The 288,358-nt window shown below is 44.1% G+C and overlaps 1 protein-coding gene and 1 long non-coding RNA gene across 2 annotated transcripts; both read left to right on the top strand.

The window, feature by feature from the left end:
* Nucleotides 1–64,555: 64,555 nt before the first annotated feature.
* Khdrbs3 (KH RNA binding domain containing, signal transduction associated 3) lies at nt 64,556–224,793 on the top strand. Its single transcript, XM_076835960.2, has 9 exons — nt 64,556–64,701; nt 110,678–110,796; nt 137,729–137,845; nt 143,854–144,000; nt 155,429–155,568; nt 161,802–161,997; nt 182,016–182,098; nt 222,341–222,399; nt 224,179–224,793. The coding sequence occupies exons 1-9, from the start codon at nt 64,614–64,616 to the stop codon at nt 224,268–224,270; spliced, it is 1,041 nt and encodes a 346-aa protein (XP_076692075.1). The 5' UTR covers nt 64,556–64,613; the 3' UTR covers nt 224,271–224,793.
* A 187-nt stretch (nt 224,794–224,980) lies between these two features.
* On the top strand, nt 224,981–232,322 carry LOC143382390 (uncharacterized). The gene is made up of 3 exons (XR_013088962.2): nt 224,981–225,301; nt 225,717–225,774; nt 232,122–232,322. It is a non-coding gene; the product is annotated as an uncharacterized LOC143382390 (long non-coding RNA).
* The last annotated feature ends 56,036 nt before the right edge of the window (nt 232,323–288,358 follow it).

Genomic DNA, 288,358 nt, shown 5'->3' on the forward strand with positions numbered 1-288,358 from the left:
CACCTGGGTTTGAGCCACATATGTTGATGTTTCAGTTTTGAAAACTGTCCCATCTTTATACTCAGAGCTTTAAACAGGTTTATTAAAATCCTCTTCATGGGGGTCTTATGATAATTAAAGTAATAATATATAGAAAGTGTCAAGCATAGAGCCAGGTGTATGATCAGAGGAGTTAAGATCATGAACATCAATCTTTCTTGGTTTCTGCCAATGGTACCGTAGGGAAAGCACTGCACTGGAAGAGGAATCCTGAGTTTGATGGGTTGGCCTAAGGACCACCAAGGTGACAGAAGTTCATTTAGAAAATACCCTGACAAAGTGCCCTGGATCCTCCTTACATGCTCACACCAAGTGCCAGGGCTGCCCGGTTCTGGTAAGGACACCATGTCTGGTTTGGAAGCTGTAACTGGGGCTGTCCTTGCTTAAATTTAGTGTCCTTTGTCATGCAATCCGTGTGTTTCCCCACAGAGATCTTGCTAGTCAGTGGAACGTAGGACACTGGGACAGAGGGCTACCTCTGCATCCTTGATGCTTCTGGTGGTGGCACAAATGTTGCACTTCACCCGGAGTGTGACATTGCTTCTGACTGGCTCTTGTACAGAGAAAGAGGCTATGATTTCAAAACTTGTCCTCCGTGAGCTTCCAACTTAACTAGGGAGTGGATATGATGGGCTTTTTGTTCTGAAATGAGTGCCCGCTCACACCAACCAGCCTCAAAACTACTTTCCTGTCCCCTGTGCAGTACTCTGGTACAAGTCCTTCTGAGGAAGGCTCAGGCAGAGTTGGTTCTGTTTACTTGTGATGACATCCCAGAATGAGAGAGGGAGAGAGGGCCTGGAGCTGTGCACTGACTTAGCTCTGGATCAGGTCGGGGATGGTGCTTTCCCCCTTGTATTTGCCAACATTCAGTTTCTTCTGGCCCCAGGAACAAGCAACCATCTCTCTTGCCACCAGGAATACCTTGATGGATCAGCCATTCCCCCACGTGCCCAGGAGCCAGCCCTCCCTGGTGCACTCTGCCAGGGGTGGAGGTTAGGACTGCTTTGCCTCTGATGTCTAGGTGCTGCTGTTTGATTTCTGCTGTTTCAGAATTCGACCTTTCCCATTGACATAAGGGAACTTAGTTGTATAATAACATCTTTGTGGTGGACCCCAGCACGGAGTGTAGCCACCACAGAGATTCTCAATAAACCACTGTCCCGATTCTTGTCTAAATAAAAGATGTACCCCTAGCTTCTCTAAAGGAATATAGTCAGATGGTGGGTTCCAGATTCCTACGAAATAGTCCATTCAATACTCCCACTCTGAGAGCTGTTGTCTATCTCCTTCCTCAATATACCCTACCCGTTTACTAGAGCTCATTGTGGTGTCCGAACTTGACAGACCTTTCCAGCAATGGATTAGGACCAGCTCCAAGTATCCTCTGGGATGCTGACCCCTGAGTCATAAGAGTTCTCCCATTTCAAAGAACTTTCCTTGTCCAGCTTTTTACATTCTGCACCCACCCAAGCCCATCCCACATGCCTTCCCGGTTTCTGACAACTGGTATATATTGGCTAGCTCTTCCCCTTCTTTTTATATGTGTGAAATTTCCACTTTCCCTGATATTAGCCTAAATTCTTTCAGTTATTAACTTGGGGCCAACAATGAGAGCCACATGGGTCTTGAAGAGAACGACAGTCATTTTGTGAGACATCGGCCTCAAGTGTAATGTTTCCAGGGTCTCTAGGCAAAAAGAGAGATTTTTCTCTTTTAACAAGGAGAGGGGGCTGCTTCAACCAGCTCAGAACCTTCATAGAAATCCAAATGAAGTTTCTGGATTCATCCACCTGACTGAGGTCTCAAGGTTAGTAAATCAGCACAGGAGACCCGTTAAGACTGAGTGGGGATCAACCTGGAGACTTTCACCCTTAGAATTCAATCCTGAGTCTATTTTTTGTTTCAATGTCCCTTATAGAGGCAAGATATAAGGATGTCTTTCAGTGGAAGTAGTGACTCTGGTTTCCACAGGGAGCCCCGGGTAACAGGTGATGGTCCAAAGCCTGTCATTTCCTTTTTTTTCCCAGGTCACAAAGCCATTAAGAAAAGCAGCCAATTCTCAGCTCTTAAATTAGATGGCCATTGCTCCACTGCCACACACAGGCCACAACTCAGCTTCCACCTGTCCCTCATTTCCATCCACCACCAGAGCGAGTCTCCAGAATCAGGATGCTACTGCAGACCAGTGGTCATCGCCGGCCACACACCCCACTGTATTTCCTTCCCGTCGGCGAGCTACCCAGTTCAAGGGTCTCATCCTGAGAATCTGCTTCTAAGGCCACTTCCAGGACCAACTCTTTCAGTTTAACCCCCATGTCCCCAAACCAGAGCCGGGGACATCTGAGCTCCTCAGGAGAAGCACAAGCCCGAGGGACATTCCGTCCTTCACAGCACGCCCACCCACCACAGCCAGGGCAGAGGGACTCGAGCCAGGTGAGGGCCAGGTGAGGGCGAGTCTGACCATTACATCAGGAATCCTCTTGGACTGGCTTGGAGTGTTTGGACCCACATGTTCCCTTCCAGTCCTTGGTCTTACCCCGAGTGGATACAGAGCAAAAACCAGGTGCTGAGGGAAAGTGCCTTTCAATAAAGTATGCGCTGACAGGTCTCAGAAAACATCTGGGTGCTGGATGAGACTCAGATTCACTTCCTGTGTGCTCACACACATGTACGCTGAGGGATTAAGGGGGCCAAGGAGAGCCAGCAGGAGCTGTGAGCCACACCAGGGAAGGGGAAGTGCCTCCTCCACCGCCCCATCCGCTCCTGTGCACGCCCACTCCCAGGCCAGTGCTCTTGATTGTCTCTGGCACTGGGACAGAGCGGACAGGCATCTATGCATTGACTTTAACGAATTCATTGTCCTGTGTCTTTGAAGCCGCTGATTCAAACTTTGAGAACATCTTTGTTATAAGAGAGGAAAAACCGAGTTCACCTTTGCAGACGGCCCTTGTCGCAGGGAAACTTACTTGCAGGTGGAAGAGAGGAGCAGCAGCCTTCCGACCCTCCCTTTCCTGCCGCCCACAGCTGTGCATGTGCAGCTAAGACCCAGTGGAGAGTTTTATAGTGCTCTGCATCCTGGCAGCTCAAGGAACCTATCCTGGGAAGAAACAAGTGCATATAACCTGTGTTTTCCAGAAAAAAAAAAGGTGTTTTTCTTTTATTGGTTCTTTTTACTTGTAAATGACAGTAGAATCCATCTTGACATAATCACACAAGCATGGAATGTACCTTATTCTAGTTAGGATCCCATTCTTATGTATGCACATGGTGGTAGGATTTGTTGTGCTGTTTTTATGTTACACTCATTCCACTGTCTTTCCTTTGCTTATCCTCCACTCCTTGCCTCCATCCCCCATTGTCTAATCCAATGGACTTCTCTATTCTTCGCCTCTCCACCTCCACTTATTATGGGTTAGCTTCCACCTATCAGAGAAAACATTCAACCTTTCTTGACTTCACTTAGCATGATTGTCTCCAGATCTATTCATTTGCTGGAAAATGTTATAAAATCAGTTTTTTATGGCTCAGTAATACTCCACTTTGAATTTATACCACATTTTCTTTATCCATTCATCCATTGGAGGGTGCTTCGGTTGGTTTCATAGCTTAGCTATTGTGAAGTGAGCTGCTATAAACATTGATGTGGCTGCATCACCGTAGCATGCTGACTTTAACTCTTAGGACATATACCAAAGAGTGGGATGACTAGGTCAAATGGTGGTTCCACTCCAAGTTTCTTGAGGAATCTGCATACTTCCTTCCAGAGTGGTCGCACCAATTTGCAGTCCTACCAGCAATGTATAAGCATACCTTTTCCCCTACATCCTCACCAACAGTTATTGTTATTTGTATTCTTGATAATTGCCCTTCTGACTGGAGTGAGATGGAATCTTGGTATGGTTTTAATTTGCTTTTCTGTAATTGCTAGAGATGTTGAACATTTTTTCATATATTTCTTGACCATTCATATTTCTTCTTCTGTAAAGTACCTAAGTGCCTGTTCAGTTCCTTTGCCCATTTATTGATTGGGTTATTTGCTTTTTTTTAGATGTTAAGTTTTTTAGTTGTTTGTGTGTGTGTTGTTTTATAAATTTGAGTTTTTGTGCTTTAGGGGTCTTATTAAGGAAGTCAGTTTATAAGCCGATATGTTGGAGTGTTGGGCCTATCTTTTGTTCTATCATGTACAGGGTTCTGGTCTAATACCTACATTCTTGATCCACTTTGGGCTGAGTTTTGTGCAGGATAAGAGAGAGGGATCTAATTTCATTTTGTTGTCTATGGATTTCCAGTTTTCCCAGTAGCATTTGTTGAAGAGGCTGTCTTTTTTCCAATGTATGTTTATGGCTCTTTTTCTAATATAAGGTAACTGGATCTTTGGGGGGTTGTCTCTGTATCTTCTCTTCTGTTCCATTAGTCTTCTTGCCTATTTTGGTGCCAATACCGTGCTGTTTCTATGCCTATAGATATATAGTATAATTTTAGATCTGTTATTGTGATGTCTCCTGCTTCATTTTTCTTGCTAAGGATTCTTCTGGCTATTCTGGGCCTCTTGTTTTTCCATATTAATTTCATGACTGTGCTTTTTCTATTTCCATGAAGAATGCCTTTGGAATTTTGATGGGAATTGCATTGAATCTGTATAATGCTTTTGGTAGTATGGCCATTTTGACAATATTAATTCTGTCTACCCAAGAACATGGAAGATCTTTCCATCTTCTAAGGTCTTCCTCAATTTCTTTCTTAAATCTTCTGTAATTTTCATTGCAGAGGTCTTTCACCTCTATTTTTTAGATTGATTCCTAAAGTTTTTTTTTTTGAAATGGTTTTCTTAATTTCTCTTTCTGCTGATTTGCCATTGGAGAATAAGAGTGTGATTGATTTATGAGTGTTAATTTTGCATCCTACTTTATTGAATTCATTTATAAGTTCTAGAAGTTTTCTAGGGGAGTTTTGGGGTCTTCTAAATATACAATTATGTCGTTGGCAAACAGAGCTAGTTTTAGCTCTTCTTTTCCTATTTGAATCCCTTTTAGTGTCTTTCCATGGACCTATTGATCCGCTCCTGGGTGTGTGCGTGTTCGTGTAGGTGAGGAATTGAGAACCTGAAGATCCAGGAGGGACAGGTGGCCTGGGGCCTCACCACCGTCTCCATCTAGCAGAGAACCCACAGTGCTCCAGGCTTCTGTAGCTGAGGCCTCACCTTAGTACCAGAGTCAGCCAGCTCCGGGAGAATGGCCCACAAGAGGCCTGTACTGCTTTGGGCTGAGTGAATTCTGCTGGGATCCTTCTGCCTGGAAGACAACAATATAGGTCCAACACACGAGGAACGGGTCAGGACTGCCAGGAGCAGGTCTGAAGTCAGAGGGGAGGCCTCAGCAGGCAGACCTGAGATGGGGAAGAAGAGGAACTTGGCCCCAAGAAGGGTCAGAGGTGTTCTCAGTATCTCTCTCGGGTGGCGTGGAGAGGATAGTGGGCTTCAGCTCATGAGAGGGACCCGGAGTGGTCACAAGGCACTTAAGACAGGACAGGATGGTGAGGCAGAGGCAAAGGTCAGGCAGTCAGTGTAGGTAATGGATGATGGGGGTCAGCTGGTTATCAGGGAGAGAGCCATGGGTTGCTACGGCTAACTTCTGAGATTGTGCTCCTGGGCACTCTGGGTTGCTACCAATTAATCTCCACACTCCTGCTCCTAGTCCCATATATAGGAAAGAAAGAGAAGACAGTGATTAAAAAGGAGGTTCTGGGGTCTATAGGACAGCAAGTGGCACCCCTCTCCTGAGCTTTTGGCTCCGAGGCCCGCTCCTCTCCAGGGGAGTCTGCTCTCTATCACTTTCTTAAATGAAACTTGCTTGCTACACTTGCCTTGGCATTTCTCAGGGAAGAAGAGCTGCTCCCAATCTGCACCAGACCAGTATCAATGGGACCTGGGGAGAGGCTCTGCAAGTGCATTGTGAGAGTGGCTTCTTGGGTCATAAGTGCCTCGGAGTTGCAATTCCTGTCATGCTGGAGCCTGCAGGCAGGTCTGTCAAACCACACAGAGCCACACATCTTGGGACGGTGGCTGGGTTAAAGATAACAGTGTCTATCCTTCCTTCTTACCGAGAAGCTCTGAGTCAAGAAGGTTGGTGCTTCCAGAGCTGCAAAGATGTCTTCAGGAAAACCCAGGTGCACGGAGGTGCCCATCCCAGTAAGAATGAGAGAACCCATGCTGCAGCAGGATGCATCAGGCACCCCGATGAATAGGAGGGCAGGAGGGTGGGCAGGAGGGAATTCCTGCCACTCTGTGATGAGGAATTCTGGGAGCTGCGCAACTTGGATTTTCTTCTTTTCCTTTCAAAGTATTCACAGTCCAACTCACCCTGTTATCAAGCTGATTCTCCTGTAAGTCACCTGAAGAAGATATCCTCAGAGCTGGCTGACTATGGGGTTACCACCGTAGCTGAAGATGCAGTATCATGAGACCCACATCTCCATCCGTGGAAGGCAGGTGCTTCACCCTTCTCATCTCCCTGTCCCATGTCACAGAGAAGTTGAATCTGAGATGAGCTTTTAATTAAAATTTTCGTAATACACAAAATCCAGAAGATATGGAAATTAACATTTTAAATATGTATTTTTCCCTTTTCCTCCCTCTCCTTGCTTGCTGTTGTTTGCCATGTATGAAGTTCATTACAGCAAATGAGATGGAAACCTTTCGGTGTGTAAAGGCCATTGCTGCAGGAGGTTATTGGGGTGCTGTGGAAGTCCCCCTTGCTTATTCACAGGTCAATCCAGAACCAACCCAGCGCTGGGCACACCCTCTGATACCCTGGGGCTCTGGATACCTGACCCACTTTCAACTTGCTAAATGACCAGTGCCTGGAGGGTGGGGGATGACAAGGAGATAAAAGGACTACAGAGAGGGAGAGAGAGCAGGAAGAGACCTCTCCAGACCAGGAAAGCACTGTCCTCCCTCTAGTGCTCCACAGGAACACTCATCACGGGACACACTACCTTTTCTTCCAGGAGAGGGGATAGGATAGGAGACTGCAGTTGCCAAAGAAATAGAAAAACTCATCTTAAAAAAACTTCAACTTTTATAAATAACACTTATTACCTCAGTTCCAAAGAAATTTTCAAAAAGAGATAAAAATGATATATTTGTTTTGCAGAAATATGGAATTATCATTGAATAAAGGTTCATCATCTTAACTCAGTGAAAGAATTACTGATAAATAAGAGCCCCAGAGTTTGCGTTTCCAGCTGAATAATTTCCTCAGGTTTCTGGGACTAGAAGCTTGGAAGTCAGGAACACAGATGCCAGTTGACACTTTCTGGCATGGTGCAAAGCCAATTCATGGCTCGTGTAAAGTCACAGGACCTTGTACTTTACAAAGACAGTCACTGGTGTGAAGAACTCACCAGGAGCTCCAAGGGCAGGTAATTAATGTCTTTGTAGGGGTGGAGAGAGGACCATGGCTAGAAAGGCTGAGGAACACAGTGGCCCTCAGTGCATGCCACTGTGAATCCAAGAGGACACATTTGTTTATTGTGTGTTTGTTTAAACTCAACCTCGTTCTGAAAATAATTTGAGGAAGTTCTTACACATAGCACAGCAAGATAAAAAATAAAAATAAATTAGAAAACTGGGGCAAGGAGAAAATAAACTGGAATAACAAGATGAAAACAAAATAAAAAAAGTCATCAAGCAGACCAGCATGCTGTGAAGTCTGCGTGATTAATCCAGTTGGGCCACAGACTTATTTCTTAGTAGGATGCACTAATTTCTTTTTACAGGTAGAAGCACATAGGCCAGTCCCAAAATTAGCATTTGGATTCATTTCCATGCAGGGTGTAAAGCTAGATGGAAACTTTATTTAGACGAGTAGAGATCTGTCTCTGGGGAAGAGTGGGAACCATATATATTCTCTTAAAAATACACTTTTTGAAGACTTGGTTTTCATTCAATCTGGAAGAGCGTTCATGAAAAAACTTGAAAGCCAGTTTGATGTGTTGGAGATGGTGCATTCATTCACTCATGCAACAATGATGTATGGAGTTCAATGATGTGTGGAATTTAACGATGTGTGGAATTTGTTTTCATTGTATGCCAAGCAGAGAGAAGGAAATAAGGATAAGAAATATATACAGCCCTCCCTCCTGGAGGCATGGCCAAATGGAACCCACCTCAATGCCCCCAGGATCCAGGACCCCATTCCTGACTGCCATGTGAATTCCCATGTGAAGATCCTCACGACTCCCCCCCCACCGCAGCCCAGGTCATTGCCCTGGGAAACAGCAGGTCTCCAGAGAGGCTCCCTGATGAATTCTGTGTCCCCACGTTTCCATGCCTGTGCAAGCCCCCTTCAGAACTGAACCTGGGCTCGCACTGGGGCCGACCAGAGCCTGGAGCGGGTATGGAGCCCTGTGTCTTCCCAGGCAGGCCTTGCAGATGCCTGCAGTTTCCCTCTTGCCACCTGGGAGGATCCCAAGCCACGTACAGAGGCCACGTGGCAGAGGACCAAGGCCCTGCCCTCCACAGTCCAGCTGAGCTCCCCGTCAGTGCCCACACCGGCTGCTAAGGCTCGAGGGGTATCTTGGGTTTTCTGTCCCCCATGAGCCCTCTTGTTGGCGGCAGCCCAGCTGCTATCACGTGGAGAAGAACCATCTCGCTGAGTTCAGATCAAACAAAGAATTGTGAGAGAGAATGGATAGTGGTCCTTTTAGGCTTCTGTGTTTAGGGAGTGGTTTGTTACAGCAACAGATCATGGAGATACCTAGTGCTGATGGTGTTCTGTGTCTGGGTTTGACCCAAAGACACCCTTTTGGCTCTCTCAAGAACCCCAAGTCCATAGCAAGTGTTAGCTGTTGAAGGTCCCAACTTGCCCATGTCCTGCCTTTTGGGCAGAGGTGAGACTGTCTCTTAAAGATCCCACCACCTCCCAATAGCACCACAGTCTGGCCAGCAAGCCTTTCACACATGGGCCTTTGGGGAGCACTTACCCAGATCACAGAATCCTGATGTGCTCCCCGACTTCTCACCCCACTCCACCTGGGATATCAGCCTGCTCTGCTTACTATTTCCATGGTAACCACCACCCCAAAGCAATCATCTGCCCCACCTCCCTAAACACAGAGCGCCCAGAGGACAAGAACTGGACCTTCCAGCACTCACCTTCCGGTACACTCGATAGCAAGCTTTCGGTTAGGATGTGCTGCGTGAGTGAGGGCCCCACGGGCACTGAGTGGTGAGATTGAGTGCATCAAATGCCAAGAGCATCAGTCCGCACACTTGTGCCATGAAAGCTCAGGTGGCACATTTTGAGGCCTTGTAGCCCCATGGTCTCTGCCAAAACTGCTCATCAGCTAGGGTGACACAAGCAGTCAGACAGTCCCTATGTGAGTAGTGTGGCTGGTTTCCCATCACACTCTTCACAAAGCCGGCCACAGGTTGGATCAGATCCGAGGGCCACCCCAGCCTAACAGGTTATCTTGTTAATGTGGATGGACTTGGGTATTTGTCGTTCACATTTAAGTGTCAACCAGTAATTTTGCTGAATCATGTCAGGCCTGCGTGGTTCCTGGATGGGAGTGTAATTTACTTGATCCTCTGTGATTGGGGTGAGGCTGTCTACTTAAGCCTCCTAATTCAGCCTCATACACACACAACTCCAAGAGAGTGGAGTTCCTCTGCATGTAACCAAGCCGAGACCTTGACTTTCCCTGCAGATGTGGCCTTGGTTTACGTTGTCACTCTCAGCCTTCCTCCAACTCCAGCTGAGCCTTCATCTCAGAGAAGCCAAATCCCCCTGAGGAGTCCTCAGCCCAGCCCAGCCCCTGCCTTGCCGTCTAAGAGAGTCACCAAGTTGAGGGCAGATTGCACACAGAGGGCACAGGCGCCTGGCAGGCGTACTGTCCTCCTTCCCATCTCCTCCTCCCATCCTCAGCTGCAGGATCCCCGCGCCTGCTGGGTGGAGGACAGGGAGGTGCTAGGCCAGGTCTCTTGGCTTCCCTGGGAGAGTGAGGGAAAGGGTGACGAGAACGGTGACAAGACACAGATGGCTCTCTCTTGTCCAGCTGCTCCCACCAGACCAGCTTCTCACTCTAGAAGGGTCCGCAGGCAGGCAGCGCAGGACAAAGGGACAGTCCACCTTGAATGCAAGCAGCTTCAGCCACACACCCACACTCATCTAACATGTGGCACGTGGTGCCTTTGTCCTGAAGTCCTTATGCCCATCCCAGCGTTACCCAGGTCTGGAGCAGAGAGGACCTGTGACGTTTTCCCAGTCCAAGGTGAAATGAGAGAAAGTCTCCGACAGCAGTTTCCTGTTTCTGCCACTTAAGCGTATCCAGTCATCCCCATTCTTGTGCCTCGGGGCCCTCGTCAAAATCTTTGTTTATAGATTTATGTGTAAGTTCTCCCATTTCCTAAGCTTCCTGCCCTCGGAGACTGTCCTTTCCACAGGGAAAGGCCTACATTCAGTTTGTTCGTTTCTGTGAGTCCAGTGTGAAAGGCAGGCTTCAAAATACTTCACAGCTGGCATGGCATGAATGTCCTGATCCGTGTCCCGTGGTTCTGGCCAGCACATGGTGCCCACAGAGAGCAGCTCTGCACCAGCCTTGCCCAAAGCCAAGCACTCTGCCTGATACGTGCTAACGACCTGAGCAAGTTTGTTTGGAATGAATGAATCAATGCAGAGAGTTTTTCTAAAACCCAGAGGCACTTTGCCATTGAGCTTCATCCCCATTCTTTTTTATTTTTTACTTTTTAAGTTCAGTCGATTTAAAACTTTATTCTGAAAGTGCCTTTCCCACTCTATGATGCCAAAACACTCAAAAAATGATGGTGGCAATAGATAGTAGGATTTTTTTCCCCCTTTAACATCTTATTTATAAAAGAAATGATGACACTATCAAAATAATCTTGAAACATTGAAAGTTCATCAAATCCAAAATTCAGAGAGGCTCTGTCCTACAATATCTTTCACTATCATTATTATTAAAATATAATTCACATAACACAAAATTTACCCTTTACTGGGTTTTAATGTATTCTAGGAGTTGTGCAACCATCACTACTTCCTAATTCCAGAACATTTCCTCCCCCCACCCCCCCATGAATCTTGGAGCCTCTTAGTAGCCCCAGTTTCTCCCTCTCACCTCACCCCCTGGCAACCACTAGTCTACATTCTATCTCTCCAAGTTTGATTACTATGGGTATTTTATATAAATTAAATCATGGACTGTCTAGTCTCTTTTTTTCTGGCTTCTCTCTTTACTATAATGTCATCAAAGTTCATCTATGTTGTACCATGTACCAGAAGTTCAATTTTCTGTGGTTGAATATTTCATTGTGTAAATATATTACATTTATTTATCTACTTGCAAAATTGCTTTGCTTTCACCTTTTGGCTGTCATACATAATGTTCCTGTGAACATTCATGGGTAAGTTTTTGTTGGATGGCCTCTTTTAAATCCTTCTGGGTATGTACCTAGGAGTAGAATTGTTGGGTGATTTTAAACAATCTATGTTTAATTATTTGGAGAACTGCCAAATTTGCTTCCAAAACAGAGGCACCCTTTTACATTCCACCATCAATGTATGATGTCCCAGTTTCTACACATCCTCACCAATGTTTTATACTATCTTACATCATCGTAGTGGCTATGCAGTATTTCATTATAATTTTGACGTACATTTCCCTAATGGCTAATTATGTTAAGCATCTTTCATATGCATGTGTGTGTGTGTGTGTGTGTGTGTGAGAGAGAGAGAGAGAGAGAGAGAAAGAGAGAGAGAGAGAGAGAGAGAGAGAGAGAGAGAGAGAGAGATTGAACCCAGGGGCACTTTACCATTGAGCTTCATCCCTAATCTTTTTTACTTTCTAGTTTGAGGCAGCATCTTGCTAAGTTGCTTAGGCCCACCTCAAACTTGCAATCCTCCTGCCTCAGTCTCCCAGGTGCTGGGATTACAGATGTATACCACCACTCCAGGATTCATGTGCTTTTTGACCATTTCTATGTCTTTTTTAGAGAAATGCCTATTTAAAGACTTTACCAATTTTTGTTTCCCTTCTTTTTGTTCACTTATAAGAGTTCTTTATGTATTCTTGATACTAATTCCTCATCAGATATAATATTTGGAAATTGTTCTCTCTTTCTTTGGGTTACATTCTAATTTTATTGACAATGGCCCCTTGATATATACAAGTCTCTAATTTTGATGGAGTTTAATTTATCTCTCTTATTTTCTTACTATGCTTTTGGTGCATATTTAAGAAATTTTCAACATCACAAAAAAAATACCCATGTTTTCTCCTAAAATTTGTATAGCCTTAACTCTTACACTTTGATCTTTGATCCATTTTTGTCTATGACCCATTATGAGTTAATTTTCTATGTGAAGTAAAGGACTTAATTTTACATATGAATAAAAGGTTGTCCCAGCATCATTGTTTTCAAAAGACTATTCTTTCCCTCTAAATTGTTTTGGCATTCTTGTCAATAATCAATGGAGCATAAATGTATTGGCTTATTTCTGTACTCTCAATTCTATTCTATTGATCTATATTTTATCTTTATTGTTGATAGCACCTGGTCTTAACTACCTTACATTTCTAGTAGGTTTTGAGATCAGAAAGTGTGAGTTCTTCAACTTTGTTTTTCTTGGACATTGCTCTGGATAGTCTTTATAATTCCTTGTGAATGTTCTGGACAGACTTTGTTTTTCCCTGAACATTTTAGATTTGGCTCGTTATTTCTGCCTGGCACTATCTTGCTGAAGCTTTGCTATAGGTGTGGATGTTTCTGAATAGGAATTGATTCAAGTCTTGAAGTATAACAGGGTGTTAGGGAGCCCAATCAGAACTCTTAGTTTGTTCAAAACCAGTTCTTTCTCTATAAAAAAACTAAAGAAAAGCTGGAATAAGCTGGGGGCACGGGAACCCACACTGTTCATGCAGAGCTCCTTGCCCTTAGTTCCACATTAAGGGCTTCTGTTTCCAGAGTTTCCAAGGTTTCTACCCTTCCTGAATCTGTGTCCAAGGAGAGATGCCAGTGACTGTTGAAAAACCTTACTACCTTGGGTCCCCAGAGCACATTGTGGTTGCCTATCATGTCCCTCCCTGTACTATTATCCTTGGTTAATCTTTTCCTCATTTACCATAAGCCCATGAGGGCAGAGGCCATGTCAAGTATCCTCTGGATGGTTCTTGGCTCTCTCTAACCCATATTGATCCCCACTTGCTCCAAATACTCACTGGTCCAAAAGGGTAGGACAGTGTTCCATACAACCTGCCCCAAACCTCCAGCCTAAACCTAAAGCTTGTATTTACCTTGGTCCCTTGATGGAATTAAACTTCTGACTATAATCTAGATCCCCTCTTCCCATCCTGAAGAAACAGTTGGAGCTTGCACATTCCAACTCCATTCCTTGCCCGTCCCCCGCACCCTTGCAGCTCCCAGCTCGCCCTCTGACTCAGCCAAGTGCAGGGAAAACAAACCCACTTCCAGCTCCTCAGCCCATGTCCTGCTAGACCAGCTCGTTTGCAATTCTGCTCCATAATGGGGTCACAGGAGGCTGCTGTTCCCACATAACCTTGGTTGAGGGACAGTGGGAGAGGGGAGAAGAGCAGTGGACCTTGGAGGGAGCTCAAGTGGGCACTAGTGAGAATGACCTAACTAAGCAGGGGATAAGTGGATTGTGGAATCTGAAAATGAGCAAACTTGGGGAGCGTACTATAAGTCTGAGAAGAGGTTCATTAACCGGATGAGTTGACCATGCACTGTGCTGGGAAGTGTGCATGTGTGGAGCAATTCTGCCCTCATGGAGCATTTAAAAATGTAAAACCACCATTTGAAATATTAACGCAAATCATTTCTAAATTTTGTTTTGTAGTAGGTGTGCGGAGGAATAGTTTGGAAGCCGTTGGAACACATAGGACTGGCACTGTGACCTGGCTGGCCCACAGTGGATCCCAATCTGGAGACTGGGAAGCCAAACACTTGCTCAGCCTCCCTTGCATGGAGGAGCGACATCGAGATGAGGTGTTATTCAGTGGGGTATAAAGAGAAGACAGCAGGGAAGGGGGGCTGCTTTCCAGATGAAAGGGACCTCGCCATTTGGAACTGATCCTACTTCCTCCTTATTGCCTTAAATAAGGCTGCAAGTCCTAGCAACCACATTGCAACCACGAAAAGACAAGCATGGAGTGGAGAGACTGATGGTGGGATGGAGAGGCAGAAGAGCCCGCGGTTCTGACGGCTTCTTTGAGGAGTCACACTCAGGTCAGCAACCTCCACTCCACACTTCTAGCTGATCTATGAATCCTAGTAGGACACCTGGGAAGAGACCCAGAGAAGGGCGCCATCTGTGATTCCCCTGGCGCTCTTGTTCAGCTGACGAGCTGCCCCTTCCACTCCACAGAGCACCAGGGCTCAATTAAAACAAAGACCTCCCAGGCACCGAGAGGCGAGAACTGCTGGAAACATGGCAATATGGCAGAGCTGGAGGCACAGCCCTTTGCATTAGCCATGACTGTCCTTCCCAAGCAGCGTCCTTCCTGGGCTCTGTCTGGTAAGCAGCAGTCAACCAATGCACAGCCCCAGGATGCTACAGTCAGAGCTCCATTCAGTCTCCTGGGGATCCTGTGAGTATTTTTGCCTTCTCCCAAGAGCTGCTTGCACATATTTTCATTTAGCCCACGAATGTTTGTGGTGTGTCCACTGCATTCCAGACACTGCGCCAAGATGGGCAGAAATGCATGGTCTCCACCCTCAGGGTGTGTGGGGTTGAGTGGTGAGGACTCTAAAGCTCTTATTATGTTCCCACAGCATTATCAGTTCTATTTTACAGATTAAAACAACAACAACAACAAAAAAAAAAAAAAAAAAAAAAAAAAAAACGAGGCAAAGAGATTTAGATACACTTCCAAGATCACCCAGACAGCGAGGGTCAGATCAGGATCTGAACTCAGGGAGCAGGTTCCAGAGCCTACCCATGGCTCATATCCCCAGAACCTACACAAAGATCTGCGAGAGGCAGAGTGTGGGTTGGGGCAACACCCAGGGAAGGTGGTCTGGAGGAAGCGACCTGTGAGCTGTCCTGAGGTGGTTAAACCTCAGCCAGGTGACCTGGGCAGTCGTCCCCCAGACTAAAGGAAGAGCACGTGCAAAGACTCTGGGTAGCCGAGGGGGCACCTTCAGAACGCTGTGAGCTGTGCCCTGTGCCTTGAAGCCAAAACAGAAGGATTGAAGAAGGAAAGTCGGGACGATCAAGCAAATATCCTACGTGGGACCAAGCCACTTCAAAATCCTTTCTTTATGAGGCAGCATAACACAGCTTAGAGGCTTCCTGCCTGGGTTCTGGACCAGGGACTACTGGGCTCAAATGTCCACCCCGAAGCTTCTTAGCTGTGAACCTGGATCACATCAGCACAGTGGTGCTGATGATGCGCCAGCCTCATTGGCCGCGTTGGCACGTGTGGAGATGTGGGAACAGATGTGGGAACAGTGCTGGGACGTGGGAGGTGCCCGTCACCCGTCACCACCACCACTGGTTCATACATTTGCTTATCAGGCTCAGTGTGCTCCATCGCCGTGGGCCTCAAGGACGGAGCTGAGAGGTGAGCCCCGAAGCTCTCCTTCTGAGACATTCTTGCCAGAAAGTGAACCCAAGGCTAGTGAAGGGAGGGATGTGCTTCCAGTCTGTCACTTGGAGTAATGCAAAACGTCCCCACTTGTCCCTTCCGATGACAGCAAGGCCACTGCTGAAAGACAAGGACTTCTATTAACAAGGAGCACAAAGGAGCTCAGCATATTAACATTTGACTTTGTGGAAGGAGAGACAAGGGCGTGGAGTGGGTTTCAGAGTCAGATTCAGCCTCAGAGAACCCTGGTGGGATCACGGTGGGTAAAGATTGGCAGGTGTCCCTGAAATCCACAGGAAAGCCCCCAGTAGAGATGAGCACAATATCATCATTGCTACTTTTGACAATTTTGGGGGGGGGGGAGGAATCCTTGCATTTCTAAGTTGCTTTACATCTGGTGGGCACTTATATCTGTTAGTTTATTTGAACCTCACCAAGCCCTTGTGGAAGCTATTGTGATTTTTCCTGTCTTATTGACCTTCTTAGTGTCAAATGTAGAATCATAATCAAGACTCTCTTTTCCTCAGGCCAAAGATCTTCCACTATAAATATACCTCCCCCTCCTCCAGTTGTTCCTGAACTACAGACAGTGGCCAGGCAAGTTCAGGTTCGACTTGCAAAGGAGAACACCTCATCTGTGCCACTGAAGTAGATGGAGCCCACACATGGGCTACACTGAATCAGGGGACTGGATCCATCTGGTATTTGATGGATCTGCAATGTTTCCAAGAATATTCTTAAAACAAACATAGGAATGCCAGCATTGTGCTTTGGCAAAGTGAGAACATAAAAATCAAACAGTGAAGAAAACCTCTGCTAGGTAATATTACAAAGAGGATTTTTTTTCAGAATTTTCCCCCACAATCCCCCAAAGTAGAAAGACTCAATTTGAGATAAAGAACATTCTTTGTAAGAAAAGCAAGGCGAGGACTTAAACTGGATGCATATCCCATTCAGGGCTGTTGTGCATGACTCTTCAGGTTGTACACTGCACAATGCCAGTGTTGGGGTGTGGTTCCCAGGGACCACACTCACTTTTCTCTTACCTTCTCCTTTCCACAGAAACCAGAGAAGATGTGTTTAGGAGGTTGGCTGGCAGACTGAAGTTCTTCTAACATGTCCGTCCTATCATCTGAACCATCTGGACCAGCACCTTCAAGTTGTCTTTGAGGATCCCAAGGGATCCACGAGTCTTCTCAAGGGCCACGTGATCTAAACAGAGCATTGCCTTAGCTCCTTCTAATGTGGCATCCTTCTGAGCCATTGCCTGTTGTAGAAAGGGTGTGCAGTGACACCTCAGTGTCAGCTGAGGTCCACATGCTCCCCAGGTTTCTTTGTTTTCACCCAGCACCCTCGTCCCTCCCAGGACCCCCCTGGATGCCTCCCCAGGCTCCTCTCAGTTGGGAGGGGTTCTTCCATTGGCCTGGTGTTTGATGACTTTGACAGTTTTGAAGAGGACTGGTCAGACGTTTGGTAGAATTTCTTTTGTGTGTGTGTGTAAGTGTGTGGTTCTAGGGACGGAAGCCAGCAACTCCTGCATGCTAGACTGGTGCTCTACCACTGAGATACACCCCACGCTTTTCATTTTTTTTTTTTTTTTTAATTTTGAGACGATATCTTGCCACTTTGTCCAGGCTCACATTGAACCTGCAATTCTCCTGTCTCAGCCTCCCAAGATGCTGGGATTACAGGGGGTGCCACCACACCCCACAAGAGTTTCCTTTAACTTGAATTTCTTTGGTATTTGTTTCATGATTAGACCAGGGCTGTGGTTTGGAGACTGCAGAGATAGAAGGCCATCACATGCCAGAGCGTGCATTACCAACAGGACACCACACCTGGGGCTGACCTGGGTCGCTGGCTGAAGGGGTGTTAGGAGGCTCTGCACTGTAATGTTATCGCTTTCCCTTCCATGCATCTCCTCTGGAAGGAAGTCACTATGCCCGGTCCATGCCTGAGGAAGGGGGACATGCTCTGCTTCATCAAGGGCAAGTTCGTCTACATAAGTGATTCACAATATTTATATCCCCCCCCACCTTGTTTACCTAATCCCTTTTTTATATCAGTATTAGCTCATGAAGATTTAAATCTAGGTTCATAACTCCATGTCTTCCCTAATTGTTAAATCCTGGTCTTCACGATGGTGGCACTGGGGGTTTCAGCCTGTGTCCCTATGGAAAACAGCGCCATCGACTGAAATGCAGAGCTTGGTGCAGTTTTTTGGGTCCTCAGCCTTACAGACTCCAGTGTTTCTAAAGCCCCAAGTCAGCGACTTTTCCCTTACCCTTCAGGGAGGTGTTTCATATATTTGTCAGACAGTTTTTCTGTGCTGGTTGGCTTTTTGGCATTCCGTCAAATACCTGAGAAAAATAACTTAGAGGAGGAAAGATTTATTTTGGCTCATGATTTCAGAGGTGTAGCCCATGATCCGCTGACTGCAGGCAGGAACTTCATGGCAGAAGGGCCTGGTGGAGGAAGCTGCTCAGCCCGTGGCAGATGGGAAGGGGGGCGGGAGGAAGGGGCCAGAGACAAGAAATACCCTTCTAGAGTGTGTCCCTAGAGACCTACTTCCTGAACCAGGACCCCCTCCTGCAGTTTCCACCACCTCTCAATAATCCATTCCCATTATTAATCCATCACATGAATTAATCCAGTGATGAGGTCAGAGCCCTCCTGAGCCACTGATCTCCCCAAAGCCCCGCCTTTGACCATTGCTGTGATGGGGACCAGCCTTCAACACACACAGTCTTTGGGGAATACTGCATTCACATTCCGCCCTGTCTTCTGCTGTCCTTCTAAATGACTTCTAGTTGCAGATATTAGGGTTTCCTTTTTGTGCTGTAAAGTTCTAAGAGTTTTGAAAAATGCATAATTTTATGCACCCACCATTATAACACCACAGAGTAGCTCCCCCAAATTTGTGTTTTCCTTATATAAACCATCACTTTTCTGGGCCTCCTGAAATCCCTGGCAACTATTGATCATTTATTCTTCTCTCTACACAGAGCCACCTAATATTTAGCCTTTCCAGACTGACTTTTTTCACTTACCAAAATATATTTAAGGTTCCTCCATTTCTTTCCATGCCTTGATGGTTCATTTCTGCTCCATTTCTGTTCATTGCTAAATAAATTCCATATCATTGTTGTATCCCAGTTTGATTATTCATCTACCTATTGAAGAACATCATGGCTGCTTTCAGCTTGTGGTGAGTAAGAATATAGCTGCTGTGAACCTCCATGTGTAGGTTGCTATGTGCACATACATTTTCAGATAAGTTTTGTTACTTATCTATGTGCACAATTGCTAGATCATATGGCAAGACTGACTTTTACTTTGTAAGAAACTGCAGAAGTAGCTGTATTGTTTTGTATTCTAATTAATAATGAAAAACAGTTCCTGTGGCTTCACAGGTCTGCCAACAATTGGTATTATCAGTTCTTTTTAAAAACCACTGTACTAGACATATAATGATAATTGATTACTTGAATTTGTAATTTCCAAAAAACAAATGATGTTGAACATTTTTTCATATGATTAATTCCCATTTGGATATTTTCTTTTGTGAAGTGCTTGTCCATTGTTATTGTAGGAAGAAAATACATGGCACAAAATTCACCATTTTAACTATTTTAAGCATATGTTCAGTGGCACTAATTATATCACATTATTGTGCAACCAACATCTAACTCCAGTACGTTTTTAGTATTGCCAAATTAAAACTCTGTACCCATTTGTTGTAGTCAGATTTTTCGCTGCTGTCCAGAAAAGAACAATTTTAGAGGAAAAAATGTTTGTTTGGGGGCTCATGGTTTCAGAGGTCTCCGTCCATAAACAGCCAGCTCCATTCCATGGGGCTCCAGATGAGGCAGAATATCATGGCGGAAGGGTGTGGTGGAGGGACGTGGCTCACACGATGGTCAGGAAGCAGAAGAGAGACTCCACTTGCCAGGTACCATATATATACCCCAAAGGCACACCCCCAAAGCCCACCTCCTCCAGTGACACCTTACCCACCTTCAGTTACCACTCAATTAATCTCACCAGGGGACTCATTCACTGACTGGGTTAAGGCTTTCATAACCCATAGTTTCTCCTCTAAATCTTCCTGCATTGTCTCACATGACTTTTGGGGGCCACCTCACATCCAAACCATAACAACATTTAACAAGAACTTCTCTTTCCCTCCCACTCCTGGTTTCTGGTAAACACCATTCTACTTTCTCTGTGAATCTGACTATACTGGAAACTCCATGAGCGGAGCCAAATGCTATTTGGCCTTGAGTATCTGGCTTATCTCACTAACGTGACGCCTTCCCAGTTCATCGTGTTCTAAAGGGTTTCGGAATTTTCTTCATGTTGAAGGCTGAATGTTATTTCATTGTGTATATGTGCTGAAGTTTGTTTATCCAATCAGTGTTGAGGAACACTTCAGTTGCTTTCCCATTTTAGTGATTGCAAATCATACTGCTGTATGCATGGGTGCATAGAGATCTCTTTGGGGCTCTGTTTTCAGTTGCCTTGGGTATACACCCACGAGTGGAATTGCTGGATACTAAGGAAATTCCATGTTTAACTTTTTGAGAATCTACCATACTGTTTTCCATAGTGACTTGTGCTATTAAGTTCACATTAACACTAAAGAAGTTTTCCCTCCATCATATCTTCACCAACTTCTGTTGTGTGTGTGTGTGTGTGTGTGTGTAAATGACCAAATGGGTGAGAGGTAATATCTCATTGCAATTTCCCTGATGATTCGAGACATCTTTTAATGAGTTTCTTGGCACTTATATAACTTATATACCTTCTTTGGAGACATCTATTCAAATTCTTTACATTTTTAATTGAGTTGTTCATTGCTGGGTTATTGGCCCATTTTTAAAAGTTGAGTTGTTCAATTTTGTTTGTTGAGTTAAAAGAGGTCTTTGCCTATCTTGGATACAAGTTTTTTAATTAAATATGTGTTTTGTAAGTATTTTCTTTTATTGTATGGCTTTACAATTTCCTAGAAGTATCATACATGAGTGGGAGTGTTTAATTCTGATAAATCCAATTTATCCATCATTCCTTTCATGAATCATTTTTTTGTATTATATCTAAAAAGTCATCCACAAGAAAGTACATCTTGAAATTGGGTACTATTTGCCCTCCAATTTTCTTATCTTTCTTCTTTAGTATTATGTTGACTCTTACTAGTTTTTTGCCTTTTCATATAAACTTCAGAGTCATTTCGTAGACACGTACAAAATGCCCTTTTGGGATTTTGATCAGGTTGCATTAAATCTATAGATCAGGTTGGGAAGGACTGACATTTTAACAATATTGATTTCTCCAACTAGGGAACTGAATATTTCTGTTTTGGTTTGGATATGAGGTGAACCCCAAAGGTTCTTGGGTTAATGCAAGTAAGTTCATAAGTAGAATAATTGGACTGTGAGACCGTAACCTAATCAGTCCACCCTAGTTTGAATGGACTGGGTGGTAAGGGTAGGCAGGTGGGGTATGGCTGGAGGAGGTGGGTCACTGGGAGCTGCATTGTATGTGGGCCTCTTTCCTGTGGCCTTTCCCCTGTCTCTGCTTCCTGGCTGCCATGAATGGAGCAGTTCTGCTCCAACATACCTTTCAACATGATGTTCTGCTTCACCTTGGGCTCAGAGTAGTGCAGTCGATCAGCCACGGACTCACCACTGAACCATGAACCAAAATAAACTTCCCTCCAATAGGCTGTTCTTGTTGGGTATTTTGGTCCCACCAACAAAAAGCTGAGCGACCCAGTCTCTTCATTTAATTTATATTTTTATTCCTTTCATTAAAGTTTTGACATTCTCCATTGTATCCTGTTTGTGGTCCTGTAGGTATTTTGTCAGTTTTATACCTAAATAATTCTTTTTGGGGGTGCTACTACAAGTGGCACTAATTTTTAAATTTCAAAATCCAATTGTTCATTATTGCTATGTAGGAAAGCAATTGACTTTTTATATTAATCTATTGCATTCTTTCTATAATCATTTATGATTTCCAGGAATTGTTTGGCTATTCTTTATCTGTGAACAAAAACATTTTTTCTCCTTTCTCAATCTGTACCCCTTTCATTCCCTTTCTTTTCTCTCTCTTCCACAATAACATTTGTTATTATGATTATTTCTCAGTGTCTTGTTGCACTACCTCAGACTTCTGGTGTGAAGCTGAATAGTGTTGACAGAGGGTATCCTTGCCTACTTCCTCACCTTAGCAGAAAAGCACCAACTGTCACTCCATTAAGTACCACATTGGCTGCATTTCTTTTGCAGCTGTTTTTTTATTAAGTTCAGAAATTTATTTTGATTCCTGGCTTGCTGAGAGTTTTATCATGAATAGGTATTGTCAAAAGCTTTTCCTGCATCAATTGATAAGATTGTATGATTTTTTTCTTCTTTAACCTGTTGACATGATAGTTTATAATGATGCTTTTTCAAATGTGGAACTATCCTTTAACAACTAGAATAAACCTCTCACTTGGTCAAGCTATATAACTCTGGATAATTCTGCTTCTACATTGTTGAATTCTATTTGCTAATTTTTTCGTTGAGGATTTTTGCATGTGTGTGTGTGTGGTCTGTACATTTGTTGTAACTTCTTAATCTAGTTTTGGTTTGGGGTAATGCTTGCCTCATGGAATGAGCTAGACAGTGGTTATTCTACTTCTATTTTCTGGAGGAGACTATGGAGAATTGGTGTCAATTCTTCCTTCAACATTTGTACAATTCACCAGTAAAGTCTGACAGTGGTGCTTTTTTCCCCCTTTTTGAAGGTTATTAGTTATTGCTTCAAATTCAGATTATCTATTTCTCTTTGTGTGAATTTTGGTAATTTATGTATTTTTAAGAAGTTGGTATATTTGGTCTAAATTGTCAAATTAACATATTCACAATATTTCTTTCTATCCTTTGACATTCATCTGATCAGTAGTGATGACCTCTCATGTCTGATACTGGTAATGTGAATTCTCTGTCTCTCTCTATCTATGTATCTCTCTTTCCCCTTTGGTTAGGATGAATAGAGAAATTCATTAATCTTATTGATCTTTCCAACAAACTATATTTTTTCTCCTATTGGTTTCCTGCCTTCAATTTCCTTGATTTTTGTTCTAATTTTCATTATTTCTCTTCTTCTGCTTTAAGCTTAAGTGGCTTTCCTTTCTCCCGTTTCTTCTGGTGTAAACTTAGATTATTGATTTAAGAACACAATACAATAGATCTCTCATAACACTGCTTTCAAGGCATTAAAACATTTTTGATAAATTGGATTTTCATTTTTATTTTAGTTCAAAATATGTTTTACATTGTGTCAGATGAGGAGAGCTCTCGAGGCAAGGGCACTGTGGGCCGTCAACAACCAGGCAAGGAGAGTGTGTACCATATTTGAAAAAAAAACAGATTAATTTTGTCTGATAGCAACAAAACATGGGAGGAGTATCCATTGAGAGAGGCTGAAAGGTAAGCGACAGATCATGAAGACCCTCCTGTGCCATGCCAAGGGGCCCAGGTTTCATTTGGAAGTAATGGAAATGGAAACATTCTGCTTACTACTTCGAATCCAGAGCTGTAGTTCAATCAGAGCACTGTTGTTGTCTATAAGTTTTGCTGAGAACCATCTAATAGTGTGGCCTGCAGATGCCAACCATCACCACACTCAGGTGCCTGGAACTGTGTAGCACTCCTGCTATGACACTAGGCAGCCTGTATTCCCATTCCCTGGGTCATGTCAAGCTATGCAGCTGTGTACTCATTGTACTCAGAACCACTCCTGATGGGACATGCATAGCAGTTGATATGACCATCTCCATCTCTGAGGGTTCAACAGAGGGCACAGTGGATTCCCTCACCTTTTCTCCTCAGCACTTCCAAAGACTGAGCAAGACCCTAATTGCTTTTATTGAGTCCCTTACTGCTCAAAATACCCAGAGGAATTTATCCTCTCCTGAAACACTTGTTTTATTATTTGGTTCAGGAATAGATCCAAGAAACAGAGCACCTTGGGTGGACTAGATTGGAAATTACCAAGGCCTCATCTTTGGTAGAAAATCAAATGTTGGGAGTGCTTGGCTCATACCAGTTGTTTGACGAGGCATTGCAAAAACAAGATGTACTCAGGAGACCATTAGCTGGTTTTATGAGCAAAAATGAAAGAAAATAGAGAGACTACAGAAATGTGGGACTTCAGAGGATCAGAAGAGCTGATTCTAGACACTCCAAATGGCAGAAATAAAACCGAGAATATCTTTGATCTAAATAAGCCGTCAGAGTAAACCCTACCAAAAAGATCAGATTAATATTGTGGCCCTTCATTTAACTCTGGCAGCAGCCTGAATGTGCCGTGATGTTGAGAGACAAAGGAAGTGGGGTGAGGAAGGAGAGAAATATAATAGATTGAAAGCATGTCCCAGAAACAGCTTTGGTTATGGTTATTGGTACATGGAACTGACTGAAAGCAAAAAAGATCAGAAGTCCCCTGAGGTTTGCAGAGCATTTTATTACCCCGCAAAACCCATAAGCTCAGACTAAGAGATCCTTGATGATTTGAGACAGAAGAACATTGGTCTTCCTATGGTCCAAGGGCAAAGAGCAGGCTCCAAACAGTGCACAGGTCCCAAGAAGACCTTCTCCCCAATGCCGACTCCAGATGTCTTCATGGAAGACAATGATCAAGAAAAACCCTCTCCCAAGAGGTTGGAGCCTGGGCCATCGAGGAGAATGGGAGCAGTAGCTCAGTCTAAAGAGAAGGAAGTCTGAGGAAGCTCTGCTCTGCCAGGGGAGGAAGCCCCACAGTGTCAGCCCTGCAGAGTCCCTGGCACCACGCATCCACAGCTGCTGCATGGGTTCTCTCTCCTTCTCGTCATGAGAGATCTTACTGTGGAATTTCTGCCCCTTCTCCACATTTGTACTCAGAAGGAAAGAAGGATTGATAATTTTAGTTTCTAAGTCCTGGATCCCTAAGATATCCCTTGTGATCCTCCATGTCCTCTCCCTCTTTCCCACCTGCAGGTTGGAGGGTGATACCCAAGATGACCTTGAGAGTCATGCACCAGAGAAGGCAGCATCCATTGTCAAGTTCCTGATAACCGTGGGGAGAGTCCTCTGTTGACCCATGCTGAATGGTGCTGTGAGAGAAAATCAATGTTTAATATATGAGGATTCCAAAATTATGGAACCATCTGTTATAGCAACTAGTTAATCACTCCAACTCATTGAGTGACTTATCTCAAGCCACACAGCAACTCCGATAAAACAGGCCATGAGCTCAGGTCTCTTGATGATAGTCCAGCAAGTTTTCTACTCTTGAACTGTGTCTTGTGCTGAATCTAAAATGACAGGTCACTTCCCCAAGGCCAGCCTTTATTCTCTAGAATAATGACATGGTCCTGTTGTTTTTCAGCCAGCTGATCTTGTCCAGGTTAGAAGCACGATTGTGGTCCCGCCCGCTGGCCCACTCTCTCTCCCTCTGCTGTGCTGAAGGGTTTTATGAAGGACTGTAACTACACAATCACCCGCCTCTTTTATGGGCTCAGACAACATGCCCCCTTTTATTACACTTGCTGTCCTCCCTTCTAAGGCTCTTTTATGGCTGTGGGGACGATTGCCTCACTCCTGAGTTCCCAGGAGTGTCCCTTGGTGCGCCATATAACTTGTCACAATATTTTTAACAGCGATTCTTCTCGTGTCTGTGGGAGCTTCTCACCAGCAGCTCCCTGATGACACGGTGAGGGGTGGGCAAGCTCTGGCCGCAGGAATCACCATCCTGCAGCAGCTGAAGCTGTTTCCCAGAGCAGGACCCACAGCCGGCTTCTCTGCTCTTTTAAACTCACCACCCGTGGCTTGAATTTGGAGTTTGAGGGCCTGGGGCTTTCTTTGCATGAGTAGAGAAAAGAAAGGAACCAGACTGACACAGGCTTTGAGGTTCAGAGGAGCAAGAGCAAATGTATATATCCTAACAAAAAGATGTCCTACCACAAGAATGATGACCATTGGTTACAAAGCACTTTCATATACAACCCATTTCTAGCTGGTATAACAGATTGAGGAGGTGGCGTTGTGATTAGGTATGCGGTCTTCGAGATCCAGTCTTTACTGGCCGTTCTTCTGTCCCCAGCATCCTCCCCATTTTATTTAGGTGTCTTTGTCTCTCCTTTGTTCTCCTGTAATATCCAAAGCTTATCTCTCTTGCAATATTTATCTGCTCTGAGAACAAAACAGCCATTCATCTCTGAATCCCAGACACCTTAACCAGTGCCCTGCACATAGCAAGCAATCAATATTCATTAATCTAGCACTGACTGAGCACCTGCCATATGCCAGGGTCTGTAGTAGGCATGAGTGATACAAGGTTAAAGGGTACCTGAGAGCCCCTGAACTCAGAGTGGTTTAATTGGGGCAGGGGGATAGATAAGAATCACATTAAAAACTAAAAAGGAGAACATCCAGGAGTGACCCGGGTCATGGAGACCAGGATGTGGTGATAGTCAGAGGTGACAGAGTGGAGGGGACAACAGACAGTCTAGGAGCCTCTCTGAGAGGAATGAAGAGGAAAGGGGAGCAGGTAAGACCTGGTGGAGGAGCCCAGGCAGAGGCCCAGCAAGGCCTCGACAGGTTAGAAGAACATGGAGTGCCATGGAGCCTGGGGAGAGGGGCAGACAGGCCAGGCTAGACAGGCCAGGGCCAGCCCAGTTCGGGAGCCACACGTTCTTTCTGGGACAGGGGAAGCCACAGGAGGGTCCAAGCAGGAAGCCACATGATTTGACTCCTATTTTGAGGACGATCCACACTGCAGGGTGGGGAATGGCTGGCGGTGTTCAGAGTGGCCACAGGACCCCAGGGAGGAATTTGCTGCTCCCAGCAGTGCTGAGGGTTGGATGAGGGCACAATGGGGGACTGGAGTGTGCTTTCAAGTAGAGCTGACCAAAGTGCTGCTTCTCACTGAGATGGAAGTAATCCAGCCCCAGACACTGAGAGCCGCCTTGCAGAGCACCTGCCCCCGCCACGGGCTCTGTGTGCGTCATCTCGTCCTTGCCCTCATCAGACACGTCGTCCTACAGGTCAGGCAAGTGGAAGGGTGGTCTCCACTTTGGTACTTGAGAAACTCCATGTCACGAGTGGGTTTAGGTAAAATCTGCACAGAACAGGATACAAGCCCAACACTGATGATCAAGCCATTTTGATTGCACTAAACTCAAAACTCCGTTCCTTCTCATGACCCTCAATGAGATAGAAACTCCCAGGTCTTTCCCTCCTTCTTAAAACTACTAAAACTGCAAGTAATAACCATACCTGACATTTCCTTAATTCTTACTAAGTCCCGGACACTGTGCCTAGGGAATCATATATATTATCTCATTTAACTTTTGACAACCCTTGGCATCTATCCTGTGTAGTAGATGCTAAAGCGGAGGCTCAGAGAGATAATTAACTTGCTCAAGGTCACTTACAAGTGACATTGCATAATACAGATTATACAGAATACCAATAATCACTAGGTATTTGAACCAGGTTTTCAATCCCAGCTCTGTTGGACTCTTTACCATCATAGTTTTCTGTCTCCAGTGATAACACAAATAAAATGTGCATCGCTCTTTATTAAGTTATAGAGCTTTTACAGAAGTCACAGCAACTCCTGGAGGATTTGGACTGTGGACCAGCACAGGCTCAGGAACCAATCACACTGTGGCTAGAAGCAGGCAGTGCTGACACCCACATCTGCTGAATCTGGCTGGTTCTGTACCTTGCTCTCCAGGAGGAACCCAGCAACACAGCCCAGGGTTCACCTGTGCAGGTGAACCTTCAATAAGCACATCAAAGCGCCTGAAAGTACACCCCAGACAGATCTTTTTAGACTAACACAGCAGACCCACCCCAGAATGATATTGAAAACATTGCCAATAAAAGTGATGAACCACTTTTGCAAGTGACCCAAGACTAAAACTTTTTTTTTTTTTCTTCTTTGCCTGGAACGGCATCCCCTTCATCTGTCTTACATTGTAATCAGATACAACCTTGATAGAATGAAAGCGGAGGTCACACTGAACAAACTGGCACTTTACGTGCCTGGAAAAAGGCTCCTTTGTAACAAGGAAATTATAGCATTTCTAGAGAGGGGTTTTCTTAAAAGGACAGGCTGCTTTGTTCAAATGCTGCTGATTTCAGCGCTCCAAAGAGATGGCCCTTTCAGACTGTCGACCGGCTGAAATTTGTGGGGTTCCTTTTGTTTGTAGAAACCTGCATATATTACAGGAGGTGTATTAAAATAGAAACAGGAAACCATTCCCAGGTAATCTTTTGATTGTCCAAAAATGTCAGACAAGAGATAAAATCACTCCCACTTTGCATTTTGCTTGGTGTCCATGCACGTGGGTATAGGGTGCAGGATTCAACTAATCTCAGTGGGTCGCAGATCCCCCCTTCTGTCCTTAACGTGGTGATTCTCCTGGGCAAGGAGCTGACACTAGTAAGCAACAGTATTTCGGATCAGAGCATTAGACTTGCATTTAAAAGGAAAACAAGCGTAACGGCAAAACCAAACTCCGGAGTTTAGGCAATGCACAGGGGAAAAGGAAAGATAACTTCAGCCTGTGAAGCTTTGCAGACCAACTGGAGCCAGGCCAAAATTGGTGAAATCCTATTGCAAAGCAGAGTGTGAAAGCACAAGATGTGTTTGAGGAAAAAAAAAAAAATACAACAAGGTTTTGTGTCAATCAAGATACCAGGCATGTCTTGTCTCCACATGTGATGTTATCAAAAATTAAGCCAAGTGTTTCATTTTCCCGGTGTCAAATTTAACACTTAGTAATATTTTTGGCATTGTAATTACTGTTTTCATACCATTGGGCCTTCTGTGAGTAGGAATGTTTTGTCTACAATTCTAATAATCACTTATATTTTATGAGGAGATGCATTGCTTCATTAAACCTGATTGTTTATGGCTAATAATGAAAGTTTTACCAAACCTACTAAACCTCTTAATTGGCGTCTCAAGTGTTTGTTTCTTACTTCCTCAGTTTGTAGGGAATAAAATCAGTACGAAGCAGCCACACTTGTGGTGGGTAGAGTGAGGTATTAAGAAGAAGGAATTCCCTGAAGTTCTGGGACTCCTGTCACAGTGCAGAATGCGTCATGACCTGAGGCTGGGTGGGAGGGGGCTGCATTCCCCTAAGGCTACTGTATTACTTCCCAAGAAATAGGACAATAGTTGGATTAATATGGAAATCATTACTATCTCCTAAACACAGGACCATGGAAAGGAGGAAAGAATCAGTCCTAGGGTCAGCAAATGAGCTTGATTTTAGATGTCACAGAGACCTGGGACTAATCAGAGCACCTCTGTGCCTAAGGGCTGGAGAGCCTTTGGAGGCAAATGTGTGAAGGGGTGCTTTTCCCAGCTCCTCAGTCCTTCATTTGAGATAATCAACTCCTGAAACCTCCCGGTCCTCCCCCAGGGCCCTAAATCAGAAAGGGCATTCATCAGAGGTGGGGTGGCTGGGGCAGAGACAGCCCATGAGGTCCTAGCAAGCCACTTGCTCTGACCAGGAAATGGCTTCGTGGCCACAGGGGAAAACGGGTTATTGCTGGAAGGGACTCAGCTGCCTTGTTCTCTTCTGAACCCTAAGGCTCTGGCTCTGGGTTCTCTTCTACCTCAGAACAGCTTGTCTTTGGGAAGTTTTGCTGTCCAGGACTTTTCTCTCACACACAGGCAGAGCCAAGCAGAGGGTGTCTGCACATTTCACACCGCCACGGCACGATCCACTTGGCAAGCAAACTCTTGAGCCGAAATCCAACTGAAAAGTCTAAAAGTAGAAATGACAAGGTTGAAACGGGCCCCACCAGCCCCCAGGCAGCTCCACAGTGCCCTGGCTGTGCAGCTTTGTTTGCAGATCCTCAGGCGCAGATGTCTCAGGTCCTCCGAAGGCTGCTATTCTGTGACATCCACAGTCTCTTTGATGTGCATTTCCCACTGGTGGCAGCCTGGGGCCGCCTGCTCGGGAGGCCCTTGCTCTGCAATGGTCAGTTTGTCTCTGGTTTCACTCACATCAAAAGATGAGACCCTTTTCTTTGAAGGGCCGGGAAACAGACCATTTTAATGACTCTGGACCAGTCCTGTGGCTGCAGATGGACCCCACTTTCTTTCCCGCTTGCAGAAGGAGATAATGATACGAACCATTCCCTGTGTGGAGCTAAATAAATAAGTTTAAATCCCTGACACAGCTTAGAATATGGAAAAGGAGGAGGGAGGGTGTGGTCCTCTCTCTTTACCTGTGGGAAGGTCCACAGATGTCCCTGGGAGAACCACCTGGGGCTCCTGAGCCTGACAAGGGCCCTCCTCTCTGAACCCCACCTGCACCTCTACCTCTTCCCTGATTCTTCTCTCTGGCAGCTGCTTCAGAGAGGAGAGTTGTTGCTTTCATAGAGAAGGAGCCAGATCTTGCCCTGCTCTTCCCAAGGCGGCCATGCTCATTCTGGCACCACGTAAACCGGGTGTTGCAGTTACTGCTTGCAGGCACTCTTGACCCTGGCCCTGACCTCTTACCTTGCTCTGAGCTCCCTTGGCTATTGAAGCTCTGCCGTTACAGTACAAGAAGATGCTGTGTGACTGTGACCTTGACTTCAGGGAACAATAGCCTCCTTCTCTAGTCTATAATAAGCTTCTGAAAGTGTCAGGTCACCTCCAGTTCTAACCGTGATTCCTGAGGTGAGGCTCTTACTGGGTTCTTCCCGATTCTGTCTGCAAGACGTGGGAGAACAGCGGGGGAGACAGGAAAAGGCTGCTTTAGAGTGCCAAGATGGTTCTGTCCACATGTGTTCACTACAAGGCAGGTGCTGCTAAGATCTCAAACACGTTCTTTTCTCAAGGTCATGTATTAGGACCTTCCTGTAAAGAAGACCAACATGGACTCAAGTTCAGCTTTGTCATTTTGGGGCCCTTGGATCTTGGATAAGTCGCTTCACTTCCCCCTAAGCCTCTGTTTTCTTACATGTACAGTGGGAATCAGTGTTAAAAAAAAAATCTTGTAGGATAGTTGTAAGGGTTAAAGGAGATTTTCATATAAATGTTTAGCATAGTATATGACATAATCAATAAGCACTGGTATTTCCTTTGTTCATAAATTTATTAAATACCTGAGTACTATAGAAGTTAATAAAAACCAATGTGTTAGTCAACTTTTCATTGCTGTGACCAAAATATTTGACAAGAACAATTGAAAACAAACATTTTTGGTTTCAGAGGATCAGTGCATGGTCGGCCGACTGCATCACTCTGGGCCCAGGGTGAGGCAGAGCAGCATAGCTGAAGGGTGTGTCACCGCAGCCAGGAAGCAGAGGAAGAAAGGGAGGAGCCAAGGGCAAAACATGATCCCCAAGACAACCCCCAGTGATGCAGTTCTCCCAACCATAATCATAAGCTGAAACCTACTTATAATTACCACCCAGTAATTATCAATCCATCAAATGGATCAAACCCCTGACAGGTTACAACTCTCATAATGTAATCATTTCTGCTCCAAATATTCTGTTCCCACATGAGCTTTTGGGGGGATTACCACATATCCAAACCATATCATTCTGCCCTGGACCCCCAAAAGCTTGTACATATGTCACAATAAAAAATACATTTACTCCAATTCCAAGAGTTTACAAGGGCTCATAGCCTGGGCAAACTCCAGGCTGTGAGCCCTTGTAAAAATCAAAGGCAGGATATATCTAAAACACAGAGTAAACATTTTCATTAGAAATAGGAGCATAGAAAGAAAGGATGGAACCAAGCAAAACCAAAATCTAATCTGGGCAAAGTTCTGTAACTCCAGGTTCAGCCTCTAGAGCACATGGTGGTGAGATGTGATTTCCAAAGGGATTGGGAAGCCCCCCCATCATGGCCTTTCTCTTAGGCGGGCTCTGCCTGTGGTCAGCAGCTTTCCTTGGCAGAAGTTCCACAATACTGGCATTTCTTAATCCCGGGGGTCTCCAGTCCGACTTCAGCTTCATCCTCACAGTCTTATTCATCACCCTCTCAGAGTCAGTCTGAAGGAAAACTACAATCGTGCCGCTCCACTTTGCCTGGCCTCCCAGGCCTTTCCCAGATCTCCATGGAAGTCTCTGTGACTCCTTAACTCCAGCATCCTGCATTCCTGCAGAACCCCGTGGACAATGCCAAGTTCTGCTGCCAGCTTGGTCGGTAGGTAGGCCCTCTTGAATCAGGGCTGCAGTGCCTTCTGAGTGCTTGGGGAGTTGAGCACTCAGGTGAGTGAAAAAAAAACTGTGGGGGAAATATTTTCTAAGCACCCTTGGGCAAGAAGGACATCCCCAGGATCTCTTAAAGGCTTTCACTTCTACACCCTTGAGCCTGGGATGGCTGTGGTCTGGCTGATTCCTGAGATGTCTTCAAGGCATCTTTCTTATCCTTTCTGTGCAAAGTGCTTTGATGGTGGTAGTCTATTCAGCAGCCACAAATTCTTTGGTTCCATTATTACAGGTACTTCTACTTTGGCCAAACTGCAAGTTTTTCAAATATTCCTCCCTGCTTTTTGTTCCTGACTTCACAGTTAACCTTGCTAGAAGTTGCCAGCAACACCCATGCCACACGGATGCTGTGCTGCCTTGAAATTTCCTCCACCTTGTTGATTAGTCCATCACCTTTAAATTCAGCCTTCCAAAGTCTCAGGACATAGACCAAATATGGACAACTCCTTTGCCAGAATGCAGCATAGATGTTTCTAGTCCAGTTTTCAGTAGAGTCCCTATTGCCTTCTGGAACCCCATGAACACAATCTTTACCATCAGCGTTCCTATTGGCATTCTGGTCTTCTGAATACCCACCATACTTGTCCATTACACTCTACTTACAACATTCTATGGTTTTTCCAGTCTGCATCTCCAAACTTTTCCAAACTCCTTTCACAAACTAGTTCCAAAGGCTTCTGGACCACGTGGTCAGGTTAGTCACAGCAACAACCCCACTTCTCAGTACCAATTTCTGTCTTGGTTGCCTTTTATCTCTGATCAAATTACCTGACAATATTAATTTAGAGGAAGAATAGTTTCTTTTGGCTCATGGTTTCAGTGATTCAGTCCGTGTTTGGATGGCTTTATTGCTCTGGACCCAAGGTGAGGCAGAAGGAAGGGTGTAGTAGAGGAAAGCTATTCAGCTCATGATAGCTGGAAGCAGAGAAGGGCAAGGTACCAGGGATAAATATAAACCCCAAAGTTATGCTACTACTGACTTCTTCCTTCAGCCATTTCCCACCTCCTACCTTACCACCATTAGTCCATTTAGATTATTAATCCATCAAAGGGATTAATCCACAAATTAGGTTACAGATCTTATAATTGAATTGTTTCACCTCTGTATGTTACAACATTAACAGAAGCATTTGGAGGACATTTTATATTCAAACCATAACACCCATGTAACAAGGGTAAAACACACACATGAAATGCTCCAAATTATCTCCAGCCATATGGATCCAGACTCATTCACATTCATTAAATAAATACTTTCTGAGAACCACTGAAAGGTTGGGTACTATGTCCAGCAATAGAAATATAGCAACAAACAAGACAGTAACATGTTAAGTGTTTTGAAGTGGATACAGCAGGGACAATTTTACACATCTCCACATATCAGTACATACAAGGGCACACATATCCATGCACATACACAGTCACACACACACTCACATACAAACTCAAACTCACATCCCTTCAGATATGAACTGAAAGATAATTCCTTTAGTTATCTTTACCCCATGCACCCAGAGAAACCCTCTGTCTTATGGAAGATCAGAACACTAGACACAGGGATCCTGGGAGGGAATCTACAAGGAACTCATGGTTCCCCAAAGGCACCAAGAGTATAAAGAGCCTGGATGTTGTCAGGCAAGGGATGTGCCCATGGGGAAAGCAGGACACTTGCTTTCTATGGCAGGAGGCAAGAAAGAGGTCTGGAGGATCCACATCTGGGATGGAGATATCGTTTTGGTCTTAGTAATGTGACCTTTTTGGAGCGGTTCCACTGTGAGTTCCAGGCAGAAATAGCCAGACCTCAGAGGACACAAGGTCAAAGACTGGTAACCCAGCACTGGACCTAACTGACCGCGCCAAGGCAAGACGCCAAGGCAGGAAGTCCAGGGAAGTTCCTTCTCCTGACGCTGGGGAAGAAGATTGAGTACCTAGACAGTGTATGGCCAAGTAAATGGAGGAAGGAGACACCTAAAAGAGGCAAGGGATTGTTCCGTTGGTGAGTTTGGACTTAGAATTCATGGAGTATTTTCCCTAAAGGGAAAGAATTTGCCTAAAATAGGACTGGACTTTCTTTACATTGGAAGACATTGAGTGTATACTTTCCACCCTGCTGACCACTCCAACAGCTGAAACAAGGCGGGTCATAAGGACAAGAGGGTCCTATCTACAGATAAAAAATTGAGCGATCATTTTGCACATCTGAGATATAGTGTGTAAATTTTAATTTCATTGTATAAAAAATAGCAAGACCAAGATTTGAGGGAGAGAATAATGAAAAAATACTAGCAGAGATTAGCTAGTATGGTCAGGACAGTTCTTACTGAGATGGGAACATTTAAGCTGTGACCTTAAGGCCAAAATACTAGCCAGATACACACAAAAAAATCTAATATAGAGAAATTATAGGAAAAAAAGAATAACATGCAAAATGTCCCTGGGGTGGGAAAGAGCTTAGCATGAGAGACAGGAGATGAAAGGAAGACAGAGACACGACATGGGATTAGAGAGGTAAACAAGGAGTGATCACTTAAATCCTTGCAGCCACAGTGAGCTTAGATGGCCTCTCACTAGAGGGAAAGGCACTGAAGGACACAATTAGTATTTTTAAAAATATCCCTCTGGTGCTACTGTTGGGGACTGAGAGGAGCAGAAGGTCTGTCAGGAGGCGATGACCATACACCATGCAGGAGGTGACAGTGGCTCTGAGCAGGGAAGTAGAAAAGAAACAGAAAAATGTGGATGAATTTGCCGAAGCTATGGAGGAAATTCACCCAGGCTTGCTGATTTTGGTGGATTGGATGTGGGGATGAGGGAGAGGGAGGACTCAAGAGTGGTCCCTGAGTCTTCCGGCTTGAAGAGCTGCTGTCCTGGTTGTGAGGATCTTAAAACCACTGCACACTCTTACCTCCCCCACATAAAGAGATGGATTCTGTCTCATGTCCCCTTGTTTCTTGTTACTGATAAATACAGCAGAAGTGACAGATTTCCAAGGCCAGGTCATAGCAGACTAGGAAAGTTCCCTCTTCTCTACAGGAGAGCATATACTCTTGGATTTCTGACTTGCCACTGTTCTACTGGTCATGGCTACAAAGCAAACGACACAAAATTCCAGTGGTATCAAGGAGCCATGTGTGACGCTTAGGAATTCCAAAGAAATTCATAAAGGACACAATGAAGAATTCTCACCACCGCTGGGTGAACCTGATGGCTCAGCAGCTGGGACCTGGGCTGATCTTTTTTACTCATGGCTCATGCCTGGGCTGGGAAGACTGAAACATTTGGGGCTCAAGCAGCTGGGGTCCTTTGGGCATCTCTAATTCTATGTAGTTCTTCAAGGCTTTTTTGTAGCAGGACAGCCTCAGTGTCACCAAACATGTGTGTATCAGACCAGTACTCCAAGTTGTGCTCTGGGAGAGTAAATTAGGTCTAAATTGTATCCCTGCTTCTAAGAAGCCCTGGAAGTCACAGAGCTTCACTGTATTCATTAGAAGCCAGGCATAAGGCCAGCCCATATATGTGGGCATTGTCTGAGTCCATTTGTGTTGCCATAACAAAATACCTTGGCATGGGTAATTTATAGACAACAGACAACTATTTCTCACAGCTCTGGAAGTTGGGCAGTCTAAAATCCAGGTGCCAGCAGGGTCAGGTCTGGTGAGGGCTTGTTCTCTGTTTCCAACATGGCGCCCTGGCTGCATCCTCACGTGGCAGAAGAGCCGAAGGTTCCCCCAAGCCTCTTTAACAAGGTGCTGATACCATTCAGGATGATGAGCCTTCAAGCTAATCACTCCCCCAAGGCCCCACCTCTGAATACAGTTGCCTTGGGAGATAAGTAAACCTCTTAAGGCCTCTGGTTAGGAGGACTCAGCTATGGCCAGATAAGAAGCCTGATGAGCTTCCTAGAGCCCTGCTGGAGAGGCAGCACAATACTCCAGTCGGGAGTGCAGGAGCCCAGCTGTCAGCTATCCCCAGCCCAGCACCAGACATAGGAGCACCCCACGCCCCATTGCATCCAGCCATCTGGGACCTTCCAGGACAGCCCGTCCAACTGAATACCACCTATGACTGCCATGGAAGCCTGCTAGAGGGGAGAATCACTCTGCTGAGTTCTGCCTGAATTCCTGGGCCACACAACGGCGTGGTATACTGAAATGATGGCTCTTTTAAGTCACTAAATTTTTGGAAGGTTTGTTAAACAGCAGGGATAGATGACTCGAGTGAGATGGATAACTCAATGTTTGGAGACGGGATGACTGGGGAGAGAAAACCAAGTCACTTGTGAACGAGTTAAACTTGAGGTTGATGTTGACCAGGCGAATAGAGAGGCGGGAGCCCGCTGGCTCACACAGGAAATGGACCCTGGCGTCCGGTTCATCCAGCCATCCAGTCCCTTGCTCATGCATTCCCAGGGTGGGCCGGGGTGAGAGATTTAACCTCTCAGAGCCTCGCTCTCCTCTCTTAGACACCAGAGAGGGCTTGGGCACAGAGAACCAGGGTTGCACTAGCAAGGGAATGCCTGGTGCCTGCTTCCTTCCCCCTTCCTTCAGGACGCAGCCCACAGCACAGCAGACTGACAGGAAGACCCTCCTCCCGGGGGTGTTGATGAGGCAGAGAAGATGGCTATTTACCTTATCCTTGTCCAGATAATACCTTGAAAAGGACAATGTCCTAAAATAAAAAGCAATTTCTATATAAAATTTAAAACATGCAGGTCTCAGGTGATTTCTCCATCTTACATAAATAACTACGAAGCCCAGGTTAATTCCTTTTTATTTTTTCTCAAAACATCTAGGAGAAAAAAACACCTCCTTTCCTTCTCTTTTTATTTCTGAACCATATTCACATCCCTGCCCATCAGGATTGGTCTTCCTTTCTTTTTCCTTTTTTTTTTTTTTTCAGTTGCAATTTACAAATGTGAAAAATGCCCCACCCCACTCTCCACCAGAGACTTTGTTTAGGAACAAGAGGGAACAGGGCCCTGCTGTGTCCTCCTTCTGTCTCTGTCTTCTTTCCTCTTGCGCAGGCGGCAAAAAAGAGAAGAAAGAAAATTACACATGGAGAAAGGCCCCAAATGCAAAACAGAAAACAGACCCATGAAACCAAACCCGGGTCCGCGGCCTTCTTTGCCAACTGGGTCTTTGAAGGAGGCTGCAAATCAAGGCAGCTGCTTTACTGAAATATGCGCTGGCCTCTGGGTGCCAGAAATTAACAGAGAACTCCTGCCCGTCTTCCCACTACCCTACCAAAGAATTTCTCGGGTAGAAAAACAAGACAATGTGGCCATAATTGTTATTTTCCTTGATAAGTAAAACATGTGAAGTGCATTAGGGGTATCTGAGGCGCTGGGAGGTTTGGCTGGAGGCTCGTGTTAATTGGATGTTCTGGGTTAATCCTCCAGGCCCCCCTGCCCAGCGGAACATTAAGGGGGTCTCCCAGGTTGCTCTGAGCCTTTTGCAGTGGCGTGGAGATGACCCCGTGGAGCCAGGGTCTGATGATCGCTGGGCTTTGTCCAGTCGCCCCGCTCACAGGGCCACCGGAGCCTTTCTTCTGCAGGAGAGAAAGGTGGTGATGACAGGGAAGGGTGGGGACAGCACAGCGGAAGCCACAGGGGCCCCGACTGGGGCCAGCAAGCCGACCTGAACCTCAGGGAGGGCTGCTGGCAAATGAGGTTGGCCCCGGCGTGGCGCCCGACACCCCACAGCAACTGACTGCTCGGGGCCTTTGAAGCCAGACAAATATATCTCCCAGCAGCTGGAATAAAGGAGGAAAAGGTTCAAAGACTGGAGTGACAGGGCACAAAGTTGAGAGCTCGTCCTGCTAGTTTGACCAAAGTGAGGGGTGGGGAAGTTTGGGGAAAGAGACAACCCTGGGCTTTAAAGACCCATCAGGGAGGCTGACCTTCCGGCACCCAATCCACCTGTAGGTGAGGGCAAGGGACCTTGAGTTGCTGGGCAGGCCTCCTCTCACCCACCCTGCCACGGCCCTGCGGGGGTCCTTACAGGGGAAAAGCTGCCTCTGGGGCTTCCAAGGCCCCCCAGGGAACTCGCACAGCCCTTCAGACAGAGGGAGTCAGTGTCCCCTCCTCCGTGCCTGCCCCAGCTCTCTGTGGCCTCCAGAGGACCGGGTCCTGGTGCCCCATACTTGGCTTGGAAGGGAGACTTGCTTGAGGGCCCACGTGGGGTTTGCAGGAAGGCACTTCTGTCTGGTGTCCAGTGGCTGGGGTCCAGCCCAGCTGCCCATCTCTGCCACTGTGGGCAAGCTCCTCCCCTCTTTGAACCCTCCTTGACCATCTGTGAGATGTGAGGTGCTGGGTGATCCTGATTGGGGTGAACTTCACTGGGGTGAGTCTCTCTTGCTATAACGTGGGCAGTGTGAGGGTGGGTTCTACCCAGCGTGGCTCCTCTGATCCTGTGGGCTTGGTGTTCACATTAAGTCATGACTCTGGAAGGGCTCAGAGCAAATAAAAGCACATTATAGCGAAAATTGGAAGTATTTTCTCAAAGAACGTGAAGCGAGGAGCTGTGGAGATAGAGATGGACTGTATTAGTTTGCTATTGCTGCTGTAATGAGACAACCCAGACTAAGTTGCCTAAAACAACAACATTTATTATTTCACAACTTGGAAGTGTCAGAAATCCTCCAGGGTCTCACAGGGCTGAAGTGAAGGTGTCGACAGAGCTGGGCTCCTTCCAGAGGCTTCAGGGGGTCACACTGTTTCCTTGTCCTCCCAGCCTCACCACTGGGCTCCTACCTACCTGGGCTCCTGCTGCTTCCTCATCTTCAAAGCCAGCAGTGTGGTGTCTTCTAGGATCTCTCTGGACTCTGAGGTCATGGTGGGTCCCTCCTCTTCTGCTTTAAAGCATGCTGTGACCACATGGGGCCCACCCAGCAGGCCCGCTGATTAACAATGCTAACCACTTGCTCACTCCATTCCCTTGGCCTGTAACATAACATAGCCTCAGACTTTAGAGACTAGGACCTGGGCATCCTGGAAGGCTCACTGTTGTACCCACCAGACAGATCCCAGCTCAGGCTGTGTGTTGGACAGGTCAAGACAGACAGCAGCTTCAGGTGTGGCCACTGGCCCACTGGGCTGGGGGAGGGCCCCGGCTGTGCACTCCCACAGCCCTCCCTGGCCCCTCCTGGAACCTTGTGACTGGTCAGGGTTTATGTGTTGGTTTGGCTGGACCTAGGGACCCAGATATGTGGCCCAACAGTATCTTAGATGTTTCTGTGAGGCTGTTTTTGGATGAGATTTACATTTAAGTCAGTGGATTTTGACGAAAGCAGGTTGTCCTCATCAAGTCACTCGAAGGTTTGAGTTGAATAAGAGGCAAGAGGGGATTCCCCAGCAAACTGCACTCTGACTTAGACTACAACATCAGTTCTTCCTGATTCACTAGCAGGTTGCCTTTAGACTTGAACTTTAGTTCTTTCCTGAATCTTCAGCCTGCAGTTCTCCTCCTTTGGATTTTGGACTCACCACGTCTCCATATCTGCATGAGTCAATATCTTGCAATAAATTTCTTGATTCACATACACACATGCATAAACGCCCATCCTATTGCTTTTATTTCTCTAGAGAATTCGGTCTCATACAAACCAGAAATAATTAACAATAATTAATTGTCTAATATCTGTGTTTCTCATGTGATTATAGCTTTCATGAAGCAGAAAGTGTGCTAGTCTGCATTTGCTATGGTATCAACAACCCCAAACCTCAGTGAGTTAAAATGCGTTAAGGCATGCTGCAGATTGGATTAAGGTCTCTTCACATGTTTTCATATTCAAAGATCCAGAGGAGGGCAAGATATAGATTCTTTAACCTGGTGCAGTGGCATACACCTGAATTCCAGCAACTCTGGGGGCTGAGGCAGGAGGATTACAAATTTGAGGTCAGCCTTAGCAACTTAGTGAAGCCCTCAGCAACACAGCAAGACCCTGTCTCAAAAATAAATAAATAAATAAATAAATAAATAAATAAATAGGACTGGGGATGTGGCTCAGAGGGAAAATACCTCAAGGTTCAATCCCTGGTATGGGAAAAAGAATGATATAGAATCCTTTCATAGGAAAAAAAGCAAATAATTGAGAATAATCCAATCTATTTCACCTAGGCTAATGTCTGACGTGAATATTATTTTTTGAATAGATGAGCTGCATCTGTACAAGGAGGAAGAGTTGGAGTGATGGGACAGGCTCTGTCCATGGCTGCCTCTTTTAGTCTTCATTGCTAGTTTGCCAGGAAGGATGTAGTTTTCACTTTACAAAGGAGGTAAGTGTGTGCTGAAGTGAATATTAAGTCCAGTTCTGTCTGGTGATCAGATCCCCACTTTTCTGATCCTGGAGAATTACAGGGAGGATAAAATGTCATCTCAAAGGGCTGACGTTCATGTGTAAGAACACATTTTCATTAGTGGTGGGAAGTTTGTATGAATCCTCACTGCAAAAACAATAAAGAGCTGATTTATAAAACTCTTTGGTTTTTAAGTCTTATAAAGCAATGCATGAAGCGAGAGCTGGGATCCAGGGATCCTTTCCCACAGCCCCTCTCGGGGCCAGAGCTGCCTCTCCCTGTGGTGACATGGAGGAGTTGACACACCACTGTGAAATTGCATTTACTTTTCACTGTCTACCAGGATATGAGCGTCAATGATCCAGTAATCCAATTGCCTTGTGCTGATTTCATCTGAAATAATTGCTGATAAAATCAGAAAGAAAACTTCAGCAGATCTGAAAGCAGATTACGGCAGAACCCATGGCACAAAGGGCTGATGTTAAATATTGCTTCAGTGCTTGGCATCAAACTTCATACTGAATCTAGATGAACACTGGGGCATGGGATTTGAATTAAATCCAGGCAGAGTGAAGGCTCCACCCTCACCAACTTGTCATTTGTGGTATTTGGAATCTGAGGTGGGAGCTGATTCCAAAAGCAACTTCCTGTCTCCCACACAAGTTCACTACCACTAAAGATTTGGATTCCAGAGCAATGTTACCTGAATGGAGAATTCCTGCTGACCGTCTCACGTTCATACTCACCCATCATCACTTCTGCCTCACATCCTAGGAGGTTTCCTCATCTTACAAGGGAGAATTTGATTCTTGTTCAAGTTCAGGAAGATAGAAAAGGGAGAACCAGGATTTGAACCCAGGGAGTTTGTTCTGAAGGACCTGGTTCTCCTATTGGACCACACTGCCTCTTAATATGTTTTGAAGGATGACAGTCATGTCATATAATTCAGGGTCACAATCTACCTTGGATGATCCCATTTAGCTTTCTACACTAATCAGCCTAATTATATTACTGCCACCATCCACTTCAGGAATGCCGCAAGAAAAAGCTGAATGTAATTAAAATAGCCAACTATTGAAACAGATGTGCATCTGTGAACCTGAGCACAAATTGAATTTTTAAGAAACATATCTTGTTTTATATACAAAAACATCTCCATTAATTTGTTCATTCCACAAACACTTATTAGTGTCTCAATGCCAGCCCGCATCCTAATAGACCCCAGGAGCACAGAGATGAATGTGATCTTGGATCTGTCTTGAGAAGAGAGATCTTTGTGAGGGATGATAACCAAGGAAGTCAAGTAATAAGGAGGCACCTCCTCATTCTCTGCACATCCTCAACTACACTTCTCACCAGGCTCCAAGCCCAGGGCAATCAGCAGGTCTTTCTGGTTCCCTGGTGGTGTCCCTTCAGTCCGCACTGCCCTGAGATTGTGGCTCAGTGAGATCCTGGCCAGTTCTCATGTCCTCTGCGCCAGACTGACCCTGAACATCAGTGTTGGATTCTCTACTCCAGTAACCCAGATATCAGCTATGGTTGCTTGCACCTGGGAGACCCAGGTGAGATAGTGTCAGACTCGTCCCTGCTACTTTCTTGAAATTGAGCACCTACCTGTGCAACTTTGGCCAAGTCCAGGGTGCCCCTTTTCTGAGCTGCTTCATCCTCTTAGGCTTCACTTGTGTGTGGAACCTATTCTAAACCCTGTTGACCAGCATGAAAGCAAGCTGTTCCTCACACTTTGTGCACACCGGCACAGCTGTGGCTTGAATGTTCCCTCTAAAACTCATGTGGAAGTTCAATATAGTTGAATTGCCCGTGAGCAGTATTAAGCATGGAGCCTTTAGGAGGTGGTCAGATCACGGGAGCTCTGTTCCACAAATGCTGTTATCACAGGAGAGCCCCCTTTAAAGTGAGGTTTTCTTTTTCCTTTCCCACGTGCCCACTTGCCCTCTGCCACCTTAGGATGCTGGCCCCCGCCAGATGCTTTTGGCACCATGCTTTTGGACTTTTCAGCCTCCAGAAGTGTGAACCAAATAAAGTTCGATTATTTATAAATTACCCGTCCTGTGGCATTCTGCCATAGCAACAGAGAACAGAGTTAATCAGGTAAGCAGACAGGAGGGTGGTTTCTTTAAGGGTCAATTGATTGGTCTCAAGGGTGCCCAAATAGCTGATAAAATATATTTTTTGACCTGTCTATGAGAGTATTTTTGGAAGAGATTATCATTTGAGTCAGTAGACTGCAGAAGTCCCACCCTCACCAACATTGGGGGCCATCACTCAATCCCTTGAGGGCCCAGCTAGAGCAGAAAGGAGGAAGAAGGGGAAGTTCTCTTTTAGCCTCTTGTGAGGAAGCACCCTTTTCTTGCCCTTAGGCCTTAAAGCTCATAGTCTCTGGGCTTTAACCTCAAATAGAATTTGAGTGGCTTCAAATTTTTCAGGCTTTGGCCTCAGATAGAATTGTACCACCAGCTCTCCTGGGTTTGCAGCCTGCCGCTGCTGGAGGTGAGACTTCTGGGTCTCCATAATCGCATGTGCCAACTCTGTTGAATCTCCTCTAATCTATACTACAGGTTCTGTTGCCCTGGGAACCAAGACCAATGCACACATATGCACCCATTCTGCTCACAGGTAGCGTCCATGGGTTTGGTGAGATTTGGTGGCTGCACGAGGTGGCACCACACATGTGGCTCTCTGCTCTCTTACTTCCGCATCACTCTTCCCTTCTGCCATCTCTCCTCCCTACTACATCCCCCAGGATTGCCCCAGGACACCTCCAATTCTCCTGCGCTGTTATGCAGAGCAATTCAGCCCTGATCCCTGCATGTCCTCATCAATCTGTACCCTAAACCCATCCCGCAGAGCACAAGGGCCTCCCCATTGACCCCCCCCTTCCAACACTGCCCTTGTAATTTTACACTGAGAATTTTCTCTCCCTGCTATCGTCATTGATTCATTCACTTAACAAATTCAGTGAACACTTGTGGTCATTAGCATATAGTGAGCATGAATCCGTTTAGCACAATAACCTAAGAGGCTGCTGAGACCCACATTCAAAGGAAACACCTCCCCTTCTCTTCCTGTCCTAGTCTGTTGTCACACCGGGCTCTTTACAGCACAGAGCCCACATGGCCCTGGGGTCAGTCAGTACAGGTCACTGTCATTGCCTCCTTTCTCACAGATGAGCAAACCAAGGCCCAGAAAGGTTGAGTAACTTGCCCAAGCTCTCAAAGAAAAGGCATCCATAGTATTTAAATTGTGGTATTAAACAGTATTGAATTTAAAAGATCAGGTGGTCTTTTCCCCAAGACTCTTCATCGTTATACTGGACTGACTCTCCAAGACTGAGTCCCCTGCCTCCCAAAGCTCAAGGGCTCAAGATCATTGTGTGTGTGTGTGTGTGTGTGTGTGTGTGTGTGTGTAGCATTTGAAGCAATTACTTCTCTGAGTTCAGTGGGCTACATGCTAGGAGAGAATGGAGCAGAGGTCTGCCAAGAGAATCCCTGACCTCAGTGTCACCAGGGAGATAGGTCATGTAGAAGGAGGTTAGGTCGAGTTTCCCAGGGTTGTGACAGGGAGATTGAGCTTTTAGGGAAGGTTGGTGGCAACGTAGGGAAATGAGTCTAGACAGAAAATTAGCATGTTCAAAGACTCAGAGACGTGAGAGCAAAATGCTGTATTCCTAGATGATAATGACACTAATTTATATGTATTGAACCACTTGCGATTCGGTCTTCATCACAACCTATGAAAGGGCTACCAGTATTCACCCTAGTTTTAGGAAAGATGAAACCTGAAGCTGAGGTTTAGAGATGGTAATTAAGCCAGCTAGCAGTAGGGCCACTCCAAAGTCCCTTGGCTGGTAAAGGAAGCAGCCCAGAGCCTGTGCTCTTACCCACTCTCAGTACTGCCTCCAGCCAGTCACAAAAAATGAGCAGAACTGAACTGGCTTGGTGGAGTGGGGATAGCAAGCAAGTAGCAGCCAGGGAACCATCAACCAAGGAGTCAGACTGACCAGGGTGGGCACTTAAGACAAAATGAGCCACCAAAGAGGGAACCGTTTTTGAATTGTTAAGTTTATCTTAATAATTCAGTTTGTACAATAGACAAGCATATCTCAGTGTTTGCCTTAACAGTTATGCTAAATTCACTAATATTAAACACAACTATACCCCAGGAGGATGCCCTGTGTTGTGCCCTGCACATGCTAAGTTCCCCCAGAGGACAGCAGCCACAAGAGGGACTTGATACATAGGGTGCCTGGATTACCTTTGAAATCAATGTCTCTCTTGGCTTGTCTGTACTGATCACACTAGCCATCAACCTCCTTAATTGTGAGGGGTGTGTTCTAACAGGCTTCTGCCCACAGACGTCCTTTATTCTTCAGCCCTGCATGAAGCTACTTCAATGAACTGTGGGATGAAACACTTCAGAATCAACCCGCACCAGAGCTACGTTTTCATTTGACCCTGTCTCCTACTGTTTCAGCCACTAATGAGAGCAAAGCCCCAGGCAACGAGACTGGAGGCACAGGACCCCAAATCCCCATCTCCTGACATGCATGGTGACCTCAACTCCAGCGCATTCCTATTCTTCCTCTCCTGGACTCACTGCCTCAATGTGGAGGCAGGCCCAGTTATATTTACACACACAGATTTAAATATTTGACATTACCCTCTTCCTGGGCTTTATGGCCCTCTCAAGATGTCTATGCAAGGACATCTTGCACTAAAAAAAATTATTTTTTTTTTAGCTGTAGATGAACACAAGAGCTTTATTTTATTTATTTATTTTATGGGGTGCTGAGGATTGAACCCGGGGCCTCACACGTGCGGGGAGGCCCTCTGCCACCAACCCACACCCCAGCCTGCACTTTTTTTTTAATCATCCAGAGGCACTCTGTCTGACAGTCTGCCTCAGTCCCGTCCCTCCCTGTCTATGAAGGTAGCCTCTCACACCCAGAGGTGTGGTTCGATGCCTTTTCTTGACCTGACTGCCCTGAGCCGAGCAGCTCTCCTCTGTCATGCCCTTCCCGCACGACGTCCTGCCTCATCTTGGTCCCAAAGTCATGGACCCTGGAGTAAACCTCTGAAGCCATGAGCCAAAAAGAACTTCTCTATCTTGTTCTTGTCAGTCTTTTGATCGCAGCAATGAGAGCTGGTTCACACACTGATCGTCCTTCCAAGCTGAAACTCTGACCCCTTTACACACTGACACTCGTTTCCCACCACCCTGTTCTCTGTCTCTGTGAGCCTGAGTACTCCAGGACAGACCTCCTATGTGGAATCATGCAGCGCTGGCCCTTCCGCGCCTGACTTAGCTCACTTAGCCTGGCGTCTTCAGTGCTCATCTGTGGCACAGCAAGTGTCAGAGCACCTTCTTTTTGGAGACATTGAGTTCATTACAGCTACCGCATTTAGTCTATCCATTCATCTGCCAATGGACATTTGGGTGGTTTCCACCTTTGGCTATTGTGAGTAGTGCTGCTGTGAGCATGGGGGTACAGTGTCTGTTCGCGTCCTTGCTTTCAACCTTCTGGGTATGTTCCCAGAAGAATTGCTGGATCATATGAAACTGACCTTTAAAACACACACACACACACACACACACACACACACACACACACACCAGATCCAAAAGAACAAGAATACAGCCGACCAATACATTCTTCCACAGGGTTGTGGGTTGAGTCAGAGACATGCGTATTGGCAGCCAGTGACAGGAAGTCCCTCAGCCAGTAGGATGGAATGTTAAGTGATTCTTACACATGAGGTTTATTAATCTTTAGTGATACAGGATAATTCTTATATTTCAATGAAGTATTAAAAAGCAATAAAATTGTGTATATTCAGTATGGAGTCTGAAGCCAATGGGGACAGGCAGCTCCTGCTAACTGGATCAGTCAGATTCCACAGGTTGCTGATTCACTGCACTCTAAGAGTCAGGACCCAACTGTGACCCTGCTGCGTCTTTCTCTTTTCCTTACTGAATGAATTCTTTCTCCCATTCCTCCCTTATGCCTGCAGAAGCAGCAGTAATAGACGCCTTTCCTTGACTTGCAGGTGATGATCAAGCTGAGGGGTTTGGAGCCCTATCAGCTGGTAACAAAGTATCATATTAACTCTTGCCTTCCACAGCTCCTGTGTGCAGATTCCCCCGTGGAGAATGCCCATGATCTGACATTCAGATGTTCCTGCATTTCTTGGGCACAATATCATGCTGATGACACTGAATAGCACCCATCTCAGCTTTATTCCTTTATTCAACACATGTTTATTAAGCACCTATTATGCAGCAGGCACTGGGAATACATCTGAGAGTACAGAAGACAAAAACTGCCAGCCTCATTCAATTTCTCTAGAGCAGTTGGAAATGGCACTGAAGCAAGGGTTTGAGAGGCGGAGTACAGGCCAAGCGGGCTCTAGCAAAGGAGAAGTCGGGACAGAAGGAAGGGCCAATGTGAAGACTGGGCCAGGACAGGGCCTGATGATAGGAGCTGGGACCAGAGAGGACTTGCAGGCCTTGTCTGGACTGGCCTTTACTCTGGCGGAGGTGGGGGCCTTTGGAGATGGACACAGCCTGTGTCTATTTACAACAGTGCCCCCTGGCTGCAGAGTTGAGAACATGTTCTAGCGGGCAGAGGCCAGAGCAGAGGCCAAAGCAGGGAGGTGAGGGAATGGCAGATTGCTGAGTCAGCAGCGGTGGGTGAGGAGGAGGACTCATCTCTGGACTTAACTTAGAAGGCAAAGGCAACTTGGTCTCGTGAAGGACAGGGGGAATAGTATGACAAAAAACAACTTGCATGTGGACTGGGATGGGAAAACCTGCAGGATGTGCAGGTTTGGAGGGCAGCCCCTCATCTCACCATAAATAAACCAATGTGTGTGTGTGTGTGTGTGTGTGTGTGTGTGTGTGTGTGTGTGTTTGCAGTACTCAGGATCGAACCCAGTACTCTGCCACTGAGCTACATACAACCCCAGCCCTTTTAATTGTTCATTTTGAGACAGTCTCACTAAGTTGCTGAGACAGGCCTTGAATTTCTGATCCTCCTGCCTCGGCCTCCTGAGTAGCTAGGATAACAGTGTGTTATTCTGAGGAAGCCAGCTATTATTTACAGGAATATCACTTGGGAATTGCAGTAGGGCTCTGCTTCTCACTAATGGTGTAGATCCGATCCTATCATCTAACCACCTGAGACTCCATTTCTTCACCTGTACTATGGGAATGATAGTAATTGTCTTACGGGTTTGCTGTCTGGGTTGTCAGTAATTTGGTGAAGCATCTTGAATGGCACCCGGAACAAGGGAGAAGCTGATTAATGTCAGCTGAATGAGTGCGTCAATCAAAGCATGTGGGAATAAGTGAGGACAGTGAAGCAGGAAAGGCCAGAGTTGTCACCTGTGTGGTCACTCACTCTGTGCGTTCAGAAGCAGGACGTTGGCAGGAAGCTGGGATTCCTGTTCAGCCAACATTCTGCACATGGGTGTGTGGCTTTGATGGTAGATTCTAGGATTCTAGATTTCTGTGAGAAAGTGGGAAAGAGTTGGTGGGTTTCTTATCTTACCTAGTATGGTGATGGGCCATGAAGATGAGCAGCAGTTGTTTTTATTTCTTAACCAGTGTTCCAGAAAAACGAAGGCAGGTTGTTGAACTAAACTGTTTCTATCCTTCTTTCCATTGGCATCCAGGGGAGCTTGCAGCTGGCCCAGTTTGTTACCAAATGATGAGATGGATTAAATGATCTACCCAAACAGTAGAGGGTTGCTTCCTTAAGGGTTCCCGCCCTGCTGTAGATTGTTCTTGTATCCCACGGAGCAGCGAGCCTGTAGGTGGAGCAGGTGCTTAACAAATGCAGGGGCAGGAAACTTCAGGAGCAATGCAAGACTCTGGGTCCCACCCACAGCCTCCACTTCCAGGTGGAGGCCATGCAGCAATTGCAAACAGAAACACCTGACATGTCAGAGCCTAGAGAGACCAGGGTGTGAGCCCATCTCCATCCCCCAGCAACCCAAGGAGGGACTGGCACCCCTCCTTTAAGATAAAGACATGGAGGAATGAGCGTGAAATGATTTGTCCCACTTTGCTCCGTTCCTATGAATGAAAAGTCAGGATTTGAGCCGTGTTTGCCTGACACTTCCCATTGCATCAAGAGGGGAGAAGCCTCATCTCCACCAAAATGACTATTTCCTCAGCAGCCAGACAGAGCAGCAGGAGCAGATCAAAGTCCTAATCCAGCAGCGAGCCTGGCTCCAATGGGGCTCTACGTCTTGGTTGTCTAAGTGGCTGGAGGGCACCAGGAGCTGATGCAGGCACCGTGCAGAGCGATGGGGAGAGGAGTCAGCCTCTGTGGTACTGCAGTCTGGGTGAGTGGAGCCCCAGAGTCATCCTGTCCAGAGTCTGTAGCCCTGCCAGCTCGAGAGGAGAGGGAAGGACAGAAGGGGCACGCTTCCCTGCTCCTGCGTCCCCCTGAAATGCTGAGGTGCTCTGCTACTTGGGGTTGGAGGGAGACAAGGATGGACGGGTGCAGAGAGAGAGGGAAGGAACAAAAGAAAGAGAAATAGAAGGAATGGAAGGAAGGGAGGGAGAACAGAAGGAAGGGAGGAAAGAAAGAAAAAGAGAGGGAGGGAGGGAAGGGTGGTGAGGCCACCTCGGGGACATCTCAGAAGACAGCCAGGGCCAGAAGACAGATTGGGGGGTCTGAGGCACATGGCGGAGATAGGTACAGCTGTGGCACCATGACCCCGCCCATCGTGGGGGTCTCTCTGCAGGCACACCACAGGGCGGGGGCACCGAAGGATCAGATGCATCATGAGAAAGGCACTTCGTGTTAGAAGAATAATGGTGTTGAGATCCTGCCAACAGACCTTCAAGTGTAATTTTGATTAATTAGTTGCAGACCCAAGAGAACTTACTCTGTGACCAGACCATTGACAATACCATTCTATTGACACTGCTACCTCATGAAATATGGATTATTTTAGACTATTTCAGAAAGCTCTTCTGCATATAGATGCTGGTTACATAGATATTAAGACAAGCATGGCACACCTGGCTGTATTTTTCTTCTCCACAATCTCACCCCCCTGGGTCTTCAATCAATTGTTTTGTCTTGCAACTGCACCTGTGAACATGATGTTCTATTTCAGGCATAAATCATGTGGTGGAAGAAGAATGGAGTTTCTTAAGTATTACAAGAAAACATATATGTGTGTGTGTGTATACACAGATGGGTAGATGGATGTGAAGGATTAAAGTAATTCCCCAAGGAATTGGGGAATCACTAATTTTTTTTTCTAACTGCATCAGAAAAAAAAAGGAAAATATTTGAGGGGTATGTATTTGAGTGGATTTAAAAATCAAGTCCATGCACTGCCTGAGACAGAAAGACCTCAGCAGCACCCTGGCTCAGCCGGTCTCTGTGAAGACGAGCTGGCCAAGGGGGACAGGTGCCCGGTGCACACAGCAGGTGTGAGGAGCAGCCTGCAGTGGGGCAGGGGCGACTGCACCTGCTGTCTGCTCCCGGCCTCCCTCCAAGAGCCGTGCGCACCGGCCACACTTGCCCACCTATGCAATGAGGCCTTGGGCCCAAGTGACCTCCCCCGTCTAGCCCCTCACTTTCCTGATGGAAGCACCACGTCACTGCTGCTCCTGACTCAGGGCGTCTGTCACCGTTAGTGACTCCCATACTGGCCCGTGAGCTTCGTCATTCAACACGACTGAACAAATTCTAATGGTAGTGGAGGAAGAGACAACGACATGAACTTCCTAAGTATCCGCTGCTGGAGGATAAAAAATACTACCCTGGATTTCAATTTTACTCAAATAGATGTGGAGTTTTTTATAAGGTAATTGCCTTTCTGGACCTGACATGTACAACACACTACTAAGTAATTCAACACTTGTTTTCACACTCATAGTTTTTAAAGCCCCGAGACTTGATGCTTCTCTTGAGTTCAGGGAAAGAATGCCCTGTCATAAAGCCTGCCCCACATCCACCCCCTTAAAAGTTCTCTATTCGCTATAAAGCACTTTTTCTAAATGCTGAAACTAGTTACTTATAACTAGTTTTCCTTTGCTTGGTATTTGAAACTACCAGAGCTCAGAAAATAACAGTCCAGTATAAATATGTTGGATATGAAAGCACCCAGGGTTTAAATGGCTCATATTTAAGGTACACGTTTATCCTATGACATGAAAAGAATTGGCACTGATTCGCGGCTATGACAGTGATGAGTCACTTGTTTAGGTATTCATATAACACTTCCTGCATGCCTATGGACTTTGGCTCCAGAAAAACATAGCCCTGTGGTAGGATGGACAGCAATGCGCATGAGGAAACTCTTGGAGCCCTGGAGAGGCCACTTCATCCAGGGCAGAAAAATGTGACTGCCCCAGTTTGTGGAGTCAAACTCAAAGCCCACAGACATTCACAAAGCTCCCAGTCCCTAGGCTAGGTACCAGGAAACGAGGACTTCATCATAACACGATGAGTGTTTTATCAGGGGAAGTTTTAAGGATTCAGAATAACTGAGAGGTCTGTTATAAAAGCAAATGTGAGACAGCTGCGGTGGCCCGCACCTGTAATCCCAGCAGCTTGGGAGGCTGAGGCAGGAGGGTTGAAAGTTTAAAGCCAGCCTCAGCAACTTAGTGAGACCCTCAGCAACATAGTGAGACTTTGTCTCAAAATAAAAAAAAAAAAGAAAAAGAAAAAGGGCTGGGGATGTGGCTCAGTGGTTAAGCACCCCTGAGTGCAATCTCTGGTACCAAAAAACAAAAACAGGCAAATTTAACACCTTGGAGAAACTATTCAATGACGGCAACAGCCACCCTGTGCCTCACAGCGCGTTTTAAGGACTGTTTAGAAGCAACTTCCACAGCACTGGGGTTCAGCGTGGACTTCACTTGAAGCAAATTGCCCTCAGGTCATTAAAACTTAAAAGCTCTTCAGCAGAAGTGCCATTATTTCTTTGGAGTATGATGTTTTATTCCTCCTTATGTTTCAGGAAATCTAGAAAATAAATCATCAGTGCAAGAGCAATTTATATGGATTTTCTAAACCCACTCTGCATGGCTATTTGATTTGATGAGAAGCCTACTTTTTCTCAAGGAGCACATGAACTTACCATAGCAGTTAGCATTTGCTAAGCACCTACTGCATGCAAGCGATTTTTTTAAATACGATATTACTTAACGTCCATATTTTTGTGGTATAGGTATTTACAGTTGAGAAAACTGAGGCTTAGTAAAGTGAAGTCACATGATACAGGCTATCACACATCTTGGAACTGGAAATCTGGGCTCTAAAGTCGATGTTTGTTCTGCTACGCCTCTGCTGTAATTTGGATAGGGCTTGAATGTGTCATTCCATGTGTTGGAAGCGTGGGCCCTGGTCTAGTGGTATTAAGGGGTGGTGGAACCCTTAGGAAGTGGGGCCAAGTGGGAGGTCTTTAAGTCATCGTGGGCACAACCCTTGGAAGGGACTGAGGCAGTTCTTAAGGAACCCTGGTTACGTCTTGCAAGATGCTTGCTATAAAGGAACAAAACTGCTTCTCCCCACCCTCTGACTTTCTGTCTGCTTTTGATCTCTTTGCATGCATACATGACATGATGGCCTCTGCTACAGGCTCTCACCAGACGCTCAACTGGTGGGAGTACCTGACAAGAGACTTTTAATTTCCAAACTATAAACTAAGTCAGCCTCTTTTCTTTATAAACTCTCAGGTATCAGGTCCAGCAACAGAAAGAGGTCTAATATAGCTTATATAGGCTCTTAGGTATTAGCCCTTCTTTCAAAGTAGAACAAGAACCTTCTTTCTTACACATGCAAGAAGCATCATTAGCCAGACAAAAAGAAACCTGCTGGACACGTGGTTTCACATTCATTGATGCTTCACTAACTGATGATACCATCCTGAAATCCAGTCCCCAAACTAGTCTGTTCCTGGATGTCCTTGTCATTCAGGGAGTCTCAGGATGAAAGGCAGAAGGAAACCACTCCACTTACTGAGTGGCTGTTGTGGCTGTAGGGATATCTAATGCAGGAATCACCCCACTTCATAGAGAGAAATGGGGGCTCATGAAAGGCGAAATAACCTGACAACGTCACGTGTAAGAGAAGCAGAATTCCATTTCCAGTGTACAGATGCTGTTGTCCATGATCAGGGAGTCTTGGCAGGGCTTTGTTTTGTCTGAGATCAAAAAAACAAAACAAAATCTTCTTTGGCTATGGAATGCTAAATAGTGGATCTGAGTGAATTGTATCAATAAACGACCTCTTGATTTTGCTGACTTAAACTCTTTCTCTTTCCTGGACAAATGCAGTTTTGATTTGACCTTGGCTCTTAAACCAGAACCCAACACTAAGGAGATCAATCAACTGGGAAAAATTGTTTACTGAATTGAGATTGTTTTGTTTATTTAAGAAACCTTTATAAAGCACTTCCTATGTGCCTCATCCTATCCTAAACACTTTCGGATTTTAACTAAAAATCGTCCTCATAGTAACCCAGTGAGGAGGTCGCACAGTTTTCTCTTTGTACAGTTGAGGAAACTGAGGTGTGGGACATTAAGTAACTAGCTCAAGGTCACACAGCCGAGAAGCAGGCTCTTTAGGCTGTGATCTAAACTACCAAGTGGCAGGATCCTTGGACTAAGCCCCATTATTTCTTGGGTAAAGCCTGGGGGTGTGGTTTCTGTGATCTCCTTCTGAGGACAAGGAGCCCCCGGTATGGACCCTGTGGCACCCTTTGTACCTGCTGCTATGTCCAAAGTACTTGCCTCTCATGTATCAAGGGGAAAGAAGAAATCCCCAGCCAGGCTTTGGGGAGGTGAGGAGGGCGCTGTCCACGGGCTTGGTGCTGACCACTCCTGCCCTTCCCTAGTGGGAAGGAGGAAGAGATCCCGCTGGACGGAGCTCACCTGTGCACTCAGGCTTCACCCCAGTGGGGGACGGTGAGTGCTTCTCGTGTCACAGCTCATTCAGCTCATAACTGCCTTACACGGTGGGGACCACTTCCTTTCATTTGTAGATGAAGAAACCAAGAAACTGAAAAATTAATTAGTGCAGAGACATAAAAAATCAAGAGTCAGTGCTGAGAGTTGAACCCATACCTGCTCCCGGAGAACCTGAAGTCTCTGCTTGGCGTCTCCAGCTTCCAGGGGGTGGTAAAGGCAGAGGGAACACACCCCTTCAGTGTTCACAACCAGCCAGCAAGGCAGCCATTTCCCCCAGGACAGGGCTTAGGGGGCAGGTTCAGAGCAGCCTGGAGCTTGCCCAAGTCACGTGGCCAGTGAGCCAGAGAGGCATGGTGTGAGATTCTGGGCGACTCCAGGACCTCTATGCTTTCTTTTTTTTTGCGAGGGGGGCGGATTTTTTGTTGGTTTCAGTGCTGGGGATTGAATCCAGGGGTGTTTAACCACTGAGCTACATCCTTAGGCCTTTTTAAAATTTTTTATTATTGAGACAGGGTATGGCTATGTCACTTAGGGCCTCACTAAGTTGCCCAGGCTAGCCTCAAACTTGCAGTCCTCCTGCCTCAGCCTCCCTAGTTGCTGAGAATACAGGTGTGTGCCCACACTGAGAGAATCTATGTGCTCTCTATGGCACATCAGGCCTCTCTGTCTCTCTGCCCACTTAGCCAGAAGACATGTGTATACGACATCAAACATCAAAAGGAGAAAAGAGAACCCGATCAGCAATCCAGCAGTCAGAGCTGGATATTTAAGGCAACAGGGTTTTCTGTGGCTCACTGCACAGTGGCTTGGCCGCCGTCCTCTTGCCCCTCTGAATCCTCTCTCCACCCGTCAGCCCAGTCCTGTGGTATGGGAGGTTAATCACCATGGAATACATCAGTCAGCTCCCCCTGAGCACAGGCTTCCTCTGGACTCAGCCAATGGGAGGCCCCCGAAGGTGGACTGAGGGTAGAAGAGTGAGGTTCGGTGTTTAGTCCCTGGCTCTTTGGGGGGCCCACCTCCGTTAGGTGGGGCTGTTCTCCCACATCCACACTAACTTGAGACATAGGAGGTGTGGGAGGGAGGCAGAACCACTCCCTGTTCTTGCCAGAAACCTTGACTTCTCCCTGCATCCACAGCCTGTGCAGGAAGGCAGCCCGGTCCTTCTGTCCCACTGTCCCCATCTGTCCTATTCCATGGGCCACAGTCAGCTACATTCTAAGATGTGGTGCCACAGTGGAGTTCCTTTGAGCACCTAGGGCTAAGGCCACCAGTTGGAGCCACACAGCCTGCCCCTAGCCAGCTGGGTGCCTTGGGGCAAGTCTCCACTTTCAGGCCTCTGTTCCCCCCTTGTAAAGTGAAGGCAGCACACTCCCCATTGGTGGTGTCGTTCCCATCTCCATGGGTCAATGTCAGTACAGTGGGAGGCCAGCCCTGGATGGGGAGAGCACAGGAAGAGTGTCAGTAAAATGGCACTGTCCCAAAGAAAAACAATGAGAGCCACCTAACTAAGTTTTTAAGAAGCCACTTAACATTTTGAAAAGAGCCAGGTAACCAGTAACTTAAAAATGTTAATAAGAACTTACTTTTTTTGCTCATTTTTTTGCAGCAAGTCTTTGTAAACTGGTATTTTGTACCTACAGCACGTCTTAACCCAGTGCAAAAGTTTTCAATAGTTAAAGTAAAAAGTATAGTTTTGGTCTGACCAAAACAATAATATTTTATTTAATGAAAAAAAATCTGATGCTGCTTCTTTTTAAAATTTAAATTCAATTGACTAAAGTTAAATAACATTAAAAATAGTTCCTCACTAATGCTAGCCCCACTTAAAACACACACTAGCCACATGTAGCCGATGGCTATTGTATTGAACTGTACTGAGACGAAGAGATTCATGGGCTCATAGAATGAATTTGGCAGAGCTCCCTCTTTTTCTATTTCCTGAAATAACTTGAAAAGTATTGGTATTAATTCTTCTTTAAAGGTTTTGTAAAACTCTGCTGTATACCCATACGGTCCTGGGCTTTTCTTGGTTGCTAGTCTTTTGATTGCTTCTTCTATTTCACCCATTGATATTGGTCTGTTCAAATTGTGTGTATCCTCCTGACTCAGTCTGGGCAAATCATATGACTTAAGAAATTTATCGATGTCTTCACTATCTTCTATTTTATTGGAAATTAGGTTTTCAAAATAATTTCTAATTGTCTTCTATATTTCTATAGCATCTGTTGTGATATTGCCTTTTTCATCCCGTATGTTAGTAATTTAAGTTCTCTCTCTTCTTCTCTTCATTAGCATGGCTAAGGGTCTGTCGATCTTATTTATTTTTTTGAAGAACCAACTTTTAGTTTTGTCAATTTTTTCAATAGTTTCTTTTGTTTCAATTTCGTTGATTTCCACGCTGATTTTAATTATTTCTTGCCTTCTGCTACATTTGCTGTTGTTTTGCTCTTCCTTTTCTAGGGCTTTGAGATGAAGTGTGAGCTCATTTATTTGTTGGTTTTTTCTTTTTTTGAGGAATGACCTCCAGGCGATGAATTTCCCTCTTAAAACTGCTTTCATTGTGTCCCATAGATTCCGATATGTTGTGTTTGTATTTTCATTTCTGAAACCAGACAAAGACACCTCAAAGAAAGAAAACTACAGACCAATATCTCTATTGAACCTAGATGCAAAAATCCTCAATAAAATTCTGGCGAATCGGATACAAAAACACATCAAAAAAATTGTGCACCATGATCAAGTAGGATTCATCCCTGGGATGCAAGGCTGGTTCAATATACGGAAATCAATAAATGTTATTCACCACATCAATAGACTTAAAGATAAGAACCATATGATCATCTCGATAGACGCAGAAAAAGCATAAAGGGATGCTTTATTTTAAGCATCCCTTTATGTTCAAAACACTAGAAAAACTAGGGATAACAGGAACTTACCTCAACATTGTAAAAGCAATCTATGCTAAGCCTCAGGCTAGCATCATTCTGAATGGAGAAAAATTGAAGGCATTCCCTCTAAAATCTGGAACAAGTCAGGGATGCCCTCTATCACCACTTCTATTCAATATAGTTCTCGAAACACTGGCCAGAGCAATTAGACAGACGAAAGAAATTAAAGGCATAAAAAGAGGAAAAGAAGAACTTAAATTATCACTATTTGCAGATGACATGATTCTATACCTAGAAGACCCAAAAGGTTCTCAAAGAAACTACTAGAATAAATGAATTCAGCAAAGTGGCAGGATATAAAATCAACACGCATAAATCAAAGGCATTTCTGTATATCAGTGACAAAACTTCTGAAACGGAAATGAGGAAAAACACCCCATTCACAATATCCTCAAAAAAAAAAAAATATTTCGGAATCAACCTAACAAAAGAGGTGAAAGATTTATACAATGAAAACTACAGAACCCTAAAGAGAGAAATAGAAGAAGATCTTAGAAGATGAAAAAATATACCCTGTTCATGGATAGTAGAACTAACATCATCAAAATGGCGATATTACCAAAAGTTCTCTATAGGTTTAATGCAATGCCAATCAAAATCCCAATGGCATTTCTTGTAGAAATAGATAAAGCAATCATGAAATTCATATGGAAAAATAAAAGACCCAGAATAGTAAAAGCAACTCTAAGCAGGAAGTGTGAATCAGGCGGCATAGCAATACCAGATTTCAAACTATACCTCAGAGTAATAGTAACAAAAGCAGCATGGTACTGGTACCAAAACAGGTAGGTGGACAAAAGGTACAGAATAGAGGACACAGAGACTAATCCACAAAGTTACAACTATCTTATATTTGATAAAGGGGCTAAAAGCATGCAATGGAGGAAGGATAGCATCTTCAACAAATGGTGTTGTGAAAATTGGAAATCCATATGCAACAAAATGAAACTGAATCCCCTTCTCTCACCATGCACAAAAGTTAACTCAAAATGGATCAAGGAGCTTGATATCAAATCAGAGACTCTGCGTCTTATAGAAGAAAAAGTTGGCTCCGATCTACATATTGTGGGGTCGGGCTCCAAATTTCTTAGTAGGACACCCATAGCACAAGAGTTAATAACAAGAATCAACAAATGGGACTTACTTAAACTGAAAAGTTTTTCTCAGCAAGAGAAACAATAAGAGAAGTAAATAGGGAGCCTACTTCCTGGGAACAAATTTTTACTCCTCACACTTCAGATAGAGCCCTAATATCCAGAGTATACAAAGAACTCAAAAAATTAAATAATAAGATAACAAATAACCCAATCAACAAATGGGCCAAGGACCTGAACAGACACTTCTCAGAGGAGGACATACAAATCAATCAACAAGTACATGAAAAAATGCTCACCATCTCTAGCAGTCAGAGAAATGCAAATCAATACCACCCTAAGATACCATCTCACTCTAGTAAGATTGGCAGCCATTAGGAAGTCAAACAACAACAAGTGCTGGCGAGGATGTGGGGAAAAGGGTACTCTTGTACATTGCTGGTGGGCCTGCAAATTGGTGCGGCCAATTTGGAAAGCAGTATGGAGATTCCTGGGAAAGCTGGGAATGGAACCACCATTTGACCCACCTATTGCCCTTCTCGGACTATTCCCTGAAGACCTTAAAAGAGCATACTACAGGGATACTGCCACATCGATGTTCATAGCAGCACAATTCATAATAGCTAGACTGTGGAACCAACCCAGATGCCCTTCAATAGATGAATGGATAAAAAAAATGTGGCATTTATACACAATGGAGTATTACACAGCACTAAAAAATGACAAAATCATGGAATTTGCAGGGAAATGGATGGAATTAGAGCAGATTATGCTAAGTGAAGCTAGCCAATCTCTAAAAAACAAATGCCAAATGTCTTCTTTGATATAAAGAGAGCAACTAAGAACAGAGCAGGGAGGAAGAGCAGGAGGAAAACACTAACATTAAACAGAGACATGAGGTGGGAGGGAAAGGGAGAGAAAAGGGAAATTGCATGGAAATGGAAGGAGACCCTCAGTGTTATACAAAATTACATATAAGAGGTTGTGAGGGGAATGGGAAAATAAACAAGGAGAGAAATGAATTACAGTAGATGTGGTAGAGAGAAAAGATGGGAGGGGAGGGGAGGGGGATAGTAGGGGATAGGAAAGGTAGCAGAATACAACAGTTACTAATATGGCATTATGTAAAAATGTGGATGTGTAACCGATGTGATTCTGTAATCTGTATTTGGGGTAAAAATGGGAGTTCATAACCCATTTGAATCTAATGTATGAAATATGATATGTCAAGAGCTTTGTAATGTTTTGAACAACCAAAAAAAAAAAAAAGAGAGAGAGAGAGATTCATGGGAAGAGAAGTTGTCTGTGCTTAACTGAATGAATGTGTTCTTGTCTTATCCCAAAAGTAAGTGCCCAGGGCTTGTGTGTGGCTGCAAGATGTCATTACCATGCCAGACTCCTTCCATCTTTCTGCCTCACCCACTTAGGGTGGCAAAATGAATTCCCTCTTCACATGCTGAGTACCATTGTTCAGAAGAACTTACCTTATTGTTCCGGGATAACTTACCATGTGGAATTTTGCATAGACCACTGTGGTTTTTATAAATGAAAGTTGCTGCTGTTAGCAGGCAGCAGTTTTCAGTGAGAATAGGGAGGGAGGGAGAGCTAAAGGGGTTGATTCTGAGGATAAGGTTTACCAAGTGAGCCTACGCATTCCTGCATTCCTTCATCTGAGAGGGGAAGCAGTTGGCAAGGTTGCCTAAATATGCAAAGTACCCTCCCCCTCTCCCCACTAACAACAAATGAGGGGTATATATTGCTCTGGCATAAATACAGGGAGAGCGGGGTTGATGGCCGATATCATTGAGAAGGCTAGTGTCATGTTAGAGAGCACAAAGTGAATGAAATCTACAGGGATAGGGAGTCCACAGATGGTCACTGATAGGTCCACTTTCGTTTTGGAATACTGTTTTATAATTCAATGATCTTGCAAGAGTACACAACTTCAATTTTATATCTGTTGTTTTTCCACAGCCATTTTTATCAGGTTTATCTCTTCATGTTTTAACTAAAGGAAAACACAAGCACAAGCCAGCATTTTTATATGAGACCCGGATGTGTTCACTTTAGCAAGGACTTTAAAAGCTTTATCACCCCCTTGGTGGCTGTTCAAATGTGGAGGGTGACTTGATACTGCCAGAGAGATTTTGTTTCTGATTATTTTGTCAAACTCAGATATGTGCAGTTTTACGGTTAAAAAAAATCTACTAATGTGGATGGAATTGTATTGTGTATCTCTCTGTGCTTCCTGACAAGAAATAGTGGGTTAGGAGATGGACATGGGTATTTTTACTACTCTGGCAATAATGTTTTACATTTCAACAGTGCTTTTCAAATCACAGCACCAGAGGTGGTGATAACCTGATGCATTGTTGAAATACAGCAAGTGCTTCAGCAGTCCGGCGGCACAGATCAACTTTTAGACTAGGAAGCAAAGGATCGGGGTGGCTGCTGCATCAAGGAAAATAATAAAATACATTTCTATGGTGGTTATATCTGAGAGCTTGCAGTTTTCAGGATTTTCTCTGCAAGTCTTCATTGTTCTCATCAGATCTCAATAAAACAGGGAGAGAGTAACTGTTGTCAAGTACCCTTTACAAGCTCAGAAATACAGCACAGGTTTGGATCTGGAATGATCACCAGGTCAGGCAGAGATGGGGTCAAACTTGGGGTCCGTCTCCCCTCTCTTGCCTGGCTCTCCTGTGCCCACCTGGCTGCTGCGGGGCAGCCAGCTAACTCTGGACATGTCAGAAGCTTCCCATTATTATTTTTGTGTGTTTGTCTTTGAAACAGAGAAAGGCTTGCCACTGAGAAACACTGCTCCTCTCAGCTTTCCTTATTCTCCTGATCTCTATACTCCTCTGTATCTTTTACTTCTTTTGTTCTCCTTTTTCCTTCTAGTTTTTTCTTTGCTTTCCCGTTTGTCTTTACCATATCCCTTTTTCACTCTCTTTGACTTATGATCACATTTCACTATCCTTCCTCCTGGGGGTGCATCACAGTCCTACTGGGGCTCCTTTTCCTTGGAGTACAAACAGCGCAAACCCAGAGGTTATCTGCTGACACTTTCGGGGACATGCGCTTCCAAACTTGGCCACAAGGGGGTGTATGCGCAATACCTGTGGTTTCTTCGTGCTGAACAGAAGGATGGCTCCAGCTCTGGTCAGTCACAAGAGGAGCTGGACTTGCCATGCATCAAATCAGGAGAGGAGGGTATAGACTTACAGGGCACATGAGAGACAGGAGGCTAGGTGTCTCCAGGTGTGTGAGTGACTAGGCCCAAAGGTCTCTGGTTCCACCCATCCTTAGATTGAGAGTGATATGTAAGTTGTGTGTCTGTGTGTGCACATGCGGGAAAAACTGGTGGTTGTGAGCTGTCTGACCTCTGAGTTTCCCTCCATATATAGTTCTGTATTTTGAATGTAAGTTTTCAGAGATTATTGAGCTAAGAGGAAGGAAAGTGAAAAAGCTTTAAAAAGGACTCAGAGCCTATGGCAAGTAGGCTTCAGCCTCAGCTTCAAACTCAGTGATCCTGAAAGAGCTCTCCCTGTCCTCTCCCTGTGCCCAGAGGTGTGATGGCTGGTGCAAGCTTGCACAGCCAGGAAGCAAGATGAACTGAGTTTCTTGGTCCTTGGCACAGTCAGAATTGGACTTCCCCACCCTGGTGCTGCAGGTGTGGAAGTACTGGAGGCAGGTTTACCAGAGGAATGGGAAGCTTGTGGTGTGAGCAGCAGCCTGTTCAGTCAGGGAAACCACCGCACAGGCACATGCCTGGCATTTGGTGTACCCTCTGACCACTCCTAGTTGTTGCTGCAGTTGGTGACTTACTGTGCTTGGTGTCTTTCCCTAAGAGTGTGGGAGATAGAGGCAGCTGGGAATTCTGAAGGACAGCGCTGTGGTGGTGGCTGGTTCGGGCTGGGGGTTTGCTGTGGTCCCTGAGGTGGCCTGGAGTTGATGGGTGAGTTTGTTTGGGGAAGTGCCCCTTCTCTTGCAGGGACTGAAAGGCTCCTGCTGACATGGATCTGGGGACAAGGCAGCCCGAGTTCCTTATGGCAGTTTAAGGTCTATAGAGTTCAGGGCAGATACCAAGTATACAGACAGAAACTGCAATGGCCCAGTGTCCTAGGCCTGAACTGGCTTTGGAGAAGTCTGTTATGTTCATGCTACCGCCCCTGTTTCCAGAGCAGACTTTGAACACAGTAGGTGCTCAGTGGGCACTGGTATACTCTGGACAGATCTCTGGCCTGGAAGCCAAGGACCTGCATTTGACTACCAACAGCTGCTCACAAGAAAATCCTTTCCCCAAGACTCAATTTTCTCATTTTCAAGAGGATCACAGGGCTAGAGCATGCAGGATGGCAATCTCACACCAGCAGAGTGTGCAGCAGGGCGTGCAGGTGCCCTGCATCTAATGGTTCAGCCAGGTTGGTAGGTGGAGACAATTTCCTGATCATCTCACAGAGACATCCGTCTCCTTCCTCCCTGGAGGACCTAGTATGGGCATTCACAGCGCTGGGCACCTGTCCTTTTGGAAGGTTCTGTGAGAAGGAGGGTCTGGAGCAAAAGATTCAATGCCTCTGCTGTCAGCTTCCTGGTATACAACCCTCCTCCCCAGCTGCTGGCGGGACAACTCTGCCAACTGCTTGCATGGGGGCGGGATGGAGAGCCAGTCTCAAGTGTGCCTGATTGCCACCTGGGAAGGCAGAACTAGGAAGGGAGAGAAGGAGGGAGATAGCATCAGGCAGTCCTGGGATCACCCGTTGACAGCTGTGGGACATTAAGCAAAATATTAAACTTCTCCCAGTCTTGGTTCCTTGATATGTAAGGGGTGATAAATAGAATCTTTCCTGCAGGATGTCAAGAGAACTGTATGCAAAGCTGCTAGCCCAGTGCCTGGCACTTAGTAAATGCTTCATAAAAACAGTGATTACTCAAGGTTTGGACTGTCAGTGGGTCAGAAGGTCTAATTGGAAGACGTAGAGGGAGAAGAGCTGTATGAAAAGAGAGTCTCAGACCAGTGTTCACAGGGGAGAGGCTGAGCATCTGGTCCCCATTTTCCTCTCCTGGGGCTCATCCCATACACTCTCCACGCCCCCCCCCCTTCCTCCCTTTCCAAGCAGCTGTCAGGGAATCACACTCTAGAATGCAAGTTCTGTGAGAGCAATATAAGCCAGAGGTATGGCATTCTATTCAGTTGTAAAAGGAGAAAACATTTCCCTGTGAATCTTCCAGCTGCCCTCCTGAACTCCTGGCACAACCTGAGTATTGGAGGTGTACATCTAACACTCTGACCTCAGGCTAATCAACAAAGCTGGCAAGCTGGCACAGCATCAGGGTGGAGCTGGGCAGCAGTCACCCACCCTCCTGCCTTACCAGCCTCTAGGTTCAGGGACAGAAACGGGTGTCCTTAATTCTCCTGTAGTCTGCTGGGATCATGCTCCACATCCAGCAGTTCAGCAGTGAGGATACCACAAGGGATGTTTGCCCAGTGCTTCTGAGAATTACAGCTGGAGGAAAGATGAGTGCAGATCCCGAGAGCAGACATTAAGAGGAAAAAGAAAAGAACAGCTAAACCTTCATTAGGTGTTGGATACTGGGGTATTTCATCATGAGTTAACATACTTGATCATCATGACCCTCTTGTTAAATAGGTTGTCCTCTCCACTTTACGGATGAGGGAACTGAGGCACAGGTGACATAACTTACTCAAGAATCAGCTGACCAGCACCAACCACCATGCATTTAACCTTCTCGTTTGACTTTCTCTGGAAGTTCAGACCCAAGAGATGCATGAGGCTTATTCTTACTGGGGACTCTGAAGTGGCACCTCACCTAGAATCAGGTCAGACCAAGGCTGGAGCAGGGCATCAGGTACTTGAAAGGCCACAGCTGGCTGGGGCTGGTGGTGGAATTGAGCACCCTGGACTCCTTCAAGATTCAGAGCCCAGGGGCTGTCTCAGTACCATGAGGTTTGGCCCCAGGTCACTGGCCAGAGCAGCATGCCCCACCTTGCTCTTTCGACAAACATTTGTGGTGTCCCCCACACCTGTCTCAAGCACCAGGCATTGGGGACCTTCAACCCCCAAACCCTAAAACTCTACCTCTGCCCCTGAGATGTTCCTGGTTTAATGAAAGTAGAGAATTTGTAGCTCTCTGTGAAATGACCTCTGTAGGGATAGAGAAGTGAGCAGCTATACTTGGGAAGTCCTGGAATGCTGTCCAGAGATGACACTGAGGACTGGACTTGAGGTGGGGATTTAAGGGCAAGAAGAGTTTCTGCACAGGGACTGTGGAGTCCTTGAGAGGCTGTAGACATTTACTCCACACCCCTCGGAAAAATTGCAGCGGGCTGGGGGAGCATTTGCTGGCGGTTGGGTGGGTAAGCAGACAGAGATTGAGGATTCCACCATCCACGTGCGGCGTGTCCACTTGGGGACAGTTCGGCGCTGCTCGCCCATCCAAGTCCAGGCACAGCTGTTTTGGCGGAAGAGAATGACAACGCGGAGCGAGTCGTGGATGACAAAGGCGCACTGAAGGGCGCGAGCGTTTATGTAACCGACCTCGGCGCCACGGGTCTCAGGAGGATGGCGCTCAGAGCCCGGGCATGGGGGAAGGACGGGGCGTCATTTTCTGGCAAATATCGGTGGACAGCAAAGCGACATAAGTTGGGGAAGTCCAGCGAGCTGTAAAGAGCAGGGTGTCCGCTGTCTTTCTCCAAAGCCGCTGCAGCGAACCCGGGGGTCCCTTCTCGGCTCGGCCCTTGTCCCGCCGCCCGGGATCGCCGGCTGGGTGACCTTGGGCGCGCCACCCGACCTCTCCGGGCCTCGGTCTCCCGGCCTGCGCGGCTGGCGAGGCCTTGAGAGTGTCCAGGGGCTCCGCGCGCCCACGGCCTGGGGCGGGCGGCGGCCTGCGCTCCCCGCCGGCCCAGCCCGCCGTGCAGCCCGGGCGGCCCGCGAGGCGGCGCGCGCCGGGCGGTTGGGCGACAGCGCGCAGGCGCGGCGCGGCGGGCGGGGCGCGGGCGCGGGGCGCTCGCGCGGCGGCTCAGAGTGCGCGGGGCGGCGCGCGGAGCGGGTCGCGGCGGAGCTCGGGGCCGGCGCCGCTGGCGGGCGAGCGGGGCTGCCTGCGTCGGGGTCTCCGCGCGCCGCGCGCCCGGCCCGAGGCCCGCCTGACCGCGCCGGTGCCCGCAGCGCGGGGCGCGTCCCGGAGGCGGCGGCCGCCCGCGCGGGCTCTCGGGCGCCTGGGGACCGGGCTGAGCGGCCGGTGCCCGCCCCGCGCCTCCGCCCGCCCGCCGGGCTCGGCCGCCGCCGCGGCGTCTGGCCGGGTCCGCGCCGCTGGGGCGCGCGCGGGTCGGGCTGCGGGGCCGCGTCCCGGGCCCGGGTGGCCGGCGAGCATGGAGGAGAAGTACCTGCCGGAGCTGATGGCGGAGAAGGACTCGCTGGACCCTTCCTTCACGCACGCCCTGCGCCTGGTGAACCAAGGTGAGGGCGCCGGCTGTCAGCTGCCCGCGGGGCTGCGGGTCGCTGGGCAGAGGCCGGGGCCGCCGTGCGAGGACTCGGGGCGCCGCGGTGACCCGGTCGCCGGGCGTTTGGGCGGGGCCCGGGCGAAGGCGGGACGCCTGGGGAAGAGCCGCGGCGCACCTGGGGCTCGGGGAGGACGCGGGAGGCTGGGGCGTCGGGACAGGACTTGCGGGGAATCTTTGGGGACTCGGGGATACCCAGGGGAAACTTCTGGGTGGGGGCTCAATGGGGAGGAGGTTGAATGATCTCATTGGAGGGGAGGGGAGACTCGGAACCGGCGCTCGGCTTGTCTGGGAGCTGGAGAAAGAGCTGCAGGAAAATGGAAGGACGTGAGGGGATCAGATGCAGAGGAGCGAAGGGAACAGGTGCTTGGGTAGTTAGTGAAGTTTGGGGACCTCGGAAGAGGCTTCGGGTCAGACCTCCCGCACGGGGGAGGAATGAGGCCGGGTCCCAGGGGAAGCCCAGTGCCCGGCCCGCCCTCCGGGTGCCCCGGCGCAGGTGGCTGCCCTGGCGGGGCCGGCTGCGCTCCCGGGCCGCGCGCTCAGCCGGCTCGCAGGCGGCCCTCGGCGGCGGAGCGACAGCGGGCGGCGGGAGCCCTTCTGGGCTGGTCCTCCAGTCTTTGGGAAGCGCCGGGTGGGCGACCTCCTTGGCGGCTGTCTTGGGGTTCAGGCGGAGGAGCCTGTGCCGCCTGTGCCTTTCGCACACTCCGCCACACAGCGCTGGGTGACGGGCACGGGGAAGCGCCGGAGCGCGGGATCCTGGGTTTACGGGGCACGCCTACCGGGACAGGGTTCCTCTGGCGCGCTCCTGCCCTGGCGCCCTGAATCCTCTGCAGGGATGGACGGTAACTTAGCCTTCCTTGCCGGGGGCAGTCCACTACTCCTATATCTGGCATATGCCCTTCCGATGAAGATGGGCTGGCGACACTGGGCTGCTTTTCTCTGGGAAATGACAGAAATATTATCTGGTCAGATCTGTCACCATTTGCATGAATCATTCTGTGCTGTGACAGTCTATGGTTCCCTATTTAAATCGGGGCTTCTTCTCCTATTGTTGGCCCTGCCTTTTTTGTTGTTGGAAGTGAAAGACAAGGCAGACATATTCTTGTATATGGGCACTAGATTTTGAAACTACGACCTCCGGTACCTATTGAAGCCAGTTCTACGAAGTAGAAGTAGCGCTTGAGCTGTTAACTGGTGGGGCTCATGGAGAGACTCTGGCCGTCTCCAACAATTTAAGCATATTTGGATTGTAGAACAGAAATAGGTTCATAGAGCTCTCCCATTTTATTTTCATTGAATGTTTATTCTTATTTCTTTAATAAAAAGGGCTTTTGAAAAAGCATTGGGCACAAGTTCCTGAATTAAGAGAAAAAGAATGTGAATTTTATTCCCATGCCCTTCTGAGCAGTTCTGCAGTTAGGTTTGTACTCCTTGCTCTTTATGATTTACATATATCTTTTGTTGCCTGCTGGGCTGTCAGCCCTGTGAAAGAAATTTCTTTGTACATTGTGTGAGATCATTAACATTAGAAATATTCTGGACAGTGGCATCAAGTGCAGTTTTCCTAATAAAGAAGCTGAATCAAAGTTACAGTATACTCAATTAAGGAACCAGTTTAACTAAAAGTGTAGTGAGTTATCTTACTGCAAAAGTCAGCATTATTTTCTGTGCCATGTTTCCACAGTATTTTGTTGGTAATATGGTTCATACTTCTTTTGGTTTCTCTTCTTACTAGTGATAATGGCTTCTACTTACTTTAAACTGATATTGGGGAAATGTTGCCATTTAGTGATTTTGGGGTGTTAGGCTTGATTACCTTACTTTTCATCACAAGTGTAATTCTTGTAAGAAGTGCATCTCTCCCATTTGAAGGGAGAGATGTTTCTGTTAATGCTGTTAATTTAGATGGCTTTGAACTAAATGTTTTCCTTTAAATTCTAGGCCGCTATCCAGAATGCAAAGCTCTGTCATTTAAAATATTAATTATGCGGTTACATAACTCCAAAATTACAAGTGCCTTTCTAAAGCATAGTGTCTGAAGACAGACTTTGAATGTTAGTTAGGAAAGTTTGATTTTATATCTGATGAGCATCCTGTTATTGCCTATATGAAAGTGCTTTTATTCTCATTTAGCTGTGTTTTTATGTGTTTTCCCCTAAGGAAAGTCCTTTTTTTTTTTTTTTTTTCAGAAGTTATTCTTATCCCAGCATTAAATCCTTTGCTGGCACTAAAAATCTTGAAGTGATGATTGGTCAGCCTTCTGAACTTTTATTTTACTGTGTTGTGACATGTAATAGATATATTTTGCAGTTAACATCTCCAAATGGTGACACAACATTATGTTCGCTTAGTGTTTTAAAATTTCCAAGGCACTTTGACACATGCATCTAGTTCCATCTCATACTTAACATTTCTGTTAGTCAAGATATTGGTGTCTCCCAGGGAGACAGTTATATGGCTTTATACTACCCCCAATTTGTTCCCAAACGGTCTTTCTCTGAGGTCATTGTCCTTGTGTCTTCCTCCAAAGACAGAATGAAGCACTTTGCACATGCTAATTAAAAACCCTGTAGAAATCAGTGAAATTAATATGATTGTTCCTGGTACACTTAACATAAGGTAAATAATGTGTGTCTTTAGGAAAACTTATCCTGAGTTTTAAAAATGTTTTCCTCTACTTGTCTTCTTTGGCAAAACAAATGTTCATTAGCGCACAGGATTTTAATATCAGGTCAACAGGCCCTTTTAAATTAAAGCCTGCCTGTTACCAGTATTTTTGTTTACAAATCAGCAAATTATGGTAATGAAAATAATAAATGAGATGTAATGAGATAACAAATGAGTTATCATGTTTTGATATTCAGTATTCATAAACATCGATCAACTTTGTGGCTAAATTATTTTTTCCTAATAATCTTTACGTAAGACTTGAGCTGGATGATGGATGACGTCAAGAGATGTGTTCTTATTCAGTACAGGTTGACCTTTTTACTTTTCCCAGATTCGTGTTTCATGATGGGCATTAGTTACTGATTTTACTTTTATTTCTCAGGATAACTAGTTCTCTTCTACCTCCCTTAAATATTGAATTTGTTTCTCTAACAAAAATTTAATGTTTATCTGATGCTAAAATTGAATCAAAGCAAATAGGTTTTGGTATTCTGTGTCCACTGCCTGCCTCCCAGGGCACCCCTGACCCAGGTGCCTATAGGGTGAATTGACTTTGTGTCTCTTGCTAAGGAGGTTCATTGGAGATGAGAATATTGTTGTGTAGGAGTATTGTCTGCTAGTAGGAGTTGTGCTGACTCTTACTAAAAACATCTGAAGAAATGTCTATGCATTGTAATTTAATCCAACTCTTCAGTATTGGTTTGGATGGTTTTCAATCCAAGCCAAGTAACCATTAAATAAGATGACATAACACTGTTTTAATTATCTGATGTAATATATGGTTGGTGGCTCATTCCCTGCCAAGTCACATTTTGTTTTGGTTACAGGAGGAAGTGTGGTCTGTTTTTGTTCAGATTCATAAAGCTCTTTGTTGGTATTTCAAAATAAGTGTTTTTTTTTTTTTTTAACATTATATCTCAAGTGCTAGGATGCTTAGCATTACCTAGGATATATGTGGGGCATTCAGATGTATAAAGGGGAAATGTATGAACATAGGAATGCACATGCTATAAGACACAGTGGCTTAACATTTTATTTTGGGAGATCCCTTTGGAAAACAATTTTGATTTGCCTGAATGTTGTCAACCTCGTAAAGCAAGGAGAATCTCCAAATTGTGTTTGAGTAGGATGCCTTCACGCTATGATGTGTGATTCGGTGCTGCATCCAGATAGGGATGTGGTTAGATGTTAATTGTTTTTCATCTATTATCAGTTTTATATTTTTTATTTTTTGCTATGTTTTTGTAAGAAAATAGATATGATGACTCAGTTTTAGGTAGTCCATTTCTGAGTTTTATATAGTGTATTATTAGTGATTGTGAGTTACAGTGTTTTGGCATTTGGACATTAATTATGTGTTTATCGATAGCTTTCCATGCTGGGCTTTTGTGTTGGTCCTGGAGGTAGAGAGGGAAAGCAGTCTCTGCTTCTGAGAAAGTGTTGTCCTCTCTGATAGAGGAGGAGCTTCACGTTTATAGGTACTCTCTTTCCTAAGGAACATCTTATTAATCCTTTAATTGTTTATATGAGAAATTGGTGTGATGTGGGCATTCTTGTTAAATTTTGGGTTGAATTTTTTTTTTTTAATGTCCATCAAGTTGTCCTTCTGAAATATTTAGTGGCCAGATAATTTGTATTTAACTGAGATAGTTTATGGACATTTCTGAGCACTTTTCTAACCCTGCCATGTTTCTAATCTGAATACTTGTAACAGCCCAGAATGGAGAGGCGTCTGGCCAGCGTTTCAATGGTAGAAAACAAGACTGACATTAGAGTGACATGCCCAAGGTGGCATGCTTATAAAACATCAGCGCACAGGTGCAGTCTCTGTTGTTCATTTCCCTGTGCCGTCCGACCCAGGGAGGTCTACATGTGAAGTTACTAGTCAGATCTTGGTGATGGAGTTAGCCACAGGAGAAGAATGAAAACCTTGGGCTCTTTATGATGAGCAGTTTGTTCTTTGCTCCGTGGTCTTGCCAGATTGCAAGGTAAATGATACAGCATCCATATTTATACATAGCTCCTCACATTGCTGCTTTTCTTCTGACCACTTCCTTTTCTCTGTAATGGGTTGCACTGCCTATTTTCTGGTGTTGCCTGGCACCCAGGGCTTAAGTCTCCTGTGGTATGGTTCTTGACACACTGTTTGGATCTCTCTGTCTGCACTGGGAGGAAGCTCCTGGTCTAACATCTCTGTGTGAAAGCCTAGTCTTGTGAATGGAACTCCAGTCTTCTCTCCTCTGTTGTTTTTAATTGTCACAAACATAGGGGAATTAGAGTCTATATGGGATTCAGCAATCAGTCAAGAGCCTTATGCCAGAACATTTTAGAGCACTGGAACTGGGGCTGGAATGTAGTATTTAACAGCTGTGCACATGTATCAGTGAAAGGCACGTTAAAACAAGGTCATGCAGGCTCTCTAACTGGGGTGCAACCATAGGGGCCCTTTTCTATAAGATAATGAGAAGATATTGTCAGACCTGCTTTGAATCGGATGTTCATTTACTTTTATTCTTTAAACAATTTTTTAAAAAAATTGTTTTAATTATACTTTTATTCTTTCTTGAGGAACTTGTTAAGCCATTGCCCTCTAGTACAATTAGCTCTTCTTCCCTTTTAAACCCATAGTGAAATTTTATTTATTTTTTTATTTGACAGAGTAAAGCCAGATTTTGGAAGCCCTTGTCACATGCTAAGTAAGCCTTTTTATGAATTGAAGGAGTTAATCTGCAATGTCAGATGCTAAACAGAAACCCAAAGCCAGAGAAACAATTGAAATTGGAAGTTTAATGCCAAGGGCAATTTGGATATCAAAAGACCCCTTTGCCTGTTGTCCAGTCCCCACTGAGTGAAGAGAGAATGGCTTCCATTTTTTAGTAAAAGTAAAAGTAGGGTCTTTGTCAGCATTGGGAGTAATGATCATAATAAAAGCTGTCGCAGGGAGGGCCTCTCCTGTGCCAGGTGTTGCCTCCAAGGTAGGTGGCTTTAGTTCCTGCCAGCTTCCTTTATTTTTTTCAAATGAGGCATCTAAGGCTCAGAAATGTAAGGTAACTTGCTTAGTCAAGGTGCACACCTTGTACGTAGTCAGGCTGAGATTTTAAATCAATTCTAGAGTGTTCTGATAGGATACTTTAATAAAAGAGATGAAAGGACGTTACTCAACATTGTTTGTTTTTAAATAAAAGTTTCAGCGTAGTAGAAAGCCATTAGGAATTTCCACAGTTCGTGATGAATCTTTAAAAAAGGTTTCTGAAATTGTGTTTTACCAAAAAGGCAAGCTCACTGTTTTTCCTGTGCTCTCCAGCAATATTTTTCAGTCTTCAGCAGGCGTGCCAGGTAATGGTTTTTAATTATGTATGTATTTCAGTGGTCAAAGAGAAAAATAGAAAAACATCCTGTATAGAACGTTTGTGAGTGAAATTCTTGCTAAGGGTCTGTTTACCTTGAGGGAATCTCTCAGAGGCACAGAACCCTTTGTAGTTTAATACCTTATCACGGAAATGGTTGAGAGTATATCAGAGATTTATAGTCAGTTTATGGTATATTTGGAAATTCTCCATCCTCTGAAAATACACTCAAAAAAATGTCAACATACAAGAGCAAATGATTCCTGCGAATAATGGTTTTTGGCTCTCTAGAAGGGACATTAGGCTTAAATGTACTTGCTTTATAATTGCTAATAATATTAGCTACCATTTATCAAGAGCTTTGCATGCTTTATGTATTGTCTTTCATTTAATTCTTTCAGCACTCTTAAAAGTGTAAATCATTTTATCTTATTTTGCAGATGAGAGAACTAAGGTCAGAAAGATCAAATAATTCACCCAACATCACACAGCTAGCAAGGGGTGAACCAGGGTTCAGATCCTCACCTGCTTAACTTTATGCAATATACCTGTGAGCACCAGGTAGTGGTGGAAACTTTCTGGTTTCATGTGTTTGGTTTTTGTGGGGAATTCTGATAACACAGTTCTTCAGGTTAACTTCCTAGTAATGGACTGGTGAGCAGTACAGATTGCATATTGTACAGAGGGACAGACCCTGGCATGGCAAGGGACAGAGATTTTTTGACCAGGGCCTACATGGGGAATCTGGGGAATGGAATTTACTTGGGGCAACAGCCTTGCTTAACAAGGAATAAATGTAAGAAGTGCCACGTGATTGTAGGAGGTGACAACTTTCTAGTCTGTGCAAGTTAGTTTCTTGGAGCCTTAGTTTTACCATGAGTAAGGTTGAGGGTCTGGTGTCTCTTTCTGAGGCTGCTTTTCAGACATATGCACAGCATCTAACACATCATAGGTATTTAGTGAACATTACTTGCTATTTTATAGAGTGCCCTGAGTCAGGTGTTAGGAGTATTGGCACCACTTCCCAGACATAAAGTGTATTTTAATAATACAGAAATCATCTAGTTGTAATTCTTGGAGTAATTTTATGATGTTAGAATAATTTTATTTTCCTATCCTGGAAATATTGAAGAATAAATCCCTTATTTAGGAAGTTTGTTTCATTTATATCAAAATGAGCAGCATCTCTGATTGATTTTTATTATCCCGCTAAAGAGACAGCACCTGAAGTTTCAATTAGCAAGTGAAGTTTCATCAGCAGTTGTATGACTACAGAGCTCAAAGCCTGTCTGGACATTTAGCAGCCTCTACAAGCACAGGTGTCTTACTCTGAATTTTTAAGCTGTAAATTTCTATACTTTTTTTAAAAAAAAATATTTCTTTATTTTTCACCAATCAGCCTCTGCTACTCTTTGAGGGATTTTAAAGATGTACCTGGCAATTATTGATGTTTTTCCTTAGTTTGATAAAAGGGGTGAGTATGAGACAGCAACCCTTTGAACTTTCTTTTTGGTATAAGTCTTACACTTGGGGTCACTGTTGGCTTGAGTGCCCACTGAGAAATTCCTCCCAAGGAGAGGAGAAGGGGACTTTGGCATGCTTTCCTCCTCCGCTTGCGTTGCTGTTCACACTCTGCCTTTCCTCCACTAGATGGCGCTCCACATAGCCAGGAGACCCTCTCCATCCACTGCAGGAGCTGCTCCTGTATAGAAGCTGATCCTGGTCAGCCAGCTTACCTTGTGTTGGATTACCATACATTGTACTCATCTTTCATATTCGTTGTGGAAAGCCATGACATTTTTATTTTGTAAGTACTGACTTGAGTTCCTGAGGTGTGCTGTGCACTGTTGCTAGATTCCTTTTCACCCATTTCTGCAGTTTAGTTCTTGTGACAGTCATGTGAAATTACTTTTGTTGTTTTCATTCTACTGATAAAGAAATGGTGCTTAGAGGGTTATATAACTTGTTCAAGGTCATGGAGCTAACTTAGAGGGGTCACTGTTACCTAAAGAAAAAAACATTCTCAAAGATGTAGTCTAACTTATGGCTGCCGGCTTTGTAATATGATTTTTGGAGGGAAAATTATAATACTCACTGTTAATTTGCATTGGACTGTATGTCAAAATCTTTGGTTTGTTTAAGGATGCAACAGTAGTAACAAAAGTTTTGCCAGCTGGTGTGGAAAGCCCTGCTTCCTGCCTTCTGTTGTGTGCTGACTTGACTGCTAGTGGGCTAAGGGACTTGTCTGTATCTAAACCAGGAAAAAGTTTGGATAGAGCCATCATTCTGTTTTCATTAATTTTTTACCAGGGAAGAAGAAGGGATCACTGGATCGAGAATCCACAGGACTTCAAAAGTTTCATTCATTTATGCAGCTGTTACTTGTTGAACTTGAATATTTAACCTTCCAACTTTAACTGTTACTTTACTTCTGCATCAGCGACTTTACTTCTCTAAGCTGCTTTCCCACGCTGCACATGGCAGTGGTGCCCACCTCATGGCTTGCCATTGAGGTGAAGTGACACTGATATCTAATGAGAATATGAGATTGTCACACATTTCTCTTTCTCATGTCCTCTTTTATATCTGAATTTCATACTTCAGCTCATGGTTATCTACCAGTTCCATAGATCTGTTTTGTTTTTCTTTTCTTTTTAGGCTTGGTTTCTCTACCATCTATGCCTCCTCTGTCCTCTGTACTTTGTTTTCAGTTCGAGTGACTCAGAATACAAACAAATCTAACACTTAGAAACATCCCTTTTACCATTTGCTTGCCTACTGTGTGCAAGCCATGGTTAATTGAAAATGATGCTGAACTCAGATTCAGACTATTTGCTAAAGAAGAATAATAATACAGTTTTATGATAGAAAACATGAGTTTGTACTTCAGCTCTGCCACGTCTTGGCATCGTGATGTTGGTTGCATTGACCCTTTTCAGCCTGTTTCATGTCTGCAAAATAGTGATAAAAAGTTGGTAACAAAGAGTGAATTCCTTTGGATTTTCATGCCATTCAGTGGTGTGAAGGGTAGTTTGGTAACATGCCTGGCATGTAATAGCTACGTGGTGAAGAGCTGCTGCTGTTGTTTTCTTCAGCATGTTTTATCAAAAAAAAAAAAAAAATCGTGATCCAGCAGTGGACACAACATGTCTGCAGGACAGTGTTAAGGGTGTTAAGTGCCGAGCTCGAAGAGACGTGGAGAGTGGGGGCTCAGAGTGGGCTCTGGGCCTGTCAGGAGCAAGATGGAGGCAGAACTTCTGCAGGGCAGGCGGCCAACCTGGGCAGCAGCAGGTCACTCCTGGCTCCTGCAGAACACTGGCTTTGTCTCTCCTGTCTCCATGACTCTTCAAAGTCCTCCTTCTTGTGGTGTATTGCAGGTATTCATCTGTTTCCTTCCTTCCCTCCCACTTTTAAGACCTTTATTCTTTATTTCTTCTTGGTGTTAATTTTTTTTGGGGGAAGTGGTATCAGGGATTGAACCAAGGGGCTCTTAACCACTGAGCCACATCCCCAGCCTTTTCATTTTTTATTTTGAGACAGGGTCTCACTGAGTTTCTGAGGGCCTCACTAAGTTGCTGAGGCTGGTTTGAACTCCTGATCCTCCTGCCTCAGCCTCCCTCGCTGCTGGGATTACAGGAGTGCGCCACTGCACCTGGTGGCATTGAAAGTTATATAATTTTAAACTTAGAGAAGAATTAGAAGAGCAGTGCTCAGCACCCCTCACAGCCGTCTGTCTGGATTTGCCAGTTTACACAGCCACATCTGCCTTGGCATCCCTCTGACGTGTGTGTATTTTCATGACTTGGGTGAGAGGAGGGAACAAGTATTAGGTTTCTTTACCCACTACATACTTACATGCCACAGTGTTTATTTCCTAAAAATAAGGGCCTTTTTCTTCATAACCACAGTGTGATGATCAAATTAAGAAGTTGAGCAGCAACAAAGCACCATTAGGTACTGTCCGCGTGCTGAGGTCGCTGCTGCTCCCTGCCCTTTCAGGTCCAGGGCAGGGCCACGTGTTGTATGCAGTTGTCAGGTCCCCTTGGGTTTCCGAGAACGACTCCTCTGTTGTCCTTTGCCTTCCATGACTGGCATTTCAGAAGAACCCAGGCCAGGTTTTGTGGAATGTCTCTCGGGTTGGGTGGTCTGATGTCTCCTGTTCTGCACTCTGGGCAGGGATGCTGCAGAGGAGATGGTCCTTCTCAGAACGACCTACCAGGGCACATGGTGTCAGAACAGCTCCTCTGTAAAGTAGCTGGTTTCTTTTGTGATGAATTAGCACTTTCTTGGAGAGATACCTTGAGACAGAGAAAACTCTGGTCCTCATTGAAGTCTCTCACAAATTCTATCAGCTGTTAGTTACTGCTGCTTCCCTGAAACATCGCTGTTACCCCTTGTTTATAAAATGGCAGTTTCTAACTCATTCATTTCACCTCCCTTCATTTTTATTGGTTGGCATTCTGCTGACAGGAGACCTCTTTCTCTTTTCTCTCCTTTCTCTCCTTCCTTCCCTTCCTCCTGTTTATCAATCACCTGTCTTGTGTGTATTAGAAATTCATGGATCCTCTTTTTAGTTCAATGGGTTATAACCCTTTATTATCACTATATAAGTTGATGCTCAGATTGTCCCAGATTTGGCCACTGGGGCCTTATCCCTGGCTCCTGGGTTCTTTTACAGGATCACCTCACACACTTGAGCACAGTTAGTCTTCTGGATGGATGGGTTCTGTATTTGTCTATTCAACCAACAGTAGATCCAATTACTTGGGGGAAAAAAATAGGTCTTTACTAAACATGTACAGACTTTATTTTTATTCTCTAAACAACAAAGTATGACAATATTTATGTAATATGTACATTTTATGAGGTTTTATAAGTAACATAGAGATGATTTAAAGGATGTGGAAGGTTGCATAGGTTATGTGTAAATATAGACACCATCTTATAGAAGAACCAAGTATCTGTGGAGTCTGTTATTTTGGGGCAGTTCAGGAAGCCATCTTTTAAGGATACCAGAGAGTTCTGTATTTTTAATTTTTCAAATTTTGTTTTACTTTCTAAGAGCATTTTGTTCCAGGGCTCTATGCTCTGCCCAGGCTCTAGAGTCAACTCTTTCTTCCTCGGTGGACGCCAGGTTATTTTAGAATGGAATATTGTTTATACACCAAGGTCTGGGTGGCTGGAGTATGTCTGATTCCAGGCCGTTTATTCGGACATCAGATAGCAGGGGTGTGACTGGAAGGTCTCCACTGTCTATGTGCTCAGCTCTTAGCCTAGAGCCAGAAGCTTTCTCGGTCAAGGTTAAGGAGTAAATATTCTGGGGGTGTACACTGTATTCAGTATCTACCTGTATTGTGGAAAATGAGCTGTAGACAGTATGTAAATGAATGAGTGTGTTTGTGTTCTGATAAAATTTGAACCTAAACAAGCAGCATGCTGGCTTTGGCCCTGACTGAGCCTGCCTACCCCACCCTGCTCTCAGAGACTAAGAACCAGGTTTGAGTACCAAATTGGTAAAATTTTGTTTTATCAGTGCTGTCTACAATAGGGGCATAATAAAAATACTATAATGGTAATTATGAGCTCTTTCTAGTATGGACCATTCATTTATCTTTTAAAGATGTTTTGGTCATCAGTTTCTTGTGACTTGTCAATTTACTAAGGTCCTTATTTATAAGATGAAAGTCTTTTAAAAGTATAATATGCAAAGTAATGATGAGAAAAAAATAAGTTCATAAACTCACGAGGGCATTTTTGTTGCCACGATAGAAAGTTGCCCATTGTTCAGAATGCTTGTCTGGAGGAAGAGCTGTGTGTGCAGACTGGCACCTGCCCCTCCTCAGGTCTGGTATCAGGTGCTTTCCTGCAGCCTCAGCTGTAAGACCGGGCTCCAGCATCAGTCAAGTGACTGTGTGAAAAATGTCAAAATCATACTCCTTTTATTGTCACAGGATAGATTTGTTTCTTCACGATTTTTCTCATGTAATTTCTTGCTCTAACTTATTCAGAAAAGGACTCCTTTACAGCAGTGGCAGAAGGATTTCATCAGGAAATGCTCCTGTTCTCAGAGAAGAGTGTCCCTGGGAATGGCCACCTCTTGTGATGCCTGCTACCAGCCCTTGAGGTGCTGATGGACACAGACAAAGAAACCAAGACCTGGTGCGTTGCAGCAGATGGCTGCAGTGCCGCGTCAAGATGCAGTTGTGCAGCTGTGCCAGCTTGGGGTCTCTGGTGATTCAAAAGCAAGTTAGGCTTTTAATGGTCACTTATATATATTTTCTTTAATTCCAGAAATGTGGGGCTGTTTGAAACTTTTGGTGAGCAGTGTTTCTGTGTGTCACGGGCTGTGGTGCATACTAGAGACAGCAGGATGCGTCTTTGGCCCTTCCTCTAAAATCCAGAGAAGTGGTCTCAAAGGTCTGTGTGGCAGGACAATTCATGTTCCTGAGGGGGAGAGAGCAGTCTCCTTCTTCTGCTTTGATTTTGTCTTCTAGGTCTTGAGGTGTCTTATGAGATTTTGCCTTGTTTGGTAAGTTTTACTGCTTTTTGTTTTTTAATTTTTACTATTTAATTTCGAAATCAGGGAAGTTGCAAAACTTGCTGGTAATAATGATTTTTGTAGACAAAGCACAGGCATGTGCTGTAAATTTCACATCACCCTTTCCTCAGCAGAACCCAAGCAGGCCACACAGGTGCCCCACGTGGCTTGGTGCACTGGATGCCACCCATACAAATCACAGCAAGTGTGGCTGGATTGAGGGAGCAACACAAGGACCCCAGGGGTCTTGTGTTTATGTAAAGTACTAAGGAACTTATCCTTCAGCATCTGTCTCTCTATGAGAGACATGGAGAAAGGAGTTTCTCCACTTTTGGACACAAGGCTTGCCAGTTAGTATACCCCTAATTCAGACAAGAGGGACTTGTAATTCTCCACCCTGTATTAATGCAGTCTACAATAATTTAGAAGAATGGGGCAAGAAGAAAGAAGTTACATAATTTGGTAATGCTCTGTAGGATTCTGGATGGTTCTGTCAGAGCTTCCTTTTCTGCCCTGGGCAGGGTCACCATCCTCAAATGGTGTGTGACTTGGTGATGAGCTCAGCCAGCTTCAGGTCCTTTGCCTGCACACATCACGGGATATGTGCAAAGTGCCTGACATATTGTTCAGTACTCAAAAGTTGGTCACTTCCTTTCCCCAGGGCATTAGGCCAGAGGACACATGTCTTGCTTCCCTCCTCTTGGAGCCCAGCATAGAGCACTGGCTACAGAGCGGATGCTCCTCAGGTTCTTGGGCACATGAGTGCACATGAATTCCCCACTTGTCTGCACAGTTTTACTCCCAATAAAGGGCTGGTGGCAGAAAGGAGATTTGTGCGTTCGAGAGTGAGCCCTAAGGTGGAAGGGAACATGATCTGTGGTTATGACTTCGGATTCCTGGGGTGCCTCTGGGAGGAAAGCTTTAGGGTGGATGTTTCTCCAGGCTCCTCAGACTGGACAGTGTTGGGTTCTGGGTGAGGACCACGTGCTTATCATGGGTAGTGCTGGAACACAGGGCTGGGTAATCCTTCGCCCCTGCTTAAAGTGTTCTCAGCATGAAGTAGCCAAATTAAAAGACATTTTTATTGCAGAGTGGTAAGTGCTGTCACAAAGACAAGCCCATAGTGTTCTGTGGCCCTGCTTAAGAGCTGTGCGCTATTCCAGTTGGGGGAGGAAGAGGGACTTAGGAATGACTCCTGATGTAGTAGTGAAATATCCTGGGCACCAGAGTGACGCAGCTGTGATCTGAGGAGGTTCACTTCTCAGAGCCCCTTTCCCAGCATTGCTGAGACTGCAGGACTGTGGGTCCTGGTGCAGAATGTGTGGTGCCTGTGCTGCTGTTGCCCCTCTCTGCATTCCCAGGGCCTGGTGCAGTGCCGTCCTCTTGGCCTTCATCTTTGCGTTTGTCCCACTCCACCATGGTGCTTTGCTGGGAGCTGATTCTTCCGTGGAAACCCAGGCCCCTGACAGGCTGGAACTCTGACTTGTAATCTTTGGTTCACTCTGCAGTGCTTAGTACTTAGAGTCAGCCTGGGAGTTAGTGGGCACTCCCCCAGTGTTTGTGGAACAAATAGCAAGTTAATCTAAGTTTCTTCCTTTGGATTAGGGCAATGGATTCATTCTCCTTGGATGGTTTGGTAAAGCAAAACTGAAAAAGAATATTTGCCTTTTATTTGAGTTTCCAACCTATTGACTTTGAGGAGAGATCTGCCATTCTCAGACAAGTGTGCTGGGCTGTGGGTCTGAGCCCCGAACTTTGTGGGTGGTCACCCCTGCTGCCTCTCTGAGCTCCCACGTCCTAGCTCGTAAAGCAGGCATGATTCCAACTACCTCCCAGACCTGTGGTGAGCATTTAGCATCCTGCTTCAAGACATTAACCACATTCTCAGCTCCTGAGAGCTGGACTTGGACTGGCTGCTAGATCTCCTGTGCCCAGAACTACACCTGGCTTATGATAGATGCTCAGTATTTGTTGAATGAGCAATGTATGTGAGGGCACCTTCGTTTGGAGTATAAGGTGAAAGCAGGAAGATGTTGAGAAATGGGCAAGAGAGGTAGGCAGGAGCCAGAATGCAAAGGGCCTTGTGGATGGTAAGGAGTGAGAGTGTAGTTTAGGATCTGGAAACATAGTTGAAGAGTGCAGTGCAGGGGACTGATATGGTCAGCTTTGGGTTTTTGAAATATCATTTGGGATGCTGAAAAATCAGGTTGAAAAGGTTTTAAAATGTATGAGTTCAGTTACATATGTGGTCTTTCTGGAATTTACTTTCACTGAAAGTTACCATCCTGTATTTGAAGCCCTGGTTAAGGATGAGCTCACCCAGGGAGCATATGGGGTCAAAAGAGAAAAGGAAAGAAACCTTGCAGCCATATGAACATTGAAGTGTTTGTTGGGCAAAGGAAAAGAAATCCTTAGTCATTTTTTTAGTGACTTAAGTGACTTCATAAAGAGTGTGTGACCCCAGCATGGTAGCACACACCTGGACTCCCAGGTACTTGGGAGACTGAGGCAAGAGGATTGCAAGTTTGAGGCAGCCTCAGCAATTTAGCAAAACCCTGTCTCAATTTAGTAAAATAGGAAGTGCGGGGATGTGGCTCAATGGTAAAGTGCTTGTGTAGCATGCACAAGGCCCTGGGTTCAGTCCTTAGTACTGCAAAATAAAAAGCAATTGAACAAAAGTGTGTGACCCTGCCAGTGTAAATCACACTAAAAATTGTTTGTTTTAAAAGTTTTTTTTTTCTTTCTCTTTGGCTGATATATTTCTCTTTTTAAGTAGGAAACTTGAATTTTATGATTCCCATTATGCTGAGGCAAAGTAGGATCTCTGCATGCTCTTTTTTTATCATGATTATCCAGTCACATAAATTGTGCAGGTAGTGGGTTTCACTGTGATGTTTCCATGCACATATATACTATGCACCAAATTGCATCCACCCTCTATTTCTTCCCCATCCGATACAAAGAGCTCAGGATATGGGGGAGACTTCTCATAGGCTTAACGGCTTCTGGCAGCTTCTCTTCACCAGTAAGCACAGGCCTTCCAATCTGACTTGGAGTTGGGTTTACACATTCCTGGGCATTAAAATGGCATGCTCTGTGGCTGCTGTTCCTCACTAGTGTGTCCCTGGGGAAATTGATTCGTCCTTGTGAATGTTGTTGATTGGTTGGTTGTATCTCAGCTGATTGTGTTGGCCCCATATCTCCAGGTCCTGGAACAGGGGCCATATCATGATTGACAGGGTCCCTGGCAGTGTGTATAGAGTGTAGGGACAGCATTCTAGGCTGGGAGACACTTGTCATTATCGAAGGTCTTTGGGCTGCAAGCCTTTTGAAGTTCAGTTGCAGCAGAAGACTCCCCAGCTCCCTTCAGGTAGGGCTCAGCGAGGGAGCAGACCCCGCTGTCTGCTTCACGCTGCGGCTCTCCAGGGTTGCTTCCTAGTTCTAGGTCACTTTTCAGAAGATATCTTTTTAGCCTCTTGTCTACTCCGACGTGGAAGCCACCCTGTAGTATCCTGGCGCAGCGTGTGGTGGTCCAGAAGCGTCCATGAGTGTGTCTTTAGTTCCTTCTTATTTGTGGTGATGTTAGGTTTTGGGGAGGGGGGGAACAGCAGGGATTCTTGTTATCTTTAATAGACTTGACCAAATTACTGATGAGTTTTTAGTTTCTTTGCCTTTAGACCATAGGAGTTAGTAAATTGTGAGCTCATAGTTCATATAATGCAGTTTCAGGTTGACAGTTTCTGCTTGAATAGGTTGTAAAAGATGCCTTTTCAGGATACTTTTGCCACTGTTTGAGAAACATCAATAATAAACTTTTCTACCTTCCTTGACTTGGAGTCCTTACTCAGAAAATACTGGTCTTAACTGTTTTCACATTCATATAAAGAAAACAATGTGTTTTTGATTAATCAAAGTCATGATATTCAGAATAGATTCCGAACTACAGACTTTGCTTTGAGTCCTTTAATGGTCATTTTGTGCTGCTATATCAAAATACTTGAGACTGAATAACCTATGAAGTAAAGAGATATATGGCTCATGACTCTGGTAGCTGGAGAACCTAATCAGCCTGGTGCCAGCATCCCGCTGAGGATATCTTGACTATGTCACAACATGCGGAAGTAGAAAGGGAATCCACTACATGCCGAGGTCCACCATGCGGCCAGCGCAATGGTTTCATTAATGAGGTTCTTGGCATAAAAGTTAATTAGTGAGATCGAAATAAACACACAGACTCAGTTACCTTTTTCTATGACCAGGTCCGAGATGGCTCCCCTCTCTGGTTTCCACGTCTAACCGCCCGGTAGGGCAGCAAGGATTACTCAGGGCTAGCAGGAGAGAGAGAGGGAGCCCGCCAGGGAGTAGCCTTTTATTGGGGAACAAGAAATTCAGGGGAGAATTCCACCCAATGAAGGTTGAAGCGGGGGCCGCACTCCAAGGTCCAAGGTCAGGGTCAGTGATTGGGCCCCTGGGGTCAGTGGTCAGTCACACCCCCACACGGACGGGTTCTCTCATCAGGAGAGGGCCGGGAAAGCTCCGACACAGCCAGAGCGCCTCAGACCCAAACCGGGAGTCGCCCAGTCCCGTGTGAGAATGGCTCCCCACACCGAGGGGCTAAGTGCTTGAGTGGCCTTGCTTTAGAATAGACCACGCTTGGCTTAAGAGAACTAAGTAATCACAGTACGCCTAGAGCACTCCAGAGAGGTGGCGTGGATCCCTTCGCAGTGGAGCCCACGACCCAGTCAATCATCTTCCACTACCCCACTACCAAGAAAAAAAGAAAAAGGTTTCTACAACATCAGTACTCCCACACTGGCGCCTAAGTTCTAGAACTTGAGCCTTTGGAAGACAAAAACATACCCAAGTTGCAATAAACCTGACTTGCAGTGTGCTTCAAGCTGCCTGATGTCCATGTTGGTGTCCCATGTAGCTTCTGATAACCCATAGTATCAGGAACTTCTGGGCTGTGAATTATTTAACACTCTTGGTCCAGAATGTTCACGACTCAGTTTATATATCATTTTACATCCTCTAAGTTGTTTATGGCAAAGACCTGGAATCAAGCACCGTTAGGAAAAAAATAAATCACACCTTAATTACAGGTGAGTAAGAAGTGATCTTTTCAAGAAGATTAAGCATCTATCTAGAGGGAACATTTCTTTTTTTTTAAAAAAAATTCATATTCAGATGTTCTTTGATACCCATTAAAATAAATGGAACTGAAGTCAGGTGTGTGGTACATACTTGTAATCCCAGTGACTCAGGAGGCTGAGACAGAAATATGGCAAGTTTGAGGCCAGCCTGGGCAACTTAGTGAGACCCTGTCTCAAAATAAAAAATAAAAAGGGATGGAGATGAAACTCAGTAGTAGAGCACTCCTGAGTTCAATCCCCAGTCCCAATAACAAATAAATAAATAAGAGACTAAAATGCTGGGAGAGCGATTGGTTTCTTTGCACACCATCACAAATTGTCTCAAGTCTAGTAGCTTTGTCATCTTATAGTCCGGGACATAAGAAGTCTGTGGAGCATCAAGGTGTAGACACAGCTCTGTTCCTCTCTGGAGGCTCTGGGGAGCATTTTCCCTGGGCTCTCCCTGCTTCTGGAAGCTGCCCACAGGAGTGGGCCTGTGGCCTTTTCTTTCTGCAGAACTGCAACGCCGACTGCTGCGTCCTTCCTGGGCTGCACCTCTCTATTCCGTCTGCTCTTTCTCTTCCATTTTTGAGGTTCTGTGACTACCCTGGGCTCACCTGGGTAATTCTGGATGATCTTTCCATCTCAGGGCCAGCTGACCAGCAGGTTTAGCTCCTTTCTGCCCTGCAGCTTGATATTCCCGGGCTCTGGAGGTTAGGGCACACATGTCTTTGAGGGGAGCCGTTTTTCTGCTGATCACAGAGACTTGGGGCCTGTATCTGGAACCTGTGTTTATCCAGTGTCTGCTGTATCTGCAGCCTGGTTTTAGAGATTTTCATGCGCTATGTTATTTCAAATTATATATCAGGGGTCTTGGAGACATTAAATGATTTGTCACTGTCACATAATCACTACTAATAATGAGCTATGATTTGTGGAGTTTCTACTGAGCATCATACACTGTGCCAGGGGATTTATAGACCGTGTTTTTTCCAATCCTCAGTATAGCCCTCTGAGATGAATGACATACATTTCATTTACAGGTGAGAAAACAGGCTCTCCTGGAAGTTGTGACTGGCCTGATCTCACTGGGCTAGCTTGTAACCGAATACTGTGGACACTATCAGTCCCATTTCCAGAACCACATTCTTTCTGTAAAATTACAGGGGATTAAGAGGTAATTTCTCTTGCCTCCTATTTCACAGTGAGGTTTGGTCTGGATATGTTCTGAGTATCAGTCAGAGTATTTGTTGAAGGGTGTTTAGTATCAAATATAAAATGTCAGGTAGTTTATCAGCCAACTGTGTTGCTTTTCTCCTTTTTTTCTACCCTTTATCATTTCTCCTTTTTGTTTTTAAATTTTTTTCAGTTGTCAGTGGATCTTTATTTATTTATATGTGGTGTTGAGAATCGAACCCTATGCTTCACACATATTAGGCAAGAACTCTACTACTGAGCTGTGACCCCAGCCGCCATTCTATTTTTTAGATGCTGATAGACCATATCAGCCTTAGTGAATATTTATAGTGCTTATCCTTAGTTACTGCTCTTGTTTTCCCCCCAAATATTCTCATCTACTCTTAATGTGCTGCTGTCTGTGAAGAGTAAATCGGCATCCTTAACTTCAAGGAGAATCTCATCTATGAAATACTGCAAGTTGAAAGCTTTCCTGACAAACCAGCTCTGCATTTCTGCCCTGCTCTCTGTGTGGTGCTGGGACATGGCACTTGGCTTTCTCAGCCCCTTTAGGTAACATCACTGTCTCCACTAGTAGACGGGACCCTGAGCATCAGAAGTGCTAAGACTTCCCCAGGCTACCTAGTGTAAAGATGGGTGAGAACTTCAGTTTGTATTCATTTTGCTTTAAAGCTGTGTGGCTTTAATAATTTCTTACATTAAATGGGTAAACAAGCTATAAAAAGAATAAGAATAAGATGGTAGATGGCATTTAGAAATGACTGTAGATCAAGTGTTAGAAGTCAGGGACTGTTTGCCAGGTGACTTACACCAGTGGTCAGTAAAGTGGAAGTTGAGGAGAGGATGATTGTGTTAGGCTGTGTCAGTAAGCTGTGACTTACAAAGGAGAAGACATTGTTTACTAATGTTCCCGTCTCTTGTCCTGGGATATTCCACCATAAGAAATAAAACATACAGTGATGACATTGGTAGCTACCATTTATTGCACATACAATTCCAAAATCTGTTTTTCTGTTTTTAGTACAATATTTTCTTTAATTTATGCCACGGGTTTATTCAGATAGATATCAATACCCCCATTTTATAGATAATGAAACTGAAGCTTTAGGGTTTACTAATATGCAGCAGATCAAATTAAAACCAAGCTGTTTTGACCTCAAGACTTGTGTTCTTTAGCCCTGATTTGGGCCTGTTCATGTTTTGGTGATTCCCCCCTCCCGTAGCATTTTTAGACGTCAAGTCCTTCTCTTCTCTCCTCCTGTCTGTAACCCCCATCCCATTTAAAAGAAGGACCAAACTTTCTCTATTGTAGTGTTGTATTTACTAGTAAGTATCTCAGCCCTGGCCCAGGTCTGCAAGATGTTGTTATTTTTATGGGCCAGCTCTTCTTTTATAGGTAAGTATGTGGCACAATGGTCAGACCTGTCTGAAAACACCTTCTGAAGCCAGTGATTGTTGTGGTTGGCTTGTGGTGCAGCAGGAAGCCCAGCAGCACCTGAGGGATGGCAGGGTGGTAGGAAAGGCAGTTTCTGGTGGGTCTGAGCTGCTGTGCTGACTGAGGTTGCCTTGCTGTTAGTGGTAAAGCCCTGTCCTGGCCGCTGGGTACAGGGATTATCTGTACTTTGGTTCCTTTGAAACTAGTCAGTCTTTGGAAGTGAGTAGTATGGAGCACTGAGTTGGAGCCACATTCTGAGTTCAGGCACTGCTTGGCTTTTCCTATGTGACTGTGCCTGCCTGCCTCTGCCACCCACCTGCACTTGCCTCATGCTGCCTCCAGAGCTGGGCATGTTCTTCCAGACGCCCGAGGCCTCGAAACAGTGGATGTGTGAAGACATCACGGCAAGCTCACTCTCTCCATACCCGGAGCTGCCAGGATTCTGACTCCGGGCCTGTACTGGACACTTGTAGACATATTTTGGAGCATAAATGTGGGACTGCAGTTTGTGTTGATGTAAGATGACTTTGAATGTCCTCTGTTTGGGGAAGATGGTGATTAAGAATGGGGCTTAAAACTGTCTCATCATCCCCACGTTATTAGCTGTGTGTCCTGATGCAAATAACTTTAGTCCTCCTTAGCCTGTAGTAAAAATAATCACCTCAAAGTGTTGCTGTAAAGGTTGAGTGTGCTGACGTGTGTGAGGCACTCACTGACACCAGGTAGCAGTAGTCAGTACAGTCAGCCATCACCACTGTTCTCCAGTTGGGATCTGTCAATGCTGTGCTGGGAGCCTGAAGATGGTAACATGCAGTTGGTTCCTGACTGGAGAACCTCCAGTCACTGGGGAGTGTGCAGGAGACTTGCATGTGCGGGTAGAAAGTGCCGTGTGCACCACACCCCTGCCCTCCTCCTTGGCCACCCTCTGTGCTCAGCTCACTTCTCCTCAGGAAGGACTCTGTGGTCATCTGACATGTAATCCATTACTCATCTGTCCCCAGAGACCATACACTCTATGGAAACAGCACTTTCTTATTGTTGGGTCCCCAGTAACTGAAACAGTGACCCACATGTAAGAGGTGTTTTAAAAGATACTGCGTGAGGCAATGCTGAAAGTGCTCTGGGTCACTAAGGAGAAAAGCGTGACCTCCCTTGGACACGACAGGAGAGCTCCTGAGGGAGAGTGGGCTGATCACCTTGTACTGTCTGCAAGGTGAGAAGGACGGTCCAGCGAGAAGAGCAGAGGGAGAGACACAAGTCTGGCATGCCTGAGGGGAGGGGTCGTGCCTGCCCACAAAGATCCTGTGGGGGCTCATTTACACAGAGCTTGTAGGAACTCTTTGTTTTGGTCTCTTTTTATCAATCTTATATTTTCATCTAGACTCTTGCTTTGCTTTTTGCAGGAAACTTATTTTTTAAAAATGTAAGATTTCAAATAATAGCTTTATTTTTAAAAAATGTAAGATTTCATATAATAGCTTCAACTTTTTGCATAAATTGATTTTTAAAATACCAGCTATTGCTTGGAGCTATATTTAAGCATAAATAGGATGAAATAGTGATAAAGATAATGCAGATGATGGTGATGGTATTTACAGGCACTTTATAGGGCTTCCACCAGAGTGCTCTCGCATGGTATTGTGCTTGACCCTCTTAATGCACTATTTGGTATTTGGGATTGATTGGCATCTCTTGTTTCTATATATTTTTCATTTTGCCTAGGCCTTGAAAACACATAGTTTAGGACTGAGGGTACAGCTCAGAGGTAGGGCACTTACTTCATTAAAGACCTTGGCTCCTCTTTGTTATGACTTAGCTAGGCCTGGGTCCAGAAGATACAGAATAGCATCCTGGGTGTTGGGCCTGTGCCCTCTTAGCTTCCTGAGAGGGGTGGTACTCATGGGCAGGGGGTGCTCTCAGCCTGACTCCCTCAAGGACTGAGAAGCAGAATTGAAAACAGGTCAATGGAGTGGCGGTCTGTGAGCCCAAGTCCCTTTCCCGGGCCATCTGCAGTCCTTTGTTTTCCTTTCTTCAGGCACGATCCCTTCTCCAGATGGAAGCTCTATGAGGACATAGAGCTTATGTGTTATTTACTTTTGATCCCAGGCTGCCAAAACATTGCTGGACATGCCCCAAATACTCAACAAGCCTTTTGTGTGAAAGAACTAAATAGGTCTGATTTTATTTATAGTTGTCCATTTTCCTTGACCCTTAATGAGTTCCTGTTTGTGGATAGAGGGGAGATGAGGGAGGTTTACTGACATCTCCAAAAATCAGAGCTTTGCTAGGAGGCAGGGCAGATATTGTCTTCATTTTCTAAATGAGAAGACCAGGGTTCAGAGAGGCAGGTAAGTGGCAGAAATGCTTTCAGAACCCAGGTCTGTAGAATGCCTCTTCATCTTCATCAGAAAGGACTATTAGTAGTTGTTGTTTCCGTGAAATCTGTGCACACTTAGATATGCACGTCTTGTATGTCCTCTTCCAGACGCTTTCAATGCATTAACACAGTTTGAATGACAATGATAGTGTGTATCTATGTGGCCTGCATTGATCTAAAATTGGTGTACTTAATTGTGACAGAAATTGACTTGCAGAAATACCATTCATTATCAGATCTGACCAAACATGAATCATACTTAACACAATTACTTATTTTCAGAAGTGTCTCTGATGAGGAAGAATCAAAGTGGCTTCGAAGGTTTTGGGTTTTTTTTTTTTTTTTTTTCTTTTTCTTTTTCTTTTTTTGTGGTACTGGAGACTGAATCTAAGGGAGCTCTATCATTGGGCTACCGTCCTAGTCTTTTTTTTGTTTTGTTTTTGTTTTTTTAAGACAGATTTTTGCTAAGTATTGAGACTGAATTCTAATTTGCAGTTTTTCTGCCTTAGTCTCCCAAATAGTTGGGGCTTTGATTTTGAGCCTTTCCACCTTTTTTCACGTTGACATCATTTGCCAATGGTCATTAACATATTTGTTATTAGATTGAAGAGGGTCAATGTTGTCTTTCTCTTTCTCCATTTCCTAACACATAGTGGGCTTCAGATGTCTGTGGAATAAATTTATCACTTGCACATCGTGTTAAGCATAATGTTAGAGGAGAGAGGAATAAGACAATACCTCTGCTTTCAAGATGCAATTAGACATGAAAAAGACACTAGGCAAGTAAAGTGTTATCCATGTGACACTGTCCTGGTGGGAATGGGCCTAAGTGCTAGAAGAGCCTTTGAAAGTGTGCCTTGCAGGTCTCTGTGGCACATTAGAGATTAAGTTCTAGACTTCAGTGAGACTGGATGTAAGAGAGGAAAGATCACAGACCTGCAAAGTCATGGAGCCTGACAGACCATGGTGGATTCCAGAATTGTGAGGACTTTCACTCTTTAAAAGTTAGGGTTAAAGGATTTGAACATTAGTGGACCTTAGTGTACATGGTAGTGCTTCAAAACTAACACATTTTAAAAACTCTGTGTTCAAATGCTCTCTTGAATTTATCATACTGTTTTCAGAAATTGTTAGTGTGTATGCACAGGTAGATGCACACATGTGTAGGCTGTCAATCTTCAGAAGGGACATGTCTCTGTGGCATATGAATATGTTTACATAGAAGTTGTGTATGTGGTTCTAGACTATATCATGGTTATTTATATTTGATTTTAAAGTTATTTACGTTTATGTGCTTATATATATTTGTTTTTAATCTATTCACATGCTGATGCTGCTCCTTGATGAAGGGGAGATTAGTACCATATTGGTCTCAGAAACAGAATTAAAGAGGTAATAAAAAGTTTTTATATCATTTCATTTGTTCTTACCCAATTATTGAACAAATAGTTCTATCAGGTATAGATGACAGGCTTCTGAAGGACCTAGTTTATTTCCATTAATGAGCTGTTAAAAGAACTTTTTTATTTTGAGTAGATACTGTAGCCTGGCAGAGATAAGAAATTTGGAGGCCTACTCCAAATTCAGCTTATTAGGAAAAACACTCTTTTTTTGGGGGGTGGGGAGGAGGGTACGGGGAATTGAACTCAGGGGCACTCCATCACTGAGCCACATCCCTGGCCCTATTTTATATTTTATTTAGAGACAGGGTCTCACTGAGTTGCTTAGTGCCTCCATAAGTTGCTGAGGCTGGCTTTGAACTCGTGACCCTCCTGTCTTAGCCTCCTGAGTCACTGGGATCACAGGTGTGTGCCACTGTGCCCGACTAGGAAAAACAAAAGTTTAATTTATACCTTTAGCTATACAAGTTTATATTTGGATTGAGCATCTAGAGATGAAAGTTTAGAATAGCAAGTCTTATCAGACTCGTAGCAGGTGCCCTTTTGATAAGTCATGCTAGTAATCACGTGCTGGGGTCTAAACACAGGGTTTGCTGGGCATGAACGCTCAAGACATGTTTATTAAGAGTCAGCTCTGAGCAGGAACTCCCAGTATGCTGAGTCCACAGTAACAATCAAAACGTGTCCTTTTCCACCTACTTTATACTGATACATTGTGCAAAACGAGACTTTGAGTAGTCTTAAATTGAACATAGGCTCTTTTTGTTTCTGGCAATAGCCAGGCTCCCAATCACATAAAGAAACCCATACTATAAATATTAATTCTGCTTTTTCTTCTTGGTATACTTCTCAACTATACCTGATGTTGAGAATAGCTCAGAGCTGACGCTTAATAAACATGTCTTGAGCGTTCATGCCCAGCAAACCCTGTGTTTAGACCCCAGCACGTGATTACTAGCTGTGTCTTCCTGCTTACCCATTCCCTGTCTGGCAGAGGGAAGTTCCTGTAGTGGGGTCTCTGTGGTTCCAAAGTCACTTTTTCAAGTTTGCAGGCTGCTTGTGCATATTAAAGCTTGGAACCATGTTTTATCCTCAAGTTTAAAATTCAGTAGGAAACAGTAGGATGATATAGTGTGGACAATATTAACAGCTATATTTTCTGACTTAATATAAAATATTATTTCAGATAAAACTAATAAATGAAAAGAATAATATGACTTATAAAAAAAAGAAACTAAAAGTTTCTCTTTGAACTTTAAGCACAGTTTTTCTTTCAGTTTCTGAAGCTTCCATATGTGATATGAATCATAAGACCAGTTTCTGATTTTTTTTTTTTTTTTTTTTTGGTAATTAATGGGACACTATAAGGGTTAGATGACCAAAGCACAGGGGACAAAAGTTTTAATAGGAAGTCATGAAGCAATATGCTTGTAAAATGTTTCTGGCCAGATCTGAAGCTGCTCTAGGTAGAACTTCCAGTCTCCATTGGGTACTCCATTTCTAAATTTATAAATCATTTAATTCAGAAACCAGGAATTCTTATCTGGCATTATTTTCTTCAACTCTGCCTGTTTATATGTCATAGTCTTTGTGTGTGTGTGTGTTTGCTAAATAGAGATTTAGGTGTATGTATCTTTGTGTTGCTGAGAATTAGAATTTTACCTTCTTGCTCATTTAATTTTGGTACATTGATGGGTTAATATTTATACCAAGGCTTTTGATTCCCTCTGCTGCTTTTCCCCAGTAGTCTGTGAGCTCTTGGAGTCTGGGTTTTTGAGTGTGTATCTCTATGTCTCTCTAGTTTCCTGTTACCTTTATTTAGAGAAAGGTTAATAGGCAATATCTGCAATTTTATTTTATATCCCTAAATATGTCTATTTGTGTGTATATGATCCCTTATTCTCTGACCACAGTTAATGTGCCTAAGAGTAGAACTCTTTAGATTTTAAGGAAAACAAACATCCTCTTCTCACCAAAAAAAAGAAAAGAGATGAAGAAAATAATCTGAAATTTTTGCATTCTGTTAGATGAGCTTTATTCCATTTGGCTAAATAAGTAGTACTTGGTAAAGGCAAACATTTTTATTATGTGTGTGTGTGTGTGTGTGTGTATATGTGTGAGAGAGAAGTTCAGTTTGAGTTTTTTTTTAAATTATTTATTTCTTTTTAGTTATGATACAACACCAGGTTACACCTTGATATCATCACAAAAGCATGGAGCCCAACCCACTCCCATTTCATCTTGAACTTAAGGTTTAGTTTATAAGTTTATAAGGCTGAGGTCCCTAGAGCCCCATCAGATATGGGCCACTCGTTGCCCTGGTTGGTAAGTCAGGGAGAACTGAGGAAGTTCAGGAGTAGATTAGTGCAGTAGATCAGTGTGGGCCATGAACCCTCACGACCAACCTGATGTTTTCTAAGAAGGTGTTGTTTTTGCATTTTTGTCTGTGTTAACATTCTTATTGATGATGCAACAGCCAATGGCAGGTAAAACTTATGGACCCTTAGCAGAAATCAAGGCACTAAGTAATTATATTTTTCACTCCCAGGTGCTGATAGCTTAAAAAAAAAAAAAAAAAAAGTAAAAAAACGGCTGGAGAGGCTGAGGCAGGAGGATCATGAGTTCAAAGCCAGCCTCAGCAAAAAAACAAGGCACTAAGCAACTCGGTGAGATCCTTCTCTAAATAAAATACATTAGATTAGGGCTGGGGATGTGGCCTAGTGGTTGAGTGCCCTTGAGTTCAATTCCCGGTGCCCAAAACACAAAAACAAAGAGAAAAACAAAGCTGGTTTCACTTAAGAATATCCTTGATAGAACATTTGAAATCATTGATGTTATTGCTTGTAACTCTTTCAGTGCATTTTGATTTTTTTTTTTTTTTTTTTTTTTTTTTTTTTTTTTTGTGTGTGTGTGTGTGTGAGAAAGGGAAGTCCATATATAGCACGTATTCTGGATGCCATGGTAGTTAGTCGTCTCAAGGAAAGTATCAACTACAATGCTGGGAATTATTTGCCAGCAGCTAAGGATTCTTCTGATACAGTATTTGTGAGATAATGGATATGAAAGCAGCTTGAGTAATAAATGATGCTGATCAGACACCAGGATTAGTGGCACTAGATATGTGCATTGTAGGACTTGGCTCCACTTCATATATATATATATATATATATATATATATATATTTTTTTTTTTTTTTTTTTTTGCTGAACTTTGTGTATCTTAAAGCAAAATGCATTTTACATTTACTTCATGACAGTAATTAAAATACTTATGTATTTGTGGAATTTGTCCACTTTGGAGCTTTATGTCTAGAGAAAAAGTTAAGATGTGTTGAAGAAGACGGGAAGCAGAAAGGGAATAGAGATCAGTTTCCACTTCGGACCAGTGTTCCATGCTAAGGACCAGATTCCTTTGTTCACATGTACATACCAAGTGCTCAGCGCTGGTGTTGAAATGCCTCCTTTCCTCCTGGAATTGCCTTTGGATCTTTGCCAGAATCAGTCTAGTTCTGGTCACTCTTCTGTTCTGTTGCCCTGTGTGCCACTTTGTATTGATAACTGACTTCATGGTCAGGCCCTGACATGTGGTAGTGTGACTCAGCTATGTTCCTTTTCACATAAGTTCTTTTGCATATGCATATATATTTTGGAAGCAGCTTATGCCTTTCTGTAAAAATCTACTGGGCCTTTAGGGGTTGCAAAACATTTATGAATCAGTTCTTTGACAATTGTTATTTAAAAATATTGAGTTTTCTGATCCATGGACAGTGTTATATATCACTGTTTACTCAGGTCTTTGAAGCTTTGGCCAGCAGTGTTTAGCAGTTTTCAGTGTATAGGTTTTGTACATATTTTGTTAAATTTACCATTATTTTTTTATTTTTGATACTGTTGAAATATTATTTTTTAAGTTTCACCTCCTAATTTTTTATTGTTACTACAAAGAAATATAGGTGATTGTTGTCTAGTACCCTTATTATATCCAGCAACTTCTCCCCTCTTGCTATTTTTGGTGGCTTTGTGACAGACTAGTTGTGATTTTCCAGATCTATCTGTGGCTGAGGACGGTTTTTCTTCTCTGATCTGAATAACGTTTTTGTTTCTTTGTTACCTTTTACAGTGCTGCTCAGGACCTGCATAGAGTAGATGTGAAAGAGGATGTTTCTGTCTGTTCCTGACCATTAAGGTCACTCAGTGCTTCACCATTAGTTGTGAGGTGTCTATAGATTTTTCATAGATGTACTCTATCAGCTGAGCAAGTTTCCTTCACTCCTGTTTTGCTGGAAGTTTTAAAATATAATGAACGTTTACTATTTTAAAATGCTATTCTGTATCTATTCAGATGATCTTACTATTTTGTTTTAGTTTGTTAATACAGTGAACTGCATTGAATTGTTTTCAAATGTCAATGAACTTAGCTTACAGAAATAATCCACACGTGGTGATCATGTATTACCCTATTTGGATATTACAAGATTCTGTTTGCTAGAATTTTGTTTAGGACTTTTTCATCATGTTCATAAGGAATGTTGGTGGGTAGTTTTCTAGTAAACTCATTGATTTGGTGTTAGGCTAATGAAACAAGCTGGGATTTCTCACCCTTCTCTCTTCTGGGACACTGTGTGGAACTGGTGTGCTTCTGCCTTCCACGATTGGTGGAAGTCACCAGTGAAGCCTTGTTGGCCTACGATTTTCTTTAAGAGTTTTTAAACTGTAAATTCTGTTATTAATTAAAAATCGAGGGTTGTTTATGCCATCTTTTCCTACTTGTGTGGCCTTTGGTATTTTTTTTTTTTTAATGAAGAAAATTATGTCTCACCTGAATTCCTTAATTTATTGGGGTGAAAATGTCAATACTATTCTTTTTTAAAAAAAATATTTATTTTTTACTGTTATTCTTATAATGAACATAAGATAAATGTATTGCTTTCCTCTTATTCTGATATAAACACCTAGGTTTTCTTGATAAATCTGGCTTTATTGATCTTTGACCAGCTTTTGTTTTCATTGGTTTTTCTCTATTTTTTAATGTTTATAATTTCATTGATAGCTGCTCTTTTTTCTTGTGCTGAGTTTGCTCTTTGCTAGTTTCTTCAACTGAAGGCTTTAATTATTGTATGGAGACCTTTCTTCTTTCTAATACATTATTTGTATTGGTGAAGGATCCTGAGCGAGTTCCTCTTTTGTGAGTGGAGTATGTGCCTGGGCTTGGGGGTTCCTTCTTCCCCAGTGGATCAGGGGGCCGTGTTCTCATGCCTACCACCAGCGCTCCCTCAAGAAACCTTCCACTTTGAGTTTGCTTCCATCCTTCTGCTGGAACCAGGGAAGATGGAGGAAGGCATTGGTGAGGACTGGTTATTCTGCCCAAGTGGCAGTTGGTTTTGCTTTGTGTAAGAGAGGGTCTGGGATACAAGAGAACCTTTCTTCATTCCGTCTCTCATTGGCATCTAATGTACTGCCTCAACGAGCTCTCTTTATTCTCCTGCTCCCTCCTCAATATTACTGTGATCATCCAAGTGGGGGCTTGTGGAGAATAATTGATGACTGAGCTTGTCAAGGACACATTCAATATCTAAGAATGTGTTAAAATTTTAGCTGTTTCGTTCACATCTATGCTAGGCTAAAGGTGAAGTATTACCTACATCCCTGCTGTCTTTGGGGAGACATATTGCCCTCAGGAGTTCAGTTCACCTGGTGTTGTGACCTCAGCTTTTGGATGGGCTCAAAATATATTTTGTAGATATCTAATGTTTTTTATTGTCAAGGGGCAAGCAATACTCTCTTATTGTTTTCTGGATTCTAAGTAGAGGTTGAATCTCAGTCTGCTAAGCTTTTAAGAACCAGAAGTTAATACTTTAGCTGACTTAAAGTAGTGGAGGTACATCATGGAGGACTTGAGTTTGGCACACCATATGAGTCAGTTGAGATGGTCTGAATTCGTGCCAATGAAGAGCGGATTTACTCCCTGTCTGCCGTAGAATATGTTGGCCTTTTGCAATTCTTATGCCATTGGTCATATAATTTCATGACTTTTTTCTTGACAAGTCTGTTTGTTCTACCAAAATCTGAATTTATTAATGACAGGAGTGGTCTTGATCATGTTTCCATGGCTGCAAGATGGTGGGGCACCTGGTGCAGCCACTGGAGCTAGGTAAATAGATGACTAAAGGGTGAGAAGAGCAGCTTTGGAATCTAATGCCCACCTCCAAGGAGATGCTTAGAGAGAATTTGGAGATGATTCTCTGAGATGTAGAAGTATATTACTCTGTTTTGCAGATGTGTGGCATTTTTTTTAACATTTTGCAAAGTGTAGTTTAACCAAGTAAAAATTCCCTGTGACATGTAAGTATGTGCCACAGTGAAATGAGTGAAAAATAAGTCTTTGCAGAGGGGCTGAGGGCCACACAAGGCATTTAACCTTGAGCAAGGGGCCCATTTAACTGCAGATAGAGAACTGTATGGACAGGAAGGGGTAGTAGAGGGCAGAAATAGGAAGAAACACTGTAGAGGCATGGGCAGGCCGTGAGTTAAATAAGTGCATTAATACCTAGAACTTGGCAAATAGATAGATAATAAATTAAAGAAAGCTCTTTAGAAACATCTTTTAAAACAAGCACCTGGTTTGGTCAGAAAGTAAGCATCCACCCTGAACCTGGGGAGGATGGGTAATGCTCAGGCGAGCGACTGGCTTGGTACTTAAATCCACATTTTGTCTGCTGCCATGTCGTAAAGTACCTGAACTCAAAGTGCCTGAGTCAGTGTGTGGTTGATTGGCACAGTTCTATGGCTGGCAGGACTCACTCAGAAGTTCTCACGTGGAGTCTTGGATGAGCAATAGTCCGTGTCTGGAGGCCCACCTGGCTGCCAGGCGATGCTGGCTGTCAGTGGCTGGCAACTCAGCTAGGGCCAAGCTGGAGTTGTGGGCCAGTTGCCTGCCCATAGCCTCATCTTGGCTTGGGCTTCTTAGAGCCACAGGCAAACGCTTTCCAGAGGGATTGGCCTGGGAGTGGGCACTTGAAGAGGCTAGGTGGGAATGAAGTGCTTCTTAAGACCTTGTCTGGAAAGTCCCACGATGCCACTGTCATCACATTCTGTGATGATAAAATGGGAACCAGCCCTGCACATTTGCACTAAGTGAACATGACATGATTGTGACTTCTTCCCTTTCTTTATGCTACCCTGGGCTCTGAAGTGAAACCAGATTGAAAGGAAAGTGCATCAGAAGCCCTCATATCTTGGGAGAAGCAGCAGAGAAATTGCAACCATCTTTATTATTTGAATTGTGATGAACTCAGATGAGGTTTTCTTGTTTTCTAAGCCACCCTGGCCTTTAGAGTACAGTGGGTTTTCTGGTTCTATATTCCATACTTTATTCCCAGGCTTAGCTCTGAGAGCCATTTGGGGGCTTTAGAATATCAACTGATCTGTCAACTGTAGATACACCAGGAATCTCCACAGGTCCTGTAGGTCGTTTTAGGAGAATATTTCTGGGGAGGAGGGAGGTATTACATCAACACCTGCCTTGTACATGTCTTTTCTCTTTTTTATTGCTACATTTTCATGGGTATTTTCAAGCCTTCCAGGGTTTGTAAATGTTGACTTTCCTGCATGAATTCACCTGTTACCTTTTAACATAAGCCTCTCTTGTGGCCTGTTTCTAGTAGAAAGTGACATACCTGAAAGCTTTTCTTCTTGGCAGGAAGGGGATTCACAGGCCTAGCTTGTAGGGTCATCAGGACAAATAAAGTACCATAACAAAATAAATCAAGAGTCTGTTTTATATAAATGCATCTAAAGCAGCAGGAAGTGATCAGTGTCTGCTCTGTGTCCAGTACCATGCTTCACTTCGCTGCTGCTCTTTATGCACCAAGTTTTTTCAGTAACTGTCAGAAGTAGTATTTTCTCTCCTTTTACTGATGAGGAAAGTTTGAACCAAATGTGCAAGTTGCTTTTGTGAGATCATACAGCTAGAAATTGGACATTGTTTTTGTACTTTCCCGTCTGACTTCTTAAGAATGTTTCCTTATTCTGCTAATAACTAGAGCACTATCAGGGGGTTTGTATGTGCCGATAAAACAGCAAGCAGTCCTGACTGTTGGCACCAAATCGTCATGGCATGATTACATTGTACTTCCTTGGCTTTACACTGCCTGGGAAAACTTGGTTTGTAGTTTGATTCTAGTGCTCATTATTCATTTAAGGATATTTCATGATCTGCATGAAAGGAATGGATGGTAAGGGAAACCTGTTATTTCTGCCTGTATTGCACTGCTCTTCAGGATTGAAGCTGTCTTGCAGAAGACACGCTTTCTGTGGGGAACTGTTGGGTGGCAAGTAGGAGAGTCTTGGCCATTGTCATCCTTGCTCAGGGGTCGCCCCTTAGTCGTGCACCACCCTTCTGGGGTGTTCTTGCTGGCACCACTGACCACCTGGTTCCCCTGGAGGAAGCCTTGCCACGTCCGTTTTGGCCTGAAGCGCATGAGTTACATCCTCCTGCTTTTTCTTTTCACACGCAGTTCACCCTCCTGTCAGCATTCTCCATCCTTGATCTGCTCCCTGATGTCTGACCTCCCTGCTCTACTTGATCATCAGAACTGTGCCTTTCTTTTTTTCTGGAAGAACCCTAGTTCCATGTCAGTCACTGACAATATCAAAGGAATTCGATTAATGGACACATGCAAATGGCTTTCAAATATTGGTCAAGGTTTAGCTGTTATTTTTTTTTAATATACACACACAGGGTAATCATGATTAGTCAACTAAAATACGTTGAGTTTGTGTTCTAAAGCACACAGGATATGGAAGTAAAGAGATTGATCTGCTTTTGAGGCTCAATTACTTGTGGTGAATGCTATCAAAGCATTGGACTAGTAGTGTACCAGTCCTGGACAGAGCTGAGTGGTATGGTTTTTACATTTTTTTAAAAATTTCATTATTATATATTTGGGTTAAGTCTATTTTAAGTGGTTTTTCTCATTATATGTACTCTAAGAATTGATTTGCTCGCCATATTTCTACAATCACAGGCACTTTTGGTGTTCGCTCTAGTGGGCAAGCATGTGATCATACAGGTGAAATGTGGATAATAGTTAAGAACACAGGAGATGGTATTTATGGGACTTATTTTCAGGACCTTCCCCTCTCTTCCCTTCCACGGTACCTCCTTTCTTTCTCTTTTTTCCCCACTTCAAAGTGTATACATGAAATGTAATGACAGTATTAATAGTTAATACCCATATGTATTAGCTAGCAGGCATTGTATATATGCTTCTGTTTTAGTTCCTTGAAACAGTCTTGCATGTTGGACATTATAATCTGTATTTTTTCAATAAAAAAAAGAAGCTTCAGAGATTGAGTAATTTGGTTAAAGTCATGAAGCTGCCAAGTAACAGGACTGTGATTTAAATTTACTTCTGCCTATTCTTAATCTTTCTAGTGATTCATCTTATTGTTATTAAAACTAGTAACTCTCAGACCCAGCTATATGTATTTGTGTTCTTTTATCTATACAAAATATAGATTGCAACTCTTTTCGCATCTGGAACTTGATCTCTCGATATAGTTTCCTTTTTTTGAAGATATTAAATCTTAGGTATGGAATATAGCCAGCAGGTTTTTTTTTGTTATCTTCATTTCTTAGTTTCTTCTTATTGTAATTTTTAATTTATTAATTTTCATTCTAGAGATATCAGCTTGTTTTATATTCATTTGTCAAATTTATTTTCTCTTTCTGAATTGTAAACTTTGTCAGGAAGAGATTTGCTCTGAATGTATATTTGATCAAAGAGACTTTGTATTAAGTAGCAGTGAAAGATTAATTTTTAACAATTTCACTTTCCTTTTATGTGGTACTCCTTAGGCTGGAGTTTCTTACCCCTTCTACCAAAAAAATTGAAATGAAGCAGAAGAGTACTTGTTTTGTTACATTTAGGGTAACATTTACCGTTAGTCCTGTCATGGAGATAATATTATATAACAATTAAAACCTTCACAATTTTTAAATAGGAAATCATACTCTCCAGGGAGAGTTAGAGAAGCATTAATCTGAGTACAAGATAAGCCTCTTACTAAGTGCCACAGACAGCTACTCACCTTATTCTCAATATCTCAGTTATGACCTTTGTAGAATGGTATCCCAAAGGGATGAGAGGATGGATGGGAAGAAGGCCTATAGGATAGAGGATCTGGCACGACCTCTCTCTTGTCCCGTCTCTGGTCCATTCCATTTAAGCTCTCTCTCCCTGTTTGGGTGCAGAATATGTTTGCATTTCCCTGAATCCTGTGTTAAAATGCTCTTGTTCATGAGAACAATCCTTTAGTTAAGCATTGGCCATCTAAGAACGTCTGAAAGACGAAAGGCAGTGTTTAGAGGACAGGCTGGGAATGAGGAGTCTGAGCAAAGAGGGAAATAGGAGAACTACAAGGGAACAGTGAAAGCAGACTTTTCTGTGTGAGCCAAGGGTCCCACACTCCAGTGGAGCACTGGCCTTTCACCTGGGAATGTCAGTGTCCAGGTGGTTGGGCCAGCAGTTGCCAATCTTTAGAGCACTCTTCACAAGCTAAAGAAAACCCCACGCTGGGCTGGGTGCTACTCAGTAGTGGAGTGCTTGCTTAGCACATGTGAGTCCTGGGTTCCATCCCTAGAATGGCAGAGAAGGAAAAGGAAGGGGAGAAGTCGAGGAGGGAGAGGCGAGCAACCCCACATTCCACTGTGAATTTTGTGCCTGGGTTTGTGCAGTTTACATCTGATGCTCTCCTAATGGCCTGCTCTGGGCAGCCAATTGATAGGAGCTGTAGTGGTGTCTATTTGCACCTCTCTCTAACCTCCTGAGAAGCGAGGAGAACATGGCTCATGGGTATGATGCTGTGAATTCTAACTGCATCCAGATGAGTTCTGCTCCTTCCACAGAGAAGCCCAGCTAGGCCAGTGCACTCCTCTCACACTTTTGGCTCACACAACTCTTCCAGCCCTGAGATACGTCCTTTCATGTTTCACCTTGCTCTTCAGACCTTGGTTGGTAGCTTCCCACATTTACAACTCCTGTTCCCACCTTTGTCATGGGTAGGGTTTGTAATGCCAAGAAGGATAACCTGTCTTTCAGATGGAAGATGCTCTTCACTTCCACTTCTACAAATTGGTTTTGCATGAGCACAGCTGCTCTTTGGAAACTGAGACAAAACATGAAACAGAGCATGAGGAGCAGACCAGCCACTTCCTGAATGATGTCTTTGTTGGAATTGTTTTCTGAGGTTTTTACCCAATTCATATGCATGCATTTGTAATGCACTTTCATGTGTATTATCTGTGATATGTGTGTATATGTATCTATGTATGTATATGTATATAAGCGTGTATATAAGCATGTAATATTCATGCCTTTAAACAAATATTGTATGTATACACACTTGCAAATAAAGATGAAAAAAACTTCTGTTCTGTGCTCACATTGGCCGTGTTTCTTGTGTTCAGTGACCATGTGTGGCTAGTGACCACTATTTTGAACTGCCCTGTAGAGTACATTTATGTCACTACAGATAGTTCTGGACAGTGCTGGTGCAAATGGCTTTGATTGCAATCTGGTAGATGATTCCAGAAGCAATTTTCTGTGGACAGTGTGCATATGTCATTCTCTCAGTTGCTTCAGCACAGCTTTGCTTGTCCAGCTTGCCACCATGACTGGTCGTGGAGGGAGCAGGCCTCTTTCTCTGAGAGCTCTGAGCTTGTGAGACCTAGCCATGCTGTCTCTGCCAGCGCAAGGCTGTGCGCCGTGTGCTAGTTGACTGAGGTTGCAGAACTTCCCTGCAAGGACAGTTATTTCTATAATGTCCTGGGGTTGTTCAGGTTCCCTTCCTGAGACCCGAGCTGGGGCCACACAGACATTCGAGGATTTCTTTGAAGTTCTCAACATTATCTGTACATGGTCTCATTTGATTTCCACTTCACCTAGAGTGAGGTAGAAGATGATTGCCATATTACGCTTAACGAAACTGACATCCACAGAAGTTACATAACTCACCAAACAAACCTTTGAGAGGAGTGAGTTATAACAAAACCATCTAGAACCTTCCATCTTCAAGACATATTTCTAATTTTACCGTGCTGATGTCCTTATTAGTGATAGGACTATATAGTTGGTTGGTTTTCTGAGTTCCAGAAAATTTGGACTTACTATGATTCTTCCTTAACCTATGTCTGGGATTTTTATTGTCAATTCTAATTAGACTAGTCTTTATAGTTTTAATTAAATTTTTATTGACCTTTTTATATATTCTTTTCTTTTTAATATGAAGAAACACGGGGTGCAGGAAGTTAGAGTTAGTTTGTGTGGTTTCTGGGCTTTGCACTTGAGGTATACTCCATTAAGCCTCATGGCTTCAGAGGTAGGTATCAGCATGCTGAACGAGAGTCAAGGTGCCCAAGAGCCCTCTGACTTTTCTTTTTGTTTCAGTGTTATACTGTAAGTTTCTAGTCTGTGATTTGAACACACATTTTTATTAACTTCAAATCTTATAAAATTAGGCTCCTTTTCCATATTTTCATTAATTTATATTACTGCAGGTGTCAAGAAGCCAGACAGTTGTGCTTGTCTGGAGGCTGTAGGTTAATATGCTGTTCTGGGAATGCCACGAGCAAAAACAGGTGACAAAACACAAGATTTAACATTCACTTAGGGCTATTTCTGCATTTTCCTCTAGCAGCTTAATTTTACATTCATCTTATGCTTCTGTTTTGGCTTCATTTGTTCCTGAGCTTGAGATGGAAGAATTTAAAGGACTTGGCTGTTGGAGCATTTGTATGTAATACCTGCAGTACAGTTTCTTTGTCAGAGGCATAATTAACAATATGATTTGTACATCTACTGCCTTCTGGATTCACAACACAGTTTGTAAACTTAATTAGTTCTTGGAATAGCAAATGTTTTGAAGATGATAAACACTTTTCCTTTGAATAATGTGTTGAATGGTTATATATTTATAGAAATTTACTCTATGCTTCTCAAATTAGAATGCCGATAGGTAAGCTTCTAAAGGTAAACATCACCTGCAGTTGCATATTCCCAGATTATATTGTCTTCCTGTGCTTTTCACAGGGGAAATCAGAAATTTAGCTTAGATAATTTTGCCTCCAGGAATATTTATTATGGTTCCATTGTGTAGAGAACACCCGTGCCACCTGTGCTAATGTCATTACATGGTCACCATTTTCCCAGACTGTTGGAGATCACTGTGATAGATGGTGGGGTGGAATGGGTGATAAGCAGACGCATCACTACAGCAACACTTCGGCTGGCTCTACTCCTGTGCCTCCAAAGTGTGGTTGAAATTGAGGACCCAGTAGGAAAGTACTCTCAGCTGCTCAGAGAAATGCTGCAAAAACAGGCTGTCTGCCCAGGAACACCTGTCTGGCCTTATTACCATTAATAAATCCTAGGTCTAAAAACATTGTTATTTAGTATTCCAAGCAGTACTGGACTAGAAGAAACAAATCAGAAGGGCCTTGATGTTATTAGACTAGTGACTCCTGTCCTGCAGGGTGGAAGGGTCACACAGTTTGGGGGCTTCCTCCCCTTTTGAGGCAGGGAGAAACTAGAGCTCATCAAGGCAAAGTGCTTTTCCAGCTGTTTTCTCTTGGTTCTCTCCTGCTTGAACTCAGTCTGCCCTTCCCATGCCTATGTCCTCTCTGCCACTGAGGTGTTCCGACTGTGGACACTGGGACTCCTGAGTGCCCTCCACAGTGCATAGCATTGTGCCTGCCACAAAACGTAAGACCTTCCTTCTATGGATTTCCTCAGGAATTTACTAAGAGGGAAGATCAGTCAGGTAAACAGAAATCACACTAGCTGGGAGGATTTAACATAAAGGATTGGTTAGATAGGTGCTGGGTGCCTGAGGGGTGCTAAGTCTTTAAAATATTAAAAAACAGTGCCGCAGGACGGCAGAAAACCATCCTCCTCGACTAGGGGAACCAGTACTTTGCAGGAAATGTTCTACCTCCCACTTAGCATTGTTACCTTAGAAACTTGAAGAGAGACCTTACAGGGCTAGGACTAAGACCTCTGAGCAAAAGGGTCCTGCCTTGCTGAGGAGGTACCATGATTGTAGTCTGGAAATATGGGGCAAAATCCGGAAGTTAGAATCATGGTTTTTCTGTGCTGCCAGGAACTGGAAACAAAACAGGAAGGAACCAGTCCATCAGTCTTCCCCTGCCCTAGCATTTCCATTGTCAGAACCTGAGGGAAACTGGGCTGGAAAACAGGTGTTCAGAATCCCGCCAGCATTCTAGAGCTCAGTGTGGAAGGGTAGGAATGGAGCTAAGCGACCGTGGCTTCATAACTGGTGGAGGTGTTGGTTTGTGGCCATGAAAGATACAGGTGACTTCCATTTTTGTTTATTCAAACCCTGGCTATTGAATGTTTATCAGGTCTCATGGTGCCTCCCATGAAGAATATCACCATTTATTCTCTCATTCACTCAACAAGTATCTTTTGAATGCATATTATGTTCAGGATACAGAACCAGGTGCTGGACTTCCGGTGATGAAAACAGATTTGTATGTCTAAGAACAGGTCAGTGAGACAGATGATGAAGATGTGGGTAAAGCTCAGGGTTGAAAGGAACCTTCCGATTTGGCCATTCCTGCCAGACTGTGCTGGTCAGGGCTCTACTGATGAATAACTAGGTCTAGCTTTGGCAAATCCTGTTATATATGGGAACCTTCATCTGTATAATTTGAGTAGGAGCTCCTTTTTCTGTGCTTTCTTCCTTTTGGTCCTAATTTTGCCCTGGGTTTTCATTGTCTAAATTTAATTCCCATGATACATGATGTACTGAAATATTTGAGTGTATCATTTCTCCTTTAAGATAATCCTTTTCAGTGATTTCGGCTGCTTTGCTAGACAGGGCTGATCAACTTTTTCTATCATTACCTCCTCTCCAGAGCCTTTGTAGACTTTATTCCCTCACTGTCATTCCTTTAGTTCTTCGCCTTACAAAAAATAGCAATACCTCAGACAGTGTGTGTCTTTAGCTTTTGGAGAGCCGGGCAATGATGGTCACTGCAATTATCAGTAAATTCTTAAAACTGATCTCATGGAGTTCTCTGGATTCCGGGCCATGTTTTTAATCGTAGCGAGTCATCTTGGTTGGCCATTCATTCAGAGCACAGATCCAGTTACCCCACCTTCCGTGTTTAAGTCAAGGACATAAAAGACAGTCAGCTGTCCTCCTAAGGTATTTATTGTCAGCATTAGTAGAATCAAAGCTCTGCATGAGTCTTTGGTTCTGTCTCATTTGCCCAGACAGGCCATGTGGCACTGTTCTGTCAGCCAACACGTGGCCTCTGAATTCAGCCTAAAAGTAAGTCCATTGTCAGTAGATCTGAGAAGTAGAACTCCTACTGTGCCTGTGGAACCCCTAGTGTGCACACTCAGTGAACTAAATATTCCACTGTGGAAGGACATGGTGGAAACAACTGAGTGCCACTGACTGGCCTTGGTGTAATTATTTTTTTTTATAGCATCCCTAAATAATTTCAGTGTATGACTTGGTTTAGAATGTGGAGATCTGTACCTAACTTGACAACATCCCTTCAAGAGCCCCTTCCCCACCCATGAGGATGTCCACTGTGAGAGAGAGCCTCTAAAGCATAAACCCAGCGGCATGAGATCTGACTGGGGATGACCTAGTAGGATAGCTCTCCTGGCTTTAATCTGACCTGGGAAGGTAGCCTTGATTTTCATTATATAGGTCTGCACTGAGATATTTCATGTCCTCAGAGGCTGTGACTATTAAATATGAATTTATTTTTCATCCAAGTCTTAATTTTACATCATGATTAAATCTGAATGATAGGATGTATGTTCCTGCTGCAATTGCATTTTGCCTTTAACAAATGTTTTATGCCTGCTTGGCAGTTTTCAGGTGACAAGGAAGAACACTGAGTAGGAGAGAAATATGGTATTTTTAGGCATTTGTGTATGTTTAACATTAAGCTGTGTTTCTGGTTGAGATTTTTAGCTGTTTTTATTGTGCTGGCATATGGCCTGTGGCTGCATTGATGTCTTTGAGCAGTACCAGAGGTGTGTTCTTTGGGATGTACTTGCAGTCCTTGATCATGCTGTTTTTTTTTCTTTTTTTTAAGTGACCCTTCTAAATAATCACACAGAAATACGTCTTGGTGTTTCGAACTCCCCCTGCCACCCATTTACTCTTTCTCTTTGCTGTTGATTATGAAACCAACCTAAAAATGTATGGCAATTCTACTTGGATATTGTTTTAAATAGTGTGCTACTGTATTATTGTACATCTAACCAATAGAAAATGTTCATTTACAATCTTATTGGATATGAAAGTAATAAAGAGTCGAATGCTCCCGTCATCTGGCTGCCGTGGAACTCTGTGAGTGCAGCCATGATTCTCACAGTGTGGTGATGCCCGCGGGATAGAGGAAGGGCACACTGAGGAAATGGGCTTTATAATGAGTGCAGCCTGAACAGAGCTCATCTCTTCTTGGGTCATTACTTCACCTAATCATAAAACCTTTTTAAATTCAAATCCCTGCAAGGCTCTAATTGGTGACCTCTGGAGCCTGATAATTGTATAAGATAGCTGGTCTTTTGCATTATATTAATTGTGTTTTCAATTAAAAGTGAGAAATGTGATTTAACCCTTAGGTATAATTAAAAAGTGCATTTTCTGTTTTTTGGTCTCTAATGGTTACCTTATCCTCTCTTCCCTGTAGTTACTGACTTAAGTCCTTATTAGCATGAATTGACTTAGTGCCTTGGTTACTTCATTTCATGTGTGGGTTTGCAGGATATTAATTTGAGCAGGGCATTGAATTTTTTAAGGAACAATCATCAATCATTTGGAATAGCCAAGGGATTGCTTTCTTTAGGAACACAAATGTCCCGTCCTTTTTATTCCTGTTGTCTAGGTCTGTCTTCCTGCTTGTCCTTTTGTGTTATTTAAGTAGACACTTTACCAGTCTTCCCAGGTGTTTCAGTAAATATTAATTTCATAACATTTCTTACTACCAGGTGAAAATGGGCCAATGGAAGAAGAATGTGCTAGTGTTCACCATTGGGACCCATAAAGCGTAGGTAAACCTGAGTTCAGTCATTCCTCCTCCTCACCATGTGCATATAACCTGCTCTTTTCTACACTCACAGTGTTTTTAACTTCCTCCTTTGGTTCTGTTGCATTTCTCAGCAAACAGTATATGCAGTGGCTCATCCCCATAGATGTCCTTACACTTATTGGAGGTGATGCTTAACCTATTTTGTTTACTTGTTGGTTGGAAGGTTTCGATTTGTCTTAGAGTCAACATTTTGTTGGCTGGTGATTTGGGAAACAAGCAAAACTTTGAGTCAGATAATCTTGAGTCCAGCTTTGAGTCCTGTCACTTATTAGGTATACGAAAATTGGAGTTGATACTTCTTGTCCTGTCTAAGAAATTACAAGGACTGAGTATATGTAGAGCCTACAGTGTACCTCTAGAATACTGTACTTACTTATTGAGCCAATTAGATTTCTTCTGCCCGTTTTAAGGAGCATCTCATCTCTGATTTCTAGTTTTTGGTTTTGTTTTAAAATGCCAACAAACTTTTAAAATTTGTTTATATTAAAATGGTTAGAATTCAGCTCCAGAATTTAGTGACCTGCTCATTGCTGAAGGCCTCGGAGTATTTGCCCTTGTTCAGGGGTCACATTCATATTTTGCTGAGGCTTCAGATGACCACATCATATCTTGATGTTTCTGCCATAGTATCTGTTGTTTGGTGAATAACTGTATATAGTTAGGAGAAATTAAGGTGATGGTACAAAAAGAAGACTTAAGTGTTAGCAAGGAAGTGGGGAATGGAAATCTTGACACTCTGTTGGGGGAATGGAAATTAGTATAGCCACTATGAAAAGCAGAAAATTAAAACTAGCACTACCATGTGACCTAGTACTTCCCCACTGCTTGCTGTTTATCTGAAGGAAGTGAGGTCAGCCTGTGAGCGAGATGGCTGCAGGCTATGGTTTGTTGCATGACTGTTAATAGCAACTAGGATTTGGGCCCACACATCCAACAACAGATGACTGTGTGAAGAGAAACTGGTGTGGACTCAGGGGGCCCCAGACCTGAGGACATGATCTTGAGTGGCTGGAGGGCAGCATCCAGGAAAGGGTCCCTCCCAGCTGAGCGTTATCCCCACTACCTGGGAGAGGACCTCGCAGTCTGGTCTGGCTTGCTTTTTCCTGTAGTGCCTAAGGCCCTGGAGGAAACTCTGCAAATGGCGGAGTAGTAAATTTTTTTTTTTTTTGAGAGAATACATAAGCCAGTACAAATTAGATATTTTAATAAGTAAACAGTAATAACAACCTATATTTTCATTATGTGTTACAATTTTCAAAGCATTTTGACAGACATTTGTTTTAGTATTTATAATAACTTTGTGAGTTTTTTCCCAAATATTATAATAATCCAAAGCACTTTTTCTTTTCCTTACTCAAAATTAAGATCCCACCTATACAGTAATACCAAGAAAATGGAAGTACCATGGACTTAAGGCATCAGATAAACACAGGTTAGAATCCTGGGTCCTGGTGGTGTGGGAATGTAGCCCAGTTACTGAGTGTCTTTAAGTGGGCACGGGCTTCCTGAGCAATGAGGATTTTATCTGCCTGGTGGCACCATGCAGGGATTAATACCTGAACATAGTCATTGAATAAGTTCCAGCTGCAAATACCATTGCTATATCTTTATTAATTATTCATAATAGGTACAACTAATTAATTAATTTCATCCTCCTCTGCTTATTCCTTATCCTCTTTCTTGAAGGAATTTGCCATTTACTTATGTGTGTTTCAATATGTCGTATGCATAGTTAAGGGCATCTTGTATAATGATATACCCCGTGTTTATGAAAAGAGTTTACTTTCAGAATTCATAATATTTAGAGTATTATTTTGTTCTCCTTTGATGGTGTGTGTATATGTGTGTTGTGTGTGTGTGTGTGTGTGTGTGTGTGTGTGTTTATGTATTTATGATGAGCTCATTCTTATTAGACACTGATATGCCTCTCTTCTCTGCTGGGCCATTTACTTCTGCTTAGGTACACTGTTTGCAAGATTATGAGCTTAATGATTTAAATCTAGTTTGGGCAGGTTTTAGTGTATTTGTCTCTGGTTTGAATGTAATAGGGTTAGGTTTGAATTGCTTAAATGAAACAATTTCTTAGTGAAAGCATTTGTCATGTTGAAAGTTAAAAAATCTCTTTCATACCAGCAGCTACAAGAGCATTTTAGTAGTCTGTCAAATAGAATTTATAAAGGCTATGAATGCTGTTTATATATCTTTTGGGATCTATTCTAATCCACAGCTGGACTGTTGCAGATTTTGATGTGACATGTGCATGGAGGTATTACCATTCACTTTATTGTAGACCTGGCTAAGCCCTGTCTTGTCTTAAAGCTGAGAAGAGCCAAAGTACCTGGTGAAGGGGCTCTGCATCAGGAGGGCCCTCACACTGCTGCTTCCTGGTGCAGGCTGGTCTCCGTCAGTCAACCATCCTTTTCTGGACCTTTTATGAATTTTATTCAGTGTTTCTTTAGGAAAACAACTTATGACTTCTAGAAGAGCACTTTTCAGCAGTGAGGAGCGGCTCTTTATAAACGTTATGGAGTTGTTCCAATTATTTTGAAGCATTCTTAATAATTATTGACTTACTTAACCTTGTATTAATCATTTTTGGATTCCTTCCTATGTCAGTGCTGGCACCTCTATTTACTTGTCCTTAGTTTTCCTCCCTGTTGGCCTGACTGAATCACCCCCTTTCTCCTTTGAGTCTGTCCAGTCTTTCTGCAGGAGTCCAGAACTTGGGGTCAAAAAATCAATTCACGTTTAAGCCTGTTCATTTACTGACTTTGTAAGTGAAAATTTTATCATTACTACTGCCCGATTTTTTTTCCATCTTGTCTTGATAACAAGAGAAAAGGGGAAAAAAAGGTAGATTATAATAGCTTAGTAAAACTCTAGTTATTGACTGTGCAGACGAGTGAATGTGAAGTAGTGTTGCAGAGGACTATTTATGTTCCTGAATCCTGGCAGTTTTCATTCCTTATACTTGAGGAATTTAGCACATATTTTAGATTTATCAGCTTTTAAAGTAATTTTTAAATTCTGGACCTCTTAGTCCCTTTTCTGCAGCACTCTGTACATAATATTACATTTGTTTTAGGTTCACATTCTGTATTCTATTTCAGCAGCTAGTATAATTCCTGCATGTAAAAGAACTCACTCTTTTTTAGGGTAGATACCAGCGTTTCCCCATCACGGGAAACCCCATTGTATTTAAATATCAAAATGTTTTATATCTAACTTTCAAACATATCTGTTCTCTAAGTGAGACATGAATGTTAGGTAAATTCTCCATCATAATTTCAATGAAAGGGGATGAAGAACTTAAACGAATTATCCAAAGAGAGTGAAACTTTTATAGATTTTTCTCCCAACAATGTGTAAATATAAGCCTGGCTAGCTTAGTATAAATTTTTGTTTTATTTAGTTTTAGTATTTAAAAAACTCTTTAAAACTTAAAAAAATAGTTTAATTTAAATGCAGATCAAAACTACACTGAAATTTCATCTTATTCCAGTCAGAATGGCAGCTGTCAAGAATACCAACAGTAATAAATGCTAGAGAGGATGTGGAGGAAAAGGAACACCCCTGTTGATGGGATTGTAAATTAGCACAACCACTATGGAAATCAGTTTGGAGGTTCTTAAAATGACCAGGAATAAAACCACCAAATGACCTAGCTATACCACTCCTCAGTATTTATCCTACAGAATTAAATTCAACCTAGTATAGAGATAAATGAATATCCTTGTTAAAGCAGCACAATTCATAATGGAACCAGCCTATATGTCTGTCATTGGATGAATGGATAAAGAAGATATGGTATATGTACGCAGTTGTAGCTTGGAGGTGGCAGTCCATACCCTCATTTCAGCAGTCGCTGGAGCATCTGATGGGTGCCTCTTGTTCAACCACCTGCTCCCGGCCGTGAGGTGAATAAAGCAGTGTACTGATATATTTTAGGCTCTGAAACTTGCACATAGAAAGTCATTGGTAGTTGATGTCTGTTGAAGAAAGAAAGATCCCACTGAGAAGTCTGTTCTGGTGGGAGAGGTATGATGTTCTCTCTTAACGTAAGGGCAACAGAGTCCAATGTGATGTGCTTTGTGAGCATCAACCTGGGAAAGAAAGAGCCACTCTTACATTCTTGCTGCTCCACTGAGGAAAAACTCAGTTGCTCAGAAAAAGTGAGATTTAATGAGATGAGTGTTGGAAGAGCATGGAGGTGCAGTCTTCAGAGTGTCACATAGAACACTGCCTGCAGTTGCTTGCCGTGTGAGGAGGTAAGGCTGGGCCTTCAGTGCCATCGCAGAGTCGGCCCTTGACGGGCCCGTGCTTCAAAGCCAGGCAAGTCTGCTATAGAAAGGGGAAAGCCAGTTTGTAGTGCAGACTTGAGATCACGTCCGCCTTTTCCTGTTTGATCAGCTTCTCTGAATTCCAGAAGGCCCCAGGGGTGACTTTATTGCTTTGTGTTTGTCATCTAGCCTGCTATTCCCCTCTATTAGCACGGGCAGTGGGGATTGACCTTGTAGAACCTCTGTATATGAATGTCTTCTGTTTATGAGGATTCATTGATAACATAGGGAATGTGTCATTACCTGAAAAATCATGGGGATCATTTTTGCACTTGATTTCATGTCACAGCATTGAACCATGAATTCTGTCCTCTGCCATTCTGGGTCATATGCTTCATGGTTATCTTTTTGCCTCTACAGAAATAGAAAAGTTTCAAAAAGGAGAAGGCAAGGATGAAGAAAAGTACATTGACGTGGTGATTAATAAGAACATGAAGCTGGGACAGAAGGTGTTGATTCCTGTAAAACAGTTTCCTAAGGTAAGACCGCGAGGTCTGCGCTGCAGATGCGTTGACTCAACCCGGGGATTGGGTGGTTGGTTTATATGCTGTTGGGTGTTTTCTGGAGATGTTTCTCTCTACACCCCCCATGTATATATAATTAGAAACTTGTTTTTAAGTTAATAAGTAGTGTAACAGCAAACTTAGCGGGTTTAGTGGTTCTCTCCTTTCTGTTTGACTTTTGTGAGAGTTGTGGAGCCCCCAAGGAAATTCCTATGAGTCCTGCTGTCAGCGTGGGCAGTGTGAGGTCAGACTTATTTCCTCATTGGCAATATGAAGTTGGACAGTGAGAACTTAAAATGATCATCCGTGTTAAATGCTTAGAACAAGGCTTAGTGCATATATGTTCAAAATGCCATGTGTTCTAATGTTATTTTAATTTCTTCTGTTTTGTCTTTTTCTATACATGATTGGTGCATGCTGTTGCTCTTGTCAGTAATTTATTTTTTTTTGTTGCTGAATATTACCACAGTTTTATCTTGTCTGTTTGCCTAGTTAGTTTTCACTTTGGATTGTTTAAAGTTGAATTGCTATGGGCATTTCTATACAAATAATTTTGAGACACATCTTCTCACTTCTCCTGGGTAAAGTACCGGTGTCATCACTTCTATGTATTTATTTTTGAAAGACACATGCCTTTTTTTTTCCTCCTTAAGTGGCCATAACTTGTCACAGGTCTACAAATAAAGCATGTAAGTTGTGATTGCCCTATATTATCAATATTTGGTGCTGTCATTTTAAAATTTATTTTAGTTATTTTTATGATGTCAGTATCCTTTTTTAATGTCAACTTGCAACTCATAATTTTGTGCGATTTTTCATATGCTAATTGACCATTCACATATCTTCTTTTGTGAGGTCTATACCTTTTACCTGTTTGTAAATGAGTTGTGTGTCTTTATCACTGATTGGTAGGAGTTTTGTACATAACATAGAGATAAGTCTTTTGTTAGATATGGCTCAGTCCATGGCTTGCCTATCGTTTCTTTGATGGCTTTGTGATAAGCCCACATTCTCAATTTTGATTGGGCCAGATTCATCAGTATTTTCTTTTATGGTTATTGCCTTCTGTGCACTGAAAAATCTTTGCAAACCTTATGGAAATATTAGAGTTCTTGGGAGGTTATGAATATATTCTGTGTTTTCTCTGAAAGCTTTTTATCATTTAGCTCTTACTGTTTTGTGATGCATTTCAGATGAATTTTTGTATATGATACGACATAGAGCTTTGCTGTGGTTTGAAGGCATCTTCCAAAAATTCATGGGCTGGGAATTTAATCGCTCCGTTCATAAATTAATGGTGTTTGGAGATAAGGTCTTTGGGAGGTAGTCAGGGTTAGATTAGTGTATGAGGGTGGGGCACCTTGATGGCATTGAGTAACTGTATAATAAGTGACATCCAAAATGTCTTGCTCCATGTTGTGAGGCAGCAAGAAGGCCCTCAGTGAATTCCAAGCAGATGCTGATACCATACTCTTTGACTTTCTAGTCTCCAGAACTATTAGCCAAAAAAAAAACTTCTGTTTTTTTTTTATGAATTACCCAGTATCAGTTATTTTATTATAGCAACAGAAAATGTATTAAGACAAAGGTCAGGTTCTTTTTTTTTTTTTCTTGGTACCAGAGATTGACGACACGAGTGCTTAACCACTTAGCCACATCCTCAGCCCTTTTTATTTTTATTTTAGTTTTGAGACAGGGTCTTGCTAAGTTGCTGAGGCTGGCTTCGAACTTGAAATCCTCCTGCTTCAGCCTCTGGAGTTACTGGGATTATAGGTGTGTGCTGCTGCTCCTGGCTCAGGTTCATTTTTTCCCACATGAGCATCTATTTTTCTCAGAACTGCTTATTGAAAGGTGTTGTCTCTCCTCTAATTTTTTAGCACCTTTGATGGCAATCAGATGGCTGAGTAAATGAAAGTGTATGTCTGAGCTTTTTATTCTGATTCATTGATCTATTCATGGATCCTTGTACAAGTACCACTGTGTCTTGTTTTCTGGAGCTTTGTATAGTGAGGCCTGAAAGTTAGATAATGTAGCGCTCCTCCAATTGTGTCCTCCTTTTTCATGATTGCTTAGATAAGTAAGTCCTTTATAGTTCAAAACAACGTTAAGAATCCATTTGTTAATTTCAACAAAATGACTTACTGGGTTTATGATTGCAGTTGCAATGAGTCTGTTGAGCATTTTCCTGAATATGGCATATGTCTTTATTTATTTAGATATTCTTTATTTTCTACTGACAGCATTGTAGAGTATGGGTACTTGTAGGGTATGGGTTCTTGTAGGGTATGGGTCTTACATGTTATGTTAAACTTACCCTAGTTATTTTATGTTTTGACACTATTGAATAAAGAACATTTTTAAATTTTCATTTTCCAAGTGTTTGTTTCTAATATAAAATTTAGCACATTGTCGATATGAGCTGCTTTGTGAAATCATTAGTCTTTGTAAGATCTTTGTAGACTTCTTATGATCTCTGTGTACATAATCATATCATCTGCTTTATAAATTTAATTATTCCATTACAATTTTTATGCCTTTATGTTTATTTTGCTGACAGTAATGCATTGGCTGGCATCTCCAGTGTGACGCTGAGTACGTGGCGAGAGAGGAGCCCTTCCCTCATTCCCAGTCAAGGAGGAGGGCTCATAGCTTTTTTTTTTTTTTTTTTTTTAATGTCTCTTTCCTGCTCCTTCCTCCCTCTTCCCCCTCTGCCCTTTGGCTTCCTCATTGGGGCTCCTAGTATTTTGTCATCAGATTGACACCAGCTGCATGCTTTCCGCTGCCAGTCATTGGGTGGAAGTCCCCTGCTGTCCATCTCTGAGCGTTTTGATCTGGATGGACGGGGAGGTCAAAGGCACGCAGGTGCAGCTTCCTTTTATGGAGGGAGACTTGGTGGTGATCTTCTGGGTGGAGCCTTCGTGCCTCTCCTTGGACACTGCTCAGCAGCAGCATGTTGTCCTCACATGGTGATGATCCCTGGCACCTGAGTTCTGCCTGGCATGGGCCTAAGGCCTTCGGTGACAGTCCTGATGATAGGTTGGTTACATAAACTGAGGGAAGAAGTGTTCTTTTCCTTTTTTTCAGACAATGTGTGTCATATTGGTGTTTTTTCCCTCAAACCATTTGATAGCTTTCACCAGTGAAGCCATCTGGAATTTGATGACTTATTCCGCGATTTTGATTGATAGAACACTAGTCAGATTTTCTCTTTCAATTTTTGTGCAAATTTTATTTTTTTAATGGATCTCTCAGATCTTCACAAGATTTCAGCTGTTGTTTCTTCAAATATGTCTTCTGACCCTTTTTCTCTCCTTCTGTCTAGAAAACTTTAATTTTACACATATTTGAACTTTTGATGAGAACACTTGGGTTTCTGTGCCTCTGTTTCTTTATTGATTTTGTTTTTTATTTTTATATTTTGGTTCTTCAGATTGGATGATTTCTGTTGCTGCTCTGCTGCTCATCTTTTATTTATTCAGTTTTGCTGTACTGTAGTGAACCCAGGCCCTCCCACATGCTGGGGGAGAGCTCTGTTACTCCAGTAGCATTGTTACAAATTTTACATTGAGACAGAGTCTCACTAGGTTGTCTAGGCGGGCCTTGAACTTGAGATCCTTGTGCCTTAAGGCCCCCAAGCGACTGGGATTATAGGCATGTGCCCACTTCCTACTGCTAGATCTTAAGCTTGTTTTTTTTTTCATAAGTTATGTTCATCTTGTTATTAATTCTGTCAGTGAAGTTTTTATGTCATGTGTCATAATTGTTGTTTCATAATTTTCTATTTCAGTAGTGATATTTTATTGGGGGGTATGAGAAGTGAGGGAGACATTTTCCTGTTTGAATTTTTTGTTTTTTCATTTATTGCAAGTTTGCCTTTATTTTACTGAGTACAGTTAAAAGAGGTGCTTAAATGTCTGTCCTTCAGTTCTGAAGTCCAGGCCGTGTTGGTTTTATGAGGCATTGACGTTCTCTTGCCTTGATAGGGAGCCTTTCCATTCTAGTTCTTCACATTCTACTCATTTTGGATTGTGTTACTGGATTTTATGAATGTATATTGTAGGAGCCCTGGATTTTGTTTTATTTCTCTGAAGGATGTAGGTATCTTTGTTTTAACATCTACTTAACTTTGTTAAGTTGTCTTTCAATTTCGTTTTTTGGTAGGAATTCAAATCTTTCCTTAGTCTGACTTTTGCATTTAATTTTTGGCATACATAATTCTGGGGTCAGCTGGGGATTTTAATAAATTTTTCTGTACCAAATTTGGGAATCCTCAACTCTGTTTCTTTTCTAGAATTTCTTCCTCAAATTTTAGCATTATGGTTGCTTTGAACCCTGCTACTCAGTCTTTTTTAAAAAGCTCAAAAATTAGTTTGTCCTAGGATGTTTGTTTTCAGTCTTGACTCTCAGAATCTGCCTTATTTTTGACCACTCCAGGCTTCTGATTGTTGGCTTTAATATTGTATTTGGAGCCTAAGAGTTTACGGTGGACACTTCTAGGTAAGGGTGAGTCATCCACCCTCCCCTACAGAACTGAGCATGTACTTTTTTGTAAACAGAAAACCAGTGATGAACATTTTATAGAATCATTATTAAACAAAGTATGGCCCATGGGAACTTTTGCAAATTGATTCTTTATGCTCAATAGGTTCTGTATGTTCATTGTGCAGTAGGTAGAAACATCTTCAGATAGAGCCCCTCTTTAATTGGGTTATTCTAGTAGATGATGATTCATCTGAAATTAATACTTTGTTGTATTTAAGCTACTATATGAAATAAAGTAGATGAATACAGTGTGTGAAATAAAAAATGCAGTTTTCCAGTGTTGACCTTGATGTAGTAGAGGACGACACATCATCATCTCTGTGTTTAGAATCTCAGAGTCCATGTGAGCACTGGTGGTATCTGGGGCAGATCGCTTAGGAGCCACTGCTTTCAGAATACTGAAGAAGGACAGTTTGGTGAAGGACCCTAAGACATGCAGTTTCAAGCCTGCTTTGTGTGAAAGCCCCTGTGGCTCTCAGTTCCTGGGGAGCATTCCTGCTGTGTCAGTTCGAGGCTGGGTAGTGGAGACTGCACTGGCCTCTGCAGTGCTCATGGAATGCGGCTTGCTGTGGTGTCCATGCTGGCCAGGTGCTTTCAGCTGCCGGGGAGGAGAGAATTGCTACTCGTAATATTCCATTAAATCATGGTTTTCATTCATTAAATAATTTCTCTCTCTCTCTCTCTTTTGGTACTAGGGATTGAACTCAGGGGCACTTACCTACTGAGCCACATCCCCAGACCCTGCTCTTTTTATTATTTTTTAAATTTTGAGACAGGATCTCACTAAGTTGTTGAGGCAGATTTTCAATTTGCAGTCCTCCTGCCTCAGCCTTCGGAGCCGCTGGCTGGGATGACAGGCATATGCCACACTCCTGGGGAACAATTTCTTTTAATGAACCATCAGTGGGATAGTGTTAACATAATATGGATTGTTCAGTGCTCAAAGCTTAGAGTGCATTTGCTCTCTTATGTATCTGAGCTTGTAAGGTGTGAAACTCAAAGTGAGCACACGGCACTCTGTTCTGGTGTCTTTTTTTTTTTTTTTTTTTTTTCCAGTTTCTAAACCTTGGGAATTGTTTCTCGTAGTTTTCCTGATAATAAACCCTGATCTCTGTGCTGAGCCGTGTCTAGTTGAAACAGAGTCCCGTAGAAGCCATGTCAACCTTGGGTCCAGGTCTCTGTGCGGTCAGGTTTTTGTTTGTGCTTCATTTGCTGTTCGTTCATCCGTGTGTCTGTCTGTCCGAGCACATACCTGATAGTGATGAGGATGCTGCTTGGCCAGGCGTCATCCCAGACAAACCAGTGGGATTAAGATTCAGCCTTTGGTCTCAAGAAACTCCCAGTTTTGTGAGGGATGCGAACAGTAATTTTAGAGTGTTCTGGAAGGTCAGGGAGGAAGATCGTTTTGACCTTCTGGAAGAATGCTGCTCGGAGGAGGCCGTCTCTGAAGAGGCCAGCTGGGTCAGGGCAGGAGGAAGACCGGGAGAAGCTGAGGAATTCCTCACAACAGAGGAGCACCATATGTGTGCCAGAGCTATTGGAGACATTAAAACCATTTCCTTTGGCTAAACAGAGGAGTTTCAGTAAAATATCAGGTTTTAATAAGAGTATGAGGGGGGTTTGTCAATGGAGGTGCAAGGTTAGAGTGGAGAGTGGTACATCTCTTGGAGGATGTGTGGGTTCTCCAGGTCAGTAGTTGAACTGTTTCAGGAGAAGCAGTGGCTCCCAAGTGACATATTGACCATTGTAGAAGCTGAGGTGTGACATTAAATGTCATGGGCTCTGTCTGTGTATGATACTCTGTAAGAACATGTACAAAGTGGCCTCCTTGTGCTTGGAGCAAGTGTTCCAAGATGTTCTGGAGATGCCTAAAAATACATGTACTGCCGAACTTCGTCTAAAGGCACCATTAGAAAGATGTTTTTCGTGTGTGTGTATACACATATTCATACATACCTGTGATAAAGTTTAATTTACAAATTAAGTACAGAGAATAATTGTAATAGCTAGTGGAATAGAATAATTATACAATATACTTTGATGAAAGTTACTTAAGACTTACTAATTGTTTATTTCTGGACTTTTCCTGTTACTGTTTTGGTTCAGGATTGATTATGGCCAACTGAACTCTCAGCAAGAGAAACTGAGGATAAATGGGTGGCATTATTTTATGGTATCAAGTGGAAAAAAAGAAAAAGGAAGGCGTGTTAGTCAGCTGTCATTGTTGTGACCAAAATGCCCGCCACAAACAACGTAGAGGAGGAATGATCTATTTTTGTTTCTGGTTACAGTTGTTCTAGTCCATAGCAGGCTGGCTCCGTTGCTGGGGCCTGAGGTGAGGCAGAGCATCACGAGGAAGAAGGTGGCAGAGGAAAGCGGCTCAGCTCCTGGCAGCCAGGAAGGGGCGGGCTGGGGAGAGGAGGAAGGAACCAGGGGAAGAAAGAGTCCAGTGTCCCCAGTGCCCTACTTCCTGAAGCCATGCCCCACCCCAACAGCTTCTACCTCCTCCCAGTAATGCAGTCACGTTATTAATCCATTCAGTAGATTAATCCACTGGAGAGTTAGAGCCCCCGACCCACTCATTTCCCAAGAGCCCATCTATGGAAATTGCTGCTTTGAAGACTAAGTCTTTAACACATTAACTTTTGGGGGACACTTACTACTAAACCATATCAGGAGGCATAAAACACAGAAAATTTTCTGGAAAAACCTTTCAGACTCTTTTTAAGAGCACTTATCTTCTGGAGATTTATTTTATGCAGGGTTTTCTACTTTACATGCTTCTGCACTTCAGTTTCTAAACAGTTAATTAGTTCAAATTAAGAATGAAAAAAAGGTTTTCATTTTGGGGGCAGAAGCTATTTGAATGTGTAATTTGAGATATTGTAGTGGGGTTACGATTTTCAAGGTTTAGTGGCAAATTCTGAGTTAAAAGCTGTAGGTTTGATCTAGTTGATTACATTTCTGGATGATTTGGTGGTAGTTCTTATAACTTCCGAGCCTCCTGGCATCCTCTGTGTGTAGTAGCTTTGTCTTGACTAGCCTGGTTCCCTGCATCAAGTTTTCCTGCGGTGTGAGTGCTGAAATGTGAGTGGGCTGTCATCACCGAGGCTCTTGGGCTAAGGATCACAAGAACAGAAAGAAGTGCTTTTGGAACCCATTTGCTCCTGGAGTGTCAGGATTGCTTTTTTTTTTTTTTTTTTTTTTTTAAATAGTTGTCTTGCATTTTTTTTTTTCTTTTCTAGCATGTTACAGACAATTTAAAATCCATAAATTTGCTACTTGGTGGAAACCTATTCCATGGAAATCATGAGCTTAAAGAGTCCCTATGATAATAAATATTTCATGGACATATAGGTGTGTTAAAATGCCCTTTTTATAGCTACTGCTTGATTTCAGATACATAAAATTTTTTTTCCCAAGGATTTGTGTGCAAATGATCATTATTTTAAGGGTTCATCTGCTGATTTGTCTATGTGAGGACACATGACAGGAGTGATTCTACTGCTGAGCTGCACCCCAGGCCCCCATGTGGGGTCACAGCATGACACAGCAGACACTGAGTGATCGAATCAGGCCACTTAACAGTGCATCACCTCAAATATTTACATTTAAAATCCTTCCATTTAGCTGATTTGAAACACACATTATTAGCTGTGATACATTCTGTGGAACAAATCACAAAAGCTTATTGCCCCTGTCTAACCAAAGCTTTTCCGTTTTTGGTCAGCATCTCTCTTCCTTGTCTACCTTCCCCCGACCCCAGCCAGGCTCTGTAAGAACCATGGTACTCGTTCTGAGTCAAATTTGTCCGCATTGCATACCCATGTGTGTTTCATTAGGATGGTATCCTCCAGTCTCATTCCCGTTGTCACAGGCAGCTGGATTTCCTGCTTCTTTAATGCTGTGTAGTATTTCATTCTGCACAGATATCACATTTTTGAAACTTTTTGGTGGGTGGAGGGGCGTTTCGATTGTTTGCATATCTTGGTAACTGTGGACAATGCTGCAGTGGTATTTAGCAAGACCCTGTCTCAAAATAAAAGGGTGGGGGATGTAGCTCATTGGTAAAGCATTCCTGGGTTCAATGCACAATACTAAAAACATTTTTTAAAAAATTTATACACTCTCTTTTGTTTTTATCAACTGACTTCAGACCATCTATAGAGAAATTTAACACTATCTAATACATTACTCCATTATTTTACAGTTGTTTTTGGATGACTTTTTAAACATATTTTCACACATATTTCTTTAATTCATTTTTAATTGTAGGCTGCATTTTAACATTTCTCTTCATGAACATTGTGTTGAAATCCTTAAGTCAGTAAATATCGCATAGGTTTTTTTTTCAATTTGTATTAGTGCATTCTAATTATAAATAATGTTGAGGCTCATCATTCTGTTCATCAAGCATGGAATATAATTTGCTCCAATTCAGTACCCAGTACTTACCCTTTCCTCCTCTCTCCCCCTGTTCTCTTTCTTCTACTCCATTGTTTTTTCTTTTATTTATTTTAGTTTAGTTTTTCTGTGAATGCAGTACAGATATACATAAAGTTCAAATTCATTCTGGTATATGCATATATGTACATAGAATAAATCTGACCCAACAATCCTATCATTCCTTCCTTTACTCACCCCCCTCCCTTGATTCATATACTCTGCTCCACTCATCTCTCTTCTATTTTCATGAAATTCACCCCATCCCCTGTGTCTCCCCTCTACACCCTGATTTGGTCTAGCTTCCTTGTATATGAGAAACCATTCAACCTTGGCTTCTTGCATTGGCTTATTTCACTTAGCATAATATTCTCCAGTTCCATCCAATTACCACCAAATGCCATAATTCATTTTATGGCTGAATAAAAACACCATTGTGTGTATATATACCACAATTTTCTGAAATCTTTCATCTGTTGACAGGCATCTGGGAAGGTTCCATAACTTGGCTGTTGTGAATTGTGCTGCTGTACACATTGAGGCAGGTGTATGACTATAGTGTAAGGATTTTAAATCTTTTGAATATATACCAATAGATGGATCATATGGTGGCTCCATGCTCAGGTTTTGATAAATTCCCATACTTTCCATAGGGGTTATACTAATTTGCACATTGTTCCATCAACAATGTATAATAAGTAGACCTTTTTCTCCACATCCTCTCCAGCATTTGTAATTATTTCTTATTTTTGATAATTGCCATTCTGACTGGAATGAGATGAAATCTCAGTGTAGTTTTTAATTTGCAATATCCCAATTGCCAGAGATGTTCAATGTTTTTTTGATATATTTGTTAGCCATATGTATTTCTTCTTTTGAGAAGTGTCTCTCATTCTTTTGCTCATTTATTTATTGAGTTATTTTGTTTTTGGTGTTGAGATTTTTGAGTTCTTCATATATTCTGGATATTAATCTCCTGTCTAACTGCCAGGTAGCAAAAATCACTTATTCTGTTTTTTTGTTTCCTTTGATGTACATATATGTATACATTTTAAATTTGCTGGTGTCCTACTTGCTGATTTCTGTTTTTGTTTCTTTCACATTAGGAGTCTTGTTAAATCATTGCTTCTGCTAATATGTTGGCTTGTTGAGCCTACATGTTCTTCCAGCAGTTATATAGTTTCTGGTCTAATCCCTATTTTTTGATCCATTTTGAGTTGACTTTATTCAGGATGAGAGAGAGGAATCAAATTTCATTCTTCATCAGTATATCCATTTCTCACCACCATTTGTTAAAAAGGCTGTCTTTTGTCCATGTGTATTTTGGGCACCTTTGTCAAGTATCAGATGACTATGTCCGTGTGGTGTGTCTCTGTGTCTTCCTGTCTGTTCTGGTGTTAGTGGCATGCTGTTTTTTTTTTTTTTTAGTATAGCTCTACAGCATTATTTGAGGTCCAGTATCATCATGCTTTCAGCATTACTCTTTTTGCTCCAAAATGCTTTTGCTATTCTGAGTCTCTGATTCTTCCAAATGAATTTTTGAACTTTTTTGTTTGTTTGTTTGTCTCTAGTTCTGTCAGGAACATCTTTGGTGCTTTAATGGGAATTTCATTGAATCTATTTTTGCATTTGGTATTATGTCCATTTTGATAGTATTAATTCTGTCTATGAAAATACATGGGAATTTTTTTTCCCATTTTTTAAAGTCATCTTCAATTTATTTCTTCAGGATTTTGTTGTATCAGTTTTTCACCTAATTTGTTAGATTATTTTCAAGTATTTTACTTAATTTTTTTGAGATTATTGTGATGGGGATGGTTTTCCTAATTTCTTTTTTGGTAGTATGGGAAAGATTTATTTATATATAAAAATAAATCTATTTTTATTTATGTGGATCATACATCCTTCTACTTGGCTAAATTGTTTATCTTCTAAAAGTCTTCTGGTAGAGTTTGTAGGGTCTTCTAAGTAAAAGATCATATCATCAGCAAACAGGTAATTTGACTTCTTTGCCTATTTGTATCCCTTTAATTTTCTTCTCTTGCCTGATTGTTCTCACTAGAGTTTCATGCACTCTGTTGAATAGTAGTGGTGAGAGTCAACATCCTTATCTTGTTCATGATTTTAGAAGAAATGCTTTCAGTTTTTCTCCATTAAGTAAGTATGATGTTGTCCTTAGGTTTGTCATTATATATATGAATATAGAGAGATTGCCTTTGCATCGTGGAGATAAGTTCCTTCTATCTGTAGTTTCTTTAGTGTTTTCAATGGGTGCTGGACTTTTTCAAATGCATATTCTGCATCTTTTTATGTAATCATGTATTTTTTTTCCCTACCTCTACTTATGTGGTGAATTGTGTTGATTGATTTCTTTATGTTAAATCATCCTGGCCTCTCTGAGATGAAAGCCACTTGATCATGGTGTACTATCTTCTTCATGTGTTTTTGAATCTAATTTGCCAATTTTTTATTAAGTATTTTTACATTTGTGTTCATCAGTGATAACTGGTCTGAAGTTTTCTTTCCTTGATGTCTTTGTCTTGTTTTGGTATCTGGGTGACTGACTTCATAAAATGAATTTGTGTTCCCTCCTTTTCTTTTTTTTTCTTTTTTCTTTTTTTTTTTAAAGAGAGAGAGAGGTAGAGAGAGGTAGAGAGAGAGAATTTTAATATTTATTTTTCAGTTATCGGTGGGCACAACATCTTTGTTTGTATGTGGTGCTGAGGATTGAACCCGGGCCGCACGCACGTCAGGCGAGCGCGCTACCGCTTGAGCCACATCCCCAGCCCCCCCTCCTTTTCTATATCATGGAATAATTTGAGGAGAATGGACATTTTTTCTTCTTTAACAATCTACTAGAACTTGGGTGAGGATTTATCTGGTCCTTGGAATTTTTTGTGGGGAGGCTTTTAATGATTATTTCAATTTCATTACTTGACACTGGTCTTTTTAAGTTTTCGGTATTGTGCTGGTTCATCCCAAGTAGGACATGTGTCTAGGAATTTAATATTTTCTAGCTTATTAGAATATAAATTTTCAAAGCAGTTTCTAATGATCCTCTGGATTTCAGAAGTAGCTGTGTTGATAACTTCTTTTTTCATTTCTAATTTTGTTGATTTAAGTTATGTTTTTCTTTTAGATAGTTTGGATAAGGCTTTATCTATCTTGTTTATTTTTTCAAAGAACCAACTCTGTTTCACTGGTCCTTTGTACTTTTTTTTTTCAATTCTATTGATTATAGTCCATTTTTAATTATTAGTATTAGTTCTTCATTTTCTAGGGTCTTTAGCTGTAACATTGGGTTTATTTATTTAGTATCTTTCTATTGTTAGTGTAAAGACTCAGTGCTATAACTTTCCTCTTAGAAATGCCTATATACTGATCCCTGAGATTTTATTTCTAAGAATTTTTTTATTTCTCTTCTAATTACTTCTGTCATCTATTCCTCATTCAAAAGTGTGTTATATAATGTCCAGGTGCTATAATGCTTTTTTTCTTTGTCATTAATTTCTACTTTTATTCCATTATGATTTGATAGGACACAGGGATTATCTTTCCCTTTTTCTTTCTCCTCTTTCTATTTTGTGTTTGTTAAGATTGTGCTCTAAAACATGATCTGTTTTAGAGACAGTTCCATGTGTCACTGAGAATAAAGTGAATTCTGTTGTTAGTGAATGAAATATTATATAGATATCTGTTAGGTCATGCAGACATAAAGTAAATAAAGACCTATGTAATGGTGAGAGAGGTGTGTTGAAATCACCAAATATTATTGTATTGTGGTCTATTTGATTCTTTAGATTGTGAAGAAATTGTTTTAGGTAGGTAAATGCACTGTTCTTTAGGGCATAAATATATATATAATCATTATAGCTTGTTTTTAGATGATTGATCTTCTTTGTCTCTTCTGATTAATTTTAGCACAGAGTCTACTTTTCTGCTGTAAGAGTAGCTACCCCTGCTTGATTTTGGTTTCCATTTGCATGATATATTATTTCTCATTCCTTCACCTTCAGGCTATGGATGTTTTTGCCTGTAACGAGAGACTTTGGTAAATGAGATGTAGTTGGGTCTTGTTTTTTAATCTAATATGCCAATCTATGCCTTTTGATTAACATTTATATCATTTACATTCAGTGTGGTTTTAGAAAGTTGATTTTTATTTTCTGACATTTGGATTTATTTCTAATGCTTAATTCTGGCTTGATTCTCCTTTAATTCACTGTTGTTCCAGTTCACTTCATTCCTGTGCTAGTTTTCGTTTTATTTTTCATTTCTTCTACTTGAAATATTTTTTTACATGAAATATTTCATTGAGTATGTTTTGTAGTACAAGCATAGTTGTTATGAATTCTTAGTCTATGTTCATCATGGCAAATTTTAATTTCCATTGTAATTCCGAAGGATAGTTTTGCTGGGTATAATTATTATTACCATCATCATCATTATCACCATCACCACCACCACCACCACCATCATCATCATCATCATCATCATCATCAACATCATCTTGGTTTTGACACCCATTTTCTGTCAGTGCTGACTTTTGAGGTCTGAATTAAGAAATTGTTTGAAATTTGAATTGGCTTACTTCTAAATGTAACCTTCCAGTTTTCTCTTTTACCTTTTAAAATTCTATTCTTTTCATGTATATTAGGCATTTTCATTATAGTGAGTCTTGGAGATGATCTTTTTTTAAAAAAATATTTATTTTTTAGTTGTAGTTGGGCACAATATCTTTATTTGATTTATTTTTATGTGGTGCTGAGGCTCGAACCCAGGGCCTCGCACATGCTAGGCGAGCTCTCTACCACTGAGCCCCAATCCCAGCCCAAGGATCTTTTTTGATCTTACCTATTTAGTGTTCATAATGCCTCTTGTGTTTGGATTTCCATCTAATTCCAAGATCTGGAAAATATTATATTATTTCATTGATAAAAATTTTGCATTCCCATAGTGTATATTTCAGAGTCATCTACTACCCCAGTGATTTGTACATTTGGTCTCTTAATGTTATCCTGGGTTTCTTGAACATTGTGGTCATAGTCTCTTACAATCTTTTCTTTTTGATTAACTTATTTTCAAGATTATATAATTCGCCTTCAGGGCCTGAGAATCTATCTTTAAAGTGGTTGAATCTATTGGTGATGCTTTTCATTGAATTTTAATTTAACTTATTGAGTAATTCATATTCAGCACTTCTGTTTGGTACTTTAAAAAAAATCTCTCTTTATTCAAATGATATTTCACTTTATATATTATATAATAATTGGTGACATTTTCTTTTAGCTCATTGAACATTTTAACTATGAACTTTCTAAATTTTTTCTCCAACATTTACTTCCTCTACTGTGGTGTCAATGGGGTCAATGTTTGCTGTGTTGGGGGTTGTTTTTGGTCTTTTCACTTGGTTTTACATTTACTTTGTTTGTGTGTTTATACATCTCTTGGGGTGATTATCACTTCTTCTTTATGCAACAGACTCGGTACTGAGCTTCTTAAGTGCTGTGATTGGGTGAATATCCAGGTATTGATACTTTTCACACAATCTGTGTCCTCTGCTATTCCCATTATCTGTCTCACTTAGAGAAAAGACTCTAAACTCTCTTTACTACAATCATTTCAAAGCAAAGCCACATACTATTCAGTCTTAGGAAAAACCCCAAACTTGTTGATTCTGTTCTCTATAGTTCCTTTAGTCTAGGTATAAACTTGGAATAATGTTCTGGAATAGGTTGAAAAGTTAGTTTAGATATATGAAATTGCCATAACATTAAATAGGAACTGAAAAGGGGAAAAGAGAAATTTTGGGCAAAAGAAGAGAGATGAAAAGGTGGAAAAACTAATACATACCAGGGTAAAATGAAGAAGATGGATGAGGGCGGGGTTCAGGCAGTAGTGGGTAATGTGAGAGGGAGACAGGAGGGAGGAGGAGCTTGTGTAAACCAGGCTAGGAAAACAAAAACAGCATGATTTCATTTCATGCTTTAAAACATTACAAGAAATACAAGTAAATGGGTTGAGAGCACAGTATTGAATGCTAGGGTAACAACTATGGAATAAAAATGAAGAGTAATATATACACAATCATAGTTGACACTAGAGCTATTTATAGTAAGCCATGCCAAGTTGAAGAAAATTCTTACTGAGTCTCGGTTTGGATTTCATCAGGATTTGGAGCCTTCAGCTTTGGGTCCCTCCAAAAGCCTTTAGAAGATGTCCGTCACTCTTCACTTTTGGGTCCCCCCAACAACTGCCCTGATTGTTGTGGACTTCCCAACAGCTGGTTCTAGGTCAGTCAGCCCAGGGGCCTGAGGCTGGGTACTCTGGGGTGTGTGCTGTGTCTGTTGGCTGTTTCTGTGGTGTGCAGAAGCACAGCCTGTAGACTCCGGACTGTCACTCTGACTATACTTGCTGCTCCACAGGGTCCTCTTCAGAGTGGCAGAGAGCCTGGTGGCTGTCTATGAGGGTGGGACCCACGGTTGTGGGCTGTCTGTGGGTGGTCTCCTTTCCCACCCAGATCACTGCGACTGGGGACGTGCCTCAGCGGTCTGCCTTGTGGAACTCCCAGTGCTCCAGCTTGTGGGTCCTAGGCACCTCTCCTGGCTTTTGCCTGGGACAGACACAACCATCCTGCCCTCTTCTTTTTTCTCCAAAAGAGAAATGCAGCAGAGGACAGTGAGTGCAGGTTCAGAATGTGAGCAGAGGTGTCTGGAGAAGGTCTCAGGGCAGTCTGATGGGGAGGGCGCTGGAGGGAAGGAGCTGCACATGAACTTAAGCAATTGATTTTGTTCTTTTTTTTAATGTAAATTTCTGCCATTGTTAAAATTCATATCAATGTGGAACATATAAGCTGTGACCAAATACAAAGAGAGTGAGGCCACCTGCGCTGCATCCGTTTTAATCCAGACTGACCCTGGTGCCACGCAGCCCCCTGGGTGTGTGTCCTGCTCTTCCCTAGTCTCTGCTCCTCTGTTCTCCTTCTCCACTCAGTCCAGCCTTGTCACTGTGTTTCTCAGAAGGTCCTCTGTGTGGAGGGCTTTTGCCTTCACCTTGCAGGGAAACTCTGTTTCCAGATCCTGGCATGGGCACCACTCCTGATGGCCTCACAGAGGCCAGCTTTCTGTAACTGTCCCTGCAGTCTGGGGGTCCTGCACTCTGTAGTTGCTTCCCTTCTCTAGTTAGCAGGCATTGTTACTGCAGAGCACGGTTTACTTGTCATCTGCCTCCTCTCACTGTAGCTCTCATAGGTCCTAAGATCAAGTTCTTGCCTTTGTTTCTATCAGCACCTAGAGCATATTCCCCCTGTGACTGTAATGACACTTGCTGAGGGCTGTGCACTGGCCTGAGGAGAGTTCTGCTGAATTTGTTAATTTTACAAAGAATAAAATGAAACAGTTGTTGCTTTTGTAGACTAAGGCTTTTTATTTTATTTTTTTCAGGAGGGAGACAGAATGGATGGGTCCAGGGGAACATCAGCAATGGTGCTTTTCCTCTGGCCCACCAGCTCACAGGGAGGGGTTTTAGTATGCTTCCTGATCTTCCCTGGGAGCATCTGCAGCTCAAGGGAGTCCTGCAGAGAACACCTTAAAAATGGTGCAGCCCTCCTAATTCAGGGCCTTTAGGACTTCATGCTTTCATGCTAGCCTTGCAAGATGTCTTTTGGAGATATGTGGGGTTAGTATTTGCCCTAGGACTTAGCATTAATTTGTATTCTCTGCAGCCTTTTTTGGTTTGTTTGTTTTATTGTTTTGAGGGTGGGAGTGACTTGACATTCTTTCCAGCCCTTTACATCTGAACTGAATGACTGTTCCTGGAGCAGGGTGGTTTTGAAAAACTGAAAACAGTCTGGAATGGCTTAAGTCAGAGGCAGGAACAGTGACTAGAAGGTGAGCAAGCTTGCTCAGGAGGGCTTCAGCGCCAGAACAGGACATCAGGTAGCAGGACAGACATGGTCTAAGCCGAGAGTAAGGTCAGCCTTGTGTTTCAGAAAGACCTCTGCTGATGGAAGGAGACAGCAATGTTGCAGAGAGGACTCTACAGTGGTCTGCCGGAAAGGAGATGGTGGCCTGGGCTAGGGTGGTGGTTGTGGGGAAGAGAAAAATGGATAATTTTAAGTGATAATTTATAGGTAAACTTGTTAAGATTTAAACCAGTTAGTTCATTGAGCATGAATTAGTAGCCTTCCTGCCAGGTGTTAGAGTAGAGCCATGAACATGGAAGGCCAGGCCGTTGCTCCGAGAGGATGTTGGTCTGGGTATGAGTTACTGTGTGGAGGGCACCTTTGCTGGCCGCTGAACTCTGGAAGAACAGATTTGAAGCTGGGGTGGAGAGGGTTACAAGTTGCCTTGGGTGTTGAGTTAGAGATCAGTAAACATCCCTTTGTTCCACTATTAGCTTTTTGATGAGCACCCAGTTAAGGGAAAGGGGAACCTTTTAGTGAAGACCATGCCATGTTCTTCAGGTTGAGTTGTTTGTGAAATGACAGCTTAACTTAATTGTTCCCCAGGGAACATTGCCAAGCCACAAATAGAGTTTAGCTCAATTAAGAATAGTTCAGAAAGGCACTTGGTCTTTGCCAATGAAGAATATCACAATCACGGCTTATATAGACAGGACAGTCTGATTTTGTAGTGAGACTCAAATATGCTTATAGTTGTTAGTTTGCCGTTTTTGTAATGACTTAAAAATTTTTCTATTTACAATTTTAGTTTTGTTGTGTATGATTATCTTGTTGGTAATTGGCATCTGGAGAAAACCCTTGGTCTTAGAAATGATAACATTTCACTTTCAATGCAGATGAACAAATGAAATTATTAGTAAATGCATATTGACTAATGGAGTGATGAATTTACTTAGACACATGAAATTATTTATAAAAATGAATGTTGAAATGTATTAAGATGTTACAATCTATCTTGCAGATATAGTTGTCAAATACATAAATCTGGAATTAAATTAAGGAGAGCCTTTATTTGAAAGAATTATTGCTAGAACATAGAGAGGATCTCTGCACTTGGCGAAGGAGCTTAATACAGTGGGAGGCCTGACTGAGGGTGAGACTCTAGGGCACCACCCAGAGGCAAGCAGACAGGGCTTTTATGGGGAGAAGTGAAGGAGGCTGCCAGGTGTGGGCAGGTGGGATGAATGGATAGCTGAGGCAGGATGCGGCAGCAGTCTGAATCTTTTATCCTGAGCTTGGCCCTTTTTCCAAGGGACTTTTCAGCTGGCTCAAGTTGTGGGTAAATCATAGTTCAGGGAACTGGGCAGAGAAGCCAAACTAAAGTTTAGTCAAGCCACAGCATATAGCCTTTTCTGTGTCTACTTTCCTGTGGGTCAAAGAATAGGAATTTAGAGGGTCTGTGTCTCGCCTTGTCATAAGTAAATCCATGGCTGTGAGTCCCATCATCTGGGGAAGAGTCTTTTGCAGTAAGCTGTTTCCAGGAACACAGAGAGCTCTCTGAACCGTCGTTGCTGTTCTCGAGTACAGACCGAATTCAGGTGACATTCAGCAGTGTCGCGGTACTCGGCACACTGCCTGACTTCATCTCCCCAGCAACCTGAAGTCTAATGGCTTTCACAAGCCACCACACCAGTAAATGTGGTGAAACTGAGGCCTGGAACTGCTCTATGCTCGTTGGTTAGAGGGAGAACATATCCCAGCGACTTGCTCAGAAGTCCAGAGCAACGGGCCCTGAGGGGGGCTTGCAGGACCCATGGCTGGGGAGATGAAATCTAAGGAGTTTAGAATATTCTCTTGGTCCAACTATTGCTTGTGACTTTTCTTGAGAATGCTGACTGTGGCTACCTCAAGGGATTTTGTAAAGTTTTTTATTCTCAAGGTTTTTTGTTAGTTTGGTTTTTGGTTTTAGATGTTCCTTTGTTTTGCAGTATTGGCGATTATATCCTGCTGCTCTCTGTCACTGAGCTCCATTTCCAGGGTCTTGCTAAGTTGATTAGGCTGCCTTCAAACTTGGAAGCCTCTGCCTTAGCCTCTTAGGTCACTGGGTTTACAGGCTTGCTTCACAGACCAAGTTTAATCTTGTTTTTTTTTTTTTTTTTTAACTATATTAGGGTATTTTATAGAATCCACTGAGGAACTGAACTTATGAACCAAGAGGACAGTAGTGAGAGCTTCCAATCTAATAGGAGGTGACCCTTATTGGTGAGTCTTCTGCGGAGTAGAATTTCTCAATGGGCACAGCTGGCATTTTATACAGGGCCCTGCTCCCTTGTGCAGGGCAGCTCATCACTTCTGATGTGTGACACCAAGGCCTTTGCCGTGGTGTACACTAAATCCCAATAGCGACCCCAGTTGTTAGCCAAACAAACTTACTTATTCACAAATGCCCAAGGGAGGTGATGCAACCTGTAGCTTGCGGGATGAGTGAGCAGTTGAGTACATTGCCATCAGTGTGGCCCAGCTCAGAGGACGTGGCACAGTAAGATCCCTTCAATAGATGAATGGATAAAAAAAATGTGGCATATATACACAATGGATATTACTCACCAATAAAAGAGAATAAAATCATGGCATTTGCAGGTAAATGGTTGGAGTTAGAGAAGATAATGCTAAGTATAGTTGACCAATCCCCAAAAACCAAATGCCAAATGTTTTTTTTTTTTTTGATATAAGGAGGCTGATTCATAGTGTGGTAGGGAGGGGGAGCATGGGAGGATTAGATGAACTCTAGATAGGGCAGAGGGGTTGGAGGGGAAAAGAGGGGGCATGGGGTAATTAATGGTGGTGGAAAGTGATGATCATTACTATCCAGAGTACATGTATGAAGACACAAATTAGTGTGAATATACTATGTATACAAACAGAGATATGAAAAATTGTGCTCTGTATGTGTAATAAGAATTGTAATGCATTCTGCTATCTTACACTAATAAAAAAATTTACATAAAAAAATCTGAGCCTCAGAATCCCAAGCATTCAAGTAGACATCGAGTCCTTGGCCCACCTGAGTGGCTTGGGCCTGGCCCTTTTGGTTGGTGTGCTGGCTCCCTAAGTAGCTTTATGGATGGAGGGAAGTCAGCTCAGTATAAGGTGGTGTCTTCAGAGAAAATTCCACATATCCACAGTAGTTAAATTCATTGGTCTGTTACATTTTAAGTTTAGATAATCTGCTGGCTATTCTTGTAGGTATTTTTTATATATTTTCTTACTTAGTTCATACAACAAACACCCATGGTACATACATGATCCCTGTGCTGGAGACTGAAGGTCTGAGATTTAGGAGGGTTAGTCTGATTAGAGAGCTCCAGCTGACACACAGTGTAGGGTTGAGTAGAGTTAAGAACAAAGAAAGGATTAATGTTTCTGATAGTGAAAATGATTTTAAGACTTTAATACATAGAATCCCGTGGCTTTTTTATTATGTAAAAAATTTATTAGAGCAACAAATGAAATACAGTTGACTCATCATTAGTTTTATACTTAGCCCAATGTTCTCCCTACTCACTGCTCCATCAGTATATAACTTTATTCATCAAAACTTTTGTAGACATCTTGATAATGGCCCAAACTGGAGGACAATCTTGAAAGGTATTTTTAAAAATTAATTTATTTGTCCATAGTAAAAACCTAACAGTTGTATGTATTAATGGGGTGGTACCAGGTGAAATATTGATACATGTATACATTGTATAATGTTCAAGTCAGGTTAAATGTATCTCCTCAAACACTTATTGTTTGTTTATGGTTATAAACAAAATATCCTTTATTCTAAACATGCATCACACCAGGTGCAGTGTTGGTGTCACATACCTATACTCCCAGCTGCTCGGGAATCTGAAGCAGGAAGATTGTGAGTTCAAAGCCAGCTTCAGGAACTTAGCAGGCCCTAAGCAGGTCAATTAGACCCTATATTTAAATAAAATATAGAAAAGTGCTGGGGATATGGCTCAGTGGTTAAGCGCCACTGGTTTCAATCCCTGGTAGAAAAAAAAAATCACATAGTCTTGTTCTTAACTTAATACCAGTAAATAATGAACCTTTCCCATCCCTTGGCCTTTGTTCCTCAGTAGTGACCTCATGAAGCATTGTCTTTCTGTTCCTGGCTTGTTTTACCTAACAAAATGTACTCCTTTCCATCCATGTTGACAAAACAGTGGCGTTTCCTTCTTTGTGAGGGCTCATTGGTGTTCCTTTGTATAAATGCACTGCATTTATCCGCTCATCAGTTGATGCACACTTGGGTTGTCGTGAACAGTGCTGCAGTGAACATGGAAACACACATGTCTTTTCTGTATACTGATTTCATTTCCTTTGGATATGAACCAGTAGGGGATCTTATGTGGTTTATTTTCAGCATTTTAAGAACCCTCAGTACCTGTGACTGTACCAGTTTGCATTTCCACCAATAGTATGCAGTGTTATTCTTACCAAAGTGGGTTAATTTGACTTTGATTAGTGATGTTGAAAATGTTTTCATTTTCTTATTAGCCATTTTATGTGTTTTTTTTAAGAAATATTTTCTAATCAGGTGTTGTTGCCATTGAGTTTTTTGAGTTTCTTATATAATCTGAGTATTAACCCTTATCAGAGGTATAGTTTGCAAATATTTTCTCCAATTCTTTAGTTTGTCTCTGCATTCTGATCATCGATCATCCTTTTCCTTACTCTGCAGAAGGCTTCTGATATAATCCCATTTGGTATTTTGCTTTGTTTTCTGTGCCCATTTAAACGTCCCGAAGCTTTTCCTTGTTTTCATGTAATGCTGTCTGAGTTCCAGGTCTTCCACTCCAGTCTTTAGTCCATCTGAGTTGGTTTTGTAGCTGTAAAGGGTAGGGGTCTAGTTTCTTCCTTCTGCAGCTAGATACCCAACTTTCCCAGCACTGATTATTAGAAAGACTGTCCTTCCTCTGTTGGGTGAGGTTTGCACCTTGGTGAAGACCAGCTGGCTGGAGATGTGGGTTTACTGCTAGCCTCACTATTCTGTTCACTTTGTTCCTATTTCTGCCTTTATGCCATAGCCATGCTGTTGGATTGCTATAGCTTTGTAGTAAATTTTGAAGGCGGTAATGTCATACATCATGCTTTTGTTCTTTTTGCTCAAGATGGCTTTGACTGTTTGGCTATTTGGGGATTTTTGAAGTTTCATACAAGTTTTGGGATTTTTTTTCCTTTTTCTGTGCAGAATGTCATTGGTGTTTTAACAGGGATTGCACTGAATCTGTAGATTGCTCTGGTGCTACAGACATTTTAACAATATGGTTTCTTCCAATCCATAAACAGGATGAACTTTTGGTTTTATGTGCCTTCTACAGTTTCTTTCATCAATGTTTTGTAGTTTCATTATAGAGATCATTCACTTCTTTGATCAAATTCATTCTTAGGAATTTTATTTATTTATTGGACCTATTATAAATGAGATTACTTTCTTGATTTCTATCTCAGATAATTGACTGTTGGCTTATGGCAATGCTACTGATTTTTGTATAGTGGTTTTATGTTCTATAACTTTGCTAAATCCTTTTCATTCTAATAGTTTTTTTGGTGGATTCTTTGGGATTTGCTCCATAAGATCATGTCATTTACAAACAGTGGCAGTTTGACTCTTTCTTTCTCTTGCCTTGTTGCTCTGGCTAGGATTTCCATGCAATGTTAAATGAAAGTGGCAAAAGTGAACCTCCTTTTCTTATTCCAGATCTTAGGGAGAAAGTATTTAGCTTTTTTTTCAATCCAGTGTAAGGTTAGCTTCTTATGCATGGCCTCTGTTACGCTGAGAGATAATCTTCCTGCACCTGGTTTCTTCAATGATTTTATCGTGAAGAATGTTGAAGTTCATTGAATGCCTTTCTGCATCTTTGAGATGGTCATAGGGCTCTATCCTTCATTCTGTTGATGTGGTATATCGTGTTTACTGATTTCTGTATATTCAACCAGAATCCTGTGTTTTTTCAAGTTACCTGGATTAAATCATACTGTTTTGTATATACCAGTTTCTTCATTATCAACTTAGATGTGTAGACTGAATGTTTTCTAATGCCTCTTAATTTTTATCAGTTAATAAAATTTAGCCATTTAGGACATAATGTGAATGACTGTGTAATCACAGAAATTTATTTTTACTCCATTCTTGAATCTTCTAAAATTAATATAAATGAATAAAAAAGATGAACCTGTGAAGATAGAAAGGACGAGTAAGACAACAAAAGATAATGTCAGTAAAATTTTGGTACCTTGCAAACCTGTGGTAGATGGTCACGTCTCACAATGGTAGAGAACTGGGTGCCCTCAGCTTGCCGTGTGCAGCCAGAGTATGCTCCCTGTTTGGGGGAACAGATTTCAATCTATAAGGTGGATTTAGAGGACAGCACTGGAACAAGGAGTACTGCCAGACATTTTCCCATCTCTGAAGCCAGTTGTCTGCCCTTCCACACCCTGGTAAAGGACAGAGTGGGTTTCCTGAAGAGGTCGAGGAAGAGAAGTCTTCCACCCTAATAAGACAGAGGGCTTAGATGAGATGTCACCTAGACTGCAGGGGGATTGCATCCTTAATAGCTTGCATGCTGAAGGCTGGCTTCCCAGGATCTGGCAGCCAGGTAAATGCCTCCTCTCAGAAGACTGGGGGATTCCCTTCAGTGAAATGCATTATCCAGGACAGGGAAGTGTAGATACTGAATTTGAGCAGCTCTTGATGAAGAAATGGGCTTGCACATTCACAGTGTAGTCTACCAGTTGTCAGCCCTGTGGATGACAGCAGAACCCCAGTCAGCATTTTAGAGCCTCAGTGTGTTCCAAGAGAAGGAAGGAGAGGATCACCCAACATTCCAAAACAGTCCAGAAGGTATAAGGAGCCAACTCTCAAACAGAGGAGGAAGCCTTTGGAAGAAGCACATTCTGTAAATTCCAAGGCATAGAGGGGCCCCTGACATTAACATCTGCAGAAAGAAAAGAAGTTCTATTTTTTTCCCTGCAAAATAAAAATAAAATACCATAAAAGGAAGCAATGGCAGCAAAGTCCTACTATTGCTTTACCATTTGATTGCAGAAATGAGAGAATCTGTAGATATATAAGAAATGGAGTCAAATCTTCCAGAAAATAAAATTGAATCAGGAAAAATAAGAGAGAAACTCGGAGATCTAACTCAGGAGGTCTAGTATCTACATAATGTAAGTGCCAGAGAGATGAGGCAGAGGAGATGGGAAGCAAGAATAAGATGGGTGGGTGGGTGAGGACACACACCTTCTAGTAGCTCTTGACTTTATAAACTCTGTGGAGTTTAACGTTGACAGAGAAGCATATTTAAATAATGAAAAGCAAAAAAATATTTTTATAACAATGAGGGTCTCCTTCCATTTCCATGCAATTTCCCTTCTCTCTCCCTTTCCTTCCCCCATCTCGTCCCTGTTTAATGGTGATCTTCTTCTCATGCTCTTCCTCCCTGCTCTGTTCTTAGTTGTCCTCCTTTTATCAAAGAAGACATTTGGCATTTGTTTTTTGGGGATTGGCTGGTTCACTTAGCATAATCTGCTCTAATACCATCCATTTCCCTGCAAATGCCATGATTTTGCCATTTTTTAGTGCTGAGTAATACTCCATTGTGTATAAATGCCACATTTTTTTAATCCATTCATCTATTGAAGGGCATCTAGGTTGGTTCCACAGTCTAGCTATTGTGAATTGTGCTGCTATGAACATCGATGTAGCAGTATCCCTATAGTACGCTCTTTTAAGGTCTTTAGAGAATAGTCCGAGAAGGGGAATAGCTGGGTCAAATGGTGGTTCCATTCCCAGCTTTCCCAGGAATCTCCATACCGCTTTCCAAATTGGCCGCACCAATTTGCAGTCCCAGCAGCAATGTACAAGTGAACCCTTTTCCCCACATCCTCGCCAGCACTTGTTGTTTGACTTCATAATGGCTGCCAATCTTACTGGAGTGAGATGGTATCTTAGGGTGGTTTTGATTTGCATTTCTCTGACTGTTAGAGATAGTGAGCATTTTTTCATGTACTTGTTGATTGATTGTATGTTCTCCTCTGAGAAGTGTCTGTTCAGGTCCTTGGCCCATTTGTTGATTGGGTTATTTGTTATCTTATTGTTTAATTTTTTGAGTTCTTTGTATACTCTGGATATTAGGGCTCTATCTGAAGTGTGAGGAAGTGAGGGGAAAGGGGAAAAAAAACAAGGGAGAGAAATGAACTACAGTAGATGGGGTAGAGAGAGATGATGGGAGGGGAGGGGAGGGGAGGGGAGGGGGGATAGTAGAGGATAGGAAGGGCAGCAGAATACAACATACACTAGTATGGCAGTATGTAAAAACGTGGATGTGTAACCGGTGTGATTCTGCAATCTGTATACGAGGTAAATGGGAGTTCATAACCCACTTGAATCAAATGTATGAAATATGATATGTCAAGAGCTATGTAATGTTTTAAACAACTAATAATAAAAAAATAAATAAAAAGAACCTATAAAGTAAAATTGTATTGAGTAATTGAGTGAATAAGGCATTGAAAGGGGCAAAAAAATATTTTTATGTGAAGGTTAAAAATATATACTTGAATTTTGGTTGAAAATCAAAAAAACTAAAAATAGGTAAGGAAAAATAGCATTTTGATTTTTAAAAGTATTAATTAATTTCAAGAAAATTATTTAAAGTGTCATAATTAGATAAACTGGGGAACTATTTTTTAAAAACAGCAAAACACAACAGTGGCATAGATCATTAAAGAAGTGGCAATTGTATTTGAGTTTACAATCAAGAATCTTGCAACAGGAACAGTTTTCTCCTGATAAATATTGAGTTTCTATTTGGGAGCCAGAAGCATTTGTGATTTACCTTAATTATAGTAAAATATTTAAAATTTTTATGTAATTCCTAATAAAAATTATTTTATTCAAGGTATATTGATTAAAACTGGGTGTGGTGACTCTTGCCTATAATCCTAGCAGTTCTAGAGGCTGAGACAGGAGGATTGCAAGCTCATGGCCAGCCTCTTAGTGAGTCCCTAAGCAACTTAGCAAGACCCTGCTAATTGCAACTTAGCAATTAAAAAAATAAAAAAGGGCTAGGACTGTGCCTCAGTGGTAAAGCACCCCTTGGTTAAATCCCTGGTATAATAAAAACAGTATGTTCATTTATCATTCAGCATGTATTTATCTGCCAAGTATTGTTCTAGGGGAAATTGATTGATTTATATGGGCACGCTTAGTCCTCAGAACAGCCCTAGGAGGATAAGTCAGTTTTGTTGTCATTCCTATATTACCCATGAGGGAACTGACACAGACAGGTTTAGGTGACTTGCCCAGGGTTACTCAGTTGGCAAGTGGAAAAGCCAGTTTTAAGACATGACATTTTAACCTCAGAGGTCATCCTCTTAATTTATTTCTACTCTGCTTGTTAAGTAAACTGTAGGCATCTACATTGAATAAATTGCCCACCTTCTTATATCTAGTTATTTTGGAAGAGATTAATGGATTTTGTTGTAAAGATTCTGTTGCCACTGAATGCCTAAGAACTCATCTAGATCCATCCACACATTGGTTGGATAAGTGAATTTCAGGTACTATTGTGCAAAAGACTCCAGGCACGGGTAGTGACCAGCCTAGTGCATTCACAGTGAATCTGATATCATTTTCTTCATCTGCATTCCTATCACTATTCATCTCTGATAATCAGGATAGTGATTCAGAAATTTTGGGGAATTAAGTCCATTCACAATTTATGAAATAAAGGCATCACTTAAAGCAATGGGCATAAATTATATCTCTTAAAATTTCACAGTTTTCAGTACCACTTTACATGGTTTGTGGACAACATCACAGTACGATGCACGTAGCAGGAAGTAAGTACTGGTTATTAATGAGTGATCTGTCACATACTATATAGTGTTTCCTAATGTTCAAGTTTGGTAATTGCTTTAAGATATGAATGTTACAAATATGGTTGGTTGATTTGTTTTTCCTAGTTCAACTTTGTGGGGAAACTTTTGGGTCCTCGTGGCAATTCTCTGAAGCGTTTACAAGAAGAAACTTTGACAAAAATGTCCATCCTGGGAAAAGGCTCCATGAGAGATAAGTCAAAGGTAATGTGCATCATACACAGTGGCCACTTTCCTGGGCAGGTGTCACGGGTCCTTAGATCATCCATCGTGTTAAAACCTGATCTGCAATAGCTAACCAGGGGTCTCAGTGGAACTGTATGAAAATTTTATGTGAGGTGATTTGTGATGCTCTTTAGAAAGTGAAGTCACTCTGACCAATTTAAACATAGGTGGTATCTTAAACCTGTATTTGTAACAATGATAACGCTTATTTTTGTTTTATTCAAGAGTACTATGACACCTTGTAGGTAGTATGATAGTACTAGAATTACCATGAAGAGAAATAAATGTTACCTGTGGTCTCTCCATCACTGCAGCTTCGACTAGTTCCTTTAGGACTTTTTCACAGTCATGTACTGCATAAAGATGTTTTGTCAATGATGAACCACACATGTGACAGTGGTCCTATGAGATTATATTCCTTAGTGATATTGTGGTTGTCTTTGTGCATTTGCATAAGGAAACAGCCTAACCATGCATTTCTAAGAATTTACCCCTGGGTTAAGTAATGCATGAGTTTAGTTAAGTATAGTTGAGTTTATAGTATATACAGTTTTCTTTTTGACCTTTAATTGATATCCTATGTATGTTATGAAGTTACTAAAATGGATTTGAAATGTTTCTATTATTGTTTACTATTCTAAAACACATTCTAAAACTTGTTCTCAACAAGCTAAAAGTTACTGAGTTATTTTTATTGATCACTTTCTTAAAAACTTGAAAGATATTTCCACAGACCATAATCTGTGCCACTTACATTGATCTCTCTTGTCACTTGTTTTCTTCTGATTAAAAGATTTATATTACCAAGAACCAAGTCCACATTCCACCATCACCTACCATGAAATGTCAGGCAATGAGAGAATTAGATGTGAAAGGTTTTTAGATGAAATCCAGTCTCTTCACACACACACACAAAGTCCATCTAAAGTAATAGTTTTTATAATAACTACAGCCACTATGTGCTTTTTGAACAGGACTGAGGGTCAGGCACAGCATGAGACATTTTATATATATCAGTCTTTGTTTGCTTTGGGAAAAATATAAGAAGACAACATTTTTCTTATTTCACATATAAAAAAACAAAGAGAACTCGAGTTATTATCTAGCTTAATCAGAGACATTCGTTATATTATTTGCCTCACAGGTAATAAAAGCATGTTCTTCTGACTCCATTATGCCAGTTTTTCCACTACAGTAATGGAAAATGTGTCAGACCCATGGGAAAACAGTTTAATGAACTCTAGATATGGCAAAGGGCAAAGGGGGAGAGAGGAGAAGGGAGCAGGTGTAGGAATAGGAAAGACGCTGGAATGGGATGGCCATCTTACCCTAAGTACATGTATGAAGACACCAAGGATAGGACTCTGCTTCGTGTACAACCAGAGATATGGAAAATTGTGCTCATTATCAGTAACATGAATTGCAATGCATTCTGTTGTCACATAACAAATTAAAATTAAAAATTAAAAAAAATTAACAATTCAAGGAAATGACCAATAGTTTGTAGATAAGTTTTTTTAGATTCATAAGGAGAGTGTTTTCACTATTGTTAAACTTCTACCTCATTAAACTTCTCAAGATTTTAGGGAAAAAAAATAAAGATTCTCAGACATATTTAGGGTAGAAACTAAAAAAAGAAAAAATTGTTTGGAATGATCCTAATGTGTGCCTGAGCTTTCTTCACTGTTCACCGGGCCTTGCTGTCCTGAATAATGGTACTGCAATTCCCCTAAATCATTTTTTGTTGCAGTGGGAGAATACGTCACCATATTTTGGCCGGTTTATGAGAAATTGTGTGTGTCTTATAGGAAAACACTCCACACTTGCTGGTACCCTGATTCAGTTCTCAGTGAGGCCGTCTGGTCATGAGTATGTAACATGAGCAGTGAAGCCCATAGACCTGGGAGTCCATTGTTCCACGTTTTTGTTGTTGAGGGAGATCTGTGTCAGAAGCAGTATTTTGTGTGAAGCGAGGGAGGCAAATCTTTATCTAGATTATAGGTCCAATTTACAGTTAGTACCTGGCTATTCCCATACAAATGGGACCCTAAACATTTTCAGCTTGCTGTCAGGATTTAGTGGTCCTTTCAATTATGTTGTCATATCAAGGGCTTGTGGCTCTTCTGTGCTGTTGGCATACAGAGCACTCAGTAATGTCAGTAGCCAGTCATCCTTAAAAAGACAGTTGGTGGTGAAATAGCACATGAACACTATCCCTGTCTCTGTGGTCCCTTTGTTGATGAACACCCTGAACAGTACTGAGATGGATCGAAAGTGAAACACGTGAGCATATGCCAAGTGAGTCCTCTAGAGTGTGGTCACTGAGACCAGCTCTGCATCTGCTTGGGACCCCCTGTTTTTACACATTGGACCTCTTTTCCACATCACTTATCACTCATTTGTTAATCCCTTCATTTCTGTGTTTTTGACCACATGGGTCACCAGATCAAAAGGAGGATTCCATTAGCTGATCATTCTTAACTCCATCAAGACACCCAGCAACTAGAGGAATCGTATATATTGTGGATCTACAGTCCACTCTGCCCACTGTCAATGGACCAGGACCAGAAATCCATCTGTCTCTTGACTTCACACTCCCCACTCTGACCTGTGGCCCTTGGTGAAGCAGCATTTGGTCAGACTCAGTTCTGTTAATACTCACACTGTCTATTTATTCTCATTATATACTTACTCTAGTAAAAAGTTTCAGACCCTTGTTGGGAAGACTAGGAAGAAGTGTCACTCACTAGGAGATGTGGAAGTTACTAGTACCACATCTAGTGGTTCTGGATTTAACTCAGTTATTCTTTTCTGGAACCATGGAGCAAGAGTATGGTAGGTAGGAGCTTATTGCAGGCCAGGAGGTAGTAAGGAGTAGTGGGAATGAAGCATGGGAATGGCCCTCTCCCTTCAAGGCCTGTCCCTTCTGTTCAGGCAGTGTAGGAAGAGCCTTACCAGATACGCTTCTGCTGTGTGGAGCTCTGTGGGGTCTTAGGCTTTGGATGATCTAATCTCAGAAGAGAAGAGACTGGTCCCTGTGTGGTCTTTCACATTACACAAGATTGGACTCTACAATGAGGGCTCCATCAGCCTTCAGCTATGAGTACTAAGACCTTCTAGGATTTTCCTGATCTTAGAATGATAAAATAAAGCCCTGTAGTAGTCAGTTTTCCATCACTATAGCAAATACTTTAAATTATCAACTTAAAAATAGAAAAAGTTTATTTTGGGCTCACAGTTTTGGAGGTATCAGTCCATGATTGGCCCTGTTCATTTGGGTTCTGTGACCAGACACACATCATGACTAGAAGTGGTAGCAGAGAAAAACCACTCACCTTGTGGCCAGGAAAACAGAGTAGAAGGGATTGTGTTCTCTTCTGTCCTTCAAGCATACTCACAATAACCTGAAGGAGTCCAACCAGGCCCACCTCCTGAAGGTTCCACTGCTTCTCAGTAGTGTCTCCCTGGACATTAAGTCTTGAATGCGCAGGCTTTTGGGGATACTTCAGATCCAAATCATAGCAAGCCCAAGTCTCTCATTTCTTCCTTTAAACTCTTGAATACAGAAAGAAACATCCCACTGCACTCCACCCCAGCACTTTTTCCTCTGGCCTATCACACTCTACGGTTGCACATTATTTCAACTTTTGAAAGCATTTCACTGAATATGACCACAGGTGATAGCTTAAGTAACAGGTGTATTACGTAAATGGATATTACCAGTATTCCGTCTGCTATATTATAATGAGATACTTACTGCTTGGACTCTTCAATATTGATTTCAGTTGGTCCTTTTTACTGGTTTAATTTTCATCTGCAGAAATTAAATTCACTTAATAATATGTTTATTTCTAATGAGAATCACATTACTATCAAAATCTCATTCTAAAGTATCTCATCCCTTTACATTCTCAGAGTGATCACTATTTTAAAAAGTCTAAGCAGAACTTAATTTATTTTCCTCTTTTATTTGCTACATTGATTAAAATTGTATGAGTCTCAATGGATAGGCTTCAGCTGACTGTGTAGCCTGAGAGCACAGCAGTGCTGGGGTCTGTTGGGATTCTGTCTGTGCCAAGCATCCTGCTGGATGTTCTGCCCACATCACCTGCTGTACTTCTCCATGTCCACTTACTGGAGGCTGATCTGCTAGGCAGGATTCTCAGGGTTTTTTTGTGTGTGTTTACTCCTTATTTTAAGATACTACACTATGCTTACCCCCATTTGAAGTCACTCCTGTAACATGAGGATAAAGTGACTGACCACATCATACAGTAAATGATGTATTTGGGCTTTAAATGCAGGTCTTTACAGAGTCTGTGTTCTTCCCCAAACAATACCCTGCTTTCTGTCCACAGAATGGTTTGTGAGAACTCTTTACTGTGGGATTGAGGAATGAATCTAGTTTTAAGACATCCTTCCTGTTACAGCTTGAGTGTGTGACAAAAATGAGAATATAAAACCAACAATTATAATCTCTAATTAAATCATTTTTTGCTATCATATTAGGAAAAGATAATTTTTTCCCAGAAGTTTGTGCTAGGAGAAATGAATTGCAGTAGACAGAATCCAAGTTTTAAAGTTGCAGCTATGAAACAGAAGAGTTTCTGGTCAAATGTTTGGAATGTTCTGATTAAAACAACCAAGAGTTGACATAAAAGAATAGGCTCTTCATAAAACTGAAGACAAATTTCCAAGGAAGTGTTTTGAATATTATGGTAGCTTATATTTATTCTCCATTTTTTTTCAACTTCTAATTCACTTTCCATAAAATGGGAAGGAAACTAGAATGAATGAGTGCCCACTGTATAAAATGCAATGTACTAGACAGTATACACACTATCTTCTTTCTACAGGAATTTATATAATGGTGTCCCATGTGTTCTCAATGGCTCTACATTGATGTGCAAGTGTTACCACCACCAAACTCATTTTGTGAATTAGGTGTTGGATTACATATAATCTGTCTAACCTCACCTAGCTGGTGACCAGGATAGCAAAGATTCAGGAGCATCTGATTAAATCTCATGTCCTTTTCATATTCTAGTTTTCAATCTTTGTTTTCTTCATAATAATTTAAATTAAGCAAAGTTAAAACCTTAAAAGTCAGAATCAAGGGATAAAATCATGTTCCTCTAGCATTTGCATCATTGGCCCCTGAGCTCCTGTTGGAATTAAAAGGAACTGTTGCAGGAACTTCTGGGATTCTCTTATGGGATAGATTTTTTGAAAAAAAAGATACACTGAAGAAAGACTAATGGAAGACACAGATTCTAGAAATCTGGAAGTGTAATTCTAGAATCAGGAACCATAATAGACAGGAAAAGGTGGGTAATAGAACCAAATCAGTAGTCCCTTAAACAGCTGTTTTCCTCCACCTTAATATTCCTTGAACTTCATTATGTAAACAAAAATTTAAGCAAATATTCTCGTAATTGAATAAAATTTTAAAAGTTTTCAAACCTTGTCTTAGTATAAAATTGCATTTCATACATTTACTATTTTATTCTCATCATGCCTGGCATGGAGATGAATGTGCACATGAATTCAGAATGAATGATAATGTTTAGCCATTCACTCAACAAACACTTGTTGAACACCTCCTGATTCTACCCACTTTTCTAGACATGAGAAATTCATCATCAGACAATCAGTCATGGTTTCTGTCCCATAGATATCACCTTCTAGGGAGGGGAGGAAGAAAAGAATGAAGAAACATTAAGGCTTTGAGATGCTGTGGGGCACAGAGCACAGCCAGGGTGGAAGGGAGTGGGAGTCCAGCCAGGTTGAGGAACACAAAGAAGGCCTGGGGTGGGTCCTGGGGTGGCAGCATCAGATTTGCAGTGTAAAGGTTCTGTCTTGGGGACAGGGTTTGCTGTTAAGTGAGTCTTCTGTGACAGCCACGTGCTGATAAGCTTTGGGGAGTTCTCACCTTTTTTTCCTTTTCTTATAATGTCACATTTTTAAACCTGATATTCTTTCTTCAGGAAGAAGAATTGAGGAAAAGTGGAGAAGCAAAGTACTTCCACCTCAATGATGATCTCCACGTCCTCATTGAAGTCTTTGCCCCACCAGCAGAAGCCTATGCCCGGATGGGCCATGCCTTGGAAGAGATCAAAAAGTTCCTCATTCCTGTTAGTACAAATTTTATTGATGGTTAACTGGTACTTTAAAGTTCTTTCTTTATTATAGTCCTTGATAATTCTTGCCAGTGGTTGTTATTTGCATTGCTCTTTATCTGTTAAAAAGCTTCAAACTGGTCATGTCAAGTAGGTGCCTTTGTGAATTACTTGGGATTCTCTCTTCTTTATATGTGGGCTAGGGCATTGGAGAGAACAGCACTGCTAAGTTTATATGGCTGGAGAGTGTGAAGAGCACAGCCACGAGTTCAGGGTTAACCACGCCAAGCTGTAAGCTTTTATATGACCCTGAGACCACCTCCCAAGGGTACTGTTCTCCCCAGTTCCATTGGTGCCTTCCACAACATAGCCTTGTGCTGGTGTTGGGCCTGTAAACATGAATAAAAGTAGCCTCTGCACTCAAGGAATATGTAGTTTAGGGGAGGCGGAAACACTCACAGATAATGCCAGCACATGGCAAATATGATGACAGATGTGACCGCAGTGAGCAGATGGCAAGCACACTGTGCACATGTGTAGCTGGCTTTGGCCTGGCGTTTCCTCTCCTGTGAACAACTGGTAGTCTGTTTTAACCCTCAGACACCCTCACATTGCTAGTAAAGTCATTCTTTAAAGAGAATACATCTCTACCTTTGTTGCAAAAGTTAATGTAAGTCTTTCATGTGATTTGTATCTCAGTGATGAAGAGAACTTTTGTGTAATTTTCATGCTCATGATCAAAAAACAGAACAAAACAAAACAGAAAAGACCTCCACAAAACTAGAGCATTTGACATTTTGTCTCTCCAGACAGTTTATTTTGGAAAAGCTTGACACATCTGCTGAACAGCTTACTGGGTTGGACTGGGTCCTCGGTGATCCTGAGCTGGTAGATTGACTTATGCACTGAGGCGTATGAATTGTGATGATGCCATTTGTGAGGAAAAGGATTGCGTTTATAGAGGAAGACTGTTTTAAGTCCTGATTGTTTTCAGAAGGCGATGAAATGAAGTTCCATTATTTAATAACCTGGAACCTGAAAATGATCATTCTGTCTAGTTCCCACAAGCAAATATGACAGCTTATTTCTTCATTTAGTTTATGAACAGTGCTTACTCTGTGTAGACACATGTGAACTGATAAAGACATGATCTGATCTCTGCCATGATAGAGTTTATAGTGTGAAGAGAGAGAGGCATGAATCATGTGTTCATATAAATGACTGTAAAACACAACTGTGGAAAGACTGTGACCTTGCTGGGAAAGAGGTGGCAGAGCTGTCGACGATAAACCTTCCATCCTATGACCTTTGCAGTCTTCCATCAAGACATGGGATCGGATTTCCCCACCGTGAATCTGGGCTGGCCAAAATAAGTCTTTGTCTAACTCAAGATCGCAAAGGTTTTCTGCAGCCTTCTTCTAGATGTTTTATAGTGTTTATAGTGTTGTTTCATTTGAAACTATAGTCCCTTTTGAGTTACTTTTTTTTTTTTTGTATATTGTGTGAGGTTGTGATCTAAATTTGTGTTTTTCCATATAGATATCCAATTGTCCTAGCACCAGACAGTGTAAAGACTATCTTTTCCCTCACTGCATGGCCTTGGTACCATTATTGAAAATAAACTAAAAATAAATTAAGGGTTTATTTCTGGATACTCACTTCTGTTCCTTTGACTTACCCTCCCATCCTTACTGCAGCAGCCTACTCTTTCTTTTTCAGGCCTGGGGATTTAACCTAGAGGTGCTCTACTGCTGAGCTACATTCCTAGTCCATTCTTTCATATTTTATTTTGAGACAGGGTCTTGCTGAGGTGCCCAGGCTGACCTCAAATGTATCATCTTCCTGCCTCATCCTCCTGAGCCACTGGGGTTACAGGAGTGCCCACCATTCCAAGCTCTACAGTGGCTTACGTTATAGTTTACTTTATACTTTTAGTAAATCTGGAATCCAGTTTGTATATGTTCTCCATCTTTTTTCTTCTGTATCAAATTTGTTTTGGATATTCTAGCTCCTTTGTATTTCCATATATAATTTAGGATCAGTTTGTCAATTTCCAGAAAAAGGCGTAGTGTGATTTTAATAGAGGCTGTATTCAAACTGTAGATCAAGTTATCTTTAATTCTTCAGATTCATGAATATGAAACTTTTCTCCATATTTTTTTTTAAAGATTGTGTTAATCAGCTTTTCCTTGTTGGGACAAGTACCTGAGAAAACAACTCAGAGGAGGAAAGACTTGTTTTGGCTCCGGATTGCAGTCCTTTCTTGGCTGCCTCCAGTGCTTTGTGCCTGAGGCAAGGCAGAATATCATTATGAAGGTGTGGAGCAGAGGCCAGCTGCTCACCTCTCAGTGTCCAGGAAGAGAAAGCGGCCAGGGAGGGAAATATTCTCCCAGGGCATGCTCCTGCGACCTACCTCCTCCTGGTAGGCCCAATTGCAGTTCCAGCCACCTCCCAGTAATGCCATCAGCTAAGAAACCCTCAGTGGATCAATCTCCTGTTCAGAGCCTTGGGGACCTAATCATGTCCCAAGAGCCCAACTCTAAGCACTGCTGGTTGGGGACCATACCTTCAACACATGAACCTTTTGATAATATTCCAAATCTGAACCATAATAAATGTATTATTTAATATCGGAGCAGTGTTTTGATTTTCAGGGTACCAGTCTTGCATTTATTTTGTAAAATTAATTTCTAAATGTTATGTGTTTTTTGATGCTTCTCTGAGTAGAATTGTTCTCCTCCTCCTTTTTTGTGGGGGGAGGGTACCAGGGATTGAACCCAGGGTCACTTAACCACTGAAACAAATCATCAGCTCTTTTTTATTTTTTAGTTTCAGAAAGAGTCTTATTTAGTTGCTTAGGTCTTTGATAAGTTGCTAAGGCTGACCTTGAACTTGTGATCCTACTGTGCCTTATAGTCTGCCAAGTGGCTGGGATTACAGGCATATGCCGCCATGCCTGGCAGTAGAATTGTTCCTAGATTTGATTTTCAAATGATCACTTATGTTAAAATGCAGTTGATTTTTAAAATAATTTTTAATTTTATTTTTTAGTTGTAGTTGGACACAATACCTTTATTTTATTTTTACTTATTTTTATGTGATGCTGAGGATCAAACCCAGCTTCTCTAACATACTAGGCGAGTGCTCTACTGAAGAGCCACAGCCCTGAAATGCAGTTGATTTTTACATTTTGATCTTCCATCTTATGATCTTGCTGAACATGTTTATTAGATCAAGTGCATTGTTTTATAATACAAACATGAGCATGATTAAATGCAATCCTAATTAACACAATTATTAGGATTTCTTTTTTTTTCTTTGTTTTTGTTTTTAATTTTTATTGTTGGTTGTTCAAAACATTACATAGTTCTTGATATATCATATTTCACACTTTGATTCAAGTAGGATATGAACTCCCATTTTTACCCCGTATACAGATTGCAGAATCACATTGGTTACACATCCATTGATTTACATATTGCCATACTAGTGTCTGTTGTATTCTGCTGCCTTTCCTATCCTCTACTATCCCCCCTCCCCCCTCCCCTCCCCTCTTCTCTCTCTACCCCCTCTACTGTAATTTGACCCAGCTATTCCCCTTCTCGGTCAGTCTATTCCCTAAAGTCCTAAAAAGAGCATACTACAGGGACACTGCTACATCAATGTTCATAGCAGCACAATTCACAATGGCAAGACTGTGGAACCAACCTAGATGCCCTTCAATAGACGAATGGATAAAAAAAAAATGTGGCATTTATACATAATGGAGTATTACTCTGCATTAAAAAATGACAAAATCATAGAATTTGCAGGGAAATGGATGGCATTAGAGCAGATTATGCTAAGTGAAGCTAGCCAATCCCTTAAAAACAAATGCCAAATGTCTTCTTTGATATAAGGAGAGTAACTAAGAACAGAGTAGGGACGAAGAGCATGAGAAGAAGATTAACATTAAACAGGGATGAGAGGTGGGAGGGAAAGGGAGAGAGAAGGGAAATTGCATGTAAATGGAAGGAGACCCTCAGGGGTATACAAATTTACATACAAGAGGAAGTGAGGGGAAAGGGAAGAAAAATACAAGGGGGAGAAATTATTAGGATTTCTTGACATACAAAATCCTGTCATCTGATAATGAAGATGGTTTTACTTCTCCTCTAAAGGCATATACAGTAGTTCCCTTCCCTTCCTTTTTCATTACCTGAACTAGAACCTTTCATCTTTTCCCTGACTAGAACCTTCTATGAGATAATATTGCTGAAATCAAAAGGGCAGCATTCAGCCTTTCAGCATTAACTGCCAGATTTTTATTGCTACTCTTTATCATGTTAAAGAAATTCTTTTATATTCCTAGTTCTTGAGTTTTTAATCATGAATAAATGGTGTAAATAGGGGTGTTGAATTTTGCCAAATATTTTCTCCTCCCATTGAGATGGTCACAAGTTTTTCCCTCCTTCATTTATATCACTAATTATATATTACATTGTTGACTTTTATATGTAAATCCAAACTTGCATTTCACTTGGTCATGGTGTATAATTCTCCTTATTTGTTGCTGGATGTAGTTGACCAATAGTTTGTTAAGGACTTTTGCATCTATAATCATGAAGAAGGCATGGCTTAGAATAGTTTTTGTTTTATTTATTTATTTTTATATTCTTACATTAACCCAAATATTTGCAATTTCTGGTATTTAAATAGTACTATTTCTTTTGAACCTGAAGGGCTTCTTTTTGCATTTCTTGTAAAGTAGATCTGCTAGCAAAAATTTTTGTTTTGTTTTTCTGAGAACAGTTTTATTCCACCTATTTTGCCAACAGCAGATTGTGTAATTCTAGTTGACAGTTTCCCCAGCACTTGGAATGTGCCCCTTTGTGGCCTTCTGGCTCTGTTACTTTGGATGAGAGAGTCACTAACCGTTTAATTGTGTTTCTGCACATGATCTCTTGTTATCTCTTGCCGCTGTCAAGATTTTTGGTCTTGGTTTTCAGTAACTGGATTTTGATGTATACATTAATTCTACTTTTAGGCTAGGTTTTTGGATCTATTGATTTATGACTTTCTTTAAATGAGGGAATCTTTTAGCCATTATTTCTTTAAAGTTTCCAGTCTCTCCCTCCTGTCCACCTGGGCTTCCTGTGACGTGGCTGTTGGCACAGCTGCCGCTGTCTCCTAAGTCTCAGGCTGGCTTCCCTTCCCCCTGTTTTCTCTGTGTTCTAGACAGGACCATTCTGATTGACAGTCTTCAAGTTCACCAGTGTAACTGTCTCACATCTGCCTTGAGCTCCCCTGTGAGTTTGCCATCGACAGCACTTGGCTTTCTTCTCTTCATTTGTACATCCACTCTCTGGCCCTCTCCAAGATGGTTTCTTACTAGTGGTCCCACAGAGTGAGTCACATGTTCCATGTCTCTTATTTATTTATTTATTTTGAAAACTGGACTTTACACAACATATTGTGGCAAATTTGAATTCAGATCTATTTACTTCCCAGAGCTTGCTATTGCTTCTATTTTGTGTTCCATTTCTTTAATAATTTAGTTGGACCAAGGTGTGGTGGTCCATGCCCGTAATCCTAGTTATTTAGGAGACTGGGAAAGGAGAATCACAAGTTCAAGGCCAGCTTCAGCCACAAGTAAGACCCTTAGTAACTTAGAGAGTGAGACCCTGCCTCAGAATCGACCAAAAGGGTTGGCAGTATCGCTCAGTGGTAAAGCACTACTGGATTAAATCCCCAGTACCAATTTTTTTTTTTTTTTAGTTGAACTGATTCTGTGTCGTCTGTCTCTTGTAATCCTTTTTCTTTCTGCATGTATTTTTAAGCCTATTCTGTCAGGAGTGTCTGTATTGCTTAGTGGTCAGCCAGTGATCTGTCAGTGATTGTGCTTAAAACTTTTTTGTAGAAGGGGTCATGCCTCCACAGTAGTCCATTTTCATGTCTGCCCTGGCTTTTACTTCGTGTCTGAGCCTGTGCACACACTGACCTTCAGGCCAGGGTGTGTGGAGAGCTGACCAAGGCCCTCCATAGCTGTCTTATTTCCTGATCCTCACATTTCTGACTCATAAGCCAAAGGCGACATTAGGCTACCTGATTTGCTGGTCTTCCTTGTTTATTTGCTACTAAAATTGATAAAACAACTGTGAATTGTCAATTTATTAACAGTGATGCTAGATGTTTATTCTAAATTAAGTGCCTCCTATAGCAAAGCTTTGCATTTTCATGGCTTTACCCACTCTTGGGGAACTAGCTCACCACCCTGCTAGGGATCAATGCCCAGGCAGGAATGCCATAGACTCTTCCTCTTGTTACCTTCACGTTAGCTGTTTTTTCATGAGTAAATTTATTTCTTTTCAGTTTGTTGTATGCCTTCCATGAGGTTCCAGATTGTGGTTTTTTTCCCCCACAATTCTGTCAGTTTTTTTTTTATTCCTTTTTTGTTGTTTTGCTACTGGGGGTTGAACCCATGGGCACTTAATCACTGAACCACATCTCCAGCCACTTTTTTTTTTTTTAATGTTTTATTTAGAGGCAGGGTCTCACTGAGTTGCTTAGGGCCTCACTAAGTTGCTGAGGCTGGCTTTGAATTTGCTGTCCTTCTGCCTAGGACCCCTGAGCCAGTGGGATTACGGTATATGCCACCACTCTTGACTGTTATTGGTGTTTGCAAGGAGGCTGGGCTGAGCTCCCACTTTTCCAGAAGTCCTATGTCCAGTCTTTACCTGTACATTTTAGACTTATGTAGTGTTCAACTTTTGTCCTTATGAACATAAGCAGTTTTATCTAATTCTTTTTAATATTTACATAGTATCATAATGTACATTTCATTATTTAGCTACACCTCCAAATTATAAATGTTCCCATTGTCTCTTATGGATTATAATGTAAACAGTGATCCCTACATTAACCTTAAGTACTGTCATATTTTGGAAATGTATCTGAAATGTAAAGGCTTAACAGAGAACCCACTGAATTTCAATAAGTTACTTTTAATGATTTAATTTAAAAACTTTTTTTCCAGTCTCCACATTAACATACAGTTAAGTAGATTCTAAATTCACTGAGTAGGAAAATCCTACATATGTATGTATGTATATATGTGTGTGTGTGTGTATAATTAGAATTGTGGTACCTTTGCTCTTTACAGTTGATGAAAATGTTGATGTTATAATGGTTTTGTTTTTCAATGTGGAAATTAGCCTGTAAGCCATCATGCATGATTTGGTTTCTCTATTAATTTAAAAGCATTATTTCTAAGACCAAGAAAATCATAATAACAATGACACCATTATAGTGACCTCAGCCTTACTTAAAGCAGTGCTTCGTTTTTTCTATTAAATTTTTTACTGTGTTTTGGTACAGGGCCTCAGCCATAGTCTTTTTTCCTATCTGTGTTTAGCTGCATGTGAACAAGTATCAAATTTCTCAATGATTTTTAACTGCACAAATACCTACCTCAAATATCTACATTTTGTTTATGTGATTTGCAAATAATTTATTGATCTTTAGCTATTTTAGTATCATTAGGAACATATTAATGGGCTTCTGATAGAGAAGTTGAAATTATAATCAAAAGATTCTGAGGCCGGGGAAGAGTTTCTATTTACAGTAAATTATAGACCTCCCCAATCCTAAACTCTTTATGCTAATCAAAATAACTTGAATTAGTTGTCATTTGCTTTTGCAAGTATTAGATTTCAACCTCCCTTTTGATTGATGTTCATATTAGTTTTCTTATTTCATAATGTCTTCTACAAGTTTCACATTTTTTTTACATTGGACTTTTGAATAGTAATGAAGAGACAGTGTGTTTTTGTTACAATTTTACTAAATATTTTTCAGATTTTTAATTGTAAATTATAAATAATTCAGGAAACTCTCTCCTCTGAACCTTCTGTTCATGCACAAATATTCTTATATTTCTTCTGTCTTGAAATTCTCCCTTCTTCCCTGCGAGCTCTGAACCTTGCTCTTCTTTTACTTAGGAGGAACTTCTCTGTGCTGTGATTTGTACTTACTCTTTATTTCACTGAAATGGATTCGAACCTCACCTTTCCCCAGAACTTCGACTTCTGTTACTAGTGGCTTTATTATTAGTAAATTCTACACATATGGATGAGTGAGGGAATGTGAATGCTATACTCACTTCCTGTGACTTTGTATTATCTCCTTTTCATTCAGTTTCTTAACACACTTTTGCTGTCTACTGAGAAAACGTACTTCTTGTGTTTGCATCTAACAATTCTATAATTTTAGCCCTCACTTTTAGGTATCTGACCCATTTTGGTCTAATTTTTACATATGATGTTGAAGGAAGGGTCCTATCCCACTTTATTTATTTATTTATTTTTGATTTGGATATCAAGGCGCTACAACACCATTTGTAAAAGAGACTACTTGAAAATTAGACCACTGCAACTTATGTATGAACTTGCATTTCCATTCCATTGATGCTTATGTCTGTACCACCACCACACAGTTTTTATTGCTTGTAGCTTTGTAGTTAAGTCTTGCAATAGGAAAACATCCATTTATACAATTTTGCTTTTTATTTTAAAGATTGTTCTTGCTATTTCTGTTCTCCTAATTTTACTCAACTTTTTCATTTTTGTAAGTAGTCAGCTGGTATTATTTCCTTGATTGGAAAGATCAGTTTAGAAAAAAATGGTCATTGTAACAACCTGAGTCTTTCTATCTAGGAGCATTGGCTATCATTCCATTTATTTATATCTTTTGAAGTTTAAAAGTGTTTTATAGTTTTCAATGTACACATCTTTTATTCGTTTACTCCCAAGTGTGTTGTTGTTTTGTTGTTATTGTAAATGGAATTGTTTTTCTAATTTCTATTTTTTGATTATTCATTGCTGATCTAAAGACATGGAAGTTATTTTCATATATTAATCTTGTATTCTGTAGCCTTGCTAAAACTCATTAATTAGCTAGCTCTGTTAATTGAGTGTGTGTGTGTGTGTGTGTGTGTGTGTTATTCCTTAGTATTTTCTGTATACAGATTTAAGCCATTTCTGAACAGAGTATTTTTTAGTTTCTCCTTTCCAGTCTGAATGCTGTTTGTTTTTGTTGCATAATTGTTCTGGCCAGGACCTCAAGTAAAATGGTAAGAGAAGTCCTCTTGGTCTTATTCCGGACCTTATGATGAAATTTTTCATCCTTTGCTTTTTTAAGTATGATTTTTAACTGGGGGTTTTCCTATTTGAATGTTTTTAATATAAAAGAGTGATGGACTTTTCTTACAGTTGTCTCCTCTACCTATTGAGATGATGTGGTTTTGTCCTTATTTTTGTGAACTTACATTAACTGATTTTCAAATGTTCAGTGAACTTTGCACTTCTGGGATAAATTAACTTGGTTCTTTTATATATATTTTTTTTTACTGGATTTGGCTTTGTATTTTTTGATAACTTTATCATCTATATTGATAAACGTTTGTAGTTTTTGTTTATTGCTGAGGGTCTCTCTTAATTGCTGAGGTGTCCTTGAACTTTGATCCTCCTGCCTCAGCCTCCCCCCTTGTTGGGATTCAGGTGTCTGCCACCACGTCTGGCTTCTCCTTGTCACTCCTGATGTTCAGGTGATACCCCATTTTCATTTCTCATTTCAGAAACCTGCGTCATCTTTTATTGTTGGTTAATATAGCTAAAAGTTTATCATTTTATTAATCTTCTAAAGTTAGTTAACTTTTGAGTTTGTTGATTTTGCTCTTATTTTTTGTTTATTTTGCTCTAATTTTTATTATTTTTTCTTATTTTGTGTTTGTTTTTATTTCATTTTTAGTAAAGGTGAAAGCTTAGGTTATTGATTTGAAATCTTATATTTTTAACATAATCATTTAAAGCTATAAATTTCCTTCATAGTACTGCTTTAGATACCTTTATATGTCTTAATATGCTCTGTTTTCATTAGTATTTGTCTCAGAATATTTTCTAATTTTTCTTTTCATTTCTAGTTTGATCTAATGATTATTAAGTTACTTTTAATTAAGTTCTTTACGAGGATGGAAATCCCTGCTTGTTGTTAGTGGTAGATTTTTTCCCACCCTTTCACTTTCAGTCTGTGGATGTCTTTTCCTGTGAGATGAATCTCTTGAAGCCAACATATTGTTGGATCTTTTTTAAAATCACATTCTTTAATTTCTTCATATTTGTGAATTCCCCAAATTTCTTTCTTCAGTGGATTCTAACTTATTCCATATCAGCAGAAAATATACTTTGAATGATTTTAGACCTTTCAAAATTATTGAGGCCTATGAGATGTCCTGGCTTAGAGTCTGTCTTGGGAAATATTCCATTTGCACTTAAGTGCATGCTTCATCTGTGGGCACAGTGTTTTATCCACTGTGGTTTCAATCCTATGTTATTTGTACTCATTAATACTAGATTAATCTTTACAGTTTACAAACCTAAATATGCACTTACCTCCTTAAAATCATTAAGGACTTCTCAGTACCCTTCTGAACGTTCCAAGTTGCCTCTAAATCGACTTAAAGCTTCACATGATTTTGTGTCTGCTCTCCCTTTCCCTTTAGTGTTTTCATATTTCATCCAAATAGTACTCACAACACTCTTTTGATGTCCTGTATTTAATGTTGCTTGAGTCTTTAATGCCTTTTGTCCTCTGCTGTGGCCCTTCTGGCTTAGTCCTCACTCACCTGAGATAACACCTCTTGTAGAGAGCCCACTCTTCTAGCAACAGCTGCCTTCGTTGAGTTTTCTTTTTCAACTTTTGGCCCTGAACGTCCTTGGTTGTAAAACACATGAGGCAATTTAACTTATTTGTACATGTTACTGTTGGTTATTGTGTGGAGTGAGGGACGAATCACGGCTGACTCCCGTCGTTTCCACATTGAGCATTTGATAGTCATGTAAGGTGAAATCAAAGTGCAGGTTTTCAGGAATAAGATCATGTATCACATTTTCAAAATGCCGACTCTCAAAGCTCCTGCGGTATCCCAGGGGAAATGTACAAAGGAGTGTGCACCAGAGAAGCTGCCATGTGGGTGTGTCTTTCTCCTTTGCTGGAGTGAGTTCCTTGGCTGTAGGACAGTGGCTGACTCCTCTTTGTTTTCCTGTCCCTGAGGCGCCCCAGATGCTCACTGACCACTAGCGGAGTTGAGCTGTAAGGAGCAGAGCCACCAGACAGGGCTTCTGCTGCTTTCACCTTGTCCTAGGCGTCTCACCTGGAAACCAGGCCGAGGGAAAGGAAAGATGGTTGATTGCAGGGAATTTTAGCTTGGGGAAAAGTACTGTTTTTTTTCTCTTTTCCCTTCTTAGAGAAATTCATTAATATGTTTTAATTTTAAGAAATTCATATCTTGTTTTGTGAATTCAACTATTTTCCCAATCTTTTTTATTGATATTTTTCACTATTTGCACTAAATACTTTAGAATTTTTAACATGAGACAGATTATGTTGTCTTCTCTTTCCTGTGTAGGACTACAATGATGAAATCAGACAAGCCCAGCTCCAGGAATTAACATATTTGAATGGTGGTTCAGAAAATGCAGATGTCCCAGTGGTTAGGGGGAAACCCACCCTACGGACAAGAGGTGTGCCAGCCCCAGCGATTACCAGGTAGGTGTTTATTAATTGGCTTACTTTTCCTTAAGGTTTGCATGCCATGGCAACAGTTTCAACATGTCTTATCTTAGTAGCCAGAAACCCCTCTATCAGTATATCTGTAGGAAGCCACTGTTCAGACTTTGAAAGTCACAAGTAGGGAATTCACCTTGGAGGGAGATATTCCTAGGCTTAACTGTTATCACCTTATCACTTACCACCTGATCACTTCAGGCAAATTATTACTCACTCTAAGGTTCATTCTTTAAAATGACAGTTTTTTGATGTGCAAGTAATATCATCAATATGCAGATTGGAGCCATGGCTCCTTGTGCCTTGCCCTGATCCTCCCCCTTCGGGAGCCTAGTTCTTGGCCACACCTCCAGTGCTCAGACATGTCCAGCATCCAGTGGGTGTCCTAAGGTCTGTTGTCAGTTTGCTCTTTACAAGTGCTGTAGCATGTGCGAAATCCTTGGGCTGGTCCAGGCACACATGGATTGATTGCTTGTTTGTTTGTTAGTTCTGTCTTTGTTTTGTGATTACATTTGTTTGTTTGTTTTGGTACCAGGGATTGAACCCAGGGTCACTTAGCCGCTCAATCACATCCCCAGCCTCCCTACTCCTTTTTAAAATTGTTTTTTATTTTTAAATTTTGAGACAGGGTCTTGTTAAGTTGTTTAAGGCCCCACTAAGTTGCTGAGGGTGGCCTTGAATTTGTAATCTTCTAGCCTCACTCCCAAGATGCTAGGATTACAGGTATATGCCACTATACCCGGCTATGGTTACTTCTAAGAGGAAATGTTTTGAAGAGAATCAAAAATTTGATATGACTTTCTCAATTTTATTTGGAAATTATTTTTAGTTTTCCCATTTTTGTTCTGAAAGAAATCAGTGGAATAAAGAAATAGAGTTTTCTTTTAATCGTGTGACTATATAGATTTTTTTTCAGGTAGAAGTTTGAATAAAACTATTAAATATATTGTTCTTATAAATCTCCAAGTTCCTCTGTGAGAACGAGACGTTCCTTCCTCTATTGAGAGTTGTCAGCTGGAGCAATGTCAGAGCAGGTGTGTGCTGCTGTGATATCAAGTCAGCAATAGGCCTGGAGCCTGTGGGGTTTCCTTGTCAAATAGAGGTTTCATTGATGATTTCATGGAATGGTACACGTAGGTACTCGGCAAACCCTAACTGCCTCTTTAATTTCTATTTCTTCCAACATTAAATTTACCTAAAATTATAAGAAATTACTTATGTACTACATTAGTTTACTGCTAGCTGCTATGACAAATTACCACAAATTTGGTGGCTGAAAATAAAAAATACAAAAATGTATTCTCTTGTAGCTATGGAAGCCACCTGACTAAAACCAGTTATCATTTGTTCAAAGGCAGGGTGTTGGCAGGGCTGTGTTCCCTCTGGAGGCTCTGAGAGCAAGTTCTTTTCTTGCTCCATCAGTGTCTGGTGACCCCAGCATGCCTGGATCTGTGGCCACATCACAATGATCCCTCCCACTTCTTCACATTGCCTTCTTTCCTGACCTCCCTCTGCTGATTTTATAGGATTCATGTGGTTATATAGGGTAGTCCAAGGCAGGATAATGCAGGGAGACCTCCATCTCAAGATCCTTCTCTCAGCTGCAAGGGCCCTTTTTCTGATTCAGGTAACCTGTGCAGGTCACCAGGATTGGGATCACATGGTGGTTAATTGCCTGATATCATTTAGCGTACAGGTTTGACTCCTTAGTTTCAACTTTGTTATGATGGAAGCTTGCACATTTTCCCAAAATACATAACGTGTCAAATAATATATTTAAACGTTCTCAACGTCTGAAGACTTGTAACTTCCCTCTGCCACTGTCTTTGCTTGTTTGTCCATGTGTGGAGCATGTGGCTTGTGCTCATGGGCTAGGAGCTTTCCCTTTTGGTGTGGCACACACATAACGCCCTGCCAAGCAACTGTCTCTGCAACCCTGCGAGGTAATCAGACTCACATCATTCATCGTATTCAAATCTTCTCAAAAGAGAACAGAAAATACATGTAGATGCATACAAAGAGAGACAGCCTTCCAGACTTGACACTTACATAATGCCAGCATTCTTTTCTTTTTACTGACATAGGAAAGTAGGCAGGTGGGTAGGTAGGTACAGAGATAGTCTCTTAGCATAGAACTCCTCAGTCAGTGACTGACCACATTTACAATGGTGATCCCATTAGACTGTAAGGCAGCTGGAAAATGCCTGGAGCTATCAATGTAGTAGCCATGGTAACAGGATAATGTGACTCACTGCTCATCTGTCTGTGGCAGTGCTGATCTAAACAACCTAATTGCATTGCCAGTTCTGTAGGGAGGTTTGTTGTAGGTCCTACCATCTAGGTTCCTGTGAGTGCACTCTTCAGTGTGTAGACAGTGACACAGCCCTCTACACATGAATTCCTCAGAATGCATCTGCCATTAAGTGACTGTATGTAGTTGGGTAGATGTTTCTATATCTGTGGGTATGTACAGAAGCTTTCGTTTTCATGATGTATAGCTTGTTTAAGTAAGTAGTATATAAAAATGTTCTGTGGCCAGGCACAGTGGTGCACAGCTGTTACCCAGCAATTTGGGAGACTGAGGCAGGAGGATCGCAAGTTTGAGGTGCAATTGGGCAACTTAGTGAGATCCTCAGCAACTTGGTGAGAGACTCCCTCAAAATAAAGGAACAAAAAGGGTTGAAGATGTAGCTCATCAGCCTAAAGTGTCCCTGAGTTCAAGCTCAAGTACCAAAAAAATTAAAATTAGAAGTAATCTGTTTCAGTATTTACATATCTCTATTTATATACATATACAATAAAATCAACCAGTGTTACTTGTCTCACTTAGGTTGTTTTTGTCCATTCCTTTTTCAAAAGGCAAGTGCAGAATGGTATCCTCACCAGAGTTGCCGCAGAGTGTGTCAGTGCTCAGGCAACCTCTGTGCCTGAAGACAGGTCCTAACTTAGTTGTCACTTTCTGTCAAGTTGAAAATATCAAGAGCTGACACCACAAGAGCTTTTTTCATTTTGGAATGTAAGCCTGGAGAAACGCCTTTCACCTGCCCACCTGGGAAACCATTTCCTTGATCGTGGCCTTACCTTGCTTGTGTTTAAAGCTGCTGAAATTCCTGATGAGACTCGTTTCACATTCACATCTCAGACCCTGGTTTTCAGTTCATGGGGTGCTGGTGGGTAGAGCTGGCCTTAAAGGGATTCGTGTACTTAAGACACCCCACATTTGCTTGAAACCACGTGGCACCCCACATTTGCTTGAAACCACGTGGCTCGTGTGCTCGGCACTCTCAGGACACACTCTGTGCTTCCATTTTTTCCATTTGATTCTGGTCTTCCTTGGTTCCAAACATTTTAAATTCCCTGTTTTTAAAGTTTATTTTCTTAACAGGGACATTTAAAGCCCCTGTGTATTTTTTTTCTCAAAATCTGTCTCCAAGTCACTCTTTGTTGATCATTTTGCCCTGTTTCTTGTGCCTCCAACCCACTCTGGGCTCCAAGCTCTGCCTCGGGAAGCTTGTGCTGCACCCTCACAGGTCTCTGTTTTCCTGATTTCTTGTGTCAGCCATTGTTTTTCTTCCCTCTGGTCCTCTCAAGTGTTTAAATCCTACTTACCTTTTCTTCCCATCCTGGAACTTACCTTAACAAGCGCAGAGCCCCTGCTATGGGTCATGCATTTTTCTAAGCACTTCAGAGGGTTAACTCATCAGGCCTCCTGATGATCTTTGAGGTGGCATGGGTTCGCCAACACCACCAGACAAGGAAAGGGAGGCCAGAGAGGTCAGTTGTTTGCCAGAGGTCACACAGCTTGTGATTGACAGAGACAGCCTCTAAGCGAGGGCCTCTGGTTCCACAATCCAACCTGCTCCCCTGGGTGTGATCCTTCCCTTGTGTTTTTCACCTGGAGGAAAATACTTTTCCTCCCTCCATTCTCCCACCACTTTTCCTAGAGCTTTGATTCTGGCACTGTTGTTATGTTTTCATTATGACCCATGTTAATACCGACTATGATGAAGAGGAAATCACATCACGTGTGTAACTTTCGAAAATGTGGTCCATCCTATAGAATAAGAAAATAAGATAAGTTGATGTTGAAATTAGGGTAGAAAATCGCATAGACTCCCCGGGAAAGGTTAGTACGTGTTGTAACATTCTGTAGAATTTGTGGATTGGTCTTTAGTTTATACTTTGTATTTCCTGTGGCCAAAGCTGGGTACAGAGTTCATGGTACCTAAATGTCAAAAACATTGACAATACAGAAACAAACAAATAACAAACATATACCATCAAAGCCTAGCACTTTCTAATCCTGAGATGTATGAAGAGTCTTCTGGAGATACTCATAAACGAGTCTTCCTATGACTTAATATTGCTGGAGGTGGGCGAAGTACTGGACTTTACCACTGAGCTGTGTCCCCTGCTGTCTTTATTTTTTTATTTTGAGACAGGATTGCTAAGTTGCTTAGGGCCTTGCTAAGTTGCTGAGGCTGGCCTTGAACTTGTAATCCTGTTGTCTCAGCCTGCCAAGTAGCTGGGATTATGGGTTTGCACCCCTGCACCAGACTTTTAAAATATTATTTTCAATAAAGTTCTTCATATCCACTTCCTCATTAAGTCATTTTGATTTTACATGTAAAATAAACCTCGATTTTATTTTTCTGTAATCACCTTTGCCATCCTTCCCAATCTAACCTACACTAGTCCCCTATTTTTTATTTACAGTCATAATGACCATTTAATATTAAATTTGATTATATCTTGTCCTCACTTAAAATATGAGGACAATTAAAATATCCTCATGTTCCAGCTATGAGAAAATTCACATTTTCTGGTATGTATTTGAATGATCTGGCCACTCTTCTCACTCCCTGTGTCTCATTCCACTTTTTTACTCTCCTTGCTCTGGCCACACTGGTCTCCTGCCTGTTCTGTAAACAGGCCCTGCTCACTCCTCCCACGTCTTTGCGCTCTCTTCCTTCTCCCTGGCAGGCTTGCTTGCCAGTGGTCTGGCTCCCTTCTCAGCACCATGTTCCCTTGTTAAAGAAGGCTTTGGTGGTCTTCTGAGGTAGCCATCTCAGCACCCTGTCTCAGTCACTTTGTAGCATTTTCCAAACTGAATTGCCCTATTTGTTCACTTGGGTTATTCCTTATTAAACTGTTAATCTGCAAAAGCCATTGTGTCCCTCATACCTGGCATGTGATAATCACTTAGTAAATAAGAAAATACAGTAGCACTTTTCTGTATGCTTTCTGATCAAGTGTTGACCATTTAAAATATTCTTTCATTAGTGCATTTCTTGTTCTGTTTATGACTGAATTGCCTGGTTTTGGGCTTTGTGGGAGTGTTCACGTAGATGTCACTGCTTGGGAATTTCGTGGTGGAATGTTTTTACTGCATGCAGTCTTCACGAGTGGGCCCACTGTTCACTTTAGGATGTCTTTCTGATACAGGGTGTAAAGAATTGAAAATTAAATCCCACCATGAGAAGTAACACAAGTCTCTGGTGAAACCTTCTCACTTGACTTCCAAATAAGAGCACTGAACTTCTGCCTCAGTATAGGCCATCAGAGGCTTCTTTGCCCACTGCGGGCCGTGGCAGTGCCTCCTACTCCTTCCCTGCTCCAGCACGCAGATGGGATGGAGTGCCCTGGTGCAGCCACTGGGCAGTGTCACATGCTTCCCCCGCAGGCCGTGCTGCCCTGTGCTCTCCTGCTCGTGTGGTGGTTGGCACCAGGTGATTTTGCACCCTCAGGGATGCTTCCTTTAGAAACCACTCGTTGATTTTGTGTTCTCCCTGGTGTAACTGTGGCATATTTCTTGGCCCCTGGCTTTGCTACCTGTTTTCAGGCAGTTTGAAAATCTCAGTTTCTTTGTCCAGAGATAAGCAAGGTGAGGCTTACCTCGTGTTAGAGTGACATTTGGGTCTTGGCATGACATCAAACTGAAGTCATGGCCTCCCTAGAAGTCACAGTGGCCTTCTCTTTCTAAGAACCCGAGTCTGTGTCTCCATCTCTTTGATGTGACCATGTTGTGCTGGATTGTCCAAGTAGCTGGATTTCCTTTTGGTGGATATTTGCTTCTTATTTGTTTCTTTTCTATGATTTCCTTTTTACCTTTTATGGACATATAGAACGGTAATTTGGTTCATCTATGAACATATGTGAAGAACAGACTCTGAGAAAATGTAGTAAGTGCTGCTAATCTGACCTCTCATTTGCAGGGGAAGAGGAGGAGTCGCCGCCCGGCCAGTTGGTGTGGGTGTGCCCCGTGGCACTCCAGCTCCCAGAGGAGTGCTGTCTACCCGGGGGCCAGTGAATCGGGGAAGAGGCCTTCTCACTCCCAGAGCAAGAGGGGTGCCCCCCACTGGGTACAGACCTCCACCACCACCCCCGACACAAGAGACCTACGGAGAGTATGTGAGTGGCAGTGTTAAATGACAGCTTTGTTGGTCAGGATGACTCGGTCTAGAAGAGCTCTGGATGGCATAGCTAAGAGGAGACCCTCACCTTATTTAGTTCTTGAATACTGTGCCTTAGTGCAGCAAACATTCATGGAGGCTGAGTAGGCCCCTGGTACTGGAGATACAGACACGGCCTGGCCTGGGCCTCATCCTGAGCCTGGGAAGGAACCGAGTGTGGGAGCTACAGCACTTGTGTCCAGCAGAGGGGTCCTCAGCCCTGACCTAAGTTCAGGGTAACAGGCCTTCCTATTCCACCATGAATGTGCCTCTGAGGTCAGTCGTTACAAAGAATATAGCCCGAAGACTCTGCAATGGTCCTGCCCTCAGGTCTCCCTTAGGTGTCTGCTAGGTAGAGACTCGTTTTCCATGAAGAAAATAAAAATCCCCTATTTTTAAAATTGATGCAAATCATTTTTTAACTTATTTATCTGTTAATTCTTTATTGTAGTTCATAGCCTTAACATAAGAGAAAAAAAATATAACCATGAAAAAATAGATCTATGAAAAGCAAGGAAACAGGAAAGACTCTTTTTGGTACTGGGGATTAAACTCAGGTTCACATAACCAAGGAGCCACATCCCCACCCTTTTTATTTTTTATTTTGAGACAGGGTCTTGTTGAGTTGTCTGGGCTGGCCTCTAACTTGCAGTCTTGCCTCGGCCTCCCCAGAAGCTGGGATTACAAACATGAGCCACCATGCCTAATAGGAATTCTTAAAGAATATAGACCCCTTGGGATTCTTATCGTAGCATCCTAGTTTCTCATACATACATGGAAAACAGGAACTAGATGCATGGCTGGTATTGTTAATTGAAGATGTTGAAGGGAGACGCTGAAAACTGGGGTCATTGAGAACCAAGTCGTGATAGTAACAGGCAAGACCTGGCAGATTCTCCATTCTGACTCTTTGTAGATCTCTTCCTAGGTCCTTAGCACCTTTTGCATGGTTTCCAGAAAGTTTTGGTAATTCCCTGGCTTCCAACAACCTCTTGAGCTTTATCTGTAACCAATTTGTCTTGCACATACTGAAGGTATAATAATTCCCCAAACATGCTGTCCTCCTAGGCCTCCAGAACTGGCTCATGCTGCCTGCTCAGCCTGGAAGAAATTCTCCTAGGGCTGGGGATGTGGCTCAAGTGGTAGCGCGCTTGCCTGGCATGTGCGGGGCGCTGGGTTCGATCCTTAGTACCACATAAAAATAAAAAAACAAAGATGTTTTGTCCACTGAAAACTAAAAAATAAATATTAAAAAAGTCTCTCTCTCTCTCTCTCTCTCTCTCTCTCTCTCTCTCCCCCTCCCTCCCTCCCCCCCCCCTCTCTCTCAAAAAAAAAAAAAAAAATCTCCTATTCTGACTGTCTCTTCTTTCTCCTTCTAGACTTAGGCCAGCTGTTGCTAGAGAAATTCAAAAGTGGTAGTAACTAGCCTACTGGGCATTACGACGGTTATTACATGATGTCTCACACCTAGACTGAACTTCTGGTAGTGCAGGGACGGATAGCTTTTATTTCTTTATACTTAACAGAGATCATACTGAGAACTCAGTGACTTATATTTAACAAAGTCCGTAATACACAGTTTCATCATTTTGTTATTCAGTTGCAGAAGAATGTGGTCCCTAACTCTTCTCTTTTTATACCCTACAATTGAACATGTTCTTCCTAATATTCTCCTCTGACAGTAATCATACTTCACATTTTCCCCCAGATTTTGAGTTTCCAAAAGCAGTAAGTGCTTTTGATAGAGGGCTGCTGCTCTCCGAGCCCCTCAGGCAGACCCATTGTTATCTTATGTCCGCCTTGGCTTGGCTGTTTCTTTCTACAGGGCAACTTCCTGGTAGTAGATAGAAGTGTAGCAGGTAGTAGAAGTGTCTGGAAGCCAGACTGGGCCACATTTTGCCATGAATTTGGTGTGAGGTGATTTGATTGAACATGTGCCTTCGTACTTCACGTACTGCAGAAGGAGTAGCGTTGCCTTCTTTACATGGATTAACTGACCCTTCTACTCAGTGAGGACTCCTGGATGTCTCATATTCTCTGTCTTAGCCTGTGCACTCAGTTTATAAATAAATTAAATGAATAAATTTAAAGTTTTATTGTCCAGGAAAGGAAAAGCAAATGAAATTCAAAAGATTTGGTTTTGCTGTTGATTTAAAATATCTCAGATTTTTAAATATCTGTTTATTTATTTGCAGTATTAGGGACTGCACTCAGGGACTTGGGCATCCTAGGCAAATGCTCTACCACTGAGCCACATCCCCAGGTTTTCATTTTATTTTAAGGCAGGTCCCACTGAGTTGCTCAGGTTGGTCGTGAACTTGTATCCTCCTGCCCCAGCCTCCTGAACAGTTAGGATCAGGCTTGCACGACCATGCCTGATGTTTTTTTGTCCATTTATTTATTTATTTATTTTGAATAAATAATAGGAAAGACCTTGAAACAATTGAATTGCAAAATAATCTCCTGAGTTGCTGTGCTTTCCGTCCCATCTGCTACCAGGGAGTTGCCCTGTAGAAGAGGACTTGAGCTGAGCAGACAAAGAGCTCTGAACAAGGAAACCCTCATGGTTTGAGTCCTGAACTCACAACTGACACTTCTAAGCACTGATTATCAGTGCAACTGCAATTTCAGCCTAGGGCCAGCATTCTTGCTGCCCACCTTGGTGTCCCTTGACATAGGCCGCCATATCACCCCTCCTTACCTTAATTTGGCTGGTATGCAGCAGGGGCAGTTTCACAAGCTCACACAACTGTTTGCCGCACTTTAAACCATGGTGTTCGCTTTTCCAGGTGTGCTTTAGGCAGACACTGTCACAGCCCTCACTTGGGGGTGAATCTCTGCCACGGGGGTTTCTGAGGGTGAACATTATCACTGACGCACTCAGCGTAGTGACTGGTATTCCTGAGAACGCTTTTTGAGATTAACATCCAAGAAGAAGGGTTTTCACCCTTCAGTCTAGCGTTTTGTAAGCCCTCTTGCACAGTTGTGAAAGCTTCAAGAGCTGAACACTGTATCTTAGGAACTTGTGTCAGGAGTAGACAGACCCCTCACCCCACTCACAGTTGCCTGCCCTCAGCAACATTGTTTGTCCCCTGTACCCTGCTGGCTTCATCTTCCTCTCCTGACCAAACTTTGTTAGGGTTCCTTCCTCCCAGCCCCTCTAAGACGGCTTTTCAGTCTCTGGCATACCTCCAGACATTGGTCTAAACTGTTTGAACTCCTGGAGGTACTGACACAACACATTTAGCTTTGCCACCTGGGCAGGTGGATGGGGGCCAGGAATAAAACTTAGAAAAGTATTTATTTTGTTGCTATGTTTTCTGTGGATAGGGTGGGTATGCAAAAAGATACCAATTTGGAAAGCCAAGGAACCTAGCCAGGCATGGTGGCACACACCTGTAATCCCAGCAACTCAGGAGGCTGAGGCAAGAGGATCACAAATGTGAGGGCAGCCTCAGCAATTTAATGAGACCCTGTCTCAAAATATAAAATAAAAAGGGATAGGGGTGCACTCAGTGGTTAAGTGCCCCAGGGTCCAATCCCCAGTACCAAGAGAAAAAGAAAAGGATCCTATGACACAAAGAAGTGACTATACCAAGTGGTTGGCAATAAAAGAGAACAAAAAAAAAATCATGGCATTTGCATGGAAATGGATGGCGCTGGAGAAGATAATGCTAAGGGAAGTTAGCCAATCCCAAAAAAACAAATGCCGAATGTGTTCTCTGATATAAAGAGGCTGACTCATAGTGGGGTAGGGAGGGGGAGCACGGGGAGGAATTGGTGAACTCTAGATAGAGAGAGAAAGGCGGCAGGGGATTAGCAAAGATGGTGGAATGTGGTGGACATCATTATCCAAAGAACATGTCTGAAGACACAAATTGGTGTCAACATACTTTATATACAACCAGAGATATGAAAAGTTGTGCTGTATACGTGTAATAAGAATTGTAATGCATTCTGCTGTCATTTTTTTAATCAATAAAAAAAAGAATTTAGGAAAGTATTACACTGAACCAGACTCATCATAAATTAGATTCTAAACTCTGTTAGGGTGGAGCCTTCTCCCCAGCATCACCCTTTCATTTACAGCAGCTAATACAATGTCCAGCACATTGTTTAAGCTAAGAATTCTTGAATTGCAAGGGACACAGAGAGCACTGAACCATGTAGGTCTTCAGTGAGGGTCTGTGAGGGAAGGAAGGGTGGAGCATCCTCGGCTGCTGCAGAGCTGGCCAGGTGCCTGCTGTGTGAGTCCCTTGTCCTCCCAGTGTCTGCTGTGCATAGTCTAGCTGGGTGGCGAGTCACTGCGCTTGCCCGTTCTCCAGAGCATTGGTCCCTCATCAACCTGCTCACCAGCTCTGAGCGGTTCCTGGCCCACTAGTAATGTTCTCAGGGTAAACAGCCTTATACAGAGACTTGCTACATTTTCCTCATGAGGGTCACCATGATTCTCTGCTTAAACTACCTTAATTAAGTACATAGATGAGAGAACTATTAGAAAGAAGGGGATGGGGTTAGGACTAAAAAAACAAACAACAACAACAACAAAGAATTATCACTACACATATCAGCAAAAATAAAAATAACATTTTCACTATTTAAGAATTTCAGCCAGTAGTACGTGCCCATAATCCCAATTACTTGGGAGGCTGTAGCAGGAGGATCACAAGTTCAAGGCCAGCTTGAGCAGCTTGGCAAGACTCTGTCTCAGAAGTAAAATTAAGAAGAAAAAGGACTGAAATGTAGCTCAGTTGGTGAGCTACATGTATTTTGTCTCGCAGAGCGTGTGCCAGGCCCTGAGTGTGACCCCAGGATCACATAGAAAAACAATGAATCTCAGCGCATCCTGGCATCCTCCTCTCTGAGAAGGGCTTGTCATTTCTTTGTAACTCAGAAATGCAAATGTTGATAATGTCTTTGAGGCTGGGGGCTTAGTTCTGCATAGCTGTGGCAGGCTCTGAGTTAGATTTTAACTCCAGCACTGCCAAAAAAGAGGTTCTTGAACTACATTCATAGTAGTAAAAATTTTACTTCTATAGAACAGGTGTAAGTATATTTAACAACTCCATTTGCTGTCCTTTTAAACATTGATCTAACATCTGTCCAAAGCCATTATTTCCAAAATTAAAGATGAAAAATAAATCTCATAGTTGCTTATTTAAAACAGAAAAGTGGGGAAGGAATTCTGTTCTTTGAGCTCGTGGCACAAGTGCTACTTTGTGAGAAAGTGTGCATGTCAGGGCTGAAGATCCTGCTCTTCACATCACCCTCCTGAAGTGGAAAGCGTCCTCGTGCAGGACGAGGCCCAGGAAAGACACAGCTGACAGGATGTGTTCTACTTCTTTTTTGGCAAATAGTTAACACCCACTGAAAGCATGTGCTTCCTTAGCCCAGCTGAGATGTCTGGCCATTCGCAGGCAGTGGGCCTCTCGAAGGTGAACTGATTTTTCTCCGAGTGAGTTGGTAGAGATATGTGATCCTTCATAATGTCATCTGAACTAGTCATTTTCTATCAGTCACTGTCTCAAAAGACTCCCTGAGTGTGGTCATGGAGAAGAACACCAATTGGCAGATTAGTGTATCTGACCAAAGGATGCTTGTTCTAAGAGTATGCTTGGCTTCCGCAGTACTCACTTGACTAGAGCAGGCTAGCCACTGCAAGACCAAATCCTCTTCTTGTGAGCACTTGTCATCTAAAAGTAAGAAAACGAGGTAATTCAGCATGATTAGGTTTTTTTTTTTCCCCCAAAAGAAGAAAATAGACAATGGATGTGTTTTTTAAGCATTCAAGTACAAATTGGGGCCTGTGGTCTACTTTTAACTTAGAAAAATTGGACATAATTACAGTAACTCATCTCTCTTTGAGAACAAGAAACATCCATTTCCCAAAATGACATTGATTTATTACTTATATACAGATAATTAGATAACTGGAAAATTAGTATAGCCCAGAATGCATTCACTAAGAGTACTTTCAGAGTTAAACAGTGGTGGAATTATATAGAAAGACACGAGTGTAGATGTCTAAAGCAGAACAGTTTTTGGTGCATTCTATAGGGTCAGCATGAAACAGATGTGCAATCAGAGTACATGTGCGTCTCTCCAACACTCTCCTCATAACTGTATTCACGTCTCTGAAGAACCTTGTCAGTCAGTTAAATCTCAAACTGCAGAGGTGGGATCTTCAAGATAGCTCCAGTTGTCATTCACAGGAGGGCAGGAAGTGTGGGAGCTTGTGTGGTGAGAAGGAGCAGAGGCCAAGATGCCAAAGAAGATCAAGAAAGACTGCATGAGAGGAATGGAAGTGTCCCGTGACCTCGGTACATCTGGAAACTCTAGGTGCCCTGTGCTTATATATGTGATTAGGTTGCTGCAGGTGTCTGAGGTCACAGGCGAAGGGGCCCAGAGTATACATTTCAGACAGCAGCTAGAATCTCAAACAAGCCCTTTTTAGCACACACACACACACACACACACCCCATTTTGAAAGGTGATTTTGATATCATTCTCAATGTAATTTTTCTGTTTTTTACAACCCAAACATGCATGCTAGTAATGACTACAAGGAGAACGCCTGTTTTCTCTCTACTCCTCTCCTACCCTCAGCACTTACACAGGAGCGGGACTTACTTCCATACTTTGTCTCTCTCCATGTGCTCTTGGAATTCTCTGAATTGCCTCTCTTACTTTGTCCATGATTGTGAGCCAGCTATGCTGTTAACATAGACTAGACATGTTTGGGTGTGCCTTTCCACATTGTCAGAATTTATTGAATAATAATAAGTTCACAAGCTACATTCCTTTCATTCACTTTAATTCACTAAAAATACGAATGGTTCCCTTGGCATCATGACTGAGGCAACTGCAAGTTTTTTTATCTCATTCCAGTCATAAGCACTGGTGTCTGTAACTTTCAAGTCGAACACTGTGTCTTACACGCTGGAGTGTGCGTTACAGAGAATCCAGGAGAGGGCTTCAAGAGGCAGCACTAAGAGCAAAGACAGAGAGCAGGCAGAAGAGCAGGGTCACTGCGGTGGTCACTGAGGTCAGCCAGAGGAGGCTTTCAGGACATGGAGTTGATTCTGCAGGAACTGGCCTGTTTGGGGATACTCAGCTGCTTCTGAGGCTCACTTCTCTCCCGTCAGGCAGACATTCAGTGTGGCCACTGGTCTGCTGGGTCCTCCTGTGGACTCTCATCCAAAACACCGACTGCCCATAGCTCGTAAGGAAAGCAGGGGCACGTTCCGTCCCATCTCAGCCTTGTCACTGTCTCTGTGCTTGCTTGTCTTCACCTCCAGTGGACTGACAGGAGGTGTTTTATCTTTGCAGGGCTGGTGTCTTGGAAATAAGTGTGAGAATGGTTAAGTTGGCTTCATCAATGCCAGCTAATTCTTAACATCGTGTTCCCCACACACCTGGTGAAGTCAAATCAAAGATTTTAAGCCAGTTTTAACAAACCAACATGGTTCACATAGTGCACTAATAAATGAGAGACAGTATACTTAGCAAAGAGGCTGTCATTCTGAGAGGCACAGTGCATGGTTTCTGATGGTTCTCTTCAGGTTGACCATGTTCATTATCTAGATTCATACATTCTTAACACAAATTATTTAGCCTTTGGGGGCTTTAGTGTTTTTGAGCTTAGTAGGTCTGCAGGTTATATTCGACAAAGTTCTTTCCAACTTGAAAATTCTGTAATGGATTGAGTGTTTTCTGTTGAAACTGTGAATCTAAGGATGGTTTTTATACTAAAAACTATTTAATCAAATAGAAACCTTGTTATTGAGAAGAACATCATAGAATAAACAAAGAGAGCATTTTAATAATGATAGAAACAGGTAAGAGTGACTATTGTCATGATAAGGGGTTCAGGGGGGCAGAAGAGACCCACACTGGGACTTCTAGGCTCTTGCTATGCCCCAGGAAAGAGTTTAAAGACACCTCTGGTATGAGGAGCAGACAGAGCTTCATAAAGGGACGGTACACCCTTGAGAATGGACTTCATCTAGGTTCACAGAGTCCTGGACCACTGGGGACAGAAGCAGACACCTGAGCCTTATGCACCGGGAGCAGGTGTACCTCCCTGTGCCTTCTGGCTTCATGATGCCTAGGCACTGTGAGGGGAGTCACCAGGGGAGCTTTGCCTGTGGGAACACAGGGGCCATCACTGCCTCCATTGTGACTCTGAAATGTTGGTGACAAGGGACATGGGAGGTGGCCTTCAGGGAAAACCAAGTGTCGTTTTTAAATGTGTGTGTTATTCTTTCATGTGGGTTTTATGTAGACTCAGTGAGGTCATAATCCTCCTCGTTCTTTTTACAAAGGCAGAGCTCACCTGAAGTTTCAATTATATGACCAGTTCAGGGGTTTTTATAAAGATGAGGGCTGTACCGCCAGCTGATTTTCCCAGTACGGTGACTACTGGCATAATTTTTGACAGTTAACTAATCTCTAAACTGCTTCAATTATCTTGTTTTCCATAGTGAGAAATTTAATTAAAACAGTGCAGATTGTGAAAAGGTTATTTATGAAAATGCATTTCAAATGTGAATTGAAAAGCCTAGGGACACCTTTTTATTTTAGATAAAAAAGATGAAGGTTTTATAATTTTTTACTTTCACTTTACCAAAAGCAAGGGGAAGAGCAGCAGGATGTAGTTTACTGGAAATGTCTACCAAGAGCCTCATGAGTCAATCTTTTTCCTAAATTTCTTGAATGGTTGACTTATTTGGGGAATAATTCAAATAAACTGTAGGAAATAATTCCATATTTTAAATATGTGAGTATAAAGGTGTTTCCCCCCACACACACACACCTCTTTCACCTTAAGCAAAACCAACAACAAAAAGTGTCTCATGTAGGGAGGGAGTGCAGGGCTCTAAAATGACATTGTCACTGCAGCATGGAAACACTGTCTGCCTCATGATCAGGTTCCCCATTTCCATCTAGCCAGGTGGCGGTGGTGCATTTAAGCTAATGGGACAGTGGCTCGCATCCATCAGGTAAGTCAGACCTGGGCATGCAGGGGCACTTGAGAACCTCTAGATTAGTGGTTTTCTGCAGGAACCAGGCATCCTGATTTCATCAGTTTTCTTTTGCATTTAAGTAGTTTCATAGAACTCAGTCTCTGACCTCAAGTGAAACAGAGTCTGGAGAGGAACAGAGTCAGGGGGGGAAAGATCGCCCCCCCCACCCTGCCCTGCGTTCTTAGCGGGGGGTGGACCTATGTAACTAAAGAAGAGCAGTCGACTTCAGTAGCATGTCTTCTTGTCTCCATAGGAAATACCCAGGGAATGAGCAGCTGTTGAAGAGGTGGCTTATATACAGCACTTCAATAAGCAACAGTGCATTTTTAGGAAGCAACCAGACAAAAGAGAAGGACATCGAGTCTTGAGAGCAGCAACTTGGGGCAAGGCAAATAAGTGGGAGTAGAGTGATGTAAATTCCTCTGGTGCCATCTCAGGCTCAAAAGGCTCTGAGTTGTCTTTAGTGATCAACCTGTGTCCCTGCTGATAGAGAGAGAAGGGACACATGTAGACTAGACTCATGTCTAACTTCCAGATGGGGTAGGGCAGAGAGGTTTGCTCAGATCTTTTTGTTCTCATTTGCCCTCAGCTCAAAATAATTCTTATGCTAACGTGGTGACATATGTGGTCTCCTGCCATGGTCTTCCCCCTTCCTCTGGATCCTCTGAAGAGCCCCCTGTCAATTTTAGGTGGGTGGTCCATTTTCTGGATCCAGGTGTACATGTCTTCTTCAGAGTACTTGTCTTAGAACAATGTAGTTACTCCTTGTCTCATCATTTCCCCTTGGATTTTAAGTCATTGATGGTACAGGGTGTGTCTTTTTATCTGCAAGGCCCAATGTATAAGAAGAACTCAAGTGTTAGATGTCTCCATACAGAGGCAGAACCCACTGAACCTTCAAGATAAGAACCCATGTCATTGAGTTATTTGCAAAGAATACTTAGAGGGACCAAAGAACATGTGCCATTGAACCCAGCAGGTGAGAGGACTGTGGCACTGAGGCAGAAAGGGCTGGTGGGATGTCCCCCGTGGACACTCACAGGTGCACACCCATGGAAGGCTCTGCTGCACTGCAGCCAACCAGGAGAATGTTGGTAGTTGTAAATTATTGATGAGACATTATCATCTTTATCCTTACACATTTATTTTTATTTATTTATAGGTAGATTGGAGTGTGAGGTACATAAAAGGACATGGACTCTTAAAAGATCCTTAGGGACTATTGTGGTTTAAAGTGAACAAAGTAAAATGAAGCAGTAAGATGCAGGCACCTCGCTGGGTTGTGCAGTAGTGTGGAAGGCCGGCTGGCCAGCAGTGTGTCTTCGTGGCTTGGCACGACGCGGAAGTCACTGCAGCACAGGCCTGAGTCTGCTCCATGTAGACAGGCTGTTCCTGGTGGTAACGGGCAGATTGGAGAGCCACACTGACTCTTCTCAAGTCTTTGCCCTGCCTTTAATTGCTGTATAACCTCAATCAAATTGCATAACTGTTCAGTGCCTCAGTTTCTAGTCTAGAAATGGGAACATCAGTGCTCATCTCATGGGGTTGTTATGAAGTTAAATGAATTGACGTATGGAAAGCACTTAGAATAGTACCTAACCCATGAAAGTAATAAAGGAATATTTTTGATATCATTGGCTCAGCAATCTAATTCTGCATGCTGGGGTGTAGCTTGGAGGTAGATTGCTTATCTAGCATGTGTGAGACCCTGGGTTCGATTCCTAATGCAACAAAAATATTTAAAAAGTGAAACCAGAAATCTAATTTTGTTTACCAGTGGAGCTCTGTCTTTCAGGGAGAATCCTTACTGGTCCTCAGATGTTGGCATGTGAAAAGCATGACATCAGGGACTATTCACACCCCACCTGACAGAAGGGCTGGTACTGGAGAGAGGATTTTAATCTGTATGAAGAGAGGATTTGGCTGGGGAAAAGCCCAGGAGGCTCTCCCTACACTAAGTAAGAAAACCAGTTCACATAGCACTTGGGCAGAGTGTCTGCCGCCATCTCTTACAGGCCAGCACACCCTTTCCCAGGGCCTCGCAGAGCTGCACATGTGTCGGGGCAAAATGTCTTTCAATAGTAGAAGGGATATAAAACATCACAGACAGCAAGTTTTAAAGCAGTGAGGAAAAAGCAGTTGTTTCTGTATGTAATAGCATGTATGGATCCCACAAACAAGGTTGAATGAGAGAGAGCTGACAACGGAACAGTGGACACTCTGGTTCCATTTACATGAAACTGAAAAGCAAGTAGAACTCACCAGTGCTATTGGCAGGATAGTGCTTACTTTTGGGAGCAGATGTTAACAGGAAAGATGCAGGAAGTGCTATGGGGCCTGTCAAAGGTCTATTCTTGATCCTGGTGCTAGTCACACCTGGTGGTAACCAGCCATGCTCACTTGGTGAAAATCTCTTAAGCTGTGAGCTTCACGTTCATACCTGTTTCCGACTTATTTTATGCTTGAATAAGAAAGTTGACAAAATGATCACTTTGTAAGTAAAAAAATTTTTCTGGTAGACCAGATACTCTCATTTTATACACAGGGCTGCCTTTGGACATCAGGCTTGTTTCTCTTTTTGAACCCTGAGTGAGAAAGGTGGCTATGGGTCTCTCAGTTCCTAAAGAAGGTAGCAGAGAAGCTGAAGATAGTCTTGAAAGAAATTTAGAGCTCGGGAAAGTGGAAAAGAAAAATGAGCTTTAAGGTCCAGCAAGTTTGGTATAAGTGGCTGATGTCCCTAGGCTTAGGGTTGGAACCCAAAATGCTATACTCTCAGAGGAAGCCACTCATCTGCTCCATCTCTCTGTTCTGTGTGGGATGAGAGGTAGTCTGGAATTGTTGATTTATCTGATACTCAGAAAATACATATAAATTCACTCTAGTGAAATACAACTACATGGATCTCAAAATAATTTCATGCATAGTTTTAAATAATCCAAAATTATAGGCATGTAAGAAATCACTATGACAAATAAAAGAAAAAGAATAGAAAGCCGTAGTAGAATCAGATAGTAAATAATCTTTTTAACTGTGCATATCATAAGTAAGAAAGTTAACATAGGATAGATTATTTAAGTAGAGAATTATAAAATATAGAAAAAAATTAAACATTTTCTCCAGAGGTTAAAGCAGGAGGATCTCAAGTTTGAGTCCAACCTCAGGAACCTGACAAAATACCCTATTTCCAAACAAAAAAAATAAAAAGTTCTTGGGATGTAGCTTAATGGTAAAGTGCCCCTAGGTTCAATTCTCAGTATGATAAAAGAAAAAAGGCAGACATTTTGAACTGAAAAATTAAGAAAAAAGAAAACTAAATAGATGAGTATAATAGAAGATTAGACACAGCTGAAGAAATTGTTTACTCTTTCTTGTCTGTTGATCTTCCCACAACCATTTGAAACATAACATTTTGATTCCCATTTTGAAATTGTAAAATTGTGGTTTAGAGAGGTTAGTGACCTTTCTCAAAGTTATGCAGCTAGTAAGTGGCAGAGTTGGACTTAGGCTACTGTCACCTACTCCAAAGAATGATGTGAAGCAGTGACATTCGTTCAGAAGCCACTAGTACATTCCTAACAGCCATAATAAGCTCCTGGGCATATGATTCAATAAAATAAACCATGTTGAATTAGAGTGACATGGGAAAGAGTTCTTACTTAGAATAATTAATGGATGATTTTTAATTATTAAAATAGCTTGGTGTATATGTTTATAGTCACTAATGATATTCATAATTTATACTACATTGACAAAGATGATATTACACAGAACCCCAGCTAAAATAAATTTCTGAAAGCTTTTTTAGCTTTTTGTTTTGTAAACTAAAAATAATACTTGTAAGACTTAACTAAGCTTTTAACAGTGTATTGTATATGAAAACTTACTACATTTTGAAATAACCACTTATTACCCTAATTAAGGTGAAGTTTTATATCACATAGCATGATTACCTCTTTTTAAAAGTATTCAACACCGAAATCACATTTTTATATATGACTTTAAAATACATGAAAATGATTTTTCCTTAGTTTTGTTATTGTGCTTGATTTTTCTTGTGACTAAAATAGAATTAAATAGGTCACGCTATTTCCTTCATCTCAGAAGAGCTCTTCTTTTCAATCCAAAATTTCTCTGGTCATGGACTGGTTTCAGTTTTACGGTCAGGGATGGCACCTGAAGACTCTGCCTGGGTTAGAACATGTCTGCCCTTCCTGTAGCATGGCATCCGCCCTCTGTCCAGGTCACCACTGCCAGTTCAGTTTCATTTCTAAGCTGAAAACTTAGACATGTAGCTTCCTCTTAAGCTTGGTCCTTGTAATAAGGCGAGAACCCATAGTACTAATTACTAGTGCACGTGTATTCTATATTTTTGTGTGTGGCAGCATAGAGGAGTAGTATTAGGGATGGAACCCAGGGCACTTTACAACAAAGTTTTCTTTCTTTAGGTCTTGCTTATTTGCCTAGGCTGGTCAGCAACTTATGATCATTCTACCTTGGCCTTCTGGGTCGCTGGGGTTACAGGTGTGCGCCACTACATCTTGCTATTCAGTTTTTTGGGGGGCGGGGGTTACTGGGGACTGAACTCAGGAGCACCCAATCACTGAGCCACATCCCCAGCCCTATTTTGTATTTTATTTAAAGACAGGGTCTCATTGAGTTGCTTAGCTCCTTGCTTTTGCCTTAGTCTGGCTTTGAACTTGCGATTCTCCTGCCTCAGCTTCCTGAGCCGCTGGGATTATAGGCGTGCTCCACCACATCTGGTTATTCACTACTTTTAATAATGTTGTTGATTTTCAGAAAGAGAACAAACACAGAGTTCCGCAGGGAAATTTTTTTCCTCTGGGAAGAGAATGTAAGATTGATATTTAATGTTTCATAGGAGAGATCTCCTTACCAAAATGTACAGTATTTTAATAAGTGCTGCTCTTGTGTAGTAGCTCCTTACTTCACAATCATCTCCAAGAATTATTTCCTGCCATTGGGTTGTTAATTAGTTTTTCTCTTCATTCATTCAAGAGACATGACTATGTGCTTCCTGTGTGCCAGACAGAAGAGCGCAGTCTGGTCCCTACCTGCTTAAGGACCTGGAGTAGTGAGATGGAAACAACGCATAAAATAACTGCAGGTGCCATGGAATGCACATTGCCAGTTATTAGGTGGGCACAAAGAAGGGGACTGATTCAACCATGAGTCTGGTTGGCTGACCAATAAGAGGATGAGGGAGGGCAGAGAGGTGCAAAAGAGGTGGGTCGCGGCACTCATAGCTGTCCAGGGCTTGTGCAAGGTGATGTGTCGTGGCATGCAGGCAGCAGAGCTGACATGGGCCCTGGGTAGTCAGGAACAAAAGAGACGATTTTTTCTTATTTATATAATAACATTTTAAAAATTCCTCTTTAGATTCTTCCATGGCTAATGGAGGAATTTTAAAAAATAGTGAGAGTATTGTTATAATTTAACATATAACCAAGTGAAATAATAAAATACAGTATAGAAGGGGATGTTAAAGGTTTAGTTCAAAAACTCATCTAAGTTTAGAATCTATTCTTCAAGAAGCCTGCTAGAGCCTGGATGGGGAACTGCCTTCATTTCACTGCTGCCACTGCTCCAGTAGGCTAAAAGATTTTCTTTACACTGAAAATCTAGTGTCGCTTCTCACATTTCCATGTGTTCTCTTAGAGAACTCCTGGTTTTGATGTGGTGACCCGTCTACCTGTCATACGAGTCAGCTTCCTTTTTGCCAGGTGGCCTGTGCCTCTTCAGTTCACGTGCTGCTTCCCGCGGTACTTGCCCTGTCTGGCTAGTGGATTTTCAGGGATGAAGCTCAAATGAGAACCTTCAGTTCTGTCATAGCTTCTTAGTGCCCCCAGACAGGCTGTGGCACCTGCATGATGCCAGCAGTGGTCCTGACACACGTTTTGCCTTCCCGTGCTGTGTGCACCTGGCTGGCTTGTGGCCCACCTCCCAGGAGGCAGTGTGTGTGTCTGATCATGCACAGTAAGACTGCACGCCTGTCTTCACGGTGTCCTCTCCACCCAGTCCTCCTCCTCCTCTGTCCTGAGGATTTTGGGGTTTTTGCTTCTTCAGAGCTCTAGCCATCCCTCACGTGATGGAAACAGGAAACCGGGCATGTCATTTATGGTAAGCTGCCCACTCAGGTTCCTCTGGAAGACGCCTACAGAGCTGCCTTGCTGTCAGGATGCAGGCAGTCCTTTTTGCCACCACCTGCCCCCTGCACTTCTGGAACAGTGTCTTGAACCCGTGAGCAAGGCACTGCTCAGGATTCATGGCACAACCGAGGCCCTTCTGTAAGCACAGAACCAGCTCTTGCTGCCTCACCAGCCCACTATCCTTCCAGCCAGCCCCAAACTCTACTTTTTACCTCCTAAATCTCTCACACCCATCCCTTCCTCTTCATGCCCAAGGTGAATCATTAGTTTCATTTGGGATTATCAGGCTCATTAGTGTCCTCAGAGCTTCTCCCTTGGACCACCATGGCATCCCAACTGGCATATTGGCCATCTGGTGCTTCCCCCTCTGAACATCCCTCCAGCTCATCTACCACAGTGGAGTCTGAACTTGTTGCTCTATGCTCAAAGTATCCGCTCTTTTTCTCCTGGCTCCTATAAGGTAAATACCAGGTTCCTACACTTCTCTTAGTCTTGCCCTGTTCTCAGCCAGTGACTTCATCTCCTGCCTTGCCATAACAACAGTAGAAAGTCAAGAAAAACTTCCTCCATCCCCTGCAGTCAGCTAGCTTTTGTTCCATTTTCTCCTTTCACAGTCTTCTTAGTGCTTCCCTAAATTTCTCCTGTGTTGTCCTTTGAACAAATAATACTTGTTATAATGGAAGGGATTGCGAAATATTCACCCCCCATGGCCAATCCAACTTCAAAATCATGATGAAAGAAATCTGGTGAAAACTGCAGATTAATCTTTTAATAAAAAATACTTTCAGGGACTGTAGTTGTGGCTCAGCGGTAGAGCACTCACCTAGCACGTGCCAGGATGCTGGCTTCGATCCTCAGCACCACATAAAAATAAAAGGGTACTGTGTCCAACTACAACTAAAAAACAAACAAAAAAGCAAATTCAACAAGTGTCTATATCTGTTCACAAGTAATCAATAAACTGAAGTAAATAAATTTAAAAAAATACTTTCAATATAAAATACTGAAGTTAGTAAGTCAGTGACTTAAATCAAAATTTTAAACAAATTGTTAGCATTATAGCAGATTCATTGAGCAGATAATAAATGATGTAACTGTAGAGTTAAAATCATGTAGTGCTTAGTATTTTAATGAATTTTTGAAATTCTAAGCATTTACAGTCTTATTTCTTTTAATAAGCATATTTGCAAACTACCAACAAATTACTAAAGAAGCCGTCATCTACACACTTTGCCAGCCTGAATGCTAGATTCAGTGACCTCATTGGAAGTTTGCCTTCTAGACGCCCTTTCTGCTCCAGGCCCACATACCATTGAGAAATTTCTAAAACACAAGTGAATTATGTCGTTGAGAATCCAGACCTGCCTTCTTTAATTGGTCCTTCATGGCATTGTCTGTGGTTTCTCTTCTTCCTCCTCTCGTCCACTTGCGTCTCACCACATACCTATGACAAGCTGTGTACCTCCATGTTTGAGAAGGGTTTGCTCTGTACCACCGTGTTTCATACCTGCTCTTCCTTCTGCCTAACTTTGATCTTTAATGACTTTCCCCCTGCGGCTTTTGCTTTCTGTACTTTGAACTAAACTCTAGCATTGACATTTCTAGGAAATTTTCTTCCCGTGTCCCTTTTCCCCCAACCAGGCTGGTGTGTCCCACCTCAGTGCTTACCTTTGACATGTTGAATTAGAGTTTTCTCTTTAGTTGTCTGTTATCTCTGTCCCACCCCATCTCATGCCAGAGAATTTACTGACTGTGTAGAAGCTTTCCATCCAGGGTCTGACTGCCAGAAACTGGTGAGGGTGCTACATGAGTACTTCATTTTTTTTTTTAATAGTAATTTTCCTTTTGTAGGAGATGCCAACTTTCTTTAATTTTATTAATTTGTCAGAATTTATGTTTACATTTTGCTATAAAATATATTTAACATATGGGCATCAGTTATAAATTATGTCTTAATCCTACAAAGATAGCACTACCCCTTCACATTAGTATTTGTTTTATAAAATTGGAAGGATTACAGTTTAACTTTCTGTTTAGATATTTATGTTTTCCTAAAGCAAATAATAAGTTAATGTCTATTATTTACTTAATAAATGCTTCTTAAAGAGAATATGTGTGATGTTCAAATCAGGACAATTAGCATGTCCATCTCCTCAAACATATATTGAATATTTACAATGTATCCTAAAATATATATAATTATTGTATCTCAGCTAAATTTTTTTTAAAACTTTGAAACAAAGTAAGGTAATCCCTCAAAACTAGTCATTTGGCTGGTACCCTTGCAGCAGTGGGTGCAAATATTCATCTGTGACCTGTAGAGAAATCCAGGGGAGGGGTCTGCATGGGTGACACTGCACTGGAATGAATAATAAGATCAGCTCTCCTTTATAGACTCTTCATGTATGTAAGGCATTTTGCTGGAAAGTGTACACATGCTTAAATATATTTTATATTATATATTTTTAATTATGAATTTTATTCTACTGATCTGTATGTTTCTGCCAATACTACCTTGTATTTTACAAATTTAGTTTATTATAAATTTTGAAAATGGGAAAAATGTATAGTCTGTCCTTAAGAATGTTCCATGTACCATTGAGATGAATGCATATTCTGCCTTTATTGAGTGTAGCGTTCTGTAGATGCCTATCAGCTGTGATTGTTTCTGTTGTTATTCAGAATTACTAGGTTTTACCTAATGCATTTTAATACTCTTATGTTATTACATATCTGTGCTAATTGTTTTATCTTTTTGATGGGTAAACTTTTCTATCATTTAGAAAATTTAGTGACAATTTTTATCCTAATATCTATTCTGTCTGATGTTTAGTATTATAGCTACTCAAGCTCTTTTGGGAAGTTAATATTTCCATCGTATATCTTCTTCCACTCTCCTTCTTTCAGCCTGTTTTTATCTTTGAATTCAAAACATGCCTTTTGTAGGCAATGTGTAGTTGGATAATTTTTTCCACGTGCCTTTTAGCTAATCTAATCATATATATATATATATATATATATATATATACATACACATACCATATATATACATACATAGATATAGATATATTTGCTGTAATTACCAATAAGATAGGATTTATATCTGTCATCTTGCTCTTTGTGTTCTGTGTCTTCTTTTTGTAACCTGTTGCTTTCTTTTATGCTAGTTATTGTTTTGTTTTTTTATTTGTTTTGTTCTTTTACTGCATCACTTTACTTCCCTTATTACTTTTCTGAATTTTTGTTTTCTGATTATTTCTTAAACATACATTGGGGATCATAATTTACATCTGAACTTATAGAATGATGCAGATTTTAGGCTTTTGTACCAACTTAATTTTTAATACTACATGAAAGCTTGCTTCCGTACACTTCCATTCTCTCCAGCAATTGTTTTAGTACTGTCATGCAGTTATATCCTCATACAGGTGTATTTTAAATAAGATAGAAGAATTATAATCAAAAATCCATTCCTATTCTCTTTTCTGCTTACCTAAGTATTTACCTTTTCCAGTATTCTTCGTTTTTTCACGTCAGTTTAAGCTGCTGACTGACCTTGCCTTTGCCTTAAAGGACTCCCTTCAGTATCTTTTTCAAAGCATTGCTGCAGGTGATAAATTTTCTCAATTTAAGATAGCTACATTAAATTCTCATAAATTCAGTCCAAGCATTTGGGGGACAATTTTTATTGAATTTTTTGTAGAAACCATTTTTTCATGTTTCTTCACATCTCGTTTTTGTTGTTGTTGTTGTTTAAAACTGTTCAATATAATTTATCCATTCTAAAATTAAGTTCTTACAGGGTTTCTTATTATTTTTGTCATTAATGCCTTCTCCAAACCAATTCTGTAAAATCTTTGTCACGTATTGCCTCTGAAGTTTAGTGCACAACTGCTGAGTGGAGGGAGATTTCATTAAATGCATAAAAACTTCCTGTTTTTTGCCAAGGGCCTGTGGATATCCATTGGCCCTTGTACCCAGTTCTCCCTACTCAGTCTGCAGCTGGCTCTGGCTCAGCCTTCATTTCCTGCTGGTGCTGAATCTCAGCATCAGTCAGGAGAGAGACCTCTGGGTATTGTCAGGTCTTCCCTGGGTGTGAATGTGGCCTTCTAGATTCTTGGGATTATTGCACAGCTTTTTAAAGTCTGTGTGGATATTTCATTCCCCTCTTTTCCTTTTGAGTTTTTGGATTAGCCTGCTTTTCCACTTCTTCTTCACTGCCATAGACAGCCGACATCTAAAAACAATTGCCTCTGACTGTTTGCTTCAGATACCCCTAGCAGGTAGGCTTTTTTGCCCAGCGTGAGCTCTGAGTTGGGTCCCATAAAGACAGTTCTCTGGGTGTCACTTTGGAGGAGCTCCAGCCATGCTCCATGTTCTACCCTCCACTGGCCTCCGTACTGCTGCCACTCCAGCCTGTGGGTATACAAGGCTCCTCCAAGTGGGGCACAGGTTAGAGCATCATAAAGCTCACTGCTGTTCTCACCAACATTCAGCCATTTGTTTAAAAAAAAAAAAAGAAAGAAAGAAAATGCTCCCTAAATCTATACAGTCTAATGATTGATTTCATCATCCTGAAGGTGGTGATCCTGACTTTTTTTTTTTTAACTCTTTGCTTTGGTACTTTGGAGCTTCTTACTCTACCATCTGTGCTGAAGTCATTCCTATATTATTCTTTGCACTAAAATTAGACATGCATTAGCTGGTTTAATAAAATGAACTAAAAGCATAATGATTTTTCCAGAAAGTTCTTTGAATGTCTTTGTGCTTCTGTTGTGTTTTAGGACTATGATGATGGATACAGCACTGCATATGATGAGCAGAGTTATGATTCTTATGATAACAGCTACAGTGCACCAGCTCAAAGGTAAGTCAGTCCTCACTACCAGTGCCACAGACACGTGCCCTCCACCTGGCTGTACTCTGGGCCAGTGTGACAGGCAGCTGGTAAGGGTGATTTGACTTGCCGTGTTTTATTTTTATTTCTGATAATCAGAGAATCACTGTCTGGTTTACCAACTAGCATGTGTTGACCCACCCACATTTACTTTTCTGTGAAAGCATTCTTGCTTGGGAAATAAAATTTATTTATTATAAAAATTTGACTTCAGTGTTCAGTGTATTCTGATGAGAAGGAACAGCCTCAAAGGATGTGACTCTTCAGCCTTAAGGCTGAAGTAATGTGGGAAATGTAGAAATGTCCTGTCTTTGTGCCTGAAGATGAAGGTGCCTAACATTTTGTTTCCTAGTCATAGAACTTTTTGATTTCTTAGCAGCAATGCTCCTGTTTCCTAACAACTTCAATCCCCCTTGTGCCTAGTGAGTATGTTTTGATTGCTTTTATAAAGAAGTATTTACCCAGAAATAAGTATCATCAGAATTAGAATAGGTTTTGTAGTTGCCGCTCCTGGAGACATCCCTTGGTGTGTTCATTGGTAGGTGAAACCAATGTTTATTCTGTGCAGAACATTTTCCTAAATGTCTAGAAACCTTTTACTTCAAATTTACAATTCTGAGAGGAGGGCAAAGATAGTCATACATAATACAAAATATTCGTTTACACTTATTACAAAATATAAATTACATGGACCATGTGGTTATTTTGATGAATGAAAAATTCCTATTTGAACTTACTTGATGGCACTCAAGCTGGAAACACCCAGGTTCTCTTACTTGTTCACTGTAATGCCCAAGCAGGCAGGGATACTTATAGTTTTTTTTGTTTTTGCACTCAACAAAGCATTTCCTCTGTAACTTAGGATAATGCCACAGCCTCGAGACAGGCTTTGGCTGACAGCTGCTCTTTCTGGTGCAAGTCTGGCATCACATTTGCCCCCTGCAGTGTGCTGGTTAGCAGCCCCCCCCGGGGCCTGGCAACCCCTTGGCTGGCACATCATGCGCACTGAAGGAAACACTCCCCACAGCATTGTATCTGAGTATCCAACACCTTTGTAGAGGGTGGGGTGCTCCTCCCACTGTATAGAGGAGGAAAGGAGCACTAAATTAGGTCGTTTGCTAAAAATCACACAGTAAGTGCAAAGATGAAATTCTAAGTCAGATCTTTTAACTTAAAGATTTGTACTCTTACAAGGTCATCCTCAGATTTTGTTTAATAACGTAAGTATTCACAAGTATTTGAATTTTTGTCTAAATATCCTGGCAAAACAAGTATTCTCCTTCATAACTATGCTACGTGCAAAGTGCATTTCTGGTACTGTTAAGTTTCATAAAGGATGAGTCTAGTTCACATGCACATGGCACTCCTGACCGTGGTTCTGTAAGGCATATTCACGCCTGTAGACAAGGAGGCTGAATGACAGAGGGGTTCCAGGACTTGTGACTAAAGCTGAGAAGAGGTAACTAACTCTCTGTGGCTTCCAAGAGCCCCTTCCTAATTCCGGCTCCTTCCTTGTATATCATTAGGCTCTCCATTAGCCTGTCCCCATGTCCCTCTAGCATTCATTGCACTGACTTTCAGGTTCAAGTGCATGTCATTGGTTGAACTGTACGTGTGGTTTAAAGACCTGGTGAATTCCAGATGCTGTGCTGGTGCTTTATTTGATTTCAGTTTGACCCCCATGAGCTCCAGACCTTTCCTGTGCAGTAACAAGGGTCATCTGTGTTGAGAAGCTGAAAGCTGAGGGGCAGCATTTAATGAAGTGCATGTGCAGGGCAGGAGTATAGTTCCTCGTGGTCTTTTGTGTTTTGGTATTTGACATAAAGAACCAGGGTTATAGCATTTGCCCCCATGAGTGCCGCGATCTGTCCAGGAGAGACGCCACAGTGTTAACAGTGAGCGAACAGAGAACAAGACGGAGCCGCGTTTACTCGGGGCCTGTTCTCAAGCATGGAATGTGAAGTGTTTCGTTGAATTCAAATGGCAATAGCAAGAATTAATGCACATGAGGAACCGGGGCCTAGGGAAATAAATAACTAATCTCAAATGGAAACTGGACCTATAAAGCTTGTGGTCTTTTCACTTAATCTGTGATAATATGGTAACGTGGTTAATTATAAGCATCCATTCCCATTCCTTTGGTCATTCATTCAGTCAGTATTTGTTGAATGTGCATTTTGTGTTAGGCATGTGCTTGATGATTGGAGTGTAAAGATTAAGACAAAGACCTTATTCTTGAAAAGCTCACTGGCTAGTAGGAAACAAGTACAGATATTTAAATGCAATAAAGTATGCTAATCAGTACATAAGTTCTGAGGAGAAATTTAGTATTTCCATTAAAAGACAATGCTGAATTCTGATTTGGAATTTGGGGGCATGTCTCTGAGAAGGTGGAAGGAGAAGTAGAAGTTCCCAAAAGACAAACATAGAAGCGAGTTCCACAGAGCAAGTCTAGGCAGCATAGGGACATGGAATGAAGTGTCCTATGTGGGAAGTACTCGTCATTTCATTATGATCAAACTGTGCATGCATGGAAGGAGAAGGAGGCATGTTCCCTAGAGCATGTGAGGCCCAGGAGGAGTGGGGAGAGTGAGAGGAGGCCAGAGGGGAAGTGTACCCTACTCAAGGCTGTCATAAGAGGCCCTGAAGAGTTACATGCAAGCAAATGATGTGCTTAGATTTGAATTTAGATAAATTAACTAGCTGACATTGTAGAGCTTGGACTGGCAGATGGTGAGCCTAGGGGCTAAGACCAGTGAAGAAGCGTGTGCATTATAAATTATAAGACCTTTAAGTGTCAGAAAAGACTCACTAGAAGAAGTTCCCTGCATGATACCTCATCTACCATTTTAGACTGATCTTTTCAGGCTTGCAGATTTTCCTACCTGAAGGAGCAGGAAATCACATGGTCATTGCATGCATGAGCAGCACAGAGACCACTGTTGGCGGGACACTCTGTTCGCTCATTAATCCAAGTAATATGTACAATAGACATTGCTCTTTTTTTTTTAAGTTGCATAATTTCCTTGCAATCATTTGCTTATAAGCAAAGGAGTAGCTCTGAAGTAGGTCTGTCGGGCCGTGAGCACACAGCACACAACTCTTCTGTGTAGTGCTCTCGGCTTGATCCAGACAACTGTGTGATAACTGAAAGCAAGTACCCTCATTATGGAGCTGGGTGAAGAAATGGCTTCCTGTAGTATTATTAGCTTGCTGGTGTTGCTGTAACAAACTTTGCTAAGTCTGGGTGGCTTCAATAACAGATTTATTTTCCCATGGTTCTTGAGCTGAGAGGTCCAAAATCAAAGTGTTGGTAGGTATGTTTCTTTGGAGATTTTCTCCTTGGCTTACACACAGTTGCCTTTGCCCTGTGTCCTCATGTGGTCTTTCCTCTGTGTGTGCACTCCTAGCATCTGTGTCTATTATCCACATGTTCTCCTATAAGGACTCCAGTCAGAAACTGGGGGTGGTGGCTCACATCTGTAGTCCCAACTGCTGGAGAGACTGAGACTGAGACAGGAAGGAGGAGGGTTTAAGACCCACCTGGGCAAGATAGACTCTAATCTCAAAAAAAAACAAAAAAAAAGAGTGGACTGGGTTAGAATCCACCCCTAAGGACCTCATTTCAATGTGGCTCACCTGTGTAATTGCCTCGCAAATTATCCCTAGTATTTTTGAGTAGGCACTAACAAGGAATTCAGCACCACTCTCATCTTTAGTCATGGGGTGTTTACTTTGTGACTGGCACTATTTCATGGGCTTCTGTAAATTGTCTCTCTTCAGTCTGAACATGTCATTCCATGTCATTAAGTTAAGAGAGGTCATGTTGCTTATAAAAACTCACGAGGCCAAGCTGTGGTGCAAATCTGTCTGCCCCAGCATTTTCTTGAGTGCTCTTTTCCTTCGCCTCCTTTCCCCCTCACCATAGTTTTGATTTCAGTTGCTGCAGCTAACTCCTACTTGTATTTCCCTCATATGGTACTAAAGTACCTAATATTTTGTGATGCTTTTAAGTCTTTTAGGCATTATGCTTTAACCCAAACTGGAAGTTTTGCCTTATCAGACGTGGACTGTCTTAATCAAACATAGAATTTCATTCACACTACATGTTAAAGTTGTAGGCTAAACTAGTGAAATTAAGAGCTTTGTTTTTCCCACTTTATATTAGATCCTTTCAGCAGGTAACATTTCCTGCCCCTGCTCTAAGGAGTATGCGGTCCTGGGGGTTATGCGGTAGTTAATACCATGTGATACCCTGTAACGCTTGATATCTATAGTCTTGATTTTGACACTCATTGTCTATAAAATTGGTCTCATACTTTCATAATTCTCCTTGTTCACAATGTGGAAGTGCCTCCTATGTCATTGGTGTAGTTGAGGACTTCCTAGTTGGTCCTACCTTTTAGAGGCAAGGCTGTTGTGGAGTCACCTGACGTGGCCTGCTATAGGGCAGCACTGAGCAGATGTTGGCCCTGCACTGTCCCCTGTGGGTTCCAGTAGCATGAAGGTGGGCACCCAGCATATGGCCCAGAATACAATGTGTAGCAAGTATAAAGCACACCAGATTCTAGAGACTCCATGTGAAGAAAAAGATAGATGCATCATTAAATGGATGTAGACATTAATTTTACCCATTTATTTTTACTGTTTTTAAAATGTGGCTAGTAGAAAGTTTTCAATGACAGATGTGGCTGCTATTTTCTCTTAGATAGGACTGGGTTGAATGAGCCCACCTCTGGCACTCTGGCAGAGCAGAGTGCTCCCGAGGCTGGGCATATCCACCCACGGTAGGCAGGTGACCTGCTGGGTACAGAGAGGTGGAGAGTCTCCACTCGGGTTCACAGTCTTCAGATTCCCATTCTGCTGTTTTATACTCCAAGAGGTCACAGTGCCACTGCAGTGCACATAGGCCCTGAACAGTTACAAGTTCAAAGATATTTTTCTTCCACATAGAGGTGTATTATTAACATCTGGAGACGTATTTTTTGCCACAGTGGTTAAGACTCCACAGACATGGTTTCAGATCCCAACTTTAACTTGGGGCAAGCTATCTGACCTTTTTGCTTCAGTTCATACAATCTTTACCTATTAGTTTTTTGTTTTATTTTTGGGGGCTATTTGGGGTGCTGAGGATTAAACCTGGGTCTTGTGCATGCTACATAAGCACAGTACCAGTGAGCTACCCTCCAGCCTGGCTACTGGTTTCTACTTGAGGGTTGACCCAGAAGTTGAAAGAGTTAGGAAAGCATATTGTCTGGGAGGTGCTTTGCTGCTGTCCTTTCTCTAAGTGAGTCAGGTGACGTCAGTAGCGCACTGGAAGCTGTGTGACCCAGCCTTGCCCCTGCCACAGCTCCTCTGGCTTCTGCTTCCATTTCAGGCCAGATGGCCACACAGAGCGTGCATGCTGTGACTCTCAAGGCTGCGTGAGACCAGGGGGCTGCTCCCCACACATGTGGTCATCTCTGTTTTTGCTATAAACTGAGAGTTAGGATAACCCACCTGACAGCAGGGGAGGGCTCCCCGATGTCTGTTACCTGTAGTGTGGAAGTGGGTTCCTTTCCGAAATGACTTTTTTTTTTTTTTTTTTTTGGTTCTGGAGATTGAACCAGGGCTGCTTTACCAATGAGCTACACCCCAGCCCTTTTTTTTTTTTTTTTATTATGAGGCAGGATTTCGCTAAATTGCTCAGTCTATTCTTAAACTTGTGATCCTCCTGCCTCAGCCTTCTGAGTTGCTGGGATTATAGGCTTGTGCCACTATGTTCAGCCAGAAATCACTTTTAAATTTCCTACTTTCTAATCATCATATGACACTGCATGTTGTAGAAAGTTTCTTGCAGGTGGTTTTACAAATTTGATTTTTTTTTTCCTCCAAATTTTCAAGTGCCATGTGTTAGAATACAGATGACAGTCTTAACAGAATGATAAAAAATCTACTATAGTTCAGTTGCATTTCTCCATTGATTTTTGTAATGACCTTGATATGGTTGATATTGTTGTGTAAAATAAAACATTGTTTATCTGATTTCACACATTTAGTGAGTAACAAGACATTGACACACTTACTGTGAATATGAATATAAAGGTCTTTACAATATTGGAATTGTTCTAATACACACTGGTTTAAACATAGTCATTGACTACTTCCTATGGATACACAGCTTCAGTGGATAAGGAGGAGCAGGTGATAAATGTCCTCGGCCCTCAGGGCCCTGCCCTGGCCTTCCTTCCTGACTGAACCTTCATGATAGCATGGCTTTGACACCTGGAAAGGGCTTATAAATGCATCCATTTCATTCTAAACTCGGTGGCATTAGTTTGCATTCGATGTTTTCTTTGTATTTCTAGGAACTCTCACAATATTTTAGTCTGTTTCTGAGTAATTGTAAAGTCTCCAAAGCAGTGTTTGGCTCATATAATGATCATAAAGTAAGTAGAAAAAAAAGGTTCTCAAGAAAGTGTCCAACGTCCCTGAGGGCATGTGGATGTGATTCATCAGCTTCTGGACTGGTTTACTTCTACACCGTGTGTTTCCCTTAGCACTCTGGGGCTCCATGGATCTCTAAGGATGTTGTCCTTCTAAATTAAATCTCTGTGGTTTTCATGAAAAATACTTTTTTGTTGTTTATTTTTTTTCTCTCCTCCCCCACCCCACATTTTTTATTGGTCCATTACAGTTGTACATACTGAAGGGATTTTTCGTTCCCTATTTATACTTGCACATTTTTTATTGGTCCGTTACAGTTGTACATACTGAAGGGATTTTTCGTTCCCTATTTATACTTGCACACAATACAGTTTGGTCAATATCACTCCCTAGCCCTTCACCCCATGAAAATATTTTAAATTCCTGAAAAAATAATTTAGAATAATAGCTATTATGTTGGAGAATTTATTAAACTTGTTGAACTTAGTGCCCAGCTATCTCATGTCCTTTATATGTGTCATCTGAAGTTTTCATAATGACCCTGCCTGGCTGGTTTTTCCATATGAGAAAACTGAGAATTGAGAGTTTTAACAGCTTTCTCAAGAGTACACAACAGAAAAGTACTTGAGTCTGTGTTTTTTGTTTGATTAGCCTCTTAAGAAAAATTTTGTATTTTAAAATCATTGACTTGATTTTTGACAAAGCAACACCATTTTTTGGATAAAGTTCCTTTATACAAATAGAATAGAGTAATGAGAGTTGTCAGTAGCTGAGAATACTCTGGGTGTACTTTCAGACGAGTCTAGGAGAGCAATGAGACAGAGATCAGTGTCACCACGTGCTGCTCTCTCCTTTTTGGCTGTTTCTGTTGGCAGCTGCAGCACTGTGGATCCAATTAGGTCTTCTCAAGAGCTTACCTATGGAGGTCTGAAGATAATTGGGATTTTCTACTTTGGAAGTGATGACCTATTGTTTTACTGAAGATGTTACCGTTTAAACATTAGTAAAACTGTCTTTTGGAAAATAATACTCTTTGTATTAGGGATTAGCTGTTTAGGACTTTTAAAAGCAGTATATATTGATTTGGTCTAGATTAAAAGTTTTGTCAATCATCCTTGTAAAATTTTTGTCAAGTCAAATTTTTTTCCCTCTTCTAGTGAGCCAGCCCAGGGCTTCACACATTCCGACCACACACTGTACCACAGGGGCATCCCTAGCCCATCAAATGTACTTTTACATAAACTGATCATCTGGATCTTTGGCAGCTGGCTGCACAACTGCTGAAGGAACCTCTTGACACAAGCTGAGCCGTATAAGCTATCAACAAACATATTTCTAACACAATACTAGTTAGTGTCAAAAAGCAGAAATACCACCGAATTATACCATAGACCTATAAATTCCTTCTCAGTAGAAAAACTGTAGAAAGTAAAAATGGAGGTCAGTGGTGAAAACCTGACGCTTCGTTGCTTTAAGGAAGAAAGCTTCCAATAACGCTGTGGAAGCATAGCAAGAAGACTCTGTTAGTACCCTTGTGAGGGATGTAGGGACCTGACACAGGAGACAGATTGGCTCAAGTGCGAGTACAACATGGGTACGAGGGAATTCACAACCAGGAACCCGGGGATGTCCATGGACAGGATCCAGTCTAATGACTCGGGAGGACTAGTATTGAGGGCAGACCAGGCCAGCATGCGGTCCCTGGGGAGGGTGGGTACAGGGAGCCAACCACTGTCAGAGGTGTGGAGTGCTGATACTGAGGTTATGAGGAACTCTGCAGATGGGCTTAGGAGATGCTGAGGATTGACGGTGGAAAGCGAAGGAGCAGCCCCAAGCCAATGTTAACAGTCATTATTACCCTGCGCTGACCATCTCCCGTAATGTATCAGTCACTTTAAGAATGAAGTGTCTCCTCTGCTTTTAATTTTAACCCTATGAGGTATATATTAATATCACATTTTATTCTTGAGAAAATACGGAGTAAACAAGTTGCTCAAGTTATACACTTAGTGACACTATGGACTTCAAGCTTCTCTTTCTTTCCTTTATGCTAGTGTTTTTCTTCTGTTTGCAAGGGTTCAGGGTGGGCAAGGTGAGGATACTAGAACTGCACCCAGGTATGCTTTACCTCTGGTGAGGTAAATAAATGAGACCCTATCTCATTTATTTTTTGTTTTGAGATAGGGTCTCACCAAGGTGTTGAGAATCTAAGTTGCTGAAGCTAACCTTGAACTTGCAATCTTCCTGTCAGCCTCCTGAGTTGCTGGGATTGCAGGCAAACCTGCTACGGCAGTGTGTTCCAAAGAGCAGTACACACATCACTGCTGTCTCACAATGTGATTTTAGATGTACAAAGTCACTTCTTTTAAAATGTCAGACTTTTTATTGAAAAAGTGAATTTCATTTTTAAGTATGTGATTTTATGAATATTATTGCAATAACTGAATCATAGTAAATTTATTAAAATTAAAGAAAGTCAGTATAGAGAGTAATATTCAGACATGGATGGCAGAGGTCCTAAGAGTGGTCCACGAATGCTGCGGTTTGTTGAACACCACACCCAGATGAGGGACTGGTGCTTCTCCTGAAAGCTTACTAAATCAGTTTGAGGACCACCCTGTGCCCCCGCCATGACACTTGATACTCCATTGTCCTGGAATTCATCAAAGAAACCTTGTAGCTTCATCAGGGAATCCCTTAGAATTAGGCTTGTGGAAAAGAAAGGGATTTTTTTTTTCAAGAGATAAGTGTTGACGGAATCCAATATCTGTGAGTACTCGCCAGGTGCTCTCATGCCTGTCCTTTTATTTAATTTCCCAGTCCCTTGGTAGGACTGTCAGTCCTTAGTTTTATAATTAAGGAAAGCGATGAACTTGTACTTGACCAAAGCCCCACAGTTGAGAAGAGGTGGGCTTCATGACCAGCTGCCCTCCTTGTTTTTCTGCTTCACTTGAAGGCAAGGAGAAGAACATGAAGAATCAGCATGCTCTCAATGTAGGGAGCACCAGAAGTGCTGGCCGGGCCACAGGAATTCTGTGTTGGATCTCCAGGCATGTCCGGGAGCACCGACGGGCGAGGCAGGCTAGTGGCAATATGTCAGCTGCTGCTGTCGGCTCATCCCTCAATGTTCCTGAGGATACATGAGATCTATCACTGAGGAATTGTCGAGTAATGGCAGTGTGTGAAAACAGCGTCCACCGGGGGATGTACTACATCACTTGGATTTAGCGCTGCCATCTGCTTAATAGCATGGAGAAGACTACAGTGGCACTTGTGATCATCCACTCACAGCAGTGACAGATGCCTTGCAGAGCAAGCACCAGGAAAAGAGGCTTGTTAGCAGATGCAGATTGTGTGACAGGGTTTCTGAGAAGAGTACATTTGTTGGTTACCAAACCCTGGTTTAAGGTCTAAGATAAAGTTCACTCAATACGTCTCTCCATGTTTTCTTCCTCTATGTTTGAAGCCTTCTTAAAATGTGTATTGCTTTCTAAAACAATTTTCCTAACAATTTTTTTGTTGGTAAAAAAAATAATTATTTTATTTGTAACTTTTTTAAGAATTTCTGATGCTTCAACATGGGTGGCATGACAAGAAAACAGTGACGATAAACCCATGCAAACCTGAATTTGAAGCCTTGTCCCATTAGTTCATTGATTTATGATTTTTTTAACTCAAGATTTACATTTTTTATTTGTTCTTTTCAGATATACATGACAATATGATTTTAATCAGGTCACTTGAGTCTTTCCTCATCTGTAGAGTGGTAACAATAATATTTGACATGCAAAATTGTGATTGAGGTAGCAAATGTCATGAACATAATAGCACACTCTGTTCCCAGCCCTTCACAGCCTCCTTCAGGTTGATACTGTTATCATGCCATGTTACGGGTGAGGAAATTGAGGCCCGGAGCCTCAGCACTCTGCTACACTACCTCTGAGTAACTCTTGCTGTAAGAGGTCAGCTATTGCACCTAGAAACTACTCGTCTTTCCTGAGAAAGATTCCAGTTCATAAAAATCCCAACCAATAATCGGAAGAAATGTATTTATAACATGTTATTTTGATCCTTATTTGTGAAATAAAAAGTGGCCAAAGGCTCATTTAGATTAAATTGGTTAGCCAGGCACAATGGCACGTGCTTGTGATCCCAGCCACTTGGGAGACTGAGGCAGGAAGATCACAAAGCCTGGGCAACTTGGCAAGGCCCTATCTCAAAATTAAAAATTAAAAAGCTACATCCCCAGGGATAAAGTACCCTTGCATCCAGTCCCCAGTAATAATAAATTATTTAGAGTCCTGAAATGTGTTGGAAGCATAGATTTGATGTCAAAGCCTGAAGTGACTTTTGAGGGATGGTCTATGATAGAGAATACCAGTGCTTGAAGGTTTTAGTCTGTTCATACCTCCTTTATTGAACTCACAACTATAGAAACTGAAATAGCTCTGACATGGTACAGATTGTATTTTCCCCTCTTACTTTTCATTGTGAAGGGACATTTCTTTTGGAAGATAATGTGTGAGTTTATCTCAGAGGCCTTAAAAATGTCTCTAACCTGTGACTCAGTGTTTCTACCAGAAGTGCCTGAACTCACAGTACTACAGTGAGGGTTAACAGTGAGTACATTTAAGAGCTCTTGAAGATTTGAGGGCAAGAGAAATAGGTGTTGGATCTATTTTCTTATTTACCTTTGAGTAAATTGTGATGTAACCAATTAAAATGGGTAATGCGATTTAGGGAAAAGTAACTCATGTTCAACTGGGGATGTCTATGGAATTGTAACAATTACATTAAATGATTGATGTGGAAATTTTTGCATACTGATAAGTGGCTATCCAAATAGTAGCTGTTATTCTATCCCCATTTTTCTCATTAGTTACCAATATAGTATCAAGGTTAAATTTTTACCTCCAACTTTTTAATGTCACCAAGTTGTACATTTATTTTTTGCTATTCTCTTGTTAGTATCCAAAAGTATATGTACCCAGTGTTTTTACCCAGTTGATCTCCTAGAAATGAGGATAGGATGCTCAGTCTCCCAGCTATACATAAAGAGTTAGAATGAAAATGCATACACTTAGGAGTCAGGCAGACCAGACCTCTCCAGTTAGTAGCTGTGCTTGTGATATTTCACTAACCCTCAGTTTCCCATCTACACTATGGGAACAGTAGCATGCCTATTACCTCATAGGATGTGTGTGAGGCTTAAATGAGAGAATACAGTTGAGCAGCTGAGAACAGAGGCTGGCACATCACACAGGCATCAGTGGTGTCTTGGGTCACTCACCTGTAACTGCTGGGCAGTTGCTTGGTGCTTAGCAGTAGTGACGGTGGTGGGATGCACCCACCTTGTCTGATCATGCTCCGCTGTGTGTTTAAAAGCAGTAATGGTTTCTACTTTTATGTTGGTCACTTCTTTCTCTAATGCTTTTGTTTAATGTTCTATAAAGGATCAAAGAGTAGATATATATATGGGAAAGTCAGGAATCAGTCATAAAAATGTCCCCGTGTTCCTTAAACCTTACCACTTAGAAGGGGTGCTATACAACATAAAGATGAATCCTTGTTGATTAGAAAGTTTGCAAAATGGAATATTTCTCAAATCCAGTTGCAATCTTTTTAATTGGATGTAGTCTTAGGTATTGCTGAAGTTTAGAGACATTTAATGTAAAAATCATAAAGAATGCATGTAGATATATATATCCTGATAAAGCATTTTAGGTATTGGAAAAACTTTTAGCCATAGCATTAGAAATAAAAGAATCTCTGCGTTATGGCTGAATCGAGGCTTAGTTAATAAAAATGCAGAGTTTGGCCTGTCTGAGCTGGTCTGCCTGGATCAGAATCACAGGTCAGCCTTCTGACTACAGTGTCACTGTGGGCAACTCACTTTGCCTGGGTTGTAAACTGGCATGGTGATAATAGTGACTGCATCCTAGGTTGTCAAGCATTTTAAGGAGTTCATACACAGAACTCCTTAAAATTACAGTATGGGGCCTCACATACTGTAGATGCTGTAATTAATAGCTGTCATTCAAGTTCTGAGATCTTCATTTAAAACCCCCCTAGGTAAAAGTCTTAGATTCAGAATGTGGAGACAGTTGGCACATATCATACGGTAATACAACTCCAGTGGAGACTGTGCCTCTTCTCTAAGACAGTGATTGCCCCTTGGATGATTTGCAGTATGGTCATGGAAAATTGGACTGTAAAAGGATGCAAGCATGTGTGATGATTTGAAAAATGGGGGTTGGGGGCAAGGAGAATGGCATGCAGTCTTGGGGGTGTTATCCCGTGTAACAATATTACTAATACAAAAAATTCATGGACCCTCCTGTTATTTTCCTCATATACCCTTTTTATTTGCTATTTATTTATTTAGTAAGTGCTTGGAAACTGAACCCAGGGTGCATTACTACTAAGCTACATGCTTTTTTAATTTTTTATTTGGAGACAGGGTTCACTAAGTTCCTGAGGGTCTCCCTTAGTTGTTGAAATCAGCCTCTAACTTGAGATTTCCCTGCCTCAACCTTCCAAGTCACTGGGATTACAGGCATGTGCTATTGCACTTGGCTTACATGCCATTTTAAAAGTTAATATGGCTTTTAGAATTTCCCAGAGTGGTATGCACAGGTCACTATGCTTTCCTGTATATTTCAGTCCTTGCCAGATTGCTTGCAGCAGATCTGTAGTTCCTAGGGTTGGTAGTTACATCATCCAAAACCCCTCCTGATTCTCCTCACCTCACATCCCCTCCACCATGTTGCACAAGCCTGTCTTTACTCTGAACTTGCTGCTACTCTCAGTAGGACCTACTAGATGACTGAGAATGTGTCCTCTTTGAGTAAAGATTCCCTCAGTGACAGGGTGCCTTCTGTATTTAATTCTCTGTCCCCAACACCTAGTGTAGAACTGACGAGGAAAGCAATTGTGTTTCAGTTGAATTGATAATTTCTGGATCTGCGTTTGTCCTTGAAGCCTCTGTAGAAAGCTGCAGGGAGAAGTGTGGCAGGTTGAAAAGCAGGTGTCCTTCTTGTGACTGCATGAAAACTTTTGCAGCCTTTAAAGCATCCTGTACTTTTTATTTTTCAAGCTGTATCTTGATAAGCTATCTGTAGAGTTTATTAAACTCTACAGTGATTTTGATAGGCAGTGAAGGTTGAGAACCATTCCTCTTGACTAGTAAGTACTTTATAAATGAGGGAACATATGGAAAGCCTAGCAGATACTTGCTAAATATTTGTTTTCCAAAACACAATATATACATTATTGGCATTTCTATAGTGTCTTCCATTCATTGGTTCAGTTGGCAACTTACAGAATACCTACTATGTACCAAAAATTATCCTAGTTGCTTAAGAAGTATTGATAAACAAGTAGGAAAACGATCCCTGTCCTAAGGAAGACAGTTGTAATTATGTTGGACATGTTCAGCTTCGTGGACAGGATGGTTTAAGATTTCAAGGAGGTTTCAGAGATTTCCTGAAGGGGACATTTGTGGGCGCAGTGGTCCCTGTAAAGCCCATTGATGGGAGTATGTCTGCAGTGTTCTGTCATCCTTAAATTTACAATTTCCTTCTGTTTGAACTTATCATTTTAGGTCTTCTGAGTAGAAATTTTTGTTCCCCTTTAGAATAAATTTTGTAACAATATTTAGTAAAAAAATTAACTTTTAAAGAATATGTTATAATAATTTTCTACTTGACATTAATACTAGCATGACTGGAAGAGTGTGTGAACTTAAAGCTGTGGCATTGAAGACGACTGTCCTGCTCTAGGCCTGTAACCAACTGTGGTCGGTCACATAATGGCTCTCAGAGTTGTCCTCACCCTGATTCCCAGATCGGTGGATATGCCACCTTACTTTGCAGATGATACTTTACAGATGTGTTTAAGTAAGGACCTACATTGGGCAGATTATCCTGGAATATATGAGAGGCCATTTGTAATCCTAAAAGTGAAAGAGGAAGTGAAAAGAAAAAACCTCCCCAAACTCCTCACACTGAGTGTGAAGATACAAAACTGGCGCCTGCTCAGGGAAAAGCCCTTCTCTGGCTCAATGGGTCTACAAGGACGTTTCACCTGGCTTCTCTTTCTATAAATTGAAACCTCTGCTCTGTAGGGCCCAAAGAGAAATGCCCCAGCTCCTTCTCCTCAGTCGGATGAACCACATGAACTTCAGTTTTCCTTTGGGCACTCTTTACTGATGTCTTCTGGGGCTGGGTGTCCAGATGTGACAGGCCGGGATCCAGGCAGGCTCTCTGGCTTGGCGGCTTGTGACAGCAGAGGAGAGTCAGAAAATAAGTGGCTGTGAAAAAAGGCCCACAGAAATTCAATCCTGTTGGCTTTGAAGATGGAGGGAATGGCCACAGACCGGACAGAATCGTGCTGAGGTGCTGGAGGGGGCAGAGAAATAGGTTCTTCCTTCTAGCCTCCAGAAAGGAATGCAACCCTGCCCACAACGTCACTATAATCCAGCGAGGCACATGCCAGACTTCTGACTCACAGAACTGAAGATCAGTAATGTGTGTTAAATTGCTAAACTTTATAATTTGTTATAGCAAAACTAGAAAATATAGCGGGGTGCAGTGGCACTCACCTGAGCAACCCCAGCATGTCAGGAGGCTGGGGCAGGAGGATCCAGGTTCATAGCCAGCCTCAGCAAAAGCGAGGCACTAAGCAACTCAATGAGACCCTGTCTCTAAATAAAACAGAAAATAGGGCTGGGGATGTCGCCCAGTGGTTGAGTGCCCCTGAATTCAATCCCCAGTACCCCCTCCCCCACAAAATAGAAAATACCACAACTAACAGGCAGAAGAAGAGATACATCCTTCGCAGGTATAAATGTTTTCTTAAATTCTCTGTTCTTTTTCATAAGATACTTGATATCTTTTTCATAAGATACTCATAAAAATTATGAGATAAGAAAATGTAATAGTTAACCGAGAAAATAATCAGTAGAACCAGACATCTAGGCATGGTGCTGTCACTTGTAATTCCTGCAGCTTGGGAGGCTGAGGCAGGAGGATCATAAGTTCAAAGCCAGTGCCAGCAACTTAATGAGGCCCTAAGCAAGTTAGTGAGATGCCATCTCAAAATAAAAAATAAAAAGGACTGAGGATGTGGGCTCAATACCTGGTACCAAAAAAAAAAATTAAAAAATTAAAAAGAGTAAAAGAACCAGATAGAGGTAACCTAGGTACTGGAATTTCCAAGCAAGAATTTAAAAACTGGTATAATGGATATGTTCAAAGATATTACACAATGGCAGACTGAACAAATGGGAGTATTGCTGAGATGGAAATTCTAAAAAATGAACCTAATAGGTGACAAAAATCGAAAATATATGTTGGAGAAAAGATGGTGTTGGGAAAACTGGAAATCCATAAGTCAAAGAAAGAAATTGTATCCCTCTCTCTCAACACTGCACAAATGACACATGAAATGACCAAAGACTTAGTAATTAGAACAGAAACCTGGGGTTGCCAGGAGAAAATGTAGGGTGAACGCATCATCATCTTGGGGCAGGCACCAGCTTCCTCAGCAAGACTTCAGAAGCTCAAGAAAAGTCAGACATCAAGAAGTGGATGCCATCAAATTAAAACCCATACCACAGAGGAAGTGGCCAAGAGCATGAAAGAGAGCCTACAGAAGCGAGAGATCTTTGCCACCTGCTCCTCTGGCAGGGGATTAATATCCAAAATGTATAAAACTCTCAAAAAACACCAAAAAATCCAATCAATAAGAACTAAATAGATATTTCTCAAAAGAAGAAACACAAATGGCCAACAAATTCATGAAAAAACAGTTGACATCTCTGGCAACAGAAGAATGCAAATCAAAACAACACTGAGATTTTATTTTAGTTCAGTTAGAATAGCAGTTATTAAGAACACAACTAATAATAGGATGTGGGTGACAAGGTGGATTCATACATTATTTGGTGAACTGCAAATTAGTAAAACCACTTTGGAAAGTGGTATGGAGATTACTCACAAAGCTAGGAATGGAGCCACCCATCATATGACCCAGCTCCTTGGTATTTATCCAAATAGTGAAAATCAGCATTATATAGTGATACAGCCACTTTAATGGTTATGGCAGCATGATTCACCATAACCAAGTTCTGGAATCAGCCCCAATGCCACCAATAGGTGAAAAGATTCAGAAAATGTGGTATGTATGCACAATGGAGTTTTATTCAGCCATGAAGAAGAATGGAATTATGGCATTTGTCGGTAAATGGATAGAAATGGAGAGCATAATGCTATGTAAAATAAATCAGACTTAGAAAATCAAGGGCTGAATGTTTTTTCTCATATGTGGAAGCTAGAGTAAAATAAGGGAAAGAATGGGGGGATCAGATACCCCAAAGTTAGGGAAGATCCAGTATAGTAGGAGAAGACCAAGAAAGGGAAGAGGGACTGGAGAGAGGAGAAGATATGGAATGGATCCAGCGAAGTCATTTAATATGCATATATGAACATACTGCAGGGAATTTTATGTATATGTGGAAATTACCATTCAAAAATAAATGAGTGAAAGGAAGATGGATAGAGAAAGCAGAATAAGGAGAAGAAATGGGGTTGGGACTCAGATTCCACACATGTGGTTTTGTCAAAATGAACCCAGCTACTATGTATAACTGTAATGTTTAATAAAAAATGAATTTAAAAGAGCCAAGTGCTAGAGGTTAACAAATTGTAATATCAGAGATGAATGATTATTGCATATGGACTTCTTAGCAGATTGTGTGCAGTAGAGGAAGTAATGAAAAAAAACAAACAGAAATTATCCAAAAAGATACAACAAGAGAAAAGGGACACTGTGTGTGAGCACCTTGAGACAATATAAAATAGTCATAGCTCGTGTCGTTGAAGTCCCATGGTAAGAAGGGAGGAATCTTGGAATAGAAGAAATACATGACCATTTTCCAAAATTAAAACAAATTCACAAATCTCAGATTCCTAAATAGAATGAATACAAATATATATATATATACACACACACACACACACCGAGGCCCAACATATGCCAACTGCTTTAAAAGAAAAACACCTAGAAAGAGAACCCTGAGAGCACCTAATGGAAGCAGAGGTGCTCCATGCAGAAGGGTAATAAGAAGGACATTGGGCTTCTGTCTCAGAGCATTGAGGCCAGGAGACACTGGAATGTTATCTTTAAAGTGATGAAAGAAACACTTGTCATCTTAGAATTTTATGTGGAAAAAATATCTTTCAAAGAAGAAAATGTATCAGAGGTTGAAAGGAAGTGCACATCCAGCTGTCCTGCTCTGCCAGGGAGTGATGATACAAGGTGGAGGCTCGTCCCAGGTGAAGAACACCTGGTGAAGTAAGGACAGAAGACGTGAGACCTTTATAGGAAGTGCTCATATGCATTTATTTATATTTAAACCTGTACAGACTATTATCTGTTGAAAGTAAAAGTGATAGTGATTTATGTGGAATTCATAGAGTATTATTGATATCAAGGTAGAAGAGGAAGGCCGGGTTAAGGCAGTAGAGATGGGGTAATTGACAGCATACTGTTGAAAATTCTTGCAGTGTTTGTTTTTTAGCATTTAAACATGCATTGAAGACAAGCTGGGTGCAGGGCACATGGCTGAATTCCTGGCAACCCTGGAGGCAGAGGCAGGGGAATCATAAGTTCAGTGCCAACCTAGGCAACTTAGTGAGACCCTGACTCAAAACCAGAAATGAAAAGGGTTAGGGATTTAGCCCAGTGAAAGACTGCCCCTGGCTTCAATCCTCAGTAGCAAAAAATAATAATAATAAACATGTATTGAAGATAGAATAAGTTAAAGGTACACATTGTAACTTTTAGAGTAAACTCTGAAAAAATTAGAGAATAACTAAAAAAGTCAATAGAATAGACAAAAATAAAATACTAGCTGGGAATGTGGCTCAGTGGTTGAGTCCTTGCTTGATGTGCATGAGGCTCTGGGTTTGATTCCCGGCACTGAAAAAAAAATTAAATAAAAAATAAAATTCTAAAAAATTATTCAGCTTACCCTCAGCAAAAAATAAGAACAGAAAAATAAATAGAACAAAGCAGAGCAGTTTAGAGCATTAGAGCTCTAATATTAAGACAGTAGACTTGGATAAAAATGTTATCAGTAATCAGTGGAGTAAAAACCAAAATTGAAAAGCAAATTCTGTCAAACTGAATAAAAGGAAAGAACCACCTAACTACGTATAGATACTTGGCTGGGTGCAGTGACGTATGCCATCCAGTGGTATCCCCTCATTTTGGAAAAAATTGTGAGCCAAAATAAACTTTATTTATCTCTCTCCCAGGCTGTAGCATTGTGTTATTAGTAACTAAAACCAGATTGATAAAATGTGTATGTACTTATAACAAACCACAAAATTGAGTAAGAGGAAGAGCAAAAGATGCAATATAGACAAATTCACAGTGATAGTTAATTTTGAGACCTCTCTGTCTGAGGTTGATAGAAGTGATCAACAAGTGAGCATAGGAAAGAAAATAACAAACCATAAGCATAGAGACGTCGAAAGGCACCAGGAGCCCCTTCACCTAATGGCAGTAGACCTCTGCACTCAAGAAGAGTGGAGCGTGTGTCGACTGTTCATCATGTGGGTAACGAGTGGGCAGGAAAACGAGTCTCAGCAAATAATGAGGATCAAAATAACAAGGAAGCACCTGGAGCCCAGGCTGTGGCCTCTGACCCTGCTGTCAGTAAAGGGTGGCTGGTCCCAGGGAGTCGGGAATGGACGAGAGGAGCCTGAGGCCTCTCCTGGTGGCAGAGATCAGTGCTAAGGAAAGAAACAAATGCTGACAGCATGTCACCTCCGCATCCAGCCAACCTAAAGCTCCCAGTGGCCACAACTAGAACTTTGGAGCAACAGCAGCAGCAGTTCTTGCTCATCAGTACCAGTCCAGAGCACCATGTTCCCAAGTGTTACCATCACAACAAAAGCACAGTCCTGAATGATAAAATCCTGGAAACTGAATTCCACCAACTGCGTTCCCATTGAAAGACTGAGTAAGAGGGGTAGAAATGGCCAGCATTTTCTGTTTGGAGGACAGTGGCCATTTGGTTCAGTGGTGTGTTGGTAGCGCTGAGCTTGTCTTCAGAAAGCGGCCTTGATGATAAATGATAGGAATTCAGCCCAGCTGGGAGACCTTCTGAAACAGACACTTGCTGAGGCAGGTTCCTCGTTAGGCAGTGAACTAATCCTGGCTAGAGATCTGGCTGTCTGAGAGCACAGACTTTTCATGTTTGCTACAACATAGAAAAACTTCTGTGCTTCACTGTTATTTCCCATGCTTCACTCTCAGCACTCATGATAGTTTCATAACTTCCAAGTTATATAAACCACATACTTGTTGGTTCTGAAAATTCCAGAACTTGTTCTCTTATTTATATATTAATAACTAGAAAAAATACCCTGTAAATGTTTATTTGAAGATTTACTGGACTTTCCCCCCAAAAAATGGATTTCAATTGAATCCTCAAACTGTAATGATGGATTTAGAATTAGGTGTGATCAATCTCAAAATGAGTTTCAGGTTGTTACCAGTTAAGTCTGTTTTGTCCATTCAGCCCAGGGCTTTCAGCAGAGAATCATTATCTGTCTGCACTGACATTCTAGCTGATGAAGTTCCAGGAGCTGTATTGGCTGAGGAAGCCCTTGCAGTTTCTAGGTGGACAAGTTAGTGATGTGCACAGTGGAATGAGAAACACGCAGCAGTATCTAGCATTGTTCCCAAAACACTGAGGCCTGCACGGGACTGCATTTGGGCCAGAAGCTCAGCACAGAAGATGGGAAGAGCTCCTGTCAGTTCAGTTTGAATTTTAGAAGAATTTCAAAAGGAGCATGCCAACTAGAAAAAGAATATGAATGTATTCTCTGAAGAAAGCCATGCCCTCAAAGAAAAAGAAAAAAACAATAATACTCATCATGATGCAGTACCTCAAAAATACTTACTGGCCATGAAACCCATACTGGGGCCCACTCTGTGCAGCACCCATACTCCACCCCTGTGATACCGTTTCATATATTTTTTCTCCTCCACAGAGTTTTGTTTTTCACTTTTTCCCATTGTTTTGAGTTGTCAGCATTAGATCGTGCAACTCACTGTGCTCTGTGCTTCATCGTCACGTCATTTCCATCCCACAAGGACCTTCAGAGAGTTCTCATTCATTCTCTGCATTGTTTGCAAACATGCTCTGTGAAAGTGCACTGCCACAGCGCTGCCTTCATGAGCGAGTGCTGTGGGCGTGCGTAAAAACATGGAAACCTCCTCCAAAAATGAAGAGATGTCCTTTTTGTAGTTTGTACTTGTGGAATTTCGGGCAGCTGCATTTGCTGCGATGGCCCATCACACATTTTATTCCATCTTTTTGAGGGACTTAGGGTGCCCATTGTGCTCCACCTGAAACTGCAGTTATAAGGCTATGTTACCAACTGTGTTGCTTACCATGGAGAGATGTGTCAACATTTTGCTTTTTACCTATTCATTCTGGTTATGGTTCACCTGCTAATGCGTATTACACCCATGCAAGTGTTAATGTAGTTGAGTGTTGCAAAAAATATGTGTGTTCTCATCACCTGTCTTCCTGTAGACCCAGTGTTTGTCAATTTTTATTTGTTTCTCAAATCCTCCTATAAAAATGCAAATAAGTGTCTTTTAAAGAATACTTTCAATTTTTTTTTCCACAATTGTAGATTTTGGATTTCGATCATTAAGACTTTTTAGACGTTGGGAGAATTCAGACATTAGAGATTTTAATCTTTTAGGATTTCAACATTTGGGATTATGGCACTTGGGGTTTCTGTCTTTTGGAGATTCTGGCCAATTGATTGTAATGCAGTTTACAAAATAAACATCCATGAAATTCTGATAAAGATAAACACTTCAGTAAATAAATAGAGGGGTTCTGACAAATCTCTCATGCAGAAGAATTCCAAATAATTTACTTATTCCCTCAAGGAGTATCCTGCATAAATTTTTTTGAAGGGTTACTGGGGATTGAACCCAGGAGTGCTTTGCTACTGAGTTTTTTTTTTTTTTTTAAGTTGCTTAGGGCCTCATTAAGTGGCTGAATCTTGCCTCAAACTTGTGATCCTCCTGTCTCAGCCTCTCAACTTTCTGAGATTACAGGTATGTGCCCCACACCCAGCTGGAGAAACTATTTTGAATTTTTCTCACTTTGAGGAATTGGCGCATTTCTCCTTTCAAGGAATATAGTATTTTAAAGAGGAAAAAACAAACATCTCTGCAGGGGAGAAGGCTGACGAGCAGAACCTCAGCCAGGGCAGGCTGACCTCAGCACTGGCACTTCACCTTGGTGACATTCTGCTGATGTATTCTGCGGGACGGCTGCTTTCTCTAAAGTCTTCCTCCAGAGCTCCCATCAGCTCTGTGGTGTCCGTGGACATCCTAGAACAGGAAAAAACTGTTAGATAAAAACTAAAGAAACGAACAGACTTCACGTAATAATAATAATCAGACTATGATCTTTGACTACATCAGACTAAATTTAAAGTTAGTGATACTTAGAAAATCTCATGTTTAAGGAATGCACTATTAAATGATCCATGTGTCTAACAATTAATCTCAAGGAAAATTAGGAAGTATTTTGCTTACTGAGTGGTGGTGTAAGAACAAATGTCTGACTCTGTAGGATACAGCCACGCAGTGCTTAGAAGGGAAATTTCAGCATTCAGTGGGAAAGAGGGAGACATACGATCATGAGTCTGCTTTTCCATCTTAAGTTCCATGGCAGATCAAGTTAAGCCAGTCAGTAGCAGAAACAAGATAATAAAGATAGGACTAGAAGTTAATGAAATAGAAAAGTAACAGGAAAGAAATTCATTAAAGCAAAATTCATTTAAACACATGATTCATTTTAACACACAATTATAATTGGTAAATTGAATAAGACTAATCAAAAAAGAAAACGTTCAGCTTATCAGTATCAACATCACTGCAGATACCTCTTCCAAGTAGATGTGACAGAGAATGCTGTGAACATCTCTGTGGCTGTGTAACTGTCAACTGAGAAGACATCAGTTAGTTCCTTTAAAGGCATTGTTCAATTGTTCATGAAAACCTTCATGAGAAGGAATGGAAAACCTGCGCAATTTAACATCCAGGATGAAGTGGAAGTAGAAAGAAGACTCCTTTGGCTGAAGAAAACTGCAGGTCGGACGTCTTTGTTGGTGGCTGCCGGCAGCATCACACCGTCCTTGATGAAATAGAGGAGGGAGACACTCCCTGACTCCTTGACAGGGCCGTCACGACCCAGATGTGGCCGGGAGACAGCCATAGACCTCCAGAGCCGTATCTCTGACAGCCACAGACACAGAACTCCACCAAAGTATCAGATCCAGTGCAGTGATGTGTGACAAGTATAAGTCATCATTATCAGGTAGAGTTTGCCTCATTAATGAAAGGTTTACATTACAAGAAAGTTAATGCAGTTCACCACATTAAGTAATCACATGCTCATGTGAAGGAGAAAAATGTTTGATAAAGCAATGTAGATTAACAATCAGAAATCTGAGCAAACTGATTAATAGGGCAGTTTTTCTCCACTTGATAAAAGGCAGCTACAAGAAAATACAGAAACTATGAAAAACGTCCAGCTTGTATCATATTTGCCTAAAGCATTGCGCGCCTTTCTGCTAGGAGTGGGAGCAGGCAGTCTTTGCCCGTACCACCTACGTTAAGCATCATTCTGAGAAACACAATCAGTGCAGCAAGATGAGCAGGACGAAGCCAGAGGCACAGGCAGAGAAGGGGGCAGAAGACGCTGTGCTTATGTTCCCAGAACTGAGAATTCACCATAAGAATGGGATCCTAATGGAATACTCACATTTCATGTATGTATAATATGTCAAATACAGTCTAATGTCATGTGTCCCAAAAAGAACAACAACAAAAAAAGATCCCACCTCAAAAAAAAAAAAAATCCTAAAGGATTTACTGAAAAATTACTGCAATAAATTAACAGTTACTAATACAGTCAGTATGAAAGTCAGTTTTTTCTATATTTTAGCAATTAATACCTGGAAGAAAATCTTTGAAAGAGTTCATGTAAATAGCATTGAAAGACATAAAAAAAATTTGGTATTTTAAAAAAATACCATAAAATTTATTTAAATTAAATCTTTAGGGACCTTTAGTGAATGACAGAGTTGTGCAACTTACATGATTTTCTTTGGGGACATTTCATCCCTCCTGTTGGCTCCCTTTTCCTAGCCACTGCCCTAAGCAAGGCTTAGCCCCCTTTGTTTCTATAAGTCTCCTCTTCTGGACGCCTTTGTGCATAGGCATGCACTCACACCACATGGTCTTTTGCTTGAGGTGCCTCCCATTTGGCCTGGTTTGGGGGGCTCATTCCCTCGGCAGCACGGAGCCTTCACTGCTGCGTGACTCTGTTTGGGGTGTACCACTTTCGGACAGTGGGCACCGGGCTTGTCTCTGCTTCTTAGCTCTTACTGCATAATGCTGCTGTGAATGTCTGGGCACGCCTCTGTGTGGACATGCCTGTAGATGACTAGGAATTTGAATTGCTGGATCAAATGGTAAACTTGAATTTCCCTTTTTAAGAAGTGCCCAACTGTTTTCCAAAGTGGATATACTGTTTTACATCCCACTCACAAAATATAAAGATTGCTAGGGATAATTTTAACAAAAAAAAAAAGTGCAACTCCTCTGGAAGGACAACTGTTAAGCCATTGCATATGGAAAACAGTGTGGCAACTAAGTGGAGACAGCCCATGTTTTTGGATTAGAAGATTCAATATTGTTAAAACATCAGTTCTCCCGCTGAATTATCTGTAAAATCATATTTCTAATCAGAACTCAGCCTGCTTTTTGATGGTGGTGGTACTGTTATTGTTGATTAGAAAATGACAAGCTGGTTCTAAAATATTTGGAAATTCAGAGGACCTAGAATATCCAACATAATCTTAATAAAGAAGAACAAAATGGGAATACTCTGCTGCTTTCCAGAGTTAAGAGACCACAGTGATGCAGACACTGTGGTACTTCTAATATAGACAGATAAACTATCAAATGATAGTGACCATTTTTCCAGGCAAACCAGAAACACAGACAGCGTGTGCAGTGTTCCTGTGGAGGGCTTGAGGTGACAGACGGCATCACCCTGGCATGCTTCAGAAGAAGGTGAAAGCAGTGTCTAGAGAAGGATCAGCAGAGGCCATTTGTGTGGTGGGCCTAAACACCATGCTCAAGAGGTCCACACAGTTGTCTGCTTCTTATGAACCAACGTGCTCTCCGTACCCGGGACCACATGCCAGTCGAAGCTCGCGCCATCCTCCTCTGAGCCCCAGGAGCCCACTGGCTGCCTAACCTGCTTCCACTTGAGCTCTTCTCTATCATTTCTCCATAATGCAGCCAAAACGACTTTTTCCTGTATGATCATGGTTTCATAATGCCAAACAATTTCCCTTCACCACTGCATTTTTATATTGAAGTGAGTCTTTGATAGGTGTCCATCTCCTTCAAATCTGTTCACCACGCCTGGCCCAGTGCTGACAGATAGAGAGCTCAGAAGATGCTTAGTAAATATGGAGAGGCAGAGCTTTACTTCATATCAGTAGATATTCTTGTCTCGATTTCTTGAGGAATTTAAATGCAATGCTACGGGTGGTCAAGTTAAAATTATTTTAATTCTGTGTATTTGAAGAGTGGGCCTGAATAATTAGATATGCAAATTGGAACAAGTTAGTTTGCCACAAGATTCCACAGAAATACTGAAAAGTATTTGCTTGCCTAAAATTTTCTTATGAGGATCCTGACAGTCTCTTTAAAAAAAAAAATAAAAAAATCATGAGGCTTTCTTCCAGACTTATTTCACATATGTAAATATTATAGATCACAATCAATGATCTTTTAAAGAATAATAGATATGACCTTGAAACCAAATATCAAATGCATGTATTTATCATAAATCTCCTCCAAAAGGTACTTCAGTATAGCAGATGGAAGAATTGGCTATAAAACCAAATTCAAGATTAATGAGTGATTCGATGAAATGGTGCAAAACAGCTCATAAAACATCAACAGATCATTTCTGATGCTATTGGAAGAGCCAGAGACTCCAGCATGGCAAGCTTAGGTTCCTTGGCACCCACCTCAGTTGGACTCGGGAAACAAACCAGACAGACAAGTAAACGGGCTCAGTTAAGCTTCACCTTCTCTCCCCCAAAATGTTTTTATACTTTTTGGACTTGAGTTGTATTGATTTCTTTTGAAACTCATTCAGAACAACATCCAAGCCTCCTCCATCCCTTTCCCAACTTTAGGACTTTCCACAAGACCCGTCTGTGCCATCACATCTTCTCATTGTCCCACCTGAAAATTCTAATATGCAGTGTCAACACTTTGTGCAAGAAATTCTTAGTAAACTTAATTGTGGTGTCTAATGACAATGAAATCATCCTTTGCCAGAAAAAAATCAGTTGTAATCAGTGGATATCTTTCCATATAAGAAATCTTATTTAGGATAGGGTTTCTGAGAAATTGATTTATTTTGAAATTAACAGACAATCACAGAAGAAATAATGACGCTTGAACCAAAAGCCAGGTCTGGACTTAAATCCTAGCTCTGTTATTTGTTGGGTGACCTTGAGAAGCCAGTTACCCCTGTGAAACCTTGTTTAATTGATGGAGTAGACAGAATGTTGCCCACCTTCCTGGGATTCTGTGAAATTGCAGAGTACTGTGTAAACACAAGAAGCTCTCGCTGTATTTTGCTAGGTGAGTGCCACTAATGGGAGCCCTTACTCTTTAGGCAATACTGAATGTTGGCCGAATGGAATGGGTGGCATCAAATGAGCCTGCTGGGGACCTCTACTCTTAATGCCATCATCAATAGCTGTTCTTGAATGCAAGCTGGATATGCAGATGTAGCACACCGTTTCACTGAAGCCTGACAGCAGTCCTAAGAAAGATGTCATTTTAAAACAGTTTTGCAGATGAGAACATGGACTCAGCTTTGCCTAAGGTAGCCCAGAGTATGTGCTGAGGTGTGCTTGGCTCCAAGGCCTGCTCCCTGTGACTGCTAATTCTGTCCTGTCTTCTCAGATGGTCACAGTGAGATGGGGAAGCCTGCTTAGGCGAAGGTGAGTGTACCAGGGAGGGAGGGAGGCGTGGCAGGTGTGTGCAGCACAGGCCACACCATGACAGGCACTGTGAAGCCCACACGCTGAGCATCCCCAAGACTGCTTTGCATGGGTGACCATGTGACTGGAGGAAGAAGAAAGGCACATTGTGCGCTAGGGAGGTTTTTGTAAATACAACGTTCCTTTCTGTTTACTCTGGGTTTTCTCGGAATCTAATAAAAATGCATAGTTGTTTTTTTTTTTTCAATTATGTAGAACCATTGCAACCTTTTGATGGGAAGTAGTAGCAGGACAGCTATTTTTCGTTCCAATAAGGAAGCATGGTTAGAGGTCTCCATCAGAAAAATACAGTGATACCCAGTACCCTTAGCTCACAGTGCAGTATCTTGCCTTTTAGGACTGGATTAAATGCTGAGTTAACCTAAAATCAGTCAAGTCAGAAGCCTTTCTGCAGCATTATAAGCAGCTCTGGGCCAGTGTGACGACTCTGGGTGGATCTTAGGGTCCCGGCCTCTCCTGCCCTTCTCTGTTCAGGCTCATCTCAGTCACATTGACTAGTGCTCTAATGAGAGTTGGAGTTCAGGTTGGAGGGAAGAGGAAGAGTGGAAAGCCGCACCTCCTCCATGCCTGATCTTCTGCTAGGAAATTCCCTGGAAGTTCACTCCTTAATTTTCCTGTGTCTCATTGACTACCTAGTCTGCAAAACTGGCTAAGAAACAGAGTGTTCTGGATTAATGTGTTATCACTGGCACCCCTCCCCATCTGTCTTGTCAGGGTAGGAAGAAGGAGAAAGTGCCATGTTAAACAGGCAACAAATGCCTGTTGCTTGTTCTCCCCTGTTACATATAAAATAGGGTTGTTGTGTTTTTTTTTAATTTTACTAAAATATAATGTACATACGGGAAAGAGATTCACACCTCTTTGAAACAAATAGTTCAGCATCTTTACATACACATACACCCACATGTATACACCCACATAAGCAGGAGAACCTTCCCAACTTCAGAAGTTTCTCTATTTTTTTCCTTAGAACCTGATTATGAGATGTATTAGTTCCAATGATCTCCTTTTGTCCTCCTGAATTATATGGCTTTTTGAACAGTGCCCAGACATATCTCTTCTTAGTCTGAGATTATAGCTACAGATTTTTAAATTAGATGATAGTGAAAAGGAGGTAGGTGGAAAGAATCTCTGGTTCTGTCTCTTATTAGCTAATTCTTTTTGCCACATCAGACTGAGTGCTTTTCTTTTTCACCTTGGTTTTTCTTTTAGTTGTCATTTTAGACTTCTCTTCCTCCAAGAAACCTTTCCGTGACCCTAAAACTGATTCAGGCAGCCCGCTTCTGGGTTCCGTGAATTCCAGGTCCTCAGCACCATCATATTCCATTCGCGGGTTCCTCTGGGCTGACCTGCACACAAGACCCATCATGTTTCATCACAAAGACCACACTCCTAAGGCCACCTCGTAGGTACTTTACAAATACCAGTTGAACAGTATTGAATGAAGAGGGGGTGGGTAGGTTCCTGCCATGATCATCTCACAAAAGATAATGTAAGAGGAGAGAGTTTCTCTCTTCTTATGTGGTAGAAAGGAGTTTTTCAACCTATGTTTATAAATAGATGCAATAGCTACATTGCACATTTGTTTTAAGTATGAATGATAATTTGTGTGGAATACTTAGCATAATACATGACTCATGCGAGAGAGTGGATAACTGTCACGTAATGTGTTAAATCTCCCAAGTTCCACGTGACCCTGAACTCAAGACAGTGTAGCCTGAAGGCCAGCAGATGGGCCACATGACCTCTCAAGATGAATTTCTTCCCTTTGATGAAGCAAAGTACCAGTAAGTTCTGCACTTTGTCATTGAGGTAAAATTTAGAAGCAATTTATAGTAGAGAGAAAAGAAGAATTGTAAAAGGCCAATGAGTCTCCAGTTCTCTGGCAAACCTGTGTCCACATTTAAAACACTTTATGGACGAAGTGATTGTTAACTTTAACATCTAAAATTGGGTTTTGCAAAATACTAACAATAGAGTTGAGAATAATAACCATCTTTTATTTTGCGCTAAAAGGCAGGCCAATGAAAGTGTTATGTGTATGTGAACTCATTGAATTATCACTCATTCCTCATCACCCTATCTCATAAGACATAGCTACAGGAATTACTCATCAAGCAATAACTGTAAGCCACATACTTCATTTACTTATTTCTTCTTTTACTTTTTTTATTGATAACCACTTATGTCTGAGACACTTCTGGAAGATGGAACTCAAGATGTAACTGCCTACCCAAATTACACTGCTTTAAAAGGGAAGAAGAGGACTCCAAACTAATTGACCTTTAATCCAAATTCCAGGCTCTTAATCATTAGCTCTACTGGGTGTCTATAATCATAATTGATTCTGTTCATAAAATGCTTTCCTATATAGTCTTACCTGATCCTCCCACAGCCGTTTGAAACAGATGGCATGTGAAAGGAGAGTTATCTGTTTGAAGTGCCAGGGGGCAGAGGACTGGCTGAAATAGGCCCTTTGGAATGCCTGGACCACATGAGCCCATGCAGTATCTGCACTTGGGTCCTGGAAGTGCTGTGAGAGCAGGTGCTAACCCCATAGAGCACTGTGTCCTCCCGTCCCCGCCCCGACCTCCGCCAGGCTTCTGATGTCATACTGCAGCACACCTACCCAGATGACGGCTTTGGAGAAAGTTTTGAAAAGGTCTCGAATGAGACCCGGGAAAGGTAACATAATGGTGAGATCTTGCAGCTGTGATCAGAGCAGTAGGCAGAAACTGATTTGGGCAGCAGGGGCACATGTGTTTCGGGACTCAGGCTGCTAAGAGGTGGCCTCCATAAGATGGGGAGCCTTGAGGTGCTGTGTCGCGAAGGATGAGGCATATCTGGTGCAGAGCACGTGCCGTTGTCACCAGAGCCCCACAGGGCGTGTGGAGCAGAGCGGACTGTGCTTCCCTTTCCCTGGGTGTTAGGAAGCTCACTGCCAGGGAGTGCTGGCTGGCCGCTCTTTTCTCATTTGTGAAGTGGGAATTATAAGATCTACTTCAGAGTCATGAGGTATAATATGTGTGCCTATGTACATATGTGTGCTGGTGTGTGTACACAGTTTGTCTTTATGCATTTTTAGTTACCTGCTATCAGCCATGGTCTGAAAATTTTGAATGAAAAATTGCATAAAAGAACAATTTATGCATTTCAAATTGTGCACTGCTGTGTGGGACAGCCATGCAGTCCTGTCTCCTCCGGCACCTTTGCCTGGTGTCTCCGCACTGTCCATGCTGATGTCACTTTGTGGCTGTCTCTGTTATCAGATCCTCTCCCCCTGTGTCCCAGTGACCCTTTTGGTACCTGAAAATGACCCTGAAATGTGAGAATAGTGATGCTTGCCTGAGAAGGCCAGATGTGCCCTAGAGAAGGCATAAAGCAGCTCCTTTTAGTGAAAAGGTGAGAGTCCAAAAGTAATGAGGAAAGAAATGCACCTGCTGAGCTTGCTGAACCCCAGCAAGACTGTGCCTTCTACCCGTGAAACTGTCCCGGAGATAGAGGTTCCCTGTTACCTTTGCAGTTGCATCCCAAACTGTATGAGAGATGGCCACAGATCATGATAATGGCAGTCAGCTAAGCAGTTAAGCTGGAAAGGGTATACCACAGGGTTTAGAACTAACCACAGTCCAAGCATCTGATGGGAGCCTCAAAACCCACCCCCACAGGTACGGGGGACCCCCTGTGTGTGCACACTTTCTCTTATCATAAAACCTAAAAGGAAAGTATACTTCCCTTAGAGAAACTTACACAGGAAAACTAATAATAGAGCTACAATAAAATTCAGATTTTAATACTTCTTAGTTTTACAAAACAAGGTGGCTATTAATTATTTAAATATATTCATTATCATTTTTCAGTTACTAATTATGAGAAAGGAAAGGACGTGTTTCTCATCTGTCATCTTAAAATTATTTTGTTTCTGAAAAAAATGAGGGATATATTTTTAGTTATAATTTTTAAAGACTTTGCATTTGTAGAATTTTCAATTCACAGCAAAGTAAAGAGGAAAATACAAAGAATTCCTTTACATGTCCTGTCCTGCAGTGAACTAGAATTTTTGTGAATTTCTAATTAATTGAGTGGAGAGTAGAAATAATTCCTTATTGTTTTAGACCCTACTTTTCACATATTCCTTTGAAACAAATCTTATTTCATAGCTTAAGAAACATGGCATAATTATTTTATGGGTTTTCTTCTCCCACCCTGCCCCTGGCTGCCTTTATGGTGGGTGTTCTAACCAAGTGGCACCTCACAGTTACAGCCAGGCTCTCAGTGCCAGTCTGGAAGTTCTGTAACTGGAATTTCAGACCACCCTGCCTATGCCTAATAAAGACAGGGATCTTCAGATTGGAGTACAAACCTTTTAAATGGAAAAATATTTAAATATTCCAGTTGTAGGCGTACCTTGGAGATACTGTGGATTTAGTTCCATACTATCCCAGTAACATGAATACTTCAATAAAGCAGATCACTCAGACTTTTGGTTTCCCGTAGCATATAAAAGTTACGTTTACACTATAGTGTACTCTATTCAGTGTGCAGTAGCATCGTGCCTAAAAAAGCAACATACATTCCTTAATTAAAAATACTTTATTGCTAAAAAATGCTGACGATCATTTGAACCATCAGTAAGTCATAATCTTTCAGCTGGTGGCAAGCTGCTGGCTGCCCAGGGCGGGGTAGCTGTGGCAGTCTCTTCAAATGAGATGGCATGCAGTTTGCATCCACAAGAAGCAGCACCTTACCTGTACAGGCAGCCATAGCCTTCCAAATGGATTTCTTGAGTAATAAGACTGGAATTCTTCATGAAAGAGTGCTCTGTATCACATGCTATTTGATGGCCTAACATAGTAGAATGTCTTCCCAAATTGGAATCAATATTCCTAAACTCTCTGCTGCTCTATGAATTAAGTCTATGTGATATCCTAAGTCCTTTGGTGCCATTTCAGCGGTGTTCAAAGCATCTTCACCAGGACTGAATTCAGGAAACCATTCCCTTTGCTTTTTTATCCATAAGAAGCTACTCCTGGTCCATTATGTCTTGTCATGAGAGGGCAGCAACTCAGCCGCCTCACTAGGCCCCTCTTCTCATTCTGGTTCTCTTTACATTTGTAGTTAGTGGTCATCTGAAGTCTTGAGCCCCTCAAAGTCGTCCACCCCTATTAAAATGTCGATATTGTCACCTCCTCCTCACAGGTGTTCCTAATGGCATTAGAATGGTGACTCCTTTTCAGGTTTTTGATTTACTTTGCCCAAATTCATCAGAGAAATCTCTGTGGCAGAACGGTAGCCTTATAAAATGAATTTCTTAAACAATAGGACTTGAAAGCTGAAATTACTCCTTGATCCCTGGGTGCAGAATGGATGTAGTGTTAGCAGACGTGAAAACATTAATCTTGTACCCCTGCATCCCAGGCTCTAAGATGACCAGGTGCATTGTCTGTGAGCAGTCCTACTTTGAACGGAATCTCTCAGTCTCAGGAGTGGGCTTAAAGTACTCAGTACACCCCGCTGTAGCAGATGTGCTGTCATCTAGGCTGTGGCGTCCCACAGAGCACAGGCAGAGCAGGTGTCGGAAAACCCTTCAGGGCCCCAGGGTTTGGGGAGTGGTCAGTGGGCACTGACTTCAACCTACTGCCTTAGCACCTGGCAAAACTCAGCCTGAAGCCATCACTAACTTCTCTGCTGCAGTTGTGAAGGTGCCAGGTGCATCTTCTGACAGAGGGCTGCTCCCTGTGCCTGGGAAGCGCAGCCACCTCTACAGACTGCCAGGCCAGAACTCCTGGGTGACGAGCTGCAGGAAAGGGCTGAGAATGTTCCACCCAGCCTCCTTGAAATCTCGTGGAGTATCAGGGAAAAGTGTGAAAGATTCCTGAGAAAAGGGAAGCAGGTAAAACCAGATCTATGAGCAAACAAAATCAGATGAAGCCTCTTCAGGAGGAGGGTGCCGCAACCTCTGCACGGTTGAGCCAAGACAGCTTCACACAGGTAGCCACACACCAGTGTCATGGCCCTGGGGCGTCCTGCTCCTGGCCAGTGAAGAGCTGCCTCTGGGGCAGTGCAGGCAGAGTGTGCCCAGAAGAGAGCTGTGGCCACGCAAGGCCAAACCTCACAGGGCACCGCCCTCAAGGGGGAGCCAGGAGCCCCAAATGCAGACATGTTACTAACATCTCCCACCCAGTGGTGTACTCTGTCCCTTATCATAGCCACCAGAAAAAGCATTTAAAACAAGGGGTAGCATCCACAGACAAGCAGATGAGAATCTCATAAGCAAGAATTAATATATATCTAGAATTTACAAAGTGTTTAAAAAATGATACCTCGAGTGAACAGATCTCACAGAAGATTCTAAAAGCAGAAATAAATGACAGCTGAGTTAGTAATGTACTAGTGCCTTCTGTGTGTCAGCCGAGTTAGTAATGTGCCTTCTTTAAGAGTTCACAAGACACTTTGCAGTCTGACCCATTTACCTCTCAATGGCTGTCCTCCTCTTTCATTTGCTCAACTACTCTGGTCACCTTGGTTAAAAATCTTCCTCCCTCATACCTTCTTTCTGCCTCCCAGCAGAATCAGACTCTGACCCCAGGCACACCTGGGTGCTGGGCATGCCTCTGTGCTGATGCCTTCATCTGTCCTACTGAAGGCTGTTTGCACACCTTCAGTGGATTCTTGATACCAGAGATCAACACCATATTTGTTTCTGCATCTGCACTTTCCAACACAGTATTTTTTGCGCATAGTAAGAACCCAGAAATATTTGCTGAACACATGATGGAACTTTAGCTCAGGACTTCATTATGCTTTTTTATCTTAAGTCTATTCAGCATTCCAAAAGTAACTGCCTTTCAGCCCTCCCATCTTACTCCATTGAGAATTGGAGGAGAAGAAGATGCCCTTGTTCAACTTGGCCCACTAATATTTTGTCTTTTCTAAATTGAGACAGGTGCATAGTTTTTCAACAATTGTGTTGAATTTTAGTCAGTGTACTAAACAAGTGTTTACTGAGTGTGTCTGTTGTACTCCAGACTGTGCTGAGGGAGTTAAGGTGTATCTGTGAAAACAACAGACACAAACCCCTCCCTTAAAGAATACACATCATACGCGGATGTATGGTGTGTTTGGCAGGAGGCACATGCAGTGGATCAGGATCACCAGGGTAGGGGACTGTTTCAGACCTTGCTGAAATAGCATCTTTGGAACACAGGTGAGAAAGGTGAAGTTAGCCGTGCATATATTTGCAGGTTAAAGTGTTCCTGGCAAAGATAACAGCTGGTAATAAGAATGACTACAAACTTGTTGCCCTCAGCACACAAGATAAATTTGTTGTCAACTGAAATGTAAGAAGACTTGAGTGGAGCAGACTTAGGGATAAGGTCAGAGGCTCAGTATAGTTTTGGCCTTGTTAAATTTGAGCTGTTGTTAGACTTAAAGTTGAGATATTAAGTAGGCAGTTAGAACATGAATGTAAAGCTCAGGAGAAATACCTAATACAGAAGCCATACATTTGGAGTTTGTGCTGTTTAGGTTTATTTAAAGTCAAAAGATTTGTTACAACACCAAGGGATTTGTTTTGTGAATAAAGAAGGCAAAAGCTTCAGGGTCTGAACTCTGGAACACTCCGACTCCAGGGAGAAGAGGAATGAGCAGATCGACTGATTCAGGAAGCCAGTGACAAGGAAAGGAAGCCAAGCGCTGTACTGTCCTGGAGGGCACATGTCAAAAGGAGTCATCCTGTCTGTCTTAAAATTACCAAGTAGTCCTGCGCCCTGAGCAATCGGGATTGGTTAATAGGAAGATTAAGGGGAGGAGTAAGGATGATCGCAATGGATTTGAAAGAACAAAATAATATTAGAAACAAAAAGAAAAATCACAGGAAGTAACATATATGAAATTGAAAATTCAAGTTTTTGTTAATGATGTGATCCTAGGGTATACTATGGGAACAGATGGAAACAGGAAGCAAGATCAGTGAACAAGAAGAGTACCTGGGGTTAAGAGGCCTGCCTGTTGGAGGGATCGTCTGCCATATGCCAAACTCTCTAGACTCAGGATGGTGCTGCTGTTGGCAGATTGACAGTGAGGTATTGCTGGAGGCACGAGTCTTGGTGCTCTGGAATTGGTGGAGGTGTTCATGGGTGGGAGGAGGGGAGGGCTTAGTGAGGAGACTGCTCACCCCCCTCTAGGCCCCGAGGTACCTTTGGTTTGGAGGCAGAGACCTAGATAGGGCTGCCAGGAAGAGTGGTAACTAGAGGTAAATCAAGTTTCCATTGACCAAGAAGATTTCAGAGACAGAATATAAGGATTGGACATTAACGAGCCATAAATTTCAGAGGCATGGTAGAAGGAGTTGCAGAGTTTGGCAGAGGATAAGGATAGCCAGGGGACGTGGAGAACTGCAGGCACACTGCAGTGAAGAGACATTATGGTCTGGAGCTTCCTGAACTGACATGAATGGGAGTGAGGCGCCTGGTGAGATTGGTTCCGCTGGCTTTCAAGTAGAAGTTGGTGGGGAGGTGCAAAGAGGTTGGGTAGATGGAGGTAACTGTCAGGAGTTTCTTGCTGACTTTCTGAAGGGGTGATCTTGGGAGGAGGGGCTTCATGCTACTTGGAGTCTTGCTCAGTTTGTGGTCTTCCTGCTTCCTCCCTGGATAGAGGGACAAGGCCTCGGGAGATGTGGGCTTATTCCCAGTGCTACAGCTTGTACCTGACTCCTTGCAGGAGAGGATCAGAGGGACACATCATCTTCTAATGCTCAGGGCTGTTTCTTAATTCAGGTTGATGGAATCAAGAGCCACTGCAGCCTGGAATCGTGCTGAGCCCTCAGGCTTCCCTTGACCCCTGATCACGTCAGATACGTGGAAGGAGGAAGAAAGGCTTGGGGTATGGCCATAGCACGTGTAAGAGAAGGCCACCCTGGACCTCCTGAGGGAGGGGCTGCCCCTCAGTCCCTTTTGATAGAGTTGAGGAGTATTCAGCCTCACTTTTTGTTACCTATTAATACTATTATAAGTAATATCCTTTAATGGAGAGATTTTTAGAGTTTTTTCTCCTTTGCCATAGCTCGGGTTTTTAGCTTATCCTTGGGAAATAGGACACATCTTTGGTTAATAGACATTTGAGGTGCAGGAAATGAAATGCTGTGAAAGCAATTCAGATGGAACTGACAGGTGGGAGAATGGGGCTCAGCTGCTCCCAGCTTCTTGGCTTGATGACAGTCTTGCAATAAATAATCAGAAACTGGGTGAAATGATAGCAAATGTCAGTTTCAAGTTTTCACTTGTCAAAACTAAGATTGTCTTATCACCGAACCATTGCTAGACCAAATTACACCAACTTTTATCTTCCTGTTCATCAGAAGGCCTGCTTCACCTCCCCCACTTTTTTATGCTGAGCTCTGGTAAAGCATTTCACAGGCAAATTTCCAGGAATGCAGATGTTCACTACTGCTTGCTTCATTTATTAAAGGAGGCTTAGTTATGTCCACAAGTTATTGTTAGACCTTTCTGATTATTGATCTCAATAATATTGTGCATTTGTAGTTCCAGGTGAAACAATTGAGAACTTAGTAAAGGAAGTTCTTTTCAGCTTCATGAAGAGGTCATTCTCAAATCTGCAGCAGAGATAAAATTCTCAAGAATATCAGTTTTCTTTGCCTAAGGTGCCATTTATGATGTTATTCTGACCTTTGGGAATAATACCAAGCTTTACTTAATTTAGTATTGGGTTTCTAAAAAGCATGAGCCAGTTTATTTTCAACAAAACTAGATGTCATTTGACTACTTTAGTAACAGATGCTATGGGTGAGCCATGCAGGATGCTGGAGCTGTTAGAGGTTGGGGGCATCTAGATGGCCCCTCACCTGGATGTGTACACACAGGACCTGCTGAGCAGGAGCCGCCTTCCCCAGGTTGCCCTGCAGAGGCTGGAGCTTAGACTCAGGTGTCTTGACTGATATTTACCATCAACATTGTATCAAAAGACTGGACAGAATCTGAATTTCTGTTTTCAGGACAAGAAAAATACTCTATAAAAGCATCCTCGTGTTTAAAGCTATGGTGTCTTATGTAGGAAAACCATATTGTTGTCGTTGTTGTTGGATTATCTTTTTTATTTATTTTTTGTTATACATAAAAAAAATTATGCACTTTGATATGTCATACATAGATGGGATATAATTTCTTCTTTTTTGAGTGTACATGTTGCAGAATCATATTGGTCATGCAGTCACATATACACACACAGTAATAATGTCTGCTTCATTCTACTGTCCTTCCTATCCCCACATCTCCTCCCTTCCCCTCACATCACTTCCCTCTACCTAATGTAAGGTAATGCTATTCTTCCCTGGTGCCCCCTACCCTATTGTCAATTAGCATCTGCATATTAGAGAAAACATTTGGCCTCTGGTTTTGTGGGATTGGCTTATTTCACTTAGCATGATGTTCTCCAATTTTAACCATTTACAAATGCCATAATTTCACTCTTCTTCAAAGCTGAGTAATATTCCATTGAGTATATATACTACACTTTCTGTATCCATTCATCTATTGAGGGATGCCTATGTTGGTTCCATAGTCTAGCTATTGTGGATTGAACTACTATAGACATTGATGTGGCTGTGTTCCTGTAGTATGCTGTTTTTAAGTCCCAAGGAGTGGGATAGCTGGGTCAAATGGTGGTTCCATTCCAAGTTTTCTGAGGAATCTCCATACTGCTTTTCATAGTGTTTGCACCAATTTTCAGTCCCACCAGCAATGTATGAGTGTGCCTTTTTCCCCACATCCTCACCAACATTATTGTTGCCTGTATTCTTGATGATTGCCATTCTGATGGGAGTGAGGTGAAATCTTAGAGTAGTTTTTATAGGCATTTCTCTAATTGCTAGAGATGTCTGAAAAAATTTTATCTGCTCTTTTTTTAGTGAGACCTTTTTTCTCATAGGTGTTTCTTATCCCTAAAGAAAATTAGGACCACAGAAAGGGAGAGGAAGGATTTGGGGCCAGTGAGAACTGATACAAGTTGCTGTGATCATGCGATACTGTGGGGCTCTGACTTCTGCTCTGAGCATGAGGAGAAGCCCCATTTGAGCCCCAGAGGAGCAAAGAAGAAACTTCTGGAAGAGTGACAGGGCAGAGCAGAGGACAGTAGGACATCTCACTTGTTGTCCGCCACAGTGAACAACAGGCCCCTCCGGCACAGGTCCAGCACAAGGCAGTGGCTCCCTCCCGAGCTTTGGGAGCCATGTGCCTAAGCCTCAGGGCTGAGTGTGTGAGAACAGATGTTCTTATGAAGTTAATGAATGAATTCTGCAACGGGCCCACAGTCCCCCATCATTCTTTTCTCATTTAACTACGTTGTATTTGATCAACTGTTGCAATAAAAAGCCTTTAAGTCTTTTTCATCCTAATATTATTTGGTCAGCAAGTCCTGGCAGATTGACCTCAAAAATAACTCTCAAGTTCATGTCCTTGTTCACCTCTGTCATTTTTCCACACACACCAATCCCTGCTTGTAGATGGAGTGAGGGCCTGTCCACTAGATGCGGTGGGCATGGTGGTGCAGTCCAGGTCCTCTCACACTCCCCTCCTCGCTTCTGAATTTTCTGGGAATGCCACCCTCAATTCAAAGACCATTTTTTAAAAAAATTCTGTAGCTACATGTGGCTCTGTGGAAAAATTGCACATTGCCATTTAGTATGATAATCAGTGGTAGCGGTGACTCTTCCATGCCTGGGCAGTATTAAAGAGCCAGTGGCACTTAACATGCACATTCCAGCAAGCTTCGGTAGGGAGAAGTAGGACTTTGTAGTGTGTTACGTTGTGTGTACTTAATTAACTTGTAAGGATGCAGTTAAACCAGGATAACAGGGTGTGCCCTGTGCTCTGCACCTGGAGGAAGCACACTGTACTGGGACTATTCAGGACTAGGCACTCTGTCAACTTACTAGCTCCGTTTGATAGAACTACTCAGACCCACAGATACCTCAGCCTGTTTCCAGCCTCTGCTTTCTGTGCGTACTATTGCTTCTGCCTCGCCGGCCCTTGCGGCCACTGCCTCTGGCCTTCCTTCTCCTTGGCCTCTCTTCACCTAAACCCTCCTGGCCTTTCAGAACATTGCCCCAGCCCTGCTTTCTCTAAGCAGCTGTCCGGGGCACATTGGAGGGGAGGAAGAGCCCCTTCTCTGTGCACCACTCCTCCACACATGCCTGGAAGGGCCTGTGGCAGGCTTGGGGGCTGTGAAAGAGGGAAAGCATGCTGTCATGGGCGCCGGCCAGCCCTGACCGGGAGGCTTCTCTGCAGGTAGCAGTAGGCTGAAGTCCAAGCAGGAGACAGCCTGGAGGACAGGAGAAGAGTCCTGCTGGCAGAAGACCATTATGAGGGAGGACTGATCCCCACTTGCTTGTAGGAGTCCCATACCGTACATGGTGATTGGAATCGGAAATCAGTCATTTACCTGAGAAAGGAAGCCTGAGGCAGCAGCAGGTTAGGTTCAACCAGGGTCAGGGTGTTTGTCATCAGGTAGCCTTGGTATCCTGCTCTCAGTGAGATCCTGGGCTGGCTGCCCAGCCTTCCAGTGTGAGATGGATGAAGGTCGTCTGGGGCTGGGATGCTCCCACCACTGCCCAGGGAGAAGTCGGCACGGAGTGCATCTTCCTATCCCAGCTGTCCCAGGTGTGAAACAACTGGGTTACTTTCCATGTTGAATACTCCTTATTTGTTACTTTGAAGCTGAAATGGTAGAGATGATTGTTTTCCTACAAAACTGAGTAGAAAAGAGTGAAGCCTGGGATGTGATTGGAAGCTCTTCCTCAGATACCCAGATGCTTATAGTACTTCAGCTTTGTGTGTGTATTTTTGCATATACAGAATGGCAGTGGTAACAGGCTCTCTCCCTCTTGCTAGCTCAAGGACATCGTAGATCAGAACGTAGATTTTCCTGTACTTGGAACAGATCCTCAGCTTGTGTGACGGCAGATTCATGACCATGTTGCTGTCCTACTGCACATAGTCATTGACACCAGGCACCTTTTGTCCACCATTCTAATGATAATTTAATAGCATTGATGAAATAAAACATTTAATCTTGGTCCTTGTTTGTAATATCTTACAAAGAGAGGTGCCCACAATTCACACAGCACCAAGTTGTAGAGTAGGAACCTAAGGGTCAAAGAAAAACTGGAGCTTTCATCTGTTGGAGATAAGAAGTGCTGGCCGCCTGCCCCACCCCCACAGCACCTAGCACAGGGGATCAGAGCTGTCCACACAACCCAGGCAGCGTATTTGCTGCAGACCCCAACACTTCCAGGGCAAGTACCACCTCTGGTTTCACATACACTCTGTGTTGATTGACCAGAGAATATAGTTAAAATGCCAAACACTTTTATTGGATATTAAAATTTGGGAATTAAGAGAGGGACCTTTGATAATCCTAAGCTCTGTCCTAGGACTGTCATCTCAGGGGGAATTTCTTTGACTTTTCAGCCCTGGTCTTTATTAGTTTTTAGGATACTTCATTGGACATGACTTAAAGCTGCCAAATCATTTTGTGCTAACTGTGTTTTCTTTTGTTTGTGCAGTGGTGCTGATTACTATGATTATGGACACGGACTCAGTGAGGAGACTTATGATTCCTATGGTGAGTAAGGGCCAGAGTAGCAGTATAGAGATAGGGCAGGTAGCTATCAAAGACCTTGGAGATCATAACTCAGGCGTAAATCCGTACTTGTCTTGACTATGGAACCACAGCCTCCTCATAATCTGTTTTCAGAGGCTCCTTTAGCATTTAAATGTAATATTTAAAGAGAACTTAAGACTTACAGAAAGTTGCATGAATTCAGATTCTGAGCTTAGATTTCTGTAGGGTCGATAGCCACGTGCTGATCCGATTTAGTAGAGTAGTGAACTGATCTGTGGACATTTGGTGTTGTGGGTCTTTTGGAAGTGTCTTTTGCTTCTTGAAATGAAGCCGCTGAGGCTGCATCTCTAAAGTAACTCTCCCACCCCATCTGTATGTTTTCATTCCTTCCTAGTTCAAGGTCTCAAAAAATCCCACTGGGAGTTGTTTCTAAAGGTTACAAAAGCACTGGTCCAGGAAGGAGAGATGAGTGTTATCAAGCTTGTCGGGAAACTACTCAAGTCCTTCTAAGTCAGTGGGAGCTAGTAGAGCTGCTGGGGAATTCTTGTGTCCTAAGACTCAATATGCAGAAAGATGACAGGTTTAATTAAAAGAATGGGTGGCAGCAACAAAATGATAGTAAGAAGCGCCTTCGCAGCAGGGCAAAGAGATCAGAGAAGCCGGGCTTTCTCGGCTGCAGAGCTCTGAGAAGGCTGTACCGGTGCAGGTGAGTCAAAATCCTGGCTAATGGATGTTATGACATTTCTCTGAACATAACTGAAAAGCCGTTTCCAGTGTTCCTTTTGAAGTAGGTTTTGTTGTGTCACCTGCCCAGAGCTGTGGTGACCGCATCTGGGCCTCTTTTTTTTTTTTCCTTTTGCTTTCTTTCTTTTCTTTTTTTCCTTCTTATTTGTAACAAACACTTAAGAGAAATACATTAGCTTGCTGACTGCTGTCTACTTAAATTGATGCGAGTTAGCTAGCGGGAATGACGTTGATTGCATGTTCCTATCAAAAGAAGAGGTCATTTTAAGCATTTTTCTTTCACAGCTTTTTAAATTGGTCTCTGTGGACACATGGCTTTTAAATTGCTGTGTGTTGCAGCAGGAAGTTAACTGTTTGATGCCAAAGGCCTGTAGATAATTTGCTGAGAATCCCGAGGAGGAACAGGTGTTTATTTCCAAGAGAAAAGATCATAGAACGTCTTTGGTTATCCACGAGTGAGTGGGGTTTTGTGGGTGTCGGGCCTGTTCTGGGCCCAGGCGGTCCTCTGGAGGCCTACTTCCTACCAGTGCAGCTTTCCTTCAGTCTTTCTATGAAAGGGCCAAAGAGGAGCGAGACTCCCTTTCTCTCCCTCAGTCTTCCGGCTCCCATTTCATTCTCCGGTTTTTCTCCTTCTGTTTTCACACATCATCTGTGTTCTCTCTCTTCATCTTCACTGTTGGAAGAAGCTGCAGGGATCCTCACTCCTCTATTTCCCGCTCATAGATGTCTCCGTGTTCGGCCAAGGGCAGTTGAGTCTTGCATGGTTTGTGAGCTGTGGTTGTGGTTGCCGAGGAGGTTGGCAGATCAGGTGCAAGCCGTTTTCCTTCCCAGGTGATGGTTTTCTAGTGAGATGGTTGTTTTCCAGTGTGTGTGGTTTTCCTAAGGTGAGACCCTGGTGCTGCTTCTATGGGTGCCTCAGAAGTGTGTCTCTGGATTGTGACATCTGCCACTGGTTTAGGGCGAAGTCACATTCTGACAGATGAGGCCACTAGGTCCATGGCAGTGACTAATTGTGACTCATCTTCCCGATTACAGGGCAAGAGGAGTGGACTAACTCAAGACACAAGGCACCTTCATCGAGGACAGCGAAGGGCATCTACAGAGACCAGCCATATGGCAGATACTGATTGTACTGTCTGATGTTGTGAAATAGCCAATCTCCACCCGTCCTGTATACTGTTCAAAGTAATTTTTTTCTATGAACAATCCCTTTTTAAATAAATCAAATGCTTAAAATATGAATGGATGGAACTTAAAACTACTTTGTTGAAAGATCAACTTGGGCAGGAAAAAAAAAAAGACATGTAAAATTTTGTTATTTCCAGTCTGTATATGAAAAAATAGGTCATCAAAAGGAAAAAAAAATAACTTTGATTAACTAGTGTTAAAACAAATAGGTTTACTAAATATGTTAATCCATTCTTTTAACATAAGCCTCACCTTTCATTTTAAAGGTTTCCATAGAATTTAGTTATTTTATCTTTTAGCCATATGCTAGTTTTATTTTTTCTCTTGCCAACATGCGTAAAAAGGGAAGCCAATTATAAGTGCAAATAATGTGGTATTCTTTTGTAACTCAAGTCTTGAAATGTTCTGTAGTGTTAAGCAAAGTCTCCTCTTGCTTGATACTAAATAAACTTTTGAAAGAAATTTCGTGTGTGTGAGCTAACAATTTCATGTTTTTCTTATTTAAAAAGGCCTTCATAAATAGTTGTAAACAGGGAAAGAATTCCTTTAACAATGCTTGTCATAAAAGGGTCACACTAAATATTGTACAACTTACTTTAAAAATGGTATAAAATTAAATGTACCATTATATGCTCACCGTAGATCTAAATGCTGTTTAAAGAGTCCAAATGGTATCAAGCTGCTTGAGTGGCACGTTAAAACTACGCAAAACCAAATCTTGTTTAAAAACTGGTTTTAAAATAACTACTGGATTTTCTGGAAAAGATGTGATCAGTTTTCATCTTGTTGAGCGTTTTTTCACTAGTGCAACTTTGGATTTTTTATGAAACTTTTGGTTCCTTAATGAACACCTCGCTCCATGCTGGAAGCAATAAGCACAAAGCTTTTAAAGACATTCTGACTGGACTAATTGAGGTCCACTCGCCAAGGCTGAGGATGTGTAACCCTTAAACGGTCTTCATTTTCAAAGGTAAATAAATCAAATAAGATTTTAATCTCACTTAATTTATCTTAATATAACTAATAAAACCAGGGAGATTACAACTTAGCAAGTTTCAGTATCCATTTTAGAAAGGCTTTAAGATCACCTAAATTCTCATTTTAAAAAGTTTAATTTGTTTTAGTAATCTAAAAAGCCTTAGTTTAGTCAGTTTAATTGGGGCCAATTATTCCCTATTAAATAAATGTAAAACCTCATAACTAGTTATTGCAATACATTATTTGGTTAGTAGTTGAGGGCATTCTTAAAACTGACAGATTTATAAAGTTATTCTTTAAATCATTTGGCTTAAGTTTTTGTTTGTAGATTATATAAAATGTTAATTTTTATTTTCAAAAGGTTTTCTTCTCTTTATTTTGAGTAAAAAGATCTTTTCTTTTGTTAGGAAATATCAGCTGCCTTGGATTATCAGAGGAACCCGTCATGACCTGGAGCAAACCGAGGTAAGAGTCCTTTGCAGCGTGATCCCGAGCTGCAGGGACCGGCGGTCTTCCCCATGCTGGTTCCCACTGCCACACCTGTGACCTCCCAGACTGACTCTTCAGGCCAGAAAAGAAGCTGCTGCATCTAAACCAGTCAGGCCCAGGAAGTTATGTTGTAAGCTATGGAGATTGGAGGCTCAGGCCCTCACAGTATTTAGATATTCGGATCCATTTCTTCAGTAAACATAGCAGCCTGGCCAATAACATGAAAAGGTTTTCCATATTATTAAGTGGCACAGAAACTATTTTTCTAACCTAGTGTATAATATGATTCCAATTTTATTTTTGTACATATATACGCACATGCAAAAAAATTAGATCTGCAGGAAGTTTTTGACAATAATTATCCTAGTCTCGTGAAAGTTTTTTGATTTTTTTTTATGCTTCTGAATTTTGCAAAACAAAATATCACTTTCATAGAATGAGTGTTATAAAAGGTGCTTCATAAATTATTTCAAAATTCTTCAACAGAATCCAGAGATAGTAAAGGAAAGGTTGATAAAGGAAAGGGATTATTAATTTGGTTTGGTCAGATATTCTTGCTTGTTTCTGAACCATCAAAAAACACTGTGCAGGCCCTGATCTAGTTGACAGTTCTGCTTTCTAAGTGTTGCTTTTTGAGCTCTGTGATTCCTGTGTGACTCTGGGCAAATCTTGCTAGATTCTACATCAGCACAGTAGGAAGGGTGCTTGCATCTCTCATCATCCTTATAAGGCTAAGTGAGGTGATAATGTGAGAGCTGTGTGACTTGAAATGATGCAGCTGAAGTTCACTTGCCAGATGAGATTCACATATTTGATGTGAATGAGAAATATATCAGCCAAATTTAACTGAAACAATTAGATGAACTTTCAAATGAAAATAATCCTCTTCATCATTCTCTTAGACCACAAGAAGTCAGTCCATTGTCCTTGTTGGGTTTGGACTTGTCTCCTTGCCCAGAAAGGGAACGCAGCCTGTGCCACATCTCCTGAGCACGGGATGGGTAGTTTTCATTGTTCTTCATGTTGCTTTAGGAATTGACTTTTATCAAATAATAAATGGAGGCATCTTTTTTTGGTGTTTTGTACAGTGAAAATACATCTTAGAGATCTGTGGGTCAGAAATATAATCCTGACTGCAATCAGAATACCACCAGTGCCCTGTTCTTACCTCTGGAGGCCACCTTCATTCCTTGGCTCATGAGCCCTTCCTCCACCCCTTGAGCCAGCCAGAACTGATCTGACCCTCTCTTATTGCCACCTCTGTTGTTCCATAAATGTCGGTTTCTTAACTCAGGAATTAGAGATAGGCAGAGGGCCATTGCCCAGATGGTCTTCAGAGCTAATTCAGGGAGTTATCATACATCTTTGTGCTTATTCTCAGTTTCTAGAAGACTTCCCAGCTTCCTCAGCCTGTCGTAAGCCCAGGAAGGTCCCAAGCGCTGTGGAGTAGGAGCCCTCCCTCCTGCTTTCCTGTGACGATCTCCTCTGATTTAGAAAAGACTTTGCCTCGCCTGATTGCTGCCACGGGAAGACCCTCTGTGGGAGCCAGTCCTCTCGGGTTCCTAGGGGAACATAGCATTCCTCCCAAGTCTCCTTCTCCTTGCCATTGCTTCCCACCCCAAATCCATTTTTATCATATGACAGCAATTATTAAGTATGAATTCGATACCAGATGCAAAGGAGGCATTGGGAATACACAGACGTACAAGAAATGGGACCCTCTATTCATGACCTCATGGAGGTGATGGACTAACAGACCATATTCCTTTGCTCATAGAAACTACCCCGACCTGCAGGGATCCCCAGCCCAGTGCCCTCTCTTCCCAGGTATAAGCTTCAAAGGTGAGATCTCTCTTACAGCCCTCATACCTGGTGACTAGGGGAGCTGAGATCTGTCTGCCTTGACCCAGAGTCCTCCAACTCCACTGTGGGGTCTGGCTGCACTGGCCCCTGTTCAAAGCCTCTTAAGAGGAGGTGATTTCATTCCTGTTAGCTGGCATCCCTGGGAGTCTCTCACACATTGCATCAGCTGACATCGTGACTGATAAACACCCCTGTCCTGCAGCTGCCCAGGTCCCTTCATGCAGAGTCTTTGGTTTAACTTAGGTTTGGTCTATACTCAAGGAGTTCTGAGTCAGATCAGTGTGTAAGCACTCACTGAGAACATCTGCTGACTCTCTGCTCTGCTGCAGGTAGCAGGAGTACAGTTAGTAAGTCCTGGTTCCTGCCTTGAAGGTACCACAGTCTGCCATGGAACATGTAGGAGGGAGGCGTCCACAGGGCTGTGACGGCTACATATTTGGTGCTCTGTAGGTGCATGGAAGAGGGAAGCATACCCCAGGCAGGGTGGTTAGAGGTCCCGAAGGTGCCAAGCAGGGTATTAGAATCCATGGAGAGAAGATGACCACATGGAGCATTCACATTCCAGCTGTCAGTCATTAGCTTTGGAGCCTGGGTGACTCCACCTCCCTGAACTGCAGTTTTCCCACCCATGGAATGGGCACAGTGGTGGCACCTACTTCAGCATTGCTGTGAAAATTAGAAACATGCCTGGCACAAATAAAGGTGTTTGCTTTAATTTGTTGCTTTCCATAAATTTTTTTGGAATTAAAACATGGTCATCTAGGGAACTTCAGTTGTACTAGATAGAGACAGTAAGATGCTGTAACTGGGTCGACAAGGGACACGTAGTGAAGGGTCTCGCAGGTCCTGGTAAGAAGCTTAAAAAACATGCGGCCGTTGCCTTGTGTAATGTTCACTGTGCCTTGAAGCTTGCCCTGCTCTATTCCTGCAGGCAGAGGCAATGCCCCCTTAGACTGAGTGCCTTCCAGAAATAACATTGTGCAAACCATCAGTTACTTTGGTTAGTGGACCTATAGCCCACCTGTCAGTGAGTGACTTGAGAGACAAAGGCAGGGGCCCTAGCTCTTCCACCCTCCCAGGGAGTACGTCTGTGAGAGGAGAAGACGTGGTCGTATGACCAGTGTGATTCCTGATGGCAGCATGCAGTTGACTGACACAGCCTGTGGCCATTGTTACAGTTCAGAAGTCTCGTTCCCTCATTTCACCTCAAAGTTAGATGTGCTGGTCACTGTATGGAGACAGGTCCCATATAGAACTGCTGATTTAAAGAAAGATTATAGAATTAAAAGTTAACCACAATATAAGCCATTTTATAGAATATAGATGGCAAATATAAATAATAAAATGTTACTTTCTGTCTAGGCAAATACTATATATTGTCTATATAGCTGATCAGTGTTTGGGGAATAAAAAGGAATAAATCCATCATTTCACGTAAATTTACGTGTTTCCTTCTTCAGCGTTTCTGTCTTTGACTGGAAAAGGCTGTGGGTCATTTTCCAATCTGAATTTCACCCTTCCTCGTCTAATGGAAACCCCTATCCAGTTGAAGTTGATTCTGAATCAGCTGCTGTGTCCAGAACCTCAGTTGTCTGTTTCAGTGATTGGCATGCACTGCTGACAACGTTGTTTATTGGGTCTTCATGTGATGAGCCTCAGTGGTGTTCAGGATGTGGCTCACAGACCTGGGCTCTGGGTGGAGGCCCTGTGTGCGCTTGCTGCCTGCCTCTCCAGGACTCCTCCCTGTGACCCAGGCCTGCCCCAAGGAAGGCTCAGCACAGCACTCCGTGCCAGGCATCCTGGGCCTTACCTGTCCTCTCTGGGTCTGGCTAGTCATTTGGCCCATCCACACTTGCAATTGAAAGTTGAAATATCCCTCACCCAGAAGCCCTTCCCTGGCCCCTTGTCTCCACATGGAGTCCCTAATCAAGGACCCTCAGAGAGCTGTATGACTTCAACCCCAAGGATTCTGTCACTGGCTCCATTCCCTCTTCTCCCCTCATCAGAACATAAACTTTTATATAATATAATATAATATGATATGATATGATATAAACATACCTTGTCATGGGACTGGTAAGTAGAGAGTGAAACATCATTCAAAGTGGTGAAGGAGGTCACTCCGCGAGGTGACACAGTGTCCTGTGGTGCAAAGAAATGGACTGGGACGTCTTTGGCCTTACTGTGTCACAGGTTATTAAGTTCTATCATGCATGTGACATTTGATCACTACTGGCAGGATCTGTGTGTCTGCTACCTAATAGTTCTGGTGTCTGACACTCAAAACAGGGAGATGGAGAGATGAGCCTCGTGAGGTACACAGGGCAGCGTTGTGCTGGACTGGACCTCCGCTCTACTTGATTATCTTATTCCTACAGGAAGCAACCACATCTTGTTTAATTTGACTTTCAAATCCTTGCATCTCTCACACACACCCACACCCACACACACACACACACACACATACACACACACACATACACACACATACACACACCCACACACACACACACACACACACACACACACACGGGGGGGGGGCGGCAAGAGCTGACCAGGTGCTCCTGGAGGAGGGAAGGGGTGAAAAAGTGAACCTGACATTCCTAGAACACTGATCGTGGGTACTTCTTGGGATTAGTTTGCTTTCTTAGTAAAAATGACATATTTACTTCTGTGACCATTGATTCTTTTCAATAGAAAAAGGAGAAAACCAAAATATGCCCTTTTTTTAAGGTAATACATGTGTTTGAAATTCAGAACCTCCAGAAGAGGTCTTAAACCAAGGAAAATCGCGTCTGATCGCCACTCACCTCCAGACACCCTCAGCTGGCTGTTCCGTGTCTTTTTTTTTTTTTTTTCCTTTCTTTTCAGAGATGGTCTATGGGTAGGCAAAGCATGTATGTCTATTACAGTGCTCAGTACCTGTGGCCATCAGAAAATTCCTCTGCTCAAAACTGGGTTCACTGCACCTGGCATGGGGCAGGCCCGGTGCCTGTGTGACCGAGCAGGAGAGACAGGGTGTCCGGTGCAGCACGGGCCCTGTGCTGTGTGTCTCACAGGAAGAGCTCAAGCCCCCACTCTTCTGGGACCACTCCTCTCCTGGGCCTGTTCACCAGGGGTGAGCACACAGGGGTCAGCAGGGGTGTTGGAAGGGCTGGCCTCTGTAGTGGCTGGCTTCCTGCTGAGCTCTGCATGCACCAGGTGAAGGAGACAGAGGAGACCCCCACTGGCACTTCCCTCCACAGTATCTTTGTCACCTTTTCTTCATTTCTGCTTATCTAAATCCTGCTGATTCTCAAAGGTCTGCCCTCTCTCCTCAGTCAAAATAGCCTCCTATCTCTGCCTGCATTTACTGACTGATAGCACTCAATTGGGGAACTGCCTGATTTTGAGCTGCTACCTGTGAGTTGTCCTTCCTCCCTCAGTAAGTAAGGTCACAAAGGAGTCTGTTACATTTTATAAACCTTAAAGAACATAGCCACAAGTCAGTCAAGAAATATCCATTGATTAATTAAGGATCAATAGATTTACTATACTAGGGGTTTGACTTTTTAAGGTTTTAGTCTTTAGAGTAGCAGTTCACATCTGATTCTTCCTAGCTTTCTGGTGTGGACCCAAGATGTTCATGGTATCTTTGCAGAAATAGAAGGCTAGATGAGGCAGAGATGGTGCAGGGGAAGGGGATGGGCCTGGTCTGAGGAAGGGCAAGATGAAACCGGAATGGTGTTTTGGAAGTTACCATCTTTCCAGCAGCCAGGGAAGAGAAAAACACTAGACATGACAGACGGCTGCGGGGCTGTAGGTGGTGACCAAGACATGGAATGGCAGTGCTTGGCAGCTGGAAACAGTTGCTGGACTACAAGGTACAGGAGATTGAGGGAGGGATGTGCATCTGGAGAGACAGGAAGGGGCTGGTTCTGGGAGCCGTGAACACTGCGACAGGTGGCTGCGGGCCGAGCTTTCTGTGAGCCCCCAGTATGGTGTCTGGGAACAGGCTGGAAGCAAGCCTAGCAGGCACACTTCTCCATGTGTGGGATTGATCTTCTGATTGCCACCTGGTTTGCAAAATAATGAATGATTTTTATACATGTCTGAAAGTTTAGCCTCTTAACAGATGACAGTGACGGGAGGACCTTGCAAGGTGGACTCAGGAGAATTTATTTCATACTTTAATATCTGAGGTTCCATGTGACAGGCATTGCTGTCCCAAGTCAGGCCCCATGCGTCACGTGGAGAGTGGTGTGCTCATCACCGTGCTATGGGTCACCCACTGGTACTCACTGTGAACATGTGTTCTGTGTCCTTAATTCCAATGATTCTGTTTTCCCTAATTTAGCAGAAATAATGTTTAAATTTCTCCTTACCTAATTGTTCTGCCTAAATTCTGCAGTTTCTAGACAGCATATAATTATTAGTAGTTTTTCGATGTATACAAATACATTTTGTTTTCTCTCTTTCAGGAGCTTCCCTTCTATTTCTGGACTGTTTAGGAATAGTCGACTCACCACCGTGCCTACTCAGTAAAGGAATCCACTTGGAAACTTGAAAATCGTCCTGATTCATTATGATTTTTGCACAAATATGTGTCCTGTTAGATGTTTTTAATTAAATACTAAGCTTTTTAATTTGTAAGGGCTGTTTTTTTTAAAAAAGGAAAGGAAATCCTCAGAACCAAAAGAAAAGAATGATTTGTATGGTAGTTAATAAAGCCTGCCCTTGGAAGTCTCCCCTGCTTTCATGTAAACACAGAAAGCCGTCTTGTGTCTTGTCGTTCCAACACAGCTCAGCCTCGGGCTGGCTCCGGAGAGCTGTGAATAGCCGCCACCCACAGCCCGAGGCGGGAGGCCACACAGACTCCAGACTTGAAAACCATTTGTCCATCTCAGTTATGAGCCAATAAATATGAAAGCATTTGGCCAAAGTCTCCTGTCACATGAAAGGTTAATTACAGAGGCTGCTGTGGGAAGCAGAGTGGCGGGGACAGAGAGGAGCCTGGTTTCCAAGCCTCTCTGGTTTGTTAGGGACACACAGGTTGCAGTCCCTGTGGATGGAGTCACTCTGTACGCGCTTTGGGCGTTCACTGGTGGGTTGTGATTTTAATTCAGTGCACCCCAGAGAATCAGCTTGATTTCCCTTGCGGGAGGCTCACCCAACATGCTGCCTGATCTTGGAATTTTGAGAACAGTCTTGCGCGTTGTTACATTGTCACTTTCTTGCCTCAAAGACCCGGCTCCTCAAGGCTTCCCCTTTTACAGTGAACCACGTGTCTATTGTTGGTTAACCACAGGACCACTTGGAATGGTCTTTCTCTTGTTGTCTCGTGCTGCATCCAGAAAGCAGCTCGCTGCCCCTGCAGTCTGCACCCTGAGATTTCCTGGAGGTGCAGTTCTTCTCCTGGAAAGGCTGCCTGTTGGAAGGGGCACCGTTGCTGCCTGCAGTGAGCAGACGGAGAGGGCTGGCTCGGGAGGGCTGTGAGAGCACACAGTGCCCCTTTTGCTTGGATTAACTTTTAATGAATAGGAACTTTAGGGGTGGACTGTTGTGAACGACACCTTTTCACCTGCCCAGTCACTGAAATGGTATCAGCCTATGCGAAAGCCCCTGGACTTGAAGGGCCAGTGCACCAACTGTCCCCTCCATCTCACTCTTCATACCTGGATTTGGCCCCTTATTTTACTGCCCACATGACTTCATTCATTAAAAACACATTTTTCAAGAACCTCTCTTCTGTTGGGGGCTGTCTTGCATAGGAGAGGGAAAACTGAGCACCCAGAGGGAGTCCCTCCGGGACACACGTACCTGCCTGAGGTCGGAAAGGCCATCAGCCACAAAGGCATGGAGAGCATCAGGACAGACCTAACTGAGGTGGTGTAAGGTGACATTTTTAGCAGGAACCTTAAAGAGTGGACAAGTGAGCTGAGTCCAGACCCTGGCAAGTGAAGTCCTGAGGTAGCAGCATGCTCAGGAGCTTGAGAAACAGCAAAGCAGCTGGTGCAGGAGGGGTGGATGAGCAGGGACCAAGAAGAGTAAAAGGGAACGGGCATGCTGGCTGCAGCCCAGCGCTCTGGGGGTTCTGTGAGCTTTTGTGGCCACTGCTGAGGGATGGAGGAGCTAGACAGAAGAGCACCATGACCCAGGATCACTGGCAGTGGCACTGAGAAGAGGCCGTAGTGGAGCAAGCGGGAGAGACCTGTTAAGAGGCCCAGAGGGTTAGGAATCCAGGGTGATGCAGAGGCTTTATTCCAGAGCCTCTGAAAATATAGAATTGCCTCTTCCTGAGCAGAAAAGATGATGGGGAGCCGGTGATAGGTCAGGTGGGAGGTACACATCTGGAGGGTTATTTCTCAATGGGAGATAGAAGTTCGAGAGTCCTTAGAATGTTGATGTCCTTTGAAGTTATACTGTGAGTGTGGAGATCAGAGAACACACCCCTGGGATGTTACAGCACTCCCAAGCTAGTAAAGATGAAGGGGAACCAAAACAGGACACCAAGTAGGAGTTGCCACTGGGTGAGGACAAGACCAAGGGGAGTGCCCTGGGAGGAGGCTCCTGAGGGAAGGGTGTCTAGGAGAAGGACGTAATCCTCTGCTGCAGGTGGGTCCAGTGAGCAAGGACTGAGATGGCTGGTGGCCTTGACTGACCTCTAGAGTGAAGGCTTGGAGCAGAGTGGAGAAGGGGTTGAGAAGAGTTGTTCAGCCAGCTCTCCCAAGGTCCTGCTCTGCGAAGTTTTAGGGGAGGCTGCAGAACTGAGTGTGGGGCCCACACAGCAAGGGGAGGTGCAGGAGGTGGGTGCATGGGACACAGGCCAGCAGATGGGCAGGCTCTGTGCCAGCAGGTCTCCTTGCCCTTAAGGGAAACCTGTTATAGCTCGTCTCCTTAGGCATTGCTTCAGCAAGGGAAAGGAGGTGCAGCCTGTTGTTGTTGGGGTGTGGATTAGGGGGAAGCTGGTTCGGGTTTCACACTGGGCTCTTTTGACACCACTGCTGGTGAGGAGGTCCCTCGTTACTGCTGAGCAGGGCTGCTCTGGCTTCAGGAGCCTCTGCTGATACTGCCCTGACCCCACAGGCACAGGGAGGGCCTAGTAGCCTGTGTATTGCTGAGCAGTGGTAGACAAAAATCCTGTCTCCACTCAGCCTCCCTGAGCCAGCCCCAGAAGGGAGCAGTGGAGCACCTGCATCCCAGCTCCCCACTAGCTTCGCTACCACCACAGTGGGTGCCATTGCCACCAAGTGGATATGAAAGTCCTGCCTCTCCACTTGGCCAGAACATTCCTTGGGGCCCAGGAGCTCTGCATAGCTCTTCACATAGACTGACTCTTCCTAGGTACCTCTTACGTGCATCCTTTTAGCCAGTCAGGACAAGCCACACACGGAATGAAGATACACTCACAACTTGCTCGGTTACGTGGAGGGGGGCCAAGGCTCTCCGGCCCTGCAGGGATGCACCCAAAGCTGGAGGAATCAGTCTCTGTGTACCTGTGACCCACCCAAAGCCCCTTAACTATCTTGGAACACTCCAAATTTCCAGGGAATTCATGCCATCCTTTATGACACCCCCAGAAGCTCTAACCCACATCCAGCCCATGAGGGCATCCATGCGTTGAAGTCGCACGCTTACCTGTGCCTGCCACAGGCCCACACCGTCATACGTGCTGCTGATCACTGGTTTTCTTGTTTTTCTTCTCTGTCCCACCACTGACCTTCACAGTCTGTGTGCATCCTCTGGTGCTACGATAACAGAATCATCATCAACTGGTAATTTATTTATTATTGTTCACCTTCCAGGAGACTGCAAAGTCCAGAATGAAGAGAACTGCAGATTTGGTGTCTGGGGGCTCTGTGCTTCCTAAACAGCCCCTTCTGTGTGCTCACATGGTGAAGGGGAACCTCCTCTAGCATCTCATTATAACAGGAACCCCGCTACCAAGGGGGGGTCCTCCTCTTGCTGCTGTCTCCCTGAGTACTGGGCTCCAGGAAATGAGTTTTGAAGGGATATCGACATCCAGGCCACAGCAGCCTTCAAGACAAACTGCCTTAGGCAACTGCATCCCCAGGTCTCAGCTCAGGGCCTCCACCCTGGCAAGTGCTCTTTGAATAGCTGCATAAACACACAGTCCACCACCTGCAGCTGAGGGTGGGTGAGGAGTTGTTCAGCCAGAAGAAAACTATGGAAAGAGCCTCTGAGTCGCGTCGCAGCCCGGCTTCCTGGCTAAGTTGATTTCGGTCGGTCCAAGAGCACCAGGGTTCCTCCTTGACATCCTCTCTCCTTCTTATTAACAGTTTTCAATCTCCACAGGCTGAAAATAACCACTCCAGCATTTGGTTTTAAAGGATCTGAGTGACTCAAATGGTTTTAAAAATAGTAGCTGAAGACTTTTTTCAGTGTCTATTTAACTATATCAGACTCTACAGCCACGTTCAAGGTGACGCCTTCGTGAAGTTGTGGAATTATTGTTGCTACTATACCAAGAGAATGTCTCCTTACTGCAACCTAAGGATTCTGGCCTCAGCGTGACCAGTCTTCTGCAGAGTGGCCAGGCTGCTCTGAGTACGCAGGAGCTCTGGCAGAGCGGTGCTTTGCAGGCCCCGCAGCTCCTCCCCTGCGCTCTTGCTCCCTGTGAATTGCAGTGCAAGTGTTCTGGCAGCCCTGCGCCAGGCTTCTGACCGCTTCCCTGACGGCCCACCTGTCCCCCACCCACCTGCCCACAGACAGCACCTAAAAAAATGTGTATTGTTAGTGCCCCTCCAGCTGCCGGCCGCTCACTCTCACTGTCCTGCCCTGGCCCCCAAATGCTCATCCTCAAAATGTGCTCCTCACTTTAGCTTCTGGAGGTCACAGAGACAGTGCTTCCCAGGGCAGCTCTGGCGTCACTGGTCCCACGAAGGCTGGTGCCTGGTGTGTGAGCCACCAATGCCACGTGACAGTGATAGCAGACCTCCACAGTTAAGAGAATGAAGGTTTGTTACTTGTCCACTTCCTTAAGGCCTGGGCCTGGTCAGTCTCAGGGGCAGAGTCAGGCCGTCAGTGGGGCTGCCGTCACTGGCTGGCCCAGGGCGGGGTACATCTACACAGCTCACCCCCATGGCAGCTGCCACAGCTCTCCACACCTTGCCTCGAGGGCTTCTCCAAATCCAACCCACCTGAGCGTCCTCACAGCAGGACAGTGGCCTCCCTAGAGCCAGTGGTGTAAGAGCGAGTCCATGAGTGGGGGACACAAGGCAGAAGGCACAGACTTTCACATCCTGGCTGCAGAAGTGCCTTCCCTCACCTCTGCCAGGAGCAGGAGAAGCACGGCCCTGGGGGCTCTTCCTGGAGGGCAGGCGGGTCCTCCACACCTCTGTGCCTTAGAGCCCTCACCTACAAATGTGGGTGGCGGAGCCACATCCTAGGGAGGTTGCAATGTCCTGGCTCACACGCCAGGCCTTCAGGTGGGGCCTGACGTGGTGACCTCAGTGCTCTCGCTCGGCCACCCTCAGGGCACCTCTTCTCCCACCCATCTTCAGAGCAGCCACCCACCCCTGCACAGTCCCCTGCTCCACAGACCCTGGGTCTTCCATCATGACCTCCTCCCCCTCGGGTTTCAGGGGGAGGTCAGACCTTTCTGCCGGTGGCTGCTGCAGAAGCATCCTTGCTGAGGCTCCTCGGTTCCCAGCCCCTCTCAACCTGGCTGCACTTTCCTTCGCCCTGCGATGGAGTGAACTCCCTGAGGACGATCCTTCACCACTCGCACCCCTTTGCTGCTCTCTAGTTGCCTCCAGGGTCCTGTTCGAGCCCCCTAGTCAGCCCTGCAGGCCCTTCCCTCTGGATCATCTCCCTCTCCCGCTGCTGCTCCCCTGGGCACCTGCATTCCAGTCCCGCTGGACTCACCTGTGCAAACAGCCTGCTCCTGTCACAACACATGCTCGTTCCACTGCAGTCCGCGTTCCTTGGACCCTTAGAGGTGCGCCTTCCTCCCTGCTCCCCACATCTAGAGGGCCGTTCCTCTGCTCTGAGGTGCTTGCCTTGCTTGTCCACCCTGCCCCAGCCAAGCACCTGGAGTCAGCCGTATGCCCCACAGAGCCTTGGCATCTGTTCCGCAGGTCCCTCCCCTGGCCCAGGTAGGGAGAGCTGGCTGCAGGGTGTGTAGGCAGAAAGGATTTGTATTGATAAGCTTCTTCCAAACCCCACTGAAGCAGGAGCATCTCCCTAGAACCACACTGGGTAGGCCTGAACTTGAAGAAGGCAAAACAGACTCAGACGAAGCTCCCTCCCCGAAGGCCCCAGGGCTGGCTGCGGAGGTGAGGTGGAGCCGGGACCAGGAGGAGCACTGTGCACTCTGTTGGGGTGTCAATAGCCATGCAGACTAGATGCATTTTTAGAGCACAAAGAAGTAGTCTTTTAATAGAAGCAGCTATTTTGACAACAGAAATGATTCCTATGTTCCCGGATCATTCAGATCATTTTAGAACAGAAAACGTTGAAGCTTCGGGGATGGGTGATGCTTGGACTGCTCTGAATCCCTTTCAAGCTCCCACATGCCCACGGCCAGCACGGGGGCTGCTTTGGATGCCAGGACAAAATAGTGAGCTTGCCAGCCAAGCGCAGACATCTGCTGTTGGACATAGGAAATCGAAGTCTGATCTGTTTGGAGGCATTATTTGTGTTTGGAATCTATGGGGATAATAGACAAATAGGAGTGGAGAAATAAAATAGGTACATACATAAAATAAAAACACGTTGGGCATCTATATGCCACACTGCCAGGGGTTTCTCCAAAGCCACTTCTAAGAGCCATTTACATTTTAGTAGCTCTGTCTTTGTAGTCAGGGTTTTTGTAGACCCAGCAAACACACAGGGCTGGACGGGAAGATCTGCTCCCTGGTGCTGTGGTGGCTGCTGTGGAAGCCACTGTCTGTCCAGGAGGCAGGGTGGACAGAGGGCCTCTGGCTGCCGTTCTGCAGAGAGGCTGTCTCCCTTCTCACCCTATGGTGTGCATGGATTCCTTTGGCTTGCCTAGGACTCTTGTCCTTTTGGAAAAACCCCCACATCCCTCAGAGGTGGCTTTCCATATCCCATGCTCCTCTCCTGTGGAAGTAGCCCATAGCCTCCCCCAACACACACACACACACACACACACACCCGCCTTGTACTGCCTCCTCCACAACAAGGAGGCTTCCTGGGCTAAACGCTGTCCCCAGAACCCGCCCTCCCTCTGTGATCTGGACTGCTCAGCAGCCTTTCCTCCCTCCAGCAGGTGTAGCCCAGAGTCTGCCCCATGACCACCTGCCTTCGTAGGTATGGCTGGGGCAGCCTTGGCCACTGCACACCATGTGACTCCCAGCCTTCCCGAGGCTCGCATTCTGCTGGGCTTTGGCTAGGAGTCCTTGCTGCTTTCCATCTTTCCTCCTGCTGGCTCTGAGCCCTTACTCCCCGGGCCTGGCCCTCTTTCTGCCTTTCTTTTTCCCAGGATACCTACCTCCTCTTCTGCTGTTTGCCAGGCTCCTCTAATCAACAGGAGCCATTGGCCACCCCAAGAGCTCTTCTGCCTTAGATTGCAACACAGAGTGTGTCTTGGCCCCTGGTGTTCTATCCCCTGATTCTGCAAAGCCAGGTTGTTTTCAACTTTCATTCTGCGTCAGCTAAGCAACACAAAAGTTCCATCTCTGAGCTCATTTCTTTCATCAATAAAAGGGGCGTGCCTTGCTAATGACTCTAGAACACTGGAGAGACTCTCAGATGGCCAGTGTGAACAGACGGGATGGCACCACTGTTCTCTGTTCACCAACTGCTGCTGGAGCACCTGATCTGAGCTGGGCAGACTCAGCAGGGGAGAAGCTGGAGCAGAAAATCACACACACACACTCTTTCCCAAAACCAGAAATCAGAGAAAGAGCGTTTAGATTTCTAGTCTAATAGGATGTTTCAGCCAAACAAAACCCGGGATCATCTCAAACCAAACACTGACTTGCTAATTAACTTTCCACCCCAACTTCTAAAACCATGCCCCAGGAAGCATCCCACAGGGTCAAGGGGAGACCAGTGTCCAAGCCCAGGAACAACTCATTTTTGTAACTGAACAGTGTGCAGACAAGGGGCTGCCCCTGACTCCCTGTTTGGACAGGAGCCACCCCCTGTGAACTTAAGCTTTCAGTGCTATGGAAAGACGATCACAGAGCACACGCCTTCAAAAGAGAGGAGGGCAGGACGGCACGGCCAGGGGGATGCTGGGGATGCGGTGCTGGCTGTGAAGGTCAGGGCGAAGCCACTTTGAATCCTGGGCAGGGCGCTGCACTGGGACACTCCAGATTGTGAGGGTCCAGCATTCCCAATGGGCACCACCAGCTATTTCGAATTGGAAAACCTGCTGCAGGCATCACCCCTTGGACCACGCAGGCTTGGTTGAAACAAGCTGTTTCCTTCCATCCTGAATGCCTCCATCTGAACCAAGGGGTGCAGCCGTATTACAGGACAGTTATTTCCCTCAGAGCCTTTTCCTGCCAATCTATTATACCGAACAATTGAGGTCAAATTGTAGCTACTTTAGAAAGAAATTTCCTTTTTCATTAAACAGTATTAAACAAGGTGCCTATTTTTCTCCTTCCACATGTGAAAGACTTGTTTCCTTTGGCCCACAGTGTGCTTTAGCTTATTTTCACTGATTGCCCCAAACCCCACAAAAACCACTGGATTTCTGTCTTCTCCTGATAAAGCAGATAATCTGCACTGGCGGGCTGCTTTCTGCATGAGCTGGTCTGCTGGTGGCATCTTGCAGGTGCCCTGCTGTCCTTTATTACCCTCCACCCAACCTAATTCACTAATTTCCTGGGAGCTTTGAGGGCCACACTTGTATTTCCATTTGCTTAGGCCCAAGCAGTGAGGCCTTGCTCTAGGCTTTCTGTTTTGTAGCAGGAAGGTGGAGGGACAACTAGCAAGAAGTCACACCCCGGAGTCTTTTGACTACCACAGCAGGATGGTTCTTGGAACCACTCGCAGAGCACTGCCTACACCTGAGTCCAGGATTCACCATGAACCTGTGAATAGCTGGGCCTGCAGTGGGCACTCCAGAACTCAGATGGTGCTCAGATGTTATCGGTGGGGAAGAGACTGGGTGGGAAACTGTGAAGAGAGAGGCAGGATGAGGACTAGGAGCCTTCAGAGGCCTGGAGCCACAGTGTGGTGGCACGCATGCATTCGGGATGGGCCATCGGCCATCTCCCAGGCATTCAGACCTGCTTCTGCTAAGAGCAGGGCCCTGCAGGTGCTAGTATGTGGGAGTCACATCTCAGTACAGGAACCACTGGGCAGCACCTCAGGCTGGCTGTACAGGACAGGGCAGGAGGAGGGGGCCCCTCACTCCCGACCTGATGCTCTGGTGGATGTGACGCAGAGTGCCATATGTGTTGAGCCTGCCACTGCCACCCCACTGGCTCTAACATCCTGCCTCTGTGATTTGGGGCCAGCCCCGTGGCCCTCTAGTCTCAGTCTTCTCAACTGAAAAGTTGGAATATTAGCAGTGACCTAGTAGGGTGTGTGGAAGGAAAGATAGGAAACCTGGGCAGGGCAAGCGCGGGTCCTCACGTGCGCAGGCCAGGGCAGGAGGCACTACCCCGTGGTCCAGACCTGTCTCTGAAAAGTGGCCCTGGGTCCCCTGGAGCTGCAGGCAGTGGAGGCAGAAGAGACCTGGTGGAGTGCAGAGAAGCAGGAAAGGAGGGGGGAAGGCAGCCTCGCAGCCGCAGGGCAAGTGCGGACGTTTGCTCTGAAATGACTTTCTATCTTTAGACGGCAGCGCTCTGTTTGTGACCTGCTTTGTAAATAGACGCTTCACAGAAATAGATGGAGCCATCCTGGGGGACCAGAGGAGAGGCGGGGCAGAGGGTGGGTGAGATAGCAGGGCCTCAGCCTCCTGTCTCTGGAGCACTTGGCCTTGAGTGTCGGGTTGGAGAAAATCAGCTAATGGAGGCGTGTTGTGGGGTGGCAGCCCCGGTCTGTCTCCTTTCCTATGGCCATTTTGAAGACGTCTCTGCACAAAAGCTATTTGCCCAGTTTTGTCAAAATTGCCGTAAATGTATCCATAAAAGAGGAAAGAAACTGGTCACTTCCAGTCCAGCAGGATGCACAGAGACCAGGACAGATACATGAGGAGCAGAAAGGGACCTAGTCTCCTTGGACACCTGCCGAGGGCAGGTGCTGAGCTGGCCACCTGCTGCACACACGGCATGTGCCTTAGATGTGACCCACGGTAGCCCTAGTGGCCTGAATGTGGTCATGTTTGATTCCTGAGGGACCCAACCCTCTGAGATGTTAATGGCCAGTCCAAGATCCCTGGGAGAGTGAATGGAGACTGGAGGCCCCACTGTGTGGCCCCAGGCTGGGATGGGTGCTGCTTCACCTCCTTGGACCCTCTTATTCCTGATGGACTGCATTATGTGTCCTGTCGCTGGAACCTGTCACCATGGCCAGTGAGGGGCAGTGACAGGTGCCTATGACAAGGCACTTCAGGAAGATGTGCCATCTCAGTCCTCTTTCCTCTCTTTCAGTTGGCAGAGGTGAGGAGGACAAAGCCACATGCCTGGGGGAGCCTGGATGGCTACCAGGAGTGTCCACCAACCACTTCAACCATAGTGCGAGCGAAAAGGACTTCATGAGGATTTCTTGCCTGGTTTATCTTTTTCCAGCACTTGGGCTCATTAGTGCGCCCTCCATGGTCTGTGGTTAATGACACTGAACAGCTTCTACGAAAGGCCTGGGTGAGCCAGGTCCACCCTGAGTCCAGTCGTCTTGTGGAAACTGGAGGGATTGCTATGAACCCATCCAAATTGATTGCCTGTGGACTCTGGGAGTCTCAGGACCACTCAGCAGAAGGGCATGGAGGGGGCAGGGGGGCAGGGAAGCAGGCAGGGCTCGTTCACCTCTCCACATCATCTCTGCAGTTTTAACTCCCCTCCCTCACCTTTCCCAGCGCTCACTGGACATTTTCAGGCTCAGTCACCCCAGCACCAACCTAACAGGCACTTCAAAGACCCCACCCGAACGTCACTCAAGGTCCCAGGCGCCTCCAGCAGACATGGCTGGTGAACACACCTTGTCTCTGCGTTGCTCCTGCCACGCGCACCCCCAGCTTCTCTGGCCAGACATCCAGCCAACACCTCCCAAATCGACTGTGTGTTTCCCAGTCTTTGTCTTAGGATCTGCTTTCAGGTGAACACACAGCCTCTGGAAGCTGGCAAAGGCTAGGAAACGAACCTCCCCAGAGCCTCAGGAAGCAGGGGAACCCACCAACACCATGATCCTAGATAATGAGACCCGTGTGAATGTTTAGCCTGCAGAACTTTAAGATACAATCACTTTCTTTAAATCACTAGGCATGTGGTGATTTGTTATAGCAGCAATAGGAAGATAATACACACATCTGAGACCACATAGGCAGTCCTTTGGTGTGAGAGGGAGAGTTCAAGTTCAGGAGTTAGTCTGTCCTGCTTTAAATTTCCTGGCTTTGCCAACTAGCTGGAAGGCAGATGTTCATTACTCAACCTCTCTGTTGATTTCCTGACTTGCATTTCATGGTGATTCCTGAAGTTGCTTAAGAGAAGGCTCAACAGGAGGTGAATGGTAGGAAGAAGCCAGAGTGATTTATTTTTCATTTCCCTTAAATACTAACAACATTTTACATTGTGAGTGAAGAAAACATACCATCTCTGGACCTCCCCAGAGAAATGTAGCGTTCCTGTTAGTTACTTAATTGAATTCATAGAAGTTGGTGGATTTTTATCATTTTAATTTACTTCTTTTTGTGCTTTGCTCACTTAAATGGGCCCTGGAGCATTCTAGCAGCCAAGGCACAAAGGAGTGACAGTAAGGCTTGGTCTTCACAAGTTATATCCTTCCAAGTGCAGAGAAGAACACACAGGAGGACCCACCGGCCTAGGGCAGGGCAGGAGCGAGGGCCTAGGAGGCTTCCTGGAGGCAAGTTCTGAGCATGAGCTTCTCTAAGGAGAGTGAGCAAGGAAGAGGGAGGCTAGGGGCACAGCAGGAGCCATGTCAGGTGGAGAAAGGGAGATGGGGATGGGCCGTGCGCACAGGCAGAGACTCACAGTTGTAAGAAGGTAAGGGGAGGCCCCAGGAGGATGTCCAGGAGCACCTCACCACCTTGCCAGGAGTTAGAACTGAACCCTGCTGGTAGCCAAGGGCCCTTGGGGCTCAGTCTGGGCCATGACAGCACGGGACCTGTGTCTTAGAGGCACTCCAGGAAGGCCCTTAGCGCAGGCCTGCCAGAAAAGCATTCATCAGAATCTGCAGCTCATTGCTGTTCCACTGTCCCAGGCCATGTGGAAGTTGTCTGCTGGAGGACATCAGGTTCTCCTGAACCCCATAGAAGTTGGTGAATTTTTATCATTTTATCCGACTCCCTTGGTTGCCAGAGCCCCAGCCCAAGGCAGTAGGTGCATGTTCCCCACAATATGGAGGGACCCTTTGTCCAGCAATAGTCAGTTCAGAAAGCCCAGGAAGAGACCCCAGACCCAGAAACCACATCCTCCTCATCCCTGGGAAGGACTGCCATAGGCACTGCTATAAGACAGTCAAACTGCTGGCTGGCTATAGTACTGCCCACTCACTGCCCACCTTCCCTTCTCCTGAGCATGGGCAGCATGAAGCACTCACCAGCCCTAGCTCCTGACAGCCCTCGGCCTCTTCCCCATACTGTGTGCTGCTGGCCCAGGGAAAGTCCATGGTCAGGAACACACTGGGATGAGGAGAGGTGGGTGAGCTGCCTCTTCCTTCCCAGGCAAGTGTGGATCAGGGCCAGGGTCTGACCCAGCTCCTAGAGTGAGTTCTCTTTGCCTCTTCCAGCCAACAGACTCTGCTACTGTCCTAGCCAGCCCTGGCACCTGAACATGGACCCCTTCTGAGGATGAGCACAGGCCCTAGAGCTGGACTGCTCAGGCTCCAGTCCCACTTCAGCTCCGGGCTAGCCAGGGTGCTTGGACAGTGCTGTCATGACTGGGGACCTCCATGTCCTCATCTGTAGAGCAGATGGAATAGCAGCAAATGCAGAGTCAGAGTCGGGATCAAGTGAGACCACAAGCAGCAGATGCTCAGCCTCGGTCCTGGCACACAGGCTGGGGCTGGGGAGTGCGCTCACTGATGTTTCCTGGTCTGTGGAACCAGTGAGAGCTGCTGCAAGGCTGAAGTGGAGGCACCTGGGAGCCAGCCCTGAACTAGGCAGGGGAGCCAAAGCCTTTAGGGGCTGACAACAAACCCAGCATGGTGCATATGGTGGGGAGGGGCAGATTTTCTTGCCTCCTTCAGTTTCGGCCCCAGTTTTTTAGATTTGTATCGGTCAATTGTCTTTTGTTTGCAAGTGTTCGAACAACCCAGAACAAGCTGGCTTGCAGCCAGAGGGGAATTATTGATTCAAGTAAGCAGAAAAGTGCAGAGAATAAAGCTAGCTTTTTTGTCTTGGATCTGATCCCTGGAGGCAGGCACCATTCCTGAAATGGCTGTCCCCCCAAGGCCTCAAGACAGCTGTGTCCTTCCAGGGTGCGATCTGGACATCTTCACCAGCCCACTTTGAGGTCCATTCTGATTGGGCAGCTCTGGGTCACATGCCAGGTTCCCAGCCAATCACTGTTGCTGGAGAGTGGAGACTGATGAGCTCAGCCCAGTTCTCCCCTCCGACCCCGGGTCAGGGCTGATGTCAGGGGCACTCATGCACTGGAGGCAACAACGGAGCACCTCAGGGACCGCTGTGGGCTTGAGTCCACAGGGAAAGCTTGGTGGAGGCCACGGATTGCTGAGCAAGACCCAGGTAGAATTAGCCCAGAGGATAAGTGCAGGGAGAGGAGGGCCTCCCAGGTGGAAGCCCCAGATAAGCCACTTCTGCCTTCACTTGGCCTCACACTCTTTCTCAACAATGAGTACAGCTCATCTGGGAGTGGAAATCCAGGGCCTCCAGGCTAGGATTGCCAGATTTAGCAAATAAAAATATAGGATGCCCAGTTTAATTTGAATTTCAGCTAGGCAGCAAAGAAGTCTTTGAGTATAAATATGTCCTTTTCAATATTTGGGACATATTTTATAAAAACATTATTCACGGTTTATTTAAAACTCAGATTTAGTAGGATGCACTAGGTTTAACTGGACAGCCCTATGAACTAGGCTCTCCCTTGGTTCTGAAGCCTCCTCAGACCCTTTAACAGGAGAGAGCATGGTTCTGTGCAGATCTGGGTGGAGCTCCTGGGGATCACCCCCTGGACGGAGATTCTCCAGCTCAGGATGATGAACAGCCTTACTGCAGTCAGGGTTGTCCGGGGTCTGAATGAGTCAGTCCCTCGCCAGGAACAGACCCAAGTCACAGTGGAACACAGTGTCCTCCTGGAACCCCAGGAGAAGGGTCCCTTCTGCACGCTCAGCTGGAGCCCTCTCTATTTTCTTCCCTTTCTAGTCAGGATGCAAGGGAAGCTGTGATCTGGAAGAGCAAGCGGTCCTGCAAGAAGTGGCTATCTCAAGCTCTGAACTCGGGTCATGGGGAAGGCAAGAGTGTTAACAAGTTCTTTTAACCACATACCTAAGAAAGCCACATGTTCTTTTAAGCATGCCTACCAACGAGGACAGACTTGGTTGCATGTGGCAGAAAATCCCAAGTAATTATGACCTAAACTGATAGAAGTTTGTTTCTCTCATAAAGGATGTCCACACACATGTCAGATACCACAGGACTGGTGTCATGAGTCCACAGGGCCTCAGTCACCTAGCCTCCCTGTAACACTTAAAATTCAGGATTTCATCTTGAAAGTCCCCTCACAGGCCCAGATGGCTGCTAAAGTTGCTTCCACATTGCTTGCTGGCATTGTGAAGGTCAAATGTGGTACCCACCCAGCAAAATCAGCTCCTCTTGCAACCCCCTTAGAAGTCTGGCATAATATTTTCATTTAGATCTTCTTGGCCAATACTTAACAACCACTCCTGGCTGCAAGGGAGGCTGGACAACGTAATCTTTCAATGGAGTAATCTGCATGAAACAGTATTTTATTGGGAGGAAGGCAAGTGAAAGAAGGAGCCATCTGGGTCTCCATGCAACTGGCTTCTGAGTCCTCCATCAGCTCTGAGCTTGGATGGGGCAAGCTAAGGGTTTTGTACCAATTCCTGACCACCTTGGAGTTAAGCAGGAGCCAGACGTGCCCTCTGGCAGGGCAGAGATTCCTGCCTCTCAAGCTAGCTGTGCACGGCCAGCAGTTTTCTAACATTTTCTCCTAAGAAAATCTGACCAATGTGAACAACTGGTGAAACTAGGCCACTCTGGGGAAGGCTGGGCTCCCAGGCTGCAAAGAGCAGTCGGCCAAGAACTAGACAAGCCCACTTGTGGTCTCTTCCTGCTTGTGGGTCACCTCAGGCTTGTGACCACAGGGTCTCCCTTCTCTGATGTTCTCTCAGATACAGTTTTACCAACTTTCTGGAAGATTTGTTCTGGAAGGTTCTTTCCCTGCTTGAAATTAGGAGATGCTATAGGCTTTGCTTTGAACTTGGAGAGTCACTATTGCCAAATGGGACATCATTAAAGCCTGACTCCAGGGGTCACTGATGGCCCCAATGCCATCAGGTGAGGGTTCATCACAGACGCAGAGTCTCCCTCTCATCTCCCCTGTCTCCTGCCATCTCTGGGTACCAGTGTGTCCTAGGGCCTGGCACACCAGCACATCGGAGGTGCTTATTGCACACTGGGTGAGCAAAGACCTGGGAGGGAGGCATGGTTGGGGCCAGAAGATGAGCATAACATTTGCCTTGGGGGCCTGACACCATGAAGGAATGAAAAATCTCTTTGGAAAAGGTGTTTACAACATCCTTATTTATTTATGTGTTTATTCATTTATCATTTATAGCCTGTCTACCCTTAGAAAGGATTTGAGAAATCTTGCAATATTAAAACACATATAAAAGAAACAGGACAAAACCTGCTCAAAATAAAGATCACTTTAAAGCTGAAAAAAATATCTATGCACCCAGCACTTGGTCTGAAGCTGTTCCTGCCTCTGAGCTGCTCGTTTAGCTGCGAGGGGCCTGGAGCTGAAGCCGGAGGGGAAGGCAGTCAGGAGCCTGGGCTGCAGCTGACAGGTGGGACCCAAGCTCTGGCGCCTCCTTCTCCACTCCGCAGGGTGTCCTTGTCTGCAGCGTGGGTTGCCTAAGGTGGGCTCACAAGAACGTGGGAAACGTTCGGTCCAGCGTTCCCCAGCTGTTGCCACAAAGGGCTGTGGGGAGCACATGTCCCAGAGAATGTGTGACTGTCAGCAGTTTTCATATGGAAGTTGCAGATTTATTGACCTTGTTACTGTGATTGAAAATGGTGTCGGGAGTGTCACCCACAGGGCTCTGAGCAAGAGCAGATGGCTCTTTTGTCCCAGTGGCTCTTAGTTTGGTGGAGCCACGTGGGGAGTGGAGGGTGCCCAAGGCCTTCGGTCCTGGTGGATGCTCCTCCTCCCAGCACCCCTGGGCACGCTGGCCACTGGAGAGCTGTTCCCAAGTGTAGGCCTTAATCCTGAGCCAAGGAGGGAGGGCATGGGTGTCTGGTTGTATGGAGGAGGAAGGGTGGGGAGTGTGAGGAGAAGCCCCCTGAGGAATGGCCCTTCAGTGGGTCTTGGGCATGTGGCCAAGGGAAGATACGGGACCCTAGAAAGCCATGAAGATGGGATGAAGGGCCCCAAGGCGAGGAATAAGTGGGGCTCTCTGAACCTGCGGCACAGGACTGCTTGCCATCACAGGATGAGGGCCTGAAAGGTGCAGGGAACGCTGTCCATCTCCAACCGTAGCCTCTCCCCCAGAGTGGCCATCATGTCCCCTCTCTAAACCAGCACCACAGAGGTCTTCTGTAGTCTGTGGATGGGGAGATGACCATCTCCCTGAGGTACTCGGTCCCTCTTGTGCAGCTCAGGCAGGACAGTTGAACAGTGGCAAGACGGAGGCTGACCTGGGCAAGGGCTCTCTGGGTTCTGCCTTCCTCTGCTGGGCTGTGGCAGTTGGAGTGCGGGGTGTGCATTTGGCAAGGTGTTGGCCTGCACCTCACGTGTGTGGCTGGAAGCAAGGCGAGGACAAGGAGAAGCAGAGATGGAGGAAAATGAGTGCATCTCATTTTGCCCCCAAAATTGCTTTCCTGTTGCTCCCACCCCTGACCTTTGCTCATCCCTTCCACTGGACAATCATCCCAGGATTTGAAGGCAACAGTCTCCCTCTGATCCTCAAAATATGTTCCAGATTTGATATCTGCAGGCCCTTGATTGTCCTTGTGTGTGGAGTTCTGCCTGTGCCCCTTCTGCTCAGGGGGCTGTGGGGACAGCAGCAGCAACACTAGCCGACACCCCTCCCTGTGTTGATCTGAACGTTCTACAGAATGACATCGTGGGAGCTTCAGCATGCAGGCTGGATGACCTTACACACCGCCATGTAATGGATGAGAAAATGAGGCAGAGAGGGTGGGCAGTACTCGCTGAACACTGATCACAGCGAGTAAGGGTCAGAGCAGGTTTGAGCCCAGAGGCCGGGTTAGGGAAGTGGTGGGCTTTGTGTTGCTCCTGGTGCCAGACACTCGGCTGGTTCCTTCCACACTTGATGGCTTGGGGTGAGTGGGGAACCCTCTTTCTGAAGGAGAGGGGTGGAGGTCTAAGCCTACGACCCTTCCCAAGCCTTGGCATGGCAGACTGGGAACTCCACCTTCCTGGCCCTGGGCAGGGCTTGTGCTTCAACCAAAGCCCTCACCCCAGTCTCTGGCCCAGTGTTCCATCCCGTCACCCCAGGAGCTGGCACAGACCTGGGTTCTGCCTGGAAGGCTCCGATTCAGTAGGTCTGGGCTAAGGCCCAACCATCTGGAATCTTCAAAAGTCTACTATATGATTCCATTAACTTGATAATCCATCCTACTGGGCTGGGAATCCCCAAGTGGCACCCTTTGGTGCACCCCTCCAGTCTGCACCAAGACCCCCAGTGGCAGGGAACTTGCTTTTCTCAAACCACAGAACCATCCATCCCTAAGGGTCTTGCCCCATTGATCCTGCATGTTAGCTATGCTCCTTTTGCCCTGGAGATACTCCCCACCCTCCTCGGCTCAGCATGCTCCCTGGAAACCTGACCTCTAGGCCTCCTGGTTGAGTCCATTGATTTGGGAGGCCCTCTGGGCATGCAGGTCCCCTCTCCCTCCTGGCCACTGTCCTCTACCTTCACCTGCTCCTCCCTGGCTCACCTCCTCCTACATGGCTGCAGCTCCCTCCCAAGTCTGCAGATCCCCTCACTAGCCTCCACAGGCTGGACTGGCTGCAACTTCCCCACTGCTGGTGCCCAGAGATTGGCAGCCCATGCCAGTTCCTCTACAGGGCCCAGTTTCTCTGCCCACACCCCCTATATTTTAGACTAGGCCTTTTGAGTGTCACCAGCAGAAAATCTGAACCTGTCTCCTTGGAGCTCACATCCCACAGTCCTTCTGGTGAGGCTAGTGTCTCGTCCATCTCTCTGCAGCCCCTTAATTGGAGGATGGCCACTGTGCACCTGGACAGGCTTTTGCCACAAGGAGCCTGCCCTGCTGACTGCACTCTGCCTTGTGACCTCAGAAGGCCATGTCAGCTCCAGTTTAACAGACGGCTCAGGGCCCCACCTCTTAGAAGATGAACACACAACAGTAACTTCAAAACATACAGCTCAGAAGGCACTCGAGAAGAAGCTGCCATCGTCCTTTCATAGTTGGAATAGGCTCCTTTAAGAACTGGGGACCCACGTTGTTCCTTTTAGCCTTGCAGAACCCGGAGCAACCGATTTAGACAAGCTAGTCTTCTATTGTCTCCTATTCTGAACCTGGGGGTCTCTGGTCCAGAGATGGCATGACAGTCTCAATGACAAGCCCTTGCAGGCACCACCTAAGCCCAGCCTGGGCGGAGCATCCCAGGTCTAACCACTGCTTTTAATCCTCAGAACAACTGTCTGGGGAAGGAGCTGCTCACAGCTCCAGGGTGCAGATGAGGAGATGGAGCCATGGAGTTCAGGGAACTCCCAGCATTTCACAAGCAGAGGCAAGGTGAAGTGGGTTTCCAGTGTCCAGAAGGCGCTCGGTGGTGCGGCAGCCCACCACACTCGAAGGACCCCAGCATCTTCTATTTTCTGCTCTGCAGCCCTTGGCACTTCAGCAGATGGCTCCCATTCCCATGGTTAGAAGAAGTCCACAGCACCTATGGCCATCGCAAGTCTGCCGCCCAATAGTTGTGGACAGAAAAAGAACAGTACAGACATGTCCCTGAGCTGCTGCTGTTAACCTGGCAGATGGCACCCCACAACGGAGAGGGCATGTGCAGTGGGCTCCTGTACCCCTGGCTGCAGGAGCCTGAGCCCCTCCACACTGCGGACTTTGAACACACCCCAGGCAGACATGCCGAGAGAGGTGCCGGGACACATCTGGCACAGCTGCAGTGGAAACCCAAGAACCCTTGTCAGGAGTGGTTCTCAAGTCTAGCTGCAGCAGCATTATCTGAGCTTGGAATCAGGGATTTCTGGGCCATCCAGAGCTTCAGATTTAGTGGGTCAGGGGAGGAGCTGAGCATCCACATGCCTGATAAACCCCAGGGGATGCTGAGGCCGCAGATCCAGCATCAAGATTCTGAAAGCATTGGAAGATGGGTATGGATACTGGTAGTCAGTGGGTTACCTTTGTGCCCACTAAGCACAAACAGAGGGGAGAGAAAACAGGGAGAGAGAAAGATGGGCCAAGGAGCCTGGTATATCAGGTGCTAAATAGAAGTGTGATCTTGGTGAAGTTCCCTTACCTCCAAGCCTCAGTTTCCTCACCTGTAAAGTAAGGCTGGACTTCCAATAAGGACCTGGGCTCTGCCAGCTCTGAATGGATGACCATTTGCAAGAGGAAAGGGCTCAAAACCTGCCTCAGCGCTATGCTGACACCTACGGCAGCTCCCTTTCCCGCCTTCACACTGAAGTCGGCTCCTGGGATTTTTTTAAAGGAGCTTAGAGATGAGAGAAAAATGAGAATTTGCCCAATAAAGGACAATTCCTGCAGGTTTTTCTGCAGATAAGTTCTGCATGTTCCCATGAAGAGCTGCCCCCTCTCCAAAATAGCAGCAGAGTGGTGGGGCTGGGCACCAGCTCAGAAGTGGACAAGGTCAGCAGTGCTTGGCACTGAGACAAACTGCTGGTACTCACGTGACAAAGTGGCTTCTAGCCTCCCCCAAACAGAAGTGCAGCAAGGCCACACACCCAGGGCCCTCCACAGCAGCTCAACTGGATGCTTGGCATGAACTTGGGAGTGGAACTTACAGAGATTCTTCCCACACACAGTGGCCAGATGAATGAGGCTCCCAGATGCAGGCTGTGCCCACAGGTGCCCCAGGAACCGTGTCAGGGCTTCAGGTTGACTTTACCAATAAGCATTTGTGTACATGTAACATGGCAATCATAATTATTTTGTTGGAAGCACAAGATCTATGATAACCACAGCCATCAATTTTTACTGTTGTTTATTTTCAAATGGACCCCTGAACAGGGGACATGGGACTCGAGATGGCATGTGCCACAAGCCTGTATGGGCACTCCACTTGTTTTTTCTTTCTCAAATTAAACTTGTTCAGTCCTGACTGCCAGCCAGGTGCTGAGCTAAGGGCTGTCCTTGATTACCTCACTCGATCCTGATTTTTTTATGGGTTAAGCACAATCTCTATCACCCTTTTCATGTGAAAGATAGCCATGGTCTCAAAGTTGGCAAAGGGGAGCCCAGAGTCACACTCAGGTCCCCTCCCTGTAACACTCCAGTGGTCCCGCCCTCCTGGTGGTTATGTACTGGGGCCTGTGCAGGAAACTCCTCACCAAACTCCAAACTGTGAGCTCAGCACAGAGCAGAACAGATGGACCTGCCTCTCAGAACAGCCACGCTCCTGCCCCGATCTCTCTGCAGCCACTGCTCCGTTCCTAGGTTATGAAGACGCATGGGCTTGATTAGGCTGGTCCCAAGCCCCGATTCATCATCATCTGCACACCTTTCAGAAAGCCCCAGGTGTTTTAAGAGAGTTGGGCTTGGTGTCAGGCAGTGTTGCTCTGATTAGAAAGTACAGGCAAGGCTGTGGAATCGATCCAGGAGTCAGAGTCTGGCTCCTTCAGAAGCTTCCCGGGCAGGGTCTCGAGGGCAGGACAACCAGGCCGTAATGATGAAGGATGACCAGGCCTGCAGCTCCGAGCTGGGGGCGGCACGGGGTCTGGAGGTTCTTGAGGCTCAGTGAGATGCTGACCACAGAGACCCACCTGCACGTGGCATCTGTACAAGGGAGGCTTTCTAGAGCCTAAGGTGAAGATCCGACTCTGAGTGATGGGGAGCATCCCTGGGTCACTCCATATCCAGCAGCTACGCACCTACTACCTCCGGCAGGGTGGTGGTCAGGTACAGACATGGCCATGGCATGCTGGTCAGCAATGGTCCCCTGGTGGAGGGGAAAAGACTTGAGCTCCGGGACACTGCCATAGATGTGCCTGTGAGTGGGAATGGCCTCCCTTCCTCCAGTGCCTGCCGGAAACCCACCTTATACCTTTTTCCCAGGCAGGATGAACCACCTCCACAGGTGCACGGCTCTGCCCTACTTCATTTGACCGTGCCACCACTCTCCAGGAGCAGTGAGCATGTGCTGACCCTTCTGAGGTCTCAGAGCATCTAGTCATTGTGTCCGTCCCCTGAAGCAGGTTGTATTATCAGCATATTGCAGGGACGAGGCAATGGAAGCCCAGATATGAGGCACCAGGCCAACCCCTTTCTCTCCAGGGTTTAGCCCAGGGCCTCCTGCTCCAGGAAGGTCTCTTGAACCCACAGGTGGAGCGGGGTCTCTCCTCAGTTCCAGTTTGCTCCATTGTGATGACAGGAGCCCCTCAGCTGTCTACTTCTCCCATTCAGCTGAGAGTTCCTCTGGGAAGAGGTCTGTGTCTGGGGTCCGGCTTCCCGCCGGCAAAGCTGGCCTCTGTGGTGTTTATTATAACATAGGGCAAGTGGCTGGGCCTCTCTGATCGGACTGAATAGGGCAGAGAGAAAAAGATGGTTTCATAGCTAGATCTGATAGCTGGATGAGAGGGGGCCTGGGGGGAATTGTTAGTGAGATTGTGGAGGCTGAGAAGTCCCGTGAGAGGCCATCCAGAGCATGAGAACCAAGGACTGGGAGCTCAGCTCCATCCAAGCCCTCAGAACCAGGGAGGCGTGACTGTTAGTTCAAGCCTGGAGGCCTGGGAAGCTGGGGATCACTGGTCTGAACCCCAGAGCTCAAACTCTGGAGAGGCCGGAGTTCTGAAGTCCACCAGGAGAGGAGAAGCCACCACTTAGGAAGAAAGAGACCGAGAATTCACCCCCTTCTGTCCTTGTTCCTTCTGGGCCCCCAGCAGATTGTCTGGTGGGATTCAGGTCTTCCCCAGGTACCAATGACTCACAGTCAATCTCCTCTGGAAATAGCTGCATAGACAGCCTCACAAGTGCTGCTTTACCAGCCATCGAAGTGTCCCTTAATCCAGCCAAGTTGACATCTAAACTCAATCACCACACTGACCCTCAGAGGACGACGAGGACCAGGGGGGATAATGTGTGCGAAGGTCTCAGCACACGGAAGGCACCTTGGAGCTGCTCCAAGCTAGCTCAAGAGAGGTGAGTGAAGTCCTTCCAGGCTGAGCTCCAGCTGCAGCTGATACCAGTGGACTGGCACGGAGGGCCACACCACACAGGCACACCCTCTGGGTGCAATCTCACAGAACACAGTCAAGTGTGGGGACTCCTGAGCCAGGCTGACATCCCTTGAGTGTGCGCTGAAAGATTTCACGGGTGAACAGAGTCTCATGAAATCACTTGACTAAGATGGAGTTTGAGCTCCCGAAGGCCTCGACTCACGGTGGACGATTCCTAGGATCTCCAGTTGTTGATCCATCCCGCATGGAAGGTGCTGTGACTATGGTGGTGCTGGAGAGGAGAGCCAGCAAGGCCATGGCCAGGCGCCAACTCTGGGTGACTGATTCCAGGGGGTCGTGCCCAGCAGGAGAGACCTGTGCAATGACCTTCTTTAACTATCAGAGCGAGAGTGCATGACAGAGACCATTATCCCCAGGTCCCAGAGGAAGGGCGTCAGGCTGAGAGAGGTCAAGTGCCTTATGGAGTGTCACACCCCAGGAAATGTCAGAACTAGGATGATCAATGACACGATCAGTACAGTCTCAGAACCCCGAGTGCTCTTGAGGTCGTCTCTCTGAGAACTAGCTCGATGAGAGGCCAGGCCTTGGATATGGGTTGAAATGATGTTTCTACAGCGCCTACCCCAGGCCCTGGTTCCAGGTGGCATTCTACTAGCACAAGCTTGGTTGGCACCCTTGTGTGGGCCATGCCACTTCTAGCACCTAAGGGTTGTCCTTTCCCCTATCTGGATCCCCATTTCCTCATCTTTAAAATAGATGAGACTGGACAGTGCATATACTGCTCTGGCCCCAGCTTTGATGGTCTGGTCTGTCCAGTGAGACTCCATCGTCCCCGTGACAACGAAAGTCCAGCAGGGCAAGGTGGAGTTGTCCTCGGGTAATTGCAGTCATCACAGTTGAAAATCACCGTAAAATCTCGAGCTGCTTGCAGAATGTTCAAGTAAATGGCCTCTCATTGCCACAGATTGGGGCCACTTAGAGAATACACAGCCCTCAAACAATTTGACCCTTCTAGAACAGAGGTCAGCAAACAATGGCCTGCCTTGAGCTGGTCCACACTGTGCCCGCTGGAGTGTGTGGGCCCCACAGCCACACCTGTTTGTCCACATACTGTCAGTATCTGCCTTCCTGTTGCCAGCTCAGTAGCTGAGACCAAGTCCCTGGAGGCTGCAAAACCTAAAATACTTACTATCTTGAAATATTACAGTCGTCCACCTTTATCCAGTTTTGCTTTCACAGTTTCAGTTACGTGTGGTAACAGCAGTTTGAAAATACTAATTGGAAAATTCCAGAAACAAACAATTCTTGAGTGCTGTTTTTGTGCACCTTTCTGAGTAACATGATGAAATCTTCCGCCATCCCATTCCATCCCACCCAGGATGTGGCTCATCCCTTTCTCCAGTGCATCCACTCTGTATACGCTATCTTCCCAGTAATCACTTAGTGAACATCTCAGGTTAAGAGAGGTGATGCTGACAATTTTATTCCCTATTACATTGTAATTGTTCTTTTCCATCATTAGCTATTGCTAATATCTTATTGTGGTCAATGTATAAATTAAAGTTTTTCATAGGTGTGTACATTTAAGAAAAAATGTAGTATAGCCACACATTGCTTAACGACAGGGATATGTTCTGAGAAGTGTTATTAGGTGATTCTGTCCTTGGGAGAACATCATGAACACATGACATAAACTAAGACAGCTACAACTTCATCAGGTGACCTAATCTTAATCTTAACCATTGTGTGTGTGGTCCATCGCTGACAAAAACATGGTCATATAGAGCATGGCTGTGGATGTAGGGTTCAGGACTGACTGCAGTTTCAGGCCTTTGTTAAGGTCTTGGGACATATCCCCTGTGGATAAGAGGGGACGAGTGTACTATTTTACAGAAAAAGTTTGCTGACCCTTATTCTAGGAGACAGTTTACTTAGCCATAGTGCATTTCATAGGTGACTCTTCTTCCTGGGCTGGACTCACTGGTATCTTCTGAAGCTCTTCTACCTTGAGCTTCAGGCCTACAACCTGCATACATGCAGTTCCCTGAACACTGAAATCTTTGCACCTCTTGGCCTTTGCCAAAGCTAAGCCCCCTCTAAATGCCAGTCCTCACAGCCTTCCCCAGCCCTCCTCCCACTGGGTCTCTGTGAACCCTCCCGCACACCACTGAGGCTATTTCAAGCCTTGGGGTCCCTTGTGCTGGTCCTTCTCTGGTATTAATGTCCTGCATTCCCTCTGGAGGTGCTTCTCTCTCTCCCATTGCCCGTTGGCTCTTAGAGGAGCAGAACCTTGTCTTTTGGGATCACTGAGATTTCCCCATGGCCCTGATGGTGTCTAGCAGGTAGTAGGTGCTGAACAAACACAACCGAGCACGTGCATAACGTCACCTATCAGGCCCAAGCTCACTGAGTTCTGACATTTCTGTACTTACTTAAGTCAGACCTTCACAAAGGCCTTGTTTTACTTTAAAAAGTTAAAAATATGATGGCCAGCAGGTTAATGCCAACCTGTGAACAGCATTTCAAAGCCAACACGAGCAGTCCAGGACAATCATACCCACGCTTGCTCACCATGTTGCAAACTGGAAATAGCCCGGCTTTGCCTGGTACCAGGAGAACCCAGGGTGTGTACAGAAGCAGGCACCTTGGCCATCTTAGAAGTCCATCTGCCACAGGAGGAGGGAGGAGGACTCCCAGTTAATCCCAAGGAAGATCAGTGTGTTTTGCTCCAATAACTCCTGACATGCTTGAGAATTTTAGAATCTTAGAACAGAAGGGAACTAGAGTTTTGATTGTGGTTTTGAGTGGCTCATTCTCCTCCTTCTTCCAGCCCCATGATGGAGTGATCCTGGCTACCAAGCCCTTGCCTGCCCGTCCAGTTCACACCACATGTCTTCCGCCCAGAAGAGGCTTTGATCATGAGTGTGTGAATGTGCACACGTGCCCATGAGAAACACCTCCTTCCTTTACTCTGTACTTTCTGTAACTTGTTCATACATCTCCCAACTATACACAGTCTTATTTTGCCTTTTAAAAGCTTTACATAAATGTGACCATCCTAGATGTATCCTTCGTTCACTGGCTTCTTTGGCTCAACAATTTGTACCTGGGACTCACCTGAGTTTTCCTGTTTCACTGTCCTACCATCCTTGTCTCTTCTGTACCATCTTTTAATCTTCATTGGGTGAGTAAGCCATGATGCATGTATCTAAGAAAGAAAGTAAAAGTAACTGTGGCTTCCATTGCTCCCAGCAGGTCTCTCTTGGGGTTTGGTGACAGACACCCTGGTCACAGGCAGGATTGGGGATTCAGTCCCCTTGCTCCTTCTTGCTCCATGACATCCATCTCACCAGAGGCATGATGAATGTTTTAGTCACATTCAAGGGAAATCATGAAGAGGGAAGCCCTCTCTCAGGTCTGCTGTGGGGAAAGACCACAGTAGAGGCCCAGCCTGTGTTCCCTATCTCTCTCTCTGTTAGGACCTGCCCCACGCCACAGGAACTTAAGGTCTAGGACACATCATCAGCTCCTCTGAGGCCCCAGATGAGCTCAATTCCTTGGATTCTGAGGCCTCTCTGTCTTGGAGGGTACCAGAATTTTAGTAAACACTTGGAAAGTGTTCACCGACAAGGATGCACAAGCCCATCCTGGAAGAGAACAAGCTGTTCTCCCAAGAATTCCTCAGCCAATCAGCAGCCACCTAGTCCATTCATTCAGTCCGTTTTGGTACAAATCCTGAGAATGCCCACGTCTCCCCACCCAAGCTTGCCATGGGTGGTCCCCTGAGAACTTTGCAATCGCTTCTCTTGGTTAGAAAGTTACTTTGGCACTGCACTGGCCCCCACAGAGCCCCCCCTCCTTGTGTCAGCATGGGTTTCCCGGCATCATCCTTAAGCTGGTTGACGGTGGAGCAGGGTGGGGGCAGGCCGAGAGAAAGCCATCAAAAGCTAGTTGTTGGGGTCAGGAGAAAGTGCCCCCAGCAGGAGCCGCCGGGCACTGTTTGGGATTTATTTATTTCCTCTTTTGCTCAGCTCTGGTTTGAATTTCCAAATTGTCTTTTCAATTTTAATCTCAGTGTAGGTTGCAACATACGGGATGTGGGTAAGCAAAGGGAGAGAGAGAGTCAATGTTCCATTCAGGTTCATGGGGACATGTGACTTTATTTTTAAAAAAGTGGCAAGGGTAAAAGTGAAACAACAACAACAACAAAATAGGGTAGGACTTGGGATTGAGCATTGGGCACCTGTGTTCATAATAAATGGGGTGAAGTCAGTATTAGTTTTTACTTATGCTGGGGAAGCCAATATTGGGGCTTTATTATAATTTATGATTTTTAGCTTGAACAAAATGAAAGTGTGGACCTGCTATTGGCATTTTCGTATGATTCAAACTAAGAGACTTTATGTGTGAGCACTTGATTAATGTTTGTTTCCTGGGCTGATCTGAAAGCTTCACGGTGACAAGAACAACATCTGTGCTTTTTTTTACTGAAACTAGCAGGGCTTCTGATAAACCGTAGCCGCTTGCTAACGAGGCTGTCAGAAGAGTACAGGACCACCCAAGGAAGGGGAGCCACAGCCAGGGGCTGCAGGGCCTGCCTGGGTCGGGGCTCCAGGAGAGAGGGACAACAGTCAGTGGGCATAAGGAGGACCCCGCATCTCAGGGAGACACGTGGGGACTGCAGGGCAGCTCTCGCAGGAAGCAGGAAGCAGATCTAGAGTGGAAATGAGCATGCAGGAGTTTTATCAGGGAGTGCTCTGGAGGTCACATCCCAGGAGTAGGGAGAGCAAGAAGGACTGGGCAGCAGGAGGAGATGAGTGGTAAGGTGACGGTGAGCCTGGGTCTGGATGCAGCCAGCCCCCCAGCAGCAGAAGAGAGACAGTGGGTGGGTGGGGCTAGTGTGTGAGAAGCCAGGGGGGCTTCATGGAGAAGCTGGACTCTTGTGTGGTCCCTATCCGCAAGCTATTCCTCGCTGGACTCATCTCCCCCACTGTGCTCTTCATCACCTCCGCTCATGAGCAAACAGACAGAGGGCCACAGAGGAGTGGAGGGGCCGTCCCATCCTGCAGCAGTGCCCACAGCCTGTAGTCTGACGCTGCTACTTTCCTATGATATTTGTGATTTTTAATTTATAAACATCTCCAGCTTTATTGCAATAAAATTGACCAAATAAACTATGTATATCTAAGGTGTACAATGTGTTCAGATCTATGGAAACATTGTGAAGCGATTAATTACCAATCAATCACTAATTACTAATTAATCACTATTAATGTGTCCATGAGCTCGCCTAGGTACCTTGTTTTTGGTGAGACCCTTAAAATCTACTCTTCCAGAGAAACATGTTTACACAATACAGTGTCACCAACTATGGTCACGGAGCTGCACACCTGATCTCAGAGCCTATTCACTTCACAAGGGCCAGTTCACACCCTTTGACCAGAATCCTCCAACTTCCTCCCCAGCCCTGGCTCCCTCCTTCCTATTCTGTCTCTACAGTTCTCACTACTTCTGATTCCACCTGCGAACACCATCCTATCTCTCTGTGTCAATGTTGTTACCCTTAATGCAAGGTCGCCCAGGTCCATCTGTGATGTCACAAATGGCAGGGTATTTTTTTTTTATTTCTTTGTGGTGAATGATATTCTGTTTAACATATGCCACGGTTCCCTTAACCATTTGTTAATGGACATTTGGTTGTTTCCATATCTTAGCTATGATGGGATAAAAGCTGCAACCAGCAAAGTTCATAAGGAACTCAGGCAACTCAATAGCAAAAATGAAAGGAAAATAAAACCATTCAATCAAAAATGGGCAAAGGACCTGAAATGTGTATCACTAAACATATTTTATAGAAAAGAGGTGGGACTCCGAATAAGCAAGCACTTTCACAGGGTGAATGAAGCACCTGAGCCTTTTCCTGAGCCTCCCGCTGCACCACTGGGGGTGGAGGAGGACTCCATGCACTTCTGCACCTCATTTGGCTTCCCCTTGGGATGGAGAACCCTGGCAATCATTGCTACATGTGGAGATGTTGTTTTTTAACCATGTCAAGAAGATCAATTAGCCAATCTCCATGGCTCCTGCTCTCCATATTCGTCAGTCACCTGGCAATTACCCATTCTCTCTGCCTGGCAATTATTTCCTTGCTGGCCTCTTTAACGTCTCTGTTCCCCCTGGTGACCTAGTTTGAGGTAGAAACCAGATGACCCAAAGTGATAAGTATGTCTCAGGGGCCCTAGGAGGTGGATTGGGACACAGATGGGTCCACAGCAGAGCTTTCTGAACTTTCAAGAGGGAAGGGCAGGCCAAGGTGGGCCAGGGGCCTGGGTGACAGGCAGGAGTCCCAGATCTGAGTCCCTGCTCCACCCTTCTCCAGCCTTAAAATGGTGATGACAACTGCTACCCCTGGCGGGGGGGTGTTTATGAAGTGACAGGGAAGGGCAGCTGTAAACTGTGCAGGCTTCTCCAATGTCAGCGTGCACACGATCACAGGGCTCTTGTCACCATGAGGATTCTGAACCAGGAGGTCTGGGCAGGCCTGAGACGCTGCATATCTATCTACCAAGCTTCCAAGCCAGACTGGTGCCTTTGAACAGGGAAGCACATTGCATAGCAGGGCATAAAGCCCTGTGTGAATGGCAGGGAGGAAGGTGAGGATTTGGGGAGATGGTGAGACCCCCAGACAAAAAATTTACAAAAAAAGCAAAAACATAATGTAGGGCGTGGGTAGAGAGAGAAGAGGCAGAAGTGGGCCCCAGGCTCACTGCAGCGAGCAGACAGGCCCACAGGTGTTCATCAGCTTGGATGGTGTTTATCAGCTGCTACGGTGTCCCAGGGTCATGGCAGGTGGTGCTCTGCAGACCAGGGAGGGAGATGCTTCTGCCCTATCTCACCTTGACCAAACTGGTCGCAGAGAGATGAGGTTCCTGACCCAGGGTCAGGTGGGTAGGGCCTGGAAAGGGTGGGAGCCCAGGCTGTCTGGCCCCCAGCCCACGGCGTCTGTTCATGAAGGGGTGGAGGAAGGAGGATGTATGTGTCAGGTGTTCCTCAGGGACCTGGGGCTGGAGCTCTGTCTCCATTGCTGCCACACTGCCACTCTTCTTCCCTCCTGCTAGTCCTGTACTTAGAGCAGCCACCAACCCCATGTGGGCTACCTCTGCTGACAGGCCTGGCTGCAGAGTAGGGTGCCTCCTAGCAGGACACAGGCCTGTCTCGGTGTAACCTTCCTCCTGCCTCCCTGAAAACAGATCAGAAACCAGACTCACAGAACCCCACGGTCCCCACCTTGAGCCTCATTTCCCATGGGCCACAGGACAAAGCACAGCCAGTGGGCATGACCAGACTGTGTGACCACTGGGGTACACAGTTTTCTTTAAAAAAGGAAATTACTTGCCTTCCAAGACCTCTGTGCTCCAGCTGGGACTCAGGTGTGGCAGAGTGAACTATCTCCCACCAGAGGAATGATGACAATAGTGGGAAAAAAGATAAAGCCACAGGAGGGATGGTCTCTGGGCCCTGGAATTCTATGTGGAGCTGAACAATGACTTAGACCACTCACCTCCTGTACAAGAGAGAAAAACACCCCTGCTTGACTTGGCCTTTTTGTTATAGCAGCCCAGCCTGCTCCTGACTAGTTCATATTTAGGGCTTGAAATCCTCCGAGCTCAGTTTACTCATTGAAGTCTCCCTCTCCTCGGGGGTTCTGCTGCTATCCTTCCTGACCAAGTCGACTCTCTGTAATGTGTCCTCTTGTCTCCACATCCCTCTCTCTGGTGCTCTCAAGGTTACTTTGCATTCATTTTTGCCCTCTAGCTTTCCCACTGGGCCTTGAAGACAGGGAGGTCACTGGTCATCATTGAGGCTCAGCACCTAATGCAATCCTGGCATGACCACTTGGGGCATGAATAGATGAATGAATTGTAAAGGTGGGAAGGAGTGGAAGGAGGAAGGGAAGGAAGAAAAGAGGAAGGGAAGGGAAAGTGGAAAGGGGGCATCTCAGAGCTTCAAGCATACAAGATCTGGGGAGGTGAGGCTGGCTGGAGTCACTGTAAGGGAGGTGAGCAGCCGTGTGGCCATGGAAGAAGGCTCCTTGGTGTTCCCATGCCCATGCTGTCCCTGATGGCTCACCAGGTGGCCTTCTTGGGCCTTGGGCCTCTGGTACTCAGAGAAAGGAAAGGGGCTGAGCCTAAAGGCAGCTAGCTGGTGAACTTTCCTGGGGCCCTAGGAAGCTGAGGGAGCAGCTGTCCCACAGTGGCATCTCAGACTTCCCAGTCACACTGCCAGCTGCACTTCAGGCCTCACCTCCCACCAGGCTCTGCTGGAGCCTCCCTGAAACCCCTCTGCCCAGCCCATTGGTGCAGCTCTTCAGGCTTCTTCCAATCAACACCTGCAAACTCACAGAAGGTTGAGAGTCCAGGGTGCACTTCTGGAACCATTCGTGGGTCTGTCCTAGATGAGAGTCACCACCTGTGAGCACTGGGGCATGTACTCTCTACAAACAAGGACATTCTCCTGCAGAATCACGGCACACCCATCAAAACCAGCAGGTGGGCCCTGGTGCCCGCCTTGGTTTTATCATCCCAGTACATCCTGGTAGAAAAGGGGTCACCCATCGCTTCAGTGCCATGTCCCTTGAGATTCCTTCTTTCCCAGACATTGGTGGCCTTGTCACTCTTCAGAGTGTCAGGGCATACCTTCTGTGGGGTACCCCACCCTGTGGCCTGAGGTTTCCTTGGTGTTTCTCCAAGGTCACACCTAGGCCGCGCACTTTGGGCAGCAGTATCCCTGAGGCAGTGCTGTGTTGGGAGCTTCAACGTGTCCCCCATCACCTTTGAGTAAAGTCGTGCATCCTGCATGGCCTGCTCCACTGTGAAACCTCTTTCCCTTTGCAAGCAGGGGCAGAGGCAAACCGTGATCTTCCTGGAGAAGCCCCAGTGAGTTCTTTCGTTCATTGTGTTATGGGCCAGGCTGTATGGGCAATGACCAAACAGACTCCATTTTACCCTGAGACTCCAAGTCATATAAGAAATGCCTCTCCTATCAATAGTTGCTTAGCATAGTATGTTTGGCAACACAAAATGGCAATTCTGAAACAATGTAAAAGTGTTCTCTCTTTGGTTCCCATTTTTCTTGGGCAATGTAATACCCTGTCAGAGATTGATTTTCCAATGTTAGGAGCCATTCTATAACTTAGACTCAACTAGGGTCATTCTGACCCACTTTCCTTCTGTTTGCTTGCTGCTATGCCAACCTGGAAAGTCCCATGGGAAATACCAATGTGCCCACTGCATTGTCTCACTAACTGCTCAATTCAGCTTCTGAACCCCTGCTTGCTTGTAGCTATGTCAACCCAGATGTGGGTTTTGCAGTTTTTGCCTTTAAAGACCCTGAAATGCTCAGGCATTGGGCTGTTCTTGCAGTGACAGTTAAGGGTTCTGTGGGGAGTAGTTGCCGGCAGGCCAGCTAAATAAAGACCCTCTAATTTGGACAAAATGGACTTGGTACGTTTTCTGAGCAGTCTGCCCCATAACAATTGGTGAGTGTAGATTTGGGGGCGTGTGGTCAACACTGGTCTGAAAGTGCTGGTCTCTCTGACCTGGCCAGAAAGCCCCTTTATGTAGGATTCTGTGCCTTTTGGACGTGTCCCTATCATCCTTCCATCACTGACTGGTCTCTGGCACAAGTGTTTTCTGTCTCAGCCCTAGAGACAGTCAATTGTCAAAGAAAAGAGAATGTTCTGGAAGCCAAGTCAGGGTGCAGGGTGCTCAGGGTCGGTGAAGTGTGGTGGCATGTTTGTAAATTTGCTTCTGTCTCTAACTGTGTGTGTCAGATGTGTGCTGATGTGTCCCTTTCCAGTCCACAGAGGGCTGATTCTAGTTGTCACACCTGTGCTTGTGAGTCCTTCTCTGATTATGAGAACTCTGGCTTCCACCCTGAAACATGTCATCTATTGGATCAGCCCTTCTGCATGCAAAGCCTCCCCCATATCAGTTGCCACCCCCAGACGCCCTCAGAGCCTCTGTGGCTGTGACTCCCCAGCCTGTTCCCATGCATGGCTGCCCTCTTCTCCCTGCTGGGGCTTCAACTTCTCACTCCAGGCTCCCCGCAAACAGGCCCCCCTGGGCCAGGTGCACAGAGGTCACTCGATAAATGCTGGCTGTGTAAATGAAGGAAGGACAGCAGGGGGAAGGTACAGAGGAGGGAGGGAGGAGGATGGGAGCTGGAGTGGGTCACACTGATGAGCAGAAAGGAGCTAGGGGAGGGTGCTGGAGAGGAGGCCAAGTGCAGGTCCCACACTGTCCTTGGGACAATGGAGGGCTAACAGCTGCCTGTCGTCCTGAGACGGATGGGCCAGACCTGTGTGTTGGAAGAGCCCGCAGAGGATGCAATGTAGAGTGGGAACAGAAAACCAGAGGGCCACAGAGGAGCCCAGGAATCAGGCCATAACTCTGTGTGTGTGTGTGTGTGTGTGTGTGTGTGTGTGTGTGCGCGCGTGCGTGCATGCACATGGACATACCTGCAGAGGGGCTCAGGTCACATCATTGGTGCCCTAGTGACCTTTCATCCCTGACTTTTAGTCCTGCAGTTACTGTGCAAATGGAAATGTGGCCTCTTTCAGAAGTGATAGTTTTGATGTTCTCATGTATAAATGCATAAAAAAGAGAGAGTCTTTTCATACTTCATCTGCTTTCTTGTCAGTCTCGGTTTCATTTTCAATTCCCAACTTCGGTGTCCTAATTTCCTCCTTGATGGATTGCTTGATTCTCTCCTCGTGGGCTGGCTGCTGAGGGAAAGCAGTGAGGGGCTGGGTTTCCCTCTAGCTCCTCTCCCTCTCTCCTTTTTGAAATCAGCAGCATCTGTGGAATGTGGTACTGAAAGTGGGAGCAGACTCTGGGGTCTGTTTGGGATCCCCCACAGTGTCCTGGCTTGTCAGGGACAGTGTTGATCTTGGAACTTTTAGAAAAAAAACTTGGGGCTGGGTACAGTGGTGCACACCTGTAATCCCAGTGGCTCAGGAGGCTGAGGCAGGAGGATTGTGAGTTCATAGCCAGCCTCAGCAATGGTGAGGCACTAAGCCACTCAGTGAAACCCTGTCTCTAAATAAAAATCAAAATAGGGTTGGGGATGTGACTTGGTGGCTGAATCCCTGGTGCCCTGCCCCCAAAAAAAGTTAGAAAAAAGAAAGAAGAGAAAAAAAAACTTAGGTGAAAGCTAACGGTTGCTGAGCTCACACTGTGGACCGTGTAATGCCATGTGCTGTGGACATTTGTCCCTTCTGATAGTCCAACGTCCTTCCTCTGCAGAGCAGTGGGCATCATTTTCTTTTCCTGATCTTGCCTTGCTGTCTGGTTGCCCTGGACGACAGCTCCACTTACTGGCATCCCTCCCAACACTTCATGGGCGAGGAGGCTGAGCTGTGAAGAACCTCAGACACAGCTCGTAAGTCAGACCTGGGCTGGACGAATCTCCTGCCATCTGCCACCTAGTCCTATGGAACAGTGGATGGCAACTTTTAGAGGTACGAGAGTGAATTTGGTGCCCAGAGACTCTGACATGGTGTTCAGGAGGAGGCCAGAGCTCTCCTGTGTTTAGCAAGCAGCTCTGCCACTTACGAGCTAGTGAGACCTGGGAGAAGTGGCTCTGTGTCCGCGGCACCAGCCTGCTCACTTGTGAATTGGGAAAATGACTTCCTCCTCACTAGCGTCTCCTCTGCCTGGAGCACTTTCCCCCACATACGCACGCAGCTCCAGCTCCCCTTCCCTGAGACGCCTCCAACCCAGTGCAATACTGCCACCTGTGCCCCCAGCACCTCAAGTCCTCTCATGCCACTCAGCACTTCCCCATGGCACTTACGACTGCCTAACAGGCTTCAAAAGCCCGCCTTGTGTGTGTTGGCCACACGTTGGCTGGGACCCTCTGGGATGTCTGCTCTGTTGGATGGGAGGTTCCGTCAGTCCTGTGTCCCTGGCACCTAGGACATGATGGACTTGCTTGATCGCCTGAAGATTGAATGCAATATAGTCTTTATGAACTTGGCACGGCTCATGGTCTCTGCCAAGCACCTGGGGGGCTGTGGTTGTTACCACTCCCTTCTCCCCATGCTTTGTCCAGGACCCTGCTTCCACCCGCAGCTTGTGCATCTTCGCTCACCAGGGCTGTCCCCAAGCACATTTCCAAGCCTGGCACCTGCCTATGCCAGCACCTGTCACTATTTTGTTGTCATACCCAATGGGTGGCAGAGCCAGCTGCACATCCTTCTTGGCAGGTGAGTGGACAATCTCTGCCTGAGAAGTTTCAGAGAGAGGAGCTGTGGCCCCACTGGCCTCCTGCCCATCTCCGTCCCTGCTCTCTGTTTCCCCCTTCTCCCAAGCTGAGTGTATGTCAGGAAGTGGTCTTCCCCGCTAGGCAGAAGCACCTGGGCCATGCATGGGGGAGCCCCCCCAGGGACTGGGAAGCTGGGGTATGTGAGCTGTGGATCCTGAGGCCCCACGGGGCTGTCTCAGAGTAAACTGCACTGGACTGACTGTGCCCCAGTTGTGCGGAAGCCCTATTCCCTGTAGGCTGGTGTTTGGAGATGGAGCCATTGGGAGGAGACGAGGTCTGGGGGTAGCGTCCTCTCGGTGAGAGACATGCCCTTATGCAGGGCTGGGAGGACTTCTTCCCCTCTCCGTCCTCTGCCACAGGAGGCACAGCACAGCCCCGTGCAAAGCCCTCTAGGTTCTGACCACACTGGCTCCCTGATCTCAGATTTCCAGTCCCCAGATCTGTGAGACGTAAACTTCCAGGGCTGAATCCACCCACCTGTGTGATTTGTATGACAGCCTGAGCCAATGAAGCAGAGTCCCTGGGCTGGGGTCCCACTCCCTTCTCCTCTCAGCCAGCTCCCAGCCCCCGTCTTCAGGCGGGTGTAGATGTCTCCACCTGCACAGAGGTGACCATGAGCTGCTGGACACCCCACGCTGAGGACAGAGGAAGAAGGAAATGACATTGCATACTTCAGACTGTCCCCCAACCCTGGACTAGGTGAGGCCCCCTTTACTTATGGTTCAGAATCTGCCTTCCTAAGAAATCATGAGCTTCCCAAGGACAAGACTGTGTCCTTTGTTCCCTGTGTGTCCCAGCATCTATCTCAATATCCAGCATACAAATCTATTTTGAATGGATTAATAGATAACAAAATGTCCCCATGGTCTGGAATCCCAATGGTGGCTGGCATTTCCAAATCCCAGACAGAGATGACGTATCAGACATGTGGCGCTAAGGAGGAGGGCACTTAAAACTGCTTTTGTTGCCGGCACCAGCTTCCTGGGCTGGTGCAGCAGGTGCCCTAACTGAGCGGCTTAAGACAGAAGGACCTGGCCACACCTCAGGTCAGGAGGTTAGAGGTCCCAAACCAAACTGCCTCTGAGCCCTGGGGAGTGCCTTCCTTCCTTCTCGCCAGCTCCCGCTGGCTTGCTGGCGATCCTTAGCATTCCTTAGCCTGTGGATGCCTCCCTCCACCCTCCCACCCATATGTGGCTTCTTTCTTTTGTGCATGTCTGTGTCTAAATCCTCTTGGTAGGGACATCCGTCATATTGGATTAAGACCCGCCTCAGTGATTCAATTCTAACTTGATTTCCTATGAAAAGACCCTATTTCCACGTTCTGAGAGACTGAGCATTGCAAAGTCAGTGTGTCCTTCAGGGGACACAATTCAACCTGTAACCGCACCCTCAGCTCAGACTTGCCTAAGGATTCCAGAGACGAGCCGATAAAGCAGGAAAAGCTGAGGCGGAGAAGACAGGGAGGGAGGGGGGTGCACGCAAGCATTTGGGGATTGGCCAGCAATGGGGATTCTGTGGCATCTCCACCCCCTTCCAGAATAAAGGGAAGAAGAGGAGACTCCCTTCCCCTTCCCTTCAACCCTAGTGAGAGGGCCTGTAAAGGGCCCTTGAAGAGCTTGACGTTTGTTCCTGGTGGACTGGGGACCGATGGTTTGTGCCCACCTCCCTCCACAGTTCTGGGAGAGGAGAAAGCCTTGAAGCAAGAGCAGCTGATCCCCGCATTGGTGCAGCCAGGGCGTGTGAAGTCCCATCCATGGCAACGGCCACCCCAGGAGGTAAGTGGGTTGAAACTGTCCTGAGAAGACCCTTCCTCCAGGGTGGTCTCCAGGGAGCTCTGCTTTGTGGAATCTACTGATCCGGGTGTGACTCTCTTCAGTAAGCACCTCCATGGACATGCTCAGAAAAATGTTTTAGCAGCCACCTGGGGACCCCTTAACCCAGTCAAGCTGACACATAAAATTAACCATGACAAGAGTACAGAGGGGACCTAAGGCAGAAGCTTTACCAAATCTCCCCTGAAATCTGGTAGCAGTAGTGGGTTTGTGGGTGCAGAACCAGCTGAGGTAAGACCAGGACTTCCCACCATGCCCATGGCACCTTAGCATATCAGTCAATATGTCAAATTTGAAATCTGTCTAATTTACGTGAACCTAGTGGAAAACACAGAGTTGGGTTCAAATCTGACTGTGTGATCATGATGAACCACTGACCCCTTCTGAGCACAGGGGTCACCATCAATAAGTAGAGGATAATAATACTCTGACTTCAGGGTTCAAAATTTAGAGGAGCAAGCTGAATGACATGATCTGGGCCTTGTAGGAACTGAATAAATTATAGTGGTAATAATCATACTACTAATAATGGCTATCATTATTATTATTCATTCTTAGAAAGCAACCTTGGATTTAATAAGAGCTCAATAAATTATTCTGGCTGAGTTAATTTCTTTTTGATACAGAGAAAAACACAGGAATGTCCTGACTATAGGCGAAAGGGCTCCCTCAATTAACTCTGTGTTTTGAAGTGTCAATAAGGGCAGGGAAGAGGCATTTCTTTGCTTCAGGTTTTTATGATCTCATCATCTGCTACGGTTTTTAGATGAGAAAATGTGATTGTCAATTAAGAATCTGAGGAAGAATTCCCTTTATTAAAACACACACAGCATAAGCACCATATTTCATGCTGAATCAGAGCTGCAGCCAGCAAGCTGAAATTTACCACCTCTTGTCCCAGCAGAGAGAATTTGCAGCTGGATTAATGCCCCTGTCTCTGGTAGTAAATCAATTCCATACATATGGCCATATTTTCACCCAAGTGACAGGCGCAAAGGCTGCTATTTTGTAGACACCATAGGGAAACCCAATGATATCTCCCAGGGCACTTGGAATCTCCTCCGTGAGGGGTGGAGAGCCAGGGGACTTTCCTGGAAAGAGGCATTTCAGAAACCTTAGTCCAATCATTTCGAAGATGGGAAAACCGGGCGTGGGGCTTCTGGGAAGCAACTGAATCTCTCAGACTGGATTTCTTCTGTGGCCTCTGAGGCCTCACAGGGTGACCAAGAGAGCCTCCCGGGCCACACCCCTCTGTGCTTCCTTGACTTTTTCCACCAGTCCCTTGTGCATGCCGTCCTCTGCCTGGCCTGTGTCTGTTCTGCCGGCTTCCTCTCACACCCCCTCAGCAGAGTTTTGTCATGGGATAAGGGGCCTGGAAGCGTGTTCTTCTCACCCAGAACACCTTCACAGCATTTGCATAATGAATCAATTAACGTGCGTCTTCCTGTGCAGAGTCTAAGGTCCATGAGGATGGACATCCCACTCTGAGCCCAGAGCATCTTTGTGGGAGGAATGAATCCATCCAGCTGAGTGAATGAGGGCCCCAGTGTGGAGACAGGCAGCAATGGCCAGCAGGGAGGGGCGGCTGGGAGCAGGTGCATGGGCTGGGGGTCTTGTGCAGGTGTCTGGGCTCCAGCCCTTGAGGCTGTGGAGACAGCGTGGTTGGCTGGGTTAGGGTCATGCTCCTTGAGTCCAGCTGCATTTGAAACAGCTGGGGACAGTGTGGAGTTTCAGCTGGAGATGCCCTGGATCTGGCTCCAGGTTCGGCATCTCTGACAAGCTCCCAGGAGTTGCAGTACCCTTGGCTTTAGGGCCTCAGTTGGAGGATCACCTGGTGGGTGAGGAGGAGGCAGGCAGGGCAGCTGGGAGGTGGTAGGTATGGCACAGGGACACAGAAACCAGGGCCAGACCAAGACGGAGCAGGCGGGCAGCAGGAGGAGCCTGAGCCACACGTTTCTTGGCATCCAGGTTTCTGATGCTTGGATTCCCTTTAGGAACGGGGCACTTAGTGGCATCTGCCTGGCTCAGCTGTGCTTATGGTTAGTTTACTTCAAAATGGAGGAAACTCTGGTTGAAAGTGCTGGAGTGTAAAGCACGCTGCTTTCTATCCCTGGAACAGTGGCTCTCGGGCTCAGGTCACTCTGCTCCTGTGCTGGGCCTAGGGCTGGAGCTGTCCACAGCCTCTCAATGGGATGCACGTCCTCTAGCTGTGGGGTCACTGTGTCTGAACCCAGCTCTGTGTTGGGGCTCCAGGCTGCTAGCCCCTGTGCTCAGGGTTGCTATTTTCCTGGCCCCCTTTCCTCTCATTCTTTTTTTTTTTTTTTAATTCTTCTTTTAATTTGTTCTAGTTAGTTGTACATGACAGTAGAAAGCACTTTGACACATCATACATAAATCCTAGTCCCCTTTTCTAATAAGCAGTTTCAGCCAGCGTGCTGCTGCCACACAGGCCTGTCTGTCCGTCAGCCTGCAGCTCAGCCCCCGCTGGGGTCCTGCACAGGCCTCCTCTGCCCAGATGGTGGCCCCTCTTAGGCCCTGGACTACTGTGCTGGTCCCCTCTCCCCGGCTCAGGCCCTGCCTAGCCCTGGTGCATTTCTTCCTTCTGCCTGGGGTCCTGGTCATCTTTGGCCCTGCTCACCAGAGGCAGGATGGCAACTGGCAAGATCTGCCTGGGCAGAAGCTGCCCGGGACAGAGGCTGCTGGTCACTCACGCATGTCAATTCTTCCCTAACAATAGAATCATAAAATCCTCATTTTGTTAAAGGGAGTGATGGCCTGTTAGGAGATTCCATTTTGAAGCTACCCTGGGTCAGGTTAGGCCATGTGACTAGGTTCAGCCAAGGAGACAGAGCAGAAATCCTGCAATAGGCTTCCTGAAGTTCTCCTTCCAAGGACTGGATTCTGCTGGGGAATCTCCCTTGTTCTCTCCCATCCTCCTCCCTGTGCCCTGGGATGAAAATGTGACTAGAACCCCATGATCTGTGTTGTGGGTAGTGAGTAAGTGATACCCAGACCACTGCTAGAGTCAGCATGTCCTTGATTATTGGCACTTCCACGTGGGTCTCCTCATTCTGTTTGACCCTTTGGCAATTTTCTGGGCTTCTCTTCCAGGAGAGACCTGTTTTTCTCTACACAGGCTCCTGACTGCTCCAAACGTGCATGAGAAGCCTTGGCTGTCTGCTTTGCTCTGAAATCATTGGTCTCAGCTCTCCTTATTGTCCTCAGCCGACTGTCTCCTGTCTGAACTGGCAAAAGGAGCAGGCCAAGGGTGTGCTGGCTCTGTGCTTTGGGTTTTGCCATGTTTTGTACTGATCAGTCAAAGTAAAAATCTTCCCTGCATTTCTTTGCAGATGAGAATATGGTCTCAGAGAGCCTATAGGCTCCCCCAGAATCAATTATGTTTTCACCCACTCGAAAGTTATTTGTTGCTCCCCTACTATGTACCATCTACCTTCCTCATTGATGGAGAGACCAGTGTGGACCAGTTAGAGAATATCCCTGTCACTATCAAGTTTGTGTTCTAGGGAAGAGAGATAAATAATTGATGAGTTCACCAGCATGGAGTCAGAAACTCATATGACCCAGACAATTAAAATTGATGGGACCCAGAATGGCTGAGTGGTGCAGGAATCAGTGCTGTGGTGTGCATATGGCTTGAGTGTGTCCCCCAGGGGCTCATGTGTTGGAAGCATGATGCTTTTGTGGTGGCGGAAACTTTAAGGCCACAGGGTTTGCTGCCCTTGGGAGAGATGAAGATGGTTCTTGTGAGATGCTAGTCAGTTCTTGAGAGAGTAAGGTGTTAGGAGAATGAGGCTGTTGGCCTTTCTGGTTTTCTGTCTCACTACTGATCTCTTCCTCCCACACATGCTTCCACAGGATTCCTTCCTCCATGTGGTACAGCCAAGGAGGGCCTCAGCAGAGCTGAGAAGATACTAGCACCCTACTCTTGAATGTCTAAAACTGAGCTGAAAATTTCTTTTCTTTATACATTACCCTGCTTCAGGAATTTTGTCTTAGCAATGGACAATGAACTGATACAGGTAAAAGCATTCAGATTGAATAAGAGAAATGCACAAGTCCTCCTGAAATCTGGAGGATGAGCCCGTGGGTTGGAAGGATCAGACAGCAAGGGGTCCTCATGTGGGAACCGGACTCGCTGTCTGGAGAACAGGGCTTCCGTGTGGCACTGCGGGTGGGTACATGGAGCTGCACAAAGGAGGCAGGGGAGATGCCAGGGGCTCTGTGGTTCACGGTTAGGAGTTTTGGCTCTATTCTCAGTGCAAGAGGAAGCTTTTGATGTTGGGGAAAAACAACTTATTTTGAAATAAGTTTAAGTTTATGGAAAAGTTGAAATCACAGTACAGACTTCCATCTGCCCTTCCCGGGCTGCTCTCCCTGTGGACGTCCTACATAGCCACGGCCCATCTGTCCAGCTGAAAAACTGACATTGATGCAACTCTCTTACCAACTACAGGTTTCATTCAGAACTGGCTAGCTGGACTGATGTCCGTCTTCTGTCCCCACACTGGTTTGGTCATCATGCCTCCGTCGGTCCTTCCAGTTTCTGGCGATTTCTGGGCCATCCTTGGTTTCCACAACCTGGTGCTTTTGAAGAGCAGCAGTCAGGCATTCCACAGACAGTCCCCAACTTGGTTTTATCTAGTGGTTTCTCATGGATTCAGGGAAAGCAGTGGTGACAAGGGGTTTTCTTGCATCATGTGGGAGAGGACCTGATTTCGGTGAGACCTGCCACTGGTGATGCTGGCAGGGCTGCGCCTGCATTTTCCCAGGAAGTCGTTCTTTTCCCCTCTGTCTTAGATTCTCCGGATGCTGTAACAAGTCACCACCGACGGGTACTTAAAACAACAGGAACTGATGCTCACAGAGGCTGGGGTCTGGAAGACTGAGATCAGGTGTCAGCAGGAACCTGCAGGCTCTGGGACCCTTCCTGCTTCCTCTAACATCTGCTGGTGGCCAATAGTCCTGGTGGCCCATCACTCAGTCTGCCCGGGTCTTCACATAGCCTCTGTGCACCTGTGTCTCCTAGGCTGGGACACCAGGTGTACTGGAGGTGGGGCCTATCCTCATCTTAACTCTGCGTGGCAGGCCAAGTAAGGTCACATTCACAGGTGCGAGTGGGACCTCAGCATCGTTTCAGGAGACAGCTCAGAGCACCACCTTCAGTGAGTACTTAGCAGTGGTCCCTGTGGCTGCTGGGCAGAGCATGCTCTCTCAAGGAGAGACAGAAGCATGGACAGCAGGAAGGGGCTGAGACCTGGACCAGTGTGGGGCAAAGGCCGCAGAGAGCAGGGCTGCTGCAGGGTACCTTCTGGAGGAAGAGCCAACAGAACCCGTGGGCAAGTGGGTTTGGGTGGGTAGGTGGAGGGGAAGAGAAGGATGTGAGATGCTTCCATGCACTGGCCTGAGCCAAAGTGGCCGCTGCTCACTGAGGTGGAGGAGACCAGAGGAGGGGTATGCTCAGGGATGCTTTGTCTGAGTCCCCTTAGGACATCCAAGGGGAGGGGGGTGCTGAATATGCAAGGGGGTCTCCCAGCAGAGCCAGGGCAGTGCCAGGGTTGGGCACAGCTCTCCACCCAGCCAAGGCTGTCTAGAATCCCATGGGCTGCAGGGAGACGATGAAAAGACCCTGGGGTTTGGCTCACTTTGAAAATAAACATGTTTCCAAAGGGGACAAAAGGCAGAAACTTTCCAACCTCCAAAAATGAAAGATCTTAATCTAATTCTGTGCTCTCCTGACAGCTGCGGCCGCCTTGGCTGGCCTCATCAGTGACCACACTGCCCAGCTTAAAGAGATTTCTGTTCTCTTTTCAGAAAACGAAGCCTCCTCGGGCATCACGTGAGCTCTGAGTGGGGAGCAGGGGCTGCTTCTATTGAGCCTGCGGTGCCTTAATGGTCCGGCATTGATCCGAGCTATCGACCTCTCGGTTTCAAATAACTGACACGGTTTCCAATGGATCCAGATAATTAAGACTTCTCAAATGGCAACTAATAATTTGCATTTGTAGCGCGGTCGTCCTTGGGAGCTTGGGGAACCCACACGAGTGAGAAATGGAAGGAAAAGCTCATCCCGGTGGTCAGCTGATTCTCGCTAATGGAGTCTCAGAAAAATCGTTTCGCCCTCCTGACCTATCTCACCAATGCTATCAAGTGACCTCGGGGAGTTACTTTCATTTATTGGAAAACACGTGGGACCAGCTCTCAGCATTAGGGAGTGCAGTCTGCTTCTCAAGTTCATCTGTCTCTTCCTTCACTCCTGCTCACTCCCAGGGCCAGTGCAAAGCACCCAGAGGGTCAACTGTCCGAGTGTCCTGCTCCCGGCTGCTCCTTCCTCAGATCCATGATGGCATTATAACAGGTGTGACTCATGCTGCACCCAAGCCTTCATTCCCCTGTTGCACACCTCCACTGCATGCAGAATGGAAGTCCACAGTCCCCTGGGAGAAGCTCAGTCTTGGCACATGCACATTTCACATCCACCTGCCTGCCTGGACCTAAGTGGATCTCTGTGTGTAATCCCTACAGCTGGAGTCTGGGCTTGACCCGTGACCTTAGGCCTCTTGGCTGTTAGCAGATGAGTCTCATGTGAAGTCCTGAAAGGCGCTTGCCTGTTGGGCTCAGCCTCTTGAGCTCTGGCCATCTGCCAACGAGAAGAGCTTGTCCCAGGTGGTTGCTGGCTCAGAGAGGACGAGAGGCATGGAGTGGACTGGGGCCCAACTGCAGCGGAGCCTGGCGCAGCCACACCAGTGTAGATCAGGTGCCCTGTGGCTGCCATTCCTCAGAGTTCAGGGTGGGGAACTGGTGCCCATCGGTGGGGGTTGGAGGGTGCTCATTTGGCAGCACGATTAGGGCAAGAGCTGACATTGATGGCCACCTCGTAGGACAGTTATTTGACTACGAGTTTTTTTCTCCTCTAGGATTGAGACGTTAAAGGCAAAGACCTCACTTGTCCTCATTCTAAAGACATCTCAGGATCTGCCGTAGAGTAGGTGCTCAGAAACTCTAGAACAGAAGCAGTCCCATAGGAAGCAAACAAGGAGAGGAGAGATAACTGGGACTGGAGGATTGATGACATCACGTGCTGATGATGACAATGCATGGCACTAGCCGTGTTCCAGGCAGAGTTCTCACACTCCTAAAATCCATTTCCTCATCCATGTTAATACCTGTGTCAGGTGAACTGGGGCTCCGCGGGGCTAGGGGGTGAGCTTTTCAACAATCCTTTGCTCCTGCGATTTCTCAGCCCTGTGGGGTGGGGTCCCCCGAGGTGAAGGCCTGTGCTGCAGCTCCCCGGCTGGAGGCGATGGAGCCAGGATCTGAAGTGGTTCCCGTTTGCTCCCAAACCATGGTGAGATAAAGGTGGTTCTCTCCAGGCACAGACGGTGAGAAGGTCAGGCAGAGAGGCACTGAGTGTGGGGATAGTGACCCTGGGCATGCTGAGAACAGGCCTGTGGAGGGGCAGGGCTGCAATGGCCCTGGAGGAGCCCGTAGTGAGCAGGCGGGTTCCACTCTGAGGGGTACCAACGTGCAGAGCTTGGCAGTCAGCACAACCTCATGGCTGGCTTGTCCGGGGGGCCCTGGGTCTGGGCTCACCTGGCTTCCTGGAGCTCCTGCAGCACCTGAGGTCCATCTTTGCCGATTAAGCTTCCTGCATGGCTACCTGTCCTATTCATCGCCAGGTGCCAGGGCCACACACTCTGACAATAACGAGTGTTTACTGAGCACATCCCAGAAAGTGCGCTGAGCATGGTCCTGCACTCCGCGACCCGGGAGGGGGAAGCTGCATCATCCCCACTTCACAGAGAGGGAAAGAAGCAGCTTGCACTCCCTCATGCTGACCAACTGATAGCCCCCACATGGTAGTCCTCCAGCTCCACCTGGAAGGCTCTTGCTGGTGTCTGGTGTTGCCCTGCCCATGGTGGGGGTGGTGGGCAGGGAGACCCAGCTCCTCCTCCCAGTCCCCATCTCCAGGCTGCTGCACAGGGCAGCCCGGCTGGGGACAGTGTGGGAGGGCCACAGGAGGGAAGGCTGCGGTCTGCTTTATGTTGGAGTTAGACCAGCCCCTCCAATGGCTCCAGCAGCATCTTTTGGAGACCAAGGAAGTGCTGACCACTTGTTAAGAGTGGTTACTGCCTTCTGCTGAGAGAGTGTTCCAAGCTGTGTTGGTGACAATGGTCCTGTACCCCCAGGACTGGGCAGTGCACAACTTGAACAAGGTGTGTGGAGGCCCTGATCTCACATGCTTTGCAGTCTTGTTAGCTTTACCACTGAAATAGGGTTTTACAGGCATTAAAGGGAGCTTTCTCATCACCATGACCAAAGGCCCAACAAACAACTTAGAAGGGGGAGAATTTATCTGGGGCTCACAGTTTTAGACCGTTGACAGCTGCCTCCATCGCTCTGGGCCTCAGGAGAGGCAGAAGATCATGGTGGAGGGAGGCTGCTCAGCTCATGGTGGTCTCAGGAAGTAGAGAGGGCAAGGGGCAGCCTCGGTGCCCCACCTGCTCCAGCCATACCTCACCTGTCCACAGTGACCACCCAGTCAGTCCATTCCAACTGACGAGGACACAGCTCTCACCATCCAATCACTTTACCTCTGAACAGTTCTGCATGAGCAGGGGCTTTTAGTCCTTATAAAAATTGGCTTTAAGTATGAACAGTTATTTTATTATTACCATTGCAATTATCAGGCTTCAATTCAATGAAAATGATTTATAATATTGATAAAAGCATTTGGTATTTATAGCAGCTTTATAATTTTCCATTGGGGGTTCAAAATTGTTTTTTTTTTTTTTTTAATTGCCTGGTACAGCCAGGGATCGGTCATCATTATATCCATTCTGCAGATCAGTAAATTGACTCACCTTATTCAGTGACTTGGACAAGACTCAGGAATATCAAAAGCAACATTTCAACCCCCAGGATTCTCACCCAGGTTTTCATGGCACACCCTGCCCTGTTGAAGCAGAAGGGACATAGGCAACTGGAGAGAGAGAGAGTGTGTGTGTGTGTGTGTGTGTGTGTGTGGTGTGTGCGTGTCCCTTCCTGCTGTGTATGCAATGTGTGTGTACATGGTATTTGTGTGGTGTGTGTGCATGTGACGTGTGTGCATGTGACGTGTGTATGGTATGTATGTATGTGGGGCATGTTCAAAATGTACCTTGGCTAGAAGTCTTTGTAAGTTGGCTTTCATCACTGTCTCAGATTTATTGCTTTAATTTGCGGAGGCTTTGGATACACAGGAGCTGCATTTCTTTCTTTCTACCTCAGTTTGAACCTGCCCATAGGGTGAGAACATATTTTTATATTTCACCCTCTATAGTTTTCTCCTCTGTGACCAATGTTAAGCAAGACAGTGATTTACGTGGACTCGTGGGTCAGCCCACTGTGAGCACATCCGTGTCTATCATGCTCATACTTTATGGCTAAGAGCCTGTGGACTGAGCCAGCCTTGAAGATCACTGCTGTCCTGTGGACATGCCGGTGTTTCCAGAGGACTTGTGGCCTCTCTGTTCCACTTACCATCACCTCAGTACATGTCCTCTACCAGGGGAAGACTCCCACAAGGTCCACTCCCTGGGTGGCCCTCTGGGGCTGCTGCAGAGCTGTCTGGGTTTGTCCCCAACCATGCCAATCCCCAATCAGCTGGCCACACAGAGCCATGTCTGGACATCTGTCTTTCCTCACAAGGCCTCACAGAGGCTGCCCCTGACCCATCTGCTGCTTTTAGAAAAGGGAACATGAGGCCTGGGGACTGTGTCACTCAAAACTCTGTAAAACGTAAGTAATAAAATGATATGGGGAAGGAAGAAAGGGTAGAAAAGGAGGCAGGAGGGAAGGAGGGAGAGACAGGAGCCAGAGGTCTGTGCTTTGAGACACAAAGACCACGAGGTTGGGTTCTTTCCTTCCTTTAATCCTTCTCTGCAGATGCAGATTCCCTGTTTCTCCCTCTTCCAGGCAACAGTCCTCAGGCAATCGAGTCCTCTGTGACTTGATTCTGTTTCCCGATGTCACTCCTCTTGTCTGCCACCCCCTGCCCTGCCATGCATGCCGGACTCCAAAGTGTCACTGGTGACCCCTCCTTTCTCATCCCCATTTCCAATCCATCAGCAAACCTCATGACCTTCCTTCATTGTGTCAGTTCCCTGTCTCTATGACAACTGCCACCAAAGCAAAACTCCCAGCACGTCCCCAGTTCCATGCTCCAACTCCAGCTGTGCACCCTGCGTGCAGCCCTAGGGGCACCCACCACTCCTGCCACCCCTCTGCATGGAGCTGCAGGGTCTGCATTGCTCTTAGGGCAGTATCTGATGACTTACTGTAGTCTCCAAAGCTCTGAACCAAGTTCTTAGTTGCAACCACAGAATACTCTCTGAAGAAGAGGAATCTGTTGATGAATGATTTGTAGCTCTCGGGGTCTCTGGGAGGTAAAGAATTGGGCCTGGGACTCACTTCAGGATGATGATCACTGGCATGACAGCTCCCCTGGGAGAGGCCACCCTATCATGACTGCTCTGCTTGGTACTTTTGCCAAAGGTGTCCCGTCTTTCTGAATCACCTCAGCATGCAAGGTGGAGGAAGCTGGGGCCACACACCTGCTTCCCTCTGTCTGGAGGGCCAGCAGGCCAGTTCCTGACTTCCAGGTTGGGAGGTGCAGGTGTAACAGGCTTGGGCAGCTGCATATCCAGTCTGCATCTTGCCCAGCCCATCTGCAGTCCCCTCCCTAGTGGCCTTTGCCCGGTCATTCCCCTTCCTTCCCTTTCCAGCTCATATCCTCCTCTTCTTTCAGATGTCTCCCAGTGACTCGACCACAGTCTCATCTTTCCTGGACACAGCTGGACCAGACCAGCTCCCTCACTGCCTCTGCCTTTGCCTTCACAGTGCAGGTGGGGCCACCATCACATGGCCAGGACCACTTCTGATTCAACTGCAGTTTAGGGACAATTCACAGTCACAGATGTGGCTCATTCTGACAGGGGCTGGCTCAGAGGGACCGGGTCCCAGTCTTGTTATCTTGGAGAACAAACATGTGGAGACTAGTGATTGAGGTCATTTCCCAGGAGTTCCCTGGTGCTGTGGGGTGCAGCCAGGGTGATGCTGATCTCCTAGCACTGGGATTGTTCTGTCCACTGCTCAGATGTCCTGGGGGTCAGCAGCAGCCCTGTAGAGGCCTCCCTATATTGGCCTTTCCTCCCTCCCTGCCCCAATGTCCTGCCCTGCTTTCTGGGAAGGGATCATCTTCCAAATCAATCCAGTACACGCGAGTCCTAGCTCAGGTGTGCTTTGGGGGAAATTGAAATGAGTCAACACTATCCTTGTGTTCTGGCTTGGCTTCCCCCTGAGCCTGTGAGCTCCATGGGGACTCACCACATCCTGACTGTGCTTCCTGGCACATGGTGTGTGTTCAGAAGTCACCTGTGAGATGAAAGAATGATGGCTGTTGGTGCAGCGGTGCTCACCAAGGTGGTGCCGATCACCTTGCTTCTGAGAAGAACGCTTGCGGATGTGCCTGGCACAGTGTTCACTGGCACTTTGTGTGGTCTGGATAAATCTGCAAGGTGTGGCTTTCAGCTGACCTTCACTCAGCCTCTCTGGCCTAAAAAAGGGGAGCTAGTATGCTAGAGCTCTGGCCATAGGACCACCCCATCCTAGGGCATGGGGCTCCCAGGGGGAAAGTCAGTGTCTTGGAGGAGGGTGGGCAGGCAGAGACACAGAGATGGGCGGAGCTGACAAGGTCACTGGATGCCCCATGTCCTGCCTCTTCCTGGAAAGGGCAGACACACATGCCTGGTCTGCTGGCAGGCCCCCACTGGGCTGGAGCAGGAAGACCTCTGATGAGTTCTCTTAAGCCTGGATTGTGTGAGCCCTGCCTGAGGGTGACAGGCTGGGGCAGGTGCTCCTACCTGAAGGTGCTGGGCTTGGGGAGGTGTTCCTGCCTGAGGGTAATAGGCAGGGGACATGTTTTCGCCTGAGGGTGGACAGGCTGTAGGAGTTCCTGCCTGAAGGAATGGATGGTTTATTCTAAACCAGGAGTTGCAAACATTTTTCTGTAAAGGGCCAGATAAAAAGTATTTCAGGTTTGAAGGCTGGGTCATAAGGCCCTGCTGCAACTGCATGGCTCAGCCATAGAATCAGGGCAGCAGCCACAGCCATCTGTAATCCAGAAGACCTGCTTGTCCCGTAAAACTACGCACAGGTGTCATATGGGCTTGCTGGCCCTAGTTTGCAATCCCTGCTTTAGAATGACCTCAAGGCTCCATCCTGCCCTCTGACAGGCAGGCCAGTGTCCCTGTGTCCGGCACATGTGGCATCTCACCTCCAGCTGCAAGAGGTCCCGACTGAACTGAGCTCTCAGTCTTCTAACTTGTTCTCCATGCACCTCTATGGCTCCTCCTTTTCACGCCAGAACACGAGCAGGAGAGGTGCAGACCATGTCTTGTGGGGCACAGCAGCTGGTCTTGATCCCCCCAAATTGGCTGTGTGCCTTTGGCTAAGGGACTCAGCCTCTCTGAGCTGAGTTCACTTGTCAGCAGGAACAAGGTAGGGAGGCACTGAAGCCAGCTGAGGGGTGCAGAGGTCACACAAGGAAGAGCTGAGCTGCCCACTCAGGGGCTGGTGATGTGCAAAGGAAGACAGAGAAAACTGAAGAGGAGGAAGAGGAAGGGCACCGGGCACAGGGACTAGCGGGCCTTTTCTGGGGGAGGCAACTCTCATTGAACAAGCAGACGTGCCTCTTCCCGGCCAGCTATTGTCTCCTGCCTGCCTCTCCAGGGACCTGTGCAGCTCCAGTGAGGTACAGCGTGTGTTTTGGGCACCCAGGCTGAGCAGAGGCCTGGATCCAGCGTCTGTCCCTGCGGGCGTTGGATTTGCTTGAGCTAATCAGCCTGGGGAAGCAGGAGGGGATGTCCAGGGTTGCCCTGGGGCTCGAGCTGGAGCCAAGCGCACACAGTGCTGTGTCCTCCCAGCTGTGGAGCAGGGCTGAGTCCTGAGTCCCTTTCTTCACAAACTCTAGAGGGGCCCGCAGAGACAGGATAGAAGGCTTCCAGCTCACAGGCTGGGGAGCTGAGTCTGGGTCCTATTCTCATAGCAGAAGACACTGTGTCTGAGCAGATAGGAGCAAAAGGGCAGGCTCCTGAGCCCCATGTGGCATTCCTGCATTCCCTGGACCTGCCAGGGGTGTGTGTGTGTGTGTGTGTGTGTGTGTGCGCGCGCGTGTGTGTGTGTGTGCTGTGTCCTGGTCATGCAGTCAAGGAACTGCATTGAACTGCATTACAAGGAATGTATTACTGAAGGGCCAACCTCCTTCATTCCTCTCTGAAGGAGTGGATGGGAGGGGTATTTGCTTTTATTCCTCTCCCAGGGGAGCCAGCAGGGCCTGATGCAGACCTGGGGTGCATCTGGCTCCAGGCCTTGGGAGGGGTGTAGGTTTCCTAAGGCAGAGGCAATGGAGCCACATGAGGTGGCTTAAAATAGCAGGAATCCATCCTCTCACAGCCGGGGAAGGCAGAAGTCCAGAGTCAAGGCAGGGCAGAGGCTAAGGCAGGATCCGCACCATGCTTCTCCCCAGCTGGGGGCAGCTGCCGGCAATTCTTGGTGTCCCTGGGCTTATAGACCCATCACCTCCGCTTCTGCCTCTGTCTTTATGTGGCCTCCTCTCTGTGTCTCAAATTCCCCTTTCCTTTCTTTTATAAGGCCAAATGTCATTGGATTATGGTCTACCTTCAATCTAATAGATCTCATCTTGAGATCCTTAACCTATTTTTACAGGCAAAACCCCTATTTCAAAATAAGGTCACATTCACAGGAACCCTGGAGCTGGGACTCAGAAGTGTCTTCTCAGGGCCACAATCCAGCGCACTAGAGTGGGCGTGCGCCTCGTCAGCACCTGCTCGCCTGCCCCTGCTTTGTCCTCCTGTGGGGTCTCCGTAGAAGCCTCTCTTTCTAGCCAGTCACCCAGCCCCGGCCTGAATCCTCCATCCAGCTCTGCCTTGGGGTCTTGCTTTCTGGGTTTCCACTGGGAAAGCAAAGGGCAGAGGTGACATCCCTTTGGTGGCCACAGTGCAGCATCCAGGTGCAGGGCGGAGAACATTCTTAATAAGGACTGGGGGATGGGAGGCCACCCAGAGGTGGCCCACGAGGCTGATGAGGTCAGAGTCCACTTACCCCCTGTGCTTCTCCCACTCTGAGGAAAGGCATTTTCTCTGGGAGTGAGTTTTCCCAGAAAAGATTCTTAAAACAATGTCCTAAAAGCTCTTCTCAAAAACCACACCTAAAAACAGAAGCCTTGCCTCTCAGCATCCGAACTCCTGGCAGGGAAGGAAATTAAAAAGACACAGGAAATTGGCCTGAGTCTAGAAGGTAGCCTCGGAGGGAGCTGATTCTGAAGCAGGGCGTCCTGGGGAGGGAAGGTTCTCTGCTTCTCTGTTGCTTTCAGAAGTGGTTTCAGTCTCTCCTGGACTTGGGGAAAGAGAGGGGAGTTCAGTTTATCAGAGTCCCCAATTCCTGCGGCGCAGCAGGTGGTTTAGACACCTGCCACTAGCTTCGGGCAAGTCACCATGGTGCTCTGTGCCTTAGAGTCCTTGTCTGAAAAATAGGAGTAATCAAACCTGCTCTCAGGACATCCCAGAGGAAGACACAGAATAAGACAGGAAAGGGTAGAGACCCGTGCCTGGCACAGAAGTGCCCAGGAGGGTTGTCCCATGCAGGGCTCTGGGACACTTGATGGATGCTTGATGGAGTCAGCAGGCGTCTCTTTCCACAGAGCTTCTGTCACTTGTCCAAACTCTCCAGGAAAAGGACAGAATCCAGAGAGACACCGGGTCTACGTGATTCCAGATGCCATGTTCTGTCTTCTCATTCTCTTCTGGTTCATTCTTTAGCCTTCACCTTGTTAGTTCTTCTCTTTCTCCATGAAGCCAGGATAGGGGCTAAGATGGGGCAGAGAAGGTATAGCAGGAAAACCCTGGCTTTGGACTCTGGCAGCTGAAGTCTGAATCCAGACTTGGTATGCAGAGAGCCAGGGCCGGCACCTTCCCTCTTGGATCGCCGTCCTTACCCAGCAGCATGGAAGCAGCACCTGCCTTCGCCTGCTCTGGGTCCAGTATTATGGTGTGGATATGGAATCTCTCCTCCAAAAGCTCATGTGTTGAAAACATGCTCCCCAATGCAGCAAGGTTCAGAGGTGGGACTTTAAGACATTGTTTAGATCATGGGCACCTTGAGCTCATCAGTGGATTCATTCATGGTTAGCTGAATGGACTACTGGGAGGTGGGACCTAGTTAGAGGGAGCAGGTTCCTGGGGGTGTGCTCTGGAAGGGTTTAACTTCCCCCATCCCTCTCTGTTTCTGCTTCCTGGCTGCCAACAGCTTTACTCACGATGCCCTTCTGCCATGATGTTTCTGGGGTGGAGTCAGCTGAGCAAGGACTGAAACTTCTGAAACTGTGAGCCCAAATAAATTGTTCCTCATCTAAGTTGCTCGCGTCTGGTATTTTGGTGGTGGCAATGAAAAGCTGACGTGGTGAACGCATGGAGGAAGGGGGCAGAGCCTCTCTGAGTGCACAGAACATCAGAGACCCTCCTTGTTTCAAGCCAGGCCAGGCCTTGCAACACACCATGTGGAGCATTAGGAAGCCAGAAGAGGGTCCCCAATCTCCATTCCACCTCACACGGCACCTCTGCAGACTAAAGTGTTCAAATTTATTTTGTTTCTGACTCATTAGTTTCTGGGCCTCTAGAAAGGATACACAACTGTAATGAGTTTTCCTGTTTCCTTCCTATTTTTTTTTCCAGTATCAATGAAAGAGGTTTTAAAAAGTGCTTATTTGTGTATGCATATATATTTATTTACTTAATGTTTCTGAAGATGGTGACACCCACAGGCAAGGGGCACTGGTTCATGCTGCCTGACCACCACGGGTGCTCTTCCCTCTGCCGGAAGCACCCTCCTCCCTATTTCCCTTAAGTCCCACCAGCCCTTCCACCTGCAGCCTGGTCACTTTGCTCTTTTCCTCTGAGCCTGCAGGTCCCCTGGGGCTTCTGTGACTTTCTCCAGTGCTCTGGTGGGGGCTGTAATTTGCTGCCCACAAAAGACTCTGAACTTCACCTGCCCAAGTTCTCATTGTGTACGAACTCCTAGCGGTAGAACTGTCAGCCAGGTCAATATCTTCTCTAACTCTGCATGGGCACCAGAGATGGAGAGGCGTCCCCCACATGCAATTTCATGAGACAGTCCCAAGGACCAGCCACAGAGGCTCAAGAAGGCAAATCAAATGCGTCTGCTTCAAATTAAGCCCATATTCTGGTCCAGTGGGGGTAGAGCTTTTTCTTAGCCAATAAATATTAATAAGGAAAATAAACCAATCTTCCCCCAGCCGCCACCCCAGGGTTATAAATTATGTACTGCCCCAGTCTGTTTTGACAGCTGTGATAAAGTGGGTTTCAGATTCAGAGAGCGTTTCTCCTGAAAGAATGCAGCATTGAGCATTTTCAGTACAATCGCCACCTCCTCCTCCGCCCCACCTTCTCCTGTCTAGGAGGAAGACTTGCCTCCAGTAGCTATTTTTTCCTACTCTGAGGCCTTTCTGTTTCCTTTTGGCCAAACAGACTCTGTGATTTTTTTTTTTTTTAAATATTTTTCTCACCATGATAACAAATACTCAGGAGGATTTTATGAGGTAAAGCCCTTCAGAGATGGGTGCAATGGGCCATGGTCCCTCCCATGTCCTAGTCCTTGTCCACGCAGATCTTCAAGCTTAGGACCCCGTCCTATATCTGACCCCTGATTCCCTGAACAGACTCTGAGCCAACATTGAGGCAGCATCTTCTTTTCTTCTCGTATCACCCATCCATGTTTCAGGTTGGATTTCCCGTCTCCAGCCCTGCAAGGAGATGCTGAAGTCCAACTCCTAAAGACTCAGGGGGAGACTTTGTCTTATTGGGAAATTTCATCCACATGTAGGCCTAGGAAATTTTATATTTTTTAATTGCAGGCCTTTGGAATTGAATGATTGCTACTTTTAAGGCACTTACTATTAATGGACATAGGATTATTCCTTTTGAATACTTTTTACTCATAGAATCTTGATATGAATATATGATTATATGGATTCATATAAGGAGATATAAATATTAATCACCTTGATTTGATCAATATTATCATATTGTATATCCTACTGTGCCTCATAAATGTGTACAATTATTGTTAATAAAAATCTTAAAAATGTTTAAGATGAAGATTTTAATGACCCTGATTTGATTATTACCTACTACATACATGTTTAAAATGAACACACCACAGCCCATAAATTTGTACAATTAAAACAATAATTGCAAAAATATTTCAAACAATGCAGGACACACATAAAGACTCATAAAACATAGCTGCCCTTTTTAAAACTCAATGATGTAGGCATTTCTATCCCCTTTTCAAATGAAGAAGCAAAAAATGAGGGAGGTTAACAAGGTATCCAAGATCACAGACCAAACGAGTGTCCCATAGATATTCAAGCCCTGTTATGTCTCATTTCAAAGCCATGGACACCCTCAAAGGGGCGCGTGACTCCCCCTGGGAGGGCCCCCGCCAATGGCCACATCAGCAGGCAGCTGGAGTCTGAGGCTTGTGCGCTGCCTTATTCAGGCAGGGTCACCGGGGGTCGCAGGTTGGAACATGCAGGGCGTCCCCGTGAAACAAGATAATGAGAAAACACCATGGACTGTGACAAAAGTAAATGAGAAGTGTACCCAGAGAAAGGAGGAGAAAAAGAGGGACCCAGAGCAGACCCTTGCAGCACAGGCCCGCGGCTGGCATTCCTCACTCCCTGGAACCAGGTCAGCCTGGGATTGGGGAGTGTGCTGTCTGAGGTGGCCCACTCTGCCCCCGCCTGGGACATGTCGAGCTGTGTGGCCCATGGGTTCACCCTCCCAGCTCCACGAGGACGGCCCTGCCTTGGGCTTGGAGGCGCTGACCGCTGGGGCGTGCCGTACTGTCTCTGAGTGGCCAGCATGCTGGGTTATTTCTTGTTGTTTGGAGGAACAAATGCTTCTTATGCAAATCCCCTGACTGAAAGTCTTATTTCAGAGTGAGAAAACAGAGGCAAATGAGGTTAAGGCACTTGATCCCAGGGGCAGAGAATTAGAGAGTGAGGGGACTGGATCATCCAACAGACCCACTATTCTTTCTATTAGGCTCACACAGTCAGATGATTAATATCCATAATGGCTAAGATGCATCCATTCGCTCATTCATTCAATCATTTTACAAAGTTCTTGATCTTCAACATATACGGCACACACCTACTAAAATTCTTCTTTTGTTGTTTTTAAATTTTTTGTTTTGATTAGTCATACATGACAGTAGAATGCACTTTGATATATCATATATAAATGGAATATAATTTCTCATATCAGTGAAAACATCTGCATCAGGCTGTAAAACACGCTGTAACATGCTGATTTTAAGTCCTTTGGGTATAAGCAGAGGAGTAGAATAGCTGGGTCAAATGGTGGTTCCATTCCAAGTTTTCTGAGGAATCTCCATACTGCTTTTGACATGGTTGTAACAATGTGCTCTCTCACCAGCAATGTATGAGGGTACCTTTTCCCCCACATTCTCAACAACATTTATCGTTGCTTTTATTTTCGATAATTGCCATTCTGACTGAGGTGAGATGAAATCTTAAGAATAGTTTTGATTGCATTTCTCTAATTGCTAGAGATGATGAACATTTTTTGTATGTTTGTTCATCAATTGTATTTCTTCTTTTGTGAGCTGTCTGTTCAATTCCTTAGCCCATTTATTGATTGGAGGATTTGTTTTTTGGTGCTAGGTTTTTTGAGTTCTTTATATATCTAGGAGATTAGTGCTCTATCTGAGGTGCATGCGGTAAAGATTTTTCTCCCAGTCTGTGGGCTCTCTCTTCATGATATTGATTATTTCCTTTGCTGAGAAGAAACTCTTCAGTGTGAATCCAACCCATTTATTGATTCTTGATTTTACTTCTTGTGCTTTTAGAGTCTTGCTGAAAAAGTCAGATCCTAAGCTGACATGGTGAAGATTTGGGCCTACTTTTTCTTCCATTAGGCACAGGGTCTCTCTCTGGTCAAGTGTCTAAATCTTTGATCCATTTTGAGTTGAGTTTCATTCAGGGTGGGAGTTAGGGGTTTAATTTCATTTTGTTACATGTGGATTTCTAATTTTCCCACCAACATTTATTGAATGGGCGATCTTTCTCCAGTGAATGTTTTTGGCACCTTTGTCTAGTATGACATTACTGTATTTATGGGTTTGTTTCTATGCCTTCTATTCTGTACCATTGGTCTACTTGTCTATTTTGGTGCCAGTACCATACTGGTTTTTGTTACTATAGCTCTGTAGTATGGTGATGCCTCCTACTTCACTCTTCTTGCTAAGGATTGCTTTGGCTATTCTGGGTGTCTTATTTTTCCAAATGAATTTTATGATTGCTTTTTTCTAGTTCTATGAACAATGTTGTTGGGATTTTAATTGGAATTGCATTAAATCTGTTTAATGCTGTTGATAGTATGGCCATTTTGACAGGATCAATTCTGCCTATCCAGGAGCATGGAAGGTCTTTCCATCGTCTAAGGTTTTCTTCAATTTCTTTTTAGTTTTGTGTAGTTTCATTGTAGAGGTCTTTTACCTCTTTTATTAGATTGATTCTCAAATTTTTTTTTTGAGGCTATTTTGAATGGGGTAGTTTTTATAATTTCTCTTTCGGTAGACTTATCACTGATGTATAGGAACTAGTTTGATTTACAGATATTAATTTTATAACCTGCTACTTGCTAAATTCATTTATTAGTTCTAGAAGTTTGTTGGTGGAAGTTTTTGAA

The sequence above is a fragment of the Callospermophilus lateralis genome, chromosome 16 (assembly GCF_048772815.1).
Source record: "Callospermophilus lateralis isolate mCalLat2 chromosome 16, mCalLat2.hap1, whole genome shotgun sequence".
Lineage (NCBI taxonomy): Eukaryota > Metazoa > Chordata > Mammalia > Rodentia > Sciuridae > Callospermophilus > Callospermophilus lateralis.

Coding starts and splice junctions, on each gene's coding strand:
- Khdrbs3 (XM_076835960.2), top strand. CDS start 64,614: ATGGAGGAGAAGTACCTGCCGGAGCTGATGGCGGAGAAGGACTCGCTG. Junction 137,846..143,853: donor CCATGAGAGATAAGTCAAAG/GTAATGTGCATC, acceptor TTCTTTCTTCAG/GAAGAAGAATTGAGGAAAAG. Junction 155,569..161,801: donor CCAGCCCCAGCGATTACCAG/GTAGGTGTTTAT, acceptor TCTCATTTGCAG/GGGAAGAGGAGGAGTCGCCG.